Here is a 288358-nt window from a genome sequence, read left to right on the forward strand (position 1 = left end):
AGAAATATTTTCATGTATTACTTTCTTTTCTCTCTGTCTTTTTTTTTTTTTGGCCGTGCAGCTTGTGGGATCTTAGTTCCCTGACCATGAACCCGGGTCCTTGGCAGTGAAAGCTCAGAGTCCTAACCACTGGACCACCAGGGGAATTCCCTCTCCTACTATTTCTAATTATACAAGTAACACATGGTCATGGTAGAAAATTTAGAAGATAGAAATAAACTAAAAGAGAAAGGATTAATGATCTGAAATCTTATTTCCCATTGTTATCATTTTCATACATTATTAACTTTTCTTTATGTGTATATTAAAATGTTTTTCTCTCTATAAAATGACATTATTTTTATCCTGCTTTCTTCCCCAGCAAAATATTGAGAATATTCTTCCAAATGAATAGGTATATGTCTATGCCATCATTTAAAATATTTGTAAAGTATTCTTTTATAAGGCTATACCATAATTTACTTAACTAGTCCCCTATTGGTGGGCATTTAGGTTGTTTCCAATTTGCTACTGTATTGAACATCCTTGCTTATATCTCTCTTTATGCACATGTCAATCATCTAGTCGTTCGTTTAGTAATTTTTATTGAGTCCCTTCTGTGAATCAGGCTCTTTTCTAGGCAGTGGAGAAATAACCACAGTGGGTTTTCTGAGGTAAAAATGCCTTTATTATTATTGTTTTTATTATTATTAAAGACTTTTTTTTTTAAGAAGACGTTGAGGGTAGGAGTTTATTAATTAATTAATTTATTTTTGCTGTGTTGGGTCTTCGTTTCTGTGCGAGGGCTTTCTCTAGTTGTGGCAAGCGGGGGCCACTCTTCATCGCGGTGCGCGGGCCTCTCACTATCGCGGCCTCTCTTGTTGCGGAGCACAGGCTCCAGACGCGCAGGCTCAGTAGTTGTGGCTCACGGGCCTAGTTGCTCCGCGGCATGTGGGATTCTCCCAGACCAGGGCTCGAACCCGTGTCCCCCGCATTAGCAGGCAGATTCTCAAGCACTGCGCCACCAGGGAAGCCCATTAAAGACTTTTAATACATATTGCCAAAGTGCCTCCAGAGAGACTGGATTGGTTTCATTCCCACCTGCAGTATGTATGTCCCAGGCCCCATCCTACCATGGTCCTTAAGGGCCAGCTCCAGATGGCCTCTGCAGGGAGGGGTCCAGCAGTGTGTCTGGCATCCGTTCTCTGCTCTCCCCCTGTCTGGGGTTCTTTCCTTGGCCATACCCCCTGCCCTTTCAGTATCAGCTCAGGCCTTTTGTGTCTCCCTTTTCTAGCGCCATGACCCTAGTAGCTTCCTGCCAGCCTCTGAGCAGGCCTTTGATTTCTAGGTTCCCTGCAGATACTTCCTCCATCTGCCATGGCCCCATGCAGTGCTCCCCACAGAGTCAGCACCACTCTTAGCCCCTAAACAGAGTGTTCAGACAACCAGAGGATGAGAAGCAGGCAGGATTCTGGGACTCCACTGCTGATGACAGGTTTTCTCCTTCCTCTGTTTCTCTGTCTAATTTCATCAATAAACTCAGGGGCCAATCAGGGGATCTCCCTTGATCTCTGTGCTGGAATAGCTGGAATTGAATCTCAGTCCTTGGCCTAAATCCTTCCAGGGCAACAGGGACATCACTTGGCATCCAAAGATTAGTGCAGAGTGAGCAGCCATGTATTTGGACATGGCCCTGGGGACAGAGGGATCAGTGGTCCTATGGAAAGGCATCCTGTCCTGACAGGCTGGAGATGGGTCTGAGCCCTGGCTCTGTGTGTCCTGTGTGACCATAGTAGACAACTTTTGGGGTGTCTGCTCAGCTCACTTCTACCCCATCTGTGCATCTACCTACCAGCGAGGTGGCCTTTGGTCGCGATCGTTACGTAATATGACCCTCTCTCCTCAGCCACATTGATTGGACCAGGGGTGGGCATGGGATCCAAGCTGGGCTAATCAGATTCCTTCTGAGAACTGGGATTTGATATGGTCTACGAGTCACTATAAGGACATGAAACAGAGGTGAGAAAAACTGGAAAGAAGTACACGGAGATGCATTGAAGGGTGGCCTGCAGGAGAGAAGCAAGAGGCAGAGACAACTGTCTGGAGCTCTTGGTGGTTTTCCAGTTCTTGGTCCCAGGCTAGGGGAGGCCCTGGGTATTCCTGCCTTGGGCGTGCTCTGTGACACTCCAGTGTTATAACAAAACCCCCCTTTTTGCTTAAGCTATCTCTGTAATCTGCAAACAAGCAAACACAAATATAACTTACAATGGTGAACAGGGCTAAGTGTCAGTCTTCTGAGGCTTCATCTCCTCATCTGTGAGATGGAAATAGGGTCAGAGCCCACTTCTCAGGAGAGGGCCAAATGTATTCATGTTTGTAGGGCTGTGGGCCTGACAGGTTAAACTATCTTGAGTATCATTCTTAACTGTATGTGAAAGAATTTTGTAAACTTGAAAATGACATAACACTGTGTGTATGTGTGTGTGCATGTGCACATGTGTGTATACCTCTCTCTCTATTCCACTCCTATCCCAGTTCCCATTCTGACTTTTCTCTACACACTTCTCCATGGCTTTAGACAATCATTGACCTCCTTTGGGGCCTTTGTTTGGTTACTGGTAAAATCAGGGGTTGAATGCATGACCTCTAAACTCCCTTCTAGCCCTGGGAGTGGAAGATCGAGCTGGCTGGCTAACACCTGGGTATGATCCAGGTGCGCAGAGAATACACCTGCCTCAGGTTGGTGCTGAAGGCCAGGAGGCCGGGAGCCAGGGATCCTCCCAGGTAACAAATGCCAGGTCGAGTTAGGGAGCCAGGCAGGATCCCTTCACTGCTTTGCCTTGTTTATGTTTATGCTTCTTCTCTGCGGATGTCTTGCTCCGGGCCTAACGAGTCTTCAGGTTGTCACTGTGTCAGCAGGGACCGGAGTAAAGGAAATCTAGCTTTGCCAGAAAAGCCAAGACCTTGAGGACACCGGTTGCAGGCTTACCTACACCGGGATTACAGCTGGTGTACAAACTCCTTCTTTGTGCTGGATTCCTTTGCTTCGGACAATGGCCAAATCAGAACCAGGCCCAGGATCAGCCCAGCCCAGCTTGCTTTCCCAGGGCCCAGAGGCTCAAGGCAAAAATGCTTCATGTTCTGTACATCTTTGGTGACTGCAAATTTCAAATTTCTTAACAGCCCAGAGATTAATGGAGGTTATTTGAGAAGGGTGGAGGCCCAGAATGCGAGAGATCTTACTTTCTTTCCTGTGAGTCACATAGAGGGAGCACGTCAAGAGAGATTGCAGAACAGAGCCTTACTGCTGAAGCACTGCTGATACATGGACCAGATGTGTTACCATTCACAAGTCACTCAACCTCCCTGAGCCTCAGTTTCTTCATCTGTTTCTTCATCTGTAGAGTGAGCGGGTTGGACTGGATGACCTCCAAGGTTCTTTGTGTGTAATATTTTACAATTGCCCGAGTCTCAGGATGATAAGCCCTGAGAGCAGCAAGAGCACCTTTCAACAGAGTGGATGCAAGTCTCAGAAAAAAAAAGCCTGATGAAAATAACAACAGAGGAAAATGACAGCAGCAGATGAATAAGAAACAAGGGAGAAGAGGAATTTGTCTATATGTTCTTATCTTGAAATCATGCATTTATTGTGTATGTTCAGGGAATTCAGGGGTATCTGTAACATGCTGCCCTTGGCAAGACGCTGAAGCTTAAAGGACCATGTGGGAGATACTGAGGGTAGGGAAAGAGTTCTACAGAAGGACCTCCTTAGGCCAGGGATGTCTGCCCTGGGAAGCAATCATAGAGTGGTTAACACAAGTTTGGCTTCAGCCAGCTTTTTGTCCGCCTCCTGTTCCGCCACCTGTGTGTCCTTGAGCAAGTTACTTAAACTGTACGTGCTGTTATTTCCTTAACCATAAAATGGGAATCATGACAGCACCTGTGGGGTAGGGTTGTGGGTATAAATATACAGATAAAGAAGGATTAAATGAGATAAAGTGTATAAAATAGCTTGCACATAGCCTGGTACATAGTTAGCTGCCAATAATGGAACTGGATGTTATTACTTAGGTGTTTACTGTCTCTTGATCTTGGATTATAGCTTCTAAGTAAGTAAAAGGAAACTCTTTAAACATATTCTGCTTATATGTGGTAGTCTAGACCTTTTAAAATTCTTTTGCTTCATAGGAAAAAAAAAATCACATAGACTCAGAAGACACTTGAGAGTGTTTTCCCAAAGTGGTTGGAGGAAGCTAACGGTACCTGGGTCACCTGTGTGCTTCTTAGTGCAGAGTCCTGAGCTCCAATTCTAATCGGAGATAGAACCCTAATTCAGAGTTTCTGATGGGGGGCCAGAAATAAGCATGTTAACCAAATCACTGATAAAGGCTGAAAGCCAGCTCTTTTATTTTATTTTTTGGAATAAATTTATTTATTCATTTATGGCTGCGTTGGGTCTTCATTGCTGCGCGTGGGCTTTCTCTAGTTGAGGCGAGCGGGGTTACTCTGTTGCGGTACGCGGACTTCTCATTGCGGTGGATTCTCTTGTTGCAGAGCCTGGGCTCTAAGCGCACGGGCTTCAGTAGTTGTGGTGCATGGGCTCGATAGTTGTGGCTCACGGGCTCTAGAGCACAGGATCAGTAGTTGTGGCGCGTGGGCTTTGTTTTTCCGCAGCATGTGGGATCTTCCCGGACCAGGGATCGAACCCGTGTCCCCTGCATTGGCAGGCGGATTCCTAACCACTGTGCTGCCAGGGAAGTCCCTTTTTTTTTTTTCTTTCTTTTAGGATGGAATCCGGCCCCCCTGCAGTGGAAGCGTGGAGTCTTTACCACTGGACTGCCAGGAAAGTCCCTGAGAGCCAGCTCTTAAGGAGCACGCTGCCTTGCCACCCAACCGACCAGGTCAGTGCTTCTCAAACTTTCAGGTATATAGGAATCTCCTGGCAATCTCATTCAAATGCAGATTCTGATTTAGTAGGTGCGTTAGTTAGCGTTCTTCAGAGAATCGGAAACAATAGGAAAAAATATATAAAATTTATATGTTGGGGCTTCCCTGGTGGCGCAGTGGTTGAGGGTCCGCCTGCCAATGCAGGGGACACAGGTTCGTGCCTCGGTCCGGGAAGATCCCACATGTCGCGGAGCGGCTGGGCCCGTGAGCCATGGCCGCTGAGCCTGTGCGTCTGGCGCAACAGGAGAGGCCACAACAGTGAGAGGCCCGCGTACCACAAAAAAAAAAAAAAAAATATATATATATATATATATATATGTTAAAAAAATATATACAAATAAAATAGGTATTGGCTCATGTGATTATGGCGGCTGAGAAGACCATGACCTACCATCTGCAAGCTGGAGACCCAGGAAAGCTGGTGGTGTAGTTCAAAGGCCTGAGAGCCACAGAGCCAGAGAGCTAATGGTGTAGATTCCAGTCTGAGTCTGACGGTCTGAGAACCCGGAACGCCAGGCAGGAGAAGATCGTTGTCCAGCTCAAACAGTCAGGCAGAGAGAAAATTCAACCCTCCTCCGCCTTTTTGTTCTATTCAGGCCCTCAACAGATTGGATGAAGCCCACCCACATTGGGGAGGGCCATCTGCTTTACTCAGCTCACTAATTCAAATGTGAATCTCTTCCGGAAGCACCCTCACAGACACATCCAGAAATAGTGTTTAACCAGATATCTGGGCATCCCAAGGCCCACTCATCAAATCAACCATCTCAGTAGGTCTGGGGTGGGGCCAGAAACTCTAACAAGTTCCCAGGGGATGTCATACTGCTGCCCAGTGGGCCACACTTTCAATTGCCAGGTTTTAGAGGCTCTGTCACTGTGATGGTCATGAGTACCATTCACTAGTACCATTCATTCCCAATCTCCTTTTTTTTTTTTTTCTATCAGTTACTATGCCTTTACCACTTGTATCTCCTGGAATATGTGCCAGGCACTTTGCATGTGACTTTTCCTTTCATTTTCATAATGATCAATTATCATCCCTTTAAAAAAAATTTATTTATTTATTTGGCTGTGCCGGGTCTTAGTTGCGGCACGTGGGATCTTAACCTGCGGCATGCAAACTCTTATTTCCGGCATATGGGATCTAGTTCCCTGACCAGGGATTGAACCTGGGCCCCCTGCACTGGGAGCATGGAGTGTTAGCCGCTGGACCACCGGGGAAGTCTCTATCATCCCATTCTTTACATGAGGAAATGGAGGCCAAAATTACATAGCAAGCATAGGACTTGAACCTATGACCATCTGATCCAAAGCACATATCCTCCCCCATTACACCACCCTGCTTCAGATCTTCCAAAAAAATATTTTAATAATGGCAAACACTTACATGGTATTGACTTTATTCCAGGCAGTATTATCGGTGCTTTAACTACTGTAATACTTATAAAAATTCTATGAGGTAGATATTATCATCAAGAACATCCTCATTTACAGATAAGGATGTTGAGGCACCGAGAACTTGAGTAACTTATCCAGGGTCACACAGCTAATACATGGCAGGACCAGGATTTGAACCCAGGCAGCTGACTCCAGAGTCCAGACTCATATCCACTAGACTTTATTGCCACTAGCAAAGCTCATGCTTGTAGCTCTCTAATATGATACATACTAATATGATATATACGTGCACATGTTTATATATCATTTATATGTATAATGTAACTATAGTGCCATATATGATTTTTATTTGCTTCTTTAGATTTCAGGGTATTTTCTTCTCTACTAGCAAGATTCCACTATACAATTGTTCCCACACGAGTTGATTACTTACCCTAACTGCAGGGACCCAGGTGTTGTATACATCCAGCCCAATGTGATTAAGATTTTCTTTTCAACCTGAAAAAAAAGAAAAAAAAGAAGAAAGAACATTTCTTTTCAAACCTGAAAAAAATTAGTTTATTTTTAACGAGGAAGGACCCGGCTGCCAAGAAGCCCTGGGACTCTGGGCCTCCCGCCTACTCTCGCTCTTCTTGTCTTTACACCTCTCAGCCCTTCCTTTGTTGGAGGTGATGTTTCTGCTGCAGGCTTGACTGCCCTCCTGCCCCCAACCTGGCAGTTGTGGTCTTTGTGTGGAAGTAGTTCGCAAGCCCTGGACAAAAGCCTCTTGTCCCCTAGGCTCCAAGTCTCCTTACCACACACTCCCCGTGTACCCCGGTACCCCCAAACCCTGGGTCTTGTGTTCGTTCTGCCAGCCCGGTGTGATTGGTACTGGACTCCCTGGGAGCTTGAAGGTACTGGGCTCCCTGGGAGCTTGACTCAGGACCTAACAGTTGGAAGTGCAGAAGCCCGTGGGCTCCTCCCTGTGGGTGCCTACATTTGGGAAAGGGTGGGGACTCTTGAGAGCAATGGCTCTCTTTCTGCTCTCTACACTCTGAAAAATCTGTCACGTGCTACTGTTTCTTTGCAAGTAAACTTTGTTTCCTATCTCAGCATACAACACACAGCACATAATACACACACACACACGCACAGAAATATGAACATGCTTAACGTTGCAAGTGCTTGAAGTCAGGAACAAAAAAGGCCTGCCGAGACACTCCCTGGTTTGGTACAGGGGCAGGTGATTAAGGCCGTGTTTCAGGAGGAACTGAGGTCTGGTGGACAAACATGGAGTTCTAACCACAGCCCAGTTATTAGTCCACAGGAAACAGCCTGTTACTATTGTAAAGATGAAGTGCTACTTTTTTTTTTTTTTTAAAGAACTTTCGAAAAGTCTTCCTTTCCATTCTGATTCAGTTCAAGTCTGTGAGGCAGGAAGGTCTCAGGGCAGCCATGCCTGCAACATTAGCTAATCAGACTCCCAAGAAACATTCCATTCCGCTTAGGAGGGCTTTGGAGAATGGTTTGCTCATGGTGGCTTTTAAAATAAACTGAGGGTTGCCAGGCTGAATTGACTCCCTGCAGGGCCGGCGACCTGGTTCCAGGCTGGTGCCCAGCAGGCTTGCTTCCTGCTGGGATGGTGGACCTCTCATGAAACATGGTTGCCTTGCCTGTTCCCCATTCTTGGGGGATGAAGTGGAAAGTCTTGTACCTTCTGTCACTGCCTATTTTAAAATTGGGGAAACTGAGGCCCAAGAGAGTCATGATAAAAGTAATAACAACAGCTAACACAGAAAACACTTTATATTAAGTTATCTACAAATGTCAAGGGAAGGGGCACCATGACATAGTGGCAAGAAAGGTATGGTTTCAGATTCTGATTTTGCCCCTCTGAAGCTCTGTGATCTTGTGTAAGTAACTAAGCCTCTCTGAGATGTAGTTTCTTTGTTCCTAAAATATTGATAATGATACCCATTCTATAGGGTTGTAGTAAGGAGCAGAAATAATGGATGTAAAGTACCTAGAGTAGTGCCTGGCACCTAGTTAGTACCAGATCAATGGTCTTTATTATTAGTAGGGATGCAATGCAGGCCAGCCATAAGATCAATAGTGCCTTCCAATCCTGTTTCACAGCAAGAATTACCCAAGGAGCTGGTGAAAAGTACAGATACAGTCCTCTGCAGTCTAAGGAAAGGCATGGGAACGTATATTGTAACAAGCCACTGGGTGATTCTTACCTGGCAATTTTGGGACACATTCAGGTATGCTGCCCTCCAGCCTCTCTTTGCTTTGACCCTTTCATTCTCTGGGCACCTGGCCCCATATTCAGTAGAGCTTTAGCTTTTGCTTGAGGGTGGACATGATTAAAAGGTCAGATAGCATTATTTATTCTCAGAGAGAATGTGCTCTGAACTTTGCACAGCAGATTTATTCCTGAAAAGCTGTTTGCAAATGGAAGTTGGGGTGTGTGTGTGTGTGTGTGTGTGTGTGTGTGTGTGTGTGTACAGACATATATTTAACACCTTAGTTTGCTATTCAAAGGAATGCATTCAATTCAGCTAAATAAATACTATATGAGTGATTATTATGTGCTGGGGATACAGTGACAAGGAAAATGCAGGCCTTGTCTTCAAGGGCCTGACTTACAGTCCACTGTGGTTAGGTTAGGTTAGCACAGGGAGCTACAAGAGCACAGAGGGGGAAGGGTACCCAACTCAGGGTTGGGGCATCTGGGAATTTCTAGGGGAGGTGGCATCTGAGGATCCTCCTGTACACTGGAACATAATCTCAAGTCCTTTTGCAAAGAGAATGACCCTTCCCTAATTTATCCTTGTGGAAAAATGAGCTTTTCCTGCCATGGGTAAGGCACTGAGTGAGGTGTTACAGGGCAACCAAGGGGAGAAAGGCCCGATCCCTGCCCTCAGGGAGTTTATACCACACGTACTCAGGATTAATTTATGTCTCATATAGGTCATTAATCCAGTGTGATCTGTTTATGACTGAACAGGTAGTTTATTATTCAGGTTGTAACTCCCTTTACTGAAAATACTGTTTATTCTCTTTCATCACCATGTTGTGGGGAAATCCGGTTCCAACTAACACAACCGTGAGCACATATTTCATCCAGGAGAAAAACCCAAGCGCACGCTGGTGTTCCCAGAGCTATTTGCAGACCTGTCACGAAGCAGTGGAGGCCTGGATGGATCCTTAGGGTCGGTAGGGTCTATGAGTATCTGGGGCAACCTGAAGACCTGGTAGCACTGGCAGTAAGTCACGCTTTCTTTGGCCATCACGGATACGAACGCCTTTCAAACCACCTGTCTCTGCCCCAAGAAGGTGAGGAGTTAGGAAGGAACAGAATTCCTGGTGAATTACGATAATTACACCGTGTTTAAACAAAAGATGGCAAGGTGTTTGAGTGACCAGGTGAGGTTCCTTTACCTTCTGTTCTCTGTGTGTGCAGTCCTGGTAGGAGCTGCTTAGACCCTTTAAGCGAAGATGCGTTCCTGTCTCGTAGATGGGGAACCTGAGGTACAAGAGGTGTCTGGTTGTGGTGTTGGGCACCTGGTGATTTACAATCTGCCGCACATCGAATCCAGCCCAGACTTATTATTGTGCCTTTCAGAGTCTCTATATATGAACCCCTCAACCTCCCATTTGCTTCTTCTCAGAAGGGCCAAGCCTGAAGCATCCACCTCCCATTTTTTGCCAAGTTGCTCCCACTTCTTGAGCCCCTGCCCCCCTCTATCTTCCTGGTGAAATTCAACCCATCCTTCAAAGCCCAGCTCAGGTGTCACCTCCTCCCCTGGTTGGAATTCATCTCTCCCTCCCCAGCACTCCTTGGTTTAGCCCTTTCTCTCATTACTTTTCCTTGGGCAACAGGCTGAGCATCTGATTCTCAGTTCCCTCCTGTGTGCATGGGCATAACAGTAACATCTGCAGTAATCTTTAACCCCTTTCGGGTTGTGGACTTCTTTGAAAATGTGATGAAAGCTGCTGGAAGAGCTACTGCTTACTGAGGCCCACTATGTGTGGTGTCAGGCTGGGTGTTTAGGACTTTTCCGTTCATTATCTCATATAATGGTCAAGTCTCTCCAGCCAGGTACTAGTATTATCCTCACTTCACAGATGAGGAAAGGAGGCCCAGAGAGGTGAAATGCCTCTCCCGAGGTCACACAGCTAGTACTACTAGCAGAGCCAGGTTTACCACATGGCAGAGCGGGGGATTCTAATCACTGGACCCGCTCCAATGCCTGCTCTCTGCCTCCCTGGTCCGGGGATGGAGGCGGGGAGAACACACTGCACGTCTCCTACAATTTAGGGGTTCATGCACCTCCACTGCCACTCCAAGCCTTCGCCGGCAACCCAGCGAAGGTCAACCAGGCCTTCCCTGGGGTGCCGTCTTAACGCAGGCCTGGCTGTGCCCTCGGCAGGGGTCTCGGTCAACATCTGGTGACCCAAACTCGGGGCCATGGAACCGGGCCGAGGGGTACGGGCTCGCGTCTCAGCCGCAGAGCCGCGTCCCGGGTGCCGAGTCCCAGGAATGTGGGAGGGCTGGGCGGAGAGGGCGGGCAAGGCGGGGGAGCTTCCTCTGACCGCCGGAGGGGAGCCGCCCGGGAGCGCGCGGGGAGCGCCGCCGCCCCCTCCCAGCCGCCCGGCCGGCCCGGCGGGGGCGGGGGCTGCAGCGGGAGGGCGGCGATGGGCCGCGGTGCTCGGCAGCCGGTCGGCCGGCCGGGGTGGGAGGAAGCGATGAATATTCAGAGGGGGAGGGGGAGGGAGGGGGCTGAGCGCTCGCCGAGGCTCCCTGCAGCCCCATCCGCATGACGCGCGGAGGAGGCAGCCGGAGCCGCCGGAGCCGGGATCAGGGCGCTGAGCGCGGGGGGTGGGCGCCGCTCGCTCCGCCCTGCGAAGCCCCTGCGCGCCCAGGGACGCGTCCACCCCGCTGCAGCCCCGCCAGGCTCCGCCGTGTGGCCGCTGCCGCCGCCGCTGCTGCCATGTCCCCGGGGAAGCCCGGGGCGGGCGGAGCGGGGACGAGGCGGACCGGCTGGAGGAGGAGGAGGCGGAGGCGGCGGCTGGAGGCGGCGACTAGGGCGCCGGGGCTCGGAAGCACGGCGGGGCCCGACTCGCGCGTCCCGGGCACGTTCCAGGGCGCGCGGGGAATGAAGCAGGCGGCGCGGGAGGCGCGGCCGCCTCCGCGTTCGCCCCGGCTCCGCTGGGCGCTGCCGCCGCTGCTGCTGCTGTTGCGCCTGGGCCAGGTGAGATGGGTGGGCCCGTGGGGGGGCGCGAGGAGGGTGGGGGCGGGACTGGCAGCCCCTGCACCTGCCCGGGTGCGCCCTGCCTGCGGGGATCGGGGGAGGTGGCGGGGGGTCCGCGTCCTCGGGGCCCCCCGCTGCTGGAGGCCGGCCTCGCGCGCCGGCGACCGAGCCGTTTCCCCGGCTGCCGCGTACGCGAGGGAGGGTGGTGGGCTTCGGGGTCCCGGGTACCCGGAGCCTCCCCGTGGCCGGCCCCGCGCGGGCTGCAGGCCGTCTCTGGCCCGGCCCTGACCCGAGCTGGTCACATCTGGCCGGCGCGGGCCCGGCTCGCCAGCCCGAGGCGGCCGGAGGGGGCGTGTTTGTGGAGGGCTCCCGACGCGGAGCCGGGCGGGCCTGGCCGAGCCGCAGCCGACCTCCGACCCGGCCTGCGGGGGCCCGAGGGGCCGGGCCGAAGGGCAGCGGCGGCGGCCGCGGGGGGCCGGGGCAGGGTCGGGCGCCGGGCGGCGGGCAGTGGGAGAGGCGCGGGGCCTCCGGGCAGAGGGCGCTGCTTCTGGGGAAAGTTCCCAGCCTGGGGAGAAGGTGGCCACTCGCAGGCGTGCCTCCGGGCGACGGTCCTCTTCCCGGAGAAGCTGCTTGCTTCCCTGGATGCTTAATTCGTGCTTTGTGGGCGCCGGCTCCCCCCCACCTCCCCGCCCTGTTTTCTAGCTTCGCTTTTCAGATAATGCTGTGCCTGCCGTTTTGGTGACGATCTTTCTGAAAGCGCCGTTTCCCCTTCACGGTGTTCCCACGGGGTGAGGCCGGGCAGCTGGGAGATGTCCCCATTTCACAGATAGGGAACTGGAAGTGAAAAAGCAGAATCACCCAGCCCTGCGGCGGGAGCTGAGCCAGCGGGTTCGTCCTCACAGCTTTCTAGGAGACTGCTAGGGTCTTGAACTCGCAGTGGAAAGGGCCCTGATGATACCCCTGTTGTGCATTTTGTAAAGGAAAAACCTTGCTTCTTTTATACAGACAGCGGCTCTGAGGACATGATGTTTGAAAACCTGGGAAGTGAGTTACTGGCTGGGTATGGAACCTGGCTTCAGGGAAAACTGTTTTTTTTTTTTTTTTCCCCCAGGTCCCTTCCTTTCTCTTTCTTTCTTTTAAATTGAAATGTAGTTCATTTACAATATTGTATTAGTTTCAGGTGTACAGCAAAGTGATTCGGGTATACATATATATGTATATATCTATATATATACTTTCGATTCTTTTCCATTGTAGGTTATTACAAGGGAAAACTTTTCAAGCACAAATAAAAAGATTGTCTGAGAGCAGAGACGTCAGCCTTGGGGCAGCAATGCAGCCCAGCAGGCAGGACAAGAAGGCAGCTGGGGCCTGGGGGCTGCGACAACTCTCAGCACCCAAAGGACGCTCTGGTTGCTAGTGTCCCCTCACAGTTTTCCTCGGCAGGCTTTGAACAGGCTGTCCTGAAGGCCTGGAAGGCTCTGTGACCTCCTGCAGAGAATATTGGATTAGGTGTCAGAAGACCAGCTCCAGGGCCGGGTGCAGGTTGGACTTGCTCTTCCGTCTCCTCCATCCTCAGTTAATAGCTTTTGTAGCATGGGACCACCTGCCCCATAGCGTTGTTTGAGGGACTTTCACTGGCCAGTGTCTGAAAGAGCTTTGTAAACATTAAAGTGTGTCCAGGGCTTCCCTGGTGGCGCAGTGGTTCAGAGTCTGCCTGCTGATGCAGGGGACACGGGTTCGTGCCCCGGTTCGGGCAGATCCCACGTGCCGCGGAGCGGCTGGGCCTGTGAGCCATGGCCGCTGAGCCTGCGCCTCCGGAGGCTGTGCTCCGCAACGGGAGAGGCCACAACAGTGAGAGAGGCCTGCGTACCGCAAAAAAAAAAAAAAAAAAAAAAGTGTGTCCAGATGGGGTTAACATTAAGGTACAGTGTGTATGGACTGTCTTCTCCCTGACCCTGTAAGGAAATTCATGGAGAATAGTATATGAGATTAAAAAAATATTGCCTCATATTGAAGATCTTTTGTACCAAAGTTAATACTAAAGAAATACTTCATTTATTTTTAGTTTACTTTGGTACATATATATTTTATTATATTATTTATGGTTTTGCTTGGGCCCTGATGGTTGCTAGCTGTGCTTTGAATCAGCGAAACGTTTCTTGGGTAAATTTATTTCTTGCCCAATCCTTCCTTGTGTTTCAATAGCATCTCGCCACGCTACACTTGTCCCCTATTCAGGTATTTCCTTCCTCTCTAATTTGTCCTGTAGAAACTCAAGAGGGCTCTTTATTTCTCATTTTTGGATACATTATAAAATAGGAAGTCTAAAAGGCTCTCTGAAAAAGCATCTTCAAAATCCACATTTGACGGTCTATTTTGATACTGGGTATTTCAGGGATTCAGCGCGTTTTTGAGCTGGACCAGACTTCAAGATAGCTCAAAGTCCTTTTTCTTTGTTCCTTTGCTTGTTTCTTTTCTTTTTCTTTCTTTTTTTTTTTTGATAAGGCTATTGAGGCCCAGGGAAGACAGTGATTGGGCTGAGGTCACCTGGCAAGACAGTAGAGGAGCTGGGACTGGAACCTGTGTCACTTGCCCGTGCCTCAGATTTTCATGATGCTGTTTTTTGGGCCATGTTTTCTCTTTGTTCTTAATTTTACAATAGGCACAGCCCTGCCTCACTGTGTACTCCTGAAACTGTGGGTGTAAATTGAGTTTTTCAAAGTCGAATCGTATTTGAGATTGAAAGTCATATTTGAGATTTCTGAAGCTTGTACCATACACATAGGAAATGTGGGTGAAGTTATCGGACTGCCTCCCTAACACTTGGTTGGTTTTGTAAGGCTTGGATGGTGTGTGTTTTTAAATGGAATCAACTGTAGCAGCTTAAAAAATGGCCAAGTTGTAGAAAAGATGAAGCTCTGTTTGGGCATTAATGATAATGGGTACGGAAGCAAGGAAGCTGAGGTGCTGGAAGACTTAATGCTTAGTAGGGCTGGAAAAGCAATTTTTTAACCTGGCTTCTCATCCCCCTTCTCCAAGACAGGAAGGATGGCCAGAGATGATTCCAACATGAGGACTTTGCTGGGTGCGGTGACTTCACCCATTCTTGTAGCATTTTTGCCCACTAATTTTGGTCTGTGTGTATGTTTTAGGCAATGTGACAAAGCAGTTTTTCCCCCTTGCCTCCTTCTTTGGAGAAAAGCAGTCCTGACAGATTCTTTATAAAATCAGCTTGATAGTGGGCTGCTTTAGAATGAAAAACAAACAAACAAACTGGTGAGTGATAGCTGTTTTGTTGGTCTTATAGTGTTTTGGATTTGCTTTTCCTTTGTTTTCTTCTTTCCTGGTGAATAATAGCTGTTTGTGTTTATTGTCTCCTGTAGCTTATCCTTAAGCCCTCTTACCTACCTGTTTCATCCAGGGTACAAAAAATTATTTTGACTCCCCTTGAACTTGCTTGTTAAAATTCTCATAGGGGTGACTTTAAATATTTTTGTTTTGCTTCAGAACAACAACGGAAAAACCAAACGATTATGTTTTGTTTGCAGACAGTTTAAGAAAACAGAGCAAATTGGTTTATGGTTAGACTGTGACTTTGAGCCGACTTCAAGTTTAGCCACACGGTGAAGATAACCACAGAACACCCAAGGTTTCCTAAGCAGAGAGAATCCTGGCTCCTGAGCGAGCAATTTCGGTCAGCAAAGAGGTTATTTAGCTCCTAAAAGTAATCTTTGCTTGGGGTTGAGGCCCAGGTAGAGTTGCTGAATGACTGTAGGCCAGGGTTTAGCCAGCACTTCATCAGCAGTTACTTACTTAGTTCATTCACTGCTTGGCCAAGGGAATTATTCAGAGTGTAGGGTAAGAGGCAATTTTCCCTTCGAATAGAATGCTGCTGACAACGTTAATTAATAGGTAACTTTAAATGTGGCAGGCACTAAGGGTTTTAATGCATTATCTCATTTGACCATTGCAGAAATAACTGAGAGGTAGGTGCTATTCATGGTCCCATTTTATTTTATTTTCATGTTTTTTCTTTTTTAATTTTGGCCACACCACGTGGCTTGTAGGATCTTACTTCCCTGACCAGGGATCGAACCTGGGCCCCAGCAGTGAAAGCACTGAGTCCTAACCACTGGACCTCCAGGGAATTCCCTGATCCCGTTTTATTTGGGAGAAAACTGAGGTTCAGAACTTACCAAAGATTCATAACTAGTACATGGCAGAGGTGGGTTTGCCATCTCTGCCGCTCCAGTTTACTGTCCTGTGCTGGAAGAATTCATGTGTTTTACAAAAGTCTTCAGTGTGCAGCTAAGAGAGGAGGTGACACAGATGAGTCTATCTATGAAACAGAAAGAGACTCACAGACATAGAGAGCAGACTTGTGGTTGCCAAGGGGTGGGTGGTAGGGGAGTGATGGATTGGGAGTTCGGGGTTAGCAGATGCAAACTATTATATACAGAATGGATAAACAGCAAGGTCCTACTGTATAGCACAGAGAACTATATTCAATATCCTGTGATAAACCATCATGGAAAAGAATTTTAAAAAGAATGTATATATAGGTATAAATGAATCATTTTGCTGTACAGCAGGAATTAACACAACATTGTAAATCGACTATATTTCAATAAAAAAAGGAGGGGGAAATAAAAAGAGAGGAGGTGAGTGACCTGTGGTGAAGGACAGGCTTGTGGGGCCTGAACCCTGATGGGACAGGGAGTCATTTTGGGTTTTCTGCATTCTAAACCCTGTAGAATCTACTCCCTTTGTAACACAGACAGCCCAGGAACCCCCTTTCCTGCTCATGTTTCTTTGGGAGCCTGAGTATGTGAGGCAGGCCTGCTTTAGTGGAGACAGAATGGGATCTGGGATGGAAAGACCTGGGTTTAGGTCCTCGCTCAGCCAGTTAGTAGCTGCCTAGACTTGGGCAAGACACTTAACCTCTGTGACTCCTCATTTCCTTATCTGGAAAATGGGACTAATACTTCCTGCTTCACTGGGTGGCGGAGAGGATCAAGTCAGATGGAAGAGGAACTGCTCTGTAAATTCCGAGTCTCCCCGTTGCTAGTTGTGGCTGCTGCTGTTATCTGCGGAGGGGAGGTGGGGCTTCAAGTCATTAATTCATGTAACAAATATTTATTAAGTGTCTCCCACACAGTGGTGCGGAATAACCCTAGTGGTGTGCAAAATGAACTTGGCTCACAGAACATTTTAGAAAAATGTTAATAATTATTTATTTTAGGGGAGCGTTAGTAAAAAAGTTATAAGTGAGATGTCAAACCCATGAGGGTCATGGTAAATAAATTTGTTTAAACTTAATAAAAAGTTAAGCTAAAGAAAAATATTGAGTACGGAATTATGGAAAGATGTTGTGGTTACGGCACACTTGTAAATGTGATAAATTGCTTCAATTGGGGACGTGCTGGATGTGGGACAGGCACTGAACGGAGGTCCTGGTGATGAGCAAGAGAAGCAGGTGGCCTCGTGACTCTTACAGGCTGTGGGGCTGACATCGTTCTGATCACCCCCGGCTAACCAGTCACAGGTGTGATACAGGCTGTGCATGTGACGTCTTTGCTGCCCCTCCAGAGAAAGGGCTGGCACTGGATTTGCCAGGGAAGGAGTGGTCATGAGAGGGGCAGAGAGTGTCTAAGTGAAGATCCCTGGAAGCTGCAGGTCTCTCAGACCAGAGAAGTCCACAGCAATTTTGTCACCTCCCCGTATGGCTTTCCAGTGGCTTTTCTGGTGACCTCTTGGAAGATGGGAGCTGTAGGAAATTTGTTATTACTTCCTTATCAGTGATAGGATTCCTTAATAGTCATCCTATTGTCTCAGAATTTCCACGGCATGTAAATGCCTGGGTGACGGGTGGTGGCAATGAGACAGCAGATGGGAGGCACTTTGAAAGCGAAGTAGTGTCAGTTCCCACAGAAGGTCTAATTTTAAACATGCAAATAATTTTCAGTTCCACTTTTCCTTCTTCCTGTTAGAGGGAAGCTGTGCCCTGTTGCCATTTCTGAGGCTTGAGCAGACAATGTCATTATTATGCCACAAACTATCTCCTTCTCCAGGGCAGGGATGGGGTGGTGTTTTTCTGAGTGCCTGTGCTGGTCACAATCCAATGCTGTTTCATGGCTTCTGAGCAAAGAAGTGAGTGAATATTAAAACTCAGCATCAATACGGGTCCAACAGAGTGGTTCTTAATCTTTCAGGGGAGGGAGAGGTTTAAGACCCTTACAGGGTATGCAAAAGCGAAGAATCCTTTCCCTAAAAGAAATGCAGACATTTACAATTCAGTATCCAATTTCAGGGGTTTCACAGACTCCTTAAAATAGACCATGAAGCCCAGGTTAAAAACCCTCCAATCTAAAACTGTAACATTTAGAAAAGTATCAGTCCTCTTCAAAGAGATAACCCTGTGGGTAACCTTGGTTTCCTCCCAGGAAAAAAAAGTTTCTATGTAATGTATACAAGTATCTGTGTTGAGCTTTTTAAAAAGTTACATTAAAGGAAACATTATATATACATTGTTTTCTACTTAGGCTTTTAATTTTTTAATACTTAGTTATCTTGGAGATTATTTCATATCTGTGCCCATAGTTTTAACTCATTCCTTTAAATGACTGCCTAATCTGATGTGTGACTTTCCCATAGTTTATTTCACCATTCTCCTGTCAATGGACAGTTAAGTTGTTTTTAGACACTCTGACCCCCTTTTTAGGAATCATGCTTCAGAGAGTGTCTTTGATACATATTTCTTGTAACCTTCACAAGAATTTCCATAGGGTAAATTTCTAATTTTAGGATGGCTGGGTTAGAGGGTACATGCATTTAAAAATTTGATGGCTGTTAAAATTTCCCCACTTTGTACCTGCATGCATAGGCTTGGAGGGTGTCTGTTTCTCCATACTCTCAGCTGAATTGAGGATTGTTAAATTTGTAAGTGTGTGCCAGCCTGAGAGGTAAAAAATTGTATCCTGCTACTTTTAGTTATAGCTTCAATTTTGAGCATTTTTTTCTTGTTTTGGGCTATTTGCATTAATTCCTTCTTTTTTTTTGGTGGGGCGGGGGTTAACTCCCTGTTCATTAAAAAAAAAAAAGAAGATTGTCTTTTTGTTATCAATTTGTACAAGTGCTTTGGAAACTGAGGAAGTTAGTCCTTTGTCTCTAAGTTGTGTTTCAATTACATATATTTTCCAATTATTTTAGATGCAGCCCTTGTCCTTAGGAACTCAGAGATAAATAAGACCCCTGGGTGATGAAGAGAGTATAGACCTGAGAGCCAGCCTGCCAAGTTGGAATCCTAGCTCCACCATCTAACTAGCTGTGTGCTTTGGGCAGGTGCCTTAACCTTTCTGATCCTTGGCGTTCACATTTCTAAAATGCTAATAATAGCAGTGGTACCTTTCACACAGGGTAGTTGGATAAGTTAAATGGGATCACATTATATTAAAGTTCCTTGTAAATAGATATAGAAATTTAAGAACATTACTTCATTTTCTCAAGAATTAGGTTTTTAAAGTTAGGGCAAAAGGCCATAATTATGAATTATAAACGTTGTGTTACAAAAAATTTTAAATTGGATTTAAGAGATTAAATCTACAATGGATGGTATACATACATACATATGTATATGTGTTTATATATATATTAAAATGTATAATGTGAAGTAGCGTAGGCTTCTCGGCTAGCATAATTTAAATTATATTTCTCTTTTGACAAGTTAATATAATTGAATTAATATAGGTCAGATGAACACAAGATATGACTGAAGAATGGCCAGTGTGGTCTTTGCCCCCAAAGAGCACAGGAATAATGACCATGTCCTTTAAAGCAACAGCGTCTTCCTTGAGTGTCTCTCTTTCTCTTGTGACCTGGCCAGCTCTGGCTGTGGCCACCTCCTATCTCTGGGGACATTTTCTGTAGGACCAAGAGGACTTATTTTATGCCACCAACTGAAAGTTTAAAGACATAATCCTTGACTCTAATTGCAGGAGATGGGAAGTTGAGGGAGTCTGTGTGGACCATGCCACCCTGTTTCCATGGCAGCGAGGTGATGCTGCATTTCCTGCTACTGGCTGAGGGGCTACCACGTTTTCATGTCCTTGTGTCATGGCGGTTATTCCTTCCCCACTAAGCATGGACCACACTTGTGGTCTTGTTTTGCCAAGACATTGGCATACTTTACTACTTACAAAAACGAGAATATTAATTTTACCTTATAGTTTGCAAGGCCTTCAACATACGTGAACTCATTCAGTTCTCATAGCATCCCTGTGAGTTTGTCATTGTTATTCCCATTTAAGGTGTGGCTCAGACTATCTCTCAGTGTCTTGTCCGGTCCATTTCAGGTGCCATCTGTCTTTTGCACAATAATAATGTACGTTCATTGTGTAGCCCAGTTTTTAACATTAGTCAAATTTAGAATTAGCTTTCAAGAGGCAAATGGGGCAGTTGAGTCCCCTAGTTTGGTTCATACATAATTATTAGGTTGAACCATATGAAATTACTGTTTTTGGTCCTTTGATACCGGTAGTTGTATATGAGTCTACCTAATATGTCCCAGAAAATGTTCTTTTAAAGTGTGGTTTAGAAAACCAAATCATAGACTTGCATGTTGTAAAGCAGTATATTTAAAACCATGGATCATAAAATCAGTTTAGTGATTTTAATAGATGGAATATATTCTATCTATTAAAAAATGATAGAAGAGAAAATATTGGCATCTACTGTATGTAGGAAGGGTAAGTATTCCTTTATGAAACTTGTTTCAGTTATATGTGTGTGTGTGTGTGTGTGTGTGTGAGAATGTACTGAATTGAGTATAAATTGAATTAATCATGGCTTCAATCATTGCCAAAAACCCTGGAAGCCATTATTATAGGGAATGGAGTGATGGAAGGTGTGGGGTTGGGGTGGGGGTGGGCATGCAGGTGGTTTCTGTTTCCAGGGACGGTGGAAAACTAGTATAAAGTCCCCAAATGTGCGTCATCAGTGCCCCCATATATGACTGAAAACCATTATGCAGTGGCTGGTCCAGGAAGGCCCTTAGGAGGAGAGGGTGTTGACTGGCAACTGAGGAGGCCTGACTTTTAGTAGTTGCCCTTCTGGATAATTCGGGGGGACCACCCCAGTGGGACAAGCTATTGGCCGTGCTCTGCGTTCTTTGGTAGATGGGTTTGTTAGGGAGCTAACAGTTGTGGACCACACGTCCACTGGACCACCACTGGACCACACGTCCAGTGTGTGGTCTACTTTGAGTGAGAACTTAGGACGTCTCAGGGGATCTGAGGCTCTGAGGGCTTCACCCATCTGGTGGACGGTGGAGGACTGAGACTCACGGCCTAGATGTTTTTTTTTGTTGTTGTTGTTTTTTTACCTCCAGGCCATGCTGCCCTCATTCCACTCATGGTGATCTGCACTGGCCTCATGCGGATCTCTGTCTGGGGGCTGTTAGTGCAGTTGACTGGAGGATCCTGATCCAGAGATTGATTTGATTCCCCTATGAGTCAGTTCTGTTTTGTTCTTTTTTTTAAATATAAAAAATTTGAAAATACAGATAAATAAAAAAGAAAGCAGGGACTTCCCTGGTGGCGCAGCAGTTAAGAATCTGCCTGCCAATGTAGGGGACACGGGTTCGAGCCCCGCTCGGGGAAGATCCCACATGCCGCGGAGCAACTAAGCCCGAGCGCCACAACTACTGAGCCTGCGCTCTAGAGCCCACGGACCACAACTACTGAGCCCACGTGCCACAACTACTGAAGCCCGCGCGCCTAGAGCCCGTGCTCTGCAACAAGAGAAGCCACCGCAGTGAGAAACCCACGCACCACAACAGAGTAGCCCCACTCGCCGCAACTAGAGAAAGCCCACGCGCAGCAAGAAAGACCCAATGCAGCCAAAAATAAATAAATAAAGATAAAATAAAATAAAAAAAAAAGAAAGCAAAATTATCTGTAATCTCCACTTTCCTGAAATTAACTCCTGGTACCATTTTATGACGGGTGATCTTTGTCTTTTTTTATGCTTGTTTTATCTATCTCTTTCTCCTAAAATAGGATTCCTTCCTACACATGCTTTGTAATTTATATTTTTCTTTTTTTTTTTTATTGGGTTAGATGCTGGTACCCCAGGAGGTCACAGCATAAACATGAGGCTTCTTCCTGGAGGGTCACTGTTACTCAGTAGAAAGTCTTTTGAGAAACATTTTTATTTCTTTAAACAAACAAACAAACATGGTTGCATCTAGAAAAATTTCAGGAAATACAGGAGACAACAAAGAAATCTGTACCCTGCAGACCCTCTGGGGGTGTGAGTTCACTCTCCTCTGCTCTTCTCAGGGGCATTTTGTAAAGTAGTGATAATATGTTGCAAACATTTTTCCCTTGAGAGTAAATATTCTTCCCTTCTCTAACTTTCGGCTGTTGCAGCCCATTGCATTATATGGAGGTGCCTTAATTTATCTCATTCATCCTGTTGTCTGGTTTGTTTCCAAAACTTTTTGCTGTAATAAAGACTGTTCAGATGACTTTGTGATTACATCTCTGAACACATCTCTGATGATTGCCTTAGGATAAGTGAAGATGATAAAAATAGTAGCTACCATAGGTTGAATAGTTATTATGAATTGCTGTCAGCACTTTGTATTAACTCTGTAATCCTATGTTGTAGGTTCAGGGAAGGAAACCGAGGCCAAAGACCTATAATCTGGTCCATGGCCACACACTGTACCGGAACCTCAACCAGCTAGTTGTGGGTTTCCTTGGGGACACGGGGAGATCTGGGAGGATTGCCTACATGGGCCAGGGTGTGTGTGAGTCTCCTGGAAGGACAGCAGGCTTGAGGGCCATTCTCACAGGTGGGAGGGTCTCTTCCTGTGGGATGGGAGGCACATTGATACTTGCTGCTCAAGTGCCATGACATGGCAGGAATGAAATGCTTCCCCAAACCACAGAAGCTAAGAGTGATTTTGCCGTGGATTTTAGGTCCTGGAGCCATAAGTGGTAAAGGCTGCCTGAAACTTTGGGGCCTTGGCCCAGGTCAAATGAATGAAATAATGGCATCAAGTTGGGGTCTTGGCTTTCCTGTTGTGAATGAATTTGGATTTCATAAAGCTTGAAATTGGGCATGGATGACATGCCTTTAGGGTGTCCCATAAGAAGAGAAGCATGGAAAAGGGCATGGGCTTTGGTGTCAGCAGAAGCATGGACCCAGGTCTATGTTCTTCTCTACAGCCATGCCTTGGAACTTGTTACATCATCTGGAAAATGGGTAATAATTGCTGGGCCACGTGTTATTAGGGTTAAATGAGGGAAGGTGTGTGAGGCACCCAATCTGGATTGTGGCTTAAGTGTTCGCTCCCAGCTCACCCATATTAACACAGTGCCTCCTGACTCTGGGGCTGCAGCTGCCACGTGCCCAAGGTTGAGCAGACTTGCTGTGCAGGTGTTCAAACAACTTCTGCCGTAGTGCCCAGGAGCATTGTTGTCTAGAGTGGTCACCAGATCCTACCGTGTGAAGAGAAATTGTAAGGGTGCAGGACAGGAGCTCTTATTTAAGATGACATGTTGGCACATCTGAAGATGTGGGCCTGTATTCACTTTGAATCATAACAATCTCTAAAAGACAATAATGTTAATTAAGCTAGAGCAGGAGATCATGAGAGAGAGAGAGAGAACATACAACCAGCCATAAGCCAGCCTTGACTGGAGGAGAGAAATGGTCCTGTTTGTCTTTTCTCCTTGTGGTGAGGCCATCCCGATCCATCAAATCCTTGCTTCAGGCAGAAAATACTTAACAAGCTCTAATCCCTTCTTTTAGATCTAGTACTCTCCAGCCTAGCCTGTCTTTCTTTTTCTTTTTTTTTTTTTGAGATTATTGCAGGCTTTATAGAAAACTGCCCAGGGGAGATCCAGATTTCCCGGGTGGGGTGGGAAGGCAGGCCTCAAGGCAATGCGTTGAAGGAGGGTGACTTCCTGTGTGCAGAGGCAGCACAGGCCAGCCATTCTGCCTGACGCGGTGGGGGGGGGGGGGCAGTCAGGGGGAGGTGGCCCCTCCCACTCACCAGTTGTGATTTGGGATCATGGAGAAGGCAGGGCACTGAGGCTCTGACCCTGGACAGGAGGGCTTGTCCCTTCCTCTTCCAGAAGGATATGGGGGGCAGGGGTGGAGAGGTGGCGGCGAGGAATCTCCAAGGGAGAAACGTCACATGGGTGGGAAGGAGCATGTGGCCAGCAGCTCCCAGCCCTTCAGAGCCCCTCCCGCTCCCCTCTCTGTGGCACAATGGGTCAGGTGACCCTGGTGGTGAGGCCAGACCATCTACTTTGCACCCCCAGGACTCCCTCCTCCACGATCTCCCATGGGGATCTGCTAGTATGGTTGGGGGGTGCTTCGCATCTGCGCCTGTTTTGCAGGGCTAGAGGGCTCATCCTAAGAGGAAAGGGGGCTGGGCATATCCCAGGGATGGATTCCTCACTGGACCCTGACCCAGTGAGTGGAAGTGTGGGTACTGAGTGCAAGCGACGGATGTAGGAGGAATTGAGAGCCTAAGACCTGGGCAGGGGGATGAAACTCAGATCGGGGTGAAGAGCTGAGAGTTTGAGATTGGGGACAAGGACTGAGTATTAGGGTATCAGAGCCACAAGTGGGAAAGGCTGAGGATCAGCTCCGCACTAAGGCTGTAAAGGGGTGCGCCTGTGCCTGGGATGGGAGAGAGAGAGAAGAGCTGAACCCCAAGCCTGGGCCAAGGAAGGAGGGGCCTGAGCTAGAGCTGGGGTGGTGGGTGGTATGAAATACATCCTCAGATTGGGGGAGGGTGCTCAACCCTCAGACTTCCGGGATGTAGGTCTCTGTACAGGATGGAGAGTGAAGAGCTTCGAAATGAGAAAAAAGGCTCAAAGTCCACAGAAACCTTCTGGTGGGTTGCTGTGCTGCTGAGACCAGAATGGGATGTGAGGGCCCCCGAGCCCTCGAAGGGAGCTGAGGGCTGCTAGCTGGAGTGTCGTCTAGGGGGATGTTTCCTGCTGAGAGGTCTGGGTTCAAAGCACAGGGTAGTGGAAGCAGTCCCAGGGCCTTCGGATTGAAGGACAGGTTCTCTGGGTGAGTCCTGAAAGGGGGAGGGGGCTTCTGGTGGTTCAGGAGGGCTGTCAGAGCTTGGGATGGGTGGACCGGGTTTCTGGAGTCAGAAGAGAGTGTCTCTGGGTCTTTGATGGTGACAGCTCTCAGAGGCTGGGGAGGGGGGTACAGCTTGGGGCCCCTGAGTGGGGGAGATGCCATAATCCAAAGGTCTCAGATTGCTCAGGGGTAGGTCTCAAAGCCCCGAGCTCGCGGGTGTCTCACACCATGGCCTCAGGATAGGCCTCGGGTAGCCTGTCTTTCTTAGTTTGCTATACCCAGCTCTGCTCCATATAGTTTGGCCTCATCATCAAGCACCCGTCTCCTGACTTCGTGCCTCAATCCGTTCCTCAAGATCACCTCCTCCTGCAAACCACTCTACCCAAAACCATCTCTGATCCTGCGTCCTCATTACAGTTCAGGCCTGATGCTGAAATTGTTTTCATGGCTCAGACGTGTGCGTCTCCCAGATCAGTCATAACATCCAATGTAGCCTCATTGTATCTGGCTACCGGGAGTCCACCCCTGTGAGGGTGGACATCAGAGGGCTTGAAGTCACTTCGGTTGATAGTCTTGTTCATGGGGCTGAGAGACAGAGCTAGGGCTCTCGAGGAAGAAGGCTGCCTGGGAATTCCTTGTTTTCCCATGTTGTTTAACCTCTGTGCCTCATTTCGCTTATCTATAAAGTAGTGGTGAGTATATGACTCAGCTCTAGGGCTGTTACAGGGCGTACATAAGATACGGTATGTATTTAGCACATATTTAGTATCAGTAAACATTGCAAAAGAAAAAGGGCCACGTGTTGGGTGGGGGTGAGGCTCAGACCCTCAGCCTCTGTCTGACCACAGAGTTTGTGACCAGCCTTTTGATTTCCTTTGGAAGAGGCACATGTAGTGCTTAGCCTTTGCTGTCCCCTGGAATCCGGCATTTTGGCTTCGAGGTTGTCTCCCAGTGTGGTTGGGGTGAGTGGGGACAGCTTTTTTCCTTTAGAGCAGCGTCTCTCAACCTCATTTGGGGCCTGATAATTCCTTGTTTGGGGGCTGTCCTGGCCACTGTAGGACGTTTCGCAGCATCCCTGGCCTCTGCCTGATAGATCCCAGTACCCACCTCCCCCAACTTGTGACAATAAAAAATGTCTCCAGATATGGCCAAACGTCCCTGAGGGGTAGCATCGTCTTTGTTAGTAGGGGGCCCAGCTGTCCTTCCATTCCCAGGTGATTGCGTCACTGACTTCCTCTTGTGAGACCGTAGGTCTAAACTAACAAGCGCATTTATAGCCACATTGCTAGATCTCAGAAGAGGATTCATATTCCACCTCTGCTCATTCAGTGAGTACTCTTTAGGGATGCTGTGATAGGTCCTCCCGTGCCAGGCTCCACTTTTCCTCACCCTGCCCGGTGGGACAGGAAGCCGGTGTTAACGTGATATGTGTGGTGCTAAGCTCTACTGCAGGGGATGTGAAATTGAAGGAAAGGCTTAGCGTTTATTAGGAGGGAGGCCAGATATGCCAAGTTCCACACAAGAGATAGACCTGGTCAAAGGGAAATCCCATTACAAAGGGATTCGCTGGTAAGTTCCCCCTCCCACCACCTCCCTGGAGCAATTGTCAGCCTTTAGAGGCCCCAGGGCATAAGCCTGGAGATAACGCCTTCAGAGCCAGTGACAGGGAGCCCGGCAGGAATGAGGCAGGAGGAAGAACCCCGGAAACCTACTGAAACGGTGGTACCATGGTGCCCATGGTGCCTGCCCCGGGGCGAGGAGGTTGGCTTTCTGAAACCCGGGTATTCACACAGCTCTTCCGGAACACATCACTTTGTGAAGCCGAAAAAAGGGCTCCTCTCTCAGTGTTGGCCACACCTGGTTAGGACGTACTCGTTTTAGGGGCTCTAGTCTTTTACCCAGAGTCCAGCAAGCTCTTCCAAGCTGTCCGCTGCACTGTCACACACTGTGCTGGGCTCCCTCTTCATCCTTTTAATTATGGTCATTTTAGCACTGAGGCACAGAGAGGTGAAGGGACTCGCGCAGAGCCAGGGCTGGGATTGTTCCGTAATCTCCTTTCTGCTGCTTTGTGATCAACACCAATTTAGTAGCTTTCAAGGCCTGAATTTTCTCTTGCGCCAAATGGCGATAATAAATACCTCAGAGGACTGTGATTGAGATTCCACGAGAAAAGGCATGGGGAGCCCCCAGCGTGCCCCAGCCAGGCGTGGGGACTGGCATACAGAAAGTGCCCCATAAATGCCAGCTGGCCTCATTATTATTGTCTCAACTATCAGTAAGAGCAATAGGGCACCGGCTTTGCTGAGCTTTTCCAGGAATGGGACTGGTTTGCCCTGATCTAATCATAGAGTCTGTCTCAGGCCCTGTTCAGTAAATGTTTGGGGGTGCAGCTACTTGGAGCGGGGAGAGATGTCACCTGGGGAGGACAAAGAGACTGAGCTTGAGAGAATAAAGCAAAATAAAGCAAAACCTGCCCTCAGGGATAGAACATGTGATCTCCCAGTCAAACCAGCTGAGCTCATTGCCAGGCAACTCCGTAGTTAATCATTGCTTATAGGAAGATAAAAAGGATTATCACCTCAAAGAATGTCAGAGTGAGAAAGGACCTGAGGGACATTAGGCTAGGGAAGACAAATGGGTTCCAGTTTATGTCCATTTTCAAGTGATTGATAGTGGCTGCTCCAGCCCTGCATGGAAGGGATTCTTAGACCACTTGGAGTGGCCTAGCTCAGCAGGAGAGAGTGCTGGGATCAGTTAGTGATGTCTGCCATGGCCACAAGAAAGGCAAGGGGTGGCACACAGGCTGTTTTATTTGCTCTCTTTGGTTTCAGCTGGGACAATGAGACCAACGATTTGCTCACTGAAGGGTCACCCAGCAAGTCAAAAAACCACAAAAATCCCTTTTGGAAGGGATCTTTCAAGGGTATCCAGTTCTTAGGTTTCATCTCTGAGAAAGTGATTTTTGCTTGACTATCTTTAGCTAGGAGGAACTTGCTATCTCAAAAGGTGGCTCGTTCTGTCCTTGGGCACCTCTCCTGGGTAGTACTTACACCATAGAGGGGGAGAAGGCCTTAGAATACACTTTTGGTGGGCTCTTCTCCACCGTGGCTGCACCTGGGGGGCTTTTAGAAGATACTGACTGAGGGGGAAAAAAAAGAGAGGGAAAATACTGATTGGAGGTTCCCACTCCTGACGAGTGGGATTTGAGCACCTGCGTGCGTGGGCACACACCATCCCCGGCATCATTGTCTTAATTTTAATTTTCCAGACTCTTCATGTGGTATTAATGTGTAGCCAGGGTTGAGAACCACTGAGACCAAAACTTTTTTTGGAATCAGAGGCCCAGAAAGGGTATGATTGTCCAGGGTTATATAGGGTTAGTGACACAAGGAGAAGGAAACTAGGGTTTCTTTCTTTATAGAGTGCCAGCCACGTGCTAGGTTCTTTTACTTTCATGCTGAGACTCTTCTCTCGTTTTAAAAAAATTAATTAATTAATTAATTTTTATTTTTGGCTGTGTTAGGTCTTTGTTGTTGCATGTGGGCTTTCTGTAGTTGCGGCGAGTGCGGGCTACTCTTCATGGTGGTGCACGGGCTTCTCATTGCAGTGGCTTCTCTTGTTGTGGAGCACGGGCTCTAGGCACGCGGGCTTCAGTAGTTGTGGCACGCGGGCTCAGTAGTTGTGGAGCACGGGCTTAGTTGCTCCGCGGCATGTGGGATCCTCCCGGACCGGGGCTGGAACCTGTGTCCCCTGCATTGGCAGACGGATTCTTAACCACTGTGCCACCAGGGAAGTCCCACTGAGACTCTTCTTGTCCCCCAAAGGTGTGTTATTCCACTGCTTAAGCCCATGTGGCTTCATGTTGCACTTGGTATAAACCCAAATGGTGGCCTGTAAGACCCTAAACCTTAGATCCGGATGACCAGACCCATTCTTCCTCTCTGACTTCACCCTGTCCACCCGCCCCTTTTCACTGATTCCATTCATGCTGCTTCTGTTTTAGCAGACACTGGCGCCCACCCTCCTCTCTCCCTTGGGGTGCAGGGGTGGGGGACACTTGCTGCAGTGTTCTTCCCCAGATCCTTCTGGTTCCTTCTCAGGCTTTAACTCGAGTGTTTTGTCCAGACCCCTCTATTGCTGTCCTGCTTCATTTCCTCCATCCTTACCACCACCAGAAACTATCTTACTGGTTTACTGTTTCTGTTTCCCCATTCCCTGGAATATGAACTTCAGGAGGTAGGGACCCTGTCTGGGTCTCTGTTCATACCTTGGAGGGAGCCTGCCTCAAAAAGATGCCACCAGGGAAGCCCCCAGAGCTGGTAGTGTCCCCAAGTTACAATCGACTAGAATCCCATTTAACTGCCTCTCAATCTCATATTATTTCCAATTATCTCATAATATTTTTACCTTTTGCCATGGCACCCCTAAATATATATATATGTGTGTGTGTGCATGCGCTCTAGTAAAAAGAGCACAGATTTTTTTTTTTTTTTTTTTTTTTTGCGGTACGCGGGCCTCTCACTGTTGTGGCCTCTCCTGTTGCGGAGCACAGGCTTCGGACACGCAGGCTCAGTGGCCATGGCTCAGGGGCCCAGCTGCTCCGCGGCATGTAGGATCTTCCCGGACTGGGGCACGAACCTGTGTCCCCTGCATCAGCAGGCGGACTCTTAACCACTGCGCCACCAGGGAAGCCCAAGAGCCCAGATTTTGAAGTCCTTTGGACTTGAATTTGAATCCCAGCACTGCCTCTTACTAGCTGTGTGATCTTGGGAGATTACTGAACCTCTCTGAGGCCCAGTTTTTCTTGTCTGCAAAGTGGAATCACAGTCAATACTAATGATTACTTGACATTGATTGAGTGCTTTCTATGTGCCAGGCACTGTGCCAAGTGCTTTATGTGTTTCGACTGAGTGAATCCTTACGATCACCTAAGGAGGTGGTTCTCTTCTTGCCTTCATTTTACCGGAAAGGAAAACCAAGATACAGAGAAGTTAAGCAACCAGCCTGAAGTCACACACAGCAAATCAAGTGAGGAACCAAACTTTGGCACCTTGGTTCTAGAGTCGGGTTGTTATGAATTTATGAAACCATGTCCAGATGGCCCCAGATGGGTGGTAATGCTGAGGCCCCAAGGGTGCGTGGTGTTGGGCCCTGGTACTCAGGGAGCGTGGGGCATTGCATGCGTTTCCCATCAAAACAACAACAACAAAAAACTTTTGCCTCAAATATTTATCAAGTGCCTACTTTGTGCCAGGCATTGTGACTATGACCAATAAAAAAATTAAAAAATAATTCTCAATCCTATCACCCCAACTCATCAGCCCTTTATTTCCATGCCCGGTTACCTGGGCACTTTTTGTGGTTGTGACTGTTTTAATTGGAGATGTGGATTTATGACTGTGCTGGGCCTGAATTTGGTGTCATCTTGCTGAGGCATTTTCTGGGAGTATTTGCCCTGTTTTTTTTTTTTTTTAATTTATTTTATTTTTGGCTGCAGGGGGTCTTGGTAGCTGCACGCGAGCTTTCTCTAGTTGTGGTGAGCGGGGGCTACTCGTTGTTGCGGTGCGCGGGCTTCTCTTTGTGGTGTCTTCTCTCGTTCTGGAGCACGGGCTCTGGGCACGCAGGCTTCGGTAGTTGGGGCACACGGGCTCAGTAGTTGTGGCTCGCGGGCTCTAGAGCACAGGCTCAGTAGTTGTGGTGCACGGGCTTAGTTGCCCCGCGGCATGTGAGAGACCAGGGCTCGAACCCGTGTCCCCTGCACTGGCAGGCAGATTCTTAACCACTGCGCCACCAGGGAAGCCCTGCCCTGTTTAGATAAATGGAAGAGTGAACAGCCACGGCTGCATTTCAAGTGGCTGCTGTATTCTGGGCTGGGGAGGCTCAGGGTTGATGTAGGACTGAGAGGCCTCAAAATGAGTTTGGTCTTTTTTTTTTAATTTATTTTTTCCTATTTATATAAGAGTAGTGTAACAATATTAAAAGAAATTTAGAAGTTGGAGAAAGGAGGGGACTTCCCTGGTGGTGCAGTGGGTAGTACTCCACGCTCCCAATGCAGGGGGGTCCGGGTTTGATCCCTGGGCCCGCATGCATGCCCCAACTAAGAGTCTGCATGCTACAACTAAACATGCTGCAACTAAGACCTGGCGCAGCCAAAATAAATAAATAGATATATACTGAAAAAAAAAGAAAAGAAACTAGAGAAAGGAAAAAAAAGCCACGTATCTCTCCTCATTGGAGAACTATTGTAATTTTAAAGGAGTTACAGCTATGACTTATTCCAGGTTGTTTCTTATTTAAAATAATTGTCATCACAGACAGGGACAATTTCAGATCCTTTCATGCCAGAAGGCTAAATGAAGAGCACACTTTTTCCATGGTGATAAATGGATGATAGAACCATAATTTTTTTTATAGCTGCAGGATACTGCATGGATTGGGGGTACTGTCATTCACTTAACTTTTTTCCTGTTTAGAGTTTTAGGCGGCAGCCAGTTTTTCACTGTTATAAGTAATGCAGGGATGAATATCTTCACGCTATCACTTTTTCTGTGAAACAGAAATGATTTCTTCCAGATGAATTTCCAGGCATCTTTGTACTCTTTGATACCACTTGCCAAATGACTTTGCGAAAGGGGTGCCTTGTTTACATTGCCATTAGCATGCATGTGACTGCCTGTTTCATTACGCCCACACCGGCACTGGGTGTTACCGTTTTTTAAAGACAGATGTTAAATTTAATACTTGCATTTGTAGACATGCCAACTGGGCTGTGTGGTGGCTGTGCCTCCACCGCTTTTGGACCGTGCGCGACTCGTGTAGAGCCTGTTCTGTGTGATCTTTTTTAAACATTAATTAATTAATTATATATTTAAAAAAATGCGCCGGGAAGATGTCAAGTCACTGTTGGTGTTCTGTGCTGCAGTCTGCGCTTGTCTTGTGGTACCTAGAAAAATTCTAAGTGCAGCCGGAAACCAGATGGGCCTAGGTGGGTATTAGCTGATTGCAGAGATAGTCAGGTGTATTCATTTCATTTTTAGAGCTAATTTTAGGGGTGCCTGCTCTGCAGTATCTAACCTTAAACTTGAATTATGTGATGGTCAGATGGACGTCTGAAGAATGAAATATTGTTGAGCGCTTATTAGATATCTGGCCTTTTTTTTTTTTTTGTGGTACGCGGGCCGCTCACTGCTGTGGCCTCTCCCGTTGCGGAGCACAGGCTCTGGACGCGCAGGCTCAGTGGCCATGGCTTACGGGCCCAGCCGCTCCGCGGCATGTGGGATCTTCCCGGACAGGGGCACGCACCCGCGTCCCCTGCATCGGCAGGCGGACTCCCAACCACTGCGCCACCAGGGAAGCCCGGGCCTTCTTGATTATATGTCGAAAGTGGCAGCATGTGCTAGCATAGAGGGCAGAGAAAGTTGAGTTCAGACCCTAGCTTTGCCCTTTGCTTCCTCCCTTCCTTCTCACTACCCTACCCTGCCTTTGTTTCCTCACCTGTAAATCAGTCTGACCGTTCCAAGGAGCGCTGATGTCAGGATCAAGAACCCTGTTATCAAGGGTTTAGCACACAGGAAGCCATGGGGATCTACTTTTGGTTTTGACACAACAGTGGCCTGAGGGGTGGGGACAGAGAGGAGTTAAGCAGGCCGGTCCAGATCTCTTTCCTTTGGGAGGTTCTGGTTTAGCGGGAGAGGTGAGGTGGGCTGCTGGGTCAGTTTCAAGTCACAGATGGGGCAGCCCTCAGAATACCAGCCGGGAGCTGAGACAGAAGTAAGGCCAAACGAGTAACCTTGGTTGCTGTTTGGGGGTGAATGCTGGGAGCCCAGGCCTGCAGTGGGGAGGACTCATTCTGGGGGCAGTGATGGGTCACGCTTGGTAAGTTCACCATGTTTGTGGCAAGGTAGGCTGGGGCCGGGCTTGGAGGTTTCGGGTGTCTGAGCGATTTAGACCCCGTCTTGTAGAGCATGAGGCATTACAGGAGGATTTTCTTTTCACATTTTATATATTAAGCATTGTATTATGTTGTTATATTTTTTAATGGTAATTTAAAAAATAACAGCTGTATTGAGATGTAATTCACATACCACAAGATTCATTCTTTTCAAGTGTCCAACTCAGTTGTTTTTAGTATATTCAGAGGCAATCATCACTGTTATCGAGTTCCAGAATATTTTCATTACCCCTCAAAGAAACCCACACCCATTAGCAATCACTCCTGATTCCTTCCTCCTCCCAGCTTCTGGCAACCATCAGTTTGCTTTCTGTTTCTAAGGATTTGCCTTTTCTATGTGTTTCATATAAGAGGAATCATATAATGTTTGTCTTCTTGTATCTGGCTTATTTCACCCAGCATAATGTTTTCAAGGTCCATCTTTTTTTTTGGCCACACTGCACGGCTTGTGGGATCTTAGTTTCCCTGACCAGGGATCGAACCCGTGCCCCTTGCATTAGAAGTGCAGAGTCCTAACCACTGGATCGCCAGGGAATTCCCTCAAGGTCCATCCTTATTGGAGTATATCAGTGCTTCATGCCTTTTCATGGCCAAATAATATTCACCATAGGGCCCATCCCATGTGTTATTTCTTCTTTCACGAGTTGATGGACATTTGGGTTAATTCCTCTTTTTTACCTATTACGAATAATGCTTCTGTGAATATTTCTCAGGTTTTTATGTGGACAGATGTTTTCACCGTGGGAGGACTTTGAACTGGGGAGTGGTGTTTGGAGCCTTTGAGCAGGGTGGGCTGTGAGGAGACCTGTGTGTGTTTCCGCCTTTACCAGGCCAGTCCAGGGCAAGCTTAATGTGCTCCATTTCTTTTAAATGACCCTATGAGGCAGGGTCTGTTACTACTCCCTTCTGACAGATAAGGATACTTGGGTTCAATGAGATGAAGTATGCTGCACAGCTAGAAAATGGTAGGTCTCAGCTCTGTCCGGTTCTTAGCCGGCTGGCATGCCATCTGCTCCTGGGAGACCAGGTGATAGCAGTGGCCTCCCTGGGAGGGGCCAAGAGGCTGAGCAGTCCTGTAGAGTGACAGTGAGCTGGATGGAGTTGGGGTGTGTGTGTACACGGGTGCGAGCGCGGTGTGCAGTGAGGGGAGACGTTTCACAGGCGGCATCGGCAGGACCTGCTGTGTGCAGCTGTGACAGTAGAAGGAACACAAGTTGGGGTTATGAGAGTGAGTTGGATTCTTGGAACGAGACCTCTGTGACCTTGAGCTGATCTTGTCTCCTTTGCACATTACCTTCCTCACCTGGAACCTGGTGTTCTTCTCCCAGCCTCCTGCCTCCCTGAAGGCTGAAATGAACAAGGGCGGGGGTTGGGGAGGAAGGGAGGAGAAGAGGAGAAAGGAAGTGGGGGGACCAGAACCTGCTAGAACATGTCTGGGAGGCAGGGAGGGACACACGCGGCAGGTGCCGGCAGGTTTGGGAGGAGGTCGCCCGCTGGTCTGGGAGGACGTACATCCCTGCCCATTTGGGGGAGTTTTGAACCCCGGTTGTAATTCTAAGACTATTGATTTTTCCTAGTAGTTGAACTGGAGCCTTTGTTTCCAGGAAGAGTCTGGTGCTGACCCGCCCTCGGCATGGGCAGCTGCCTCCAGCACATCCCTTGCTCGTTCTGCCTGGACGTCACCTGAAAGCCAGCGAGGCTTTCCTGGGTCCTAGAGGTCACTCGGGTGGCCTCTCCTATCTGGGCCTGTCTCTCTGCTCCAGTGGTAGAGCTGGCTGTCCCCTTTATCAGTGACTTGCAGCTGGCCTGGGTTTTGTGAAAAGCCTGTCGTTGCCATTTAGAAAATAAAGACAGAAACCTCCCCTTTGGTGCTGGCATCGCAATGACTTGCTCTTGTTCTGACTGCAGTATTTTGCTGGGTTGTTATGAATCAGGCACTTAATGTTTTTTAACTGTGATGAGCACACGTGTCTTACTATGAGAAGCTAGGCTTAGGGGATGCAAGTTAGGTGATTTTTTCTTAGACTAAGTCAGAATCCTGCCCCTATCAGAGAGTGATCTAATGTGTTCTCTCTTTTTTTTTTGCGGTATGCGGGCCTCTCACTGCTGTGGCCTCTCCCGTTGCAGAGCACAGGCTCTGGACGCGCAGATTCAGCGGCCACGGCTCACGGGCCCAGCCGCTCCGCGGCATGTGGGATCTTCCCGGACCGGGGCACGAACCCGCGTCCCCTGCATCGGCAGGCGGACTCTCAACCACTGCGCCACCAGGGAAGCCCTAATGTGTTCCCTTTTATCCTGACCTATGAGGACATAGGGGGCCTAGGTCTGTGATCCTTCCTCTGTGTGTTTCTGCCCTCTTGCCTCCAGGCAACTGCTGTCGGTCCGGGGCTGTACTTATCAGTTCGCATCATGAAGTCCAGTCACTCTTCATTTATATAATTGGTCAGGCCCAGGCCCTTTGGAGCAGGAAGGGACCTTAAGGATCACCTAATCCAAACCTTGCCCTTTGCAGATACTGAAACTGAGGTCCAGAGAAGGGAAGCCACTTGCCCAAGACCACACAGCTAGTCATAGTGTGAGCCCAGCTTCCTGGCTCCACTACCCTGTTCTTCCGGACAGTAACGTTCCCGATCGTGAGCATACAAGGCATTCAGGGAACATACCTATCTTTGACCCGTTTCTCCAGTGGACGTGGAATTGGTTTTCTGGGGTTGAATTCTGTGGTGTGCTTGGTAATCTGCTGAGGGGAAATGCATTCTTTTCTGGGAAGCGTTGAAAGTGTCTGCTGGAGTCTGGCATCTCTGCAGTGTTTGGCCACCCGAGGGGAGGTTGAGCATGCTTGGATCCTGAAGGTGTTGGCTGACAGATGGTCCTCGCCTGCTACCCCCATTTATTGCATTTATATCTAATAGAGTAACCCAAACTGGGAGGCTGAGTTTGGGAGGTGAGTTGGGGAAGAAAAAGAGTAGTGTTCCTTTTAGAATAAAACTTGCTGATATAACGTTGAAAGTCACTGTCTTACTCATCCTCATCCGAGATAAGTCACACAATGGGTGGTATCTGGGGTGCAGAGTTCCCCCCTGTGAGAACACAGTGAGATGAACTTTGTGTGGGCTGGTCTGTTAAAAACAAGAAGCCATGGGTTGGAAACAACTGAAATGTTAAGCAGTGGGGGAATTGCGGAAACCGTGGACTACTACGCAGTCATCACAAATGCTTTGAAAGAATGCTTAATGACACAGGAAGATGTTTGTAACGCAAGACGTTTAAAGATGTGGGCTACAAAATAAGGTAAAGTGGAAACCCAGTTCGGTAAAACATTCAACTAGACTTCCAACTCAAAAACATGTTTTGCAGGGATACAGGAGTGCACTATAGTGTGGTGTTTAAAGAAAAGCAGGTTAGGCAGCCCTAGGCCAAGTCCCATAATTGCTGCGTGCCCTTGGGCAAGTCACTGGACCTTCCAGTCTCAGCTTCCCATCTGTAATTTGGAAGAAGTACCTTGCCTGTGCGTTGTTGTAAGAATTCAGTGAGCTATCTGGGCCTTCAGAGATAGGGCTTGCCTGGCCTTGGACCTTGAGTCATTGCGCTGTGGTTGAGAGATCAGACCAGACCGAATTATCTGCTGCTTCAAGCCCATCAGAGCTCCCAGTACCTTCTGGATCCTGGACCTACACACTGTGTGGGCTCACGTTTCTTGCAGTTTCCTCCAATGTGCCATGCCCTTTCCACCAGGTCTGCACACATCCTGAAAGACATCCTTGTGTCTTTGTCTGCCTAAGTAGACTGGGTTCCCCCAGGGCACCATGTCACAGGGCCAGGTATCCAGGAGGTGCGCAGTCAGTGTTTGTCAAATGAATTGAAGAGGTGGGACTTGAATTGGGCCTTTAAGTAAGAAGTGGGGCTTGGTGATCAAGGCAGAAGCCTCATTCTAGGAGGCAGGCAGGGCAGAGGGCAGTGGCGGTCACTACCGCCTGTTCAGGGACCAGACCCGCTGGGCACACCAGAGATTGACATAGGCACAGCCTGCCTTTTAGCGTTCAGTGTCACACGGGCATCGGCACACTTTGTAAGACATTTCATCTATCGGGCTTGATCAGTTTTGCTACCTTTTGTAGATTGGGGCTGTGTGCGCTTCTTCATAAGAGAGACCCATAAGACCAAGCCTGTGTGGTGGTCGTGTATGTACTGAGGCTGCCAGCAACGTGCTGATGGTGAGACAAGAGCTGGACTTGGGGGCGAAGGTAGCCTGGGTTCTGTGTCTGGTCTTACCACTTACTAGATCATCTATCTTGAGTGGAGTGACTTAAGGAAAGAAAGCAATGCTTACCAGAGTGTTCCAAGTGCCTTTACACACAGTATTCTCACCTAGCTCTTATGGCAGGGGTGCAGCTCAGAATGTGAGTGGTGTTAATGAGGCAGTAGGGAGTAGTGGGGACTTTGGTCAACTCAGAGAAGATGCCCTGTTTGAAGGCGAGTGCCTCCCCACTTTTAAATAACATATTAAAATGTGTCAGACAGTGTGTTTGTTGTTTTTTTAAATTGTAGTAAAATATATATAACAAAATTCAGCATTTTAGCCAGTTTTAAAAATTAAAAACATTTTTTAAAACTTTTTTGTTTTGTACATTTTAGCCATTTTTAAGTGTATAGTTCAGTGGCATCGTGTGCACTCACAGTGTTGTGCGCTTATCACCACTGTCCATTCAGGTGCTGTATTCTGTGCTTTGTAAACAGCACCTGCTATATTTAAAATGCATAAGCAACAAGGACCTACTACTGTATAGCACAGGGAACTCTGCTAAATACTATGTAACAACCTAAATGGGAAAAGAATTTGAAAAAGAATAGATACATGTGTATGTATAACCGAATCACTTTGCTGTACACCTGAAACTAACACAACATTGTTAATCAACTATGCTCCGATATAAAATAAAACGTTAAACTAAATAAATAAATACCACCTCACTTAATCCTTACCAACCAACCCATGCCACCTCCAGTGGAAGCGCAGAGTCTTAACCACTGGACCGCCAGGGAAATCCGAGGTATCTCCAATTTTTAATCCTCGTTTGAGAATTGAGGAATCTGAGACACGGATGGGTCAAGTAACTTGCCCAAAGACCGCACAACTGGTCAGTGTTGGAGCTGGCATTCTAACCCTAGGGAAACCAGAGTTGTCAGTTACTCTGATTCCTTTTTTTTTTTTTCCCCCAAGAAAAGCTGAAAATAGTTTTAAATGTTGAAACACCTGCTTTTAAAAAATATTGACTCAAATTAACCAAACAAAACACCGTTAGGGCCAGATGACAGCCTCACTGCTATAGGCTGGGCATAGTTCTCCCAGTAACCATCCCCACCTCACCTGCCCCCAGGAGGAGTTGGGAGGATCCAGGGAGATAATGTAAGTGAAAATCTTTTGTAACCTATGAGGAGCAATAAGTCTAACTTGGAGTTAGTAAGAGTAGCTAATATGCATATTGAGTGCTTCTGTGTCAAGCCGAGTTCTCAGTACTTTCATTCTCACGAGAGCCCTCCATGGGTCGGGGTATTGTTACCCTCCTTTTGCAGATGAGGCACAGAGAGGTCAGGTACCTCTTCTGAGGTCACACAGCTGGGAGGGTGGAGTCAGGATTAGAACCTGGGCGGTGGGGTCCAGAGTGGGGCTGTGTCCACTGTGCTTATTGCCTTTGTTTGGGCTCAATTCTGAAGAATTACCAGGGAAGGGGAAGCGCTGAGCATCTATTAAGCCCAGACTGGGGCCAGACACTTTGCTAGGCACCTTCTCTCACTTTATTTCATTCAACCCTCACAACAGTCCCAAGGCCGTGGTGGAGTGTCTTATTTTACGGAGGTGGAAACTGAGACTCAGAGAGGTCTAGTGACTTGCCAAGATCCCAAGGGGAGGGAGTGGCAAAGCCGGGATTTGAACTTGAATCTGAGAGAGTGCGAAAGCCCACACTTCTTTCCTCTACGTGGGAAGGTAGTAATCAACCGATTTTCAGTTTTAAAAAATATATCTGCTTCAGGGGAGAGCACTGAAAAGTACAGTCAGGAAGACTTGGGTTCACTCTGTGGAAGTGACTGAGAGCTGTGGCAGTTTCCCTCGCTTGTGTTTAGGTGGTTTCTTGGGGGTCACATGAGTCCAGGTCTGCAGCAGCTTGGGGACGTGGGGTGGGGAGCGTTGAAGTGGGCGTTACTGGGGTGAGTGCCGTGCTGGCCATTGCTGGCCATTGCCCCAGTTTCCCCTCTTATCTCCTTTTGTGAATGCTTTGCTAGCAACAGCCTTGCAAATCAGCTTGTTTGGAGTCGCCTCCTCGCTCTAAGTGGTGCTAATTGAATTAGCCACAGCCTCGAGGTGGTGTTTTCAAGGTTGGCGTCTATGAGGCTCTGTTGGAAGGTCTACCAAGCACGGTGTTGATTTCCACTCCTCTTTGTTCAGCATGGTCCCCTGAAGCTGCTCTGTGCCAAGGCCTGTGCTGAGTCCCAGGAGAACGAGAATGGAGGGTGATGTCCCTGCAGTCAAGGACCTCGTGATCTAGTGCAGGAAAGGAGGAGCCACCGCTCTGCTGCCGTAACAGCAGATGCAGCCGTCAGGGAGGACCTTCCGGGCGGCAAGAACAACATGGGCAGTTGGGGGAGGTGGGGTTGGAGAGACACCTTGTTGGGGCTTTGGGAGCAGAGGACTCACGGGTCCCAGCCACCTTCCAGTCCCCGGCACACAGGGCTGCTGAGAATGTAGTTCAGGGTTGCATTCAAGATGTCAAGCCCCAGGGGGCAGAAGGTGGATGACAAGTGATGCTAAACAACAGTTGGGCCCACGGTCACCTACAGGCCATTTTAATTTCTTTCAAACACACGGACTAGGTGCCTAGAAGTAGGAGGAACGTGAATCTCGTGGCTGTGTAGGTGGACGGCAGGCCAAGGCAGTCCGGCAGCACAGAGGGGTCTGAGGGCAAGGCCAGGGTTCACGTAGAAGCCTGGGCCGGTGCTTGGTGCTCAGTACTAGGCAGACACTTAACAACTGTTTCACGAATGAGTGAATGGGTGCCAGAACCTGCCGGGGCGTATCCGAGGCTGGGAGCAACCCTCTGCTGCCCGGAAGGGCTCAGTAAACACTCGTTAATCATTTCCTGTCTGGCAAGCCCTGTGGGTGCCTGAGAGAGCCGTGGTTTGCATGGGGGAGGGGGTGCTGGTCATTCGGATGGCCTGGCCTTCTGCCCGCCTGGCTCTCTGGGAGCTGGGGGATGGCACCTGCGGGGGCGGGCGGCTAGAGCGTCAGCCAGGGGTACCTGTTGCCAGGCGGCCTCTCAGCTTAGTGAGCTAAACAGAAACATGTGATGCACCCTGTGGCCTGCCACCCAGGGACTCCTGGATGGACACATACCCAGGTCCTCCTGCCTCCTGTACCCTCTTCCAAGAAAGCTCCCTGGGGGTGGTAAGGACCTTTTCCCCGACCCAGACTCTGTGCTTTGCTTTGACTTGGGTGTTTCTCTGCAGGCAGGTGACCCTGAGCCAGGAGACTGGGAGTTGGTCTTGCTGAACAAGTGGGTTCTGGAATGTTCAGGGGCAGCCAGAGTGTCCATGTGTCCAGACAGAGGGAGCTGGTTAGGTCCGAAGGATCCATTTGATTTAAAAAAAAATGCCACGTGTTCCAAAGTGCATAGGTGGTGGTGGTAGAAGGGGTTGGCTTGGAGAGTGGGGCTGCTCTTCGTTCCTCGGCTATCATGGGACCACCTCTGATCTCTGGGGTGGCCCCCTTTCCTTCTTAGGATCAGTTAGAGTCCCCTAGGGTCACGAGAACACATGTGGGTCACTTTCCCATTCTATGGGGGAAAAAGAGGGGGTTTGTGGCCAAGCAAGTTTAGAGAACTCTGGGCTAAACAAAATCAAACAGATGTCTTTCTTGCAAGACTTCTAAGAACGTTCCATGTGCTTATGACACTGACAGGGAGGCGAATATAAAACCCTTATTTTTCCCAGATTTTTGTTTTACCTCGTATCTGTTTATCTCTATTTTTAGAAATATCTCACGAGACTAGTGTTTTCAGGAAACTGCCGCAGAAGGTTAATTCAACAAAGATTTGTTGAGTAATTACTATGTACCAGGGGCCATTCTAGATGCTTGGGATAAATCAATGACCAATTCCGCCCAAGAGCCTACCCTGGAGGAACTTACCTTCTTGTAGAAGCTAGGAACTGACCTTTACAGAGGACCTGCTGCGTGTCGGGCATGTGAGCTATCACCTGTTATCCCGTTTAACCCTCACAACAGTCTGGTCGGATAGAGGGATCATTTTATAGATTAGGTAACTGAGGCCAGGGGTAAAGTGACCTCCCCATTTTGGCTGAATTGTCCTTTTTGGATTATGCCTTTGAATCGCAAGAGGAGCTGGGGAAGTAAGGAACTGCCTGGCAGGGACATTAGGGTCTGTGGTGGGGAATCTTTTGCTATACCATTGTGACCCTTTATGAAGGTCTGATGGAGAAACTTTTCTGAGGCTCTGAATCAGACGGGGAAAGATGTGCTTCTCCAGAACAACTGGTTTGTTTTCTTTTTCTGGGCGCTGAGAATCTCGTGGCTGATCGTGTTTCCCTTTGGCTTTGGTTACTAAGCACCTGAGAGCTAGGTGTGTGACCCGTCTTGACACTTCTGCAGAAAGGAACTGACCATGTGGTATATTTTTCTACGTGCTGGTCTTACCCCTGGCTTTATTATTTGCCTTACGTTTACTTTTCTCTTATCCCGATTCCCTTGGCCGTTTATTTTATTCTTTTGTGTTGTTTGTATTATTCTAATCCACTATGAAGTACCTGGCAGATGGGGCTGAGTATAACTGAATTTTAAAAATACTGGTAAGGTGACTTGTGTAAGACCCTCCAGCTGGCTTGCAGGGAGGCGGCTCCACCTTTGTCCACCACGTGACGTACCTCTCTGGATGAGGACCCACCGAGAGACAGCTCTGTTTGCCTTTGCAGCCACCGTTTTGTGGGTTTCAAAGGAAGCTGGGCTGGCAGAACTGGAGGTCTTGAGTGGCTTGAATTGACCTGCATGTCACACGCGTGGTTTGAGCCGTGGATCCTCCTTGGTGAGGGCTGCTCAGCCTTCCCTTCCTGCTTGTGGTTCTGAGGATTCCCAGCGGGGCAGACCCCCCTTGGACAGACAGATGAGCACTGTAATGCTCTTTGCAGCTACGTCTCCTTCATTATCCTCATGGCAACTCTGTAGAGAAGGCAGCTTGGGAGCGGGGAAGAGCTTAGTATTGGGGATTTGGATCACATGGCCACAACTCTGTGCATATATGTCACTTTTCTGAGCCTCAGAAGCCTCACCTCTAAAATGGGTCCCCTAATTCCTGCCCTGCCAGCCTCGCTGGATTGTCGTGGGAAAATGAAGCAGGTGAGCGTGGAAGCACTTGTCTGGTGTCATGTACTGTGCCCGTTTGCAGTGCCCTGTCTGCATGGTGCTAGACGATGAACATCATAGGAACATTGACTCCTGTACCCATCACTTTGGTAAACTTTACATACATTTTCTTAATGAATGCACAAAGCATACAGACGAGTGGGGACGACGATAGCCCCTTTTTGCAGGTGGAAAATATTAAGTAATTTGCTTAAAAAAGATTAAGTAATTTGCTCAAGGCCCCAGAGATCTTAAGTGGAAGAGCCAAAATTTGAACCCAGGCAGCCAAGCCTACAGCTGAACTTACTATTACCACTATCATAGCAAAAGGCAGAAGCCTGAGACCTTTTTGGGTAGCGATATTAATGCACATCAGTGTCGTAGGGGCAGTAAGGACCACCTGGGGTAGGAAGTTGGTGTGGGTGGTCCCTGGAGGAGCAGTGGAACCTGGGACTCAGCTGGGTAACAGCCCTGGGCAACCGAGCTCGTCTCTGAGCTTCACGTTTCTCACCTGTAAGATGGGGAGATAAAAATGTGCCTCGTGGTGTTAAATGAAATAGGGGACGCATGGATGCTTGTTCCTTGCTCTAAAAATGTTTGTGATATGTGAACGACATGGAGAGTAGATGTAAATTAATTGTAATGGCCCCTCTGTCTCTTAAAATCATCCTCCTTGCTGAGATGGCTCGATCACCCCCAGTCTGCAGATTCTTTGTTCAAACGTTTTGTCGAGAATCCATTTTGCAAAGTCCTAGCAAAGTGCCAGGCATGAATTACACACACCAGGGATGTGGCTGGGGGGCGCTGTGAGTGGCACGAAGCCCTGGGCCTGCCTTGGGAGCATTGGGAGGAATCTTAGAAGTGAAGCCCCTGGGATGAGGCAGTGGGGTCCCAGGGATCTGAGGTGGGAGGGAGAATTCTCTTTTCATTGTTTAGATCTGTTTTTCTTCCCATGTACAAGTAATAACAAAACTTTCAAAAGTTATGTGAAAAGCAGCTAATTAAAAATACAAACGCAGTCCCCTTGGAGACTAGAAACGGGCACAGGAGAAACAGGTTAAGTGGGAACAAGATCCTTTTGTAAGGGCCAATGAGGGGAGGGGCTGGAGAGCAAATCCCACCTTCTGAAGGGGGGGAGACTGGGCTCCCTTTAGTTAAGCTAGATGAGCTCCGGCTTTGAGTAAGTGACAGACAGCCTTTTTATTTCCTGCTTTGTTCTCTCCCAGGTACAAATTGACCACAGTCTTCATGCATGCGAATGGCAGCTGGAAGCTGCCCTAGGGGGATGGCGAGATACCTCCGAGAATAAAGCCGAGGCCTTCCTTTTCTCTGTCTCACCAGAGTCGAGTTACCCCCTCTCCCAGCTTCCTGGCAGGGAGGGGGTGGGGTGGGGGAGGGGAGGCCCCATCCCAGCAGGCCTTTGGGGTCAGGCCGTCGGTTCCCCATCTCCCAATCTCCCTGTTCTTCTCCTGACTTTGGGACGACCTCTGTTCAGGAATGTGGAGGTTGCAGGGGTGAGGCGGGCACTTGGCCTTGACAAGAGCAGTGGAGAAGGACTCTCAGTGGAAAGGAAGCATCCTTCCTGGTTCACCCTCTTCTGCCTGAGCCCGCTGGACAGGTGCGCGGGGGCAAGCCTGTTTGGACTTGAGACCTCTTGCTTCACCAGCGTAGAATCCCGCCCCTTAAAAAAATGCCCCCTGAAAGCAAAAATCAGGGACCATAGCAAAGAAACTTGAAAACCAGGGGGGACTTGGCACTCTCATGTTAACTGATTCTGACATAAGGTAGTGACCCTAAGGAATGTTACTTTGGAGAAACATCTTTGGACTCAGAGAAGATCGTACATATTTGTAGGTATCTGGTAGCTGTCTGTTGTGAAATGAGCTCCTTGAAATTTTTTAAAAGCTAAATTAAAGATTTGCAAAAATATTAAATATATCAGAAATGAAACATTCTTTTTTTTGAGGGCCCTCCTCCCCCCCCAGCCAAAACCAACATCCACTTCTTTTTTCTGAGCCTAAGAGGAGTAAATAGTGTTGAGTGGGCCTGGGAGCCTTCAGGAAGGGGCCCGACTCCCTACGCTGACCATTGAGCAAACTCATTTGCCCAAGTGTGAAAGTAAAATTTGCTGACCCAGGTGAAAAAAATGTTGTGATGGACATCTTGCCAGGGTACCAACAGTGTGTTCCCGCTCCCAAGGCATCACCCTGACACGTAGGAGCATTTAGGGTCCCCCCCCCCCGCAATGGTGTTGAATGCTGTCAGCTTTTCCTTCCTAATTCTTTACCTTAATAGATTATTTGAGAAAGGTTGATTTGCTTTTAAAAATCAGCACCCAAGCATGCGCCATCACACTGCACACAGATGAGAGATTGATGCAGTTCTTTAAAATTCATAGCCTGTGTTGTGTACATAGCAGCAGAGCTGGGTGGTAGTTATGTGTGTAACCGCTGACAGAAAAGGAAGCATAAATTTTGTAGGAAAGAATTTGTTTTGGTGCCCTGTTCTTTTTGCTTCATATCCCATATTGTTTAAAAGAGGGATATTTTTTGTTAAAGGGAACTGTGTATTTGAGGTAAGTAGACTAAAGTGAGGTAAATGGTTGGGTTCTGTCATGTGGGTGTAAAAATGGCACAGTTTCTGAGATCACCCCGTTTCTGTACTGTCCCCATATTTATCTGAAAATTAGAAAATACAAAGTATGGGCTTGTCCTGAGATCCTGGTTCGATTGTGATTTATTTCTGTTTTACAGAGCTGAGATTGGTGAAATTTCAGGAGGTTTTAGCCAATGATGATCCAAAGACAATAAATATTGCTTTGTGGGGAGGTTTCCACCTTGTGTCTGATTTGGTGACCGTAAAATGGGAGCCAGACGTCGGGACCCATTATGCAAATGTAGAAAGTGGCCGGATTTGAAGCAGTCATCTTGGCTGGCGGCATGAAATACCCTAATTTTTGGTGGCGGTGTTGGAGGGCGTTAGCACAGAAAGTAAAGATGCTCTTTGTTCCTTGCTGCTGTGGGAATGTCTCTTGTCTCTCCCAACCCTTCATTTGGTGTGGTCCCCTTTCCTTCTTAGGACATGTGGAGTTCCCTGGGTCGTGAGAACCTTGTCCACGTCTGTCCCCCACTAAACTCACGTTTGGAGGTCTTATAACTGGGCTTGGTGCAGTCCGGGTGCAGAGCAAACGCTTGGTGACTGCAGCCGGCACAGCCCAGGTGCCCGAGATGGGTCAGCAGCTGAGCAAGCAGAGGTTTCAAAACCCTCTGAAAATCAAGCTGTGTGTCGGTTCTGCCGTTGCCAGCCGTTAGCTGGGAGCTTCTGGAGGTACCATAGGTGCGGATGCGCCGATGAGCTACGAACAGGCTGTGGGCAAGTGCATGAAGCAGTGAAGAAGCAGGGGGTTTAGACAGTTCACCTCTGTATTATCTGACTTGATTTTGAAGGGCACATGCCAGAGTTGGGTGAAGAAATATCCCCAGATACAGAGAAAGATCCCCAAAGGGCAGGCTAGCCACTGATGGTTTTTTATTTTTTAAAGAAAGGGCGGAGCGGTTTACTTTTCTGTGGTAGAAGGGTAGGCTGCCCAGAACCCTTCACAGGAGGGTGAGTTTTGTACAGAAGCCCCAGGGTTTGGGGCATCAGGGGTAGGAAAGAAGCCAAGATGTGTGTGTGCAAAGGACAAATGCATTGCGAGAAGACCGAAGACTTTGGGCTACTGTGTACGTTCACATGGGATCACACCGCCCCACCCCGACCCCACGCAGGCAGCACCCTGAAAGAGAAAGCCAGAAAGCCGACCGAAGCCTTTGAGGGGGGTCTAGCCCATTCAGGTTTCCACTGCAGTCTTCAGCGTCGTTGCTGTTGTTTTAATTTTTCATTCTTGTGGGTCTTTTGCTTTTTAAGGAAAACTCTGGGTCTATTTGTCAGATGGCTAATAACACAGTATTCCCTTTTCTGCCTAAAAGCAACAAGGGATTCCTTCTGGCAAACGGCTTAAGAACCATGGTTCTGGAGTGGGGCTGCTGGGGCTCAAACCCCTCGCTCTGCCATTCACCAGCTCTGTGACCTTGGCCAAGTTCCTTAATCTCTCTGGGTCTCAGTTTCCTACTCTGTGAAATGGGGAGAAGAGAACCTACGTCCTAAGACTGTTGTGGCGATTAAATATGTTAACCTGTGGAGAGGGCCTTAGACAAATGCTGGGCACGTGGTTGATTATGTGTGAGCGTTGGTTATAGGAATTAAGATGCAGTGTGGGCGGTGGAAAGAGCGCTGGTCGGGGGAGTCGAGAAACCTGGCTTCCGGCCTGATTTCTAACAGACTGCGTGCGTGTCCTTGGGCCTGGCACTTTCCCTCTCTGGGGTTCTGACTTTGCACCTGTAAGATGAAGACGTTTGGCTTGAATAGTGCTTTTCTGGGACTCTGTGGTAAGGGGTAAAGGTAGGGGCAGCCTCAGGACTGAGTGACAGAGGCTTGTAGACCTCCGTCTTTGCTTCAGCTGGGGCAGCTTGGGTTCCTTTCATTTATGGATTTTGGTTCATGGCAAAGAAAGGGTTCATTTGCGTGTGTGTGTGTGTGTGTGTGTGTGTGTGTGTGTGTGTGTGTGTGTGAGAGAGAGAGAGAAAGAGAGAGAGAGAGAGAGAGAGAGAGAGGGAGAGAGAGAGAGAGAGAGAGAAAGAAGTATGGAAGTGGCTGAACCCAAGGACCCTTCCTGGGGGAAGATGCAGGGGGAGAGGGCTAGCCAAGGGGAAGTTGGTAGGGGTGGGCCTGATGGGTGTAATGGAGCCTGGGGAGAGGGGTTTGACAGCCTGAGGTCACGTGGCACAAGACGGGACTAAATATAGAGCAGCGGGGAAATGCTGTCATCATTTTTGTCCCAGTGGTCTGGGCTGATTTACTTATTTGGCAGGTACAAATGGCTGCATGTTATAACGTGACCATTGTTTGGAGGAGAAATTAAGAGCAAGAAAACCAAGAAAAATGACTTTCAAGAGTGTAGAAATTCACTTTTGTTATAGCTTTTACTAATTCTTGCTGGAGGTCATCCCAACTTGAACAAAACAAGAATTTAAAGCGGAGGGTGCCTGCCAGTTGTTAGTACTCTTGCTTCCTCCTCCCTCTTTTCTTTCCTTTCCATTCTAATAATCACTAGGAATTTCCCTGATACGAATGTCCATTCATTCCTTTGTATTATCACTCAGTGATGAGGGGCTGTTTTGCCAAGTGGAAAACCCATTCACAGGCTAAATCCGTGGCTTTCTTTTTCTTTTTTTTTTTTTTCTTCGGTACGCGGGCCTCTCACTGTTGTGGCCTCTTCCGTTGCGGAGCACAGGCTCCGGACGCGCAGGCTCAGCGGCCATGGCTCACGGGCCCAGCCGCTCCGCGGCATGTGGGATCTTCCCAGACCGGGGCACGAACCCGCGTCCCCTGCATCGGCAGGCGGACTCTCAACCACTGCGCCACCAGGGAAGCCCCCGTGGCTTTCTTGAACCAGAGTTTTCCATGGGGTTTTGAACTTCATTCTTACTCAAGTGGGATTTAACGTTTCCTATTATTTCTTCAGTAATATCGCAGATCCAACATTTTTTTTCAGAGGGAGGTCCTGATGATTAATCAAACAGAATTCAGATTATTTGTGCCCCCCTAGGCTACTTCTTCAATTAAAAAGTCTTTCAAAACCCAGCCCTGGCACACCTCATCCAGTAGGCCTCCCACCTGGACCCCAGCCCGTGTTCACATTCCTTCCATGTTAGCGACGTGGTTAATCTGTAGGGTTCGGTGTTTTGATCCTTAACTAGGCTGTTTCCTTACTGAAGACAGGAATCATACTGACATTTCTTTTCTGTTTTGCTGCCATGACCAACCTTTTCTCTCTCTCACTCTGTATCTAAGATCAAAGCAGCAGAGTAAATTTCCTTGCCCAGTTTCTGATGAGAATAAGTGTTGGGGACCAAACATCCCCTGTTCTGAAAGGCTGTGCTGCTGCCTTGTTTACCAGCTAGTGAGTGTTGAACGTTTGCTTGTAGAATGTACACGGATTGCTGTGTTTCACGCCTGAGCTGTGTTGTTATTTCATTCATTCTGAGTGGCATCTAAGCCAGGTCCACCTGGAGTTTTTCCAGGTTCCCCAGACCTGGCAAAGGCAGGGATCCCATCGTATTCAGCCGTATTTCTTGAGCACTGCTTAGAAGGCCTGACACACAGTGGGTAATCAGGAAGAGTTGAGTTGGTAATAGAAGGGGAAAATAAAGGTATATTGAATTTCTTCGAAGCTTGTTGCCTAGCTCTCTCGAGGGGCTTTTTGATTTCTTTCAGCAGTGCCATCTGCCAGGGCCTGAGAGTATGAGAAGGAGGGAGGTGTGGGTCTTGTGGGTCAGCTGTGGGCTCTGGAGGAGGGATTAGTACCTGGGGCTGGAGGGATTGGGAATCTGCTAGGCCCATAAATCTAGCATAAATGTGTCTGCAAACTCAGAGGCCTTTGGGTATGTGGTAGGTGGCCTGTAAAAGGTAAGTGGACAGTGGACAGCCTCAGTCTTGGAGATTCAGAAGAGGTGACGGTATGGAAAACCGGTGACTGCGTGCTCTGCCTAAAGGGGGCAGCTGCCAGTCGGCTTCTTTGTCGCCGTGTAGAAGCATCGTCCTAGAAAAATTTAGATTTTTTAATGTGATGTCTCCTAATCCTCAAATGTTGGCCACAAGTTCAGCTGCAGGATGGTGCCTGCTGGCCTCTGAGCGAAGGCGAGGCTGGAGAATGCCAGAGGTCACCAGGGGATACACACACGCCATAGGGTCAGTTTAGGCGGGTGTTAGTCACTGTGCAGATGGTCGCGTACCAGGATTGCCACGGAAACGGACATGCGTGCACGCAGGGCGGGCGGAGCAGATGCCCAGAGTTGGCATCAAGGAGACATTGACGACAAAAGCCGAGTTCTTCACCCACCAGAAAACCTTCTGTTCCTGGTCCCCTCCCCTCCCCCACGCCTTCAAGGGCACCTCCCTGCCTCCCGTAATGTAAGTCTGAATTTTCCAGTTTGGCATTCAAGGCCTTCCTTGTGCAGTGTAACTGTAAACGGTGCCTCCGCCCCAGAGTGTGGCCTCAACTTTCTTACACACCAGTTTTATCTCCCTGGTTCCCTCCAGACTTCCTAGGCTGCAGCAGTCTCAGTCTGTGCCCATGGTTTCTTCCCTCCTGGTTTTTTTTTTTTTTTTTTTTTGCTGTACGCGGGCCTCTCACTGCTGTGGCCTCTCCCGTTGCGGAGCACAGGCTCCGGATGCGCAGGCTCAGCGGCCACGGCTCACGGGCCCAGCTGCTCCGTGGCATGTGGGATCTTCCCGGACCGGGGCACGAACCCGTGTCCCCTGCATCGGCAGGCGGACTGCCAACCACTGCGCCACCAGGGAAGCCCTTCCCTCCTGGTTTTACTCATGCTGTTCCCTCTTCCTGGAACGCTTGTCTCTCCAGTTTATGGGAACCCTACTTCCCACTCATCCTTCAAAAGGCTCTGCTCCCTGAAGTCCACTGCCCTCCCCACTTTGTAAAGTTGGAATACATTGCGTGTTTCTCTCAGCTTCCGCGGCGCTTTCCCGCCATCTCTACCCTGTCCATGGCTCGCAGCTGTTCAGTGGTCTGTCTGCCGTGGTAGATGATAAAGTCTTTGTGGGATGGCTCCAGTCTTACTCATCACTCTGTCCCCCTGGCGTCTGGCTCAGGACCACAGCCAACAGGGCTTTATTGAATTAGACACTTCTTGTTGGGGTATGGAGAGCTGATCCTCACGAAGAAGCTGCTTCAGGTCTATAGGGGGCGTGGAAAAGGGGGCAGGTGGCTGGACAGAGGGTGTGGTGCCGTCTAATGGTCTTTTTGGACTTCAGCGCAGGGACTGCCTGCAGTATTGTCAGGTTTGTTACTTTTTCTTCCCCGAAGCTCCTCTTCAGAGAGCTCCTAGGTTCCAAGCTCACATGCATGCAGGGTCCAGGCAGTGAGTGGAAATGAGAGGGGCTCCCCAGCTGAAAGAAAAAGCATCGTAAGTTAATAGTCCTTCTTCACAGTTGTGCTTGGCTTGTGTTTTAGACAGAGAGCAGAGGTCTTCCCTGCTGCTAAGTCATATGCTCTCTCACCTTTCTGGAAACACAAGGTCTTCTTGGTTTATCTTTCCATTTTGTGCTTTTGATAGAGGCGTGGACACCAAGAAATGTTCCTCTGATGGTGGAGAAATAGGCTTGAAGATGGGCGCTGGCCTCAGCAGCGGTGATGCCGGGAGCAGCTTGGGGAATCCCTCCATGCCCCCTTTTTGCCGTCTGTCCTCTCTCCTCAGCCCAAGAAAGTGGACCTGCTGTTTCCACATCACCCAGTTCTTCGTGAAAAACTAGAAATCTGGGCTTTTAATATGACATCTCTTAATTGTTAAAGCTAGATTTGTTTCAAAACATAATGAGGATGAACCAGACATCTGTGAATGTGATTCAGCCACTAGCCCTCCCATTCTTGACTTTTCGCTTGGACCCATAGTGGAGAGGGAAGTTAAAGCTACAAGTTAGAACTCCTGCAACTGAAGGGTAGTTTGGAAGTGAATCTAAAGCAAAAAAGGTTTGCAATGATGAATGTATGATTTCATACCATGTTGTAGTGCTGTATGACACAGGTTTGTCCCTGCAGGCTTTGAGCAGTACCCTGGAGGTGGGCTTGCTGTGTGTGTGCCAGGCCATGTGCTGAGAGCTGCAGGTGCTGCAGTGAGCACAGTGGACACGTCCAGCCTCATTGGACATCGCTCCCCCTGCCTCGGGGGTGTGGGCTGGTCTTCTTGGGTCCGGTGAGCCTCACACCTGTGTGCGTTGTTTAGCCCTTGTGACCGCATGCAGATTGGTCCAATTACTTTTCCCTTTCCAGAGCCATGAAAAATAACTTTTTTAAAAGGCTAAAAGTAAAAGAATGCATGTACCTAGTTGTATAAAATTCAGATTATACAGAAAGATATAAAGAAGGAAAATTATTCTTTGCCCTTTCCTCTCTTCCTCTCCCAATTATTTGAATAAGAAAACTGTCTGACTAGTTATGTGACCTCAGACAAATCCTCTAACCTCTCCAAGCACAATTTCCATATATGTTATGGGATAATATTAAAACCTAGCTCATTGTATTATTTATTCTTTAGCGTGGATTAAATGAGGTGATATGAAATCCCCCGAATCCTAAGCACACAGATTTTTTTTTTTCTTTTTCGTGTGTTGAGGATTTCTTTGGCAGTCCCATTTGTAATTACTACACAGTTTGTCCTTGATAAACATACATGTTTAGCTGTATAAGAGAAAGAATAAAACTATTAAAGACGAGCAGGACTGTTTTCAACTTGAAGTCCTGTTCTGTCCTTCTTCCCATGTGGGGGCTTAAAATTGCTTTCCCTACCCTTTCATCCCCTAGACTCATGAAGACCTCTGATGAGTGCCTCTCAGTAAGACTGGAGGAAATTGTTCTTTCAATTAGAAAAGGACATAGAATCTTCATTGTCTGCCCTTCGGAGCCAGTGATAGAGATGATAGTGTAAGAAGTTCTGGACGTTCAAATGTAAAACAGCTTAATTTGTAGGAATGTTGGATTTTTATCTAGACAGATGTTTTGCTTTTTATGGAGCTGGTTGGGAATAAAGATGGGGGCAGGGTTTTGTTGGTGTTTTCGTTTTGCTTTGAGGTCGCATTCGTTAGGATCGGCTTTAGCTGCCTACAACAAAATCCAAACCCCCGAAAACCTCCAGATTCGCAGTAATTTACAAGATGCTTCAGTGATGTAAAGTTTTGTGTCTCACATAAAAATAAGTTGGAGGTAGCAGTTTGGGGCCCTTAGAGCCCCATGGTGTCATCTGGGACCCAGGTGTCCATCCTCAGGTCATCTCACAGCCCAGGGTGTTCCTGGAACTCCAGCTCTTGTGCCTGAGCAGAAGGAAGAAAGGCACAGCCCTCAAAGGAGGCACCTTCTCTGCTGAATCAGCTCTCTCTCAGCTCTTTTCTGGAAGCCCCACGGAACATTTTCTGCTTACGTCTCACTGGTTGTGACTTGGTCGCATACACACAGTTAAGCTGTCAGGGAGGCTGGGAAGTGTAGCCTTTTAGTCCACAGTGCAATATGTAAAGTTAAAAATAAGGGTCCTTTGGGCTTCCCTGGTGGCGCAGTGGTTGAGAGTCCGCCTGCCGATGCAGGGGACACGGGTTCGTGCCCCGGTCCGGGAAGATCCCACATGCCGCGGAGCGCCTGGGCCCGTGAGCCATGGCCGCTGAGCCTGCGTGTCGGAGCCTGTGCTCCGCAACGGGAGAGGCCACAACAGTGAGAGGCCCGCATACCGCAAAAAAAAAAAAAAAAAGGGTCCTTTACTGAGGAGGAGGAGACTGGAGATTATGGATGTGGGCAGTAAGCAGTGTTTTCAAGGACTTTAATAATTGCAGAACTCTGTGAACTGACCTCCTTCCCACTTAAGCGAAGAACCGCCTAATTGTTTTGCACAGTGACCATCGCCTATTGGAGTCTAGGGGCACAGACTCCAAGCCGACTCTTCCGCTTTGTAAATGGTGGGATGAGGTTGCAGGGAGCCTGTAAAAGTAGGAGGGCCAAAGGTAAAGTCCCAACACGGGGCGGAGGTAAATATGTGGAGCTGTGGAAAGAGCCCGGGCCCTGGTGTCAGAAGACCTGGGTCAACTCTGCACCTCCTCTTACCTCTCCGAACAGTCAAGTCTCTGACCTCTCTGAGCTCTTCCCATCGGTGAGACGAGAAGTCCCAACACCTTGTGGAGCTGCCGAAGCCTGCAGAAGCCCTAGTAGATTCGGAAGCGTGATGCACGTGATTAATCCTCTGCTAGGCTGAAGCGCTTCCAGCGGGCGCGTGGGAAGCATCCACGGTGTGGAAGGTGCCGTGGGGTCAAGGGCAACATAGAAGAGGTCCAGCCTGAGTCTGGCACAACGTGCTGGCGGGACAGGGTCAGACTCTGCTCTTTACCAGCTGTATGCCCATACTTGGCCTGCAGGGCATGCGGGATTGGAAACACGCATCTGATCTTCCTTGTTGGTGTCCTGGTGCCTCTCACAGTGTAGTTATCCTGCCTTGTGAGTGTGGTTCTAGGGATTACAATGCATACTTTTCATACAGCGTGGCTCCTACGTGCAAGCTGCGAGCCCATTACGTCACCTGTCCAGTGCTGGAACTCAGGGGACAGTGTGTCCTTCTCCAACAAATGCCTAGGTTGGTACATTTCAAGGGTTATTATGCTTAGGCCCGGTCCTGCCCCCACTCCCTGGTGACATTAGAACCTAGCCCCATGTTAGAGGCAGCATCCCTGTGACTGTATCGTAGGGTTGTCATGAGGATGAGCGTGCAGCTAGGTGCTTGGCGCTTGGTCAAGGCTCCGTGAGTGACCGTTGCCGCGTCCAGCTGGCCAGAGCAGGCCAGGTGGCAGAGGGCGACTCAGTCCCCCAGCGCCTCTTCCTGGCCCCGCCGGATGTTCCCCCGACTTGGTTCCTTTTTTTTGGGTGACATTCTCATCCCTCAGCTCTGGACTTTCATGTGCCATCAGTTTCAAAACATTATAAAATAAAATGTAGAGGGGAGAAGGGAGAAAAGGGAAGCTGAGCAGCCCAGCCCACCTCTGGCTGCTGAGGGCCTCCACGGGACTCCTTGGCCGGCCTTCAAGTGCATCTTAAAAACTTTAAGTTAAGCCCCAGATAACGATTTTGTTTTTTGACCCTCTCTTTGTCTACCTTGGCTTCTAATTAATTAACCAATTAAAGGATTCATTCATTCATTCACACGCAATTTAGTCACTGCCTGCTCTGTGCCAAACCCTGTGTATGTGCTGGGGATATTGACATGCCCGAAACAAACCATGCCGCCTCCCTCACGGAGCTTACGTCTGCTGGGGAAGACAGGTAGACTTCAGACTGCGAAGAGAAGTAAAATAGGGTGATCGGGGGGGGGGGGGGGCGGGTGCTAGTTTACATATGGTGGTCAGGGAAAGCCTCCCCAAGGGGGCATAGGGAACAGCAAGTGCAAATGCCCTGAGGTAAGACCGATTGGCTCGTTTGTGGAATAGCAAGGAGGCAGCTCTGCGGGGAGTGGAATGAACTGGGCAGGGGGTGTGGGTTTTAGACTTTTGAGCTTGAGACGCTTTTATGTGGAGTTGTTGAGCAAGGTGTCGGTAACAGGCGCCTGGAGTCCAGAGCAGACATTGAGGCTGGAATGATAAATTTGAGAGGCATCAGCTATGCGATGCTGTGGGACTGGATGAGATCACCGTCATGTTGGATCGGTCGTGCTGGCCAGGGGGTGCACGCATCCAGTCTTGGTGGGTGTTCAAGAGATACATGTGCCTGTCCACCTCATTGGCCTTGGATTTGCATCTGGGCAGAGTGACCGAGGACCAGTCCCTGTGTTGCTCCCAATCTGGTGTGGAAATTCCTCAGAATGATGAGACAAGTACAGAGGAGAAGATAGTCACTGGGGAGTCTGTCCTTGAGGTCTGGCCTCGATAGCTGTTTGGTGGGTGGTACCACTGACGGTGGCCCTGCCCGGGTTGGTCAGCAGAAACAGAGCATTGGACCCATACTAGCCAGCTGAGTATCAACAAATACTTTATTTACTACGAGGCTTCTCTCCAAGGCAAAGTGGGGCATGTATGGAGCAGGGACTTGGGAGGACTTCTTAGTCTGCACTCTGAAGTGCTGACACTGTTAACAGTCGCCAAGTGGAGCCCTTCGCCTTGGTCAGAAAGTAACATACAGACTTGGCCTAAGACTCCCTTTTCCTCTCCTTCAGCCCAGCCTGTCCTGGTGCTAGACACTGGCTTGGATCTTCCTGTTGGCCATTCCCACAAGATGGCACGTGAGAAGGATGTGATCTGCTGGGAAGAACTTGGCTGTACAGGCAAAGACTTGAGCTAGAAAAGGAACAAATGGTCATTCATTCCGTGCTTCCCATTAACCAGGGTCTTTTTTGTTTGTTTGTTTTTCCTTCTTTCTTAAAGGAAACCTTCAAGAAAGGAAGATTCCCTCCCAGGCCATCCTTAGAACTTAGGCCCCGATTTCACATCATAGGATTTTTTTTTTTTTGGTTTCAATGAAAGCCTTAAATAACTTAGTGGGTATGAATATGAAGGTATACTATAGATATTAGTAACTGCTGCTGTTGCCTTAAAGGACACCCCTTTCCCCAGATCCCTATTGATTCATCTTATATTTATTTATGTAACAAATCCTTAGACTAGTGCCTGGTACCTATGTATGTACTGTGTAAATGCTGTGCGTATATTAACTCATTTAATCCACATATCAGCCCTGGGAGGTAGGTGCCATTAGTTTGCTTATTTTACAGATGAGGAAATAGATACAGAGGTTAAGTAAGGTCACCCAACCAGGAAGTGGTAGAGCTAGGATTTGAATCAAGGGAGCCTGGCTCTGGCGCCAGGCTTTTAAACATTATGCTCCAAGGCCTATTGGTTTTTCCACAAATCTTTACTCGAGAATAATGACGATGGCCATACCCATAATCGTTGCTCTTTTTACGCTGTGCACCGTGTCGTGTATTTCAGATGCTGAGTAGGACTCTCCGTCCCTGCCCAGTCTTCAAAGCCCGTTTTTCAGAGGAGGAAACAAAGGCTCCGAGCAGGTAAATAACTGCTCAAAGTCTAAGGAATGGCGCCAGGATGCCAACTCTGGTCTGTCTGGCTTCCGAATCCTGCTGTTTTCTCAGTACAATGGCTGTCCTGCACTGTGCACACGACACTCCTTCGCTGGTGACTCACGGCACCCGGTCACCTCCTTTCAGACTCACTCTGTGGCCCACGGCACCGGCTGGGCCACAGGACGGGACGGTGGCCTGTGTTTCTCCAGGCCTGAATCCAAGGCCACGTGAGCCACCCGGGGAGGCCGGGGAAGTCGGAGCTGGGATTTGAAAGCTGTTAATCCAGCCGGGTTCCTCCACACCCCTTGCTCTGTTTTATTAAGCTCAGGGTTTTCCTAAAGCGCCACAGATCTCCTTTTCCTGTGTGATGAGATTAGGCCAACGCACACAGCCAGTAACGCGCAAGCATCTCGTTTCTGGTCAGCATCATGATGAGCAGTGTCTAGTGAACTGCCTGGGCCTGGAGAGCCCTCGGGAAAGGTGGGGACCATCTGTGCTGTCCTGTAAAGGAAATTGTGGTTTCTTTCTTTCCTTTTTTCTTTTTTCGTTTATGGGAAAGGGAGACTTGTGTCTCAATTGAGTCTTTGTGGCATTGTATTACAGAGAGTCACAGAAAATGTTCTATGTAAATGACTGTGCGCCCTGATTAGGGCCTCAATAGGCACCATTGTGTCATATTGCTATTATTGGCGATTGCAGGATTCTAAATGATATTCTCATCAGGCTGAGAAAGTTCAGTGTTAGCAGTGAAACTCGGGGTTAATTATACTGCTCTGAATTAGAGCATAGAATTAAGTTGTAGGGAGAGCTGGGCTCTTGCTTTCTCCCCCCTCTGTCTCTCCAGGGTTGTTGCTGGAGGTTTGATCAGAGTATTGTTTAACCCATGTTCTAAATTTGTACTTACTGGCATTTTGCTCTGCGTGAGTTACTACCCCTTCTGGTGCTGGGAAACACAGGACCAATTTATAGGACAGTGGGAGAGGGGGAGAAATGATCTGCTTCACAGTGCATTCTTAGTCACTTGCTGGGTAAAAAAGATGGAAGTCTTAGGGGCCCGAGGGACCCTCCAGAGAGGCCCTTTACAGTTAGCTCTCGGCTCTTCTGCCTTTGAATTACGGGCTGCTCTGATCCCGACTCACCTCTGAAGAAATGACACACTGACCTACATCTCGGCTGGAACAGATAGAAGCCTCTATCTCTGTTCTGCCCCTTCTTGGCATTCCTGATGCAACCTGCGAGGGAATCCGTCTGCGGGCTGAGGCAGGCCCTCTCGGGTTTCCTGCCATCCACTTCTCTCTGCGTGCTTGGATTGCAGAGCTTCGCTCTTCTTGAGTGGTTCCTGATTGTAAACTTCCTGCATTCCTCTCGCGCGTTCCTTTTGTCTATAAATTTCATATTGCTCGCATTGCTTCTGAAGCCACATTCCCCCGCTCCCTTTAATATGTTACATGGGCTGTGAATATAATGGTTATAAAAAAAAAATCTTTGAAAAGTGGTTTGTAGTAGTGGCCTCCTACTTTTTTTTTTTTTTTGCGGTACGTGGGCCTCTCACTGTTGTGGCCTCTCCCGTTGCGGAGCACGGGCTCCAGACGCGCAGGCTCAGCGGCCATGGCTCACGGGCCCAGCCGCTCCGCGGCACGTGGGATCTTCCCGGACTGGGGCACGAACCCGCGTCCCCTGCATCGGCAGGCGGACTCTCAACCACTGCGCCACCAGGAAAGCCCTGGCCTCCTACTCTATCATATGTACGTATCATGACTTATTTAACCACTTCACCACTTTTTGTTGTTTGTTTGTTTTTGTTTTGGCTGCGCTGCTTGTGGGATCTTCGTTCCCTGACGAGGGCTCGAACCCAGGCCCATGGCAGTGAAAGCACCGAGTCCTAACCACTGGACTGCCAGGGAACTCCCACCACTTCACCACTTTTGGATGTTTAGGGTGCATCTTTTTTTTCTTTCTTTTGCTGTTGTAAGTCACACTATATTGGCAACTAGCCTAGGACCTGTTCCTAGAAATGAGTGTACTGAGACTATGAACTTAAAAGTAGAGAAAGCATTTAAACCCAGATCTGTCTGCCTCCAGATCCAGTGTCCCTTCTGCTGATTTTAGTTCTCCTGTCTTTTACCTGCCAGAACTCCAGAGCCTGCCCAGAGGAGCCAGGCACATACTGCTCTCCCTGAGTGACCCACTTCTCACCTGGATGGTCCAGAGGGAGCGAGCTCTGGAGTTCTTTTTTCTTCCTCCTGTCTTTTCAGTTTGACGGTGGTGAACCGTTCTCTGGAGCAGTACCGGGTCCTGTCCTGCACAGCGTGTGCAGACAGCACACGTGAAAGACTAGCACTTCGTTAACAAACGGCAGTTGAAAGAGTAGAAGATAGTTTGGTGACCGTATTGAGTGTGATTTAATCCTCCCAATGCAGACCCCCTGCTGAGTGCCCTGTCGTTCCTGTTTGGAAACATCAGTTCTCAATTTTTTTCAGTCAGTGTAGTAACATATTTTCTATATTTATAATATATAAAATAGGCTTTCTGAAGCACAGCCCGGACTGAAACAACTGTCTTTCCCACACTGTGCATTCCCTCAGAACCTGGAGAGAATACGGGTGGGGAAGGGGCCTTTGGTCAAACAAGCTGGGGAAAAGCTCTGCTCTAAAGAGATTCCCGAAGCCCTTCAGACTCTTGGAGGCTCGGGCACACTGCAGTCGGGAAGCCTGTTTAGCTCTGTGGAAGCCACTTTGTCCCCCAGGACACCTGTTGATATCCTGTGGCAGAAGCAGCATCTGGAACGATGCTGAGCTAAGGGTTAAAGTCCAGAGTCCTAGCTTTTCAGCCCCCGTACCTGCTGTTGCCTTTTCATTTCCTGTCCTTTCTGGCTTCTGTGGGTCTCCATACACCATTGTCTCTGCAGTGCCCTTCCTCTTATCTCCGCATGGCCAAGTTCAACCCTATTTCCACATGGTCAAGTTCAACCCCCTTTGCAAGACTCGGTTCAGATCCTCCTTTTTTTGCTTTATCCTTATACATTCTCCGTACAATTCACCTCTGGGCCTCCTGCATCCTTGCAGCTGTTCTCTGTACCTGCCGTATGGCATGATTTCCTATCTGGTCTTACACTTATTTGTGTCCGTGTCTCTTTGATTGATTCATTGCCTTGAAGGTAAGACCGGTCTTTCTGTCATGGCTACAGTATGGACTGTCATATTGCCTTGCACATAGTAAGTGCTCAGTAAATGCCTGCTGAACGGATGTTCGTAGTGTCAGTTAATGTTTCCATGGAGGGAGGGCCTGACAACAGTGGTGACATTGGAGATGTCCCCACAGCGATTCCTTTTTTTTAAAAAAAAAAATTTATTTATTTGGTTGTGCCGGGTCTTAGTTGTGGCAGGCGGGCTCCTTAGTTGCAGCATGTGGGCTCCTTAGTTGCGGCAGGCAGACTCGTTAGTTGCGGCTCTCCGGCTCCTTAGTTGCAGCTCTCCAGCTCCTTAGTTGCGGCACATGCCCACAGCAATTTTTATGCTGACCTTAAAAAGCACATCACTGTATGAGACGCAGAATCTGCTTTCTCCTCCGTTCAGAATTGCTGGGGAGCACAGCTTTACTTCTGATTTTTTTCTTTTTTTTCTGATCAGTTACATGAAGGTTTCGTCTCTAAGACTACTGCTAATAGGCTTCGGTTTTTTGAGCACGTACTAGGTGCTAACTGCTTTATGCACATTATCTCTATAATCCTTCTGTCTACCCAGTGAGTTAGGGTTTGTTAATCAGGCAATGTCAAAAATGGTGGCCCAGAGAGGTTGAAAAATGGGCTCAGGCAAGGTCATATAGTAAATGGCAGTGCTGGGAATGAAACTTGGGTCTGTCTCCAGAGTCCTTACCCCACATAGCTGTATTGCCTTTCTCCAGATGCAACAAATACTGTGGCATTTATTGTTTTATTGAATTTCTCTTGGAACCCTCCCTCCCCTTCTCTGTCCTCTTTCTCTTTGTGAATAAGACCATTTCTTCTTCTCTCCTGGGCATGGTATCTGTGGATTTAAATGTGGCTAATTTATCCAGTTTTCTTAATTCTACTTTTCCCCTCACCTCTCTGATTTTCGGAGCTTGATTGAGAAACTGGCTGAAGGGAGGCTAAAGGGCTCCCAGTGTTAAGTTTGTCATTAATAGTTATGTGTCTCCCCTGATCTGCCGTTTGCCCTTTCTTGGCATCACTGATACCTCCTGTCTTCGAGCCTTTCCAAGTTCTCAGATTTGCTCTCTTTGGATGCAAACTGCAGGTAGGTGTTGCTTCTTCTGGAAGTTCCCAGATAGCACAGGCCTTGCTAAACAACCCAGCACCAGGAACTATCACCAGCCCCCCGAGATGCTGTATGTATGCATGTGTGTGTGTGTGTGCTCGCGCGCGTGTGTGTGTGTGCACGCGCCTAGTGAGGTGTAAACATTTACAAGGAATAAAAGACATTCTTTCCCCAGAGCTGAAATTTGAATAGTCTCCTTATGTATACAGCTTTGATGGTGATTCCATACGTTTTGTTCATCATTACGTTTTTGTAGCCTCCACAAATTATTTTCCACACTGCTACCACCAGCAGGAGAGTGTTTCCAAAATACAGAACAGCTAAAAGTCCTTCTTTGCACCCCCTGGTGCCCTCAGGGTGATTGGCCTGTTGGCTGCCCACCTTTCCAGCTTCTTTTATGTTTTTCCTGTAAGTTTGCTCCAGCCAGGGTGTATTCAAGGTTGCTCCTGCGTGCATGTGGTTTTCTCTCTCTTCTCTAAGGCTTCCCGGCTGGCTGCACCTTCTGTACATGTCACTCTTCTCCACCTGGCTGATTCCTGTTGGCAGCTCCTGGAAATCTATGCCCAATCAGATCCATCCCAGGTCTGCCCTGTGGCGTCACTCAGCTCACTGGGCTCTGTTTCATTTCTGTTTCTCCCTCAACTAGACCATTCACATCTTGCCTTCTTCATCTCTGTACCTGGCACACACTCGGAGCTCAGTAACCGTTGAGTGGAGGATTAGTCACATGAGTTTATTTCCTGTGAAAATGCAGGGAGGTGGGAAATTTGAGCATTTCTTGTTCCTTGAGCTTTCCCAGATTTGCGTGATAATGAGAATACACACTACTGATTATCAAATGCCTACTGTGTGCATTCCAGGTGTTTTGTATAGTTTATTGTTACCCTCGTTGTACCCATGAATGTAGTAGTATTACTGACCCCATTACAAAAGTGAAGAAGCTGGGGCTCTGTTTCTCAGATGAGAAGTCAGTAGACCACGGCTTCTGGGCATGTCACGTCAAGGCACTTTCTGAATTTAAAGCTGAAAGACATCACCACTGAGGCTCAGGGATATTGTGACAATATTGTGACAATATTTGAAAGAGGATTTTAGGGGCTTGGGCCCCGAGATGTTGCCAGTTGCCAAACTCCTGAGTGTAAAGGGAGAGAGAGAGAGAGAGAGAGAGAGAGGAGAGAGAGAAAGAGATGGAGAGAGGGTTTTCTCTTTCAGACAGTTTGCATTTACATGAAGGCCAAATTGGATTTGTTTATTAAATCAATAAAGATACTATCTCTTTGAATAATTCAGAATCTGATAGCCCTGTTACCCTGAGTTCCTCTTTGTGAGAGACACAGGGCTGCTGGATGCGGCATTGCAGAGCTGGGAGCTTATCTTATAAGGGGTCTCTTCAGTGTTGTCTTGGTCATATGAATTTTGTTTGCCTAGTAGGACATGACTGAGGCTCTGAATAGTCAAAGAAAACATCTCTCTTATGTTTTTCTCATGAATAGAACACTCTGTGTCCTGAACTATTGCTCCACTGGGTCCAGCACGTGGTGTATTTTCCTAATGTTTGAACCAGTAGGGTTTTTCATTTTGGGGCAATCCAGGTAAAGATTTTTCTGGTGCTCCTGTGTGGCAAGGAAAGCACCTCTTTTCTTCTCTCTTTCCCTTCTGTCCTTGTGTTTGAAAAAGTATATTTTGAGTTGCATGACTAATCTTAGCATATTTACTAGAAATTAATGTTCCGCCAATGATCGGAAATTCCTTCTTCTCCTCCATTCTGTCAGACAGTGCTGGGGACTGGAACTCAGGGGTATTCAGATCCAGAGGACAGCAGTTTAGAACATTGGAGACATTTGCAAAAATATATCTATGGCCCTGGGCTCTGATTCTTTTATCGTGTGTGTGTGTGTCTGGGGGGGACAGAGAAAAAGAGGGAGATTGATTGATTGACTAGGAGGAGGAGGCAGCTGCATGGAGTAGAACAGGACTTCCTAAAACATGGGACCCAGAGAGACATCATAGGGACCATGATTTCCAGCCCTTGAATCAGGCTCAAGTTCAGGTCAAAGTTTTTCTTATGATTTGTGAATATGGTAATATGAAAAGTCTTATAAAACTGTGAAAATGTGGCTGGTAGCCTGCTTTATGAAAAAGACTAACCCGCTACAGGGTGGGTATTGCCCTATGAGGTCCAGAACCTGGTACACGTGCCGACAATGGTCTTCAGTCTTTGACCAGCTCCCTTTTAGACGGAACCTTTTCTACCAGCCTCATATTCATAAATGGGGTCACGTTTAGTCTGAGGTCTTTTTCTTTTCCAGGAAGAACAGAACCACACCCGTCAGACCAGGAAGACCCAGACAGAGCCCCGGGGAGGTGGCTGGAGGACTGTGGGAGCTGAGGCAGACAAGTGCAGGAAAAAGCAGTTTCTTGTCTTTAGAAAAAGTTCAGTATTCAGTTGACTAGAACGAGTGCCACCTGTGTGACACTGTGGAAGGTCAAAGCGGAATAGGGAAGGAAATGGTTGAATAATTCTGTTTTTCTTTTTTCCTTTCTTGAGGTTTCTTTCCTTTCCTCCCTGTTAAGAGGGATATTTCACAATTGGCAAGGTCCAATGAAATGGATCTTGAGATCGGTGAGGGTGGGATCAGGGAAGGGGCTCAGCCATGGTTGACTCCTGGCTGCTTTTATGAGAGCTGCCCTGTGCCAGCCCCATGCTTCGTCCTCATAACCATCCTGTGGGTTGAGAAAGTGGGAGCTTAGAGAGGAGGGTGCGTCCCCAGGGTCTCTTGGCTAGTAAGTGGCTTTCAATTCCATGCTGGTGGGCAGGTGGCAGAAACCTTGGATGTATTTAGGATGGCACTTGTGCAGCCCCTCTCCCCTCCCTCTGAAGGGAAGCTGAATCCTTCAGTCTTGCGTTGATGCTCTGGGAAATTCCAGATCCAAGAGATCAGCTTGCTCAGAGGACTCCCCAGTGCTGGGCTGCTTTCCTCCTACATGGGGGACTGGCCATGTGGGAAAGGAGGGGAAATCCGATGTGCTGGGCTGGGGGAGGCATTGGCCTTGGCCCATAAAGCCTTCTCTGGGCTAAGGAGGTCCACACTTGGTCTTTTCACTTGTGTTTGTTTTCAGGCATACACACTTCTTGCTTGAGTGGGGTTGAACTGGTTCCTCGGCCAGCTGGACGTATGGTTGACTTCCTCAGTGGGTCCCACCTGGGGGGCGGGAGGTTTAATCTCCAGTGAGGGCTGCAGATTCACAGCTGCTCTGCTGTCAGGCATGATGGCTAGCGGGGGCCTAAGAGGAAGTGGATTGCCCAGGGACCAGGCTGGGGTAGATGGTTGCCTGTGCTTTTCAGCACGTGCTAAGGGATCTCCAAAACTGGCTGGCTCGCTAGTGACGATGGACAAAGGAATAACTCTTTTGCATGATGCTTTCATATGCTTCAGTGGGATTTTGGTACGTATTACAGGAACCTGAAAGGTAAGGAGGTCAGGTCAGGTAGTTTCTACCCCATTTCAGCCATGAGAAAATGGAGACGGGATATAAAGATCAGAAAGTAGTTGGAACTCAGCTACTCTCGCAAGGCTGGTATTCGTTCCACTACCCTGTCAAAACCAGGGTGAGGACACAGGCCAAGTCAGGTCTTTAACAACCAAAGCTACACTGGAGGAAATGGCCAGGTGGACTTAGCAGTGACCAAAGACAGAGTAGAAGCCATCATTGCTGTGTCCCTAGTGCCTGAGAGAGCCTGGCTGAAGTGGGTTCTTAGTAAGCCGTTGCTGGGACCGTGGAGGAATTCCTTAGACTTGGGGGATGATTGATTACTTTCTCTGTACCTTTCAGAATGTTCCCCTTCCCTCTGTGACCCTCCAATTCTTTCCTCCCTGGGTAACGCATCTTATCACAGCAGTGGGATGGTCTATGAGATTTCCATCCAGCTTTTCCCCCACAAATTATGGGATTTGGGACTAGGAGAGAGAACTTTTAGGCTCAGTGCGTGAACTTGAGCTGTGGATTTTGTAGCTGGCTTCTGATGCCCATAGACCACTTTCGATCTGGAATGGTGTTCTTGTAACTTTATTTTGTCAACTGGGGTGCGTGGGTCCCAGGGAGGTTTGGGAAGCTCCCTGGGGCTTTCCAGTGAGTAGGGTCAGAGCTGGGCTTGAACTTGCACTTTCACTGCAGTGCTTTCTCTGCACTAGTCCCTTTTGCCCCAAATCCCAGCGGGTCATCTTAGATGTCTTTTGAGATTTAAGTCTCTCTGGTTTCTGCAGCTTGGGGCTGAGCGGTAGAACTTCTCTTTAGTGGAGAAGGACGGTGGGGTGTCTCCAAGTAGAAACTTTGGACCATTTGCGCAAGGTTCTTACAACTCTCAGATATTTTTCTTTTGAGAGTTTGGTTTTCTTCCCTTCCCTCTGCCTCCCTTTTCTCGACCCACCTTATCTTGCCTGGGCGGAGATAGGTGGAGGGAAACTGGTGGAATATTTGCGTGTGGAGCTGATGGCCAGGCCCCCGGGGTGGGTGTGCGTGGTAGTGGTCCAGCTTGATTGGCCTCTGGTCTGAGTCTGCAGGCCACACCCCGCCCTGCCTCTCCCTGGAGGGCCGAGGGGCCGGCCGCCTGGGGCTTACCAGTGCGGCTCTCCCTGTGTTCTTGTGTCGAGGAGAGAATGAGAATGCCACCTGATCGTGTGCATGTATGTGGCCGTTTCACAGCCTCGTTCTGTTTGTGGTCTCATCTGAGCTGCATGTGGGGGTGGATCGCCACCTAATAGCACCCGTGTGGAGGCCCTGCCCTGGGCACCTTCCCATCCGTGAGCTCGTTTAACCCTCAGTTATGCAGGGGGGAATATCTCTTATATCTTATATAGAAGGAAAGGGACAGTTAGAGCCCTTTGCTCGGGGTTGCTTTCATGATTCATTCAATCTGTATTTATTGAGTGTCTGCTGTGTGCTGAGCTCTGCCCTAAACTTGGCCTTGGTGCGTAAGACCCACACATTCCCTGTTCTCATAGAGCTGGGAATCTTGGGATGGGGGTCCCTTATAGAGGTTTGTGGGTGGGGAGCAGTGAGCAGGGATTGGGGGCTGGGGGGAGAGAGTTAGGATTTTAGCCCATTTTACTCAAATGCTTCATATTACTTCATGTTACTGGCCTTCTCCCTGTGTATCCTCCCTTCTCCCCTAATACGGATTATTAGCACAGTTTACATATGTGTAAACCTAGGCTCAGAGAGGCTCGCTAGCTTGTCTGAGGTTGCACAGTAGATGAGCTGGAATCTTGAAGAGACTCTAGGTTGAGTTTTGTCATCTTACTCTGTCTACCTGTGAATAATGTGTTTTCATAAAAATAAATAATCAGTTTGCAGAAGAATAACCATTCCGTTAGCATTTGGGTGAACTCTCAGATACGTTAAATTCAAAGTTGCGCCTACGCAAAGGTGAAGCCCCGTGTCTCATCTTGTAATCAGGACTCAGGGATGTGGGCTGTCTGTGGTCTGAGGGGCAGAGGGGCTGTCTGTCTGAAGACATGGGCTTGACCGTGTCTCACAGTCGTGTTCCAGTTAGGGTCAGGGTAAAAAAACCTCTTCAAATAAAGCCCTCATGTTTGTTGCCAACATTAAACTATGTTCATATTTAAACCCTGCTCAAACGTTTAGAAAACAGAAGTCTGGAAATTCCGCGCTGAGCCACCAGTGACCTCCTGGCACACGTGAGCATGAGTGTGCCATGGGATCGGGGCACACGCCTTGGTGGTTCTCTTCAGAAACAGAAGTTCCTGGGCACGTGCAGTTCTCACGTCTTAGGAGGCTTTTATGGGGCCCTGACTCTCCCGAGTCGGTTATGACCAACTTTATGTGATTCTGGTTGTTTGAGGCCTCCAGACATTGCGTCCTCAGTTGTTTTTGTCACGTTAAGGGGCAAATTGAAGGGGGGTGGTTTGTGCTTTAGTCTGCTCTTCTTTCTTTTGGGGATCTACAGAAGAACCCTGGCTAATCCTTTTCTTGGATAGTTTTTTGCCCTCTGCTACCAAATGCTGACCTGGGACTGGTCTGGTCCCAGCCCCTCCTCCCTCTCGCCTTTGCTAAGTCATTGCTCCCATCCAGGACATCTTTGGGGATACAGGTGACCCCAAAAAACTCTGCTCGGAGAACCCTGAGCTACCTCAACTTGCTCAGTGTCCCAAGTGGCTCTGCCCTGCTTCTGGGGAGACTCATCTCTGCCAGGCCCTCTACAGCCTGGCTGCTCCACAGCTTACGGCAGTGATGGCTGTTACCATCCAGAAGACATCTCAGCTTTGCTGATTAGCCTCTCGTGTAGTTTGTGTTTGCAACGTGCAGGGCACTGCAGTGCTGTGAACCCTTTGTGTGCATAACCTCACGTTGTTCTCACCAGAATCTTGGGAGGCAGGTATTAGTATTGTCCCCACTGTATAGCTGAAGAAACAGAGGCTTGGACGTTGTAAATCACTATCCCAGCTCACATAGCCAGCGATGGAGGGCTGCGTCTCCCCGTAGGAGCACAGTTCCGCTTAGGAATAAACTTCCCTTGCAGTCCTGGGGCAGGAGTTTTATTTTAAGGTGCCTTCAGCTTTTCCCACTGAAGCCTTCTAGCTACGGTAGGGCCTCTGAACCTTGGCACGCCTGATGTTTGGGGGCAGATCATTCTTTGTCGTGGGAGCATCTCTGGCCTCTACCCACTAGATGCCAGAAGCACCCCTGCCCCGCCCAGTACCCCACCTTGCCACGTCCAGTTGTGACCACCAAAAGTGTCTCCAGATGTCAGATGTCCCCTGAGGGGGGTGAAATTGCACCCAGTGAGAACCACTGACCATTTCTTTTTTTAAAAAAAAAAATTTATTTTATTTTATTTATTTTTGGCTGCGTTGGGTCCTCGTTGCTGCACGCCGGCTTTCTCTAGTTGCGGCGAGCGGGGGCTACTGTTTGTTGCGGTGCACAGGCTTCTCGTTGTGGTGGCTTCTCTTGTTGCGGAGCACAGGCTCTGGGGCTTCAGTAGTTGTGGCACGTGGGCTCAGTAGTTGTGGCTCACGGGCTCCAGATCGCAGGATCAGTAGTTGTGGTGCACAGGCTTAGTTGCTCCGCGGCATGTGTGATCTTCCCTGACCAGGGATCTAACCCGTGTCCCCTGCATTGGCAGGTGGATTCTTAACCACTGCGCCACCAGGAAAGTCCCTATAGTGACCATTTCAAACCCTAAACCAGGATGTACATTATATGGAGATGGAGAAAAGTAGAACATTTAAAATCAGGACTGTCTTAGAGAACTTGAAACTACTGCTTTAACTACAGCCTTCGATGTAGGAAGACAGACTGATGGCGGGCTTTACGTGGGGATAACCTTTCACGTTGACATGTAAATTACACTGTATTACACTCTCGGAGGCCCCGTTATGGAGCCTCCTTAAAATATTTTGTCTTTATTCACTGATAACTTGTGGGGAAAAATTGTAGTCTTAGATTTAATGAGGTTTTGTGGTTCAAGGCACATTTTGCTGAAAAGAGCCAGGTGAAAATGAGAAGGGCCTCCCTTGAGCCCTCGGACACGTGGAGAACATACACGGAGCAGAGCATTCCTGTGCTCTCTCTACGCCCTTGCCGAACCCACCCTGCAGGTTTCATAGGCTCCCAGTCAGGTGGTTTGAGCAACGTCTGTTTTGTGGTGTGTGTACACAAGCCCGGGTGAGTTTGTTTTCACACACGTGGCTGGCAAACCTGTTACGTTTTGTCAGACGTGATTTCTTTTCCTCCGTGTGTCATTCCTGTTGGTTCACACATCCGTCCTCAGAGGTTCCAAGCCAACAGTGTGCCAGGCTGTACCTGAAGCCTCAGAGCATTTATTTGGAGAGTTCAGTAAACATGAGAGCACATGGTTTGCTGGGATGCCTTGTACTGAGAAAATCCAATTTATAAAAACCTCAAATAGAACAGTAAAATTTGGGGAGATTTCTTTTTTTTTCAGATGATGCAGTCAGATTATATAAATCCATTTCTTGGATTCTGTGGAACAGAGCTCCCTCCTGTTATGTCATAAATAGGGTTCCATTCGCAACACCCATTTACATGCGCTTTCCCAGAAACACACATGTAAGTCGGGTGTAGTGTGCCCCTGCGCTGTAGCGGGCAACCTCCCGGGGACATACTAGAAGTCTTATGTTTAGTACAGCTCACGAGAGTGGCTGATTTTCAGGAAAGGGTTCTCTTGTCAGTCTCGGTGACTCAGAGGAATTTTGCAAAAGCGCCTGGTGAACATTTCTATCTTATTGCAGTACTAATATAATGCCCCCAGGAATGATATCTAATTAACTGATGACATCTTTTTACCCATAGTATCCCATTATTTTTATTCCCAGGGCTTAACTCCCTCCTCCAGTAGGATAAGTCATAATAATAGCTACCGTTTGGAGTCCTGCTATTATTAGTAGTGTTATTAACTGGGAAAAGTTAACTACCTGGCACAGGGTCACGTGGCAGGTGAACGGTAGAGCTGGGATTCCAACCCGCACTTGCCCTCAGGGCTTTCCCGCCTCTGATGGTCACTGTAGATACAGAACTGGGGAAACAAGGAAAGTTTAAAGAAGAAATAGAAATCCCTTAGTCTGCTATCTTGAGGTCGACATTGTTAACATTTTACTGTTTCCTTATGACTTTCTCCCCCAGAACACATGTGTTACAGGACTGATCATACTGCGTGTATGCTTTGTATCTCGTCGGCCTCACTTTGTGTCTTATTCTGAGCACTTTCTCATGTTGATAGTTGTTCTTTTTAAAGCATCATTTGGTAACTGCATAATATTCTAGCGTCTCTTGTATTTTATTTAACTTTTGTATTATTGAGCGTTTAGTTTTTATGATGTTTCATTATCCTAAAGGGCTATCACTGCAACGCTGCTCTGATGTTGGGGACGTCAGTGTGTGTGTGTGTGTGTGTGTGCAAATTTGTGCACATGTGAAGGCTGTGTGATAGGCCATTGGGTTCCAGGCTCGAGCTGGAAGATTCTTATATTTGACTTCCAAGCCAAGCTGCTTGTGGTTTTCTTTCATTCTTCCTTTTTGGTTTAGAGGAAGTCACTTGGTCATATTTTCCCCCTCCCATGGCATAAGGAAAATGGTGTTTCTGATGATTGTGTTTCTCCGTAGATGTGGAAAAACCTGCTCCTGGTTTTCAGAGAGGTTTTCCAGGTCACTGCGAGGTGGGTCCTCAACTGGACGACCAGACTCATTCCGCTGACAGCTAAGCGCAGTCGAGCACCGGTTGTGAGCCAGCCGCTGGCCCAGCTGTTTTGCATAACCAGTTTCATTTACTGTTCACATCAGCCCCCGAGAGGGAGACACAGTGCCACTTCGGTCTTACAAAGGAGGAGACCGAGGCATGTGCTCAGGGGCAGAGCTGGGATTTAAGGCCAAGCTCAAACCCAGGGCTCCTCTGCCAGTTTGTGCCTCTTCTGTCCTGGGCTGTGCCTTGGTATCTCCTGTGTGGGTCATAACTGGGGGAGATTTTTCCTCCCAGGGGACGTTCGGCAAGATCAGGAGACTTTTTTTTTTTTTTTTTGCGGTACACGTGCCTCTCACTATTGTGGCCCCTCCCGTTGCGGAGCACAGGCTCCGGATGCACAGGCTCAGCAGCCGTGGCTCATGGGCCCAGCCGCTCTGCGGCATGTGGGATCTTCCCGGACCGGGGCACGAACCCACGTCCCCTGCATCAGCAGGCGGACTCTCAACCACTGCGCCACCAGGGAAGCCCCAGGAGACTTTTTGATGTCATGACTTGGGGCAGAGGATTCTGAATTTGCTGCTGGCATCTAATGGATAGAGTTCAGGCATGCTGGTAAGGACCCCACATGCACAGGACGGCTCCCCTGTTGATGAACTGTCCAGCCCCAGGTGCCAGCAGTGTGGGTGCCGAGAGGCTCTCCTGTGATAGGGTGGGGGGAGTGAAGAAAACACAGGCTTCTGGGTGGGGGGGCAGCCAGGAGCGGGTGGAAGAAAGTGGGCTTGGGAGGGAGCCCTCTTCCCACTCAGCTCAGCTGAGGCTCAGCTTCCTCATATGAAAATCAGGAAATGATGTTTGGCATTTCCAGCATGGGTTCGGGAGTCAGACTTCCTGGGTTTGAATTCTAGTTCCTTCTGTGACTTTGAGCAAGTTACTCTAACTTTGCTAAGCCTCAATTTTCTCATTTGTTAAATAGGCAGATAATAGTCATACCAAAATGTGATAATGAGAGTGAAATGCATAACATACCAGCTGAGACATTGTAAACACAGGGAATGTTAGTAGCTCGATAACAGCAACAATGGTGAAAGTGGTACTTGGCCAAGTCTGAAAGTGAAGTGTCTCTTCCTGGGGGCAGGGTTTTGTCTTGTCCTGTGCTCTCTCTCTAGTGTCTAGAATTGCCTATAGGTTCGCCTCTGGATCCCATCAGGGTGGGGCTGAGTTTAGAAAGACAAGACGTAGCGCATCCCAAGTGATGGAGGCTTAGTGTTTATTCTCCGTCTACAAGATAATGGAGTCGTGATTCAACTGTGAGTGTACGATCTTCAGGTTCTTGAAATGTGGGAATGTGGTTCCCTTGGGACAGACGCTTGCCTTTCTCTTTTCCCTGCCAGGACTTCAGGAGATGCTGGCCATCCTCTGGAGCCCATGGTTGGCCTTACTCCTGGCTTCAGCCTGGAATGTAGGTGCTCACCATTCCAGCCCTTGGGTCAGTGCCATAGTTGTGCCGGCAAGGTCCCCCCGCCCCCCGCACCTCTGCCCTGCTCGACAAAGGCTTATGCCCCCTGTCCCCCACGCCCAGGTGGTAGAGGAGCTTCTGAGGCCAGGCGAGGCTGGGGATCTCACGTGTCTGCATCCCTTCATTGATGCTTCTGGTGGGAGTGATTTAATCGGGTGGAGCCCAGATCTTAAAGGTTGGGACCCGTGGATCCAGGATGTGGAGAAGAGCCTGGGGGAGCACCGAGCATGCTTGCCCCATGTCATCAATGAAATGTCCTTCATGGATCCCCCAGGTAACGGGGAAGTGGTACCCAAAATCTTACAGTGTGATGAAGACTCGGCAGAACTGTAGAAACTAGTAAAGGCCTAGCAGCTCTGCCATCTCACAGCACCTGACTTTATGCAATGCTTGCTTACTTTAGCAATGCTGGGCCACCAGCCTACAGTGGCCTGGCAGCCACATAAATGAGGGAAGTGGGCTGGCGGCACTGGTGTTGAGTTGGAGGGGTTAAGCCCCCCAGGAGGCCGCCACCCTGGCGGTTAGGACCAACAGCCCTAACCATTGTTGTTATGCGAGAATGCGGCCCAGTGTTAGTAGATCTTCTGCTTTTCTCCCCCAAGAAAAGAAGAAAATTCTATTTTTATGGGAGATACTCATGTTTTGAAACCCTCTAGCATGGTGCCTGGTGCATGGTGGGCACTCAGCAAATACCCCTCCAGGGTGGTCTGGACCTGTCATTTATAGACTGTGGATTCTTGGGCTTCCCTGGTGGCGCAGTGGTTGAGAGTCCGCCTGCCGATGCAGGGGACACGGGTTGGTGCCCCGGTCCGGGAAGATCCCACATGCCTCAGAGCAGCTGGGCCCATGAGCCATGGCCGCTGAGCCTGCGCGTCCGGAGCCTGTGCTCCGCAACGGGAGAGGCCACAGCAGTGAGAGGCCCGCGTACTGTGAAAAAAAAAAAAAAAAAAAATATATATATATATATAGAGAGAGAGAGAGAGAGAGAGAGAGAGAGAGAGACTGTGGCTTCTTTCCGTCTCAGTGGACTGCATTCTTGCCTGACCGGTTGCCTGCAAGCGTGGAGCTTCTGACAGTGATTCTTGGAGTCTGAGGGCCCCTAGATCTCCCACTGTATCTCTGGGGTTAACACCTAGTCAACCTCCTCCCTTTGTTTCCTGGCCTCTGTTCTCTCCACCTCCTCCTCCCACCAGTGTGACAGTTACATCTCCTCTAGAATGTTTCTGATGAATTCTAGCCTTGGGAGGCTAGAGGGCTGGTCTCGTGACCAACATGTGAAGGAGAGTGTCACACGCACCCCGTATCCTCGGTCAGGCCCCTAGGCTCCATACTTCAAGGCAGGTTAACGTCCAAGGCCTGCTGACAGATACCCTTCTGTTATTTCATGCACAGGCTGTGGGCACGAGGGTCCCATTCCACCGCTAGGCCTCAGGGTCAGTGGATGAAGGTAGGTCCTCGAAGTCAGGTTCGGTCAAGGCCACTGGGGCCAGCTTGTCTTGGTCTGTGGTGCTGATCTCAGGATCCAGCAGGATGCTGCTAGCTTGCTTGGCTCAGCTCGGCTAGTGCTGGGAATAGTAAGCAGCGTTGAAGACGCGAGGCATTTCAGTCCAAGTCACTCTGATCCCTTTCCAGGCGTTGAGAGAATGTTTTTGCAGCTCAGTTACTTGCTGGCATGCGTAGGTCAATATACAAGGTGTTCTCGGAGAAGCTGGAGCTGGATGTTGACTTTTGCTGCCTGGGATGTGTTCTCGGGGGGGAAGTGGGTTTTTAGGTTGTAGTGGGTATAGGATGTGGTCTGGGGTGATGAGAATCACACTGTGGATGAAGTTAACATGAATTGTGGAACTTTTTTTCCTTTGTACTTTTGGGCTAAGGCTTCTCAGAAGGAGCTTTGTGTGTCGGGGAGGGGCCCTGGATTCTACGTGTATTTTAAACATTTGTATAGAAGTTAGAAGCACACTCATTGCTCCCTTTTATGCAGTAAATATGTTTCTGGCATGTTACTTGTAAGACCTGAGTTCAGTGTCTGACTTTGACACTTAGTGGTTATGTGAGCTCTAACCCGTATGCTTAACCTCACTCTCTGAATTTCAGATTCCTGAGTGTAAAAAGGGGACAAAACTCGGAGACTCTTGTAAGGTTTCAGTGCATTACTGCACGTAAAGCACTTAGTGTACAATTCTTGGCTCAGGGTAAGTATTTAGTAATGGTAGTTATTATCCTAATTATAAGGCAGCTTGGTATGACGATGATAAGGGTAAGAATAAGAACAAGAATGCTGATGATGATAGTCATTGAGTGCTTACTGCGTGTCAGTTATTCTTCCAAGTACTTTGCATCAAGTAACTCATTGAATTCTCCCAATAACCCAATGAGGGAGGTGCTATTATAATCTCTGTTTTATAGATGATATATAACTCAGGCACAGAGAGGTTAAGTAACGTGCCCAAAGTCACCGCTTATAAATATGAAAAGAGCATGGACTTAAGAATCAGAAGACTTTGGCACATGCCTGTGTGTCATCTCCTAATGGTGTGGCCTTTTGCAAAGTGCTTACCTCTCTGACTTGCCTTCTCAGCTGTGAAAAGGTGCTCATGAATCAGACGTCCTTCGCCTCCCCCCCCTTTATCACCTAGCAGTGCTTGATTGCCAGTGCTTAGTAATAGGTGCTGAGGAGTCATTTGCTGATTAACTGAAGATGGGAGGGGTTATTACGAGGTTCCAATGAGCTGTGAAACTTGGGACAAAGTTCGCTGTTATTTTAAATGCCCCTGGGTGCTTATTGCTGGGGTTTAAACAGCACCCCTGTTGTTCAGGTTGCTGAACCACTTAAGAGAGAGGCACAGAGTAAAAAAATAAAGATCAAAATATCAGCTTTCTGACTGATAAAGGCTTGGTTGGAGGATGTGGCTTAGGTGTGGGACAGCATGAGCTTCCTGGTGGGAACCCAATATTAGACAGATGTACCCACCCAGTCACAGACAGCTTTGAGCCCCCAGAGGCCTCCTCCGGGGGGTGGTGAGGTGGCAGTGGTAGCAGCAGCAACTGGGTGGAGGAGTGGGCCGCCAGGGCGGGGTAAATCATGTCTGCATGGGGGTTGGGGGGGGGACCTTGGGGGAGAGGCTGATGAAAGCCAGGAGTTTTTATTTTTTTTAAAGAAGATGCTGGGGGTAGGAGTTTATTAATGAATGAATTAATTTTTGCTGTGTTGGGTCTTCGTTTCTGTGCGAGGGCTTTCTCTAGTTGTGGCAAGCGGGGGCCACTCTTCATCTCAGTGCGCGGGCCTCTCACTATCGTGGCCTCTCTTGTTGCGGAGCATGGGCTCCAGATGCGCAGGCTCAGTAGTTGTGGCTCACGGGCCTAGTTGCTCTGCAGCATGTGGGATCCTCCCAGACCAGGGCTCGAACCCGTGTCCCCCGCATTAGCAGGCAGATTCTCAACCACTGCGCCACCAGGGAAGCCCAAGCCAGGAGTTTTGAAGGAAAATCTTTCTCTTTGGAAACCAGAAGTAGGGAAGAAGCATACTGGCTACGATTACTATTTAAAGAAATATTCTCCTTCTCCCCCTGCAGAAAAACCCAGTAACCAGAAAGCCAGCGGCGCTCACGGTTCTACCCATTTTCCTCCAGCACGGTTCATGGCTGCTCATTCCTCCACTCGCTCACACCCAAAGCCCTTGAGTCATCCGTGACTGCTCCCTCACACCCTGAATCAGTGCCCCCTGCGGGTCTGCAGATGCAGAATCCAAGCCACCGTCGGGGGCCTCCTCACTGGTCTCCCCGCTTCTACCTGCGTCTGTTTTCAGTCTGTTCTCAGTGAGGCAGCCACAAGGATCCTTTTTAAGACTTGAAGTCGGGTCACGAGCTTTGCGCTTACCATCTCCAGCAGACTGCATTGTTCCTCTTGCAATTACAATGTAGGCTCCAGGAGGATTCTGGTCTGTTTTGTTGACGGATTCATCTCCAGCCACCAGTGCAGTGCCTGGTGCAGAGTAGGTCCAGAACTTGGCCCTGTAACAGATACTAGAGATTTTGCTGTGTACACTCGGGATAGAGCAGGTAACGGTAGCGTGCTTTTCCAGAGCCCTTGCTGTATGCCCCACATGCCACTCAGTGCTTCCTCGCAGCCGCCCGACAAGGCAGCTACTGTTAAAACCTCCATTTTACAGGTGAGAAAAGCAAGGCAAAGAAAGGATAGGTAACTTCCCTGAGGTGATACATCTGGCATGCAGAGAAGCCACCTTTAGCCCTTGGCATCAGCTCTGACAGTCTGTGTCTTAACACCGTACCATCTGTCACCCCTAACACAAACCCGGGTCTCAGCAAGAACCCCCAAACCCAGTTCTGATCGAGGCTGTAGGGAAGCTTTGCACATGGTGAATGGGGTGCTCTAGGGTCAAGGGGTTCTGGGAAGCCTTCTCCGTGGAAGGGATGTTTTGTAAAGTGAAGATGCCCCTGGTAAACAGAATAATTGCCCCCAAATTAGCTTCGCTTTTCTGTTAACTGTAATACCTCAGGCTCTCAAAAGTGGAGACACGCTATTTTATCTTTTTCTCTAGGTCCGGAAGTAGATTTTTGCGATGAATAAAATTAAAAATGACTGAGACCTAGGGTTACTGAGAATTCAAGAGGTAGATTAACGAAACAACATTTGAATGCAACTTTATCTTCTGAAAAACATTTTTGAGAAGCCCTGTTTATAACCAGGAAGCAGGCTTCGTGAAACTCTCTTTTCCATTAAAGTGTGTGTGGTGTACTGTAAACAAAGATTGAGCTCTGGGAGCTGCTTTTTCATAACTTATAGAAGCGATTTTTTAAAAAAGGATCCAACGCGTGTTGCCACACAAACAACAAAATAAACCAGTATGTGCCAAGAGCAAACATTTGCTTCACCCACCCACAAACTTGGAAAGACGCAACACTGAAGGAGAAGTCAGAAGCCAGGGAGTTAGCGCCAGATTGTTCTCGGGGCCCCTGTTCATTTTAGTAAGTCTGGAAGAAGCTCTTAAGCTTTTAATGTTTTTATTAGAACCACCACCTCAACAGATTTGTCAGAAAAAGTATTATTGTAGAGATTCTTTGGGCTTCTTGGACTCCATGTTCCTTGAGCAACTGGGAGCCGCAGCCCCTTAACAGGGAGGAAAGTTTCTACCCTGCCTCACTTCCTCATCCCCACTTTGCCAGAACAATGTGTGGCAAAGAAGCTTTTGTGTCCTATGTGACTAAGGCTTTCGTAGGGAGCTTAAGAAGTTGGGGGCCAGGGTGAGGGCTGCTCCCCGCTCAGACCTGCCCCAGGAGCTGTCCTCTGTGGGGTGTGTACTGTGGGCTGCCTGGGGTCTGTCCTGGCTCCATCCCCATAGTGGACACTGCTGGTTTCTTACTCAATTCTCAGGCATTCTCTCTGCTACCGAATGGAAGCCGCTTCTCCCAGTCTCACTGGCACATAGAGGCGGTCCCGGGACCCTGTCCTGGGAAATGGTTGCTTGTTGGGTCACTGGGTAGGGCTTCCGGGAAAGCCCTGAGTGGGGATTGACTCTGGTTTGCTCTTCGGCGGTGCCCTTCCGACTGGGGTGTGGATTCTGTGCTTGGAGGTACAGCAGTGATGCTGCTGCTTCTGACAATAATAATAAATACTAGTACAGCGAGTCTGTGTGCCGAGCACTTTTCTGAGCCCCTTTTATTAACTTGTTTAAGATCGGCAATGTGATCTCCATGGGATAGATGAGGAAACTGAGACTGAGGAATATCTCCATGGGATAGATGAGGAAACTGAGACTGAGGAAGGACAATATTTCTCCACCCCGGGCCTCAGACTGAGTCAGTGGCAGAGCTGGGACCCTGGCACCAGAATTTGTATGTCACCTGCCCGATATGCTGCCTCTCACAAAGGTGCAAGCCCTGTCCTGAGGACGGGAGCAGGTAATCGCCTTGAGCAGCTGCAAGTGGCCTGGGCTGCCTGCTTCTGGGGCATCTGTTATTTGAGAAAAATAAATCCCTTACTTGTTACCAAGGGCCGGTGCTTTACAGAATTGATGGAAACGCTCCACGTTGTGTGACTTTGGACATATTCCTTCACCTTTCTTGGTCTCAGTCTTTTCAGCTGTAAAATGGAGATAACAATGGTGCCAACTTGTAAGTTCTTTTTATTTTTTTTTGCGGTACGCGGGCCTCTCACTGCCGTGGCCTCTCCCATTGCGGATCACAGGCTCCGGACGCGCAGGCTCAGTGGCCGTGGCTCACGGGCCCAGCCGCTCTGTGGCATGTGGGATCTTCCCGGACCGGGGCACGAACCCGCGTCCCCTGCATCGGCAGGCGGACTCTCAACCACTGCGCCACCAGGGAAGCCCGACTCATAAGTTCTTTAGGATAGTGCCTGGCATGTACTCATGCTCCATTGTTATGGTTATATCATTGTCATCAACAACACTGGCAGTGAATTCAACAACTACTGATCTACTCTATACCAAGCTCAGCGATAGGGAGACAGAAATAGCCTATGAGGGCTGGAGAATCATCGAGAAAGAGAGCTAAGTACTGAACAATAAGACCACCTGGCTCTTGGACACCTTTGTTTCTGAAGCACTTTCTCATATATTTTCCCATTTAATCGCCTCCTGCCTGCCAACTTTGCCCACGAGCACATCCCTAGGTAGAGCTTTCCCTCACCAGCCTGGGGCTAAGCTGTGTTCCTGGGCAGGTTGTCTGTGTCTACACTTGGACGGATGCAGGGGCAGCAGGTGGGCACAAATTCCAGGCTGCGAAGCAGAAATAGGAGACAGGTAAGAGCGGATTTACAGGCAGGAATGAAGTTGTGGGGAAGCATCTTAGATGTTGTTTCTGTTGTAAAAGACAGAGAATGGATTCCTTTATTTGAAAATCCACGTTTGGAGGAGTTAGCGCCCCAAGGAGAGAGGTTTTTGTCCATTTTGTCCACTGCTCTAAAGTAGCAGCTGGCGTGGAGGATAGGTGCTCAATACATATTTGCTGAATGAGTAATGAGAGGAATTGGCCTTCCTTGTACAGTTCTCACTGAAAATTCAGTTTTCACATAAAGGGCGGTGTCACGGACAGACTGCCGGAGGGTGGCTTTTTGTGATCGCCTTACCAGTCTTTCCCAACGGAGGGAATTGCACATTTTTAAGCTACTTTTGCTCTGACTGATACACTTGGCTGCCTAACAAAAAGCCAGAGAAGAACTAAGATTTTTAGCATCATTCAAAATGCTTGCCATTCCTCCTGCTTTGCGAAATCATGAGCTAGTTATTTCGAGTTCACATGAAGGTCAGAACTTGATCTGCAGGAAGGAGGTTCCCCTTGGTTTATGCGAGGGGAACTTTTTCCCCCTTCTGTTTATTTTACCCAAAGGCTTCTGTTTTTCTCCCAAGCTAAACTCTGGCATTTGTTGTAGAAAGTTCTCAGCTTATGTATGATTTTTTTTTTTTTTTTTAAAGAGCTCAAGTTTTGGTCTTAGTTTTGATTCTTAGTGACTTTTTTGCTGCCTTAGTTGAGTTTTCTGCTCCTTGGAAGGCCAGCTCTTAAGTGGGCGCCTGAAGTTCCCTTTCAGTTTTAGAGGTGACTTCAAAACCATTTTCCGAGACCTTCTAAGGGCTGCTCCCAGCTTGTGTTTCTTCTTTTTTTAGTTGATTGGTGGGACAGCGTCTCTCAAAGTACACAGGCTCATCTCCCTTCCCCTCCACCCCTGTTTTGTTTTTAATGACCGTGAGACAAATGAATGTATAATTTTTTGTGGGGGGAGGTAGTGAGTCCCCTGAACCCTGGTGTTGTTGCACCCTGCGGAACCAGAGGTCTCTTTCCCTCAGGGCTGGGTTAGTTCAGAAAATGGGAAGCTTTGGAACTTTTGTGGAGGGGGGGTTATTGTAGGGGCTGAACGGGGCAGAGCCTGGGCAGCAGCCCCGAGGCAGTTTTGGCTGCAGGGTTACCTGCGGTGGCTCAGGCGGCTCCCCAGGCATGTCCTGGTCCAGCGCAGCTGCCCAATCCCTTCCTGCCCCTCCAGGATCCTCAGGATGGTTTCCTTCTGAGCAGGGTGGAGGAGAGTCAAACCCAAGAGTCAGCTAAGAGAAGAACTTTGGGAAGGGGTTCTCCCCACCCTGCTGGGGCTTAGGCCTGCGTCTCCCGGGGGGCTTGGTCACTTAGCCCAGCCCAGTCCTCCAAGCCCCCTCCTGGGGGGAGGTGTCCCTCCCAGGAGCCCGTGCCCTACACTGGACTCTTCTTGTCTCCATTCTTTCTTCCTGTGGTGCCCATCAGATTTTCCCCATTACACAGATTTGCATTATAAGTTCTGGAAACATCTGCAAGTCTTTCTTCATGTTTGTAAAATTGTATGTCTTCTGGTAGATTTTCTAACTTTTAAAAGTATGTGTCTTGGGCTTCCCTGGTGGCGCAGTGGTTGAGAGTCCGCCTGCCGATGCAGGGGACGTGGGTTCGTGCCCCGGTCCAGGAAGATCCCACATGCCGTGGAGCAGCTGGGCCCGTGAGCCATGGCCGCTGAGCCTGCGCGTCCGGAGCCTGTGCTCCGCAACGGGAGAGGCCACAGCACTGAGAGGCCCGCGTACCGCAAAAAAAAAAAAAAAAAAAAAAAAAGTACGTGTCTTTCTGTGTGCTTTGCCCTATTTGTATAGCACAGGTCACAAAGCTCTGCTGTGCCTTATCTTACTTATAAATAGTGGCAATGGTGGACACCGCCACAGTGCTTCCTGTGAGCCAGGCACTGTTCTAAGACCTTTGGATCTGCTAACTTACCCTAACACCACCCATTGTGCTGTCATCGGCCCTGTTGTATAAGGGGAGGAATAAGCTAGAGAGAGATTAAATGATACTCTGGCAGCCACACACTTCCCAAATGGAGAGTTTGGATTTGAACCCCGGCAGGTGAGCTCCAGAATCCTGGTGTTTAACCACTACACCGTACTGTCCTTCATATTAGCCAGCAGGATTAGGACTTATCGTTCTTATTTCTCAAAAATGAAAACTGCTTTTCTTAAAAGATTCAAAAGTAAGACCGCAGGAACAACTTAAATGATGCGTAAAAGCAGAAAGTGAGAGCTCGCCCACCTGCCGGTGCTGTTGAGATAGACCAAACTGCTGGCAGGGGTTGATGTCCTCACAGACTCTCCATTTGGAATCCTTATGAATTTTATACATTAAGTATAACGTATATAATCCCACTAATGGGCCCGCGCCATCATCCTGCTGGTGGTGGGAAGGAGGCTCAGGTGTTGAGTCTACTCCAGGGCACACAGCTCTGAGGAAGAGTCTGGGTTTGAACCCGATCCCCTCTCCACTGTAACCTGCCTCGGGCTGGTTTTACACGAATTGAGCTTCAGGCAAAGACAGTAAAATGCAAATCTTCAGTTTCGGTTCAGAAAATCTGAAACTTGTGGTGGCGATATAGAAAATAAGGAAGTAGGACGATTCTCTTTTTCTCTCTCCCTTCTTTCTGTCTTCTAGAAAGAAGGGATTAGGAAGGCCTCCTGGAAAAGAGTCTAGGAGAGTCCTTTCCTGTGATAAAACCAGCCCCTTCCCCTCCCCCAGCGCAATTATGGAGCCTCTGGCCTGGAACCCTGGAAGCATCCTCACCAGCCTGGAGGAGATACCATTCTGCAGACAATGGGGGGAAGGAAAGGAAAGCAATGCGTTTGCCAATGGTGCAGATGACTTCCTCAATGCAAGGCTCAGGCTTGTGCTTAGAAAATCCCTACTGGGAGGTCCCCTGGTAGGACCATATAGAATTTGCTTTCACTCTCCACATCCTATTGTCCAGGAAAGAAAGTTTCAGACTGTAGGGAGGGCCCTCTGGCTGTCAATTCATATGGAAATTTGAAAGGGAAGGGAACCTTATCCTAGGAAACCTCTCTCTTTTTCTGGATTGGACTGGTCAGGCAACAGCAATTATCCAAACCACAGCTCTGCACCAAGAGGCAAACCACAGGAAAACGAAATCTGAACGAGCAGTGAAACTATGCATTAATGTTTCTCTCAGAGGAGAGTTTTTTATTCACTTTTTAAAGACTGCTCCAATACGGGTAGTTCTTCTGGTTTCCCTATCCCACAGCAGATAAGCAGAAAATTGGAAGGAATAGCAGAAGACTACAGAGTATCTCCAGGGTGGAGATGGGAGAAACTGGGAAAAGGAGAAGTGGGTGCTTAAACACCTCTGCAGCCCCTGGAGACCCTTAGGTGCTTGGTTTCTAATGAGAGTGTAGAAGGCCTGTATCTCAACCGTCCTGGCAAGTATCAATCCAGCACGGTAGGTACAGGCTGCTGATAAAATGACTGGCCGTCCTCAAAAGATGAAGTGACGACCAGGGTAATATTATTAAACTCAGAGTACTTGGTTTAAGAAGGCAACGTGGGGAGTTCAGTGGTTAGGATTCGACGCTTTCACTGCTGTGACCCGTGTTCAATCCCTGGTCAGAGAACTGAGATCCCACAAGGCACACGGCTTGGCCAAAAAAAAAAAAAAAAAAAAAAGTTGTGATACAGACAGACTTCCATCCTTTCTTTATTCTTTGTTTGGCGAGGCAGAACGGTTGAAATAGACATGTGAGTGATGGTAGTTGACTACCGTTAACTACAATTTCTTTTTAAAGGGTTTATAGATTTTTTTAAACTTATTTTTTTAATTTTTCGCTGCATTGGGTCTTCATTGCTGCGCACGGGCTCTTCTCTAGTTGCAGAGAGTGGGGTCCACTCTTCGTTGTGGTGTGCGGGCTTCTCATTGTGGCGGCTTCTCTCGCTGTGGAGTACGGGCTCTAGGCACACGGGCCTCAGCAGCTGTGGCACTCGGGTTCAGTACTTGTGGCTCGCGGGCTCTAGAGCTCAGGCTCAGCAGTTGTGGCGCACAGGCTTAGTTGCTCTGCGGCATATGGGATCTTCCCGGACCAGGGCTGGAACCTGTGTCCCCTGCATTGGCAGGCGGATTCTTTTTTTTTTTTTTTTTTTGGCAGGCGGATTCTTAACCACTGCACCACCAGGGAAGCCTGCTCTAGACAGCAAGAACACTGAGTCAACCTTGATCAGTCAGCTGATACAGGTCGAGAAGTGTTCAGGTTGCTGGGAATAGGTAGGTGAAAAGCCACACCTTGTCAACAGGTGTGTCACTCTCTGCTTTAGTGGCCTTGTGAGAGCCGTGTGATCAGTGTTGAGGTGGCCGGGAGAGCCCAGTTGAGCCAGGCATTGAAGCTGGCCCTGCCGCTTGCCTCGTGGAGTGGCTGGGTCCCTCTCCTTCCTAATCCTCACTTTGCTCATGTATGGCATGAAGACTATGAAAGTTCTACCCTCAGAGGTCTCCTGTGAAGATTAAATGAGAAAAGCCACGGAAACTACCTTTGCAGACAGCCTGGCATAGCCTGATAGCCGCTGTTCTTCTTATTTTATTCTCCTTCACAATCGAAATCTGCCTCGGGGGGTGTTCCAGGACAGCTTTGGAGAGGGAGTGATCTTTGAATCCAATCTTGAAGCCCCCCTAGTAGGTACAAAGGAGGTAACACCAGTTGAGAATAATTCTGAATGGCTGTGATAAAAAGTACAGTTAATTTGTTTATCAGGTGGTGTTGCCTGATGACGGTGGGAACAAGGCAACTTGACTGTACCATACTTTGGTTTTGGACCGAGGTCACCATTGGTGATGCCAAGTAGAATCGCATCTCAGTTGGAGCATGGGTTCTTGATGGAAAGTCAGTGCTGTGGCAGACATGCTGTTTGGTTAGGAAATGAAAATCATTCCTTGAGTTGTCCCAAAATACAATGCCCGGAGTGGTATTTGTCTGCCACACTGGGGACACATGCCATCTCTTAGTAAGCGCCCCTCATCTAGTTATTCCTCATGGTTGAAAAAGGTACCATCTGTGGTTGAGCATCAGATAAAATATTATATTTAGGGGCCACGTGGAATGGAAAATTTATATCCTTAAGTGTTAAATCACTATGAGGATGGTGAGAAGTGGTGCATGGGAATTGGGACTCACTGAGGCTACGGTGGAGTGTGGGTGGAATAGCTGGTGCCATTTAAATTACTTCTCTTTTACTTCTCCCTTTCAGCAGATATAGTTTAATTCACCCAAGTAATATTCTTATGTGATGGGACATCAACATAGGCTTTTTGTTCTCGCTACTGCTGGTGATCTGATTTTAAATATGAATACGTCATTGCTAAGAGTTTTTGTTTTTTGTAGTATTCTCTGTGGAGAATTTCTTAATGTATACTTCATTGTTTATCCCTTGGCAATTTACCAATAGCAGGAAATATCATTCATTATTATTGTTCAGAGGAGCAGACTATTTTTATATTTTTCAGTCAAAAGTGGCTTTGGCTATTATATAGAGAATGGATAAACAATAAGGTCTTGCTGTATAGCACAGAGAACTGTATTGAATATTCTGTGATAAACCATAATGGAAAAGAATATTTTAAAAAAGATATATATATATGTATAACTGAATCACTTTGCTGTAGAGCAGAAATTAACACAACATTGTAAATCAACTATACTTCAATAAAAATTTTTTTAAAAAGAAAAAAAAGTGGCTTTGACATTTACAACTGTAGAGGGAACTTTGATAATTTAGTGTTTTATGAGGGCTGGTCTGAATGTCACACGATTGTGCCCATTGCCATAGAAGTAAATTATTACCTGTTTTCTGAGGGCAGAGGGACTTGGTTTTCCTGGGCTTGCATAATTATTGGTTCACTAGAACTGCAGATATGTTAAAAGAAGGGTTACAGACCATCTAGTTCACTCTCCTTCCAGTGCAGGGAACCTTCCACAAGGTTCTGAATAGATAAAATAGGTCAAAATGTCAATGAGTAGAGTGCAGTGGAGCTCTTGTGCAAAACAATGTGGAAAGTACAACAATGTGGAAAGTGCAACAATGTTAAAAAGTGCCAGTGGAAGTGGTAAGAAGTATCAAACTACTGTGGCTTTGGCACTGTGCTTAGTACTGGGTGTATTTTTTCAGCAATCCCAACAACCACCCTAATGGAAACAGCACTATGTCATACCCATTTGCAGGTGAGGAAATACACAGAGTCAGGGGTTTTAACCTAAAATTATCTAATTCAATAGCCAATGGTCGGGCTTCCCTGGTGGTGCAGTGGTTGAGAGTCCGCCTGCCGGTGCAGGGAACACGGGTTCGTGCCCCCGTCCGGGAGGATCCCACGTGCCGTGGAGCGGCTGGGCCTGTGAGCCATGGCCGCTGGGCCTGCGCGTCCAGAGCCTGTGCTCCGCAATGGGAGAGGCCACAACAGTGAGAGGCCCGCATACCGCAAAAACACCCAAAAAAAGCCAATGGTCTTTTGTTCTGCTTGACTTTTTTTGATCTGTGGTTCTTAATGGGGTGGTCATTCAACTCCTGGTATGTGAGATGATTTTAGATGCTACACAGATGAATATTTATTTTAATAGCCATCATTTTCATGTGTATTAGCAAAAAACCCAGGGAACAATGAACCTCATGGTTTCTTGAATAGCATTATAGGGCTTCCCTGGTGGCGCAGTGGTTGAGAGTCTGCCTGCCAGTGCAGGGGACACGGGTTCAAGCCCTGGTCTGGGAAGATCCCACATGCCGCGGAGCGGCTGGGCCCGTGAGCCATGGCCGCCGAGCCTGCGCGTCTGGAGCCTGTGCTCCGCAACGGGAGAGGCCACGGCAGTGAGAGGCCCGCGCACCGTGATGAAGAGTGGCCCCCACTTGCTGCAATAGAGAAGGCCCTTGCACAGAAACGAAGACCCAACACACACACACACACACACACACACACACACACACACACACACAAAGAATCCGCCTGCCAATGCAGGGGACACGGGTTCAAGCCCTGGTCCGGGAAGATCCCACATGTTGCGGAGCAACTAAGCCCGTGCGCCACACTCCTGAGCCTGTGCTCTAGAGTCCGTGAGCCACAACTACTGAGTCCACGTGCCACAACTACTGAAGCCCGTGTGCCTAGAACCCGTGCTCCGCAACAAGAGAAGCCACCGCAATGGGAAGCCCGCGCACCGCAATGAAGAGTAGCCCCTGCTCGCCGCAACTAGAGAAAGCCCGCGCACAGCAACGAAGACCCAATGCAGCCAAAATAAATAAATAAAATAAATTTATATTAAGAAATTGCGTTACATAGGATGAAGCTACATTTATTTCAGTAAAATCTGTAGATCAATTCACAGAATAAGATTAAATAGATAAAAATGTGGGTGGTTTGTGACTATGACAAAATCGATGGTGACGGTAGTTGAACGAGTGAAGTAATATCAGTGATGCATTTGCCCGTTAGATGCTGTTCCATTGTGAATGTGGTTCTGCTGGTCAGAAAGTTCTTACAATGGTGGGGGGGGGGTCTCTGGGCCTGCACCTTTTGCCTACTAGTTCTGTCTGGTTCCCCTGGAGCCCCACACAATGAACCTGCATACACTTTTCTCACTCCCTTTGGTATTTTCTTCTCTGGGTTAAGCATCCCCAGCCATCTGCATCCCCGTGTGCCTTGGTCATTCCTGCCCCAGGATAGCATTTGTTCTAAAATGTGGGTGTCCCACATGAGGTCAGATCACCTCCTGGGATTTCTGGAAATCCTGCTTCTATGATGGAGACCTTCCTTAGCAGATGCTCGAGGACAGTCTGACCTCCTACCTGTCAGCCCGCCCCACCTCTTGATGTTTTTCTCATGAACCTCTCACCTCAGCTTTCTCATCTGTAAAATGGAGAGATAACATGTAAAGTGCTTGGCACAGTGCTTAACTATACACAGACTACTGCCGCTACTGTCAAGTCACTTCTTTGCTGCTCATGGGTCACTGTCTCTGATTATGCCTTCTTCAATATGAACGAGTTAACTGTAACCTGAAAACTTACAGATTTGAGACTTTTGGCCTCATGGTGAAAGGACCCCTTCCCGATTTCCTTTAGCAGTTTTTACTTTCAAAAAAAAGAAAAAAAAAGGATGTTTAACATCTTTTCACTTTCGAGTTCGGTTTCTCTCTTCTCCTTTTTTCTAGGTGATGGTTGACGTTATTATTTTAAAAAATGTTACGTGCATGTTATGTAGAATAAACCAATGAAGCTGCAAGCGTCCAAAAGGTGTGTCTTGTGTTTTCAGTTGACCCATTCACTTTGTAAGTCTCTAGGGTGTTATATTTGCAGCATTTTATGTATACTTTACAGAACAAAATTATGCATACAACATATTAAACTCTTTTTAAACCACAGAGGAAACAACTTTCTAAATTTTAAAAAGTAGGGAAAAAGTGTGTAAAGCACTTTAAACTTAAGAACTTCAAGTATCTTCACTGTTCTGTGTTCCCAGTTTATTTTTGCAGCAGTAATTATTTCAGCTGCCTGTAGAATTAGCATGTTGGAGCATTGGACTAATTCGTGCATGAGTATATTTGGAGCCTTTTACCTGATAACAATCACGTATATCATGCCTGAGTTTGTAATTACCCAGCATGGGACCCGAATTAACATACGGTATTTAGATTCTAGGCAACAATGCCTAAGTAACAACAATGCCTAAATAAACTGGGATTACTTAGGTCGTGGCAGAATCTCTTCCCGCCTGTTCTGTAAACTTGGGCAAGGTATGTAACCTTTCTGAGCCTCAGTTTCCTTACTTATCAAATGGGATAATTAAACCCTTTCACCTTGTAACTCACAATGCAATTTGGGCGAAACCAAAGTCCAGTGTTAACATGGCAGTCATGGAGACTTTGAACCTTAGTACTTAGGTCAGTGCTTCAAAGTATTTTTTTTTTTTTTTTGTGGTACGTGGGCCTCTCACTGTTGTGGCCTCTCCCGTTGCAGGCTCAGGCTCCGGATGTGCAGGCTCAGCGGCCATGGCTCACGGGCCCAGCCGCTCCGCGGCATGTGGGATCCTCCCGGACCGGGGCACGAACCCGCGTCCCCTGCATCGGCAGGCGGACTCTCAACCACTGTGCCACCAGGGAAGCCCGCTTCAAAGTATTTTTGACCCTCTTGTTTGGTGTTCTCTAAAATGCAGTGTGGCATAGTTTTTAGGTACTTCTGATAATACTGAAACGCTTACCGGGATAATTGATGAGAATATGGAATTTCACCACATTAGGGCTAGGAGTCAGTGCTCTCAACTTGGGAGAATCTTGCCTTCCATATATTTTATGCAGGTTTTGCACATTAAGCAAGCACAGTAAAGGCCCAGCGAGGGCAACAGTGATTGCTCTCAGACCGGGGTTTTCTTTGCAGAGAAGTTAGTGGGAGCGTATCAGACGAGGCATTCGCTTAAGGAAAACATATAGAATACTTGAGACTTTTTGAATCTCCAAGATTCTATGGTTTTTGCTTATAACCTGCAGCTGTGTTCTAGCCTCTTCCACCTCTTCCAGAGAACTTGAGGAGAATATTTTGATGTATGAACCTGTCCCTTACCTGCTCTGAAGCCCTTGTTCCAGCCTTGCCTCTCCAAGACAGAGGCCAGGTTCTAGTTCAACTAGCCTGCTTGTTGTTTTCTCTCTAAATGCCAAGTGTTGGACCTTCTGCGTGGAATGTTCCTTTCCCACCTGTGTGTACTAAAGTCCTGGTCATCTGGTTTCCATCTTGAAGGCCCCTTGTTCATAAAGTCTCCCACGGTCTTTCCTTACGCCAACCTGGCATACTTTTCCTTTTCTTGGGACTACTCTGGGAAGAACTTTGCGGCTTGACCTATGTTCAAATTACTGCCTGGGTGTTAACCTGGGGAATGTTCTTGGGTGGATCAGTTCCTGTTCTCAGAGCCTTAGAATACCTAACTTCCATGAGACAGTACAGCTGGAGCACCTAACATAGGTTCTCTCCAAGCACTGGTGTCTTACCTCTTGTGTTGCCCTAATGGCTTTTACATTAGCTGTTGTGTTAGAGTTTTGTTTCTGTCTTACGTTGCTTTAATAAGTTGTAATTGTATGAGAGAAGACTATCTTTTCTTTGTTTCCCCAATAGTGCCTAGCACAATACTTTTACATAAATAGGTGTTTTGTTGCCAGTTTCCATAGATTCAAGTTGGTCTGGAGTTATTCCAGTTAAGGGAGAAAAGTGGAGAGCGCTTGTGTTCAAAAGGGCCTTCTTCTCCCTTTTCATCCTGGTATTTCTGTCTTCTCCCCATCTTTTAGCTTCCATTTTTACTTCTTTAGTACTGAGGACGTGCCAGGCTCACTTCAAAGAGTTGACTTCAAAGGCCTCTTGGCCTAGAATTGCTCGCCACTGAAGCCTATAGGAATTGTCGTCAATGGAGGACCTTGTGCTGGTTGCATTTGAGAGTTTTTCGGGACTTCTATTTTTATAATCCTTTAAAGAGGAAGGGGGGAGGGTTTCAGAAACATCTGCTTCTTAAAAAAAAAATCAAACACAAGCCAGTGTGATTCCAAAAAAAGTTAAGATATCTTAAAAAAAAAAGAAAGCTATTTTACAATTGGTGGAAAAAACAAATCTTTTTCTTTAAAAAATTACTTTTGCTGTTTTGTCCTAGTTATAAGAGCTGAGGACGGAAATAGAGTCTTAAGTGCAACATTTTCCAAGATGGCCCAGTGGCGTTGCAGGCTCCAGAGCAGAAAACAGGACTTGGGCCTGGCGAGACCTCACACTCAGTTCTCCTTGGAACTGTGGGTGTAGGCTGGATGAGAAGAGAAGGAGATTAGAGACCAGGGATCTCCCGCCATCAACCCCTTGATGCTCTTGTTTGTTGACTTTTCGAGGCTTGCAGTGACTGACTCTTCCAGGAATGAGAAAAGGAACCTCCCAGTTTCTATGGTGGTCCCCAAATATATTTACTAAAGGCCTGCTGTGAGTCCGCACCATGCCAAGCCTCTCCAGCCTTAGTGAGTGTGTTCCTGGGTCAAGAAGCTCTCTGTGACCTGACATTTTCCCCCTGCCCAGTCATACACCCCCGCTCTACTCCTGCTTTTGCACGACTCTTTCCATCCTGGAATGCTTCTTTCCCCACTCCCAAACCCTCATGTCTTATCGGCTTGCTCACCTTGCTTACCCTTCAAGACCTCGTTTAAGGGTTAAATCTTTTATAGAGTCTTCCTCCAGTTTCCCCTCAGCTGGTTGCTTTGTTCTCCACTGTGACCTTGCAAACATCAATTAGAATGTTCATTTTATTCTTTGGTAATTATCTATTTACACTCTTATCCCTGCTAATTATAAGCCCTTTGGGGGCTAGGTGAATGGCATAAACAAGTGCTATAGGAATGGAGACTCAGTTGAGGTTAGGTGATCAGGGAAGGTTTTAAGGATGATCTTGGAGTCAAATCTATAAAGATGGATACAATTTATTTGCCAAATTGGAGAGGATGGACTTAGGCAGTTAGGCTATGAGGAGACAAGGTGAAAGGTGTCTGGGAGCCTAAATGAGCCGGGCCTCGTATGCCGGTCCAGATGTCTGGCCATTTTCAGAAGGGGAATGAGATGACTAAGATGGAATTTGTCGGAAGATCTGCCCGGGTAGGAGTGAGCAGGATGCATTTAAGGGGTAGTAAGATGTGCCAGGGGGCAGAAATTGAGACACAGATGTAGAGAACAAACGTATGGACACCAAGGGGGAAAGCAGCGGCGAGGGGGGGTGGTGTGATAACTTGGGAGATTGGGATTGACATGTATGCACTGATGTGTGTAAAATGGATGACGAATAAGAACCTGCTGTATAAAAAAATAAAACTCAAAAATTCCAAAAAAAAGAATATGAAAAAGAATGTATATATATGTATAACTGAATCACTTTGCTGTACAGTAGAAATTAACACAACATTGTAAATCAACTATACTTCAATAAAGTAAATAAATTAAAAAAAAGAAAAAAAAAGATGTTCCAGGAAGGCCAGGTAGGGGAACGTTGGTGAGGTCTGGGAATGAGGTGACAAGGGTTTAGACCAGGCCTGCCACCTGTTTTTGCATGGCCAGAGGGTTAAGAAAATATGCTGTGACATGGGGAAGTTATATGAAATTCAGATGTCAGTATCCATCAGTAAAGTGTTGTTGGAACACAGCCAGCCGTATTCATTTGCATATTTTCTGTGGCTGCTTTCACACAAGCATGTCAGCCTTGAGTAGCTGCGGCAGAGATCGTATGACCTGCAATGGCTAAAATAGTTACTATCCAGCCCTTCACAGACTAAGCTTGCCGACCCCTGGAGTAGAACAACCAGGGTGAGTGAGACTATGAATGGACAGTAAGGGATGGGCAGGATCAAGGGACATTGTAGAGGGAGATGCATCGTAGGAGAGTTTCTCTAAGTAGTTGCTCTTCCCCCCTTCTGTGTAACGTTATGTCTTGGTGGGGGTGCACTAGATGTGGCATCGCTAGGGCAGGGAGCAGAGGGCATGGAAAGGTACAGGGGTTGTGCTTTCACAGTGGGGGGCCTGGGTTAGTCTTAGAGTAAACCCAGACCACCTGAGTGGCTCCGAGTCCAATGTGGGTTCCTCAAGCTTAGACCAAGGACAGCTTGGCGGCTGCTGGTGGGGAAGAGTGAAGCTGAGAGGCCCACACCTGACTGCTTGAGGGCTTCTCGCGTAACAGTTCTTCCGCGAGGGCAGGGGGAGCGTTGGAGGGTGAGCTGCCGTCAGGAGGCTGCCTTCCTCCCAGCTGCAGCTCCTCAAAGGTGTGTTTGTCTGTGACCTAAGCAGTGGCAGCTCTTTTTTTCTGGCTGGTGTTGACGCTTCTTCTCCCTGCCTTTGGGGATGAGAGAGGAAGCTGATGACTCCCTTTAGCTCTGAGTGAGGCGAAGGCCGAGAGGTCAACTTCCCTACTGTCCCGTGCCCGCCTGCCTGCTTGCGGGGAGGGGCACCCTCAGAGCTCCTTGAATATGAAAAGATACAAAGAAGCCTGGGTGAAAAGGGAGGCTCAAGGGGAAAGCAAAATATCCCGAGGCATGTCCCTCAGGGAAAAGGCATGACTTTCACCCAGCCCTAGGAGTGCGGAATGGGCATCTCAGAAGCCATGAGTCAGAGGCGACATGCACATCAGCGCAGGACAGACCCTGGGGACTTACCACTGTTAGAAAAATGGAGTCTTATTGTTAGAAGAGATGTTAGGGTCTGATCTAAGCCTCTTGTTTGGCAGGTGAGAAACTTGAGCCTGAGATGGGTGTATTTACCAACGCTGGTTAGTGATGGTACTTGGGTTTTTAAGAATTAATTAATTAATTTATTTATTTTTAGCTGTGTTGGGTCTTCGTTTCTGTGCGAGGGCTTTCTCCAGTTGCGGCAAGTGGGGGCCACTCTTCATCGCGGTGCGCGGGTCTCTCACTGTCACGGCCTCTCCCGTTGCAGAGCGCAGGCTCCAGACGCGCAGGGTCAGTAGTTGTGGCTCACGGGCCCAGCCGCTCTGCGGCATGTGGGATCCTCCCGGACCAGGGCTTGAACCCGTGTTCCCTGCATTGGCAGGCAGATTCCCAACCACTGCGCCACCAGGGAAGCCCCCGGTACTTGGGTTTAATTGCAGGCCTTTTGTTATTATTATTACTAAACAATTCTTAACCATTTTGAGCCTGTACCACGTGCCAGGGGCTCCACATGTACACTTACTCTTCACTGCAACCTTGGGGAGTAGCTCTTGTCCCTGTTTTACAGATGAGGAAAGCGAGGCTTCGAAGGGCTCATTGCCTACCACCCAGTAACTAGAAATGGTAATCGGACCCTAGTCAGTCTCACTCCACAGGCTGAGCAGCTTCCTGTTTCCCTAGTGTTCAATCCATCCTTTATTTCTCTTCATTCATCAAGGTGTACTGAGTTCCCTGGAGAAGTCGGGAGGGTACTGGGCTACGTGAGGACAGGTGGGGGCCCCGTCTTGGTTTTGGTCAAGCCAATGGGAATGCCAAAGGCTAGCCAAAGATCCCGTCTTCTGTGAAGCTGCCTGTGACCCCCCCAAGCAGAGTTGATTTCTCCCACCTTTGAGCTCCCTCTTTTTTTAAAAAAAAATTTATTTATTAATTTAGTTATTTTTGGCTGTGTTGCGTCCTCGCTGCGGCGCGCGGGCCCCTTACCGCGGCGGCCCCCCTGCCGTGGAGCACGGGCTCCAAGTGCACGGGCCTCAGCAGTTGCGGCACAGCGGGCTCAGCACTTGTGGCTCACGGGCTCCAGAGCTCAGACTCAGTAGCTGTGGCGCACGGGCCCAGTTGCTCCGCGGCATGTGGGATCTTCCCGGACCAGGGCTCGAACCCGTGTCCCCTGCATTGGCAGGCGGACCCCTAACCACTGTGCCACCAGGGAAGCCCTGAGCTCCCTCTTCATGCTCTGTCTTCAGCACATCGCACTCTATTGTGAGTCCCTTGGAAGCTCAGATTAGGAGCATGTGCACTTGTCTTTGTATTCCTAGTCACGGGCCCTTGGCAAATGTTGAGTCTGTGAATGAATACGGACCAGGCTCAAACTTTATTTTGCAAAAGAATCACTTGAGGAGCTTGTGGAAGATTCACACTCCTGAGTTCTCCCCCCCTGGTGATTACTGCTAGGTTTGTGGAGGGAACCCAGATTCTGAATTTCCCTGAAGCACCAGGTGTTCCAGACGCGGGTGGTCTGCAAGACACGCTTGGAGCAACTCTGGCACAGGTGCTGAGCCTTCTGGAAGAAAGGAACCAAACGCTAAAAATAGCACGCCATTCATTGGATTTTGCTGAGATGCCAAGAGCCCTCTCCTGCCAGTGACAGGTCCGGATGTGGGCCAGTTCTCAGCCCAGGGAAAATGAACAGTGTCTTCTCCGTGGTGCGCAGAACAGTCTGAGTCAGGGGAGCGTGCCGGCCAGTCAGGCAGCAGGGAGCTTCTATTTCTTTTTTAAACCTTGGTGGGAACCGTGCTGGCAAGGCAGACTGGGGGGAGAGGACGCTCGATGTGGGGCTTGGGGTTGGCCGACTTTGCAGGGCTGGCTGTACTTTGGGTGGCCGCCGAGGGCCACTGCTATATATGCCCCTTTCCTCTTGAAATAGTCACTTCCCCGGCTGGGTTATGTGTTGGTTGGCTGCCACAAATGTGTGGCTGTTATTCAAGGGGGCCTCCTGGGATGTTAAAAAGAGAGAATTGGGCCGGGCTGCAGCCAGGGCTTCGCGGGAAGACAAGAGAGCTGGCTTTGGCCCCTTTGACTCATTGTGAGATTCAGAGGAGTGGCTTCTGGGTCCTGGGCCTGCTTTTCCATCTGTAAAATGTGTGGGGTGAAGGGGCAGAGTAATAAAGCTTGTTTCTTCTCCTAAAAGGGATGTTTTATGGCCAAGATTGAACACAGGGCTCTGTTGTTAATCTGATGCAATTGGTGAAGGCTCAGGAAGCTTGAATTTTGGAGTTAACCCTTTTAGTCGGTATTGTGCTGATGACAGTCGTCTAGAACAGAAGCTTCAGAAGGGCAGGGCCTTGGTCTTTCTTCTTCATCTCTGTACCCCCACTGCTTAGAACTGGGCCTGGCGCACAGTAGGTCGCCATGAATGTTTGTAGAGCTAATGGCTCCAAATATGGGTGCCTACTAAGTGCCAGGCTCCATCTCTCTGTCTTCTTTATAGGTTCAACTTGCTGTTTGAGAAGGGGGATTATGACAAGCCAGGACATTTTTGGAGGAAGAAGCTAAGCTTCTGTCTTTGTTTTAAATGGCTCACCCATTTTCTCTTCCTTACACGAAGGAATATCAGAGGTTACGGAAATGGCAACAGTCTGTATAGTAAAATGAACTGTGCAGAGGAGTCAGGGGACATAGGTTCAAGTTCTGAGTTTGTTATGTAATAAGCATGTTACTTATTAACTTCTCCCAGGCTCAGTTTCCTCATCTGATAAAGAGGTGAATAATACCCACCCCAGGTCACCTCTCAGGGAGTCACGTGAGGCTCACGCAAGACAGTGAATGTGCCGTACAGTCAAGGGGTGGCCAGAGGGATATGTGTGTAAGCAGGGAGGGCGTGGTCAGCCCGTAGGAGGGACGGAAGCCTCTAAGTGAGGTGACTTCTGAGGTTTACCCCTCCTAGAGCAATTGCAAAGGAATGCAGCTTCAGTGGTGAGCTCTCAACTCTTCTAGGGCAGGTCAGCACCACTCCCCGCCCCCCCGCCCCCCGCCCCCGCCCATGTCCGCAAGTATTTTGGTATTAAAAAAAGAGAAACAACCCATATTTTATTGTGAAACCCTTAAATTAGCAAATCCCGGGGTTCGCTGATTTAGGCTTCCCAGGGCAACCACATGCCCATGTGCACATGTCTGGTACAGTGCTTCATTCTTCCACTAGCACTTACCACTACCTGACGTTATTGCGTGCATTTACTTATTTATTTGTGTACGGTCTGCCTTCCCCATGAGAATGTGAGCTGCACTAGGGCAGGGCTTTGTTCACTGCGGAATTCCCAGCACCTGGAACAGATGTAGTGGGTGCCCAGTAAATATTTGTGGAATGAATGAATGAATACATATATTCATTGGGTGTGAGCTTCTTTACCAATGTTTCTCAAAGAGTGGTCCTGGGAATGCTGGGCGTTCCTGAGACCCTTACAGTGGATCTGCAAGGTCAAAACTGTTTCCAGAATAATAGGAAACTGTCGTCTTCTCACTCATTCTCTCCTGAGTACCAATCTCAGCGAACCAGTACTTTGCAAGTAACCAGTGCACAAAAGCCGCGCAGGCTAAGAAGAGCCGTGCAAAGTGCAGTGAATACAAAGAACAATGGATTTTCATGTAACAGAATATGAAAAGGCACTGACATAGTTTCAGGTTCTGCATTGCAGCTGACTTTTAGAAAACTACCTACCACTGATCCAGTTTTGGTGTAGTATCAAAGAAAAACTCCACAGTTACTGAAAAGGCCAAGAAAACACTGTCTTTCCCAACTATATGTTTGTGTGAGGCCAGGATTTCTTCCTGTACTTCAGCCCCCAAAACCATATTGTAATGGAGTGAATGCAGACGCACACATGAGAATCCAGGTCCTCTAATGCAGCCAGACGTGAAAGAGGCTTGTGAAAATCTACAATAACCCCACTCCTCACGAATTTTTATTCTTTGTATTGGAAAATACCGTTTCCATAAAGATGTTATTTTTTTTTTAAACAGGTAATAGATTTATTATAAACAAAATCTCTTTGGGGTCATTAATAATTCTTAAAAGCATAAAGCCATCCTGAGACCAAACAGTTGAAGAAGCACTGGTCCAGACGGAGCCCCCGTGGTCCATGGAAGGGACTGTGCTGAACCTGTAGCTCATACAGAGATGCTTGTCCAGGTGGACGATTGGGGTTTATCGAGCAGCCCCTATGGCAGGGGTGCCTCTCTGAATGATATGTTTGCCTTCCAGCAGAATGGCTTTGGGGAAGTTTGTCTCTCTGGGCCTTGCTTTTCTCCTTTTTTGAAAACTGGGCCTGGGGGCTGGGGGCAGGTAGAAGATACCGGGTTGGGTCTCCTTCAGCTTTTTCTTTGTGTTACCTCTGCCCATCCCTGTCAAAGAGATGCGTGGGAACTGAAACAGGGAGAGACGGTTTCAGGGAAAAGAGGAGACTTAAAGCTGAGCGAGCTTTGCCTGTGAGACAGGGAAGGCTTCAGACGGGACTATTGCTTCCTCCAGATGGGCAAACAGGCTTTCTGTTTGAGACCTGAGTCACGTTACCTGGGTGGATGTTCAGTTATTTTGATTCTGGGCTCCAGCCTGTCTCCAACCTGTAGCCTGGAGTATTTTGTCCTCTTCACTTCACGACCTCACCTGGGGCCTTTCCTGGGATTTATAGAGCAACTGAGGTCAGTGGCCTGGGACCACCTGGCCTCCTCGACTGGCCAGCTAGTGTTCAGGAAGACGCTGAACGTGTGTATGTATTTTAATTGCTCCTCTATAACTTCCTGCTGCTCTTCTCAGGGCAACAGTGCTTTTTAAAAGAGGCTGTGTGTGCGTTTCTCCATGTTGAGCCATGAAATACGTTGAAATATCTTTTGTTCAATCTGAAAATATTTCCTTATCATTGTGCCCCTGGAGAACTGCACACCTTGATAGAAAATGGGCAAAAATTGGATATGGAGAATTAAATGAACCAATGCATGCAAAGCACCAGACATCTTGCCTGCCTCAACAACAGCAACAATAAAATTAAAGTAATACATTATTATGGTCAGTACTCTTTTAGCAATCTTGGTAATTGACTTCTGCAGCTCACGTTATATCAGTTTATTCAGCAACTAAAATGCATTGAGTTCTTCCAGCTTGCCAGGCAAAGCAATTAATTTTATGCCCTAAGATTATAATATTTCCTTTTGTGAGATAAGATTGACACTAGGTGGTAAATATCCTTTGGCAAAGTAAAAAGTTGTGACTCTTGGGTTGACCCTTAATGTTTCATGTGTTTAATGTTTGAAACTGCATTGATCTTTGAAATCCCAAACTCTGGGAGCTAAATCCATAAAGTGTCAGCGCTAGAAGGGACCTTAAAACCAGGCAAGGAATGTTCTCCTCATTTTACAAGTAAGGAGCCTGAGACTCAGAGAAAGCATGTGACTTGCCCAAGGTCACACAGCAAATCTGAGGTGAGTCAGGGCTAAAACCCAGTGAGGATGGCTAGGAATACCGGTTTTGAGTTAATAACCACATCTGTCTTCAAATTCTGCCTCTGCCACTTATGAGCTGATCTCTTATCTGTGAAATTGGGATATCTACCCAAGGAGTTAACACGCAGATTTAATGAGATGATTGGGTTTAGGAGAGATTCTTGGGTCAAAAGCAAAGGAAACCCTCTTCTCTTTGCCTCCCCTCCCCTCATTAGTAAACAGGTTCTTATGAAATGTCAGTGAGTGACATTAGTCAGAGTTTTGTTTTTAGCATGGTTCCTGCGTTTGCTACTTGTGATTCTAAGTAGTATCAACTGCTCCTTGGGATGGTCTCACACCTCTCTTGATGACCTTTCTCTTCAACTGTGGAACGATTTCAAAGATCTGATTGGAGCCCCCTGCCCCCAGTCCCAGGCACAGGTCCTAGGAGGATGGGATAAAAACAGTTTGCCCAGGGTTCCCACGCCGCTTGGGCACTCATTCCTTTCTTGAGAGGACCTGCCTCCCTCTTCTAAGATCATTGACGAACATTTTCTGTCCCATCTGGGGCACTGCAAGGCGGCCTTTTAATAGAGATACCACAGAGTCGCAAGCATGCAGAAATTCTCATGACATACTGTCAGATTTAAAGACCAGAGAACATCCCATGCTCCTTCCTGAAGCCTTGTAATAACTGACATAAATTATCTGTGGGAATGGAATGGCCCTGGCCTCAGCCGCGCTGTACCATGCTCTCCTAGTGACAGTTTAGTGACTCCATATGTTCACAGATGAAGGAAGCATGGTGACTTGGCAAATGGCCCCATGTGCCCCTGGCTTGCTGCCTCAGGCTCCTCCTAGAGACCTGGGCCAAGGGATGTTTGAAAAAGGCCCACCTTTGCTCTTGGCGTTCAGTGGGTCCCCCATAGGCCGTGGTCATCACAGCCGGGACTCCTGATCTAGACAGTCCTGAGGTCTTCTCTCTACACGTCATTTGAGCGTCGTGGTCTTAAGTCACTTGTGTCCTTCAGGGTGGATGAATTAGATGCCTGTGACAGGCCCATCTGTGCACAAGGGCAGGAATCACATGTGGCTTCTATACTAAGGGTTGTTATGCTTGGCTTGGGGTGATGCAGTTTCCATCCTGGTGTGTCACATAAAGAAAATTTATGTTGTGTTGGCGTCAGCCACATCAGCCGATGTGCTTTGCTTTAGTAACTTTATGAAGGGTTTATCATCTATTATTTATTCAGGTAACGCACAGTGTCTCTTAATTTAGGTGCTGCTCTGTTTGTCGTCCCTGATCAGTGTGTTGTGCGGCCAGGAGGGCTGTCGCCTACGTTTGAGACCATTTTGAACATTTTCATTTTGGTTGTTATTATCCCCAACTGTGTGTTACATGGAATTAAAATCCCTTTTTAAAAAAAAAAAGTATTGATAAAAGGAAGCCATGCCCTGTGTGGAAATGATGTCAAGTGCAGAAACGTATTGAAAAAAAAGTTGCCTGTAACTGACTACCTGAGGAACCACTCTTGGTGATTTGGTGTGTGTCTTCCCAGTATTTTTTTTTTTTTAATGCAATAGGATACTTTAGTTGGTGTCATACTGTGCACATATAAATTCTTAAACAGAGATGATACATTTAATTCAGAGGGCTATTGTGAGGGTTTAATTAGATAACAAATGTGAAATGCTTAGCACAGGCCTGGCATCTAGCCATCTTCAGTAAATGAAAGGAATTTTCATAGGGGACGTTGAACAGAGGGGCTCCAGGCCTGGTTCTGTCACATCCTAGCTCTCAGGCCTTGTTCCAGCCGCTGGAGTACAGCAGCTTCATCTCCCCATCTGGGAAATGGGGCTAAGCATAGTGTACCCCCAGATATCACATATTAGATCCTTGGAGCAGTGCTGCCTTACAGCCGGCCCACAATAAATACTGGCTGTTATTATTCAAGAGAAATGTGGGAAAACACGTTTTTCAACAAAGTAGGTGTTCGATCCCCTCCTCTGTACTCACCTGGTCTTAGTGGGTCAAGGAGACTCTTGAATTCGCAGCCAGTTGAACAGCCCAGTGTCAGCTGGGAGCTGCCCTTGAGGGCCGACACAACGAATCACTACCTCTGTATCCCGCGCCCCCCCGCCCGCCGACCTGGACCGATGCTCTGCATCTTCCTCTTCTTCCTGACACACCCTTTCGTCTCCTCCATCCACTTGTTACCCAGGCTCAGGGAGGAAGTGAAGGTGGTCTCTCCTTCCCAAACCCCGGCCCACACTGGCTTCCCTTCTTGAAGCTCCTGGCGCCTAATCAGAGACTGGCCGGCTGGCTTTTACTTTGGCCTTGTCTCCTCAGGTCACCCATCAGGAGAAGGCTTTGGTGTCTTGTCCCTGACCGGAGCCGGCACAGCGGCCTCCGCAGAGACAGGTCTGAGCCTCTGGGGTGGCCTCGTCAACCCCCACGTCCTCACTGAGCCAAGTGGTGCGCACTGGCACCCAGACCCACCCCGGCCTGGCAGGTGGTTTTCCTGAGGACCAGAGTGTTGCCGTTGCTTCTGATCCATCACATGGTGGTGTCCGGAAGTCAGTTCCCATGGCCAGGGTTGCTCCACGCGGCATGGTCTGGGGCTCAGCTTGCCCGGCTCGGTTTCCTCTGGTGCCCACGTCCTGGCTGTGGGTGTGTGGTTGGTGCTTTGTGTTTGGAGTGAAGTCTCTGTCTTTGCTGATGCATTCTCCCCAGGTCTTCCAGCACTTGAGGGAACCCGCCCAGTCTGCCCCACTCTCGAGGGTGAGTGTGTGTGGGCCGTGGTGAATGGTGAAGTGCTTCCCCAGCCAGAGGCTGCTTGTGAGACCACATTCTGAAAGCTGACACGAAGGACTCAGGGGAGAGCATTTACCTGTTTGCCTTGGAGGATTTTTTCAACCTGCAGTTAAACAAAATCCTCCTTGATATAAAGTGGGAGGATGTGGGCTCTGAGTGGACTGGTCATGCCTGGAGGAGGCAAGAGGGCCTGGAGAAAATATCCCACAGGCTGCAGGCTAATCGTATGGTCTTGGACAATTCCCTTTCTGTGTTTGAACCTCAATTTCCCAATATGTAAAATGGAGATAAGAGCATACCTTATCTCATAGGAGCGTTACTAGGATGACTTGTGACGTGGGAAAGTTTCCTGGCATATAGGGAGAACTCAGTAGATGACTGCTGTTACCATAATATTATTGTCATTATCATAAATTTGCATTTCTATGACTTCCGCATGAGGAGTTCAGTGTGTGTGTATTTAAAAGGTTAGGCTACAAAATAAAACTCTTTCTAAACCTCAGGGCAGGATGGGGCTTGTTTTGGTGACTCCACAGCAGTGTTTGGTGATGAGGGGAAAGCCACAGACCCCATTCACGTCTTAAAGGCAGGTCTCCGCTGGCCTCCTCTAAGCGAAAAGCGTAGTTGTTCACGTGCCTTTCTTTTCCCTTTCTGCTCCAGGTTTGACCTTTCATTCCTTCAGGTGATTGAAAAATTTCTGAAAGACACCTGCTTCCTTAGGATTGGTGTCAAGGCAAGGCTAAGTGAGCCAGCCAGGTGAAGCGTGCTCCGAGAGCCCCCGCCGTTTGCTCAGGGTTGTTTTTTCAATCAAAGGGTGATGTCCCCTCCCCCAGTCACGAGAAAGGGCAAAGCTTGTTTTCTGGTGCTCAGGGTGGGCAGAGGTTGCTGAGGGTTGGAGTGGAGCCTGAACTGCTGCTGGTCTGTGGGTAGCATTGAGTCTCCTGTGTGAAATGTGTAGATTGTAGTCTTTGGCAGCCAACAGTGTTATTTCTGGATGCCCCTGGGTGCTGTTCGCAAATGCAGGTGCTTCTAGCCACTGCTGAGGGAGACAGGGGTCGCTGCCAAAGTGATCAGAGTGGCCGCTAAGGTCTGAAAAACTGTCTTAAATGTGTACTTTTGCAGACAGGAAAACTCTGAAGTCTGCCAAGGGCAGGTATATGCCATCTCATTGGATCTTTGAACAATTCTGTGAACTTGGAAGGCAGGGGTGGCAATATCATTTTTTTTTTTACATCTTTATTGGAATATAATTGCTTTACAATGGTGTGTTAGTTTCTGCTTCATAACAAAGTGAATCAGTTATACGTATACATATGTTCCCATATCTCTTCCCTCTTGTGTCTCCCTCCCTCCCACCTTCCCTATCCCACCCGTGACAATATCATTTTATGGACAAAGGAACAGAGGCCCAAACAAGGTGAGGTGTCTTGACTCCAGGGATGGAATAGGTAGTTAGATCCAGGACTCCAGACCCACAGAAATAGTTTCCCCTTTCCTTTCGATCAGGTCTGGGGTGGGAGGGTGGCCTCTGCTGTGATCTGTTCCCAGCAGCCTCCTGCAATATCCCGCTGTGATCTCATCAGGCAGCCACTTGATCTAACCAACTAGCCAGCTAGCCACTCCAGCCAGCTCCTGACTCCCCTGATCCTCTTTCTCTCCTCCCTCCCCTTCTCGCTCACTCTCCTTCCTTTCTCACGTCCCTTTCTATCACTCTTTCTCCCTTTCTCTCTCTTTCCTTCAAGGCCAATGATGGTCCTCAGGACCTCCCCACCCCAACCCTGCACACAGGCTGAGGCCCTACCCTGGCTATAAACTCGCCCCTTAATTTTTATTTATTTACTTATTTAATTTTTAAATAAATTTATTTATTTACTTTTGGCTGCATTGGGTCTTTGTTGCTGCGTGCGGGCTTTCTCTAGTTGTTGCGAGCGGGGGCTACTCTTCGTTGTGGTGCGCGGGCTTCTCACTGCGGTGGCTTCTCTTGTTGCAGAGCAGGGGCTCTAGGCGTGCGGGCTTCAGTAGTTGCAGCACGTGGGCTCAGTAGTTGTGGCTCGCGGGCTCTAGAGCGCAGGCTCAGTAGTTGTGGCGCACGGACTTAGCTGCTCCGAGGCATGTGGGATCTTCCCAGACCAGGGCTCGAACCCATGTCCCCTGCACTGGCAGGCGGATCCTTAACCACTGCGCCACCAGGGAAGTCCCAAAACTTGTCCCTTTAACTGCTAGTTAGGAAGACCTGTTAAACCTTGCAGATGGTGGCTGTTAGGAGAAAGTTTCAGATTTTCTCTGCTTCGACAAGATATCAACCATTTGTATACTTCTTAGTAACAAATTATGGGCAGTATTTCTCACGATGGAGGGCACCCACCTTTCTGTTGCCACCTTGTGAACTGAGAACCTCTCTCCCAGAAGCTAATGGTTAGCTGCCAGTCAGATAAAGCCACTGGTTCTAAAGTGTCCGTGGATGTGCATGGGTCAATTTATGACGATCAGCATTAAACGGCCGAGCGCGTTACTCTGGTCATACAGACCTTGGTATACTTCGCTTACGTTTCCAGCCTGGAGGTATTTACTGGGCACTTGATGTGCGCTAGGCACTCAGAGGGGAGCAAAGGAACTGACAAGGTGTGTTCCTTAACTTACACTGTGGTTGGGGAAATGAGGCAAACACCAGATACCCACAGGCTGGTGGCGAAGTGAGGCCTTGAGCACGGTGGAAAGGACGCTGGCCAAGGGTGAGGAGGTCTGGGTTTGTCTTCTGGTTCTGGCCTCCCACCTGGCAGTGCTACTTCTCTAGTTCTTCATCTGTGTAACTGGAGCAATGCCTGGCCTCTAGTGATCGCCTGATAAATGTTGGCTGCTGTCAGCATCATTGATGATGGTGACCGTGAATTGTGTCAGTAGTTTAATCATTGTTATCATGTAATATTTGATAATTTCAAAGAGTATAGTTGAGTTACAAGTATAAGAATAAAGTGTACACCTGTGAATCCACCACCCAATTATTCATTTACCTGTGTTCCTTTTGAACCCATCACGGGCCTACACCACAACCAGGTCACCACTATCCTGAATTATATTGATCACTTTTCAACATTAAAAAAAAAAAATTAAACATATACATGCATATACCTAAGCAATATTTTTTAGTTTTGCTTGTTAATGGTCTATCTCACACAGTTTTCTACGACTTGCTTTTTCACTCAGTATTGTCTTTCTAATGTCCATCCATACTGTGTTTGTTGCGGTTAATTCAGTTTTATAGGCATAAACTGTTGATCGGTGTGTTATTCTATAATTATTTATCCATTCTCCGGAATGATGAGGCTTTTCCCACCCTTTTGGGTTATTGCACATGACATTGCTGGAACATTCCTGCTCATGCCTCCTGGTTCACGTGCAGCGAGGATTTCCGTGCGGCTCATTCCTCTGCACGGAACTGCTGGGTCTTAAAGAACACTGCTCATTCCTATGAGTGGGATTACTATGATGACGTTTGACTTCACAGAACTGCCAAATTGTTTTTCGGGGCGATTGTGTTCAATGTCCTCTCCTGTCAGCACAGTATAAGTGGTCCTGTTGTTCCGTGCCATCTCTATCACTGGATACTATCAGAGTTCTTAATTTTTGCAGATCCAGTGTGTGTAAATGATGTACTTTTGTGGTGTCGATCTGAGCAGCTATTTCTGTCTTTGTTGGTCACTTGTATTTCTTCTGTGAAATGTTGTTCAGGTCATCCAGTCATTTCTTTCTGTTGGGTTATTTGCTTTATCTTCTCGATTTACTGGAGCTCTTCGTGTATTCTGAGGATCAACTCTGTTGGCTGTATGCATTGTATCTTCTCTTAGTTTGTGGCTGTCTTCACTTCCTTTAAGATATCTTTTCAGGAACCGAAGTTCTCAGTTTTAACAGTGTCAGATTTATAATCAGTCACTTTTTTATGGTTATGCTTTTGGGTTTTGTTTAGGAAATATTTCCTTATTATACAGTTATAAAGATATTCTCCTATTTTATTCTAAAAGTTTCAGGGTTTTGCCCCTCCCAGTTACGTCTCTAATATGTTTAGAAGTGATTTTGGTGTATGGTATGATGGTAGAGATCCAGTTCCACAGTTTTCCATGTAGACACCAAATTTTCCAGCTCCATTTGATGAATTCTTCCTTCTTGTCAATGATCTTCACGGCCACGTGAGCCGTATAACAAGGTTCCATAGGTGGGTGGGTTTGTCCCTGGGTTCCTTACTGTTTCATTGGTCAGTGTGTCTGTTTCTGTCCCAGCACCACACTGTGTTAATTACTATTAGTGTCATACTGAGTCTTGACAGGTGGTAGAGAAAGCCACTCCCCCTAATTCTTCAGGAGATCTTGGCAGTTCCTGGCTTTTTGCACTTCCACGTAAGTTTTAGGACCATCTCTGTGAAAAAAGCCACGTCATTGGAATTTTGGTTGGGACTGCATTGAATCAAGAATCAACTTGGGGCTTCTCTTGTGGCGCAGTGGTTGAGAGTCTGCCTGACGATGCAGGGGACATGGGTTCGTGCCCCGGTCTGGGAAGATCCCACATGCCACGGAGCGGCTGGGCCCGTGAGCCATGGCCGCTGAGCCTGCGCATCCGGAGCCTGTGCTCCGCAACGAGAGGCCACGGCAGTGAGAGGCCCGCATACCGCAAAAAAAAAAAAAGAATCAACTTGATAAGAATTGACATCTTCCAATATTGAGTCTTCAGTTGAGTCTTCTTCAAGAACATGGTGTACCTGTCCTCTTTGAAGTCTTTTAATAAAGTTTGATAATTATCTCCATACAGAGCTTCCATATCTTTTATTAGATGCAGTCCTAGATTCCTCAGGTTTTTATTGTTATTGTAAATGCTAATTTAAAAAAATCACCTCTTCTCTTTCTGGCTTTATATGGAAACACATTTGATTTAGTGACTGCTAAATTAAATTCTCTGATTATTTCTAATAATGTGTCTGTGGATTTAAATATACAACCAATCTTATTATCTCATTTTCTGTAAGGAATGAGTGTTTTATTTCTTCTTTTCCAATTCTTATCTATTTATTTTATTTATTTATTTATTTATTTTTGGCCAAGTTGGGTCTTTGTTGCTGTGCGCGGGCTTTCTCTAGTTGTGGCGAGCGGGAGCTACTCCTCGTTGCAGTGCACAGGCTTCTCATTGCGGTGGCTTCTTGTCGTGGAGCACGGGCTCTAGGCGCTCGGGCTTCAGTAGTTGTGGCACGCGGGCTCAGTAGTTGTGGTGCACGGACTTAGTTGTTCCGCGGCACGTGGGATCTTCCCAGACCAGGACTCGAACCTGTGTCCCCTGCATTGGCAGGCGTATTCTTAACCACTGCGCCACCAGGGAAGTCCCTTACCTAATTATTTTATTTTCTTGTCTCTTACATAAACTGAAGCAGTAACAGTGAGCATCCTCGGTCTTAGGCTTGATTCCCCCCCACCCCCTAGGTTTATTGAGGTATAGCTGACAATTCATGTCTTGGTCTTTGTTTTAAAGAGAATCCTCCTCAGTTTCACCTGGGTTCAGAATGGTGCCTGCCACTATTGAGTTAAGAAAGTTCCTTTCTAGTCTGAATTTGCTAAGAACTTTTCTTGTATGAGTGTTGAATATTATCACATGCTTTTTCTGTATCTATTGAGATAAACTTTTTTTTTTAACTTGATACTGTAATAAATGACATATATTTTCTATTTCTAAACCACTGTTGCATTTCTGGACTAAATCAACTTGGTTGTGATACATTGCTGGATTCATCTTTACTAATATTTTGTTTGGGATTTTTTGCATCTATGTGCATGTATAACTTTGGCCTGTAATTTTCCTTTCTCATTTTGTCCTTGTCTGCCTTAGTATCAAGATTACATTGGCTTCAGAGAATAAGGGAATGTTCCTTCTTTTTTTTTTTCTTTCTTTAAATCCTTTAGTAGAGTTTGTATAAGATTAGAATATAGATGAATAATTTAAAACTCTCCCAAGGAAACATTTTGTGAAATGTTTCAGAAGTTCTGTTAAATGTTTGGTTCAAATTAAAAAAGATTATTTTTTATTATTTAACACAATACTGTATTTTAATTTTTTTTTTGCAGTATGCAGGCCTCTCACTGTTGTGGCCTCTCCCCGTTGCGGAGCACAGGCTCCGGACGCACAGGCTCAGCGGCCATGGCTCACGGGCCCAGCCGCTCCGCGGCATGTGGGATCTTCCCGGGCTGGGGCACGAACCCGCGTCCCCTGCATCGGCAGGCAGACTCTCAACCACTGCGCCACCAGGGAAGCCCCTGTATTTTATACTTGAAAGTTGCTAAGAGAGTAGATCTCAAGTGTTCTTACCCCTCCCCACCAAAGTAACAATGTGAGCTAATCGACGTATTAACTTACCTTAATGTGGTAATATTTTTGCAACATGTACATATGTCAAAGCACCACGTTGTACACCTTAAAGTTACACAATGCTATATGTCAATTATATCTCAATAAAGCTGGGAAAAAATGAAAAACTTTCAACGTTGGAGGCTACTTTTGCTCCTTTGTACTGCCAGCTTAACTTTTTTTTTTATGATGCCCTTAGGAGTAAAACTTCTGCTCTTTGTTTAATTGAGATGAATTGTTAAACGTTCACTATTTGCAGCTACACAGCTCTGTAAATCAGAATTTTATTGATTTTTGTGCAACTGAATGAAACCCAGAAATAGATGAGATGTAACACATGATTTCAGATTTTTTGTGTTTGCCCAAGTTGCCGTTTAAAAATAAAAATAGATTGATGTTCCATAATAAGTAAATGATATAAATGTGAACTTTAAAAATTAAGGCTTACTAAAAAAAAAAAAATTAAGGCTTACTAATAATGTTACCCATCTTATCTGGTTTTATTTGGGTTTCCCATAAGATTTAATTTGTCGAGAGGATTTTGCTGTTCTAAAATAATAAAAAGAGAAGCCACTGATTGCTAATGACTCCTGCAGTGCTGACAGTCCTTGATGAAGTGTTCTTTGATTATGTGTCAAGATGAATGGAGCAAATCTTTGACAGACACAGACTGTGGCTGGAGAGAGCCCAGCATTAACTGCTGACCTTGCCATCCCAAGTGAGCAGGTGTTGAATGAGCTCAGTTCCCTCTCAGCCCTTCTTTTTCCCTGGTGGGTCATTGGCTCCTGAGTAAGATAGATGCATGCAATAGAAGAGCTGTTAATAGCATTTACTCTGTCTTAATCATTTTTAATCCATTCATATTTCAGTGTCTGAAACTTGGCAGGATGTCAGAAGCCACAATACAGGCAGGGAAATTTTTCTTTGAATAGCGAGGACCAAGTAAAATTGTTTTCCTGATATTTCATTTGTTAAAACACGTAAGAGTGGAATATTCCCGCTTAGATCCCAAATAAATGCCCCCAAAAGATCTTGCCAAAAAGACCTTCCTGGAGTTTCTTATTATCTTCATTAAAAAAAATGGCAATAAAGTCATTTTATTAAGCTTGCCAAGTATCATAATAAGATATTCCTGGCATATTAAATTTACTTAATAACTTTGACAGAAGTTGACAGACAAGTGTTGTCTTTCTGATGTCAAACCTGTTGGGAATTTGGATCTTTTAACTCATTACTGATAAGACTTTAACCTCTGCTTGGGCTTGTTGGCCCAGCGTGTTTTTTTTCCTTCTTTCTTCCCAGCTTTATTGAAATATAATTGATACTTTAACAGTGTACAGGTTTAAACTGTACAACATGTTAATTTGATACAAAATGATTCCAACCATAGCATTAGCTAATACTTAGTCCCATCACATAATTACCATGTTTTTGACTTAAAATTTTTTTTTAATTGAAATATAGTTGATTTACAATGTTGTGTTAGTTTCAGGTATACAGCAAATTGATTCAGTTATACCTAGCTATCTATTCTTTTTTAGATTCTTTTCCCTTATAGGTTATTACAAGATATTGAATATAGTTCCCTGTGCTATACAGTAGGTCCTTGTTGGTTATCTATTTTATGTACAGTAGTGTGTATATTTTAATCCCAAACTCCTAATTTATCCCTCACCCCCACCCCTTTCCCCTTTGGTAACCATAAGTTTGTTTTCTATGCCTGTGAGTCTATTTCAGTTTTATAAAAAAGTTCATCTGTATCATTTTTCTAGATTCCACATATAAGCAATATCATATGATATTTGTCTCCGTCTGACTTACTTCAGTTAGTATGATCATCTCTAGGTCCATCCCTGTTACTGAAAATGGCATTATTTCAACTTTTTGATGAACAGGACCCGGCTGTTCCCTTAAATATCTTATATAAAGAATCTGGGGAACCCCAGTAAAATACCAGGAAGACTGAGACACTGATCTCCACTGGGATTTGTCAAATCTGAGGTCACGTGGGCTGGCTTTCAGCGTCTACTGCGATGGATGCGTGGATCTGAAGTCTGTATTTGGCTATTCAGGATGACTTTGGGGGTGTAGAAGTTCTTGGTAGCGCAACAGCTCCCCAAGTGATAGATTCTGGATCAGACTTGGGGTTAATAACTTCAGGGTAGCAAGAGGACGGATGCCCGAGAGCACGTTGTCTTCGCCTTCCAAGTGGCCTTCCTCCTCTCAGTGCTGGCCTTTCCTGGGCGGAGATGGGTCTTGACTGGAGGGGGAGCCCTTTCTGCCATTTGAGTTCTTGCCGAGCCCTGGGGTGAGGGCTGGTGGGGCGTGGGGGGGTTGTCCAGGCCATTGTGGGAGGGAAGGCTGAGGGCTCCTAGAGGAGCATTTGGGGCTTGAGTCAGTTGTGTCTTTGAAAAAATTTACCCATTTTGGACTTGTCTGTGGAAGCAATTAGGGAGATCACAGGACCGTTTCTGATTCCTGATTCTGTACAGTGTCTATTCAGAAAAATAGAAAACAGTCAACTGGAACAGGGGATTATTTGAGCACACACAGAGTCCTGTTGTCTCAGAGGCATGCCTTCAGACAATTTGCCTTTTAGTGAAGTTTAAGCCCATGAAAGGAAATAAAAAGTGTTTTATTAGATGGCAAAGAAAGATGGACTAGACTTATGAGACTTTGAGAATTTTGGCTTTTTCTTTGTTAATGCAAACTTTTGGAGAGAGTGACTCTTTATATAATGCAATTTATTTGTACAATGTGGTAATTATCGCGAACAGTTAATAATTATCTTCCACTGGGTAAAATACCAGTGTGCGTATGTGTGCGTGTGTGTTGTGTATCTTTTGTTTAAAGCTAAATATTTCTACTTCTGAAGATGAGTGTACCTCAGGGAGGTAACCAGCTAACATTTATTACGCATCTATTTTGTCCAAGACCTTATGGCAGTTCCTGCTTGCCACAACTGTGGGAGTCAGGCAACATTATTTCCCACCTGAATATGTGGACACTAGAACTTCAAGAGAATTGGTGCCTCACCCAGTATCGTACACCTAGTAGGTAGTGGGGTGGGGATTTGAACCTGCCTATGGCTTCCACAACCATTCTTGCCCTTCTGTAAGAGGCTGACTCATTCACTTTAGGTCTGGCTGGAACCCGGCACAGCTCATTGCGGTTTACGGAATATGTTTACATCCATCACGTCTCTTTTTTTTGTTTGTTTTGTCTTTTTGCGGTACGCGGGCCTCTCACTGTTGTGGCCTCTCCCGTTGCGGAGCACAGGCTCCGGACGCGCAGGCTCAGCGGCCATGGCTCATGGGCCTAGCTGCTCCGTGGCATGTGGGATCTTCCCGGACCGGGGCACGAACCCGTGTCCCCTGCATCGGCAGGCGGACTCTCAACCACTGCGCCACCAGGGAAGCCCCATCACGTCTCTTAAGCGTTGAATCTTGTTTCCTGAAAGCACACAAGGAAAAGCAAGGGATCCACGAATGTGACCAGTGATGTGTTGTGTGAACAGAGGCAGGAAAAGGACTTACTGAGTGCTGAGTGACAGAGCATGGGTCTTCCTGACCTTGGTATGAAAACAGTTCAAGTTCTTGGTCAGTGAGGAAAATCACTCTTAGTCCAAATTCCTACATAGGCTGTTGGGATTGCCCTCTACGATGTGTTGGGATTGCTGAATTCGTTAAAGGGAGAACTGGAGGAAGCTACCAGAAGCTTGCAGTGCATCTGAGAACAACTGTCCCTTTGATCCGCCTTCTCCACCAAGTGTAGTCTGGTTTTAGCCCAGCTAGAACCTACGGGGCAAACTCAGCCTGGATTCCAGAAGACCTGACTGCTTTCTTGCTTAAAGACCATTAGAAGATGTCTGCAGTTTGTTCTGGATTGAATTTTCCTCAAACTGAGCCAACTCCCACCCTGGAGTGAGTTTTTCAGGGTTTTCCTGGGAGCTTAGGGACTGTGGCTACTTCAGACCAGAGGGGACTCTCTGGGCTACATCATCTCTTCTCACTGTCCCTTTAAAATACCTTAAGCCAGTGGTTCTCAAAGGAGTCACCTAGAGAGCTGATAAAGAACACAGAGGCCCGGGCTGGTTGAAGGAGGACGGAACTGGGCCCTCTGTATTTTCACTGAGTTCCCCGGATGGTCCTGATACCACAGTGTGAGAATCACTTCCATGTGTTTTCTTGCCATTGTATTTCTTCCTCACACTATTCTTGGCTTGAACGCTCTCTTCTGTTCTTTTCTGCTGTCCAAATCAAATCTAATTTTCATGCCTAGACCCTCTCCCCACTGTCATCCTTTCAGCTACTATGTTTCTTTTTTTAAAATTAATTAATTAATTTTTGCTGTGTTGGATCTTCGTTTCTGTGCGAGGGCTTTCTCTAGTTGCGGTGAGCGGGGGCCACTCTTCATCGTGGTGCGCGGGCCTGTCAGTATCGCAGCCTCTCTTGTTGCGGAGCACAGGCTCCAGATGCGCAGGCTCAGTAGTTGTGGCGCACGGGCCTAGTTGCTCCACGGCATGTGGGATCCTCCCAGACCAGGGCTCGAACCCGTGTTCCCTGCATTAGCAGGCAGACTCTCAACCACTGTGCCACCAGGGAAGCCGGGTTTTTTTTTTTTAAATTGAAGTATAGTTGATTTACAATGTTGTGTTAGTTTTGGGTGTACAGCAAAGTGATTCAGTTATACATATCTATATTCTTTTTCAGATTCTTTTCCGTTGTACATTATTACTGGATACTGAATATAGTTCCCTGTGCTATACAGTAGATCCTTGTTGTTTATCTATCAGCTGCTAAACTTCTTACCATCCAAATGTCCAGTGGTCAGCCAGCTCGGGCACTGTGCTAGGTGTGAGTTTGAGTCCCCAATGTCAAGGCGTTTCCAGCCAAAGAGTTACAATAACAGTAAGAGGAGACGCAAGGTGCTGAGCATCCCACAGAGGAAAGCACCAGCTATGCTGGGGAACGGAGTTTGGCAACCTGGTACAAGAAGGAGCAGGAATGAGTTGGGCAAAGGAGGGAGTGAGACAGCTCTTGTCTTCTAGGTTGTAGGACCAGCACAAGTCAAAGTAGGGGATGACAGCACAGATGATTCAGGGGATTTGAGGTACGTCGATACGTGGGAAAATGTACATGAAGTGTGAATTCTGCTTTTGTGACTCATTCTTTCCTTTACAGAAGGCATCAGTTACATTGTAAAAAAAAAAAAAAAAAATGTGTGTGTTGAAAAGTTCAGAAGACGTAAAGTGGTAGAATGTAAAATGTTGAAATCCTCACCAAATTAGACGGTTCCACCTAAAGGGAGGAAGAAAAACAAAAAAACCCAAAACCAGTTGTTTATTTCTTTGTCTCCCTTGCTAGTCTCTAAGCAACTTGAGACTAGGGGACGTTCATCTCTGTGTCCCTAGAATGATCATGGGGCCTGGCATAGAGAATGCAATTAGTGATCAGTGGGTGAACGAATGAGTTTCAGACCCAGGAACTTTGGGCAAGTCCCTTTACCTCTCTGGGCCTCTGCTTCCTCAACTCTAAGTAAAGATTTTATCTTACATTGTGACTGATCACCTATATCCCAGTTGCTTGCTTTTGAGGCCCTGAAGTTCACACGCATGTACCCACTAACTAACAGCCCGGCCAGCTCTGTTCCAGGCCCTGGAGATCCAATTAAAATCCACCAATCAGCCAGTGCTGAATGAGCATGTCATAGGGAAGGCCATGTGCTGGGCACGAGCAGATGTAAGTGTGTGACTCCCCTTACCTTAAGAGAAAGTTTATAGATAAGGTAAATATGTGGAAAGATAAATTGGCTTATGCTAAGTGCCAAAGGACAGAATCAGACTTGCAAATGTACAGGGTACGAGAGGGGCTGCTCTGAGCAGTTCTATAGCCAGTGTCTTTTTTTTTTTTTTTTTTTTTTTTGGTACACGGGCCTCTCACTATTGGGGCCTCTCCCGTCACGGAGCACAGGCTCCGGACGCGCAGGCTCAGCGGCCATGGCTCACGGGCCCAGCCGCTCCGCGGCATGTGGGACCTTCCCAGACCGGGGCACAAACCCGTGTCCCCTGCATCGGCAGGCGGGCTCTCAACCACTGCGCCACCAGGGAAGCCCTATAGCCAGTGTCTTTTGACCACCAGGCACCATCCTCTGTCACCAATGGACCCATATTGCAAGGTATTTTATCTCTCAAATACCCTGGATTCATTAAGAAAATTTTGTTTCTTCCCATGTCTTATCGGCCAATTGGAATTTCAGACCAGCATTGAGAGATCCTGTGTTCTTAAACTGAGTTGATTGAATTCTAGCCAAAAGCAAAGAAACAATGGCAATAATGATAGAATTGTCCTCTCTTGAACATTTGCCTTGTGCCAGACATTATTTCATTTAATTATCATAAGTGTTTAGGAGGGGACTGTTGTAATCTCTGTTGTCAGAGGAGAAGATTAAACTTCAGCTTCGTACTCAAGCTAGTAATTGTCAGAACCAGGACACAGAACCAGACCCAGACCACAGGCTCATGCTCTGACTTGCTGTAGGCCTGTGCCTGTGGCCCGTCCAGGGTAAATATGTGATTTAGGGCAGCATTAGGCAAACTACGGTCCCCTGGGCCAAATCCAGCCACTTGTTTTGGGGTGGCTTATGAGCCAAGACTGGTTTCTTACATTTTTAAGTGGTTCAAAAGCAAAAAAATCAAGAGAAGAATAATGTTTTATGACACGCAAAAATTATATGAAATACAAATTTAATGCTCATAAATAAAGTTTTATTGGAACACAGCTATAGTCGTTAGTGTACTCATTGTCTGTGGCTGATTTCAAATTACAACAGCAGAGCTGTAAGACCTGCAAAACCTAAAATATATACTGTCTGGCCTTTTACAGAAATAGTTTGCCAACCTCTCATTTAGGGCATTCATTAGGCTTTAGGAGATGTTGAAAATCGCCTATTGCCTTGCATTGCTGTCCTCACCCATCGTGGACAGGCTCTGCTGATAATTTTATGATTCTGCATTCTCTTTTCATTGCTAGGATATCAAATAAAAGTGTTTACTTTGTGACATCACTGGCTTAATAGTACCTGCCCTGGGTGATTTACCCAGGTGCCGCTGTATCCAAGGTCTGTTTCTTAGAGAGGACGATGGTATGACCTTGCCTTGAAAAAAAAATTTTGTTTTCTTTTTTTGGTGGTGGTTGTATTTAGGTTATTGTTAAAAGCTGATTGGAGAACAGTTGTCTGGATGTCCCGGTGATGCACTTTTTAATCGAAAGAGAATATTGTAGGCGGAAAAATCTGTATAAGAACTGACCTGTTACTACTACCACTGGTTGTTGAGGCCACCCTGAGACTGTCCTGGCATGTGGGGAGGAGCCAGGCCTGGGTCCTGAGCTCTCATCTTGCTGGCAGTGAGGGGAGTGGGGTTGATGGTGGGTTTGCTGAGAGCATCTTTCTCCTCTGGTGGATGCAGGATGGCCTCAGTGCAGCTCTGGCCGTGATGGGTCACAAGAGACGAGAATGCAGCCAGTCCGAGAATTTCAGCCCAAGTTCCTCTTAACATGCAGCAGAATCCAAGATGCTGTCTTGCCTTTCTCTGCTGTTCTTGCTTCTGTGTTAGCAGAAATACCTCCTGGTTCTGCTTTTTCTGAGTCTTTGTTGTGACAGCTCACCCCTCCCCATGCTTCACCTCTTGAACCCTCCTGTCCCAGCTCTTGCTAGCGGTGATAACGGTAATACTAGCTAATATTTATTGTGCACCCCCTGTATGTTAAGTGCTTCGCATGGATTATGTCATTTAAGACTTGTCACAGGAATCCTGTGAGGTAAATCCTGTTTAAACCATTTATTTTTTAAGTTATGAGAGTTATCAAACGCACACAGATGAACCCCAGGTACCCCTCTCTCAGGTTCCGTACTTAGCCCTCTTTTGCCCCACCCTTGCCCAGGTAGGTAGTTATTGTAGCTGCTGAAAGGGGCTGAGAAGCTGGCTCAGGTGAGTGCAGCTGGTAGGGCTGGACTCCAGAGTGTCTTCACCCCTGTGCCCTCCCACCCGACAACTGATGTTCGCTGCTGTTTATAGAGCACCTACTATGTGCCACTTAATCCCCGCATCAGGCCTACAGAGTAGATGATAACTTACAGGTGAAAGAGCTCAAGAAGTGAGGTCACTGGCCTCCAGACTCCTTGCTAATTAGTGGCAGTACTAGGATGCAGATCCAGAGCTGAGGCCCTGCCCATTTTCTACCCCAGCCCGTTCTCTGTCCTCCTGTCTTCCTCAGTGCAGTGGGCATCAGTGGGGTGGTGGTTTCGCTTGTGGGAACCTCTGTCTTCAAACCTTGGAAGAACATAAGTTTACTCCAGGATGATTTCTCAGCGGGCGTGGAGAGCTTCTGCTGCAATCACTGCTGGCCCTTGTGGCCTCAGAGATAGAATCTACCATTGACCTTTTGGCAGGCGTTCATAGCTAATGAGAGATCCTTTAGCTTTTGTGGTCAGTTGAAGGCAGAGCTCGCAAAGCTGGCACCTCGAGTCCTGATGTTCAGTCCTCCTCCGGGAGGAAGGGGGAGAGGGGTGGGGGACTGGGGAGATGGGAAGGCATGGGCTGTGGATGCACCCAGCTGGGGGTGGGGTGGGGAAGGGGAGGATTCTGTGACCAGCTGGCCCTGAACATAGAAGGCACTGGGTAAATGGTGGCTCTTAGCTGTTTTTATCCGTACTCTAAGGTGGATGGGCGGTGCAGGAGGGACTTGGTGGGATTTCGGAGTGGTTTTATTCAGATTCAAGAGTCGGAAATGAAAATCTTGACTTTCACAATCAACTGAAAGATCAGAGCTCTCTACCCTGGTTTTGCTCCTTTTTGGGGGTGGTGGTAGCATGGGGGAGCAGGTCAGGGGATGAGCGGAGAATTCAGGGACAGGCAAAATGGTCCACTTTATATTCACATTGTGTACAGTATTCACATCTGACGTTGGCGGGAGGTCTCTTCCTAAGAGAGAAGCTTAGAAAGTAAACATTCGTTAATAATTGCAACCCACAAATTTTGCAAACTGCACTTAAGTCAATGGTCAGGAACTCAAATGGTGTCAGGGTGTGTTGGGAACATAAATAAATGGAATAGGCCAAATAATGAAGTCACAGTGCCTCTCGATCTTTTATATGCTCATGTTTGATAGAGAAAATGAACAGTGTGGGTGCCATGTTGCTTGGCAACTGCCATTTTCCCTCTGTGTTGAGGTGACAATACTAGGGAGTAGTGGTAAACTCTAAGCACTTACCCATGGAAAGGGGGAGCTGATGCTCAGATCCAACTCGTTGCTTAAATGTCTCCAGGTCCTCCCCCTCCCCCCCACCTCCCCTCCCCTCCCCTCCCCTCCCCTCCCCCTCCCCTCCCCTCCCCTCCTCTTCCCCTCCCCTCCTCCCTCCTCCTCCCCCTCCTTCCTCCTCTTCTTCTTCTTCTGCTTTTTTCTTTTTTCTTTTTTTTTTTTTTTTTGAGGCCTCTCACTGTTGTGGCCTCTCCCGTTGCGGAGCACAGGCTCCGGACGCGCAGGCTCAGCGGCCATGGCTCACGGGCCCAGCCGCTCCGCGGCCCGTGGGATCTTCCCGGATTTGGCACGAACCCGTGTCCCCTGCATCGGCAGGCGGACTCTCAACCAGCGCGCCACCAGGGAAGCCCCCTGCTTTTTTCTGGGAAGCTGAAAATGAGGATTTACAAGATGCTGTCTCCTAATTTAAAAATATTTGCTTAAGATTTTAAGAAACACTGTGGCAAAGCATCATGTTTTATACTATAAATATATATACTCTTTATTTGTCAGTTATATCTCAATAAAGTTGGAAAAAATACAATGGGGAAAATAGGACAGTGTTCTAATGGAGGTGTATTAAAAAAACAACAACACTGTGGAATAAATAAAACATGTCAGTGGGCTAGATTTGGACAGTGGAGCTTCAGTTTAGGACCTTCAGATTTATTGTATGATGTGGAGAAAAGGTTCAGAGAGGGGCCTGGGTTCTGCCGACTCTGATTCTCTCATGCGATGGGAGGTGAGTCCTGCTGGGGAGCCCGTGCATTGGTGCTTTAGTCTCAGGGCTGGGTGATCTGGGTTGAGTTGCTGAACCACTCTGGGACTGACTTTCTTCCTCCATGAAGTCAAAGGGGAGGTCGATCACTATTTCACAAACTGTGTTCCTTGAGGCGCCATGGGGGTTTCTTAAGTGTTTCCTGTGAGTTTCATAGAAAACACACCCCCTCTCCAACCCCTTCCAATTTGGCTGTGTGCAATTGTAATGAAAACACTTGCCCAAATATGTGTTACACCAAGTTTTAATACATTGGAGAACACCAGTGTCTTAACTTGCTTATGCATCTATTATTATTGAAAATAAGAACAAGGTAACTTGAACTTTAAATGTATAATGAAAAGATTGCTTTTATTCAAGTATACATATATGCACATAGACATACCTACGTAGATATATATGATATGTGGAACTCTATGCATATAGTTCTTTAAGACTCTTTTTGAAAAAAATAGTTCTGCTGCTAAAAATACCCATGGAAACTTCTGGCCTGGGATTTCCAAGGTCATCCTCAACTCTGCATCTCAAAGTTCACATAGCCTCACCAAAATAGTCCCTCTGGTTACTTTTTCCTCTGTGCATTTGAAAGGGAAATGTTCATCATGCCTTCAACTGCCCCAAGAGCCAAGAGATGAGCCACCTGGTCTTTTTAGGGTAATTGTTGCTCATTCCTTCTGTCAAAGCCTCACCTGGCTTTTTGGGGGGCACAAAATTAGGGATTATGCTGACCCTTCTCCGCAGTCCCTTTTGATGACAGTGTCAAGTTCAGAGAGTCATAGCATATATGACTCTGCAAATGAGGCAGAGTCAGCCAGCCCATTCTCACCTTGCTTGGCCCAATGTCTCATGCTGTAGGTACTGCTTGCCATGCTGCCTATTGGTCTGCCTATTCCCTGCCTGTGGACTCTAGGGTGGAAATGGATACCAGGCATTCAGGCTGCCCCACAATGCCTCACCTGTCTTCTGGAAAGTTTCCCATAAAGATGTTTAGTGCCTGGCTTCTGGGTTCAGAGGGAGCGCCCAGCCTTTCTACCGTTTTCGTGATCCATGATTTACCTTTTTATACCAGTTTTAAAGGGAGCTGTTGGGTAATTTTCACATAGGAGATAAATGGAAGGAAGAATGATGGCCTTTCAGAATTGAAATTTGGGCATGCACCGAATCTCATAAAATGCTCTTTGATTTTAAAAATCTCTTGAAGCGGTTCACGTTTTGTTTAATTATGTCAGTGGGTAAAAATAACTATTGTCATATGGTGTGTGGGCTTGGTTTTGGAAGGATAAAGAATCTATTGTTACCCATTGTGTTATTCAGTCGCTTATCACCCAACCCTGAAAACCAAACGTGTATAATAGAAAACCTTAAGCTTTGTCACTTGCTGAGATCCAGGCTCTGTGCTGAAATCCTCAAACTCCGCTTCCTTTGAGAATAGTGCAGAAGCCTCCTTAATTCGGTCAGTTTTAATGGGTGGATGGAACCTGTCCCCAGGGCCCACGTCAGGCAGGGGTTTGTGACGGGCAGCCCCGGAAGTGCCTTTGGGTTCCGTGGTCTCAGCTGAAGTTTGTCCAGCATCCGAGCCAGCTTAGCGCTCCTGGGAGAGGTTTAAGTCAAGAGCTTCAGTCAGGCAGACCTGGGCCGGAAGCGTAGACTTCCTAGCTGTAGGATTCTGGGTCAGGAATTTAACTTTTCCAAGGCTTATTAGTTTCTTCATCTGTAAAATAGGGATCAACACAGTTCCTGCCTCGTGGGTCCTTGTCGTAAGGCCTAAAGGAGTTGATGAATAGAACACCTGTAGTGCAGTGATTGGCCCATAGTTAAGGGCTCAATCAATATTATTACAAGTAGACTCCATTAGCATTAAGTACCCACACAGGATCACTCTCAAACCACCCGTGCCCCTCCCTCTCTGTCCCCCAAACTCACGGGGTGCTTGGCACCCCCTGCTTCTCCAGCTGGCTGGCTCCTGCCTCCATCTCTGCACTGCGCTGTCATTGTCTTTGGTACCGCTCTCGCCCCTGGCTCTCGGTGTCAGAACCACCTTATGTGCCCTGGCATCTTTGGCATCCAGCCCAGGGCCTGGCGCAGTGCAGGACCGCAGGAGACAGCACGAGTGGCTTGGACTGAAAGGGCTTCAGAGCCTGGTGAGCTCCTGGGGCTGGAGTGGTTGCAGAAGGTCATCAGGTGAGCTGACGGGTGGCCACTTAAGAGGTTCAGTGAGGCAGGAGGAAGGCTGTGAGGCTGGGAACATAGGAACCTTGTTTTGTTAGAGCCCCAAGAAAACTCAGACGCGGGGTCTGTATTGCATATATCCTTCCGCCATTTTATACTTGATGAAATGGATGGCTTGGTGAGATCCAAGTCCCTGAGCTCTCAAGCATCAGGGGAAGTGGAACCTAACCCTCTTGATTACCCTGTTGGGCCGTGCCTACCGGATTCACAGGCTCTGCAGTGATGTGACATGAGCTCTGTGCTGTGGCTCTTCCATGTGCCCCTGCAGACCCCTGCCCCCCACCTCCACCCTGCTCTGCCCACTGGGAGGAAGCTGCCCTCTGCGGTCTACACCAGCAGGTGCCCTTGACCTGCAGCTTCCCACTGGGCCAGTCCAGCAGCAGGAAGCCCCCAGTGGAGATGGGGGAGGCAGCCGCTCAGCCTGTTCCCTTGGCCTGTCCCACTGCTCCTGCCTCTAGGGTTCTTGCCCAGCTCTTGCCCGTTTCCCTTAGCCCCACCCACACCCTCGTAAACAGACCCTTTAAAAACTGTCCTCAGTTACACTGGTAGACTGTGTCATCTGTCCCTGCCAGGATCCTGACGAATACTAGCACGTTTTAGAAAGAGTAATCTAGCAGTTCTATTTAATTTTCCACTGTGCATTGAAGGGAGAGACTAGAAGAGAGGCAACCTGGTATGTGGACGAAGGAATAGGGCCTGCTCTTCACAAAGGGCGTCAACTTAGCTTTTGGCCTTTTATATTCAAATGAGGAATTTTAGGTAGAGTTGCAGCAGTACTTTGACAGGACTGAGACAAAGATATACTGCAGCAGATATAACCCTCTTCTGGCTCTTCTTAATTTAAAAAAAATCTTTTTTTTTTTGAATTATTACATGCTAGTAATTAAAAAAAATTTTTTTTTTTTCTGGCCACGCCATGCAGCTTGTGGGATCTTAGTTCCCTCACCAGGGATCGAACCCGGGCCCCCTGCAGTGGAAGCACGGAGTCCTAACCACTGGACCGCCTGGGAAGTCCCCTTACTTCTTTTTGGTGTGTGTATTAAGAGCTTCAAGATATAAAAATGGAAATGGTCTGTCTGTATCAGCCCAACAACGAGGCTGTTTTCTGTTAGTTAGGGCTGAGGGTATGAGGTTGTGGTTTAGGGTGGCGACACGACAGAAGTGGGAAGTCCAAGTGCATTGTACAGCAAAGCATCTTTAGGACATGGCCACTGAGTGTACCCACCAAGGGCAAAGGAAGGGAGGAGTCAGGTTATTCCAGAGTTTATGGACTGGGAAACACGTGTAACGGGGCAGTCACAGAGGTACTTGGGAAGAGAATATGTACAAGTCTGTTTTGGTGCGCATCTAGGAGTAGTGTTCAAAGTGGACCACTGAGGTAACGACTGTAGCTTTGGCCGAGTTGGGATGGCATTGAGGGCAGTGTTAGCAGTTTTCTCTTCTCTGGGCCTGGAGGAAGATTCTTGTGACTGGAGCCACGGTCTCAGGAATGGGGGTGGTTCCCAAAGAGGGGGAGGGAGAGCCTTGGCTCATCAGCATAACCAAAGGAGGTTGTGAAACAGAAACACATCCCTGGGGGAGGGGAGTGATAAACAAGGCTGGAAGTCTTGACAGTGAGGGTCTCTGCTCCTTAGAAAAGAAGAATACTGCTGTGCAGTGTTGGGTGATCTTGGGCATAGTTAATGCCTGGCCATCTGGTCGACCAATGGGTGGACCATTGTCTGCTGTGCCTGGGGTATCTAGGTAACGGGAAGTCCTTGGCAGAACTGAAGACAGTATTATATTCTTTTTTCGTATGTTGGCATGTCTTCCTCCTAAGACAGTGAGCTTAATCTCTCTTCTCAGTGTTTGCTCCTTTTGCCCAGTTATGGGGCCTGCAGAAGCCTTGGGCCACCTGTGTGGGTGACTTCGCAGGGTGGTAGTGAGAAGATGGGTAAGCTATGAGTACTCCATCTGGGTTTGCATCCCAGGAGAGAAGGCTTTGGGGAATCTTGGCTAGAATGGTTGAGGTCAAGATAGAGGTCAAGACCTGGATTCTGTTTCTGGTGCTTCCTCGCTGGCTCTATGTCCTTGGGTAAGCCACTTACTGTCTGTGCCTCAGTGCCCACCTCTGTAACTGAGTTATTGTTCAACTATTTATACACTTGTAAAGTATGAGTTTCAGATTGCCCATTGGTTTTATCAGTAGGATCTGAGCTTTGGTGTTGTCGTCTGTAAAATAGAGATAAAAATACCTTGCAGAGTTGCTGTGAAGATTCAAAGGTGATGATGGTCGTAATAGCTTAAATAGATCATTTAATTTCATATTCACTGTAACAAAGCAGGTATGATTGTTTATAGATGTAGACACCGAGGGACAGAGAGGTTAAGCTACCTGCCCAAAGTCACACAGCAAGTAAATGGTGGCACTGAATGGTTTCCCCCAGGTGGTCTAGTCCCAGAGCCCAAGATCCCATGAGTCTGTGCTCAGACAAGGTCTGTAGAAAGCCCAGCTCAGTGCCTGGCACACAGTAGGTGCTTAGTAAACTTGAGTTCCTTCCTTTTTATCCTCAGAATGCATTCGGAAATGGAGGTCCCCACAGTGCTTCTGGTAAGGCTGTTCTGCCCACCCCATGTTTTCTAATGTCTAGTTCGGGGTGGGGGTTCATTCCCCCTTCTTCGGCTGTCAAATCCACCTTTCAAAACCTCTCTATATATTACCTTCCTCTTCTCCTCCCTACCCTCCCACCCCAACCTCTTCCTTCCGGAAGCTTCCTTTCCCTCCTCCCTCCCAATGGCGGAGCTTGATAATAAACAGTCACCTACTTACTATCATTTTTTTAAAAAAAATTGAAGTGGAATTCACATAACATAAAATGAACCGTTTTAAAGTGTACAGTTCAGTAGCATTTAGTACATTCACAATGTTGTGTAACCACCACCTCTCTCTAGTTTCAGAACATTTTCATCACCCCAAAGAAAATCCAGTACCCATTAACAATCACTCTCCCTTCCCCCTCTTCCTAGCCCCTGGCAACCACTAGTCTGCCTTCTGTTTCTATAGATTTCCTTATTCTGGACATTTCATATACATGGGACGACAATATGTGTGCTTCTGTGTCTGCTTCTTTCATTGAGCATAACGGTTTTGTGGTCCATCTACACTGTAGCATGTATCAGAGTTTCACTCCTTCTTATGGCTGAATAATATTCCATTGTATGTATATACCACATTCTGTTAATCTGCTGTTAGGTTGTTTCCACCTTTTAGCCATTGCGAATAGTGCTTCAGTTGACCTCCACCATCTTTTATGCAATCACTGTCCCCTGTTGCAGTTTGGGCACAGGGGCTGTGGCTTTTGGTGTCCCCTGAGGCCTAGACAGGGTGAGCTCATTCATAACCTCTGATTGCTGGGTCTGTTGAAACCAAGAGGGAGAAGGCTGGGAGCTAGATGTGCCTCTAGCTCTTGGGCCTGGCTCTGCATACTTTATCTGGTTTAATTTCTGCCTAGAGGGAAGTAGAGAGTGGAAAGTGCTGGTTTTTCTCCACCCTGAAGTACTTCTCCCTCCTGTGCCTGGGACAAGTTCATAATAACCAGTTGGGAAATTTCTTAGCTCTGTGACCTGAGGTCTACTCTGACCTCAGCATCCTCATCTGTAAAATGGGGATGATCGTTCTTGTTTCACAGAGTTGTGAGGGTTAAATGGGTTGGAACCTGCGGAATGCTTGCTTCTTTCCCTACCTGGATTTGGAGTTCTGGGTGAGGGACCAGTTGAGGGAAGGCACTTGGAGGAAGGACGATTTTTGTGGAATCCTTCTCGACTAACAACTACCAGTGCCTTTTGGGGTCCTCTTAGAAGGGGAAGAAGCTGAGATAATTCTCATCACCATGTTTAGCTGTCACTGCTGAAAAGTTGTCCCCAACTTCCCTTTTCTGCAGTTAGTTAACTCTGATGCTCAGTGTATGAATCTGTGGAAATTTTCTCCCATTTCACCCCCAGGCCCAACTAGGCTCTGAGCTAACTTCAGGAAGATGAGCTTTCTGTTGATTGTATTCTTTTAAAAAGTACTTATGAGGCATCCTCCATGCCAGTTAACTTGTAGGGTGTTGTTTGCAAGGGTCTTTTTTTTTTTTTTTCCTGTGGTCACTGGAAGAGTTTGGGGGCCTGGCAGACCAGGACTTGCCTCCTGGCTTTACCTCTCACTGACCAGCTCTGTAACCCTTGATGACAGATCACTGACCTTTCACTTTTTTTTTAATCTATAAAAATGTGAAAATGAGTCACCTTGCTTTGTGGTTGCTGTAGTGTTCTTTTGGTTGCAAATCTTAGACAACCCAAACAAGAGTAATTAAATAATAAGGGGTATTACATCTCCCCAGGCAAGAAGTCTGGAGGTAGAAAGAGTCTAAAATTGCTTGGCTTGGCAGTGCAGGGATCCAGGTGTTTTCTCTCATTCCCCTCATCAGCCATCCTCAGCAGGTGGGTGAGTTCTTCCCTCCTTGTCACATAGTGGCTGCAGCGGCTCCAGGCATCATGGGTAGATCTGCTGAAGTCCAGCGAAGCAGGATGGTGTTTCCTTCCGTCTGATTCCTTTTTATTAGTGAGGAAGCTCTTCCCCAAGAGACCCCTTGCAGACTTCTCTTAGGTGCTCTTGTCCTTCGTTTTAGTCTGCATCCTTTAGGTCCCCTGGGTCCTAAGGCAAGGATTAAACTGCTAATGCTTTATTTGGGAAGTCAAGGCCTAGTGAGGTCAAGATGAGGGAACAGAAGGGGGAGTGAGGCCAAAAAGACATGAAGCCATGTGATGTAGTGTGTTATCCCTCTGGCTACGATTTCATGATGAACCTTGAAAAGATACCAGCTGGTGTGTATGCCTGGCACATAGGGCCTTCTTTGGGAGGGTTGCCAGGAGAAACTGTACCTGGATTTGTCAAAGAAGCACACTGATAATATCGCTTGAAATTAATTTTTAAACCTTCCCTAAGTCCTGGTACATTTCTCGCCAGTTGCTTTACCCTGGAAGGTAGTGTAGCTAGTGGTTTAGGACACAGACTCTGGAGTCAGACTGCCTGGGTTCAGATCCAGGTGCTATAGCTCACCAGCCCAGGAGGGACCTGTGCCTCCCTTTTAGTAATGTTTGGAGGATTAAGTGAGTTAATATCTGAAAGCACTTGGGACGGTGCCTGGCAGAGTCAGTGCTCCGGGCATATGACTTTAATCTTTGGAAACGTGACTTTTTGCCATGACCGTGATTCTCGAACTTTCACCTGTAGAACTCAGAGTCCTTTGACACGTTGTCCTGTGTAGTGACTATCAGCCACTCAATGTTTGCTGAGTCTAGGACTGTAAAGGGCACAGATAGGGACGCACAGACACTCTTCACCTTCATGTGTGCCCTCAGTGAGTGGTACCTACCCGAGGGCATCCTCCATGTGTCCTCCTCTCTCCCTCTGCCACGGCCTCCTGGGACTCGGAGCCTGTCTGCTTTAGCTCTCGGGCTTTAGCACAGCGCTTGACACATGCAGGTGTGCGGGAATCGCTTGTTAATGAGTTGTCAGTACTTTCTGCCTTGAAGTCCTTTTTTACAGACATGTCTTATTTCCCTTACTTTCCTGTAAACAGTTTGAGGACAGGACCCAGATCTTTCCTGTCTTAGGCAACATTTGGTTGGATGGTTGGATGATTGAATGGATTCCAGGTGAGGACACAACATATAGATGCCCAGGCAGAGAGATAATAACATTGCAAAGGGCCAGGACATGCCATCCGAGGGTCATGAGGTTATGTAGTTGAATGTTTTCCAACTAATGGGCAAAAAAAAAGTTTGCTGCCCTGTGCTGCTTAACTAGCAACTGACTCCTCCTTTTTCTCCCTCTCTTGTGGTCCATCCTGGATGACGTGGATTGATGCATAGCATAGATTGAGGGGCAGGGCCTGGAGGGAGGAAGATGAGCTGGAAAAGTTTAGGCCTGAGATGAGGAGGACTTGAGGGTACAGTGCAGTGGTGGGAATGGAAAGTTTGAGAGAGGGGGTGAGTAGGCAAGTATATCAACAGGGCTTCCCGTCCCCCCCGGCTTGCAGGGAGTGAGGAGAGGAAGAGTACTGGATTCCTTTGAGTACTAGTGCCTGGGTCACTGGGAGACAGGACAGAGGCCAGACCCCTCCCCCCCCACCCCCCTTCTGTCCACCTATCTCATGAGATGAAAACTAATGTTGTTCTTATCTTCTCCATTTGATAAATGCAAATTTTCAGGATAAGCGGGAGGAATACTGGCCTGGGTAAATCAGGCTCCTGGGACCTGACTGGCCTTGGCCTTAGCCTTCCTGTGGGACCTTGGACAAGTTTTTCCCTTCTCTGGGCCTTAGGGGTTGCCTCCTCTCCAAAATGAGAGGCTCATTCTTTCCTTCCGTGGCATTTATTGAGTGCCTACTGTGTGTGATATTCGAGGCACGGACATAGACGCGGTTTCTGTTCTCGTGGAGTGTACATTTCAGTTGAAGGAGACTGACAGTAACTGAGGTGAATGCCGGGAGAAAACTCACCAGTGATGTGGTGGACAGTGAGTGGGGCTAATTTCCATTGGTTGGTTGGACACGGACTCCGTGAAGAGGTGGCATCTGAGGCCACAGTCTGGGAAGGTCTGGGGGCAGAGTGTTTTTGGAGAAGGGAATCAATACGTAAAGGGTCCAAGGGAGAATCAGCTTCAAGAACATTGTAAAGGGTGTGAGAGGCTATGAGATCAGAGAGGCCACACAGGCTGTAGTGAAGAGGTTGCATTTTATTCTAAGTGTGATGGGAGGTTGGAGGACGCTTTTTTCCACTGGAGTCCCTTTTGATTATTTTCTACTTTATGAGGACCATACTTTGAAATATCCAAAAAGGTGTGTTAACTAAACAACAGAATGAGCAATCTTGAAATATTTTAGGTTTTTAAAGTGTGGGGAAATAATGTATGGCTCGTGATAAATATCTTTGAGGATCCCCAGGGATCTAAAGATGGCAGATTGAGATACGGTCAACTAGACAATCTTTAAGGTCCCTCTGTTTCAAACATTTATTCTTCTCAAAGCTGATTGCCATGTGATTAAAAAAAAAAGATGACTGCCACCTACTGATAGAAGATGAATTTTTGCACAATGAAAATCTCAAACCCGGTGGATTTCTTCTGTCACGCATCTGGCTTTATACCCTCCGTTTCTCGACCTGAAGTGGCTCTGAGGAAGGGGTGATGGGGTGATGGTCCTGCTTTCCTTTCTTTCTGACCCAGAGAATCTCAACTCTTGTTTCGATGTTCTTCTGCCTCAGTGCACAACGTAGCGACAGGAAGGAGTGCTGACCTGGGGAGTTGCTCTTGTTGGATGTTTCAGTGGGAAAAAACACTGCCAACAATTGTCTGGTCTCCATTGTTTGTAGTTGACCCGCGTTTACACTGAATTCCCCTATTCAGTGGCCCTACACCCTAACCCTGGCCAACAGGCCTTTGCCTAATGTATTTAACACCCCGCCCCAGTTATTAAATTCCCAACTGCTTTATTTCTGATTTGCATTTGCCGTGGCTGAATGAATCTACTGACTTCCGTTTTCTTTTTCTGTTACAGATCGTGTGTACAGGTGACTGTAAGTACCACTTCCCATTCCTCTCTTACGTTGTTCGCTACTGCCCCCCGATGGACACAGCAACATTAACAGCAACGTGAAAATCACAGAAAATGCTGATTTGCTAAAACTTGCTTAGTTTCCAATTTTTCTTTAGAAGTGGGGTGAGGGTGAAAACAGCAAGTGAAAGAAAAAATTTTTTATTTGTGCAATCCTGACAAATAAAAAAATAATTTTTCTGTGATTTTTTTTTTCTAGCCTACATCTGTAGGTGAGCAAAAAAAACCCACTTAGTTTTCATAATGCAGTATCATTTATATTTATTTCATGTACTGTTATCCCATAATTATTTTCTTGTGTTGCTACATTACCACATGATTTTTAAAATGGTGTACAGGCTTTGCATAACCTTTGGAAAACCAGACGTAGCCTCCTGGATACTTTGCTTCCACGTGGAGGGCTGAATCCCAGTTGCTGGTCCACTGAGGTCCTCCCAGGTCTATAGTAAAATGAGAAAAATAGGGACAGTGTAATAAGTCTTTTATGAAACTAAATATATTCAGTTGAAATCACTGTTTATTCTGGGATTATGTCCTTACCAATTTTTTGGATCATAATTCGCTTCTTTAAGAAATAAAATTATTTATTTCTATAAGAAATAAAAGTAAGAGTATATGGTAACTTTTTAATGTACGTTTTTGAAAAAATAAAAACTGGTAGCTTTTGTCTGTCCTCAAAATTCGAGGACTATTTTTTTTTTTCCTGGTTGGTAAAACCTCAAAGTCTGTGAACCATAGAGATAAAATAATTAGAATATTCTCACAGTGCCATACAAAGGGGGCAGACCTTGCTGAAACCGTCTAACAAAGAAAAGCTCAGTTAATAACAGTCATTATGCAAAGCCTGTGCAAACAATAGAAAGAGGTCTACAATTGCTTTTTCTTCCTTGTTAATCAGTTTGGTAAGTAAACTGGAAGGTTCCTTGTGCAGGCTTGAATCATTGGTGCAAGAGAAGAAAACATCTGTGTGTAGAGGTGATACTGTAAAGTGGGGAAAGGGAGATGAGGGAACTATGATGCGTTTTAAAAATGATAATAAAAAAGTCTGTTGTATGGCTGGTGTACGGTGGGAGATGCCATTTTATTAGCTTGTGTTTCCTTCTTCTTTCCTGTGTTCTAGGCTCCCGCTGTGATCTGCTTGAATTCACATCTACAGCCAGTGAGATTCAATCATCTATCAAGGCAGCAGGAAACTTTTCAGTGATAAACGTAACGGATTTGAGTGGCCAGAGTCAGCAGTTTCTCCGAGCAGACAGTGATGGGAAGACTTCATTTTCAGGGCTGGTTCCTGGGATGCACTATCTTTTCACCTTTTCAAATGGCTCCAGTACCTGCTGCCAAGAAGTGGAGATACGTGAGTGAGGCTTTTCTTTTGGGGATGGATTGTGGGTTTTAGAGAATGTCAGTGTCTTCACGTTTGAGCAGTACTGCGATGGCGTAGTGGTTAAAAGCGCAGACCAAGAATCAGGGTCCCAGGTTCGCTTCCTGGGTCTGTCTGTGTTTCACTGTATGACCTGGGGCTAGTCCTTGGTCCTCTTAGACCTCAGTTTCTTCCTCTTTATTACCAAAAATACATACATATACACACACACATAGTTTTAAAAGATATTTTAAGATGTACTTTGCTGAACTATTGAAAGTTAAGAACTTCCTTTTCTAGGGAATTCCCTGGTGGTCCAGTGGTTAGGACTCCACGCTTTCACTGCTGAGGGTGCAGGTTCAATCCCTGGTTGGGGAACTAAGGTCCTGCAAGCCGTGTGGTACGGCGCAAAAACAAACAAACAAACAAAAAACCCCTGCTTTTTAAAAATCTTTCCCTGTAGAAAGAGAATCCCTGTATGAATCAACAAAATTTCGTTCTTGACGTATTTCTCTTTCTTTAAAATGGCGCCACAGCCTTCTTCAGGAAGTTATTGTGAAGCATAAATGAGAAAATGTGTGCACAGCCCCTGGCGCAGTGCCTGGGACCCAGCCAGCACCCAGAAGGGGACTGCTGCTTCTTCTTGCTGCCCTCACGCTGTGACTGTGCCTATTGTTTTATCATTATCCTCACCACCATCATCACTGCTGATTGCAAATGGTACCACAATGATGACCTGCCAAAGTGCTACTCTGACGCTGTGAACTGGTTACTTTATAAAGAGGAGGTTCAAGTCTGAGGGGCTTTCTGGCATGAAGTTTATTGAATTGTGGGCCACCAGATTCTTCTGTGCCTGGTCCCTTTTCTTTTCTCTTGTTTCCTCTCCTGCCCTTCTTCTTTGATTGGGTTAATGTTTGCATCTCCCAGGTTCCAGGTCAGGCACACTCTCCATGCTGTCATTTGAAGGCCACATGCATGCTGGAGTGGTGTTACCTGTACCACCTTTATTCTTCTGGGATAAGGCCCTGGGTCCTTGAGAAGGGCCTTATTGCCTATGCAATAAGGGTCACTTCTGTTTCTAGTCGTTACTTCTCCATCTAGACTGTAATTAGGATGCATCCATTTGAAGTTTTAGTTACTGTTAATCACCATCATGGCTTCCATTGTGTTAAGATCCTGTACATCTACAATTTGACAGATGATGAAGTGAGGTTCAGAGCAGTGAGATGACTTCGAGTACAATCACATGCTAGTGGCCAGCGGGATTGGACTCTGAGCCCTGATTTGTGAATGTCCAAGTCCAATGACTTTGTTTACGATTTCAGGGTGCCTTAATAATAATCCTTTGTGTTTAAGAGCTGTCAGCAGAGGAACCTGAGACTGCGATGTTTTAAGGGACTAATTCCAGGTCACACAGCTAAGGGGCAGAGCAGTGCCTTACATCCAGGTCTGGATTCCAAGACCAGCTCTTTTCTCTTTATGCCATTCTGTCCTATGCCATCTTTAGGCCAGAGAACTGTGGAGCTTCCTCCTAATATCTGGGTCTGGAAAAAAAGTTATCATATGCTTCTGCGCTGTATATGTCTCTCCAGAAGCAGTGTTTTCTGAGAATCAGGAGATAGACTCATTTTGCGTCACAGGTCTCTTTTATGTCAGCTTCTGTACAGATTTAGCTCCATGTTCGAGTCATGGCCAACAAGGCCACCCTCTGTTATTTTTATCTTTGTTTTACAGCCTTCTGTTTCACTAACACACATGCATACATGTATATATGGGAATCTAAATGTATTTTGTTGGAGGGAAGTCCAGGAGGCAAATAAAGAGAAATGAAATTCTACGGTTGCAAAATTCACTTCTGGAAAGTAGACATACAGAGCAGTCCCTACTCTTACATTTCTTTTCGAAATATAATTTTTTTCTTTCCTTTTTTTGGGAAACAATATTAAAATAGAACCCAGTCCTACAGAAGCCGTTACCATCAGTCCAACCAGTGTGACCCTAACCTGGAAAAACGACACAGCTGGAGTAACGAGTACGATGGAAAATGGGCAGATGAGTCTTGCAAATCAAACAGGTGGTAACAGCACATACTCAAGTCCAGGAAGCGATGGGACTTCAGGAGATACCACATTAGGTAAGACGAGTAGCTCCCAGGAATGATCATGAACCATCCTTCTTGTCCTGTATCCTAGAGCCTTGCCCATTCAAGTTGCCTGCTGGAAAGAGATTGATTTTCATTAACTGTGGAAGACGAGAAAAGATTCTGTATTGTTTCCAGCCCGGGAGTTCAGGTGACAGGATCACTCAGTATTAAGGTCCTGTGTGTTTTGGGATATTTTAGCTACTTCCAACTGTTTGGTTTAAAATTGTTTTCATTATTATTGATTAATACTTACTTTTCTGCTAGGACTTGGGAACGGAGACCTGTTAGAAATGTGTCTTGGGCTTCCCTGGTGGCGCGGTGGTTAAGAATCTGCCTGCGAAGGCAGGGGACACGGGTTTGAGCCCTGGTCTGGGAAGTTCCCACATGCCGCGGAGCAACTAAGCCCGTGTGCCACAACTGCTGAGCCTGCGCTCTAGAGCCCGCACGCCACAACTACTGAAGCTCGCACACCGCAACGAAGAGTAGCCCCCGCTTGCTGCAACTAAAGAAAGTCTGCCCACAGCAACGAAGACCCAACACAGCCATTAATTAATTAATTGATTGAAAAAAAAAAGAAAAAGAAATGTGTCTTGCTGGTGTTGGTAATTACTAGGCTTCTTTTAATCTCCCCAGGGAAGTTGATGCTATATTTATATTCCTGGGAACTTCTGTTGGGCATGAAAGTTTGATATACTTTATAGAGGAGTATGTGCTTCAAATGAAATAAGAGTCCAGGGACTCTTATTAAGCTTAGATTTTTCTTTAGTTTAGATGTCAGTACCCTGAGCCACCTGTTACAGCTGCAAATTTAGCTTTTTTTTTTTTAAGCTGAAAAGAACCAAAAATATAAAAAACAGATGAGACGCTCTTTTTAAGCTGAGAAGAATACACCATTTAAAAAAGAGGTCCTGTGTTGGTTTTCTGATCACACCCTGTGTCGGGTGTGCTCTCATTGGCTGGTGAAGGCTGTGGAAAGCTGACCTCCTGAGCCCATGGTGTGAAGTGACCGCCTGGCACAGCGCCTTCTGCACACAGAGCAGGCCAACGCTAAACCAGTGGTTTTCAACATTTTTTTTTTTTAAGCCTGGAAACTATTTCCTTAAATAAAATCTTGCCCAGATGCCCAATAAGTAAAAAGAACTGAAGAGAGAGGAGCTACAGGGATGCAGTGTCACAGGTACCTTCAAAAACCTCCTGGAGGTTCTCAGCACAGTTTTAGAGAAAACAGAAACCCACAGTAAAGATTTGCTGTATTGTGAGAGAGAGAGGAAAAGAAGGAGAGGGCAGAGAGGAGATAGAAGAGAATTACGGAGGAAGAAGAAGACAGAATTTAGAAATGCTGATGGGACAACGTGATACAGAATTGGTGACTATAGGAAAGGGGAGGTGGACAGGTGGCCAGAAGCCCGCAGCCCAGGAACCAAGGATCCTCACTCCACCTTAAAGCCCCCAAGGTCAAGGCTGTGTTTATCAGCTCCTGTTTACTGAGCACATACCATGTGTTTAGCTGTCCTTAATACATCAGGGTGTCCTCACAGTAACCCTGAGGGCTACAGTGGAAGACATGGTAATGCCGAGAAGTTAAGTTTCTTCGGAGCTCCCAGAGTTATTGAGCCATCGTGTAGTGGGAACCCAGCAGCCTGATTCCAGAGCGCTGTGGTACAATGGTGTTCATAACAGTTACCCAGATCATTGAGATGGCTGCTTTATTTGTGTCGCGCGTGTCTTTTTTTTTTTTTTTTTTGCGGTACGCGGGCCTCTCACTGCTGTGGCCTCTCCCGTTGCGGAGCACAGGCTCCGGACGCGCAGGCTCAGCGGCCGTGGCTCACGGGCCCAGCCGCTCCGCGGCACGTGGGATCTTCCCGGACCGGGGCACGAACCCGTGTCCCCTGCATCGGCCGGCGGACTCTCAACCACTGCGCCACCAGGGAAGCCCCTGCACGTGTCTTTTTTACAAAAAACGTGTGACCCGATGTAGAAATCTTTGCATCAGAAACATTTGATGTGAAGAACAGAATTGCAGAATGGACCAGCTCGCCTCAGAGCTGGATGGTGCCTTGCAGTCGTCCAGGCCAGTGTCTTTGAGTTCAGCCACCTCAAGCAGGGTTGTGGAACTGTCTGCAGTGCTGCCTGTGCTTGTATCAATATATGCTTAAAGCTGGAGCCCTGGGCTCTAGTTTCCCTGATGCTACAAGTGGTGTGCATTCTTGAGCAAGTCACCCTGCTGTTCTGAATCTCCATGTTCTTATCTCAAGATTGAAGGGAGTGGATGTCATCTTGGCCAAAATGGTTTGGTTATGTCACAACCGGTCAAATAAAGTGATAGAAAGAACGGAGGGGGGATAATAGAGACTGGAAATGTTCTGAAAATTTCCCTTGGGGTTGGAATACAGGGAAGAGGGTCTTCGTTGAAATGTCTTGATACTGTGAAATATTATTTGTATTATCTGGAATTGAGACCTTTAGATGTAGCAAATGATCACTTTTTTTGATGCTTATTCCTGATATCTAAGACAAATACTAAATGCTGCTGTTTAAAAGGGCAATTTAGAAGAGTATCAGATCACTGTTGGAATTAACTGTCATGGAGAACAGTTCAGCTCCTAAAAAATTATGGCCTTAAGGTTTATGCTTTTCTCCTTTTTTTTCTGCATAATGATAAGTTTTCTCCCTGCTGTGAAATGATGGAGCTGCACTGGACTCTGATATAATGGAAGTATTTTGAGTGGGTCACATTGAAACATCAATGTCCCCAGTCATTCTTAATGAAAGGTGACTACAAGTATCTTATTCCATCAGTGCCCACTGTGTGTTTTTAAAATAGAACCTCATCCAGTTTCTGGTCTTCGTGTTGTCTTCGTGGGTGTGACGCACGTTGCTCTTACCTGGAAGAATGATAACATCACTGACACCTGCCGGATGTTCCTTGAAGGAAGCCAGGAGTCGACTCAAAACTTAGCACTCAATATTTCAGACCTGAAGCCAGGGGTTCAAAAAAATGTCACCCTGTATCTTTCAAATAAGTCACAGAGTGACCCTCTGGTTACAGAAAATAGCTTAGGTGAGTTACGAAAGTGGACTTCTGATCTGCCTTGCTGGTTTTGACTTTCAGTAACTTATAGTTAAGAAAAATTGTTCTTATAATTTGTACGGAGTTTAGAATTTATAGAGGTCTTCTCCACATTTTAGTTTGACCTCCACGAGCGTGTGAGGAAGGAGGGGAAAAATGTTCTTATTTTACAGGTCAGCACAGTGGGTGTTGAAACTTTTTGGAGCCTGGCATCCAGGAAAGTAGCTGGGCCCTTTAGCTTCTTAAACTTTCGGTTGGGGGGCTTCCCTGGTGGCGCAGTGGCTGAGAGTCCGCCGGCCGATGCAGGGGACGCGGGTTCGTGCCCCGGTCCGGGAAGATCCCACATGCCACGGAGCGGCTGGGCCCGTGAGCCATGGCCGCTGAGCCTGCGCGTCCGGAGCCTGTGCTCCGCAACGGGAGAGGCCACGACAGTGAGAGGCCTGCGTACCGCAAAAACAAACAAACAAACAAACAGACTTTCGGTTGGATAGACAACAGATGTGTTAACCCAAGTGGGCCCGCCGGAGGAACTTAACCGCATCCATTGAGAAAAGGGCTGCTTATCAGGCAGATCTAGCAGGTTCTTCTGCATTGACAGTGGAGTAGTCATTTGCAGACTTCATAGAATTTTCAGGGGTAACCCTGTGAATTGAGAACAAGTACTCAATCCCCATTTTACACATAAGGAAACAGATGTACAGAGTAGGTGTCAGAATTCTTGAGGACAGGTGACAGAATCAGACTTGAAATAGCTTAGACTAAGAGAGCAACTGCTTGGCTCGTGTGTATTTCCCCACCAGGGGCAGCAAGGCCTTGAAGGAGGAGAGGAGGTGACTCTTGTCTCTCTTTCCTGCTTCTTTCTTTTTACCAGCTTTCCCCTGGTTCAGCGGTTCTGCTTGTTTCACCCTCTCTCAGCAGGGGACTGGTCCAGGGAAAGAATTCCTTGAGTGGGCTCTGCTTAGCCAAGTGTGAAGCATGAGGTTGTCCTGGAAATCCATGTTTGGAGTTGGGTGGGAGACGATGGTTTCTTGAAGGAAGCCGGGAAGAGATGCAAATCGCTGAGTTGGAGCGAGAAGCACAGATATCTGCGGTGCTACCTGGGCTAAAAGTGCAAAGTGCAATACCTGCCCCAAATCAGGACCCTTTCACAGAGAACGAACGTGCGGCCACGGTGGAGGGGAAGAGGGGGTGGGATGAACTGGGAGATTGGGATTGACATATATACACTACCATGTGTAAAACAGATAGCTAGTGGGAACCTGCTGTATAGCGCAGAGGACTCAGCTCCGTGCTCTGTGGTGACATAGATGGGTGGGATGAGGGGGGTGGGAGGGAGGCCCAAGAGGGAGGGGATGCATGTATACATACAGTTGTTTCACTTTATAGTACAGCAGAAACTAACACAACACTGTAAAACAACTATACCCCAATTAAAAAAAAGAAAAGGCAAAAAACCTCACCAAACCCCCAAATCAGGGCCCTTTCAGGAGCATGTGTATCTCTGGGGGAGGAAGGGAACAGGTGTTTGTGGAGTCCCAGCTGTGGGTACTGTCTGATGTGTCGTCTTACGGTGGGGAGGGCACCGGCGCTGACGGAAGACAGGGATGCACTTCTGTCGCAGGTAATGTCTTTGCCTTTTGTGTTTGAAACAGATGCCAGCAACACAGACCGCTTTCTGCAGTCACCCGGGAGCCCCACTGCCCCTGGGTACAAATATGGACTTGAACCTGCACCCCCGTTCTCTGACCCTTCTCTGCCCCAAGACACCACGGAAGTGCTGCTTTTTGGGTTAAAGTCTGACACACAGTACAAGGCCACTGTTTATCCTCGAGCAGCGAATGGTGCCGAAGGACAGCCCCGCGCCACAGAGTTTAAAACGAGTATGTTGAATTTTGTAGAGTGGCTTCAGCCAGAGTTTTCTAGCACAACGTTTGTCTTCTGTGATTCTGGTTCCGAGTTATCTCTTGCTTCATAAGTAGTTTTGTTGCAGGAGAGAGTTTTCTGGAAGAGGTTTTGGACAGAGCAGATCCAGTGAGTTTCTTCTTAACTCTGTGGCCAAGACCCTCCTTTCCTTGAGCTCATTACGGCGTAGCTGCTCATTTCCTTGCACAGCTACCATGTGCAGATGCCAGGGGCTACCTCATTCTTTCTTTCATAGCTCTGCATGCTGGCCAACGAGACAAACTGGCATGTTTTTCTCTTGTAACTTGATATTCATTTTGTCCATGTTGGTTAAGTATTTTCCCCTTGAGAGAAGAAAATGAGTTTCCTTTTTTGGCCTGAACTTGGAAGGCATGCTGACCTTCCTGTGATACTTGCTGACATGCACGTTGCTTCTTTCTACCTATGATTTGTCCGCACTGCCACTCTGTAAATTGAACAGTTTTAGAGACTTTTTGGATTGGTGCTGATGAGGGGGTAAAGAATGGTTCCTGCCCTCAGGGAATTGCAGTATAGATGGGGAATCAAGGCAAACATATATGGGAAAGCACACGGTCAGGCTCTGTGGGTTCAGGAACAAATGCTGTAGCCTTGCAGCTGTTGGGGGCTTGCTTGCAGGCAACACAGACCGACTCGGGTTATCTTATGCAACGATATCCCTATTCTATATATGACAGTCTCTTTTCTGTACAGTAGAAGCTAACACCACCATCATATTTGTAAGTCAGATATACTCCAATAAAAATTAAAACAAACAAACAAACAAACCCCCAAAATATATCTGTTCTGAAAGGCTGTCATAGATCCATAGAATGGAGGGAGTAAGGATGGAGGCTGGAGGACCAAGGACAGAAAACAGTCAAGCATCCAGGGAACTCTAGGGGGCTGGTCCATGCTGGAGCTGGTGACAGTCTCTCAGGATCCTAGGGTGGAGACGGTGTCCTGTTGCTTTCTAGATGGCTGTGCTGGGGAAGGGAGCCGCTGTCCCTCCAGCTTCCACATGGGTGATAGGCACTTCCTTCCTACAAGGGGAAGAGGGACTTGGGTGCTGCACAGGCAGCCCATGGTCACTGTGCACTATAGTTGCCCACTAAGTGCTGTGGACATGGGAAGGCTGGAGCCTGATTTTAATATTAAATCCCAAAGGAAGGCCTCTTCTACAGGGAGGATCTGAACTTTCTTTGAAGGGAGGATAGGATTTGGATAAATGGAGAGGAAGCGGAGGATGTGTCAGCTGAGGCAACGTCATGAGTGAAAGTGCAGATGATGGACGCTGAGGTACGAAAGTGGAGAGGCACTGGGACTAGGTAACGTCTCAGGGACTCTGATGATTCTGGAGGGGTTGATTCATTTCCTAGAGAGATGGTATATGTGTGTCTTGAGAGCTGCTCTCTCTTTTGGAGGGGCTGGGAGGATGTGCTATAGGACACCTGGGGGCAATTTTTGGCTGGGGGAGGAGTGGGGGGAAGGGACTCCTCCAGGGGTGCCATTGACAGTGGTGGGGCTGTCCTACATACAAGATGCTTGTGCGGGGAGGTGAGTGGGGCTGGAATCTCGTCTCTGGGTCTTTCACCAAGCCACACACCCCGGGGCAGAGCCATCCAGAGGAGGGCCTTTTTGCCTGATCCTGCTAAAAGCGGCCTGTGGATTGGTGTGGACCTGGGGTTCTCTGCTTTTTAAAGTGATTTGAGTGGAATTAAAGTAATAGTGATTGCATTTTTGGCTTTTGGTCATGTGGATATACACAAAGTCTGGTTGGTGTTGACTGTCCTAGTGCTTAATAAATAATAATAATATTATATAATATATACTACTATAATAATTATATTATAGCCTTAACCCTCTCTATGTTGTGTGTGTATGTATACTCATGTGTACACACACACACACATACACACAGATACACATACATGTGTGGTACCAGGCACTTTTCAAGTGACTAATTAGGTGGAATGGAGTTAAGGACACCATCAGAGGATGTTGAGACGCCTGAGACTAGTCATGATAGGAAATTACGTCCAAAGCTGAAGAGTAAGGGGGAGGAGATGGTGTTTCTGGAGCCGAGCGAGGGCTGGGGCACTGGAGGACACAGCTATGTCAGAACAGGTGACCTAGAGCAGGAGGCAGTGAGGAGAAAGACTCCCAGCTGCTTTCTCCTCCAGCCCCCCAGTAGCGTGCCCCTATCGCTCACTGGTGGAACCTGGTCCCAGGCCACCTGGCAGAGTCTCTACCCCCAACCCGTGCCCCAGTGATGCAAGGTACAGGGCTCAGCCTCCCCGGGGCACAGAGCAGGCAGGAGAAGGACAGAGGGTGGATTGGGACAGTGGGGTGGGCAAGTGGTGAATAACTAGCACTCTTGTGTTACCTTTTGTTGAGTTAGGATTATTATCCTGACTTTATAGATGAGGAAACTGAGCTCGGTGATTTTCCTACGATCCACCTGCCTGTTCAAGTAGAACTGACCTTGGAACCCAGACCTGCCTCACGTGGAAGTCTGTGACCTTTACTTGATCACGTAGAGTATAGTGTTCATTCTTGGATGGGTGCATGCTTGAGACCTTTTGGGGTCACCCAGCACCTAGGGGGGCATGTGTAGAGTCCATGTTGTTGTTTGAGGAGTCTGTCGCATCTCTAAGCGTCAGCTCACAAGAAGAGCGTAGAGTAACTATGCAGTTGCGATTGGCCAGGTTGTTTTCTTCACTGAAGATGCTGCCTGACTTTTGCTGGGACCGCCCTACACTCAGGTATGTTGCGTTAAATGGTGTAGAGTAGGAAGGAAGAATCGCTAAGAGTGTTTCTTAGATTAGATGACGTTCCTTGATGACAGCATCTCTCCCTCTCTCTGTCTCTTTCTGTCTGCCTTGGCCATTCTGGTGGTTGTTAACTCCTCTTGTGTCTTTGCAGATTCCAGTCAGGTGTTTGACATCGAAGTTGTGAACATCAGTGCCACAAGCTTGACCCTGACCTGGAAAATCAATGAGAATGAGCCATCTTCTGTCTATACCTACAAGATACAGGTTGCTGGCGAGACAGATCCCTTCAATCTCACTGTCCATGAGACTCGTGCCGTCATCACCCCACTCAACTCGAGCACGTTATACAACATCACAGTGTGGCCTTTCCCTGACAACGGTTCTGCGGGCATACCAGGCTTTCTCCAGGTGTACACCCGTGAGTCCACTCATTGCTTTGCTAACCTTTCTTGCCTGCCTGCTATGCACCAGGCGCAGATACAAGATAAATTGTGTTCCTGCCCTTGAGGAAAGCACAGCTCACCTTGTGGGTCCACAGGGACTCTTACCACCTTCAGGATGTGTGATCTTATGACGGTGACCACTGATTGACCCTGCCCACACGCCCAGCATCGCGTGACGGGCTCTCCTTGCACGGTCTCATTTAATGTTCACAAATCTGTGACATGGCACTGGCCTCATTTTATGGATGAGGAAGCCAAGGCCGAGAGAGATGCTATGGACAGGTGTCAAACCTTGTGAGTGTCAGAGGTGGGATCAGACAGCTGGGCTGTCTCAGCTCCAGCCTGTGCTGGTGACAGCCATTCTAGTGTGCTAGCGACAGGGAGCAAGTTGATACATGGAGACAAAAAGAACCTGGTTATTCATGTCCCTTTGTCCTTTGGATGCTGACGTTATAAGGAAATAGGACACAGCTATGTCTTGTCTTTTCTTTCTTCTGATCCAGCTGTCTCTTCAAGACAAGACGTTAGGCAGCAGATAAAAACCATTCTGTTCCAAGGACGGTCCAATAATTGAAACAATAATGGCGTGCCAGTAGAGTAGTAATGTAATAATATAGTAATATCGGTATTGCACTGCGCCACGAGCTTTACATGTATTGTAGTGGTCTTCACGGTAGGTGTTAGGATCCCTGTCTTACAGATGAAAAGACTATAGCTCAGCACAGCTGAAGTGTTTGCCCAAGACCACAGAGCTGGTAAGCAGCAGGGCAGGGACTTGGACCCAGGGGTGCCTGGCTCTGGATCCAGGGCTCATCCCACCGGAATACTTTATTCGAGTGTCTGTTGCTTTCCAAGAAGCACACCTTAGGCATTCTTACAAACGTCTTCTGACTGGGTCTTTGGAGTAAATGAAATCTGCTTTTCTTTTCTTCACCTTTTACTTTTTTTTTTACTGTTTAATCTCTCTATTAGTTAGGATCAGGTTCGTTGTGAGTAACAAATTCCCCAAGTATCCAAGACAGGAGTTTATTTCTCTCTCATTATAAAAGAAGCCCAATGCTAGGTAGGATGGGATGGTTAGCTACCGCTCAGTTGCAAGAAACAGAAACCATGAGCTATGTTAAGCTGAAGAGGATCTTACCTTGGGAACTGAGGGTTTATAGAATCATTGGAAGTGCTGGTGTGTTAGTTTGCTAGGACTGCCATAAAAGTACGGCAGATTGGGAGGCTTAAACAATAGAAATCGACTCTCTCACAGTTCTGGAGGCAAGAAGTCTGAGATCAGGTGATTCAGGCTTGGTTTCTTCTGAGACCTCCCTTCCTGGCTTTGTAATGGCCGACTTCTCCCCGTGTCTTCACGTGATTCTCCTTTGGTCTGTGCATGTCTGTGTCCTAATCTCTCTTTTTTTAAAATTTTATTGAAGTATAGTTGATTTACAATGTTGTGTTTAATTTCTGCTGTACAGCAAAGTGATTTAGTTATACATAAATATATTCTTTTTCATATTCTTTTCCATTATGGTTTATCACAGGATATTGAATATAGTTCCCTCTAATCTAATAAGGATACTAGTCATAATGGATTGGATTAGGGCCCACCTTAATGGCCTCATTTTACCTTAATCACCTCTTTAAAAATCCTACCTCCAAATATAGTCAGATTCTGAGGTACTGATGGTTAGGACTTCAACATATGAATTTTGGGGGGACACAATTCAACCCATAACATGTGGGGTGCAGCTCTAGGCTGGGATCCAGAAATGACTCCCAGCCTAAGGGTGCAGAACTCCCCATCCAGGGAGTCCCCAACTGTGTCACTGTCAGCAGCCCTGGCTGTAGTTGTTGGCTCCAGGAATGTACTGAGCCGCCATCCTGGCATCAGGAAGCTGCAGCCACTGCCACATTGTTGGTCCTATAGCCAGGCAGCCTGAGCTGCAGGCATCACACCCACATTCCAGTTACAAGAAGGAGGAAGGATAAAAGGTAACGCTCCATCCTTTAAGGATGCTTTTTGGGAGCCATATGGTCCTTATACTCACATCCCATTGGCCAGAACTTAGCCTAGTAGCAAGGGAGGCTGGGAAATGTAGTTTTTCTTTCCAATAGCCATGTACACTGCTAAGAATCTGGGGGTGTATGATTAAGGAAAACGGAGGGGGGAATGGATTTTGGGGGTCAACAGCAGCCTCTGCTGCACTTCCTTAAACAGAGACTCTGGAAGGCTAAGTAATGTATACAACATAGGCAGCCAGCAGTGGCCAAGGTCCTCCAGTGCCTGAGCCCTTGACCCATGAGAATTTACGCCTCTTCTCATTTCCTTTGAATGACTTTGTACAACTTAAACACCAGTTTCTGCACTCCTGTGGCCAAGTGTTCTCTTGTTGGTTAGAAACATGAGTTTCTGAGGGGCTTGTGTTGTAGGTGATAATACAAAAAAGAGAAAAAGAGAGGTTGGGTGTCCCAAGTGTACGTTTAATCTCATTGTAAATATTTTGTGAGGTTCAGTCACCCTTGTCTTCTGGAGAAATAGATTCTTAATCTAGTCATTTACTTTCTACCCACAGCCCCCTGTCCAGTTTCTGACTTTCGAGTGACAAGTGTCAGCACAAGGGAAATTGGCTTAGCATGGAATAGCAATGACTCTAATTCCTTTGAGATACATATCACACGGGATGAAGTTGGAGTAAATCAAACAACCACCGAACAAAGTATTGTCATTGGTGACTTATCCCCTGGAACCGAGTATCGTTTTGACATATTTCCACAAGGACCAGATGGGACTAAAGGGGATTCCCAAACAGTTTACGGTACAACTGGTAAGCAAATAGGTTGTATTTTCTGAGAAACAGTCATGTTTCTTAAGGGAAATCAGTATAATTTATAAATGTCAAATTTTCCAAATATTGCTTTTCTTTTAATTATCTAAGAAAAACTTTTTAACAAGTTTATAATGACAGCAATGCATATTCATTATATAAAATACAGACAAGCAAAAAGAAAAATCACATGTAAACCAACAACCAGAGATAATAACTAATAGCTTTTGATGCGTGATGTTTTAGAATTTTAAGGTATAGAAAGGTGTGTATGTGTATATATATTTTAACAAATATTAAAATCCTGTACATGTGTTATCTGCTTTTTTTCATTTCAAGTTTATTATGACTATTCTTCCCTATTAGCATAAATATTTCTGCAGGATAATTTTTTTTTCTTTATTAAACATCTTCATTGGAGTATAATTGCTTTACAATGGTGTGTTAATTTCTGCTTTATAACAAAGTGAATCAGTTATACATATGTCCCCATATCTCTTCCCTCTTGTGTCTCCCTCCCTCCCACCCTCCCTATCCCAACCCTCTAGATGGTCACAAAGCACCGAGCTGATCTCCCTGTGCTATGTGGCTGTTTCCCACTAGCTATCTGTTTTACGTTTGGTAGGGTATATATGTCCATGCCACTCTCTCACTTTGTCCCAGGTTACCCTTCCCCCACCCCGTATCCTCAAGTCCATTCTCTGTAGGTCTGTGTCATTGTTCCCATCTTGCCCCTAGGTTCTAAATGACCTTTTTTTTTTTTTTTTTTTTTTTTTAGATTTCATATATATGTGTTAGCATACGGTATTTGTTTTTCTCTTTCTGACTTACCTCACTCTGTATGACAGGCACTAGGTCTATCCACCTCACTACAAATAACTCAATTTTGTTTCTTTTTATGGCTGAGTAATATTCCATTGTATATACGTGCCACATCTTCTTTATCCATTCATCTGTTGATGGACACTTAGGTTGCTTCCATGTCCTGGCTATTGTACATGGAGCTGCAATGAACATTTTGGTACCTGACTCTTCTTGAATTATGGTTTTCTCAGGGTACATGCCCAGTAGTGGGATTGCTGGATCGTATGGTAGTTCCATTTTTAGTTTTTTAAGGAACCTCCATACTGTTCTCCATAGTGGCTGTATCAATTTACATTCCCAGCAACAGTGCAAGAGGGTTCCCTTTTCTCCACACCCTCTCCAGCAATTATTGTCTGTAGATTTTTTGATGATGGCCATTCTGACTGGTGTGAGGTGATATCTCATTGTAGTTTTGATTTGCATTTCTCTAATGATTACTGATGTTGAGCATCCTTTCGTGTGTTTGTTGGCAATCTGTATATCTTCTTTGGAGAAATGTCTATTCAGGTCTTCTGCCCATTTTTGGATTGGGTTGTGTGTTTTTTTGATACTGAGCTGCATGAGCTGCTTGTAACTTTTGGAGATTAATCCTTTGTCAGTTGCTTCATTTGCAAATATTTTCTTCCATTCTGAGGGTTGTCTTCTCTCCTTGTTTATGGTTTCCTTGTCTGTGTAAAACCTTTTAAGTTTCATTAGGTCCCATTTATTTATTTTTGTTTTTATTTCCATTTCTCTAAGAGGTGGGTCAAAAAGGATCTTGCTGTGATTTATGTCATAGAGTGTTCTGCCTATGTTTTCCTCTAAGAGTTTGATAGTGTCTGGCCTTACATTTAGGTCTTTAATCCATTTTGAGTTTATTTTTGTGTATGGTGTTAGGGAGTGTTCTAATTTCATTCTTTTACATGTAGCTGTCCAGTTTTCCCAGCACCACTTATTGAAGAGGCTGTCTTTTCTCCACTGTATATTCTTGCCTCCTTTATCAAAGATAAGGCGACCATATGTGCGTGGGTTTATCTCTGGGCTTTCTATCCTTTTCCATTGCTCTATATTTCTGTTTTTGTGCCAGTACCATACTGTCTTGATTACTGTTGCTTTGTCTGAAGTCAGGGAGCCTGATTCCTCCAGCTCCGTTTTTCTTTCTCAAGATTGCTTTGGCTATTTGGGGTCTTTTGTATTTCCATACAAATTGTGAAATTTTTTGTTCTAGTTCTGTGAAAAATGCCATTGGTAGTTTGATAGGGATTGCATTGAATCTGTAGATTGCTTTGGGTAGTATAGTCATTTTCACAATGTTGATTCTTCCAATCCAAGAACATGGTATATCTCTCCATCTATTTGTAATTTCACTTTCAGATTTTTCATCATTAGTGTATAGGAATGCAAGAGATTTCTGTGCATTAATTTTATATCCTGCTACTTTACCAATTCATTGATTAGCTCTAGTAGTTTTCTGGTAGCATCTTTAGGATTCTCTATGTATAGTATCATGTCATCTGCAAACAGTGACAGCTTTACTTCTTCTTTTCTGATTTGAATTCCTTTTATTTCTTTTTCTTCTCTGATTGCTGTGGCTAGGACTTCCAAAACTATGTTGAATAAGAGTGGTGAGAGTGGGCAACCTAGTCTTGCTCCTGATCTTAGTGGAAATGCTTTCAGTTTTTCACCATTGAGGACAATGTTGGCTGTGGGTTTGTCATATATGGCCTTTATTATGTTGAGGAAAGTTCCCTCTATGCCTACTTTCTGCAGGGTTTTTATCATAAATCGGTGTTGAATTTTGTCGAAAACTTTCTCTGCATCTATTGAGATGATCATATGGGTTTTCTCCTTCAGTTGTTATTATGGTGTATCACGTTGACTGATTTGTGTATATTGAAGAATCCTTGCATTCCTGGAATAAACCCCACTTGAACATGTTGTATGATCCTTTTAATGTGCTGTTGGACTCTTACTAGTATTTCATTGAGGATTTTTGCATCTATGTTCATCAGTGATATTGGCCTGTAGTTTTCTTTCTTTGTGACATCCTTGTCTGGTTTTGGTATCAGGGTGATGGTGGCCTCGTAGAATGAGTTTGGGAGTGTTCCTCCCTCTGCTATATTTTGGAAGAGTTTGAGAAGGATAGCTGTTAGCTCTTCTCTAAATGTTTAATGGCATTCGCCTGTGAAGCCATCTGGTCCTGGGCTTTTGTTTGTTGGAAGATTTTTAATCACAGTTTGAATTTCAGTGCTTGTGATTGGTCTGTTCATATTTTCTGTTTCTTCCTGGTTCAGTCTCGGAAGGTTGTGCATTTCTAAGAATTTGTCCATTTCTTCCAGGTTGTCCATTTTATTGGCATATAGCTCCTTGTAGTAATCTCTCATGATCCTTTGTATTTCTGCAGTGTCAGTTGTTACTTCTCCTTTTTCATTTCTAATTCTATTGATTTGCGTCTTCTCCCTTCTTTTCTTGATGACTCTGGCTAATGGTTTATCAATTTTGTTTATCTTCTCAAAGAACCAGCTTTTAGTTTTATTGATCTTTGCCATCGTTTCCTTAATTTCTTTTTCATTTATTTCTGATTTGATCTTTATGATTTCTTTCCTTCTCTGCAGGATAATTTTAATACCTGCCTGACATTCCATTGTCTAAATCAGGAGTCAGCAGATAAAAATGGCCCATGGGCCAAATCTGGCCCACTGCCTGTTTTTTTATAGAGAATTAAGTTTTATTGGAACACAACCATGCTCATTTCTTTATATAAAGTCTATGGCTTCTTTTGTGCTAGAAATGAGTAGTTGCCACAGAGAATAAATGGCCTGCAAAACCTAAAATATTTACTCTGTGGTCCATATGGAAAAAGTTCGCTGACCCCTTGGTTATATCAGTGGTTCTCAAAGTGTGGTCCAGGGATCTCTGGGAGTCCCCTAGATTCTTTCAAGGGGGTCTGTAAGGTATTATTATTTTTAAGAATTTATTTATTTTATTTATTTATTTTTGGCTGCGTGGGGTCTCTGTTGCTGCTTGCGGGCTTTCTCTAGTTGTGGTGAGCAGGGGCTACTCTTTGTTGCGGTGTGCGGGCTTCTCATTGCGGTGGCTTCTCTTGTTGCGGAGCACGGACTGTAGGCACATGGGCTTCAGTAGTTGTGGCACACGGGCTTAGTTGCTCCGTGGCATGTGGGATCTTCCCGGACCAGGGCTCGAACCTGTGTCGCCTGCACTGGGAGGCAGATTCTGAACCGCCAGGGAAGCCCTGTGAAGTATTATTATCATAATAATATTGGAATGCTATTTGGCTTCTTCACTCTTATTCTCTCATGATGAGTGTACAGTGGAGTTTTCTAGATGCTCTATGACATGGGATGAGATCATTTTTCTGTTGGCTAATGGAATGCATGCTTGTGTATTCTTATGTTTTAAATATTTTCCCCATTAAAAATTTTCTATTACAGTATACATAAATGTAACCTAAATAAATAAAAATTCTCTGAGAGCCTTAATAAGTTTTAAGAAGATAAAGGGGTCCTGAAACCCTAAAGTTTATAAATATTTAACTACTCCCCTATTGCTGGACAGGTAGATTACTTATAGTCTTTCATAAACAACATTGTGATACAGTAGTTTTGTTAGTTCTATGAGGCCTATTGATATTGATAAAAATATTTCATGAAAACTATTGCTCATTATTGTTTTTAAAATTTGAAATGAAATTTTTGGGAAACTTGGAAAACATACAGTATTCCCTGATCTTTGATTGCCAGGGAATTGAAATCTTTTCCACAGAAGGGAGGAATAAAGAAATGAGACTGATATTCCTTGAGCCACGTGTGAAGTCATTTGGACTCTTGAGATTCTCCTTGTGTAGGTTTCTTCAACTCTGTTGGTTGGGTTAAGCACTGATAGCTACTAGGAAGATCTACTTCCAGAATATGGGGACTGCTAAAATGCATCCCTCAGATGAAGTGCAGTAATTCCTTTTCAAGTCTGAATTTCAGATTAGACTTTTGAGGTAGGGTCGTAGTATCAACATATATTTTTTTCTTTCTTTTTGAGAATGTTGCTAATGGTAAAGGCATCACCATTGTGGGGTCCCTTTGATATTGTATGACTTGCCAACGGCCAGAATTTAATGTAATAATAACATAATGTACTAGGGGTCTACAAATGGCTGGGCTGTCATCCTGTATTTAAACATTTTGAACACAACTCCATGAGGTAGGGACTATTATCATCTCTATTTTATAGAGTAGGAAATGGGGACTCTGTGAACTTAAGTAACTGGCCCAGGGTGGCAAGGTAGTGAACTGGCCTCTGTCTGACTTTGAAGACTGAGGTCTTAACCAGAGTGTGGACTGCACTTTGATATGGTGCAGCTGCAAAAGTAATTTAAGCCTATTCATAAGGAGAAGGCATCTCTTGTACTATTGCCTGTAATTGTCCGGTTGAATGGAAATCAAGAAGAGTTGTAATAAGGCACTAGACTCTTAGGGCATTACCATTCTATTCTTGACCAATGTTCATTATTATTGGGGAGAATAAACGTAACAGCATTAAAGGCAATTTTGAAAAAGGGAAACAAATACCGTATGACCCAGCAATTCCACTCCTACATGTATATATATTTCCAAAGGAATTGAAAGCAGGGCCTTGAACAGTTATCTCTACACCAATGTTCATAGGAGCATGATTCACGATAGCTAAAAGGTGGAGGCAACCAAGTGTCCATCAACAGAGGAATGGATAGACAAGATGTGGTATATCCATATGATAGAATATTATGTAGCCATAAAAAGGAACGAAGTACTGAGACATGCTAGAGTGTGGATAAATCTTGAAAACATTCTGCTAAGTGAAAAAAGCTGGACATAGAAGGACAACTACCGTATGAATCCACTTATATGAGATGCCTAGAATAGGCATGTTCACAGAGACAGACGGTAGAAGAGAGGGGCTGGGAGGAGGGAAGAATGAGGGTGGTTGTTTCATGGGAACAGAGTTCGTGTTGGGGATGATGAAATGTTTTGGGTACAGATGATGGTGATGGTGACACAACATTGTGAATGTATTTGATGCTACTGAGTTGTACACTTACAAACGGTTAAAATGATAAATATTATGTTGTGTGTATTTTACTACCACAAAAAGGCAGGGAAACAAAAATAACTCCACTCTTCTAACCCGACTGAATTCCTTTTCTGTCTGTGTCCATGGTCATATATTTAGTTTATATCACTGTAATTATTATATGAATTATTTTATTTTGTATTTGAACTTTTTCTTTTAACTCCATATATATCATAACTTCCCTCCTGTAGTTGTTATGGTTTTCATGTTTTTAATGGCTGCAGACTATTTCATTTTATAGCCAGATCACAATGTATATATAGCCCTTCCCTTTTTATGGAATATTTAGGTTATTTCTACTATTTTTATGTTTATAGAAAACTGCTGCCTTTCATGGCCTTCTGTCTGTGGAATCCCTTTAACATCAGGAATCCAGTGGTAGGGAAAGAAGATTCTCAGTTACCTCCCTTTAAGGAGAACCTACTTAAAAATTAATTTTTGAGCAGATAGTACATGCATGTGGTACAACATTTTAAAAAGTACAAAGGGTTTTACAGTGAAAATGTTCCCCTCTTTTGTCCCCTATCTACTCAACTGGCCTCTTCAGAGGTGACCTTGGTTACTGGGTAAAGAGAGAAAAGTTTTGTAAGCAAGGGCAGAAAAGAGGTCCTGTTATCCAGTTGTTTCTGGGATCTGTGCATTCATAGTGCAGCTGGTTCAGTGTGTAGAGGTGAGATGATCCGAGTACAGAACCCAGAGGACTCATTGGGTGATATCACTTCTGACTCCCAGCTCTGAGCGTGGAGAGCATGTGTGCTTTTTCCCTTCGTCACTCCAGCCTCAGATGCTCCCACTTCGTGGCAACTCTGTTTCAGTTTTGCTCTTCAGTATGCCTGTCTATGTTATAGAAAGATGTTTGCTTTTGAGGGAGTGATTAAAAAAAACCCTATTTATTGAGATCTAGTACACATACTGGAAAGCACACACATCCTAAGTGCATAGTTTGATGAATCTTCACAAACAATACCCATCTGGTCACTAGCACTCAGATCAAGAAACTGGCCATGATTTCCACCCCAGAAGACCCCCGAAGGGGGCATCTCTATGACAAAAGCAAAAGACCAGAAAATGATAGGATAAGCTGGTAAGTTCATCTGTGTTACAGAAGAGCCAAAATTCTGGAAAGAACTGACTGTGTGTGTTCCTCACCTAAGTTTTAGAGTTTGCCCTGTGTGAACTCATTTGAGGGTTTGATGGCAAAAGAGCAAGTTCTCTTGTCAGACTCTTTGGAATAAAGCTGGACGTTATGATGGTCATTAATAGACTTCCTTTTTTCTTCCTTTCCTCTGACCAGACAACAGTGCAGTGGTTGATATCCGTGTGGTTAATGTCACCACAACCGACATGCAGTTGGAGTGGCGGAATACAGACGATGTTACTGGGTACATCTACTGTGTAGTGATACAGTCTGAGCACAGCTCTAACCAGACAAATAGTTCTCATGAAGAAATCACTCTCGGGGGCCTGATCCCGGGCACCTTATATAACATCACAATCTTCCCCAAAATGAACAATTCCCAGGGGAACTCCAGCTCCACTGCACAGTACACACGTAAGTGTCTTAGAACACCCTCCTAAGGGAGTATTCTCCCTTTCACTTGGAGGATGGGAAGTAAGCATTGGTTAAATGATGGAATAAGAGGCTCTTGTGTTTCTGGGCTCCAGGTAGAATGTGAAACTGTGTAAGCTGAAAACATGGGCCTCAGCAAATGTTCTTCTGTGCTCTTGGAGCACTTGGCGCTGAGCCATATGAACTTGGAATTGTCTTCTGAAGCAGAAAGGGATCCCATAAGCATGGAAAACATGACTATTCATTCTCTAGTCTGGAATACAGACTAGAGGAGGGTCACCCTGTCATGTTGGCATTGGAAGATGCAGCCCAAATGAGGCGCTTTGCATGTAAAAGTGAGGGAAGTACTTTGGTAATATTTGACCTAAATATATGGTAGAAATGGTAGTTCATAATGCCTTTTTCATATGTTTTTCTCTTTCGTTAATCATATTTCAAAAACAGATAGAAATTATATCTTGAAAGCATATTTCAGATAAATTATTAAAAGAAGCCTGAAAAACTTTCATTCTTTTGAGATTTAATCTGTATAATTATTTTCTGAATGTCTTTTTTGGGAAGCGTTCCATCTTTCGAGTCCAGCAAACATTAGCTTAATTTATTCTTTCCCAAAAGGAGCCAGGCTATTTTTATTAAATTAAATTAAATTAATTTTCTGGCTATTTTTACATGCAAATAATAAAATGGTTCAAGCTAATCCGTGCTTTTTTTTTTTTTTTTTTAAAAAAAAAACGAAGGGCCCAGCAATGTGTCCAACATTGAAGTAAGGACCAACACCACAGCAGCCACCTTAAACTGGCAGAACTTTGATGAAGCCTCTTTCAGGTACACCTACCGCCTTCTTATGAAGCAGGATGGAAATGCCAGCAAGGCCACACAAATAGTCACAGGCGTTGGCATCACCTACGCTACAGTCACCGAGTTGACACCTGGCTCCTCATACACCGTAGAGATCTTCACACAGGTGGGGAATGTCACCGAGTCACTGGCACCTGGCTGGCAGTCATTCTGTACAGGTGAGTAGTCCCACGTGCCTCTTGGACTCCTTCTTGTGTGATGCTGGCCTTGCACATAGGTTCTTGAAATAAACTCTAGTTGATTAGCTTTTGTGTGGTGTGCGACAACAGACCCCAAGCTCTCTGAGCATCCTATTAGCTTATTAGTGCTATCTTGCTGCCCGCATCATTTATTCATTCAACAGATATGTATTGAGCATTTACTATATGCCAGGCACTGTTAAAGGACACAGACAAGTCCCTGCCTTTCTGGAACTTTTATTCTGGTAGGGAAGACATAATAAACAAGATAAATAGGTTATCAGTTGATGATTACTAAGGAGGGGGGAATAAACAAGGACGGGGGACATGAGATGTTTATCTTGGGAAGGCTTCATTGAAAAGGTGACTTTTGAGCAAAGACTTGAAGGGTGTAAAGCAGGCCATGTGAATGTTGGGACGTAGAGCATTACAGGCAGAGGGGCAGCCAGTGCTGGGGTGCCGAGCCTGGAGCGTGCCTGCTGTATTGAAGAAAGAGCAGGAGGTCGGCGTGGCAGAGGTGGATCCATGGGAGCAAGAGGGGGAGGGGGAGGAGTTGAGGCCCAAGATGCAAGAGGTGATGGGCCAGGGCGTGGATGACGTCCGGGCCTATAGCTCATAGTTTGGCTTTTACGCTGAAGAAGACGGAAAGGATATGGTTAAAATGGATGCCCAGCTTTTCTGCCTTTCTTGATCCTGAATGTCTCGATGCAAAAGGTGTGATCTTTTAAAGGGAAGAAGAGCCCTGTGTTTAACTGAGGGAACTTTCAGAGAGTAATCCGGGGAATGTTTTGTGGACGACTGTGAGTACTTCTGCTGACAGTTTTGATCGTGGGGCCTTTATTTTGTTTGTTTGTTTGTTGTTTTTTGCGGTACGCGGGCCTCTCACTGTTGTGGCCTCTCCCGTTGCGGAGCACAGTCTCCGGATGCGCAGGCTCAGCGGCCATGGCTCACGGGCCCAGCCGCTCCGCAGCACGTGGGATCTTCCCGGACCGGGGCACAAACCCGTGTCCCCTGCATCGCAGGCAGACTCTCAACCACTGCACCACCAGGGAAGCCCGATCGTGGGGCCTTTATCACCTCTGTGTCTGTGTAGCACCCTACTCCCTACCCTCTTTGCACCTGCTTCCTCCCTTCCTCAGACGAAGCCATTCAAATGTGTTTAAGCTGATTTGGAAGGGGAACAGGGGTCTCATCGGATCAGCCTCCCTGGTAGTGTAGGAGCTGGAACCTTGATGACCTCTGAGTTTTCACATGGAGTGGCTAAAGAGATCCCTGCAGCTTTGAGTCCCTTCTGCTAACTCAAGCTTCATTCACCAGGTATAGACTCTGATCTTTGGTATTTGGGTGGCTTCCATTGCTAATGTTTATCTTAGCTACAATCATTGTAGCCTATAGCAAAAGAAGGATATCTATGAGCCTTTATGAGTGGGGATGGGTGGAACAGGAACAGGGGGAGTAGGTGTGCATTGGGCAGGTTACCTTTCCAGGCCTCAGGTGGAGAATGTGGGCGTTGCACTAGGGGACTCTCTACAACCTTCTCCTGCTTTAAAACACTGCAACATTAAAGTAATGATAATACTCCTCCCACCCCCGGTACATAAATACAGAGTTTCCCATTTACATCAGTTTTTTGTTGGCCCTCAATAAAACGCTATTGGCCCTCAGATAGGTAGAGACAAATAACACCACATTTTAGAGATGAAGAAACCGATACCGTTTACCATTGATTATTTAGCCTGTTGTATGTGTAGAAAACACGCTGGACTTGGATTTAGAAAACCTGAGATCCAGTTTTGGCTTCACCACTGACCAGCCATGTCATCTTTAGCAAATTGCTTAATCTCTCTAAGCCTCAGTTGATTCATCTGCAAAATAGGACAATATTAACCCTGCCTCTTCCAGAAGGATTATCAAGTGGGCCCCAAAATGAGGTGACGCAGGCGAAGAAGTTGCTACCGCCTCCACTGTATTGTCGCTACCTCTCATGGAGCCCTGTGCTCTTCCAGCCTGGACCCTGACAGCCACTGTTTCATTTAGTCCTGAGACAGCCCTGCAGTTGAGGCTCAGAACGGTTGGGGGACTGACCCAAGGTCACACAGTTCAGTAAGGCCCTATTCAAGGTCAGCCTCTGCCTCTTCTGTCATGCTCCATGGCTGTCTCCTTATCACCAACGGGCCAGGAACCTCCTGCTCCCCAAGTTTCAGTATTTGCAAAGGCAAAAGTGCAAGAATTGGGCTCCCCTGGTGGCGCACATATTTGAATTTTCCTGCCTGCCGATGCAGGGGACGCGGGTTCGTGCCCTGGTCTGGGAAGATCCCACATGCCGCGGAGCGGCTGGGTCCGTGAGCCATGGCCGCTGAGCCTGCACGTCCGGAGCCTGTGCTCTGCAATGGGAGAGGCCACAACAGTGAGAGGCCCGCGTACCACAAAAAAAACAAAAAAAAGTCCAAGAATCTCATGATGTGCTGTTCTTGCCTTGCAGACCCTGCACCAGTAACCTCCTTCCACTGTGAAGTGGTCCCCAAAGAGCCAACCTTGGTCCTCAAGTGGGCCTGCCCTTTCGGCATCAACACAGGCTTCGAGCTGGAGGTCAGCCACGGAGACTGGGAGAATATGACGAACCTGGAGAGCTGCTCCTCGGAGAACGGCTCTGAGTACAGGACGGAAGTCACATATTTGAATTTTTCTACCTTGTACAACATCACCATCACTGCCCGGTCCTGTAACAAGACGGCATCGCCCACCCAAAACACCTGCCTCACTGGCATCACAGGTGGGCTTCAGGGAGGGCAGGGTGGCCAGGTGACATTGTGGTCACCTTGGAAAGCTGACCCAGAGGCTCTGCAAGTGTGGCCTAGAAACCTGTTTCTAAAAAAAATTTATCCAAAAATATTTGTTTTTGTTGGCACGGACTGTTAACCCAATTCTACAGAAATCTAGTCTATATATTCTATAGAATCTGTATAATCTATAGAAATCTAGTGAGAGGGAATATTTTACATTCCAAAAGTTTCCTTCGTTTTATAGAATAATTTGTTGCCACCTTTTCTTTTAAGTAAGTTCCCCTAAAATGTTCAAATATACACAAAAGCAAAGGACAGTATAGTGGGATCCACGTACCCATCAGCACTCAGTTGAACATTTGTGAGCACTTGACCAATCTTTTTCATTTATATCCCCTCCTCCCTTATTGGACTTCTTTGAGACCAGTCCTGGTTATTCTATAGTTTTATTTGTAAGTTTTTCAGTATGTATTGCTGAAAGACAGGGACTCCTTTTCCCTTTCTTTCAAACATAACCACATTACTCTTAAAAATTTAACAACACTTTTTTTTTTTGGCCATGCTGTGTGGCTTGCAAGATCTCAGTTCCCCGACCAGGGATTGAACCTGGGCCACAGGAGTGAAAGCCCGGAATCCTAACTACTAGGCCACCAGGGCACTCCCAACAATCCTTTTTTTTTTTTTCTTTCTTTTTTTTTTTTTTTACTATTATCAGATAGATATTCAGTCAAGATTCATATTTCCCTAGAATCTGTATTAATAAGCTCCCCAGCTGTTTTGGGAAATGGGATCATTCACAAGAGATCCCCCTAGTTAATCTTTTCATGACCACCTTTTATTTTGAACTTGGAAAAAATTACTTCTTTGCTTTTTTTTTTTTTTTTTTTTGCGGTACGCGGGCCTCTCACTGTTGTGGCCTCTCCCGTTGTGGAGCACAGGCTCTGGACACGCAGGCTCAGTGGCCGTGGCTCACGGGTCTAGCCGCTCTGCGGCATGTGGGATCTTCCCGGACCGGGGCACGAACCGTGTCCCCTGCATCGGCAGGTGGACTCTCAACCACTGCGCCACCAGGGAAGCCCCTTTGCTTTTTTTTTTAATTGAGATATGGTTGATTTACAATATTATATTAGTTTCAGGTGTACAACATAGTGATAAATGATTTTTATAGATATACTGCATTTAAAGTTTTTATACGATATTGGCTGTATTCCCTGTGCTGTACAGTATATCTTTGTCACTTATTTCATACATAGTAGTTTGTACCTCTTAACCCCTACCCCTGTCTTGCCCCTCCCCCCTCCCCTCTCCCCACTGGTAACCACCAGTTTGTTTTCTTTATCTATGAGTCTGTATCTGTTTTGTTATATTCATTCTTTGTTTCATTTTTATCTGTCTTTCGCTCCCTGTGTCTTTGCCAAAATTATGTCTTAGGTCAACCTGGTGGAGTTGGTTTTGCTTTGTGCTTTTTGAATCCTGGATATACTATTTCCTTTAGGGTATCAGAATGTTTCCAAACAATTTCTAAAGAATTGGTGGTTGAAATAGTGAGAAGAAAAAGCTTCTTACTTCAGGGACACTGACTTGGAAAATGGCTGAGGGATTCTACTGACAGAGCCTTGGACTTAGGCAGACCTGGGTTTGATTGTAAAGTCTACCTTTTACCAGCTGTGTGATCTCAGAAAAGCCGCTTAACCTCTCTGAGCCTTGTTTTTCTTAGGTGTAAAAAAGGGGAAATAATACCTACCTTCCAGGACTGTTAATACAAATTAGATGAGGTAGTGTAGGTGGAAGATCACTTCAGAGCTGCCACGTATGGCTAGTCAAGTTGTGCACTGCATAGTTCCATGGGACACCATTCATATAGTCTACCGTGCGCGTGGGGCTCCTTGGAGTTGCGTAGTACACAGCTATATAGGATGGCCCTGGGTCACAATCCTTTCTGTTTCTGCAGCACTCTACAGTGTAATAGAAACAGTGAACCTTGTTGGGTACTTTTTTGTAGTTCTCTGTTTTATGATGTCATCTCAGTGGGTATAAGCCACGAGGAACAGAAACCATATCTGATCCAGTATCTCTAGGGCTGAGCACAGTACCTAGTGAAGGGAAGGAGCTTGTTAGAGTTAGTTGTTTCTGAAGCTGAGCAGTGCGTGGTAGGGTTAGATAATGACCACTCAGCATTTAGTCCAGTGATCCTCTCACTTTTTAATCTGTAGCTCCCTTTCCTCAGATGAATTTTTATGTACAAATTTAGCAAGCTTTTTAAATGTACAACTTTGATACTTTTTTATTTAACATAAAAGTGGAGCTGCATTTTCTCTGAGAGAGGCAGGAAGTGCTGGTGGGATGCGTAAACCGGGGAGAGTTGGAGCGATGGTCTTTTAGCCAACACTTGTTGAGTGCTTACTGTGTGCCTGGGTAAGGGACACTATGGTGAGCGTGGCTGGCAAGGTCCCTCTAGTGTAGGACTGAGATAAGCAGTGAGAAGGAAAGGATTTCCAGGCTTTGAGGTGGGTGGAGCTGTCGTGGGGCAGGGAGCTGGGGACTCCTCGCTGGCCCGCTAAAAGGTATAGAGCTGTGGACGGGGTGGGAGCTGGTGCTAGGAAGTGTCTGTTGAGGCAGCTGACACTTAGACGATGGACAGCGCCTCCAAGTGGCCACTGCGGTCAGTTACTTGAGAGGTTGCTGAAGGATGGTTTAGAGCTGTGCCTTCCAATAGAAAATCATGTGAGCCTCCTATATAATAAAAACTTTTCTAGGAGCCACATTAAGAAACTGTAAAAAGGAGCAGCTGGAAATTCCCTGGTGGTTCAGTGGTTAGAACTCTGCTTTCACTTCTGGGGGCCCAGGTTCAATCCCTGGTTGGAGAACTAAGATCCCATAAGCTGGCTGGCATGGCCAGGAAAAAAAAAAAGGAGGAGCTGAAATGAGTTTTGATCTGAGTTTTGATCACATTTTATTTAACTCAGTATATTAAAAATGTTATCATTCCAACATGTAATTTGTATAAAGTGAGTTATTAATGAGATACTTTATGTCCAAACTTGGGCCTGTCAACCTTTCAAGCGCTCAGTGGGTACATGTGGTTAGTGGCTGCCATATTGGACAGCATACATTTGGAAAATTGTGTTATGGTCTTTTTTTTTTTTGGAGTTTAGTTTTCTCAGTCTCCCTGCATCTTGGTTATAATAACAGAAACACTCAAACTGTATGTGGGAGACCAATTTAGGTAGAGAGAGTGTGGAGAGAGATCATCTTGAATTCACCTTTTCCTTCCTTTCGTGTTAATGTAGAGAGTGGCTTCACAAACTTAGCTTGGGAAAGGCGAGGCACAGGGTCATGAAGGCCACTCACGGAATGTTCCCGTGTGGGCTTTTCTGGTTTCCGGGAAGAGGGTCAGTTGGATTTCTCTAGGCAAAGTTTTAAACCTACCCCAGCAAAAATCAAGGACTTCGGTGTGAAGGGTGCAGAGCCGGCATGCAGCCAGGTGTCAGGAGAAAGTATGTTCTCTCCATGTCATCTTTGCTTCCTTCTGGGTAACTATCGGCTTCATCATTGCTCTCTGACCAGCCAGTCCTGGGGCCAAGTCCATGTGCTGACAGATGTCTGCTTTCAGCTCCCAAGTTCTCACCTTGGAGTTCTACCCACACAGTCTCCGTCTTGTTCTCCTTCTTCTGCCCCCATTCTCAAAATAAGGAATCTGGGCTCTCTGGGTCAGGAGGGACTGGGGGAAGATAGAAAAGGCACGTTATCTTCTACAAACAAGGCTGCCAGGAGGCCACCCTGGCAATGTGGCTGGACCCAGTGAAGGGGTCATTGTCAGCCAGGCAGACTCCCCAAGGACTTGCCATCTTTGTTCCCCACCAGTTCCCATCCCTGCCCTTTGCTTCTAGATTTGCTTTGCATGAGCCCAGCACACAGCTTCCAGAGCAAGGGCAGAACTTGAGTGGGGCACTGCAGCAAATCCTCTCCTTCATAATTTTGTTCCTTCTGTGGTTTTAAATGTTGGGTGATCATGTTTTCTTTTGTTCTGTTTCAGACCCTCCTTCTCCAGATGGATCCCCTAATATTACATCTGTCAGTCACAATTCTGTGAAGGTCAAATTCAGTGGGTTTGAAGCCAGCCACGGACCCATCAAAGCCTATGCTCTCATTCTCACCACTGGGGACGGTAAGGAGGGGTCATTATGGGTTAAACAGCCAGTGGGTGATGGCGTGACTGGGTACCATTTTTGTGCCCACTGAAACGCATTCATGAGACAAACACACGTCTGGTTTTATACTGCGACCCACGCTTTGGCACTCACCCCGGGGTGGGTGGGTGTAAGCCATTTGCCTGATGAGCTAGGTCAGAGGTTGACAGACTTAGTGTAAAGGGCCAGATAGCAAACATTCTAAGTTTTGCAGGTCCTACAGTCTCCTTCTCAGCTATTCAACTTTGCTGTTCTAGTATTTACCAAAAGGGGTGGCTGGCTGGATTTGGCCCATGGCCATGACTTTCTTACCTCTGATCTACGTTTTTCATCTCTTTTGCAGCACAGGGTCTTTTAGGTGGCAGAATATTAGTTTTAACCAAGTTTGTCACACACACACACACACACACACACACACACACACACACACATATGAACACGCACGCACAAATCATCCTCAAAGGGTGACTTTCTCTTGGAAGAAAAAAGGAAAAGATTTGCATTTGTAGTGGGAACTTGCAAAGAGCATTGTCATAGCTGAGAGAGGAGGTGGATTAAACGCTGCTTTTCCTTAAAGGGCTCCATTACATTCCCTGGAAGTGAGACGGGAATGATTTGAGGGTGTCTTTGTTAGCTGTGTGTGGGTGCTTTGCCCAAGGTCTGGGTTTAAAGCGGTGAGTTTTGGAAATTCCCTGGCAGTCCAGTGGTTAGGACTCGGTGCTTTCAATACTAGGGGCCCGGGTTCAATCCCCGGTCGGGGAAATAAGATCCCGCGAGCCGTGCGGTGTGGCCAAAACAATAAAAAAGTGCAGAGTTTTGCTGTTCTTGGTGATTCTTTAACTCTGAATTATGCAGTGCCCCCCTTGCCCAGTCTCACAGCCTGTGATGCTGTCCTCATCTCCCCAAAGAAGACAGAGCTCAAACACACTGTCAGGGCTGTGGGAATCCAGGAAGACAAGGGATTTGCTGGTGTTGAAAACCTGCAGCTAAATCTCAAAAAGAGACATTGAGATCTCTCTCTCTCTCTCTCTCTCTCTCTTTCTATCTTTTGTTTTGGGTCTGTTTCAAACACCTAGTCATTTTGCTGTGAAGGTATTCAGCAAATCCCAAGCTCAGACCTTTGCTGAACAGGGGAGATGATATTGCACACTGACCAGCCTGACCAGTACCAGCCTGTGATGGATGACATCACACCCTCCGCGTCAGGTGGTCTGGGTTAGAAATACGACTTTACCACGTAGGCAGTGCAGCTTGGGGCCCAGGTCTTTTTACCTTTCTGTGTCTCATTTTCCCACCTGTAAAGTGGGGGTGGTAAGCCTATGCGATGAGATTATTGTGGGGATTAAATGAGTTAATGTAAGTAAAGCCCTTAGAACTTAATATAAGGAAAACCTGGCAGAGAGAGCATACGTGAGAGATGGCAGCTGTCACCACCATCACGCTGGTCATTATTTAGAAACGAGGGAGACTTAAATCTCTGCAATCACTTTCTTATGGCTTTCCTTCCGTGTGCCTTTCTTAGCTGTTCATCCGTCAGCAGATGTATTGAGATATACGTACGAAGATTTCAAAAAGGGGGCCTCGGATACCTATGTGACATACCTCATAACAACAGAAGAAAAGAGCTGTTCTCAGGGCTTATCTGAAGTCTTGAAATACGAAATCAATGTTGGGAACGAGTCCACCACGCACGGCTATTACAACGGGAAGCTGGAACCTCTGGGTTCCTATCGGTAATGCCTTGTGGTTTTTGCCCTTTGGGGGCTGGGCCTCTGAGTGCAAAACTATATGTGCCTGGGCCATCAGACACTTCTCAGCCACCCCTCTTTCCTCTTGTCACCCCACAGGGCTTCTGTGGCTGGCTTCACCAATATTACCTTCAACCCTCACAGTGATGGACTCATAGATGGGGCTGAGAGCTACGTGTCCTTCAGTCGCTACTCAGATGCTGTTTTCTTGCCCCAGGATCCAGGTAGAAGAGCATCTTAGCAATGCATTGACTTTTTGCTTCCAGTATCCACAGGAGCATGGGGGTCTACACACCTCCCTGGGGCCCCCAGGAGGGTAGGAGAGCCTGGTCTGTCCTCTCAGAAGCTGAGATGTCACTGGGCCATCAGGACCCAGCTCAGCTTCCTCTTCTGAGGTCCCCACAGGCCCCGCCCACCACACTCCCTTCTCTGAAATCCAGTTACACTTCCAATCGGCAAACACTGTTTGGTCCTTTTTTCTCAGTGTAGTCATTTGTGTGCCCATGTACCAGGCACACATGTGACTTTTAGGGTATGGAACCCTTGAATATTAGGATCAGAAAGAGCCATGGGAATCATCTTGTCCAACTCCCATTTTATTTTATTTTATTTTTAAAAAGTTGATTGAGAGAGAGCAGACAGCAGAAGCAAGAAGATCTACAATCCCACAGCCTGTGGAACAAAAACCACATTCACAGAAAGAGAGACAAGATGAAAAGGCAGAGGGCTATGTACCAGATGATGGAACAAGATAAAACCCCATAAAAACAACTAAATGAAGTGGAGATAGGCAACCTTCCAGAAAAAGAACTCAGAATAATGATAGTGAAGATGATCCAGGACCTCGGAAAAAGAATGGAGGCAAAGATCGAGAAGATGCAAGAAATGTTTAACAAAGACCTAGAAGAATTAAAGAACAAACAAACAGACATGAACAATACAATAACTGAAATGAAAACTACACTAGAAGGAATCAATAGCAGAATAACTGAGGCAGAAGAACGGATAAGTGACCTGGAAGACAGAATGGTGGAATTCACTGCTGCAGAACAGAATAAAGAAAAAAGAATGAAAAGAAATGAAGACAGCCTAAGGGACCTCTGGGACAACATTAAATGCAACAACATTCGCATTATAGGGGTCCCAGAAGGAGAAGAGAGAGAGAAAGGACCAGAGAAAATATTTGAAGAGATTATCGTCGGAAACTTCCCTAACATGGGAAAGGAAATAGCCACCCAAGTCTAGGAAGCGCAGAGTCCCATACAGGATAAACCCAAGGGGAAACATGCCAAGACACATAGTAATCAAATTGGCAAAAATTAAAGACAAAGAAAAATATTGAAAGCAGCAAGGGAAAAACGACAAATAACATACAAGGGAACTCCCATAAGGTTAGCAGCTGATTTGTCAGCAGAAACTCTACAAGCCAGAAGGGTGTGGCATGATAAAGTGATGAAAGGGAAGAACCTACAACCAAGTTTACTCTACCCAGCAAGGATCTCATTCAGATTCAATGGAGAAATCAAAAGCTTTACAGACAAGCAAAAGCTAAGAGAATTCAGCACCACAAGACCAGCTCTACAACAAATGCTAAAGGAACTTCTCTAAGTGGGAGACAGAAGAGAAGAAAAGGACCTACAAAAACAAACCGAAAACAATTGAGAAAACGGTCATAGGAACATTCATATTGATAATTACCTTAAACATGAATGTGTTAAATGCTCCAACCAAAAGACACAGGCTTGCTGAATGGATACAAAAACAAGACCCATATATATGCTGTCTACAAGAGACCCACTTCAGACCTAGGGACACATTCAGACTGAAAGTGAGGGAATGGAAAAAGATATTCCATGCAAATGGAAATCAGAAGAAAGCTGGAGTAGCAATACTCATATCAGATAAAATAGACTTTAAAATAAAGAATGTTACAAGAGACAAGGAAGGACACTACATAATGATCAAGGGATCAATCCAAGAAGAAGATATAACAATTATAAATATATATGCAGCCAACATAGGAACACCTCAATACATAAGGCAACTGCTAACAGCTATAAAAGAGGAAATCGACAGTAACACAATAATAGTGGGGGACTTTAACACCTCACTTAACACCAATAGACAGATCATCCAAAATGAAAATAAATAAGGAAACAGAAGCTTAAAATGACACAATAGACCTGATAGACTTAATTGATATTTATAGGACATTCCATCCAAAACCAGCAGATTACACTTTCTTCTCAAGTGCGCACGGAACGTTCTCCAGGGTAGATCACATCTTGGGTCACAAATCAAGCCTCAGTAAATTTACGAAAATTGAAATCATATCAAGCATCTTTTCTGACCACACGCTATGAGATTAGAAATGAATTACAGGGAAAAAAAACATAAAAAACACAAACACATGGAGGCTAAACAATACGTTACTAAATAACCAAGAGATCACTGAAGAAATCAAAGAGGAAATCAAAAAATACCTAGAGACAAATGACAATGAGAACACGACGATCCGAAACCTATGGGATGCAGCAAAAGCAGTTCTAAGAGAGAAGTTTATAGCCATACAAGCCTACCTCAAGAAACAAGAAAAATCTCAAATAAACAATCTAACCTTACACCTAAAGGAACTAGAGAAAGAAGAACAAACAAAACCCAAAGTTAGCAGAAGGAAAGAAATCATAAAGATCAGAGCAGAAATAAATGAAATAGAAACAAAGAAAACAGTAGCAAAGATCAGTAAAACTAAAAGCTGCTTCTTTGAGAAGATAAAAAAATTGATAAACCATTAGCCAGACTCATCAAGAAAAAGAGGGAGAGGACTCAAATCAATAAAATTAGAAATGAAAAAGGAGAAGTTACAACGGACACCGTAGAAATACAAAGCATCCTAAGAGACTACTACAAGCAACTCCATGCCAATAAAATGGACAACCTGGAAGAAATGGACAAATTCTTAGAAAGGTATAAACTTCCAAGACTGAACCAGGAAGAAATACAAAATATGGACAGACCAATCACAAGCACTGAAATTGAAACTGTGATTAAAAATCTTCCAACAAACAAAAGCCCAGGACCAGATGGCTTCACAGGTGAATTCTATCAAACATTTAGAGAAGACCTAACACCCATCCTTCTCAAACTCTTCCAAAATATTGCAGAGGAAGGAACACTCCTAAACTCATTCTATGAGGCCACCATCACCCTGATACCAAAACGAGACCAAGATACTACAAAAAAAGAAAATTACAGACCAACATCACTGATGAATATAGATGCAAAAATCCTCAACAAAATACTAGCAAACAGAATCCAACAACACATTAAAAGGATCATACACCATGATGAAGTGGGATTTATCCCAGGGATGCAAGGATTCTTCAATATACGCAAATCAAGCAATGTGATACACCATATCAACAAATTGAAGAATAAAAACCATATGATCATCTCAATAGATGCAGAGAAAGCTTTTGGCAAAATTCAACACCGATTTATGATAAAAGCTCTCCAGAAAGTGGGCATAGAGGGAGCCTACCTCAACATAATAGAGGCCATATATGACAAACCCACAGCAAACATCGTTCTCAATGGCGAAAAACTGAAAGCATTTCCTCTAAGATCAGGAAGAAGAAAGGGATGTCCACTCTCACCACTATTATTCAACATAGTTTTGGAAGTCCTAGCCACAGCAATCAGAGAAGAAAAAGAAATAAAAGGAATCCAAATTGGAAAAGAAGTAAAACTGTCACTGTTTGCAGATGACATGATACTATACATAGAGAATCCTAAAGATGCCACCAGAAAACTACTAGATCTAATCAATGAATTTGGTAAAGTTGCAGGATACAAAATTGATGCACAGAAATCTCTTGTATTCCTATACACTAATGATGAAAAATCTGAAAGTGAAATTAAGAAAACACTGCCATTTACCATTGCAACAAAAAGAATAAAATAACCTAGGAATAAACCTACCTAGGGAGACAAAAGACCTGTATGCAGGAAACTATAAGACACTGATGAAAGAAATTAAAGATGATACCAACAGATGGAGAGACATACCATGTTCTTGGATTGGAAGAATCAGTATTGTGAAAATGATTTTACTATACTACCCAAAGCAATCTACAGATTCAATGCAATCCCTATCAGATTACCAATGGCATTTTTTATGGAACTAGAACAAAAAATTTTAAATTTGTATGGAGACACAAAAGACCCCGAATAGCCAAAGCAGTCTTGAGGGAAAAAAACGGAGCTGGAGGAATCAGACTCCCTGACTTCAGACTATACTACAAAGCTACAGTAATCAAGAGAATATGGTACTGGCACAAAAACAGAAACATAAATCAATGGAACAAGATAGAAAGCCCAGAGGTAAACCCACGCACCTATGGTCAACTAATCTATGACAAAGGAGGCAAGGATATACAATGGAGAAAAGAGGATATACAATGGAGAAAAGGCAGTCTCTTCAATAAGTGGTCCTGGGAAAACTGGACAGCTACGTGTAAAAGAATGAAATTAGAACACTTCCTAACACCATACACAAAAATAAACTCAAAATGGATTAGAGACCTAAATGTAAGACCGGACACTATAAAACTCTTAGAGGAAAACATAGGAAGAACACTCTTTGACATGAATCACAGCAAGATCTTTTTTGATCCACCTCCTAGAGTAATGGAAATAAAAACAAAAATAAACAAATGGGCCCTAATGAAACTTAAAAGCTTTTGCACAGCAAAGGAAACCATAAACAAGACGGAAAGACAACCCTCAGAATGGGAGAAAATATTTGCAAACGAATCAACGGACAAAGGATTAATCTCCAAAATATATAAACAGCTCAAGCAGCTCAATATTAAAGAAACAAACAACCCAATCCAAAAATGGGCAGAAGAACTAAATAGACATTTCACCAAAGAAGACATACAGATGGGCAAGAAGCACATGAAAAGCTGCTCAACATCACTAATTAGAGAAATGCAAATCAAAGCTACAATGAGGTATCACCTCACACCAGTTAGAATGGGCATCATCAGAAAATCTACAAACAACAAATGCTGGAGAAGGTGTGGAGAAAAGGGAACCCTCTTGCACTGTTGATGGGAATGTAAATTGATACAGCCACTATGGAGAACAGTATGGAGGTTCCTTTAAAAACTAAAAATAGAATTACCGTTTGACCCAGCAATCCCACTATTGGGCATATACCCAGAGAAAACCATAATTGAAAATGACACATGCACCCCAATGTTCATTGCAGCACTATTCACAATAGCCAGGTCATGGATGCAACCTAAATGTCCACCGACAGACGAATGAATAAAGAAGATGTGGTACATATATACAATGGAATATTACTCAGCCATAAAAAGGAACGATATTGGGTCATTTGTTGAGACGTGGATGGATCTAGAGACTGTCATACAGAGTGAAGTAAGTCAAAAAGAGAAAAGCAAATATCGTATATTAACACATATATGTGGAACCTAGAAAAATGGTACAGATGAACCAGTTTGCAGGGCAGAAAATGAGACATAGATGTAGAGGACAAATGTATGGACACCAAGCGGGGAAAGCGGTGGGGGGATGGTGGTGGTGGTGGTGTGATGAATTGGGCGATTGGGATTGACATGTATACACTGATGTGTGTAAAATTGATGACTAATAAGAACCTGCTGTGTAAAAAAAAAAATAAAATAAAATTCAAAAAAAATTTATTGAAATACAGTTGATTTACAATGTTGTGTTAGTTTCTGGTACACAGCCAAGTGATTCAGTTATACACATATATATTCTTTTTCATATTCTTTTCCATTATGGTTTATCACAGGCTATTGAATATAGTTCCCTGTGCTCTACAGTAGGACCTTGTTGTTTATCCATCCTATATGTAATAGTTTTCATCTGCTAATCCCAAACTCCCAGTCCTTCCCTCCCCCACCCTCCCTCCCCGTTGGCAACCACAAGTCTGTTCTCTGTGTCTGTGAGTCTGTTTCTATTTCGTAGATAGGTTCATTTTTGTCATATTTTCGATTCCACATAAAAGTGATATCATATGGCATGTCTTCCTCTTTCTGACTGACTTCACTTTAGTATGATCTTCTCTAGTTGTCTGTGAACACCTCTTGAAGTGGTTCCCATTTGGACTTTTCCCAGGTGTCATCTGTGGAGCAGTGTTTGGATGTATCTTTGGTGCCTTGGTTATTGTGGCCGTAGGAGGCTTCCTCTTCTGGAGAAAGAAAAGGTGACTATTGCTTATGTTAACAATAATATCCTACTTTTTTTTTTTTTAGTTTTGTTTTGGGTTTTTTTTGTTTTTTTTTTTTTTTGCAGTACGTGGGCCTCTCACTGTTGTGGCCTCTCCCATTGCGGAGCACAGGCTCCAGACGCGCAGGCTCAGTGGCCATGGTTCACGGGCCCAGCCACTCCGTGGCATGTGGGATCTTCCCGGACCGGGGCATGAACCCGTGTCCCCTGCATTGGCAGGCTGACTCTCAACCACTGAGCCACCAGGGAAGCCCAATAATATCCTACTTTTAAAGGGACCTTTGTATTGTGGGTAACCAGACAGTCACACAGATGGAAGGGATAGTATAATGAGCCCCCAGGTCCCCATCATCCAGAGTCTTCACTGTCCGGCCCGTCTTATTTCATCTCAGTCTCTGAGCTGGAGGGTTTTCTTTTATTTATTTATTTATTAAAAAATTTTTTTTAAGCATTTATTATTTTTTTTAATATATTTATTTATTTGGTTGCACCGGGTCTTAGTTGTGGCAGGCGGGCTCCTTAGTTGTGGCTTCAGGGCACCTTAGTTGTGGCATGCATGTGGGATCTAGTTTCCTGACCGGGAGTTGAACCCAGGCCCCCTGCATTGGGAGCTCAGAGTCTTAACCACTGGACCACTCGGGAAGTCCCTGTGAGCTGGAGGGTTTTAAAGCATTAGGTCATGGTAAACACTGCAACAGAAGGGGCTGCTTTCAAACAGGCATTCTAGTTCACAAACCAGACTGTTAAGAGATGGCGTTTTAGAGTCAGCTAAGTTTGAACACACGCTCTGTCTCTGACTGGTGGTTAGGGAGCTTGGATTTAAGGCCTTGGATAATGTATGATACAGGGATGATAACAGTGCCTAACTCGTGCCGCCTAGGAGCATTAAATAAAAAAAAGTGCTTTGACAGTATCTTATACCTCTTATGCTATTATTATTTTATCTGTACAGTTACTCTTTGGGGTAGTTAAATAGTAAAAATAGCAACTCTGTCTTGAGCACTTACTGTGTGCCTGGACTTGTGCTTTTCATGAATTCTCTCATACACGAGGCCCTATGAGGCAGGTCTCCCAAGCCGCATTGCAAGGATGCAGAAGCTGAGTGTAGGAAGTGTGGAAATGGACTTGGACCTGGTCTTTGCTTTTCATTGCACACCCTCCTGCCTGACCATGCAGGGTGTGAATCCTGTGTATCAGCTGGGATTTAGTCACTGTTATTGGATGCTGCCAGCCAGGGGATTTCATCCTGGCCCAGGGTTTCTAATGCATCCTACACCTGGTCTTCTGCCACCGCCTTGCTCTCGTGGGTTGAGAGGCAGTGCCTGTATTACATCTTTTTGCATTAGATTCTGATTTTTTTTTCGAGGGAGGGGTCAAAAACAGCTTTATTGTTTCTTATTAAAAGAAAAGTTTTACATATTTACGGCAAAGAGTTAAAAAACAGAAAAGAAGGGCCAAGAAAAGAAATAAGCCATAATCACACCCATACAAAACTACTCAACATCGATGTGATTACAAAACTCACACAAATACACACACACATCCCCACAAACAGAATCATATTATACATATCATTTTCTGGCCTGCTTTGTTCACAAGACATTGTGGACGGCTTCAAATCTTCTTCATTTTAAGTGGCTGTTGAGTATTCAACTGTATAGAAATTATTCACCAAATTCCTGATGTTTTCAGGTATTTTGTTAGTTTGTTTGTTTGCCACAGTTGCTTATCCTTGTGTGTAAATCTGGGCACATTCATGATTACTCCCTTAGGCTAAATTCCAAGCTGGGAAATTGCTGGGTCAGGGGGTATGCATGTTATCAATTTTGATACGTGCTGCGAAATTGCCTTCCAGAAAGTTTTTTTCTTTTAACGCCAGCATGGGGTTTAGCCAGCAGTACAGAAGAGGGCCAGGTGCCCGACCACCTTGCCGACACTGGGTGTATTTTCTGGTTTATTACATTAACTTTATCAGAAAGGCTTTCTCAATGCCAAAACCAAAACCAAAGCCAAACGAATAACAAACCAAGAAAACAAAAACCGGAGCACTAAAGAACGAGTGTGGCTTTACGCTAGGGTGGTGCTGCCGGTATGTACCCAGAGGAACTCCTACACATTGCTTCAGTAAGATTCTTCAATACTTTAAGATGGTATAAAAGAGAGTAACTTGGGCTTCCCTGGTGGCGCAATGGTTGAGGGTCCGCCTGCCGATGCAGGGGACATGGGTTCGTGCCCCCGTCCAGGAAGATCCCACATGCCACGGAGCGGCTGGGCCCGTGAGCCATGGCCGCTGACCTGCGCGTCCAGAGCCTGTGCTCCGCAACGGGAGAGGCCCCAACGGTGAAAGGCCCGCGTACCGCAAAAAAAAAAAAAAAAGAGAGAGAGAGTAACTTCACAGGCTTATACTCAGCATTTGCTGCTTAGACCGTTAAGTCTAGTATTTGTGAGCACGAAGTAATGCTGTGTATGAACTAATGCTCAGCGAAAAGGCATTTTGTAGATACACAAAGGGGACAAAGCACAGAGTTAAGCCGTTTTGATCTAATGGGTCTTTCTTTTTCTTTCAAAACAGGAAAGATGCCAAGAACAATGACGTGTCCTTTTCTCAAATTAAGTAAGTCTCCAGAGTTGTGCACCTTCATACATTTAACCCCTCAATCTGTTCAGTGCCTATTTTGAGGTTTTTGTTTGTTTGTTTGTTTGTTTTTTGATGGAAACTGCTGCCACTTTTCGACAGGTTTGGACCTAATCCTCCGGAAGTCCTTATTAGCCTTGTTATTCTGCACGGAACCTATGTTTCCTAGTCTCCTGAAGCTAGCTTCCTTGCCGTGTTGTACAATGGCAAGGGGAACCATACTTTTGCCATATAGTCTACCAACAAATATATATTTTGTGATTCAAAAAAGGTTGTGAAGATCTAGGAGGAGAGAACTTGCTCAAAGTCACAAAACCAATCAGTTCTATGACAGGGTCTAGAAGTCAGATTTCCTGATTCATATTTCATTGTTTTGTAAATAACATTATAGTGCCACCACCTGCCACCGCCCGCCCGCCCGCCTCTTGTACTACAGGTTTTCTTTGGGAAGATGTTTACTGTCATCTCCAGAGTCATGGTTGAGTCATTTTTTTCTAACTGCTTATTTTATTTCTTTCCTTTTCTGTGATGAAGACCTAAAAAGTGAGTAAACTCTCTACTTTTTAAAAAAATAACTTGTATTTTTCTATTTTGAGTGTGAACTTGGTTGAATGCAAAAAATCCTGTTTTGTTTTCCTAGATCCAAGTTAATCAAAGTGGAGAATTTTGAGGCCTACTTTAAGAAACAGCAAGCTGACTCCAACTGTGGATTTGCAGAAGAATATGAAGTATGTGGCTGTAAATGTTGTGTTTTTAATTGCTCTACGTTTTTCCTGAAAGTTGGAAAACTGCCTGTTTCCGTTTTATGGTGAAGCTTTGGGTGAGAGGCAGCCCTCTTTGAGGGGAGAGAGAAGCTCTTGCATGTCCCCTGGGGGCCCCTCTGAAACCTCTTGGGGAGGAGCCTTCCTTGCTTCATCCAGCTTCTGGAAGCCCCAAGCATTCTTGACTTGTGGCCATATAACCTCCATCTTCACATGTCTCCCTTGTGTGTCTGTATCTCAGTGTCTTTTCTCCTCTTATAAAGACACCAGTGATATTGCACTAAGGGCCCTGCCCTACTGCAGTATGACCTCGTCTTATCTTGAGTACATCTGCAAAAGCTGTATTTTCAACTCAGATTTCATTCACAGGTACCAGAGGTTAGAACTTCTGCATATCTATTTGAGGGACACAATGTTACCCATAACATCTCTGCATTCCCACTTTGTTCTGTCGTACTCGCTGAGTAGTATAACTAACATTTGAACGCTGAATAAATGCACAACTCATATGTTCTGTTTTTAGGATCTGAAGCTTGTTGGAATTAGTCTACCTAAGTACGCAGCTGAACTGGCTGAGAATAGAGGAAAAAATCGCTATAACAATGTTCTACCCTGTAAGTTGTTTTTTCCACATTACTTTCCCTTTTTTCCATCATTGGCATCACATCTCTTAACAGTAGAGGGGAGAAGAATCCAGATACGAACTAACCACTTCCATAGCCATTCCTTAGTCACCTTCTGTGTGCTGAGCACGGTGTTCAGGCATATGCCATTGAATTCAATCCTCACAGTAGCCTTATGAAATAGGTAGTAGATGAGGACAATGAGGCACAGAGTGGCTAGGTGATTTGCCCAGAGTCACACAGATAGTCATGATGGGACCAGACTTGGACCGAGTCTGTCAGTTTCATTCAGGGAAAAGGCCAGAGTCTGCGCTTTGAACCCCTTTATTCCCACAGCTCTTTTATTTCCGTTAGTATAGTTCTGGAATGAAAGGGAGCAGGGCGAGGGCAGGCAGGAAGTAATGCTTTCTGTTTGTCCAGACACGTCTCTGGTTGGCCGAGTACATTCCACGGCTAAATATGAATTACATTTGGGTTCATTCCTGTCTTTTTTTGTTGTTTTTTTAAATTGTCTGTTTTACTTGAAGTTGTGTTTTTCTTTCCTGGCCTGAAATGTTAACTTCTGTTTAGATTCAGGATTTTCTAGCTCCTCCCTTCGTTCTCTTCATTCCTCGCCGCCACTCCAGCACTTATATTGACAGCAGACATTGACTCATGCGTGTGCTGAGAGAAAGGCTTTTAACACTAGGCTGTCGGGATCTGCCTCAGCTCTGCGCTTTGAGGGTTAACACAGGATTATTGGCCCGTTCTTGTGGATGTCTGTGGAGATTTTCAGATCCAGAGTTTGGCTGTTGTTTTTATTGGGAAGATTTTAGGCTGACACTCATGTTGGTAACTGGGTTTAGAATTGTTGTTATTTTGTTCAGGGGAGGGTGAGATAGTGGATAGTCAAAGACAGGGAAACATAGGAGTTGCTGCTTATAGCTCAGGCTGATAGTTGAGATTTTAAGGATATTATTTCATTTCTGGAGTTGGACAATTTTGCGTGTGTGTTTTTTGAGATGACAGTATATAGGAAACATGAGAATTTTATGCTTTATGTCCTTCCACTTATAGTAGTCTTTTTTTAAAAAATTGAAGTATAGTTGATTTACAATGTTCTGTTAATTTCTGCTGTACAGCAAAGTGATTCCATTATATATATATATATATATATATATATACACATATATATACACACACACACACATTTTTTCATATTCTTTTCCATTATGGTTTATTATAGGATATTGAATGTAGTTCAGTATAACTGTGTTATACAGAACCATGTTGTTTATCTGTTTAAATCTGCTAATCCCAAACTCCTAATTTATCCCCCCACTCCCTTTCCCCTTTGATAACTATATGTTTGTTTTCTATGCCTGTGAGGCTGTTTCAGTTTTGTAAATAAGTTCATTTGTGTCATATCTTAGATTCCACATATACCACTTATAATAGTCTTATACATTCAGTTTATTCTTGCATTTGGGACTTTTTATAACAACTTTTTTTTATGAGAATAGAGAAAGTGTGAAAGTCTTAACTGAGTATCTACCCTGCTATACTGGAAAGGGCACTGGATTTGAATTCTGACTGCCATGCACCAGATGAAAGTGCTTGGAAAAATCACTTAATCTCTCTGACCCTCAGTTTCCTCCTCTTTAAAATGGGCGCAGAAGCTTGTAGTGTGGTTATAAGGAATAAATAACATTGCTGAGGGCCTTCCCTGGCTCATGGCACGCACCCAAGAATGGTAATAGTTGGTTTTGCCTGAGAAGGCGGTCTGGAGTGGTTAAGACCTTGGGACCTGTTGCCAGGCTGCCCGGGTTCTGACCGTGGCTGTGCCACTGACTAGCTCTGCCCAGGTGATCATGTAACTTGTCTGTGCCACAGTCACATCTGGTGACTGTGGGAATGAAATAAGGTCGTGGATGTAAAACGCCAAGCCATGCAGCTTCAAGGTGTGATGGAGCCCCCTGCGTTGCCACACAGGGTTGGGTTGCCACACACAAGGTTGGGCTCTGCACCCGTTTCTCGCATTAGAACAGGTTATGATGCAAACGAAAGGCCATTGCTTATGAATGCAAATAAACTTTACGGTGCTGTTGAGCCCAGGGCCTCACACATGGAACATTCTCCTAAATATCTGTTAGATAAATGAAAACGACAGTTTTTTCTCTTGTATTCAACTCACCTCACACCTTTGCTTCTATTCTAACATGGAACTTTTTTCTTTGAATGTCACAGACGATATTTCCCGTGTCAAACTTTCAGTCCATACCCATTCAACTGACGACTACATCAATGCCAACTACATGCCTGTAAGTGGAGAGCGGGGCCCATAGTGCTGGCTGGTTAGGAGGAGATCCTCCTGCTGTCCTCTTGCTGTCTCTTTGAGGTTCAATATGTACTGCTTTCCATTTTTAGGGCTACCATTCCAAGAAAGAATTTATTGCCACACAAGGACCTTTACCCAACACTTTGAAAGATTTTTGGCGTATGGTTTGGGAGAAAAATGTCTATGCCATTGTCATGCTGACCAAATGTGTTGAGCAGGGAAGGGCAAGTATCTTTTATTTTTATTATTATTCAGTTCAATTCGTTCATTCGTATTTACTGTGGTGGGAGGGTATCTTAAAAATGATCTGTCTTTTTTTAAAAAAACACTCCCCCAAATATTAGCACCTCTGTTCTTAGAAGTGTGTTTTCTGACTTTTTCTCCTCTAAGAGAAAAGTTCTAGAAAAACATTAAAAAATTCTATGTTATCATTACCTTCCTTTGTGGACAGAGAGCAATGTTCTCTATTCATTAAGTCACTGCTGCTGGCATTAATGAACAGCAGGGGTTGGGTTAGTGAGGCGGAAGAAGTCATGTGCAGCTCCGTTGTTCATCAGCTCTGTGGATGAGTGCAAGCCCGACCTGCCTCCGAGCAACCAGCTGCACCTGTGAGATGACCAATTGGACCAACTCAGTGATTTTCAAACTTACTCTATAGCATTGGGACCCTTTCTTTATGCAAAATTTCTGATGTATCCCCAGAGAAGTCTCAGCAGTTCCCTCTCCCTTCTGATGGCCTGGAATCCTCCCAGCCACTTCCATCAAAGATAAGGTTTCTTCTAGTAATAAAATCCCATCTTTGCATAAGTGGACCAAGGAGAATTGAAAAACATGGGCTAAATTCAGAAAGGCTGTGCCTGAGGAATAGGACCTAATGTGCTTTGTGAACTTTTTCATGAAGGTTTGTTACTTAAAGAATAGGATAGGAGTCAAGTCCCTTTTCTTTTTGGGCCATGCTAGTTCCCCAACCAGGGATCGAACCTGTGCCCCCCTGTATTGGAAGGGCAGAATCTTAACCGCTGGACCACCAGGGAAGTCCCAAGGAGTCAAGTCCCTAAGCCAGTGGTTCTGAAACTTTAACGTGCATCAGAGTCACCTGCAGGGTGGCTCCGCCTCCAGAGTTTCTAATTCAAAGGGTCTGTGGTGGACCTCCGAGTTGCACTTCTGACAATTCCCGCTGCTGCCGCTCCAGGGTGCATGCTTTGAGTAGCACTATCCCGGAGATAGTGCCAACCTGTCAGGCATCATTTCTTTTTTTCTTCTTTCTTTTTTTAATAGTAGAGCTTTTATTTATTTATTTAATTTTTGGCAGCCTTGGGTCTTCGTTGCTGCACTCAGGCTTTCTCTAGTTGTCGCGAGCGGGCTCTAGAGCCCAGGCTCGATAGTTGTGACGCGCGGGCATAGTTGCTCTGCGGCATGTGAGATCTTCCTGGACCAGGGCTTGAACCCGTGTCCCCTGCATTGGCAGACGGATTCTTAACCACTGTGCCACCAGGGAAGTCCCTGGGCATCATTTCTTTTAATGTTCTGTTCTTTCACTTTAATTTAGCAGATGTTTATCTAGCCCCAAGTATGTGTAAGGTCCTGTGTTAGGGGCTGGGGTTGGAGGAAGGAAAGGTAACAAAGAACAGTTAAGAGGTGGTTCCCTTCATATTATGTGTGACACAGAAGGTTGGGTTCTGCACCCATTTCTCGCATTAGAACAGGTTATGATGCAAACAAAAGGCCATTGCTTATGAATGCAAATAAACTTTATGGTGCTGTTGAGCCCAGGGCCTCACACATGGGACATTCTCCTAAATATCTGTTAGATAAATGAAAACGACATAGTTAAATTAACGAAGAACAAGAAGATGAATTTAATGGGTCCTTGTTCATCATCAGGCAGGAGAGAAGTGGATGTTACTGACCCTGGGTGACAGGGGAAGAGAGCCAGTGTATTTTCTGCACTAGATTCTCCATATATGTTATTTTTTCCTATAACAACCCTGTGAGGTGTTATTATTTTATAGATGGGGAAACTGAAGCTTAGAGTTTAAGAGCTTGCCCACAAGGTAGTAACATAAATCCAGTGGGTAAGAGACAACCTGGGCAAAAACTCCATGTCAGTGTGTCCCAGTCCTGTGTTCTTTCTTGGAGCAGCGGTCCAGAAGCCGGGATCTTTTAAAAAATACAGATCCCTGGGTCAGAGTCAGCATCTCTGGAGGTGGGAAGCAGGCATCTGCTTTTAAAGCAAAACAAACCTCCGAGGTGAGTCAGATATCAGTCAGGGTTAGAAACCATTGCAGGAGAGCACACTTTGGAAAGTTTAGAGAGACAGTGTGTGTATATATGTGTGTGTGTGTTTTCAGTCAGTTACTAAATGGGGATTGAGGTAGTCTCAGAGAGCAGTTGTTTCCTGATTTTTATTTCTATTCACATCTGCCCACTGACTTTATAAAAATCAAAGACCCCCAAATTATTTAATCTGATTCTCTTTATTGGTGTCCATATTTGTATTGCAATTAGTGTGTATCTAAAAGTATTGGGGAAAGTTCTCATTTCTTCTGCTGCTTAGGGTTATAGGTCAGTCAGAGAACTTTAGTTCAGGGAGCTAGTGGAATGGCTGCTGTAGGCCTGGGGGAGCTGGGTGGGCATGGTGTCCCCTGTGAAGGAACAGCTGCTGCTTAGCTCTGAGTCAGAAATGGGGGCTCAGTGTTGGCTAGATCTTCTGATTTTTCAAGAGAAGCAAGAAATCTGGATTTTTATGGGAAAACTCCCAAATTTAAAAAAGTTGGCAGGAATCGTAAATTTAAAAAAAACCAAAATTCCAAGGGTCAGACAGAACCCACCTGAGGGATGGATTCAGACGCCGGGCGGTGCTAGTTTTCAATATCTGGTCTCCTTGTGAGGCTTTCGTGATGGTAGGTGGTTTGATCTGAGTCTTTGTTTAAAAACACCTTTTATTCTAGACCAAATGTGAGGAGTACTGGCCCTCCAAGCAGGCTCAGGACTACGGGGACATAACGGTGGCAATGACGACAGAAATTGTTCTACCAGAATGGACCATCAGAGACTTCACAGTGCAAAATGTAAGTAAGAGGTCAAGAAGGGTAAGTCTCATATAACATTAACATATATAAACCTTGGGTTGATGCTTTTTAGGTTGGTATTAACCAATTTTTTTATGCATCAGAATTATATTTTTGCTTTTTTCTTTAAAAATAAAACAATCCATATCTGCATATACTCTAAGGCAACCCTTCGGCTTTGCTTTCTTAAAGAGAATTTCCTAAGTTCTTCTTAAATAAAGTGAATCTTACGAGCATGGCTCAGTATCTGTACTCCTTTCCTTCCACTTCCACGTGACCTGCTCATAGAATTTTTGCTACAAATCAAGGCCGTTTTGGATTATTTGGTTGGAAGTATGACATCAGGAGTGGCCATTTGCTGTTGGAATAGTTTATAATGACAGTTACAATAATAGGATTCCAGGACATATACACATGGCCTCCCTTCCCCCAAAATGTTTTGAAAACAAATGCAGTTAAATTGTGTAGGCATTCTAGGAAGTCAGCTTATGTGTCCTTTTAGTTTTGTAAAGGATGTTTAAAAATAGAATCAGTGTCATGAGCAACACTGATATCTTTTGATGGCTGCATAAATCAATATAACCCTCTGCAGTTTATATCAAAGGCATAAAAATACCCGTCCCCCTTTGATCTGGTGGTTCCAAGTTTGAGAATCTGCCCTAAAGAAATAATCTGAAATATAGGAGAAGGCTTATTATTCATAAAGATGTATCTGAGTATTATTTATAATGGGGGGGAAAATTTGGAAACCATGCACATATCTAGCTTTTGGAGTATAGATAATGAAACTATAGGTTATCTAGTCACTGTATCATTATTCAGCTATTAGAAATGATGGCTATGGAAACTGCATAATTACCATGAGAAGAAGTTAGAGTGTAATTAAGGGAAATATACTAGGAGACAAAATTTTATGCACATTATGAATAGTGCATAAAAGAAAAACCTGGAAGTAGATTTAGTAGAGTTGCGTTTATGAAGGGCTGGTGGGCTGGTTTCCAGTCTATGAGAATTATCCTTGAAGATTTCATAAGTCATTTCATGCTACACTGTTGTAGTATATTAACTCTTTGCTAATTGCCGTGTATCAAAGGCTCTGGCCTCCATTAATACTTATTTCAATTCTTCTCCTGGAGATGCCGTCAAAGCAGTTAATCATGTATTGAATGGGTCACATAAATAATGCAGTTCACCATAGCTGAGAATCCCTTAAAATGTCATACTTATTTCTATAGATTTCACCCATTTTAAACAGACTGGCTTATCCTTGGTTGCTTTCACTGCTTGGAGTTTGCCCTTGTGGAGGGGAATTGTGGGTAGAATTGTCCACATCATTAAAAAATTTACTATTATTTTTATTAACTAAACTCCAGACTTTCTTCTAATTTCATAGTTTTCCACTAAAGCCCTTTCCAGTTCAGGATCCAATCTAGGATACCACATGGCATTTAATAAGATATTATTTTTAATTGTACAAAATGCATGAATATATTTTCCCTTTAAAAAGTGGGAACATAACTGATAGGGCTGAAAGTGTCCTTTGCCTGCCACCTCTAACCTGAGCCGATTTGCTCTGGAGATAATACTGAAAGTCTGACCTTTCCCTCATCTCTCTCCTTCTCCCCTCTTTTCTCTCATGGCTGGTTTCTTTCTTTGGATGAGTACTTATAATTAAATCTGTGAATGTTATGTTCCTGCGTGACGGGATTTCACAGTACCCTCTTCCCTCACTGCCCTTTTTTCTTACTGTCTTCCACATTTTGAATAATGTGAATGTACTGCTTTTATAATGTATATACATTAACAACAACAAAAGAAGCTTCAAAGGGTAGCTGTCATAAAGAAGATGGAAATGCCAGCAGTCCAGATGTAGCTACGCACAGGTGAGGCCAGTGCCCAGGTGTAGGCATAATGAGTACAGTTGAATCAGGAATGGGAATGGCCCAGCCTGGGTGGAGTTCTGATAATTAAAGGTATGTGCTTTGGTCCATGTAGGAAACCAGTCTGCATAATAACTAACTCTGTTATAATAAGCTTCACTTTCTATTGTCTATCTGAAGTCGAAATAGATGCCCTTTCTCAAAGCCCTACAGCTCTAAGTATTTACTTGGTGCTTGCCGGTTGCCTATCACTTTATTAAATTCTTTGTAAGACGTGAATTATGAGGCATTTCTTGCCCCGAAGGCACTGACTATCGTAGTTGTATTTGTATAAATTTATTTTTGGTCAGTGACATTTCCAGGTGGGCTCAAGGGGTGGGGTTTATGAATCTCTAAGGAGGTGTAGGTGTAAGAATGTGAGCACATTATTGGCAGGAGGCTGGATTGGAAGGGGAAGATTCTGAATTCAAAATCGAAGGATGAGAGACTTCTGCCTCTGAGCTGAGTGTTAAGAGAAGTTGTTTCACTTCTTGGAACCTTCCTCCTCCTTTTTTTTTTTTTTTTTTTTTTTTTTTTGCGGTACTCGGGCCTCTCACTGTTGTGGCCTCTCCCGTTGCGGGGCAACAGGCTCCGGACGCGCAGGCTCAGCGGCCATAGCTCACGGGCGCAGCCGCTCCGCGGCATGTGGGATCTTCCTGGACCGGGGCACAAACCCGTGTCCCTTGCATCAGCAGGCGGACTCTCAACCACTGCGCCACCAGGGAAGCCCCCTCCTCCTTTTTTAAAGGGGGATCATAAACCCTCCTGCTTGGCATGTTATGAGGATTTGATGAGTACATCGAAGTCCCTGCGAGCACTTTATCAGCTGTTGTACCAATGTACCATTCTAATTTGTGGTCATAACCACTTCTGCTGAGCTGCCTTTCAGCTGAGCCATGCAGTTCAGTCTTCAGGTACTGCTTGATCTAGCTTGCCTTTCTCTCTGGGTCTTACAACTTTTCTTGGCTTTTAGATCCAGACAAGTGAGAGTCACACTCTGCGTCAGTTCCATTTCACCTCCTGGCCTGACCATGGCGTTCCCGACACCACTGACCTGCTCATCAACTTCCGGTACCTTGTTCGTGACTACATGAAGCAGAGTCCTCCTGAGTCACCGATTCTGGTGCACTGCAGGTATGCAGATGGCTGTCCATGTGTGACAGATTTCAAACGTACTTATAAATATGGACACTTTTGGAAAAAAAAAAAAAAACCCTAAGAGGGAATGCAATAGGTATTTACAAATTCAAGAAAGGTTTGGATAAGGGACCAATAAGGAATTAGGGCTTATTCCCTAAGCCTTCGACTTTAGAACGGGGGTTGGCAAACTATAGCCTGTGGGTCAGATCTGGTCACCTGCCTGTATTTAAAAAAAAAAATCATAATATATTTAAATTTCTTTCTTATTTATAATATTTTGTTTTGAAATATTTCAACCTTACAAAAGTATGGAGAATAATAACAATTTAATCAGGCACCACATGATGCCATATATGTTTCTTTTTGTTAATAATATTACAGATATAATTAAAGTCTCTGCTTACTAGTCTCCTATCCCATTCGCCTTCTTACATAGGTGAATGTGGTCCTAAAGTTGATATGTATCATTCCCTTCTGTGCTTTTATATTTTATTACATATGTACGTAACTCTATGGTTTTATATACTTTAAACTTTTACCAGATTTTAGAATGTATACATCATTCTGCAACCTCTTTTGTTTAGCATTTTGGTTTGCTATTTAACAATGTTGAAACACATAACTCTGGTTCATTTTATTTATTTAAAAATATTTTTTCCACATGTAAAAACTGCATGTAAATTAATGAATACAACATAATGAATACAACAGTGATGAGTTTGGAGATGAGTATACCCCTGTGAAACCATCACCACAGTCTATTTGGCTGTCTGTTTTTGTAAATACAGTATTATTGGAACACAGCCATGTCCATTTGGTTACATATTGTCTGTAGTTACTTTTATGCTATAGTGGCAGAAAGAGTTGATTTGCAAAGTCTGAGAAGCTGAAGATATTCACTTTCTAGCCCTTAACAGAAAAAGTTTGCCACCCTCTCCTCCAGAACAATAGGAAATTAGCTTTGAAGCTGAAGGAATTGATTTTAGGACAGAAGAAGGGAGGGACTTTGTTGCCCTCTGGGGAATAAATTGATGGAACTTGCCAACCTAGATACAGTGGCGACTTCAATGGGACTGAGATTCAAGATGCTCTAGCAAGGTGTTTTATTTGTGGCATTTGACATGAAAGTCACTTTAGGACTTGGGCCCCAGTTCTAAGCTAGTACAGTCTGACTTGAAAGGTTTCAATTGAACCAATTGGTAATGGTCCTGGGCTTGACCCTCAAAGCCTGATAGTGGAGGAGAGTAAGATATATGTATAAATGGGGAAATGGGAGTTTTACAGTAGAGGTAACCCATGCTGACATGCTCATTTCCCCTTTTTTTCAGTGCTGGGGTGGGAAGGACGGGCACTTTCATTGCCATCGATCGTCTTATCTATCAGATGGAGGATGAGAACACTGTGGATGTGTACGGGATTGTGTATGACCTTCGAATGCACAGGTCTTTAATGGTGCAGACAGAGGTGAGCCCAATGTCTGTGTCTGACAATTCCCCCTTCCCTTCTGTGTTTAAAAGATGGCATCATGTCACGCACTTGTGTTAAAATATTCCACCCTTCCAGATCTTTCTGGCTCTTGGCTGTGAGGTGGATTTCTTTCAAGACCTTAAAGTGATGTGGGATTGAACTACCCCACGATACCCGATGCAGTGACATAGTTGTCCTGATAGCAGCAATGGAGCTACAAACCGAGACAGTATCAGGATTCCTCACCTTGCTGCCACTGACTCACCAAATAATCTTAGCAAGTCTCTGAACTTTGGCTTCCGGGTTTTAAACTCATGAAACTGGTCTTTTCAACTCTTGATTTCTAAGAAGGTCTGACCATTCTTAAAATAAGCTAATGAAATGGACTCATCAAATATTAATGATACGAAATAGGATAATGCCGCTTTAAGCTTTAACACAGCAATATATCCTCACCCTGCCTTGTAAATGTTAAAGAACATCAATCATCATGGCTGCGGGAGGATGGTGACCAATTGGGAACATGCATGCTTAATATCTACAGTGTCATTTATGTAAAACTGTTGGGTTTGGCTTTCCCTGAAATGTTCCTGATAAACTATGTGTTCAAGGCATGTTCTCAACACGTGTATTGGGAAATAGTCTTCCTCAAAGCTGTCGGGATGAATGCTCCCTGCCAGGATAGAGCAGAATATTAATCTTGTATCAGGCCGTCACCCGGAACCAATTCAGAACTCTATGAGTATGTGCTGTGTTTCTGAGTCCAGCAGGGAATGTTCTGGAGGCCTGGGTGCATTGTGTGCTTTGGGGTGGCGCAGCGTGGCTGTGGTGGGAAGAGCGGAAGTCACCTCCTGCGTTGGTGGGGACAGAGAGCTCCTGTTTTCTGCTGTAATTAATATATAGAGTCGTAGTTATCAATCTTTTATCCGCTTTTGAGAAACACAGAAATCTTATACCTGCTTACAAATGTTCTCATCCCTTTTTAAAATATTTTGAAAATAATATAAATTTGTTCATATCAAAAAAATTTAACAGTACAGGATTATACAGAGGACGTTTTTCTCTTTTACTTTTTCTTCCCCAATTCCACTCCCTAGAGGTAGCTAGTGTTTACAGCTTGCATATATCTTTACAGGCTTCTTTATGTACCTCTGTTAAAAAAATATATACACACACACAGAGCATATTTTAAAAATTGGATCTTATTTTGTAGGTAATGCTGCCCTGTGATGTTTTTCTCCTCTAACAGCATTATGGATATCTTTCAGCATATACCCTTTCTTCCTCTTTTTTTTCTTTTTTTTTTGCGGTACGTGGGCCTCTCACTGTTGCGGCCTCTCCCGTTGCGGAGCACAGGCTCCGGATGCGCAGGCTCAGCGGCCATGGCTCACGGGCCCAGCCGCTCCGCGGCATGTGGGATCTTCCCGGACCGGGGCACGAACCCGCGTTCCCTACATCGGCAGGCGGACTCTCAACCACTGCACCACCAGGGCCTTTCTTCCTCTTTTTAATGGCTACCTGCAGATTCTGATGTGCTTGCCTGAAGCATGGGGACCTTCAGGTCTACCCCAATCATTACCCCTGTCTCTACACCCCCTTCAGGATGGGGACCCCCAACTCGGTCCTGATCATCCCCCTTTAACCCACCCCCTCTGTTGAGAATCACAGCTTATTCATTCTCCACATCCCCCCTAGCCAAGAAAACCCTGCTGGACTTTTTAGTGCATTATTTCCTCCACGTTCTTTCTTTGCCCTTCCCCAAGATTCTGGTACTTTTCCTTGGTGCAGGGAGGTGCGGGGAGTGCGCCGCTCTCATTGAGACCCATTAATGATGAGAACCTTGCTGTCCGTGGTTTCAGATTTCACCACTATGTTATTACCCCTTGACCTGCGTGAACTTGGAGTGTTCACTGTGGGGTGGGTGGGGTTGGAGGGCGGTAATCTGTTTGAAAAAAACCTTGGGTGCGCATCTTCAGGACCTGTGCTCATTTGTTTTCTCTCTTTCTTTTTCTAACAGGACCAGTATGTTTTCCTCAATCAGTGTGTTTTGGATATTATCAGATCCCAGAAGGACTCGAAAGTAGATCTCATCTACCAGAACACAACTGCAATGACAATCTACGAAAACCTTGCGCCAGTGACCGCGTTCGGAAAGACAAATGGTTACATTGCCTAAATTCCAAAGGAAAACCTTTCTGGAGTTAACCAGACCGTCACACCCACAGCAGAGGAAAATGCCCCGATGTTGACATGTTTTTATATGTCTAGTATCCTAATTCTTTGTTCCGTTTTGTTAGAACTAATTTGAGAGTGTGAAGCTGTGCATGTGAAACATGACAAGTGAGAAGTTGGGGCTGTCAGGGGCTGTGGATGGGTAGTGAGCAAATCAACTATGTTTCTGATTATCAGTGGGATGAGTTCCCTTTTTTTTTTTCTTGAGAATTACAGAACACCAGGAAAAGTGAGCTATGATTTTTTTTTCTTTTACAAGACATTCTTTTTTAAAAAGACTATTTTATATGATTCACATGCTAAAGCCAGGATTGTGTTAGGTTGAATATATTTTAAGTATCAGAGGTCTATTTTTACCTACTGTATCTTGGAATCTAGCTGATGGAAAATACATAATAGTGGATGATTATCATGTAGGGAGGGCTATGTGGTACCTCTCCTGCCTGGGTTTTCTATTTGAACATGTGCCTTTTCTGAATTATGCTTCCACAGGTAAAACTCAGTAGATCTCTATTTTTGTATTGAATCTCATAATTGGACTATGTGGAATATTTAAACAGTAGTTTAGTATCAGAGGTTCAGCCTTCTTAGTAACATTCCTGTTCTCATTTGATTAGAGGAGATCCTCCCCAACTTCCTCCATCCCCCGTTTTGTGCTCTATTCTTTCTTCCCTTTTCCCCTCCTATTTTTCCCCAAAGACACTTCTGATGGCCACATTTTCTGCCCATTGGTTGGGCAAGAGTGGAAACTAAATTATCACCGTGAGAATTTCGGGGTGGGGGAAGGTCGGGGGGAAGCAGAGGAACCCTTCAGTGACACAATAATCTTTTATTGTCCCCATTTGATCTTTTTTCTCATTTCTGTATGTGGTAAGAAGGATTATTTAAAGGTGCAATATGTGACTTAGTGATTCATGATGCTCTAGGTTTTTAGTAACGTTTTACTCAGGTTGGCATTTTGTGTGTCTCTGTGTGTCCGTGTATGTGTGTGTGTGTTTTTAAACGCGTGGCAATCTGCGAACACTTCCGTGTGAAAACAGTGTCAGATGAATCCCTCCTTCCGTAGAGTCTACTGGCTTTAGTCCGTATCTGCAGTGACACCTACCCGTATCTGCTGTATATATATATTCTAAACTCTTAAAACAGTCATTCCTTGGAACTGAGGTGTACAAAGTTCAAATTTGTATCAAAGATGTAATTATTATTTTTAAAACTTCTTTTCACTATACTGCTGCTGTAATTACTTTGATTTTTTTAAAGCGTGGGTTGATTTTTGTTGTTGTTGTTTTTGGCTTTCAGGTATGTGTATCCACCGAGAATTTCAGAATCTATGTGGATTTATTTTATTGGTACATAATCTGCAAACTTCTCAAGGCATTAACATGAAAGGATTTGTTTTCTTTTTATTTTATATTGTGGCTCAGGTTATATTTTGAAGATGTGTTGAGTTTCTCCTCCAATAGGCAATGAAGTGTACAAGGTCTTATGAAGGAATGACCAAGTCCCTGGAGTCCTGTGGCCATTTCCCACAGTCATAAATCCTGCTGTAAACATAGGACGATGTGTCCTATTGAAAATGGGAGCGGCGTGCCCTGGTCACCGTGGATCTGTGGGATCCTGTCTCCTGACCCTGCCATGCTCCTTAACTCACCGGCACTTTGATCACTGACTGGACAGTTGGGTATCTTAGGGTCACGAAGGGGGAACCACCGCGTACAGAAAGCCCTTGATTCGGTTCAGAGGTCGGGTGCTGCACGTCTTTTGTCTCCCTCTCCCTTTGAGGTACTGAAAGAAATAAAGGAGAAGTGGTAATGGTGTTGTGTTTTGGGGGAACCTTACTTCCCAAATGGCAATTGCACTTTTTGCTGAATCCTTTGCTCTCTTTGGTAGAAAGCAGTTTGTTCAGTATCAGGCCCTTTGAGGAGCGGGCTGGCCAGGCCAGGCCAGGCTGGGTCCTCCTCTTTGGCTCTGAAGGTCTGCATCAGGGAAGGCGTGCTGTCCCGGGGTGTTGAGTAAAGCTGGGTTTGGGCAATTGCTTCCAAGCCTTCACACTTGGAAGGCTGCCCCTTGCACGCAGATCTTGGAGGGTTCCGTAACTTCTTCAGTGGTCCCTGTTCGGGCAGCAGTTCTGTGGGTCACACCCCTTCCCACTCCAATTTGTCAGGAAACCACGGTGATGGGTGCCAGTGTACCAAATCCCATGTAGATGTACGCCCTGCCCACATCACTGCCGCTGCCGTGGAGAAGTCGGAGGGAAGGACTTAACTCGAAAAATTCCTTTAAAAGATGAAAGCAACAATAATCATAAACATATTGTGTCAAAATGCAAAACCCAGAAATCTTCCTCCCTTCCGCCTGGGATGATCTTGGGAAATGGGCAGCAGCCACTCTCAGACGTCATTCCCAATCCTGGGAGGAAGGCTTGTGGTGGAGAGGCCTGGATTCCAAATGGGCAGGTCACACGAAGGTCAGGGTGCTTCTTTGCATCCTGAAGAGACCTGGCGATGGGCCAAGGGTGGGGGGGGGTTGGTGAGGGTATTTATAGCACAGTGAAAAGGGAAGATTAATGTGTAAATATAAAGGACACCCGGGCTGGGGGTTGGTCCCAGAAAAGAGAAAGTACTTTTGAGTTCCTGCCCCCAGCCCTTCTAGGAGCAATGGAACAGTGAACAATGAACCAAACTTTGAGGAGTCCAGTGGAATCGTGGGGATGGTGTGATCGCCCTTGCTTAGTATTTGACAGTTGCATACAGAAAACCAGCCAGGATGGGATGAGTTAGTTTGGGGGGATTTGGGCCATTGATATCTTCTCCCAAGAGCAAGGACATTTTGTCTGCAAAGTTAAATCTCGTGATGATTGGCCCCGGTAGGAAGTGACATTTGGGTCTGTTCCCTGTGGCCGTGTAACAACCATTAGATTTTGGCGTAACTGACTCCGCTGGATTTGGGCGTCACCAAGTCATAGGCTCCTGGGGTTGGGGCCAGCTATGCAGATGATTCATGTTCGCTTTTCATCTGGGATGGAAAAGCCTGGTTTTCTTTTGAAATGCTCGATTGCACTTGCTGAGCGAATAAACGAGTCTTGGTGACCGATGTCGATTTGCCTCCAAAGTCCAAGTTCTGAGTTTTCAGACTATGTGTAGCAGTCGAGTATTTAACATACTGTAGCTTTTTTTCCCTTGGGGACACCTATGAATAGGAGGTGTTGATGTGGACTCTAAAACTGTAATTTTCTTGTAACAATTTTGGAATGATGCATATTTCTAATGTTTGTTATACTTGTACAGAGTATTGCTGTTGGTTGCTTTTTTTTTTGGTTTGTTTTTTAAGGAAAAAAATGGCCTGAAAAAAAATTTTTTTAAAAGACATAATTACCAAATATAAAAAATGTCAACACATCATGCCTCTGTTTGACTCTCCCCCTCCTTGCTTTATGTCCACATCATTTCACTTACCGAGCCGTTTAGTTTCCTGCATTCAGCTGGGGCATCCTTAACAAAAACACGTTTCCCTTGGGATTTTCCCACATCGTTTTGGTTTGCCAGGGCTGCTGTAACAAAGTACAACAGACTGGGGGGCTTAAACAACAGAAATGTATCATCTCACAGTTCTGGAGGTTAGAAGTCTGAGATCAAGGTGTCAGCAGGTTGGTTTCCTCTGAGGCCTCTCTCCTTGGCTGGTGGACGACCATCTCCCCCTTTGTCTTCACATGGTCGTCCCTCTGTGTGTCCTAATCTCTTCTTATAAGGACAGCAGTCACAACAGATTACAGCGCACTCTAATGACCTCATTTTACCTTACTTACCTCTTGAAAGAGTCTGTCTCCAAATACAGTTGCATTCAGAGGCACTGGGTGTTAGGACTTTAACATATGAATTTTGGGGGCACATAATTCAGCCCAAAACACACATGGAGGGTGAGGAAGTGGAGACCTGGGGGAAATGAGCGTGCAGCTCAGGTGTGTGCTCACAGAGGGTCGGACGTGGCTCTGCAGGTGGACACACACTCACTCGGGGGTGGCTCATATGCCTTAGGCAAGCCTCCGGAATTTTTAGAGGGTTTTCTGGTCGATGGATTTGGGGAATCTCAGAATTGCTGGGAGACTGTGGCAGTTTGGGTACGTTTTCCTTCATCTCGCTCCCTTCTGCCTGATGCAAACTCTAAGTAGACAGAGATGATTCTAAGATCTCTCTTATTCCTCTTGCCCGAAACAACTTAATCTATTCGACAGCGATGTACTGAGTACCTGCTACACACCAGCCACTTACCTTGGAGGCTGAGGGTTCTACTGTGAACAAAATGGACAGAAATCTCTGCCCTCATGGAACTTACATCCTGATAAGAGGAGGCAGACAAACAACATACATAAATAAAATCTTTAGTTTGTTAGATGATGAAAATAAGGAGAAAAATAGCATTTCACACCCAGATGCACCAACTGGCTTTCACACACAAGGCAGTGCAGCCACATCGTGTCAAGGAGAAAGTGTCACAACACGCTCTCCACCCGACCCCTGACTTACTTACTGTTTGGTCGGCGGCAGTGCCCACTCCTCGGGTCCATCAGGGACACAAAGGGTGAACGCAGCACAAGTCCTGCCCGTAAGAAGTGGACAGTCTAGAGGGAGTGGCCAGGGGCACGTGTGATGCAAATGCACAACAAACCCCACGAAATACTGGAGATGATAAAGGAACAGGTGACAGGGGTCCCAGGAGCATAAGGGGGGGGTGGCATGTGAGGCAAGTCTTGAGCAGGATTTTAGTTGGAGGATATAAGGGGGAGGCAGGGGGTGAATGTGCCCTCTTGGAGGATGGTAAGGCCTTCAGGATGAGGGCGTGCAGGGAGGGGTGAGGTGAGGTGAGTTGAGGTTGTTCCTGATGACCCTGGCAGGGAAGAGCCCTAGGATTGTAAGCCTGGTTGATTAAAACCGTCTCACCTTTAAGACGTGTGTGTGTGTGTGTATACGTAAGTAAACTTACACACAGACATATATACACACAATCTTGCCTTCTCTATTTTCTTTGCATGAAAACTGCACAGTGGTTGCAAGGGTGAGTGACCACAATAGGATGGAAGGAAGGACACCACCAGACCCTTGACTGGTTAGTGGGAGTAAAGGGTATACTTTCTTGCACAGAACAGGCCACACTGTGGCACGTTCAGTGGGAGACACGTTTGCCCGGGCCTCCAGGTCCCACTAGGTCCTCAGTGGTCATTGCCATGGGGCAGAGCACGCGGGGTCCTGTCAGATCTTTCATTTCCCTTTTTGCTGATCGCACCCTCTCAATCCCTTTCTCTCTTTCCCCACCTCTTCCCTTTCTTTCTCATTTCTCATCCTCCTTGCCTGTCCCAACCATCTGGAGACTACAGCTAAATGCTGGCCTGCTTGCCAAGTCAAAATAACTACTGACAATTCCAGCACATTCCTGAATTGTTTATTTGAAATACTGGGCGAAATCAGGTCAGTTTTCCAGGCATGGATTCCCATAGTATGTCCAGGTCTGCCCGAGATCCCTTGCTGTAATTACTTTCCTGATTAGGCAAAAAGCACAGGTCTGGAGCATACGACAATGGAATTATTCCAGACATGATTACTTGCCTCATTGAGGACAGAAAATATTTTGCTTTTAAAGAGATGCTCCAGATCTATGGTGGTAGGAAGGATGGTTCGGGTCCAGAAGCTTGGAGGCCTGAGCTTTAGTTCTCCCCTTGCCCAAACTGACTGAGTGGAAATCACAGAACTTTTCTACTTTTGATAAGCATCTTTAAAAAACAAACTTTTTATTTTATATTGGAGTATAGTTGATTAACAATGTCGTGTTAGTTTCAGGTGTACAGCAAAGGGATTCAGTTTTACATATATAAGTATCTATTCTTTTTCAAATTCTTTTCCCATTTAGGGATTGAGCAGAGTTCCCTGTGCTATACAATAGGTCCTTGTTGGTTATGCATTTAAAATATAGCAGTGGGTACATGTCAATCCCAAACTCCCTAACTATCTTGCCCCCCGCCCTTCCCCCCTGGTCACCATATGTTCGTTCTCTTAAAAGAACAAAAGAAAAAAAATGATGAGCAGTAGATGACAGAGAGCTGAAGTTTGCCTGAGGTGTCTGGAATGCAGCATCTGTGGCTTGTTGAATACACAGCCCTGAGTGCCCGAGAGGAGTTGGGTGCTGGTGGATGTCTTCTAGTTAAAGCTGAGGAAGTTTAAGAGACTCAGTTCCCTAGGAGGGCATCTTCCCACAAGTGTTTTGAATGGTCATCTGACCATTACAAGTTCAACTGGGAAGGGCCCATCTTCATGTCCCAGCAGAGAGGGGCCTTGAGGGTAAGTTCAGGAAGAAAGAAGATGGCAGGTAGGAGTGTGGTTATACTTTTGATGCTGTAACATGCTGAGACACTCAGCGCATTGCCTGGGATATATTAAACACCCAGTAAGTGTAGCTATTTATTTATCGACTTAAATTTGTATTGATCATGTCCTACAGGCTGGCAGTGGGCCCTCGGTGTGTACATTTGTGAACAAAACAGGCATGATCCCTGTCCTTGTGGAATTTAAGGGCCTATGGGAGAGACAGGAAATTAAGAAGGAATCAAACCCGTATCTATCGTCACGGTGCGGCTGGAGTGAGAGGCCAGCCCCGGAGGGAGTGGGCAGGAGGGGCAGCCAAGACCCTGAGGCAGGAATGAAGCTGCACTTCTGAAGAGCAGTGAGAAGGCTGTGGTCCTTAGGGCCTCGCTGGTGAGGAAGCTAAGGGCACAATATGAAGCCGGAGTCAGTCGGGAGTGAGTCGGGCTGCGTGAGCCGCGTCGGGAGATGGGAAGTTAGCCTACAAGCCGTGGGAGGCCATCAGAGTTTCCACAATAGAGTGTGCTGATGTGCCGGTCACTGCATGGAGAACGGGTTGTAGGAGGGGAGCCTGGAAGCAAGGGAGCCTGTTAGAGGCTCTGCCTTAGGGATGGTTTTGGAAATAGTTGGTGGTCACTTGTGAGGGAAGTGGCAGTGAATTTGGAGAGATGGGTGGATCTGAGACATGTGATGATGGTGGCCTGATGCATTCCCTCTCCTTTGTTTTGGACTTAAGACAAGGCCGCCCTGCAATTTGCTTTGGCCCATAGATGTGAACAGAAGTACTCATTCCAAATCTAGTCCATATGAGATTTTGCTTGATTTTGTTCTCCCTCTTCATTGCCATGAAAATGACCTCCCCTGGGCACCTGCTCCACGAGCCTGGGCCCCAGAATGAATAGAGCTGCCCAGCCAAGCCCGCCAGGACTCTACCTTGGAGCAGAGCTACAGGGCCTAGGCCTGTCTAGGTCAGCTGGCTCCTAAGTGATCCATGAGGATAATTTATTCCATGAGAATCTATGACTTTGGGGTCATTTGTTATGTGGCATTTTTGTGGCAATTACTAACTAAAACACAGCCCCATAGCTAGTAATAGGCAGAACTGGAATTTGAATCAACTCCAAAGTTTGGTTCTTAGTCATCTCTTTCAACAGTAGATGATTTCGTTTAAAATGTAGTCAGTTTCTTAGCACAGGCAATTAGGAACAGAACCTGGAGGTATCTGACATGTGAGAGAAAACAGTAAGGATCTGCCTACATCTCTATCCTAGAGGCCTTCACTAAAGGTTATGTTATAGTTAGTTACGCTCGGCTTTTTTTTTTTTTTTTTTGGCCACACCACGTGGCACGCAGGACCTTAGTTCCCTGACCAGGGATCAAACCGTGCCCCCTGCAGTGGAAGCGTGGAGTCTTAACCACTGTACCACCAGGGAAGGCCCTCTGCTAGGCTTCTTTCTGGGCTGGGGGAACAAATCCACATTCTTCATGCTTTAATTCAGGCCAAACTTGTCCCAGAACTTTATGCATATACTATTGGTTTGGTCCAGGCAGGAAGGTACAAGCAACCTTCACATTCTATCAGTGGCCTGTTGTTAACTGGATACTGTTCAAAAACCAGGCTAAACTGCAAAACGGGCCAGCATTCGAGTGTTGCCTTCTTCTAGCACTTAATTTGATAAAGAATACCCAGGTGTAGCCTAGAAACTGAGGTATCATGGCGTTACTGAACTCAGGTTCAGCTGCTCATCCCTCAAGAATCCAATACTGAGAAATAGGTGCTGGGTAAAAGGAAAGACAGTTTTATTGAGGAAGCTGGCAATGCTGGGTAGAAGGTGGACTTGTGTCCCAAAGAACCAACTCCCTGTTGCCGACTGGGGGCAAGAGCTTTTAAGGGGGAGTTTCCAGGGTGTATAGGCAGGGGATGGGGGGTCTACGTGCAGAACAGCACATTCAGCTCTGACAATCATCTTGATATTGGTCATAGGGCAGTTCGATCAATGTCATCTTGATTGTTTTAAATACAGTTAATCTTCAGTTCCAGGGCTGGTTTGTTCCCATTTCTTTGAGGCCAGTTCTCGGAGTTGTGCAGCTGGAGCTCTTATGTCATGGCTACAGTCTGGGCATCATGTAGTTAACTTCGTTTACCAGGTGGGGGTTTTAATATCTGCAAGACAACTCAAAGAATATGACTCAGAATATTCTCTATATCCTTTGAGGAGGAGCTAAATGTCCTTGACTTTGTTTAATGGCTAAACTATCATTATTTTGTCTTGTTTGGCTGTTGTTCTTTGCTTCTGCATTTTCTCACTTTTCTGATTAAATTTATTCTTTGGGTAAAGTTTTTCTACAGACAAGAGGCAGGCAGAGGACATGGGTGGGTGCGGGGGGAGTGGGGGAGGTCTGACCTAGGAAGACTCCATAGGGCCTGCTCAGCTACAATGGGGGGGAAAAAAATCAAGTGATCACCTGGGCTGTTATAACATGTAAAGCTGAAGTGAGAAAAACAATTTATAGAACTATAAGAAAATAATTCTAGTAAACAATTGGGTAAGCACATAAGAAGACAGGAAAGACAACTCCAGAATAATGTAGCCGTGGGGTCCTGAGTGGCTTTTATCTTCACTTTCCTAAACTTTCTAATTTTCCCCAATGAGTATGGAGTACTTGTTGAGACTAATTAAAACTTCAGCATTTTTCTTCTTGACTCAAAAAAATAAGCTACGAAAAAAAAAAAAAAATAAGCTGCAACATATTTCAAAATATATTTGTTCAGCTTTACAAAGTTCTTTAAAATGAGCACAAGGCTTTTTGGAGTGCCTTTCAGCTGCAGTTTGTTAAAAGTGAAAGTTAAGTTTCTGGATATTAGATTCCGAGCCGTTCCGCTGGAGGAAACAGGGGCCCACCTTGTTGCTCCTGGCCGAGCGTGGCTCTGCCAGGGTGGAAGGCCTGGTCGGCATCTGGGGAAACAGAAGGAGGAAGCAGGGAGAAAAGAGGATTAGCCCTGGTCCTCAAAGTTCTTACAGCCCTTCCATCCCTTCTGGGATCCCACAGCTCCCTTCGCGGATGAATGTGGAGGATCCCTGGGCCCTCTGAAGAAAAACACGAGACCCTAGGCTTTACCCCCCGAAAACGATTGTTACACCCTATTTCGCTTTCCTGCAGGCAGCTGAGGCCTTTGGACTCACGCGTTCGCAGCTGTCAGCGGACAGCAGTGATTCTGAATGCCACCAGTAGATGGCGCCAGAGGACTGTGTGGAGAAAGCAACCCTTGGTCAGGCTGTGAGAGGGCAATGGAGGAAAAGAAGATTAGAAAAGGAAATCAGAGAGCTGGATCTGAAGCGAGCATGGGTCATGTTGTCCCCGAGGGTGTGCTAGCAGCTACCACCTTGGTGGGAAGCTGGGCTGGAGGTGGAGGAGCTAGAGTCAGAGCCAGGTGTGAGGCAGGAGTTGTCGGGTGCTCACTGGCAGTCGCGCTCTATCCGGGGTGCTGGTAGGGCCCAAGGGGTTGGAGCAGAAACCCTGAGGATCAGGACTGAGCTGGTTCCATTCCAAGTGAGTGCGCGCTCCTTGGCCGTGGCACTTCCACCCTAGTGAAAAACAGCACGTGGAGCGAGAGTGGCTACAGTGGCCTCCTATGCGTGTTGGGGTGCATGCTGGAGCAGTCGTGAGAGACCAGCCAGAGCCCCAGGCAGTTTTCAGTCTGCTTTCTCTGTGCTGTTCCCAGGAGTAAGCAAGCATCTGTGCACGCTCTTTACGAATGAAGTCTCGGTTTCCTACAGCCCTCCTGTAAGTCCCACTGGTTTTAAAATCACCTAACACATATATATGGAATCTAAGAAAAAAAAGATGTCATGAAGAACCTAGGGGTAAGATGGGAATAAAGACTCAGACCCACTAGAGAATGGACTTGAGGATATGGGGAGGGGGAAGGGTAAGCTGGGACAAAGTGAGAGAGTGGCATGGACATATATACACTACCAAACGTAAAACAGATAGCTAGTGGGAAGCAGCTGCATAGCACAGGGAGATCAGCTCGGTGCTTTGTGACCACCTAGAGGGGTGGTATAGGGAGGGTGGGAGGGAGGGAGACACAAGAGGGAAGAGATATGGGAACATATGTATATGTATAACTGATTCACTTTGCTATACAGCAGAAAGTAACACACCATTGTAAAGCAATTATACTCCAATAAAGATGTTAAAAAGAAAATCAGCTAAGGGCACTCATCTTCTGTGCCCAATATGTGGGTAGAACCCTCACTCCCCAGGGAGGGTCTGCAAGACTGTGATATCCCCTCCTCTTCTGTGTCCCCCGGCTAAGGCATGGGTCCCGACCTGATCACTTCCCATACCCAACTCCATATCAATCTTTCTTTTTCTAAATTTATTTTTATTTATTTATTTTTACATCTTTATTGGAGTATAATTGCTTTACAATGGTGTGTTAGTTTCTGCTTTATAACAAAGTGAATCAGTTATACATATACATATGTTCCCATATCTCTTCCCTCTTGCGTCTCCCTCCCTCCCACCGTCCCTAGCCCACCGCTCCAGGTGGTCTTTCTTTACAGTCTTGTAATTATTGTTAATATATCCTTGTGAAATTTGTGACAAAGTTGGTTGAAAAGGTCATTTTGGCAATGTCAAAGAGGAGCTTTGGTGGAAAGAAGATATAGTTTAACTGGATATTTCCTAATATCTTTTGGTCTTTATCTTTCAGTCATGACCAAAGGTAGATTTCCCCAATATGTAGTTTGTCAACTGACATAATTTAAAAACAAATAAAAGTTACTGATGATGATGATAAAAAAAAAAAAGAAAAGGAACTCAGAGGTTGATAGGAGATGCTTAAAACTCAACAGCAGGGCTAAGGAAGTGTCCCTTCCAGCAGCCAGTAGCTTTTTTCCTTATAATTTAGCATATATGTTTATGGTAAAAAAAAATTTAGGAAATTTAGATATGAAAAAGAAGGAAAAAAAAATCCCATGTGGTCTTCCCACCAACAAGATGGCCCCCAATGCCACTTGGTATCCAACCCACCGTTTTCCTCTCCCACATTGTGGTCTGTGTGATCAATAGAATTCGGCAGAAGTGATGGTATGTTACTTCCAAGATTAGGTTGTAAAAGACTCTGCAGCTTTTCTGTCTGTCTGTCTGTCTGTCTGTCTCTGTCTCTCATGAACAACCAACCCTACAAGAGGCCCACGTAGTGAGGAACTGAACCTCCTGCCAGCAGCCGAGTGATCTTGGAAGCAGAGTCTCCAACCACAGTCAGTCCTCAGATGACTGCAGCCCCAAGCCAACAGCTTGTCTGCAGTCTCCTGGGAGACCTTGAGCCAGAACTACCCAGCTAAGCCACTCCCAGCTTCCTGATCCTGAGACACTGTTTTAGGCTTTGGAGTCAGATGGACCTGATTTGTGTCCTAGCTGACCACCTACTAGTTGTGTTACTGCAGACAAGCCACTCCACATCTTTGAACCTCTTCATCTGTAAAATGAGAAGAGTAGTATTTACTCACAGCTTCAAGTAACAATGTGTGCAGAATTCAAGATGCTGCTTCTTTATGTAGGTAGAGGCGGAAGGTGTCCTTGGAGCAGATGTCTTTGTTCTAAGTTAATTGAGTGCCCTGATTAAGTACGCAGATGTAGTGTGTATAGGCACTTATTATTATTACGTTTTTCCTGAGGGAAAGCAAAACCTGCTTCTCCCCTTGGTTTGCACAATTTTCATACAAATTGCTCAAGGGGCTTTCTGGGAAGGAAAGGGTTGGCCCCTCCCCCAACTTTTGGTCTCTGAGATTTGCAATTAAGGAAACCTGTTTTGGTGGTTCGGGGTGACATTGACCATAATCCATAAGCATAAAAGAATATTAAAAACACCAACAGGGAGCCCACCATGAGGGGAAGGGGGACCTGTGTCGGTGAAGTAGGTTCAGCACTGGGGTTTGGGTAGCAGGCTTGGTTTTGTGCAGCACGTGCCTGGGGCTGGAAGCCCCTCTCGGTCCAGCCATTCTAGCCCATTGTGTTTTGGGGAGTACTAGCTGAGCATGTGGCAGTGGGCAAAGATAACTATGACCTTGGAGCTGAAGGATGGAGTCACACTGTGGGATGGCGGGGCTCCAGACCTGCAGCCGCAATGCAGCAGTCAGCGCACACCCATCAGATTATGCAGGACCAGTTACATGGCTATTACCAAAGACAGCGCCTGGTCAGAGTTTTAGTTCTTCCTCCCTGCATGGCCTTTGGAAGCAGGAGTCCTTTGGCCTGAGTGTTCCTGGACACTTTGGTTTGCGATGGGATCCAGCATTATGCGAGAGATAAAGGACTTCTGCTATTAAGGCAGAGGTAGCCTCGAGCCATTTGTTGGGTAAAATAAAAGATATGATTTAATTTGTATTTTCCAGATGGTGAAATAGATTGGCTGAGTTGGGTAAGCTAACTGGTCTTATAACAAACAACTCCCAGATCTCAGTGGTTTAATACCTATGACACAGTTTAATGTGGCTGGCACACTTCAAGGACCTAGGCTAGCACAGGCTTCACCACCTTTAACCCAAACCTGTCAAGGTCATCCAGAGTGCCAGGTAGCAGATGAGGAAGAGAGAGTGGAAGACAGTGGGTGGGAGGTTTCTGCAGGCCAGGTTTGTAAGTGACATATACCACTTTCACCCACCTTCCATTGGTGGGGGAATAGCATTTGGCTGTGTACCCTGGCAGAAGAGAGCTGTGGATCTTGGTGGGCACTGGCGTTCGGTGCCACCTTGGTCTGACCAATGGGTAAAGTGCTCAGCCCAGCGCCTGGCACCTAGTAGGTATTCCATAAATGGTGGTCTCCTCCTTCCTTCCAGAGCCACCTGTCTGGGGAAGGGGTAGACGGGAAAGAAATGGCTTCTGTCCTCCTGCATTGGCATGGTGACCCAGCTGCTTCTAAAATGTATGGTTTTGTGGACCTGTGTCCACAGATGCTGTGTCCTGGGTTTGGTCCACAGTATGGTTACAGGAGTCGGGAACTGTGAGCTCATTAGCGACTTGCACATTGAGTGGGGATGTGTTCTTGTAGCATCCAGTCATGCCTTTAATTACTTACCTGAAGCTCCTGGGGAATCGAGGTGAAAGAAATTCTTAGCTCTGAAGAACCCTCAAGGGATGACACTAATTTGCTGCTTTGCAAACTTTTCCTAACTCTTTGCCTCAGCTCCTGAGGGCATAATTAGTCACCTGCGGTGTCATCATGCCATAAAGCCGGAGCGTGGCCTCCAGAAAGTGGAGGACTGACTGATCATCCAACTCAAAGAACAGAAAAATAATTGGCTCTTTTTCTTCCTTTGATGATCATTGTAGCAGCAGAGAACTTTTCCTATTAAATGTGAAGAGGCCAGCATAGGAGTTGTGGAGCGTTAGTGGAAAGAGTTGAGAATACATGAATTTGACCAACACTTTTTTTTTTTTTTACATCTATGCTATTATGTTACACATACTGTTTTTCAACTTTTTAAAAAAATTAAATATTTTGGAGCTCTTTCAGTATCTGTAGGTAGATGTACTCATCTGTGTTAGGTCTAGTTGCCATAGCAAAATATCAGAGTGGGTGGCTTAAACAACAGGAATTTATTTCTCATAGTTCTGGAGGCTAGAAGGCCAAGATCAAGGTGCTGGTGGATTTGGTTCCCTGGTGAGGTCACTCTTCCTGGCTTTCAGAGGTTGCCTTCTGGCAACCTCTCTGAGAGAGTTTCTCTCTCTCTCCTTCTCTGAGAGAGAGAGAGAGAGAGAGAGAGAGCGCTATTCTTCTTCTTATAAAGCTGCTAATCCCATCATGAGGATTCTACCCTCATGACCTCCTCTAACTCTAATTACCTCCCAAAGGTTCCATCTCAAAATACCATTACATTAGGGATTAGGGTTTCAACATATGAAATTTTGGCAGACAAAATCCAGTCCATAGCACCATTCTATTTTTTCTCTTTTTTTTTTTTTTTGCCATACGCGGGCCTCTCACTGTTGTGGCCTCTCCCGTTGCGGAGCACAGGCTCCGGATGCGCAGGCTCAGCGGCCATGGCTCACGGGCCCAGCCGCTCCGTGGCATGTGGGATCTTCCCGGACCGGGGCACGAACTCACGTTCCCTACATCGGCAGGCGGGACTCTCAACCACTGTGCCACCAGGGAAGCCCTTTATTTTCTATTTTTTATTTCAGCTTTACTGAGATATGATTGACAAATGAAATTGTAAGATAATTGAAGTGTACATGGTGGTGATTTGACATACATATACATTATAAAAGGATTCCCCCATCTAGTTAATTGACACATCCATCCCCCTGCAAACTCACATATTTATCTTTTTTTTTTCTTTTTGGTGAGAACATTTAAGTCCTACTCTCTTAGTGAATGTCAATTATACAATACGATGTTGTCAACAATAATCACCATGCTATACATTAAATCCTCGGACCTTATTCATCGTATAGCTAAAAGTTTGTACCCTTTTACCAACCTCTCCCTATTCCCCTCCCCACCTCCAATGCCCGGAAACAGCTTTTCTACACTGTTTCTGACCTTTTATTTTAGATTCCACATATTAACCTCTTTATTCCTATATCATGATGTGTTATTTCTCTTGTTAACATTCTTTGACTTGAAGTCTATTTTTTTCTGATATAAGAATAGCAACCCCTGCTCCTCTTTTGGTTTCCATTTGCCTGGAATATCTATTTCCATCCCTTCACTTTCAGTCTATGCCTTAAACTTGAAGAATACAGGTTGCATATAGTTGGGTCTTGTTTTTTTAATTCACTGAGCCACTCTATGTCCTTTGATTAGAGAATTTTGTTCATTCATATTTAAAGAAATTATTAATTGGTGTGGACTTACTATTGCCATTTTGATAATTATTTTCTGGCTGTTTATAATTCCTTTGTTTCTTTCTTCTTCTCTTGCTCGCTTCCTTTGTGATTTGATGATTTTCTGTAGTGGTATGCCTAGATTCCATTCTTTTTTATCTTTTGTATATCTAGTATAGCTGTTTGCTTTGTGTTTACCTTGAAGCGTACATAAAACATATATATATAATAGTCTATTTTAAGCTGATAACAACTTAAGTTCAAATGCATACTAAAGCTCTACATTTTTACTACTCCCCTCCATTTATGTTTCTGATATCACAAGTTACATCTTTTTACCATGTGTGTCTGTTAACAAATTATTGTAGTTATAGTTACTTTTAATACTTTTATTTTTGAGCCATCATACTAGAGTTATAAGTGATTTACTCACTACTGTTACAACATTGGAGTATTCTGAATTTAACTATATATTTACCTTTATCAGTGAGATTTATATTTTCATATGCTTTGCTGGTACTAATTAGAGTCCTTTCACTTGAGCTTGAAGAATTCCCTTTAACATTTCTTATAGGGCTGGTCTAATGGTGATCAATTCCTTCAACTTTTGCTTGTCTGGAAAATTCTTCATCTCTCCTTCCGTTGTGTAAGACAACTTTGCTGGGTAGAGTATTCTTGGGTGGCATTTTTTTTCCTTTGGCATTTCGAATATATGATGTCGTTTCCTTTAGGCCTGCAAAGTTTCTGCTGAAAACTCTGCTGATAGTCTTATTGGGGTTCCCTTGTACATAAGAAGTTGTTTTTCTCTTGTTGCCTTTAAAATAAATAAATAAATAAGTTTATTTATTTATTTGTTTATTTCTGGCTGTGTTGGGTCTCCGTTGCTGCACTCAGACTTTCTCTAGGTGCGGTGAGCAGGGGCTACTCTTTGTTGTGGTGCATGGGTTTCTCATTGTGGTGGTTTCTCTTGTTGTGGAGCATGGGCTCTAGGGGCGTGGGTTTCAGTAGTTGTGGCACACGGGCTCAGTAGTTGTGGCGCACAGGCTCTAGAGAGCAGGCTCAGTAGTTGTGGCACACGGGCTCAGTAGTTGTGGCACACGGGCTTAGTTGCTCCGTGGGCTAGAGGAAGGATTCCAAAATGGCACTTGCCAGCACCAGTGTCCTAGTGGTAGAACAGGCTCACTGACATGGCTGCTGCTAGTGCCTGTCTCCCCAGGGTGAGCTCCAGTTCCCTCTGCCTCTCTGGGAGGTTCTCCAAGATCAGCAGGTGGCTTTGATCCAGGCTCCTTCCAAATTACTGCTTATGCCCTGGGTCTTGGATCATGTGAGATTTTGTGTTCACCCTTTAAGAAGTGAAGTCTCTGTTTCCTATAGCCCTCTGGCTCTCCTGAAATTAATCCCCACTGGGCTTCAAAACCAGATCTTGGGCTTCCCTGGTGGCGCAGTGTTTGAGAGTCCGCCTGCCGATGCGGGGGACGCGGGTTCGTGCCCCGGTCCGGGAGAATCTCACATGCCGCGGAGCAGCTGAGCCCGTGAGCCATGGCCGCTGAGCCTGCGCGTCCGGAGCCTGTGCTCCGCAACGGGAGAGGCCGCAACAGTGAGAGGCCCGCGTACTGCAAAAAAAAAAAAAAACAGATCTTGCGAGGGCTTGTCATCATCCTGGTGCAGTCATCTTTTGTTTGGATGAAGCTTATCATGTAGTAGATTCCTCGTAAAGGGTACTTATGTACAGTATTTACTGAGTTATTGCATGATTAAAACTGTTTTTATAGTTTTGTTTATTGAAGAACTACTTGGCTGGGTGTAAGATTCTGGTTTATACTTTCTTGATTTTCTTTAAAATGTTGCTACACCGTTGCCTCGCTCTGCATGCTGTTTTTGGGAAGTTGAGTACCCCTGGAATTCTCCTGCTTTTGTAAGTTATTTCATCATTTTGCCTAAAATTCTTGAAGATTTCTTTCTTTATCTTTAATATCTCATAGTTTTACTAGAGTATGACTTGGAGTTGATTGTTCTATGTCATTTTTTCCTGGTATCCAGTGTATCCTTTTAATGTGTACATTCAGGTATTTTAAGAACTTATGGAGTATTTTTTTAAATTTAATTAATTAATTAATTAATTTTGGCTGTGTTGGGTCTTTGTTGCTGCCCGCAGGCTTTCTCTAGTTGTGGTGAGCGGGGGCTACACTTCGTTGCAGTGCATGGGCTTCTCAGTGCAGTGGCTTCTCTTGTTGCGGGGCACAGGCTCTAGCCGCATGGGCTTCAGTATTTGTGGCACGTGGGCTCAGGAGTTGTGGCACACAGGCTTAGTTGCTCCGTGGCATGTGGGACCTTTCTGGACCAGGGCTCGAACCTGTATGCCCTGCATTGGCAGGCAGATTCTTAACCACCTTAAGCCCTTATGGAGTATTTTTGGATTATAGGGGTTTTTTTGGCCATGCCACATGGCTTGTCGGATCTTAGTTCCCCAGCCAGGGAATGAACTGGGGACCTCGGCAGTAAGAGTGTGGAGTCCTAATCACTGGGCCACCAGGGAATTCCCTGGATTATAGTTTTAAATATTGGTTCTATTCCATTGTTTTAATCTTATTTGTTTAGGGACATCAATAATATATGTTGGGCTTCCTTGGTCTAACTTCCATTTCTACCTCTTTCTTGGTCTAACTTTTATTTCTACCTCCTCTCTGACACTTTTTCTTCTTCTTTAAATCTTGTTTTTTTTCCCTTTGGTTGATTATCTGATTTACTCTCATGCCTTTTATTCTATTTTCATTTGAATATTCTCCTTTTTGTACTTTAATTTTCATTATTGACAAGATTTTGTCCTTTTATTTTTTTCCTGAGTTTAATCAACTCTCATTTCACCCACTCACTTAAAAAATCTTTTTCTGGTCTTAGTTTTTGTATTTCGGATTCAGTGTTTTATTTCCATACCCATAACTGTTTGAGTGTATTTAGTTTGGCTTTGAGTACTATGTTGCAGATATCTTTCACTTTGGGGTTGCACTTTTTTTTTTTTTTTTTTTTTTGCGGTACGCGGGCCTCTCACTGTTGTGGCCTCTCCCGTTGCGGAGCACAGGCTCCGGACGCGCAGGCTCAGCGGCCATGGCTCACGGGCCGAGCCGCTCCGCGACATGTGGGATCCTCCCGGACCGGGGCACAAACCCGCGTCCCCTGCATCGGCAGGCGGACTCTCAACCACTGCGCCACCAGGGAAGCCTGGGGTTGCACTTTTAATGGAGAATTTTTGGCATTTTCATCAGCAGAAGTACTTTGATTCACATTTTCAGATTTCTTATGGTACTTTTGTTTAGATATAGTTTTTTTCTTCTATTCCTATTAATTCCGTGGACATGGGTTGATTGCAAGAGTGTTACAGCTCCTGCTCTTCTAGTTGCATGTTGACACTGTAGGCAGAAAGAAGGAAGGGAGAAGAGTAAAGCGTGATGAGCGAGGTGCTAATTGGGCTCACCAATTAAGTTTGAGCTCTTTAAAGAAATTTCCAAAAGTTACCTTTGCTTACATTTTATTGACCAGATTTGGATCATATGGCCACGTCTAGCTGCAAGGGAGTCTGGGAAAGTGACTATTTTCCTCTGGGCAGGATTAGAAAGGAGTAAAGGAAATAAAGTATTAGGAGTATCTGTCACCAAAAAGGAGGAGGAAATGTTTTTATCACTTTGTTTCATAAAAGAAATATTTGTAATTATTTTTGGTGCTACTGATTTGATTTTTTAAAATAATTTTTATTGGAGTAGAGTTGATTTACAATGTCGTGTTAGTTTCAGGTGTACAGCAAAGTGAATCAGTTATACATATACAAATATCCACTCTTTTTTAGATTCTTTTCCCATATAGGTCATTACAGAGTACTGAGTAGAGTTCCCTGTGCTATACAGTAGGTCCTTATTAGTTATCTATTTTATATAGAGTAGTGTGTATATGTCAATCCCAATCTCCCAATTTATCCCTCCTCCCTTTTCCCCCTGGTAACCATAAGTTTGTTTTCTACATCTGTGACTCTATTTATGTCTTGTAAATAAGTTCATTTGTACCATTTTTTTTTAGATTCCACATATAAGTGATCATATGATTTGATTTTTAATTTAGTGTTACTCCCCCTATAAAATTTGACACAAAGACCTATACATTAAACTGGGTAATAGTCCTACTACATAATTCAAAAATCCTAATTAACATTTATGGGACACTTACCATGTATCAAGCATTGTGTTAGATAAACTTTTTTTTTTTTTTTTTTTTTTTTGCGGTACGTGGGCCTCTCACTGCTGTGGCCTCTCCCGCTGCGGAGCAGAGGCTCCAGATGCGCAGGCCCAGTGGCCATGGCTCACGGGCCCAGCCGCTCTGTGGCATGTGGGATCCTCCCAGACCGGGGCATGAACCCACGTCCCCTGCATCGGCAGGCAGACTCTCAACCACTGCGCCACCAGGGAAGCCCCTAGATAAACATTTTAACACAGGTTATTCCATTCCACATTCTAACAATCTTGAAGGTATGTATTATTATCTCCATTCAACAGATGAGAAACTGAGACAAAAAGCTGTTAACTAAGTTGTCTAAAGTTACAAAGCTACTAAGTGGTAGAAATAGAATCTGAAACCATTACTTTTTCCTGATGCAGTCTCTCCATTATTCTATGTTTTCTTTTATTTTTAATTTTTCTTATGCTATGTTTTCTTTTAAAACTCAACATGTTTTGAAGCTTATTTTTCGTCATGGCAATATAGTGTCTCAGTGCTATTAATTTTTTCCAGAAGTTTCCTTTCCTCATGGGTATGGCAGGCATCCCATATGGTATCTGCAATATTTCTGCAAGAACTGGCATCTACTTTTCAATGTGTAATTAAAGTTAGAGAATGATGCAGCTCAGAGAATTCATGAGACTATTGGTGTTGATATTATTACCAGTCTGCAATTACCAGAAACAGGTATGGGTAGTAGGAAACTGTCAGTCGTGTGAACTTATAATGAAGAATCCTATGAGATTTTAACCTGTTTCCTTCCTGAGTTTGCACAGTATAGTCTTCAAATCTGGAGTTTATATTTACGATGTCTCTGGGAGTCACAAATTTCTCTGTTTCCTTTTTCCCACAGCCGTTTTTATTTGATTTTGTAGAGAGTTTCCTGAATCTTAGGAATAATTTATTTTTAAAAAAGATTTTTTCATATAAATATTATAGATATTTCAGAAACACTTGGAAGCTACCAATAATAAAGAATTCTAAACACACATAACACAATTCACAGAGATAAACATGAATACTGTTTATGAGTATATTAACTGAGTTTAAATACATCTTCACTTTTGGACTTTGGTATTTTCATTTCCCTGGCCTCAGTTTTCTCACAACATTTTCTGGGGGGACTTATAGGTAGGATAGCATTGGGTAACCTTGCATAAGTAGTAGGCTTCTCTCAGACTCAGAATTCCAACAGTAAGAGGAAAATAATACTATTGTACCAGTTATAACACTTTATGATTCAACCGACAGAAAATCCTATTCCATGTATTTAAAAAAGTAATGGAATTCATTATCTCATGTAACTGAAAACATCCAGAGGCAAGGTAGGCTCCAAGTGAGTCTTGATACAGTGGCTCAGATATTACCACCACCCATGAAAGCTCATGATGCCTCTTTGTCACAAAGTTGCTGCTGCAGTTCTAGACCTCACAAACACACCCACTCAAAATGATTTAAGGCAAATGTTTCTGTCTCTTCTGATATGTTCTGCCCAAGATAGAGTACACTTCTTTCCTGTGACCCCCCTCCACCCCCGAACTAATATTGTAATCAAGGGGTGGTTTATGTACATCTGCTTAAATCAATCAAAACCTGCCTCTAGGTGATCAACATCATCGAAATTACATGGCTGGGATTGGGGTGGTGTGGTTTCTCCAAAGCAAAATCTGGGTAGTTTTGACATGACTAGAGGAAAATAGATGCTGGGGAGGAAACAAAAAAGGCTCAAAAAGAAAATTTGCCCTGTAGGATTGTTGTGACCCTTAGAGACAATGGCTACAAAATGTCTGGTATAGTGCGTGGCGCATGGTAGGTACTCAATAAATGGCAATTATCATTACTGTGATCACGATCACCATCATGGCTTGTGTGGTACTGAAGTCTAAGTGACCTTGAAGCATAGACTGTTAGAGTGAGAAGGGACATGAAAGATAATCTAGTCCGGTTCGGTCATCTTATGTCTGTAGAACGGCAAACCATAGAGATGAAGGAACTTGCCTAAAGTCATCCAGTTTGCAGCCCCTTCCCCTGGGCCAGTCCTTTTTTCTCTTCTCCTTTCGGACTCATACTCTCATGGTAACTCAGAAAATTGGGGTGAAAAACTCTCTTAATGTCGTGTTTTTAGCTTCCCTCTTTCAGAGCATAATTACTGGATGTTTGTTAACTTCTAGAAGTTCTCTAAATTAATTGGCACACATTTTGAACTTTTTCCTAAGTCTGTTTCTTGGGAAAGTTTCACCCTAGAGACAAAAAACCATGAGGAATTTGGTCCCTTGATCACAGCATGGGGTTCAATTTATTTTAAATAGTTCAAGCATCTCAATATTGAAAAACAACATTTGGTTTTCTAGAGAGCAAGTAGCTTTCCTAAACCAATAGCAGAACCTAAAACTTACTGGTTAGCTGTTTTCTGTAGCTATTTTTCTGTTTCTGAATAGTTGATCTAAAGGTTGGCCATGGACTGATTTCCTGAATCTCTCTATTTCTAATTTATCCACATCAACATAGGCTGTTCATTTTCTAAAAGGTCACAAGATCTATGGGGTTTTGTTGTATGGTAGCAAAATTGACACTGTTAATTGGCAACAACAATCACAAAATCAAAATCACTAGAAACAATCCCGGAAATAGTGCCTCAACAACCTGACCAATAAGCAGCTGTGTGACTCTGAGAAGTCAGTTAAACTTTCTGGCCCTCAGTTGCTTCACGGGTAAACTAAGGAGATTGGATTAATCATCTACAAATTTCTTTTCGGCTCTAAAGTTTCTTTGGTTTCACCTGGTACCTTAGCTGAGATTAAGTGGCTTAGCTCACTGGGGGCCTCTGATGCAGAGGAAGAAGCCCAGTGGAAGAGTTTTGTTGTGAAGAGAACCTTCTGCGTTCCAGCATACACCCCTTCGGTCTCCTCGGCCCAGGACATCCGTGTGAGTGAAGAGTCCTTGCAACAGAAGGAGAAATATTTCCTGTGCCTAAGGAGAAAAACCTTCAAGCTCAAGCTCTGAGACTGAACAATACCCAAACAAGGTAGGTAGTGCCATACCCAGAGACTTTCACAGGTTGACCGAGTGTGAGTGAGAGGCTCCAAATCACTGTGTGATCTAGCGTGAGTCACTCTTCCTCCCTGAGCCTCAGTTTCTCCTTCTATAAAAAGGAGAGGACTAGGGCTTCCTTGGTGGCGCAGTGGTTGAGAGTCCGCCTGCCGATGCAGGGGACACGGGTTCGTGCCTCAGTCCGGGAAGATCCCACATGCCGCGGAACGGCTGGGCCTGTGAGCCATGGCCGCTGAGCCTGCGCGTCCAGAGCCTGTGCTCCGCAACAGGAGAAGCCACGGCAGTGAGAGGCCCGCGTACCGCAAAAAAAAAAAAAAAAAAAAAAAAAAAAAAAAAAAGGAGAGGACTAAACAGGATGTTTTCTACAGTTTTTTTTGGCATTCACATTCAGGGATTCCACGAAGTACCAGTTGGGGGTCCAAAGTGAATTGTGGGAAGGAGGCCCTCGTGTTGTGATTTGAGCTCATAGTAATATATCTTCCAGGCCCTCTATCATTTTACTCTCATGTCCTTGTTAGATTTTTCTCATTGGTGCTTTATGTTAGAGGAGAAAATTCTACCTAGTTAGGGTCTAGACCATCATTTACCTGTCTAGGGTTTTACATGCAACCCATGGATTATCTTGTAATCCTTGATCCCATGGTAAGGGTTTTATTTGGAGAGGTGCTAGAGGGAAGAAGAGGTTACCAACTAACTGTGTTTCTCTTGAGCAAGAGGGAAAGAGAAAGAGAGAAATGTAAATAAATACCAGGAAGTCTGAGCTAATAATAATAGCTCCTATTTTTTGAGAGCTTCCTATTTGCCAGGCAACCGTGTTAAGTGCTTTATGTATTTTATCTTGTATCTAACTGTTGCAACAACTATGCCAAATATGAATTGTTACCCCATTCTAAGAAAATAAGAAAACCTGTTCCCAAGGACCTATGATATGTAGCGACAGAGCTAAGAACTGGCTGCTAACTGCACTGCTCGCTTTTATAACCACTAAACCAGACCCATCTGGGAGGAGAGTGAGTCAACTCAACTAGGTGTCCTTACAGTATTTTGTTTTCCTCAGTTCTTCAGAGGTCCATGAACCTGAAACTATTCCCTCCAGTAAAAGATCATAATGGCATAGATTCTATGTCCATATCAAGCCAAACATTTTAACAAGAAATTGATCACTTTTAGCTGTAGTTTATTGACAGTTCTATCCTATGCCGTGTGGGTCAGGACCCTAGAATGATTCCTGACGGTCCCTACAGTGTCCTACATTCTGCAGCTGAGAAACACCAAGACAATGGAAGAGAGGTGGGATAAGTGGCCAGGGAAAGAGCAAGGGCCACATCACATAGACCATGGGAGGGACTCTGCAGCCTTTTATTTTTTTCTGTGGGAGCCAGGAAAGACATTGGTAGGGATTCTTTTTATTTTTCTCCTTTTTTGAGGATGTGAGTGTGAGACACAATCTGACTGATCTTTTAAGAGGACCTTGCTGACTGCTATCTGGAGAATAAACTTGAGGAGAGAAAGTGGGAGCAGGGAGAACAGTTAAGAACATATTGTAGTAATCCAGGCATGAGATAGCGGTAGCTTGGACTTGGTAAATAGACATACAAGGCACATGGGACTGCGTCACTCTGTATGAAACCTGGGTGTTGCTTTTTACCTCTGGGGGCAATTAAGACATTTGATGTTACTTACTTTACTATTTATTCCATTGCCCACGAATAAGAGGCTCCAGGAATTCCCCCTGAGGAGTTAATATTGCCTTCCTATCTCTTCCTCCAACTTTGTTGAATACCAGAAGAAAATGGAGTGGAATAGACCCATGCCTTTTTGGACTACCTTTGTCCTGTTTTAGTGTTCACTACACCAAGACTCTGATGTCTATTCTGGACTGTAAGGAGTATAGACATACTTCTTCACCCAAGGATCAGGCACTCATAAGTATATTGTGGCACGAGAGACTGAACCAATAGCGAAGGCTAGGTTTTTCCTGAGCCGCATGAGGGAGGGGACTGTAGGACTTTGATCTTCACTAGAAAAATGTCATTCACGTATTATGCTCTTTCCTTATTTGCTCTCCTTTCTCAGGCTCAGCCCATACTCATGTTGAGGGAGGCTCTTCCTCCCTTTCTAGATTGGCCTGAGTTTCAGTCTTGACTCAGCCACTCACAAATTGTGTTTCTTTGGGTAAGTAACTTAACCTCTCTGAGTCACAGTTTCCTCATCTATCAGTTCACTACCTCAAAGTGTTACAGGAAGAATTAAATGAGGAGAGGACTATAACATGTTTATAGCACACAGTAGACACTGAATACAGCACAGCAGTATCTGCTGTTTTGGTTGTCGGGTTGACAGTGAAAACAGTGAACATCAGGTAACCACATGCTTCAGTTTCTTTTAGGCCACCAGACTATTTCACAGCCTCTTTGGGTTGTTTTCGATGCCTTCCTTGTTTCCATTTCCCTGCACCAGTAAGGGATCCCCATCTTGCTTCATCTCTCCTGCTCAGTTGTTCTTCCAGGGTACACACCCCCCTTTTATAAAAATTTTGAAACCTGATTTTTATCAGAAGTTTATTTTGATTTTATTATGTTTGATGCTAGTGAGGGAAAAGACAGACATGAAAGCTTTGGAGTATAGATTTTTAGAACTGAGAGATGAGCAAAACTGACAATTCTTATTCTTATCAAATCCTTTTGAGTTTTACAAAATAGAAGTTTTCTTGAATTTTCTGACATCTTCACATCTCATCCTGCCCCAAACTTGGAGGCTCTAACAAACATAAAAAAATTTTTTTAACGTCTTTATTGGAGTATAATTGCTTTACACTGTTGTGTTAGCTGCTGCTATATAACAAAGTGAATCAGCTATAGGTATACTTATATTTCCATATCCCCTCCCTCTTGCTTCTGCCTCCCACCCTCCCTATCCCACCCCTCTAGGTGGACACAAAGCACCGAGCTGATCTCCCTGTGCTATGCAGCTGCTTCCCACTTGCTATCTATTTTACATTTGGTAGTGTATATATGTCCATGCCACTCTCTCACTTCGTCCCAATTACCCTTCCCCCTCCCTGTGTCCTTAAGTCCATTCTCTACGTCTGTGTCTTTACTCCTGTCTTGCCCCTAGTTTCTTCAGAACCTTTTTTTTTTTCTTTAGTTTCCATATATGTGTGTTAGCACACGGTATTTGTTTTTCTCTTTCTGACTTACTTCACTCTGTATGACAGACTCTAGGTCCATCCACCTCACTACAAATAACTCAATTTTGTTTCTTTTTATGGCTGAGTAATATTCCATTGTATATATGTGCCACATCTTTATTCATTCATCTGTCAATGGACACTTAGTTTGCTTCCATGACCTGGCTATTGTAAATAGAGCTGCAATGAACATTGTGGTACATGACTCTTTTGGAATTATGGTTTTCTCAGGGTATATGCCCAGTAGTGGGATTGCTGGGTCACATGATAGTTCTGGTTTTAGTTTTTTAAGGAACCTCCATACTGTTCTCCATAGTGGCTGTATCAATTTACATTCCCAAACAGTGTAGGAGGCTTCCTTTTTCTCCACACCCTCTCCAGCACTTAATGTTTGTAGATTTTTTTTTTTTTTCGGTACGCGGGTCTCTCACTGCTGCGGCCTCTCCTGCTGCGGAGCACAGGCTCCGGACGCGCAGGCCCAACGGCCATGGCTCACGGGCCCAGCCGCTCCGCAGCACGCGGGATCCTCCCAGACCGGGGCACGAACCCACGTCCCCTGCATCGGCAGGCGGACTCTCAACCACTGCGCCACCAGGGAAGCCCTGTTTGTAGATTTTTTGATGATGGCCATTCTGACTGGTGTGAGGTGATACCTCACTGTAGTTTTGATTTGCATTTCTCTAATGATTAGTGATGTTGAGCATCCTTTCATGTGTTTGTTCGCAATCTGTATACCTTCTTGGGAGAAATGTCTATTGAGGTCTTCTGCCCATTTTTGGATTGGGTTATTTGTTTTTTTGATACTGAGCTGCATAAGCTGCTTGTAAATTTTGGAGATTAATCCTTTGTCAGTTTCTTCATTTGCAAATATTTTCTCCCATTCTGAGGGTTGTCTTTTCATCTTGTTTATGGTTTCCTTCGTTGTGCAAAAACTTTTAAGTTTCATTAGGTCCCATTTATTTATTTTTGTATTTTTTTCCATTTCTCTAAGAGGTGGGTCAAAAAGGATCTTGCTGTGATTTATGTCATAGAGTGTTCTGCCTATGTGTTCCTCTAAGGGTTTGATAGTGTCTGGCCTTACATTTAGGTCTTTAATCCATTTGAGTTTATTTTTGTGTATGGTGTTAGGGAGTGTTCTAATTTCATTCTTTTACATGTAGCTATCCAATTTTCCCAGGACCAATTATTGAGGAGGCTGTCTTTTCTCCACTGTATATTCTTGCTTCCTTTATCAAAGATAAGGTGTCCATATGTGCGTGGGTTTAACTCTGGGCTTTCTATGCTGTTCCATTGATCTATATTTCTGTTTTTGTGCCAGTATCATACTGTCTTGATTACTATAGCTTTGTAGTATAGTCTGAAGTCAGGGAGCCTGATTCCTCCAGCTCTGTTTTTCTTTCTCAAGATTGCTTTGACTATTCAGAGTCTTTTGTGTTTCCATACAAATTGTGAGATTTATTGTTCTAGTTCTGTGAAAAATGCCATTGGTAGTTTGATAGGGATTGCATTGAATCTGTGGATTGTTTTGGGTAGTATAGTCATTTTCACAATGTTGATTCTTCCAATCCAAGAACATGGTATATCTCTCCATCTGTTTGTATCATCTTTAATTGCTTTCATCAATGTCTTATAATTTTCTGTATACAGGTCATTTTTCTCCTTAGGTAGGTTTATTCCTAGGTATTTTATTCTTTTTGTTGCAATGGTAAATGGGAGCGTTTCCTTAATTTCTCTTTCAGATTTTTCATCATTAGTGTATAGGAATGCCAGAGATTTCTGTGCATTAATTTTGTATCCTGCTACTTTACCAATTCATTGATTAGCTCTAGTAGTTTTCTGGTAGCATCTTTAGGATTCTCTATGTATAGTATCATGTCATCTGCAAACAGTGACAGCTTTACTTCTTCTTTTCTGATTTGGATTCCTTTTATTTCTTTTTCTTCTCTGATTGCTGCAGCTAAAACTTCCAAAAGTATGTTGATAATAGTGGTGAGAGTGGGCAACCTTGTCTTGCTCCTGATCTTAGTGGAAATGGTTTCAGCTTTTCACCACTGAGAATGATGTTGGCTGTGGGTTTGTCATATATGTCATATGTCATATATGTTATTATGTTGAGGTAAATTCCCTCTATGCCTACTTTCTGGAGGGTTTTTATCATAAATGGGTGTTGAATTTTGTCGAAAGCTTTTTCTGCATCTATTGAGATGATCATATGGTTTTTCTCCTTCAATTTGTTAATGTGGTGTATCACATTGATTGATTTACATATATTGAAGAATCCTTGCATTCCTGGGATAAACCACACTTGATCATAGTGTATGATCCTTTTAATGTGCTGTTGGATTCTGTTTGCTAGTTTTATGTTGAGGATTTTTGCATCTATGTTAATCAGTGATATTGGCCTGTAGTTTTCTTTTTTTGTGGCATCTTTGTCTGGTTTTGGTATCAGGGTGGTTGTGGCCTCGTAGAATGAGTTTGGGAGTGTTCCTCCCTCTGCCATATTTTGGAAGAGTTTGAGAAGGATAGGTGTAAGCTCTTCTCTAAATGTTTGAAAGAATTCACCTGTGAAGCCATCTGGTCCTGGGCTTTGTTTGTTGGAAGATATTTAATCACGGTTTCAATTTCAGTGCTTGTGATTGGTCTCTTTATATTTTCTATTTCTTCCTGGCTCAGGCTCAGTAGATTGTGCCTTTCTAAGAATTTATCCATTTCTTCCACGTTGTCCATTTTATTGGCATAGAGTTGCTTGTAGTAATCTCTCATGATCCTTTGTATTTCTGCAGTTGTTACTTCTCCTTTTTCATTTCTAATTCTATTGATCTGAGTCTTCTCCCTTTTTTCCTTGATGAGTCTGGCTAATGGTTTATCAGTTGTGTTTATCTTCTCAAAGAACCAGCTTTTAGTTTTATTGATCTTTGCTATCGTTTCCTTCATTTCTTTTTCATTTATTTCTGATCTGATCTTTATGATTTCTTTCCTTCTGCGAACTTTGGGAGTTTTTTGTTCTTCTTTCTGTAATTGCCTTAGGTGTAAGATTAGGTTGTTTATTTGAGATTTTTCTTGTTTCTTGAGGTAGGATTGTATTACTATAAACTTCCCTCTTAGAACTGCTTTTGCTGCATCCCATAGGTTTTGGGTTGTCGTGTTTTCATTGTCATTTGTTTCTAGGTAATTTTTGATTTCCTCTTTGATTTCTTCATTGATCTCTTGGTTATTTAGTAGCATAGTGTTTAGCCTCCATGTGTTTCTATATTTTACAGTTTTTTTCCTGTAATTGATATCTAGTCTCATAGCGTTGTGGTTGGAAAAGATACTTGATATGACTTCAATTTTCTTAAATTTACCAAGGCTTGATTTGTGGCCCCGGATATGATCTATGTTGGAGAATGTTCCATGTGCACTTGAGAAGAAAGTGTATTCTGTTGTTTTTGGATGGAATGTTGTATAAATATCAGTTAAGTCCATCTTGTTTAATGTATCATTTAATGTTTGTGTTTCCTTATTTACTTTCATTTTGGATGATCTTTCCATTGGTGAAAGTGGGGTGTTAAAGTCCCCTACTATGATTGGGTTACTGTCGATTTCCCCTGTTATGGCTGTTAGTATTTGCCTTATGTATTGAGGTGCTCCTATGTTGGGTGCATAAATATTTACAATTGTTATATCTTCTTCTTGGATTGAACTATTGATCATTATGTAGTGTCCTTCTTTGTCTCTTGTAATAGTCTTTATTTTAAAGTCTACTTTGTCTGATATGAGAATTGCTAATTCAGCTTTCTTTTGATTTCCATTTGCATGGAATATCTTTTTCCATCCCCTCACTTTCAGTCTGTATATTTCCTTGTAGACAGCATATATACAGGTCTTGTTTCTGTATCCATTCAGCCAGTCTATGTCTTTTGGTTGGAGCAATTAATCTTTTTACATTTAAGGTAATTATCAATATGTATGTTCTTATTACCATTTTCTTAATTGTTTTGGGTTTGTTATTGTAGGTCTTTTCCTTCTTTTGTGTTTCCTGCCTAGAGAAGTTCCTTTGGCATTTGTTGTAAAGCTGGTCTTGTGGTGCTGAATTCTCTTAGCTTTTGCTTGTCTGTAAAGGTTTTAAATGCTCCTTCAAATCTGAATGAGATCCTTGCTGGGTAGAGTAATCTTGGTTGTAGGTTTTCCCCTTTCATCCCTTTCAATATGTCCTTCCACTCCTTTCTGGCTTGTAGAGTTTCTGCTGAAAGTTCAGCTGTTAACCTTATGGGGATTCCCTTGTATGTTATTTGTTGCTTTTCCCTTGCTGCTTTCAATATTTTTTTCTATTTAATTTTTGATAGTTTGATTAATATATGTCTTGGTGTGTTTCTCCTTGGATTTATCCTGTATGGGACCCTTTGTGCTTCTTGGACTTGATTGACTCTTTCCTTTCCCATAATAGGGAAGTTTTCAACTATAATCTCTTCAAATATTTTCTCAGTCCCTTTCTTTCCTCTTCTTCTTCTGGGATCCCTAGAGTTCAAATCTTGGTGTGTTTAGTGTTGTCCCAGAGGTCTCTGAGACTGTCTTCATTCTTTTTTTTCTTTATTCTGTTCTGCAGTAGTTATTTCCACTATTTTATCTTCCATGTCACGTATCCGTTCTTCTGCCTCAGTTATTTTGCTATTGATTTACTTCTAGAGAATTTTTATTTTCATTTATTATGCTGTTCATCACTGTTTGTTTGCGCTTTAGTTCTTCTAGGTCTTTGTTAAACATTTCTTGTATTTTCTCCATTCTATTTCTAAGATTTTGGATCATCTTTACTGTCATTACTCTGAGTTCTTTTTCAGGTAGACTGCCTATTTCCTCTTCATTTGTTGGATCTGGTGGGCCTTTACTTTGCTCCTTTATCTGCTGTGCATTTCTCTGTCTTCTTATTTTGCTTATCTTACTGTGTTTGGGGACTCCTTTTCGCAGACTGCATGTTCATAGTTCCTGTTGTTTTTGGGGTCTACCCCCAGTGGGTGTGGTTGGTTTAGTGGGTTGTGTAGGCTTCCTGGTGGAGGGAACAGGTTCTTGTGTTCTGTTGGATAAAGCTGGATCTTGTCTTTCTGGTGGGCAGGACCGCATTGTGTTTTGGGGTGTCTGTGAACTTAGTATGATTTTAGGCAACCTGTCTGCTAATGGGTGGGGTTGTGTTCCTGTCTTTCTAGTTGTTTGCCATGGAGTGTCCAGCACTGGAGCTTGCTGGTTGTTGAGTGGAGCTGGGTCTTAGCGTTGAGACAAAGATATCTGGGAGAACTCTCGCCAATTTATATTACATGGGGCCGGGAGGTCTCTGGTGGTCTAATGTCCTGAACTTGGCTCTCTCACCTCAGAGGCTTGGGCGTGACACCTGGCCAGAACACCAAGACCCTGTCAGCCACATGGCTTAGAAGAAAAGGGAGGAAAAAAAAGAAGGAAAGAAAGGAAAAAAATAGAATAAAAAAATAAAGTTATTAAAATTAAAAAATATTATTGGCTACCCTGGTGGCGCAGTGGTTGAGAGTCTGCCTGCCGATGCAGCGGACATGGGTTCGTGCCCTGGTCCGGGAAGATCCCACATGCCGCGGAGCGGCTGGGCCTGTGAGCCATGGCCGCTGAGCCTGCGCGTCCAGAGCCTGTGCTCCGCAACGGGAGAGGCCACAGCAGTGAGAGGCCTGCGTACCGCAAAAAAAAAAATAAATAAATAAAAATAAAATAAAATTAAAAGGTATGCATAGGTGTCATGTATATAAACAAATGGAACTTCAAAGGGACACACAGCCTTGAATGTGAATATGGCACTGTGCCCATGCTCTGAGTGACAGGAAGGGGGAGAAGAGTGATGTTAGGAAGATGTTCCGGGTAAAAGCAGAGAGTTGGCATGAATTCACAGATGGGGAGAAAGGAAAGGGGCCTTCGTCTCTGTTCTTTATTGGGCAGGGCACTGGAGACAGAGGCACCGTTCAAAGTGGCTGTTGTAATGTCTTCAGAGAATCTTTTATTATGTTGGGGGAATTGGGGCCTGCTAGTAGGAGCCATTTTCAGTACCTTAATAGTATTATTCTGCTCCAAAGCTTCTTGCCAAGAAACCATTGGTTGCAAAAATAAGTTATCGCTGGGGATTTGATAAACAAAAGTGCCTGTTAGTGTGGAAGTAGTTTTGGCACCAAACGTTCTGAATAATTAAAGCATTGCGTCAGCCTTGGAGACCAAGAGACCGCACTGGAAGGAGACAGTGACTGAAGTTTGCCATATACCTCAGGGAATGCACTTTTTCCTTCCCTGCTTCATGAGCCCAAGGCAGGGACTGGAGTTCCAAGCCATCTCTAAGTAAGGCCGATCTAAAATATACATCATAATCGTTGCCTCAATGTACCACATTACCCAAGACATTACACCCTAGAGAAACACTTGGCATTTACATGTAGAAGTCTATACATCAGCAAGTAAATAAATTGGATTCATTTCTATTAAAGACTTTAATTTTCAGGAGCAACTTTAGGTTCACAGTAAAACTGAGAGGAAGGTACGGAGATGCCCCACATACCCCTGCCCCCTACACATGCAGAGCCCCCCACATTATCAGCCTCCCCTCCCAGAGCTATACATCTTTTCCAGTTGATGAACTTATATTGACACATAATAACCCAAAGTGCACAGTCTACCTTCGGGTTCTCTCCTGATGTTGTCCATTCCATGAATTTGGAGAACTGTATAATGGCATGCATCTATCATTACAGTACCATACAGAGCGTTTTCACTGCCCTAAAAATCCTCTGTACTTCACCTATTCATCTTCCTCCTACCAATTCATACTGAATTTTTGCTCCGGACGTGCAGGCCCAGCGGCCATGGCTCACGGGCCCAGCCGCTCCGTGGCATGTGGGATCTTCCCGGACCGGGGCACGAACCCGTGTTCCCTGCATCGGCAGGCGGACTCTCAACCACTGCGCCACCAGGGAAGCCCCATACTGAATTTTTAAATTACGAAATAAGATAAAGGTACATCTATCTTGAATTAGGCCATCTTTTTGAGTGCTTCACTCAATATAATGAACTTGTCATAGGTTAAACTACTTGCAGAATATGCTTGCCATTAGAAGGTACCAGGTTTACTTAGGACTCAAGGTCCTGGAAGTTCATCTATTTATAGAGCTCTTTAACAAGTCAATGAGAGACCAAAGTTGATACTTTTCGTTATCATTTTACCAACAGAAGATATTATTCTACTTGGCTAGGCTTTTGAATCCGGGCAATATTCTAGGGGACAGGGAACTGTTATATCATGCAATACACTAAGACCCTTCATTATGATACCTCCCCTAAACTCTGCATGTCTTCTTTAATTAATGTAGATATGTAAGAGTAGGTGGAATTTTTAAAATAAATATGCCTCTCATTAATAAAAGTATAAACATACACCTCAATTGTAACTTTATAGATCACATATTTTAACAATATGTAATAAATAAAGGCAAGTCTTTCTGTCTCAAAGAAACGCTCTTCCCTTCACAGGACACTGGCTTATCTTACTATGCAAAGAACTGTATTACAAGTGACAAGAAAAGTGGCTAAGAATTGACATTTTTAAACTGACATTGAAAAATATGAACGCAGGTTGTTTTGAGGATGATAATTTTATCCATGTTCTTACTTAAAACAACAACCACAAAATAGAACATTCTTCTAAGTAATCCTTTGCTAATCATATGAAAGTTACTAGATCTGTTCACAAATATTCTAGTTCTCTTCTTCTCTTTTGGCACATAGCTAGAATGCATCTCCTCATCCCTTGTGGAAATTTATGATATTATTTTGTAAAGCTGAATATTGCCACATCCTGCAACCTATCGATTACACTCCTAGGAGACATATTTAAAAATGTTCATAGTTACTGTTCATAGTAGTCTATTCATTGGCTGGAAAATGAATAAACACATTTTAAAATGATCACACAATGGAGTGTGATATAGCAGTGAAAATGAGTCTACAACTATATTCAACAACCAACATAAACTAAGTAGTTTTGGATGAAAAAATAAAAGAAATTCTTAGAAGTCTGCATATAGGATGCTAAGTTCTCTAAAATTCAAAGCCAGGAGAAAAATACATATAGATAAAAATATTTTATATTTTAGGATAGTACTGGTTTTTTTGTTTGTTTTGTTTTTCTTTGCCACGCTGTGCAGCATGAGGGATCTTAGTTCCCTGACCAGGGATTGAACCTGTGCCCACTGCATTTGGAGTGCGGAGTCTTAACAACTGGATGGCCAGGGAAGTCCCTATTTTTAGGATAAAATTAAAATATTGGTTACTTTTAGGGTGAGGAAAGGGACAGAAAAGGGAGGAGGTTAAAAAAATTTAATTATTGGTAATATTTTAGTTCTTGAGATGGTAGTAAGTTTCCTAGGATTCATTTTATTATTTACATAAGTGTAAGAAAGCAATAATATAAAATAAATAAAATAAGAGAAGGTAAAATTGTTTAGAGATGGATGAATTCTACAGTTGAAAACATAAGAATGGGTCTCTTCTGTCTGATGTCTTGGCTTTCTTTTGTGCTCTCTCTATTTTCTATCAGTCTCTCTCTACTTATGGTAAGATCAAGCAGGAGTTCTGGGTCTATATTTTCAAACACAAATTCTTTCTCCATGTATCTTACAATAAATAGTCTCCCATTTCCCTCCAGCCTTTCGGATTCCCTATTCAGAATTCCAGAGAGGAAATCTGAGTAAACTTATTTTTGTAGTTGAGTTGAATAGACTGAACTCAGGTCACTGGCCAATCCATGGAGTGACTCCCCAAGTCAGGTGTCATCCCTGGTACAGTCTGCTATGATTTAGAGATAGGAGGGAAAAGGGTAATCGGAGAACAAAAATGTGGCAACTTATCACATTTGTAGAGTATGGACTGTTAGCCAAGCACGATGAGAAAAATGAGGAAAATATTATAGTATCTAATCAAAAATTTACCCAGACATTTTAGGTAAATTTCACTTATTTTCTTTCTGGTTTTTTTTTCCCTAGTTTTGTTGAGAGACTATTTACATATAACATATGTAAGATTTGTGATGATTCTATACAAGTGTATACTGGGAAGTGAGTACCACAATAAGCTTATTTAATGTCTCCATCCCTAATATAATTACTTTGTGTGTGTATATGTGTGGTGATAATAGTTAAGATCTACTCTCTTAATAACTTTCCAGTATATCATACAGTATGTTAACTACAGTCACCATGTTACACGTTAGATCCCCAGAACTTATTCATGTTTTAGGTGAGAGTTTGTTTTCTTTGACTAATACCTCCCCATTTCCCCTATACCCCAGCCCCTGGAAACCACTATTCTACTATTTCTATGAGTTCAGCTCTTTCAGATTCTGCATATAAGTGAGAACATGCAGCTTGTCTTTTGCTGTCTGACTTATTTCACTTAGCATAATGCCCTCAAGTTCCAGCCGTGTTGTTGCAGAAGGTACAGTTTCCTTCATTTATATTGCTTAATAATATTCCATTGCATATAAACACCACATCTTCTTTATCCATTTTTCCTTTGACAGGCACTTAAGTTGTATCCATATTTGGCTGTTGTGAACAATGCTGTAATGCATATGGGGGTAAAAATATCTTTTTAAGATAGTGTTTTCTTTTCCTTGGATATATACCCAGAAGTGGGATTGCTGAATCATATGGTAGTTCTATTTGTAATTTTTTGAAGAACCTCCATACTATTTTCCATAGTGGCTACATTGATTTACATTCCCACCAACAGTGCAAAAGGCTTCCCTTTTCTTCACACCCTCACAAACACTTGTCTCTTTTAACCCTTCCTATAGGAAGGCTTACACTATTTTAGAACTGTTAAATTTCAGTAAATGTGATAGGTTAATGGAGGCGGGCTAGTCTGCATAAAAAGAGACTGTGTCACCTCAGTTTTCTTCTGTGTCATTCCTTAGTGCTAGTGTTTAAGAATCTCCTTACAAGCTCTCACTTCAAGTGATCTTCTCTATCACACCTGTTACAATAATGTTTCTTCTTCATCTTCCATTAAGCCCTCTGTCTCCCTTTCCCATAGACCCAGTCTCATTTAAACTGGAGGAAAGGAAAATCTGACATCAGGGAATCATACTCTGATATGTAGGTTAGTTTCTTTAAAGTATTTTTTTTTCTTTTGCAAGAGCTGAAAGAGGGGGAAAAAGTATTCAAGTTACCAGTGATAGAAAAGAGAGGGAAGGAAATACACATAAAACAACTGAATTTTGTTATGTAACCTTCCCACACTAGTTTATATAGAGAACTGTCCTGGCATTTCAAGAATTCTAATAGTCTCTGATCCACTCTTTGTATATCTTAAAATCTACATTTACTTGCCATTCTGACAATGTCTTATCAAATAACGTTTTAACTTATTGATAAATGTCACTGACAATTTTTCTTGTTATTGTTACATCATTTGACTCACTGTTTTGCTTTATATTTTAGTACCATCAACTGTGTCTTTTACACATGTAGGTTGCTTATTCAAGTCCCAATGTTGAACTTATCATATTTTTACCATATTATATTGATACACTTGGCTTATCTATGTGTGTGTGTTTGTGTGTAGACTGTATAGTAAAAACAAATCTTTTTTCTTCTAAAAGCCTTCAGCTATTTTAAAGAAAACTGTAATGGAATTTCTATCACCTTTAACCTAGGATTCTTTGCTACAGTTAAGGTATATTGATAACAATTCTTGACGCTAAGTTTAAACTAAACTAAATTTAGATAATAAACTAAGCTAAACTTCTAGATAATAAAGCTAGAAATTAAGCTATTGTTCTGATTGTTTTATATTTCTATTGCTGTGTAACAAGCTACCACAAAAGCAATAGCCTAGAACAACACCCATTTACTCTCTCAGTGCTTCTTGTCAGGAGTTTGAATAAGCTGCTTTCTGTCATTGATAAGGTTACCATCAAGGATCTACTGGGCTGGGCTCTTTTCTGGAGGTTCTGGGGAAGAATTGCTTCCAGGCTCATTCAGATGGTTGGCAGAATTCAGTTCCTTTGATTGGAGGACTGAGGCCCTGATTTCCTTGCTTGCTGTCAGCTGGGGGTCACTCTGAGCTCCTAGAATTTCTTTTTTTTTTTTTTTTGTGGTACGCGGGCCTCTCACTGCTGTGGCCTCTCCCGTTGCAGAGCACAGGCTCCGGACACGCAGGCTCAGCGGCCATGGCTCACAGACCCAGCCGCTCCGCGGCACATGGGATCTTCCCGGACTGGGGCACGAACCCATGTCCCCTGCATCGGCAGGCGGACTCTCAAGCACTGCACCACCAGGGAAGCCCATGAGCTCCTAGAATTTCTTGCATGTGGCCCCTCTGTCTTCAAAGCCAGCAATGGTGCATTTAATTCTTCCTGAGTGTACTCTGAATTTTTGTAACTTCCTCTTCTGTTACCAGCCAGGAAAAATTCTTTGTTTTTAAACGGTTTATGGGATTACGTAGAGTTCAAATAGAACTCAAAGTCAACTGATTAATACACTTAATTAAATTTTTGAAATCCCTTATGACATATAATTTAACATAGATGTGATATATTATCATATTCACAGTCCCAGGAGCTAGGGCAGGAAATTTTATGTTCCACTGGGCCTCCAGGGAAGTCCCTGTCATCGAATATCTTATATAATCAATTCCATTATACAAATTGTCTCCAGGCATGAGCATGTAAATCTCATTCTCTGCCTCAAGCAGAGAACTGAAATTTCAGTTTCACATAGTTTTTCATAGTGAGCTATTGTCATGTTTCCTCTTTATATATCATTTTCTTCAGTCTTAAGATTGTGAGCTGAATGTTTTGTCTTTTAAATATTTCCCAGTTCCCTATACTAATTTCTTTGGAAATTGCATCAGAAGTTTCTAATAATAAAATAATAGCAATAATACTAATAACAATAATAGAAAATACATATTACTTATGTATAATAAAATAAATATATATTCTTATCGTATTTATAAGTGAAGAATCTGAATCTCAGTGAGAGAAGTATCTTTCCCAAAGTCACATCTTGTATTCAAGTTCACATTTTCTGGCTTCAACGTCTGCGGTGGTATACATCAGATCATCCTGGACATTTGGCATCTCACATAAAATTGCTTCTTCTTCTTTTGAGTGCTTAGATGTATATATAATTAGTTTTGACACTGTTGCTCTGTTGCTTCTTTCTGCCATCTTCCTGTTACCATTCACATGCCCACATACCACACACATACACTCATGAAAATAATCATTCCCCCTTGCAATGTTTTTGACATCCAAAGCACAAAAATTAAATTGTTTAGATGGTGAAACACAATTATAAGTTTAGTTCAAGAAAAATGTAAAACTAAATCCTTTAAACTGCATGTTACTTTGCCATCATAAAATAATCAAAGCTATCAATATTATCTTAGTAACTTATTTTGTTGTTGCTATTAAAATTCTATTAGAACGGACTGTATAATTTGGAAACAAATGTATAACTTGAATCCTCACTATACAATTAAAACTTTAAACATGATTTTGAAATATTCAGCATATTATTTTATTATCCTATTTTAAACTGAATATCCAGAAATATTGACTAAGTATTTCCTATGTGTCAATTGTGGAGTACTTGCTTAAGGTAGTGTTTGCCATGTTTCTCCATAGTAAAACTGCTATCTTTTCCTCTCCTAATCTATTCTTTGGAAGTGAGATACTAAATCTAGTTTGCCCTCAAGGGAGACGTGAGGAAATAAAGTTTCACCTCCTAAGGTGTTAGTATTTCCACATATGTGGAGTTTTTTATGTAAAAAAGATTTATTTCTGCTCTTGCATTTATTTATTCATTTATTTATTGATGCCACTTTAGACATATCTATATTTGTTTTATACTTTAGATTTTAATCCACTGCTGCATTATTTATTTTGTTCACTTTATTCCATCTTTGCACTTGTTGTTTCTTTGAACAGTTATTGACTTTAGAGCATTGAAAGATACTCAAGAGTTATCTTCTATTTTCTCTGCCTCAAACCTAGAATCAGCCATTTTTCCTGAGTCCTGTTTCCTTTTTACTAGAGAATAATATTTAGAAACCAAGACACTGGCAGTGGATTTGCTGGGTATGCTTATTGCACCTGGGATGTCATTATGTCTGTGCCTCCCAGCAGGCAAAACTAGGTAATATTGGCATGTCTATGAGCTTTTTGTGCACATATATCTACAGTTGGTCTGTACTATCCACCTGTGTATGTGTGTGTATTAAGCTAAAAAATTAATTTATACTAAAATCTGTGTGTATCTCTGTGTCAAAACTGGTACCACAGGGTTCTTTCTAGCCATCATTTCTACCACACACTATCCAAACATTAAAAAATTTTTAATTGCTGTAAAGATAACTGACTGAAACAATAACAGCAATAAAGCATTAGCTGTTTATAGTGTATGGAAACCTAAAAGGTATGACCATAGGGACACAGCAACTAGAGGGAGAAACTGGGAATATTCTGTTAAAAAGTTCTTTTACTACACTGGAAGCTAAATTACATTATTTGAAGATGTAGGGATAGATCTGAAGTTATATAACTTAAAAGTATATTGTAAACGCTATGTAAACCACTAAGTTTTCAGAAGAGGTATAATTATTCAATAAGGAAAATAAAAAGTAATTATAAACAAGTACTCAGTGAAAACCAGAAAAACCATGTTAAGAGAAAACAAGGGGCAAAGAAGAAATACATCAAATAGAGCTAGCAAGATGGTAGGCTTTAATTCAAATATATCAAAAATTATTTTATGAGAGAGTGATATAAAAATGTTAGTTAAAAGACAGAGATATAGAAAACATTAAAGTAAAGGGTGGAGAATGATACACAGTGAAAGCAAGAATTAAAAGAAAGCTGAAAAAGATACGAATTTCAGATAAAGTAGACTTCCGGAAAGTAAAGAAGCAGGGGTAAAGGGGAGCATTACTTAATGATAAAGGGATCCAATTTCTGAGAAGACAGACCGGTTCTACTGTGTATTCTTCTAAAAACAGAGTTTCAAAACTGATAGATCTTATAGAACAATAGAGAAAGACACAATTACAGTTGGAGATTTCACTACACTTCCCTCAGTAATTGTTAGAAAGTAGGCAGGAAATCACTAAGGCTAGAGAGTCCTTGAAAACAGCACTATTAAACAATTTGACCTAATTGACATCCACCAAAACATTTTAGGGCTTCCCTGGTGGCGCAGTGGTTGAGAGTCCGCCTGCCGATGCAGGAGATGCGGATTCGTGCCCCAGTCCGGGAGAATCCCACGTGCCGCATGAGCGGCTGGGCCCGTGAGCCATAGGCCGCTGAGCCTGCACGTCCGGAGCCTGTGCTCCGCAACAGGAGAGGCCACCACAGTGAGAAGCCGGTGTACCGCAAAACAAAAACAAAAACAATACATTTCATCCAAAAAAAGCAGAACATGCATTTTTCTTAAGTGTACGTGGAACATTCACCAAAATATACTATATTCTGGGACATAAAACAATCCTTACTTAACAAATTTAAATTAATGGAAGTTATACAATGCACTTTCTTGGACCATACTAGGATTAAAGTAGAAATCAACAACAGAAAGTTTTATGGAAAATCTCTATATTTAAACAATAAATTTATAAGTAACCCATGGGTCAAAGTGGAAGTCTGTAGGAAATTTTAAAAATTAGAAGTAAAGAAAAATACATCACACTAAAATTAGTGAGAGTAGGTTAAATCCATGCTTCTAGGAAATTTAAAGTACTGAAGATATACATTAAAAAATCTAAAATCAATAATTTTCGTTTCCATCTTAGGAAGTTAGAGTAAGAAGAACAAATGAAACCCAAATCAAGGTAAAGGAAGAAAAGAAAATAGAAGGGAAGTCAAGTAAACTGTAAATAGAAAAGCAATACAAAATATCAAAAAAAAAATTAAAAGCTGGTTCTTTGAAAAGAACAACAAAATCGATAAGTCTCTATCCAGGCTAACCAAGAATAAAAGAGAGAAGACACATTTGCCAGCATCACAAATGAGAGGGGACATCACCCCTCATCCTGAAGACATAAAAGGATAATAAGGGGATACTGTAAACAACTTCATGCCATAAAAGACAAATTCCTTGAAATACACATAGTGCCGAACTCACAAAAGAAATGTATAATCTAATAGCTTTATATCCAACAAATAAATTGAATTTGTATTTAAAACAGTGTGAAAAAGAAAACTCCTGGCCAGATAGTTTCACTGCTGAATTCTACCAAACATTTAAGCAAACAATAATACTAATTCTGGGACTTCCCTGGTGGTCCAGTGGTAAAGAATCTGACTTACAATGCAGGGGAGGCTGGTTCGATCCCTGGTCAGGGAACTAAGACCCCACATGCCGCGGGGGAAATAAGCCTGCACACCACAACTACTGAGCTCACACACCTCAACTAGAGAGGCTGTGTGCCACAAACTACAGAGACCATGCTCCCTGGAGCCCATGTGCCACAACTAGAGAGAGAAAATCCACATGCCACAACTAGAGAGAAGCCCGCACGCTGCAATGCACCACAGCAAAATATCCCGTGTCCCTCAACGAAGATCCTGTGTGCTGCAACTAAGATCTGACGCAGGCAAAAATAAATAAATAATTTTAAAATAATGCTAATTCTATACATTTTCTTTAATTGTAAAAGGAACATTTCCCAACTCATTTTATGAGGTCAGCATTACCCCAATATGAAAATCAGACAAAAGAACTGCAAGAAATGAAAACTAAAGACTTATGTCTCCTGAACATAAACATAAAAATCTTTAACAAAACATTAGTAAATCAAATCCAGGAATAAAAACTAATACATCACAGGTAAATAGGTTGTTCTGAGATTCTTTACCCCTCGAAAGCTCCAATATAATCTATTCTCCTTGAACGCCTCACTCTCTGTAACTAAATACAATAATTTCTGCTTATCTGTTCAAGAAGGTCCTGGAAAGTAGCTTCACCTGACAACTTGTGGTGTGACCTATCTATAAGGAATAATTAATATTGGATGTTATTTTTGGGTAAATTTAATATTATTATTATGCTGCTATTTTAAAATACAGATTCATGATTTTTCTTGTCAGATAGTTGAACCATCTGTTTATAATATATGTCAATCTGAAGTATATGGAGAGCCAGAGCAACGTCTCAGAATTCATTCTTTTGGGGCTTTCTTATGACCAGAACATAAAAACATTTTGCTTTGTGCTCTTTTTATTCTGTTATATTGCCTTGTTGGTAGGAAGCCTTCTGATCCTAATCTCCATTCGGCGCAGTTCTCTTTTTCACCAACCAACATACTATTTCCTCAGCCACTTATCCTCCATGGACATCTGCTATACCTCCAGCATTACACCCAAATAATTGGTGAGCTGCTAGTGGAAAGAAAAAACACTTCCTACGGTAATTGCATGTTACAGGTCTTTTCCAAGCACATGTTTGGAATGACTGAAGTCTTAATTCTTACAGTCATGGCCTTTGATCACTATGTTGCCATCCGAAAGCTTCTCCACTACGTGATTATCACGAACAGGACAAGGTACAACCTCCTAGTCTTAGCTGCTTGGGCTTGTGGGGCATTTCACTCCTTTCCTCAGTTTTCTGTGATAATCCAGTTACCCTTCTGTGGTGCTAATAAAATTGATCACTATTTTTGTGATATTTTTCCTTTGCTAAAAGTTGCCTGTACTGATACCTACATCACTAGTGTCATTATGCTTGTCAATTCAAGAATGGTGACCTTAAGGACATTCGTGATTTTATTTTTTTCTTATGTAATTATATTATTCACTTTAAGAAATCTCTCAGCTGAAGGAAAACGCAAAGCCCTCTCTACGTGTGGGTCTCATGTCACTGTGATATAGTTTTATTTTTTGGTCCTTCAATATTTACCTATCTTAGACCACCCACCACTTTCCCTGAGGATAAAATATTTGCACTATCTTACACCATCATCGCTCCTATGTTCAATCCCTTAATCTATACACTGAGGAATTCAGAAATGAAAAATGCCATGAGAAAAGTTCGGTTTCAAACATTATAGTTAAACTTCACATCACATATGTAGACTAGGTCTCAATATCTCTGAGGGTTTAGAAATTTCCCATCAGTATACTTTGCCATAGATATAAACCATAGCTTCAATTTCTCCCTAATAAATAGTTATGCCAACGTTCATAATTATATTTTCCTATTGCATCAGGATCCAAAGCGCTGAGGTTAGACATGGGACACGGGGACTATGAAGAAATGTGTATGTAATGTTCATTTTTCAGGACAGGGCAGAATTAGGTAGCTGAGGGAGGCTGAGGTGAGCTGCAATGGGAAATACATGAGAACTCTATGGCCAGAATTAAAATTACAGCAAGTAGACCCAGGATTTATGATTTATTTTTTCTGAGGAAAAAAAAAAAATCTTGTTAGGGCATTGGAATTTCTAGTTAATTCCTAGAAAAGGCTCCTGTTCTTTAAAACAGTTCTTTTGGGAGCCCCACATGCCCCCATGAGTTCTCTTGCCAGGTTCTCAGATAGCTTCTTGATTTATCTCTGTATGGCAAACCCCTTTCTAAAAATATATGCTTTTTCTGACTGAATTTCGTATATGTATATTGTAGAAAATCTAAAAAAGTATAGAGAACTATAGCAAAAAACAAAATGGTCTCATAAATTCATCCATATAAAAATATTTACTGTTACCTATCTCTAAAAAGTCTAAGTTGGATCCAACTCAGGATAGAGAATGCATATAACTGTAGTGACAGACAAACCAGGAAGTCTTTGCCCTCAGTGAGGCTGGAGACCAAAGGAGGAGACAGACAATGAAACAAACAAGAAAACAACAAATGTATAACTACAATAGTATTTTTTAAAGAAAAGAATAGGAAGCTGTTAGTCTTTTTAATTTACAGAAGCTTTACTCAATTGTAAATCTTTGACATTTTTATGTTATACAGATATTTATTACTTGGTTGTCTCCTGAATTTTACTTTACATAATTCTGTAGGACAATTGTATTTTCTCATCCTTTTTGTACCTGAAAATGTAGTCTCTATATTTGTCCAAATGCTGAAATCACATGATTGAATTCATCTTTTAAAAAATTTACTTTGTCTTTATTGTTTGTCTGAAAGCTTGTCAGATCTTTCATTGATCACTGAATTTTTTTAAACAGCAGGTATCTGTGAATGGATCTATTTTTATAGCTTCTTTCTAATTTCAGCAATATTTTAAAGTTTATCATTGTCAAAGGATAACTTTTAAAAGAGGATGTAAAAGTGGTTTTTATACAAATAATGAATGAACATGTCAAAGATTTTATTTAACTTAGAATTTAATGCAGAAACCAGGAAGGTGTTACCATTGTTTCAGACAAAAACAGTGTACCACACATTTATAGTCAGTAAGGAGTGCTGAAATGAATTTATAAGTAGATGCAAAACTCGCCCAGTACCCACAGGGCTATAATCAATTGCATTTCACCGAACAAATTTGTATTTCTATGGCCAGGAGATGTTGGCATTGCTATTATTTTCTATGAGTCAACTTCTATATTTTTGAGTTGTAAAATACCTTAGCCAAAGGTAATGAAAGGTGGGTGAACTGAATGCAAGAGCTAGTAAGGTCACTCACTAAATTGCAAAGAATCTCATCCTGCTTTCCCTATAGTTATATGCGATATTAATGATCCAGCTGGAGAGAGAAAAATGGCTGCTGCAGAGAAAGGTGGGAGAATCAATGAAGTGATGTTCTTGAGAAGCTGAGAAGGGAGGAGATCGAAGGGCAAAAGTGAAGGAGTTAAATTAGAATTCCCTGCTTAAAGATTGGTACTACCAATGTCTTTTTGCTCCAAGTATTTGTTTGTTTATTTATTTATTTGTTGAAGTATAGTTTATTTACAATGTTGTGTTAGTTTCAGGTGTACAGCTCTTACCGAGTCCAGGCTCGTTCTGCTCGCCGCATGACAGGCCAATGACTTGGAGACGAGGTGTTGAGGCAGGGAATACGACTATATTCTGAAAGCTGGCAGACCGAGAAGATGGCAGACTAGTGTCTCTGAAAAACCATCTTATGGGGGTTTGGATGCCAGTTTCTTTTATAGCACAGAGAGGGGGGAAGGAGATGAGGAAGTAAAATCAAAAGGCCATAAGTTTTGTAAATATCCCCTGGAATGGTCAGCCTTGGTGAGAAGATGTGTTAATTTCTTCTTTCTTGCAGCCATCCACAGGTGAACAGGGTCAGATACCTCCCTGTGGGCTGAACAGAGGCATTTTAGTTTAACATTCAAGCAGAGGGGCAGGGTTCCCTAAGGCAGGCCATTATGTGTGATTATAATAACAAAAGCAATGAAAAGCAAAGGTTTTGAAGTTAAAGAAACAGATTGAACATGGAGTCCGATTTAGCTCTTCCCTGTTACACAGCCATGTGACTCAGTTCCTATATGTATATGTGTATATATATATATGTTTTGTAAATAAGTCCTTTGTATCATTTTTTTTTAGATTCCACAAGTAAGTGATAGCATATGGTATATGTCTTTCTTTTTCTGACTTACATCACTTAGTATGATAATCTCTCAGTCCATCCATGTTGCTGCAAACTCCAAGTGCTTTAATTATCCCTATTCAAAACTTTTATTCCAAGGATAAAAATAAAACAGAAACATTTGTATTAATTTTTGAAGTTTTACTTTTCAATAATACAAGTCTGGTTGGCTGGAGGATAGGGCTTCTGAAACAGAGGGGAACTTCGAGGCTTGGCGGGTCTTTTTATGAGAGACCCTGCTAATTTCACAACAGAAAGTGATCTTTCATTTTCCCGCTCTGATATATTCTCTGACATGTATACTGTGTGAGCCCTACTCAGGAGTTTTGGGATAGCGGTCAAGACTTAGATTTAAAGCAACAACAACCAGAAGTATGTTACGATATTTCTGTAGAATTTCTAGCACATAATATTTTCAGGTTTATTTGCTGGGCATTTTAAACTGAGTAACACAACTATGCTATTTTTCTCTTTATATTATGCACCCATTTTAGGAACCCTTAACAACAGTAACTCATTTTTATTTAGTATGGCTTTCTATACAATTTGAAAACAGATTCTCATGCAAGTATGTTATGTCAGTGAAGTTTTTGGGTTTTTTTTTTTGCGGTACGCGGGCCTCTCACCGCTGTGGCCTCTCCCGTTGCGGAGCACAGGCTCCGGACGCGCAGGCTCAGCGGCCATGGCTCACGGGCCTAGCCGCTCCGCGGCACGTGGGATCCTCCCGGACCGGGACACGAACCCGCGTCCCCTGCATCGGCAGGCGGACTCCCAACCACTGCACCACCAGGGAAGCCCCCATGTCAGTGAAGTTTTTAAAGACCTCTGAGATTCTCCCCATTCCTAACCAGTTGTCCACCGGCCTAATTTTGCTCCTAGCCATTTCTGATGTTGGGTGACTTTCAATTCCTGCTGAAAAAGCTGCCTTTAACTTGTACAGTGCCAAAAAAATGTACCCATTGAGTTTAACTGATATTTTCTACTTGCCCACTCTAAGAAAAATTTAATTTCACCAGTAACAGGAACATGATATTAATATGTGTTCCTTAACTTTTTCCCATGCTTATACTCCCACTGCTCCGGAGGAAACTTATTGTCAGAATGGTTACTTTTCTGATGCATAACGGGTTTGGGCAATAAAAATAGCTCATGCTTATTGAGCACTTACTGTGTGACAGGCAGTGTTGCAGCCCTTCACTATCATCACAAGACTGTGACTGTTGGGCTATTATTATCATTAATAGAGGCTTTGTTGGCTATATGTCCCACTCCTCATAATTAGTAAGCAATTCTGAGTCCAGAACTCATGCCCTTAACAAATACACTATAAGGTGCTAGAATCAGAGAGTTGCAGTTCGCTTGTACATGAACAGAGCTGGTAGAAAAAGCTCATTAGAACAAAAGAAAAGAGTTTAATGAGGGGCTTAGGCATGTGAGAAGTTCCAGGTCGCCACTGGCTACAAATGATCAGAGTAGAAGATGATTTTTTTAAGAAATATTGTGGCAGGTCATAAATTTGATCTTTTATAAGATTCTCTATGTGATGCAAGTGAAAGATTGGAATTATCTTTTTTTTTTTTTTTTTTGCGGTACACGGGCCTCTCACTGCTGTGGCCTCTGCCGTTGCAGAGCACAGATTCCGGACACGCAGGCTCAGTGGCCATGGCTCATGGGCCCAGCCGCTCCGCGGCATGTGGGATCTTCCCGGACCGGGGCACGAACCCGCGTCCCCTGCATCAGCAGGAGGACTCCCAACCACTGCGCCACCAGGGAAGCCCTGGAATTATCTTTTAAATCATTGTTTGGTGGCTGGAATTAGCTTCCTTGAATATGGTCACATATAAGAATGAGCTATATGGGCTCTCAGTGTTGATTTGTATTGCATGGTGGCTTTGATAGTCTGCTGCTAAATATGCAAACTGGTTACACAGCCAAACCATCAATGGGGCAAAAGAGATATAAATAATAAAGCTAGAAGAGACATAGCAGAGTGCCAGGACAAATCCTCGGAATTGTAAATTTCGCTCATATTTGAGCCTATACATGTTGCTAGACACAAATACATAGACAAACATTATGCATTTTAGTTTTCAGAGTGGAGAAGTCTTATATTCAACAAGCTCAGTGGTGAAAATCAGGGATATCTTTCAGTTCGTTTCCTTTCTTCCTGTAACATGGCACCATAGTTTCTTTATGGCTTTTCTTCATCTCCATGTTTCTCAGTGTGTAGGTTCAAGGGTTGAGCATGGGAGCAATGCTAGTATAAAAAAGAGCGAACACTTTGTCTTCTGGTAAAGTAGTTGCTGGTCGAATATAAATAAAGAATAAAGGAGCAAAAAAGAGGGCCACCACAGTGATGTGGGAACTGCAGGTGGAGAGAGCTTTGCGGAGATTCTTTACAGAGTAGGACCTGACAGTATATAAGATCATAGCGTAAGATACCAACAAGACCACAAAAATCACCAGGCTCATCAGGCCCGAATTGGCAATGACCAGGAGACCGATTCTGCTGGTGTCAGTGCAGGCCAGTTTCAGCAAAGTGTACACATCACAGAAGTAATGATCTATGTCATTGGGGCCACAGTAGGGTAAAAAGATGGCCAGGAGAAACTGACCAAAGGAATGCAGGAATCCCCCAGCACAGGAAGCAGCGATCATGGCATCACACTTCTGTCTGGTCATGATGACAGTGTAATGCAGGGGCTTGCAGATGGCCACATAGCGGTCATAGGCCATCCCTGTGAGGATGAAGACCTCGATCCCCCCAAAGAAGTGCATGGTAAAGAGCTGTGTCATGCAGCCATTGTAGGAAATGGTCTTCTTTACTGCCAGCAAGTCAGTGATCAACTTGGGGGTCACAGTGGAGGTATAGCAAAGGTCTGAGAGAGAGAGGTAACTCAGGAAGAAATACAGAGGCTGGTTAATAAGTTGACTGCAGGTGACAGAAATCATGACAAGTAGGTTTCCGATCAAAATTGCAATGTAACAAAGCAAGAACAGTAAAAAAAAGAGGGCTTCAATTTCCTTTTTCTGAGAAAGTCCTAAGAGAATAAATTCTGTGATGTTATTATTATTTTCCATGACTCAGAGCAGTTTGTAGCCAGCTGAAATTAGATAATTATCAATTCTTATAAATATTTAAATATAGTGATGCATATCATGGGGCAGATCATAATGGAAAGGGTTCAAAAGTTGAAGAAAATGATTTGATTTTTATTTAGGAAGTCTTTCCTGGAGTCTTTTTTTCCCTTTCTTGAAGACGTTAATTACTGGTTAAAATCTTAGGTACCTGAGATGAAGGCTAATGTTGTAGAATGCAGTATATTTACGTAACCATTCTATTGGCATATATTATCAAACATAACTGGATATCATGCGCTGGTAGAATTCAAGAAATAGTACTGTAGAAAAAAAATCAGATATCTCTTTCCTGTTCTCACTGTTTATTATTAGAAAATACACACAGAAATGAAATATCGAGTGAAAATACAAATAGTGCAAATATATGAAGTATAATATGTGGATAACGTTATATGTGAGAAATTTCCTGCTCTCTCTCCTAGGTGGAAAGGGGATAAATAGAAAAAAATCAGCAAATTTGGAATCATGAGGCATATACACATGGCCAAAATCTGCTATATTTCTCTTGCGCTTAATTTACAAATATGCTTAATTTACAAATAAAATATTATATTTTATAGTCAACCAAAAGGATAACAAGCAAAGTATAATGATCTCTATTTTTGAAAACATTTATCATCTCAGACTTTTAAAATATTTGTTTTTGACATTCAGCAAGGCATTCAAGGATAATAAAAAGTTTTGCTTGAATTTTAGTCTCATACGATGGCTTACTCACTTGCATAAATTGGCTTCCTTCTAATTGATGTACACAAACTCTTCAACTCATCTTAGTAATCAGCCATCCTGAAAATGCATGCTCCTTTCTGTCCCTACATCATCCATCTTAGTATTTCAGGCTGGCTTTTCTTACTTTCATTCCTGTTATTTCTACCTTCTCCTCCTCCACACATTGCTGTAAAGTAAGACCAGCTCTAATAATGTGTTAATAACTATTACACCTTAGGATAATCAAAACCTTTCTACTGGTAGAAGTTCAAGAATCATAGGCTAAGGAAGAACTACTGAGAAACAATCATTCCACTAAATCACACCATAAATTCTCTACTTCAGCTATATAAAACACTGGACCTTAGTATTTAAAATATTTTATTTTGTTTACTCATAACTTCAGAGCCAATATATTCACAATTTATTTTCAAAGCTGTAACACTCCCCTCCTTTTTTTCCTTTCAGTGTAATTACCATTCAAATTTGTGTACATAAAGTAGGATTTTGAAGAGAAAAAACCATAAATCAATCTAGTGTATGAGATTGTGTATCATCAATGACCACAAAATGACATTTTGATATGCTTCATACTGAATAATGAAGAGGGGATATTCGTAGTGGTCAAACAAGCCATCTCATTCAACTAACAATTACATTTTAGGCTTTTAAAATTATTCCCAATCATTTAAAAGAATGCAGTGCTCTACTCTAACTCCTCCCTTAAATTATATTCTTCTGATTTGATGGGAAGCACTGTAAATTAAATATTCAGCCACAGTTTATTCTTTATTTCACACTTGCTGCATGAACTGGTCAATTAACTTTTCTCAGCCTTTTTTTCCCTCACAGGTTTTCCAAAATCCTGCCTCTGTGAGATTCTTTATCAGATAACAGGTCAAATCATATTTGAAAAGGACAATGTAAATGCCATTTTGAGAAAAGTGTGTTTGCAGGCTGAAAGTGGAAAATCAATGAAATGATTATGAATTATCAAGAAAATAAACAAAAGATTTTAAAATGCAGATTATTTTGTTTACCAATACTTGGATATTTCATACAAAACACAAAACTCTTTTAAAAATTGTAATCATATAAATGCACTCAGTCTAGTATATTAGAAAGAGGGGAAAATATGAGAAAAGACCTATCAATTAATTTACTTTTTAAAATACAAAATCTATATAATGCATGACTCAAAAACTATAATCTATATTTCTGAATAACTTGAAAGTAATTTCCCTATTTTTAATTATTTCTATAGAAAATAAGAAAGTATGACTAATATATCTATAAGAATCATTTTATATTTTCATATTTTAAAAAATAAATAATATCAACTTAGAAGATATTCTTTAAAATACTGGACTATTTGGAAAACGAAACAAAATATTGTCTCCTTCATCTTGTTGTACTATTTCCTAACTTTGATTTCTAATATTGCTGCATCCCTTTTTTATACTTCAGTTTAACTATAAGTAAGCTAGCTGTGGGAGTTAAACTAGATCTTTAAGGACCGCCTCTGGACCTGAACTGTCCATGGTTCTGACACAAATGAGGTGTCAGCAGCTGGGTGTTGATAACTAGTTACTTATTTTCTAAACACGTCAAAATAAATTTACAACTCACCTTCAGATTATTGTCTCTGTTATCTCCTTTAAGATTATCTGATCCAGTCTCAGAATCACAACAAAGTTGGCCTTTTCCCCAGAAAGAAGCAGAAACTCCTGGAGCTATCCCTTTCTTTGGATCGTTTATAGCCTGCTATTTTAAATTCCCTTTATGCAATCCAGGTATATAGAAATCCCCAGCATCTGTAGTTCAAACTTACATATCCTTTCCTGGAATTCCTCATGATTCCCTGCAGCAGTGGAGCTGGACTTGTTCCCAATCAATCCTTGTTCAATCCTACCAGAGTGTCTTAAACTCCTACTACTTCCAGGTAGATTTCACTATAGCCCACCACGCAATGAATACTCAAATATTCTAAGTCTTTTGGTTCTTAGAACTATCTACCTTGCTTCATATTTTTTTTCTAATTATTGCCAGATACTGTTAAATGCTTTAGCTTATCTCTCTAAGGAAATCTTATCTTGGTGAGAGTTAGGGCCAGTGCCTCATTTTCTCCCTGACCTGGACATAATGAAAAAAAAAAAATTAAAATTTATGCCATTCAGATCTATGTAGAATAGTGGATGCCTGACTCTGGGACAGATTATGTGAACTTTCTAAACCACCTCACTTGTTTAATCTTTAAAGAAAGGAAAATAAAACTCATCTCCTGTTGATGTGGGGAAAGTTCTAAATTATTAATGACTATGTGCCAGAAATTGTGCTAGGTGGGAGAAAGACTAAAATTACCAAGGTAGGCTTTACTGAAATTCTCATTTAGTGAGATAGTTACCGAGTTCTCCCATAGTAAGATTGTGACTGGATAATGAAATGATGAATTATGAAAGAGTCAATGAATTAGATAATGCATTCATAATTTAATCAATCAGACGGCACTTTGTCTCATCATGAATTAAATTATTAATTCTATTCCTTTCCTCATTATATCCCCACCTTATACGTTGATTGTTTTAAGTATTCAGCATGTATTTGCCAAATTAATGAATAAATGTAATTTAAATGTTTGATAGAATGAAATGGACATTCATTTTAATTATATGTCGTTATCATTATAATTGTTTTGTCATGTATTTAAGAGATGTTTATATCAAATTTACTTCAGAATGATAGAGACACAGAAAGATCCGCTTAGAATGGTTCTTCTAATTTTGACTAGTATCCTGTTAGCAAAAATCATTTGGAGGTCACATAAACCCATCCCTGTAACCTTCCCGCATTTCTTACTCCCCTGGTGTACTTGGAGACTAGACTCTTGAGAGCAGGCTTTTATGTTAAAACTCGGTCACTTTCCCTAAAACCGTGGTGGTCTCCAACCTGGATGTTCTCCAAGATGTACAGAACTAAACCTGACTATGCTTTATTCTCCACCCTTTCACTCATTCTGAGAGATTATTTAGATCATCTTCATTAACTTCCTATTTTAATAAACAGCTCAGTTTTGGTTGAATTGTAATAGAATAAGTGGTGTTTAAATACAGGAATGAGAAACTCAAACTATAAATATGACACATTCAGACAATTGATAGGAAGTAGGAATAGAGTGATTTGACATACTCTGTACTTCTGGAGTTTTTCCTTTTCAGATTTTCTATATCCTTCACTGAATATAAATCACTAACTTTCTGCTTTGTTTCCCCTTAACATTCCCCAAGTTATGAAAAATATTCATCATTGTCATGTTTTTAATTATTTTATACAATTGGCATAGAAAGTGTAAGTTATCATATATGAGTTCTATAAAACATATGTAGCCATAAAAGATGCTCTATATTACCAAGTAGATAGTTTCAAATGCTGACTGTATATAAAATATGGTTAAAGTTTTCTAACAAACATTAGCCAAGGGGGAAATTGTCATTAAATTAATATTTTAATAATAAATTCTAAAAATATATTTCTTATTGACCTAAGGACACTGATTAATTGTGGGTTGATTAAAGAAAACTCGTGTCCAACTCACCAGATATTTGGCTTAAATCTAAGGTACATGTAATGTTTCACAGTACCATACTTAGAATTAACCAGTAAACTCAATGAATATGTAGTAATAAGTCTCACTGTGCAAATAATTCTGAAGAATCCTGAAAATAGAACTTACCTGCTCTCTAAGGTACGGTATGCAGCTTTTTTCTTAAGCAAATTCAAGAGTCTTTCCCCAGTTTTATTTTAGTATTTGAGAGAATAAAATGGTACCTTCAGCATTTACGTTGGCAACTATTCCTTATTTCTTTTACATAGCACTTTTATTATATTCTATGGTGAAAATGAAAACAGAGACAACACATGGTTCCTGTCTGATTTGTAAACAATTTTACCTGGGAGATACGTAACTTGCAGACATTTATGGCAGTATCTCTGTGAGTTTGGAAATTCCCATTGGGATAACTTCACCAAAGTGAAGCTGAATTTTTTTTTAATATTATTCAAAGACCTAAAAATAATTATATCAATCAAGTCATATTTTTCCTCTGAAACCAAGTACCGATCAGTTTCTGTTTTAATATGGGGACAATTATGAGAAAACTCTAATGACCTGGAAAGAAAGTTCGTGACACTCACACTTCAGAAAGAAGAGAAGTAGAAAGAGAAGAAAACTGAGTTGCAGGTAAAAGGAAAATATTAATGTTGCCTCAATTCAGTTTGTGGAGGACGCTGAATCTCCCAGCACACATCTCCTATAGTCTAATAAAAACTCTCTAAAAAGCTACCACAGTCTGTTGTCCTTCCTCTCTCAATGTCCTTGGCTATTGAGTTTTCTGTCAACAATTCATCCAAACAATCTCCTTATATACCTCATCCCTGTAATGGAAGATAATACCAAGTCTTTTTGTGATTACTTGTTTATCTTATTTCTTGGTAACATTCTGAGACAGTATTTTCTCTTCTCTGACAGCATTTTATTCAAGCTCCACAGACAACATTCCTCAAATGTGTTTACATTAAAAAAAATGGCACTTTAGGTGCATAACTCAGTGGCATTAATTACATTTACAGTGTTGTGCAACCATCACTACTTTATATTTCCAAAACATTTTCATCACCCCGAACAGAAACTGTGTACCCATTAAGTAATAACTCCTCATCCCCTTTCCCTCTGCCACTGATATCCTTTAATCTACTCTGTCTCTATGTATTTGCCTATTATGTATTTCATGTAAGTGGAATTGTTACCGAGTCCAAGCTCGTTCTGCCCGCTGCACGACAGACCAATAAATAGGAGACAAGGTGTTGAGGCAAGGAATAGTGACTTTATTCGGAAAGCTGGCAGACGGAGAAGATGGCAGACTAGAGTCACTGAAAAACCATCTTATCGGGGTTTGGAAGCCAGTTTCTTTTATAGAACAGAGAGGGGGAGGAGATGAGGAAGTAAAGTAAAAAGGCCACAAGTTTTGCAAATATCCCCTGGAATGGCCAGCCTCGGGGAGGGGAGGTGTTAATTTCTTCCTTCTTGCAGCCATCCACAGGTGGACAGGGTCAGGATGCTACCCTGAGCAAAGGCACTTCGGTTTAACATTCAGGTAGAGGGGCAGGGTTCCCTGAGGCAGGCCATTGTGTATAGACAGTATCCTTTTAGTGAACAAAAGCAGCAGAAAGCGAAGGTTAAAGTAAAAGAAACAGGTCCAACATGGAGTCAGATTTGGCTCTTCCCTGTTACAGAATCATACGATATCTGTTTCTCCTATCCTTTTTTATCTTGTAATTTAATCTTGATTTCTCAAAAAATCTTGATTTCTTGATTTTTCTTTGATTTCTTGATTTTTCTTTGATTTCTTTCTTGAGTCCAATCAACTCTTTTTGGCATAATCTCTTTTTTCTATTCATGTTTTATTTTATATTTATGACATATTTTTAGTATTTCTAAATGATTTTTTTAAGGAGATTTAGTTCAATGTAGAGTATTCTAGTTTTCTTCTGCTGTGTGTGTGTGTCTGTGTGCACGTGGTATTATTTTGGGGACATTTTCATTGTTTGGAATGTTTTGACACATTCTATGTTTTTCCCCCTTTCCCCTTATAGTAGAATTATATGGATACAGATTTTTTTGATAACTTAGGGAACTAAGTTGTGGGTTTTGGGTGGCTTACAAGAATTCTACTTAAGGTTGTTTTCTTCTGTAGTATAGTGAAATGAAGTGTGTGTGTATACACATACACACATATGTAGACTCACACATACTTACACATATATGTGTGCATATACCTATATCAATATATGAATCCCTCTATACGTAAAATGCGTGGCTGCTGAGAGGTCTTGATGATCGTTTGTGTGAGTTTCATCTTGTTTCTGGAAGATCCTTCACATAATTTACTTATCTTCTTTCTCTTTAAATTTACAACTCTAAAGGGTACTGTCATCTTTTTCCTTTTCTCCTTTCTCTTAGAAAGAATTTTTCCCAAAGTTTTCACCTCAAATCCTATACAATTGCTAGCCTTTTTCCTGCAGCCAATGCTGTTTCTTATCAGACTTTTGACCTGTTTTCAATTATTGGTTATGTAAGTGGAACTTTATGATTGATTTTACCTGTGTTGTCCCACTAATAAGATCTCCAATTTCTTTTCTCTTTTCTAAACTGTTTCTTCAGATTTCTTCACTATACACACATAGAATTATGGTAATTTGAGGCCCAGAGATAGTCCTTTTTCCTTCTGATGAATATTTATCTACTTACAGGCAAATTTCACTTCAAGGGGTTGTCTTTTTCACAGTGATGCAAAAAGTGTGGGCTATTCATTTGATTTCCTGGGTCTGAAAAGTTTCAGGGAGGTTGGGTGGGAAGATTAAATTTTAGGTTCTATCACTATATAAAGGCCTTTTTCTAGATCTTTCAAGTGGAATGTTTTATCTATTTTCATTTTATTGATATCAATATGCAATACCGTATAATTTATTTTGACAATCACCTAGAGTATATCTCATATAGTAATTCTGCTATTGTGGGCTACATTATTCCTTTGTAATATTTTAATGGCATGCTTTTACATTTTTAAATGGACTGCCTTATTTATACTTATATTTATTAGTGACCAATAAATGATATTTACATTTTTATTATTTTTATTATTGATAAATTTGTTGTGTTTTACTCATGGGTTAAAATATAGTCAATTTTTTAAACTGCTTAAAAACAATTGAAGAAAATTCTATTCCTTACTAGTAGAGTTCTGGGATATACATGCGATTGTGAGATTTGGGATTACAGCTTTAATTACTAAATGTTTGTTGTTGTTGCTTTTTACTTTGAATTGAGAGTGTTTGTTTTTTCTCCTCTCATCTCCTATAGTATATGGTTTATGGATATTGTTGCTTTGTCATTGGATATATGCATATTAATAACTTATAACTTCATTATGGATTCCTGGTTTTTTGTAATATAGTATTTGTTTCTTTTAATACATTTAAAGCTCTATGGTCTTCATTCTCCTTTATAACATGTCATGATTTTGGCATATATATGATAAAGGTATATATGTATCTTTATATATATGTATATATGTTTTAATATGCAAACTATATATATGTTTTAATATGCATACAGGAAAGTGCATGAACAACACCACAAGTTTTCACAAAGTAAGCACACCTTTTAATGAGCTTGGAGACCAAGAGATTACTATTATGAAATGAAATTCAGATCTTATGGCAAGACAAGAATAATTTAAACATAAGAAAATCCTTCTCTGGCCTTTGGCCTTCTCTCTTCCCCACTGTGCATTGTTATCTGCATTATGCATCTATTAAACCTCCCCCTATCAGCAGGAATACATGCTCAACCATAAAAAGAAACATTCTCCCAGCATCAGCAAAACAACTACTTAAAAGACAGCATTCTTTCTTGAGCTTGTAAGGGGTCACATGACCCACCATGATGACGCTTAGATCTAGATTACGTAAACTGTCAATAATACGTTATTTGATGTACAGCAATCTGTCTCAAAAAACTTACATAACTGTGCCTTGATTTCTAACTGGTGGAACAGTTCTCAGAGCTTTCTGAGATGCTCTTCCTGGGTTATAATCCTCAAATTTGGCTCACATAAAATTTTCCAATTCTTAGATCCACTGATTAATTTTTTGTTGACACTATTTAAACTTGTAATACTAATGTTTTACCTGTTTGTAACTTTATATAAATAAAACTATACATAGCATTTTTTTTGGTATCTGGCTTCTTTTGATCATCATATGTATAACATTTATTCATCTTGTTGCTTGCAAATTTCTTTGCTGTATAGTTTCACTGTATCAATATACCCCAAATTTTATACATAAAATGTTGATGGTTTTCTAAGTTTCTTTTTGTTTATTTATTTTTTTACTTTTCAGTAAAAATTATGAATAGCGGCATTTTGAAGACTCTTGTTATATTTTGATGAACGTAAATAAATGTTTCTGTGAGGTATAGACCTGGGTAAAATTTCTCAGTAGTAAGTTAGGCATGTGCTCATCTACTTTAGACATTGTAAAAATAAAAATATATTACAAAGCAAAGTCTTTCTAATGAAAGTCCGTGCATCTATTAACAATATGAGACATTATAGGTTTAAAATAAAATAAAATTACTGAAGATCATTTCATAATGACATACATGTTCACCTTCTAAGAAGAGGTTACAATTCAAATGTCAATGCACATTTGGATCTTCAGAATACGTAAGGAAAAATCCCAGAGATACAAAAGAAATAGACAAATCCTGTATCATCATAGGAGACTGTATGTAACCTGTGTTTTCAATTGATGAGTAAACAAGCAATACAACGTCTAAGGTTGTAGAAGTTTTAAATGACACAATTAACATATTTAACCTAGTTAATGTTGATAGAATATGACTACCAACAAACATAGCATACATGTGTTTTTCACTGCACATTAGAAATATACCACATTTGATTATCTGCTGGATCATAAAGCAAGCCACAGCAAATTCAAAGGACTCAGATCATTCAGAATAGTTTCTGTTCATGAAAATGAAATTAATTTAGGAATTGCTAACTCATTCTTTAGTTTTAATTTTACTGAATCTCTTTGTTTATGAGTTTCTCATGTATATAGGATAGTGTTGGGTTTAACTTTGTCATTAAATCTATTAATATAATCAATATGTTCTGGTTCAGTTCTGTAATATTTTATGTCATATACATGATATTTTACATCATATACATTCATACATATGTATATATGTGTGTGTGTATTAATAGATAAATATCTTGTCACCATTTTGTTTTGTTTACTCTTTACTTTTAGGAAGGTTTGCATTTCTGTAAGGATTTTAATATTTATACTAATATCTGTACATGTTATTAATCACCTTTTTATTTGTGTTTTTACTTATTATAAAATGAATTGAAAAGAACTGCTAATACTATTTATTACTCGAACTGTGTGATTGTGTAAGTGACCGAAAGCCAACACATCACTCCTAGTTCAGAACTGAAAATTGGAAAAACAAAGATAAAAATCAAAGGTGAGTTGATGCTTGAATGTGGTCGAGGGATTTCCCATCTTTGAGCATGTGTTTCCTTATTCTTGAGAGATGAAATTGTCAACTAATAAAAAAAATGCACAACCTAAAAGTTGAGAATTATTTTTTATTCTATGGACTTCAACCTGGAAGACAGCCTGTCAGAGAGTTCTAAGAGACTGCTCTGAAGACTCAGGGAGAAGCCAGGATATATATGCATTTTGCAACAAAAACCAGGTAGTTGGAGCATCAGAAGATTACCATTAATTATAGAAAACCAGATAGCTCAAGGTAATGAATTTAGCACTTTTCTGTGTATGGGAAGACGCAAGAGTCTGGGCTCCTTGAAATCATTCCTTTGATATGCGCCTTAACTGGAGCCAGCATCCTGTACTTTTCCATCCTGTGTCCCCTCAGGGTGCAACGTTTGTCTCCAGCCTGAGTTCCTTCAGAGCTCCCCTGTCCCGGGTGGGAGGTAGGGGTGCCCAGATAGTGGCTGATGGCTTGATGGCCTCAGCATCCTTTGTTTGTTGATATGACAGGTAATGTTTTTCCTTTACAGAAGAAAAAATTTTCAACGTTGTATTTAAACCATGAACATCTTGTTTCTGTTTGTTTCTGTTACTCTCTCTAAAGCAATTAATGTACATTATTCGTGCCTTGATTTAAAGTATGGTATCACCCTGCCATCTAGTGGATATTCTATTTTATCACTTGTAAGGGAAAGACAGGTTCATACTCTGCTGCATTTGCAGAGGGATTTTATACTACTAGACCCTGTGAAAAAAATTCTACCAATTACTATGTACTTTTGCTGAGAATGAGATCAAAAATAGACAATAGAGAGTCAGATTGGGAATGTTGGGGGAAAACCAACATTTCTTTCTCATTATGTCAAGCTAGGATAAACTTAAGGAAAAAAAAAGAAAGAAATTGCTTCTTGTGTAATAGGAAATAATACTGGACATAGATTTAAGAGACTCATTATCGTATTTACCTTAACTCTTTAATCTTTTCTGAAATATGTGTCAGACTGGAGACCCAGATTAGATCAAAGAAAGATAAAGAAAATTGCCTGTAATCACACTGAGTTATCCTAGAAACCAGAGTCCTAATAATGGGCTACACTTCATACTTTCCATTCTCAGAAGTATCTATATCTAAATACCCGTATCTATCTATAACTATGTATTTATGCATAATACTGGATTTGAGAGGCGATTTTGAATTGCATTTCTTATTTTTTAAAAGTATGCTGTACTTACATATGCTTACAGGAATGGTCTCCTCAATTATAGGCAAGGATTCATAAAGCTTGCATTGAACTGAATCCTTACTTGTTAAGATGGTTAGAGTATACTATTTAATTACTGTACTAGGTATTTTATTAGATGGGCAGTTAAACCAACATGTTAGATATGTATAAATTATGGATTTTGAGAATTGTACATATAATTTAAAAACAATAGAGTATTTTGAGAGCACCAAACATGAAGTGATCTAGTGAAAGCTTTAGACAAATGTAACAACTAGACACAGAATATGGGAAATGCAGAGAGACATTGTGAAGTTTTATTTTTTGTCTGCATTCTTCCTGAAGAGCCACCCCCTTCCCTTCATTTACATTAAAATTTATATCTCTATAGCCCCTTCTTACATCCTTTTAGTGAAACTAAACAACCCAGAGACTCTGAGTCATTCATACTATTCTGTTTCTGGACACTCTGGAGAGAAAGTCCTTTTTGGTTGTTGTTGTTCTGAAACTGGTTTTCCTGTGGTTTGTAAATTAATTCATTTAAAGTTAAATTTCTCTCTTGAAGACACAGAAAAGAGGCCAGTGTTTCTTTCACATTTTAGCCTTTAGATATTTGAAAACACTGGTAAGAGTCTCCTTTTGTTTTTCTTCTGTATTCCAGAAATCTTCACGTCCTTGATTGGTTTATTAGATGCTCTAGTTCCCATATATACATCTCACTGTTAATTACTTCACATTGCAGGTGCCTATACAATTATTAATAGTTACTGGGAACCATTGATTTACCTGCAGTGAGATGCTGTCAAGAACATAATGCTCGCTTCTGAACTAAAATGAAAATGGAAGTTACTTCTTTCTGTTTACATCAGCTACTAATGGAACCTAATTGAATGCCATGAGTATAATATTAAAACTGAATCAATTTCATTCCTAATGTCTACAACTTTTAACAACCATAACCTCTTTATTATTACATACCTGTCCTGTTGTCATGGAGCTCTATTACAAGGTCAACAACCAGCACTAAACCTAATTGCATTCTTTACACAGTTTGGATCCTCTTGTCCTCCGATCTTATCCTGTACCGGTACCTGCATAAACTCTACTTCTAACTGATAAAAACTTGAACATTCAAATTCTTACCTTGGCTCAGAATGTCTTCTCTGCTTAAAATGTCTTTTGGTTTTCTTTCTTTCTTTTTTTTTTTTTTTTTTTGCGGTACGCGGGCCTCTCACTGCTGTGGCCTCTCCCATTGCGGAGCACAGGCTCCGGACGCGCAGGCTCAGCGGCCATGGCTCACGGGCCCAGCCGCTCCGCGGCACGCGGGATCCCCCCGGACCGCGGCACGAACCCGCGTCCCCTGCATCGGCAGGCGGACTCCCAACCACTGCGCCGCCAGGGAAGCCCGGTTTTCTTTCTTATCCCTTCAATTCTAACTTAACATTATAGTTCAACTAAAAGTTCAAAATCCTATTGTGATTTTGTTAACCAGGAAATATCTTGGTTGTTATTCAAGTATCTCAACGTATGAAGAGCACTCTTAATACACTTGACAAAAGCTTAAAGAAAAATAAATAAACAAAACAAAAAATGTTATGCACAGTGACAATGCAGAAAAGTGCAGTATTGCTTAAAGCAAATTATTATTTCTCCCACTACATTATAATTACATGAGAATAATCACATTATTATAAGGCACAATTTGGAAGAAGGCTAGGTCCCTGCACCACCATTCAGAGGACACCTGCCTACTGCTCTAGAGATATTTTTGGACCTTGAACAATCAAGAAATACATTCTACTGCATGGGTTGACAAACTGTGACCTGCAAACCAAATGTGGCCTACTGTCTTTTTTTTTTCCTTTTTTTTTGCGTTACGCGGGCCTCTCTCTGTTGTGGCCTCTCCCGTTGCGGAGCACAGGCTCCAGACGTGCAGGACCAGCAGCCATGGCTCACAGGCCCAGCTGCTCCGCGGCATGCAGGATCTTCCCGCACTGTGGCACGAACCCATGTACGGAAACACAAAAGAGCCCAAATAGCCAAAGCAATCTTGAGAATGAAAAATGGAGCTGGAGGAATCAGGCTCCCTGACTTCAGACTATACTACAAAGCTACAGTAATAAGACAATATGGTACTGGCACAAAAACGGAAATATAGATCAATGGAACAGGATAGAAAGCCCAGAGATAAACCCACGCACATATGGTCACCTTATCTTTGATAAAGGAGGCAGGAATGTACAGTGGAGAAAGGACAGCCTCTTCAATAAGTGGTGCTGGGAAAACTGGACAGCTACATGTAAAAGTATGAGATTAGATCACTCCCTAATACCATACACAAAAATAAGCTCAAAATGGATTAAAGACCTAAATGTAAGGCCAGAAACTATCAAACTCTTAGAGGAAAACATAGGCAGAACACTCTATGACATAAACCACAGCAAGATCCTTTTTGACCCACCTCATAGAGAAATGGAAATAAAAACAAAAATAAACAAATGGGACCTAATGAAACTTCAAATCTTTTGCACAGCAAAGGGAACCATAAACAAGACCAAAAGACAACCCTCAGAATGGAAGAAAATATTTGCAAATGAAGCAACTGACAAAGGATTAATCTCCAAAATTTACAAGCAGCTCATGCAGCTCAATAACAAAAAAACAAACAACTCAATCCAAAAATGGGCAGAACACCTAAATAGACATTTCTCCATAGAAGATATACAGATTGCCAACAAACACATGAAAGGTTGCTCAACATCACTAATCATTAGAGAAATGCAAATCAAAACTACAATGAGGTATCACCTCACACCAGTCAGAATGGCCATGATCAAAAAAATCTACAAACAATAAATGCTGGAGAGGATGTGGAGAAAAGGGAACCCTCTTGCACTGTTGGTGGAAATGTAAATTGTTACAACCATTATGGAGAACAGTATGGAGGTTCCTTAAAAATCTACAAATAAAACTACCATATGACCCAGCAATCCCACTACTGGGCATATACCCTGAGAAAACTATAATTCAAAAAGAGACGTGTACCACAATGTTTATTGCAGCACTATTTACAATAACCAGGACATGGAAGCAACCTAAATGTCCATTGACAGATGAATGGATAAAGAAGATGTGGCACATATATACAATGGAATATTACTCAACCATAAAAAGATAGGAAATTGAGTTATTTGTAGTGAGGTGGATGGACCTAGAGTCTGTTATACAGAGTGAAGTAAGTAAGAAAGCAAAAAACAAATACCGTATGCTAACACATATATATGGAATGTAAAAAAACCCCCGAAGGTTCTGAAGAACCTAGGGGCAGGACAGGAATAAAGACACAGACGTAGAGAATGGACTTGAGGACACGGGGAGGGGGAAGGGTAAACTGGGACTAATTGAGAGATTGGCAGGGACATATATATATACTACCAAATGTAAAATAGATAGCTAGTGGGAAGCAGCCACATAGCACTGGGAGATCAGCTCGGTGCTTTGTGATTACCTAAAGGGGTGAGAGGGAGGTGCAAGAGGGAGGATGTATGGGGATATATTTATATGTATAGCTGATTCACTTTGTTATTCAGCAGAAACTAACACATCATTGTAAAGCAATTATACTCCAGTAAAGATGTAAAAAAAAAAAAAAAACACAAGTGATTTAACGGATTCTACTAGGAAGCATGCTATCTACCCTGCTCCAGTTATTGTGGGTGCTAAATGTCTTTATTTCTTTAAAAAGTATCCGATGATTCAGGCTGGCTGTTTCACAGAATCTACTTATTTTGGTGAATTCCTGGTCCTTGAAAACACGCATTACTGTCATTATTTACTACCATAATATGAGTCAGCTTTCTCCCTCGCCTAAGGGAAGTGAACCTTGTAAACACTTTCTAGAATCCCAGTTTATGTTTACCCAAAGAGTGGAAGTGAATTCCAGGTGTGATCCACTTCTTTTTCAAGAATGTCTGCTCGTACCTATGCATCACCTTTCCCTGACCATTTCACCCCATCAGGGTACTACCAATGACCATCAAAGAGCCAATATATTCCTAACTGTATTCGTTTGATAGGGTTGCTGTAACAACTATCATAAATTGAGTAGCTTAAACAACAGAAATTTATTGTCTCACAGTTCTGGAGTCTAGAGTCTGAAATCAAGATGTTGGCAGGATTGGTTCCTTCTAAGTTGTGAGAGAAAGATCTGTCCCAGGCTTCTCTCCTTGCCTCAAATATGGCTGTCCTCATGTTCACATGGTGTTTTCTCTGTGTATGTGTCTGTCTCCAAATCTCCCCTTTTTATAAGAACACCAATCATATTGAATTAGGACCCACCTTAATGACCTCATTTTAATTTGATTAAAGTCTCTTTGAAGACCTTATCTCCAAATAAGGTCACATTCTGATGTACTGGGGGTTAGGACTTCAACACATGAAGTCTGAGGGGGAACATAATTCAACCCATAGCATCATCTACAGGCAAGGCTGCTCAACTCTTCAGGACACTGAGAATCTTATAAACATCTAGTCTAAAGCAAATCCAGATCAATCCTTTATTCCCTCTTCCTTTCTTGGTAGATGAGTCTCTGTGTGGCAATTGGACCTGTCATGACATTCCAGATTATTGGAATTGCATCTTCTCCTGGCCAGGATGCCTCTCACGTCCTTCAGAAAGAAGTGGGCTCTGATTAACAAATCCAGACTGAAGTCTCAGAGAACTGAGCCCCAATACATTCTCAGGGGTCTGACAAGCATAAGGAGGATTATAAGAAGGTAAGAGATTGTTATTATAAAAAGTTCAGTTTCAAGCTTAACCACAACCTACAATAACACCAAACCTGAAATCTAAAAGTCTGTAATAATAACCAATAATGATGATAATTATAACAACCATTTACTGAATAGTTACTAAGTGCCTGGAATATGTACTTTATGTGCATGGTTTTACTTGATCTCAGTACCACTGTATAAGGTTGATACTTTCGGTTAAATCTGATATGTATGTAAAGAGCCTCCCACAAATCCTGGCATATGGTATGTGTTTAATAACCAAAAGCTAATATACATGCCCATTTTACAGATGAAAAAACTGATCTTCAGAGACACCTAGGATTGCACTGACAGAGATGTAAGCTGTATTTGAATCTAATACAGGAGTATGTTAGACTCCAAAGTTTAGATCTTATCAACTAAACTATGCTGCAGCCCATATCTATTCCTGTGTCACAGAAGTTCAAAATTATATAAAACTCCAGAAACATCCGTCATGTCCTCTGTCCTTTATGAGTCACTGAAATCTTTTACAGCAACCCTATTTAGTCTCCAGAGCTTGAGAATTACTTTTTTAAGATTAAACTAAGACTTCAGAAATGGAATTTGTAAGCTTCCTCTTTTTCCAGGGCCCCTTTCCCCCCACACACCCAGATAGTTCCAGAAGCTTTTTATAAGCACCCCCTACCACCAATGCCCCTTAAAACGCTTATCATCAATATAGAAGACACTGTGACATCAACTGGTGAATGTACCAGATAAGACCTTAAGATCTCCCAATAAATTAGAGTCGGCTGATCAGGGAAGGGCCCTCTACTTGGCTAGTTTCCACGTCAAATGCTCTCCTTCAACTCACATTAGAATTACCATTTCCTTTCCCTAATTTCTGCACCAGAGATATGTACAGTGTCCAAAACTGTGCAAAGGATCTTACATACACCATCTTGTCTGACCCTCACAGCAACTCTATGAACTTACCCTGTGTTGTTGAAGAAAATGATACTTAGGGTAGTCAAACAGCTTTCCAAATCCCTCAGCCAGGAAAACTCAAGCAAAGATGGACGTTTAGGGGTTTTTGTATTATTCTATTTTCTTTCCACTACAGCTCGTTACACCTCTGATTTTTAACATTCCTTTTCAACTCATGTCTATGATTATATTACAGAAATCTTACTTAATCATCCCAACTCAACTTTCAATCTTACTTGACATTCCCTAATCAATTTTCAGAAATTCATTTCTTCAACAAATGTTTTTGGAACGGACACTCTGTGTCTGATTCTGAGTTGAGTGGAGACAAAAATGAGCGAGACAGACATGACTTCTCCCTTCATGGAACTTACAATCTAGCATCAGTGTCACAGCCTATCCAGAACTTAGCTGAAGAGGCCAAAGTCATTGCATCAAAGAGGATATGGTTCAACCACACTCAAAAATGTGAGATAAAGGGCCTTTCACAAGGAAAGTAAAAGGAAGTCAGAGTTTACTTCCTGAAAGTGTTCATTAGGAATATTTGGGGTGCTTGGAGAGATGATTCAAGAGGCTAAAGTCAACCAGCTTTAAAGAGGATACCTAAAGAGGATACCTAAAGAGGATACCTAAGGGCTTCCCTTCCCTGGTGGCGCAGTGGTTGAGAGTCCGCCTGCCGGTGTGGGAGACACGGGTTCGTGCCCCGGTCCGGGAAGATCCCACATGCCGTGGAGCGGCTGGGCCCGTGAGCCATGGCCGCTGAGCCTGCGCATCCGGAGCCTGTGCTCCACAACGGGAGAGGCCACAACGGTGAGAGGCTCGCGTACCACAAAAAATAAAAATAAAAAAATAAAAATAAATAATATAAAGAGGATACCTAGCCTTCTGTTTGCAACAGTTAAGTAAGTGTGTGATGATTAGCTCATTAAGAGAACATTCTTATCTTCCCTTTTTAACATGTGAAATTTTAACTGAGTCAGACATAGGAGGTCTGGAGTCTACATTTTTATAACAACTTATTCATAACAATAATGAGAACCAGAGTCAGTCTGACTAATGTACCTAAACCACTGTCTACACTGGGGAATAGGCCCCAGGCCATTGGTGTCTGGAGCACTTGTCAACAGTCCCATATCTAAATCTCACAGGGTGGTCATGTTTTCATTTATAATAACCTATCAAAATGATGGTTAGAATTCTTTGAGAAAATGTAGTCAAATACACTATGAAAATTCTTCTTATATAATCCTCCTAAAAGCCCTGTGTTAAGATTTTCTTAAGCTCAAAGAGGTACCATTTTAGAGTAATAAGGAAGTTTCTGCCATCTGGTTTGAAAATAAAATTTGCCTTTGCAAGCGTCTATTATTTTTGGAAGGAGCTCTTTAGTACATTTAGCTTTGAGCATGTTAGGTGAGCATTCATTCATTGTTTGCTAGTTTTTGAGAGGAAGACCTGAGTGGGATCACTTTAGGTTGTTGGCTCAAATAGATAAATACTCCAAGGATTGAAATGGGTTCTGTTTGAGTTTTATCCAAAGGCTCAAATAATAAAATCCAGACATCGTTTCTTTGCATCTCTCAGCTCTGCCTCTGTCATGAGTCACCCTCAGCCTCAAGCTGGTCTCCTTCCTGATGGTAAATGGCTGTAGCAGCTCCAAGCCTCACGTGACCAAATATGGTGATGGACAGAAAGCCTTTCTTTCCACGAATCCCAGAAGATATCTCCTCAGAGCTCATCGGCTCTGCTTGGATTGTGTGCCCCTCTCTGAAACAATGGCTTAGGGGAGGAGTGATCATGCTTCTGACTGCAGATAGAGCCAATCATTCCCAAGCACAAAATAAAATGAGCAGAATGGTTTCCCAGGGGAAACTTAGGGCCCTCTTACTAAAAGAAGAGAGACTGAATACTGGACCACAAGTGATAGATGTCCATTTATTTGGGGAAAGATAAATTCCTGTGCACATCATTTTAATACAAGGTAGATTGAGATTGGCCAAGTAAAGGTGTAGGCAAGAGGGCAAAGGGCATGGGGCAGAGAGAGGTTGATTCTGAGGAGTAGGATCTGGGAAGGTCACTTAGACATGAGCACAATGGGAGCTGGTCACTCAGTTTGAGCTTCAGGAACCCTGGGTTCCAGGTCCTGCTCCCCCACTGGCCTATCACGCCAGATACACCAACTCAGTTCTCCTCCATAGAGATTCCTCACCTACAAAATAAAAATGGTCATCGTAAACTCTTAGGCTCCTCCAGCTCTGACCTCATAGGATTCTCGCTGTGGCCTCCACTGTTGGTGTCCTCGGCCCTCTGTCCTCAGGTGTCCTGATGCCTCTGCATCCCTTACACTGTGGTGCCTCAGCTGGTCCTGCCTTCTCTGTATTCTGCCCCCTCCCCTGACATCAACCAGCAGGTAACTACTGTGAGTAACCCCCGGCTGAGTAATGAAAGAATCTTTGACGTGGGATTGTCATTTGCATTTTGACAAAAGCCTTCTAGAACCTATGCTTTAACACAACAGATTTATTAGAGTGATGGAAATTTAGGTATTTTCTTTTTTTTTTTTGCACTACGCGGGCCTCTCACTGTTGTGGCCTCTCCCGCCGCAGAGCACAGGCTCCGGACGCGCAGGCTCAGCGGCCATGGCTCACGGGCCCAGCCTCTCCGCAGCATGTGGGATCTTCCCGGACCGGGACACGAACCCATGTCCTCTGCATCGGCAGGCGGACTCTCAACACTGCACCACCAGGGAAGCCCTAGGTATTTTCTTTTTAACCAAGTGGGCTGTGGGTCCTTTCTGAAATTATCCATGAACATGGCTGCCTTCACATACAATTAGCCCTAGAATAATTAAGGAAAACCAGACTTGGAGAAGCCAAGGTTTCAGACTTTAATAGTCATATAATGTATTGGGCCGTGAACATATTAAATAATTTGTTGTACAAACATTGGTAATTCCTCTTTGACATAGGAGATTTGAGTTAGCTAAAGTCATTTCCCTAGAACAAACATGGAGACATTGAACTGTGTGAATTATGAGGTTGTGCTTCCACAGAGAATAAGTATCTGGGGTGACTTGGAGAGAGCATGAAGGAACAGTGGAGGAGATGTGGAGGGAAGCTGCATTCCAAGTCCCTGTAATAATATCTCACTGACCTTCAGCACTGACCTACAGCATGGCTTCCTCAAGACACAGCCTGCTCTTCCCCACCTCTGGGGCTCTGTCCACATGATGCGCCTCTTGGAATGTCCTTTCCTCCCATCCCAGCTCTGCTCTCCACACTATCCTCTCTTCCTTTCAAATTTCATTATAAATGTTGTCTCCCATAGGAAATCTTGCCTGATCTCTCTGCTGGAAATGATACGAGTACCCCTGAACTTGCACCGCGCCTTACCTCCATCTCTACGACATCAGTGATGAGAAATTGTCCTGCGGAAGGAGATCTCTGCTCAAACTGCACGGTCACAAAAAGACTTGGCTCCGGCATTATGGTAAGCCTCATTCTGGACCTTGTTGAGAATTGGGCCTGGTTAATGCCTGCCTAAGTGACAGAAGGCTATGATAAGGTCCAGCAGCAAAAGGGACTTTTCCATCCCTTTCTGTGCCTGTGATAGGCAACCTCTGATCCCTTCCTCCTGGTATGCACGGCCTGTGTAATCTCCTCCCCTTGACCCCTTGAGCATAAGTAGGACATAGTGACTCCCTTATAGTGAACAGAATATTGAGAAAGTAATGAGACGCTGAGATTAGCAAGATTAGGATTAGGAAAAGACTCTGGCTTCCACTCTCAATCTCTGTCTGTCTCTGTGTGTGTGTCTCTCTCTCCCCTTCCTCCTTCTCTTTCTCCCACTCTCCCTCGGAGGGCAGCCAGCTGCCATGTTGTGAGTTTCCCTATGGAAACATCTATGTGGCAAAGAACTGATGTCTCTGGCCAAAGCCATGTGAATGAGCTTGGAAGAGGACATTCCCCCAGCAGAGCCTTGAGATAAGACCACAGACCTGGCTAACACCTAGATAGCAGCCTGTAAGTTACCCGGAGCCAGAAGCTCAGCTTAGCTTGTCAGCTAAGCCACATCTGGATTCTTGACCCATGGAAACTGCAATATAATAAATGTTCCTTATTTTAAGCCACTAAGTTTGGGGTTAATTTGTCATACAGCAGTAGAAAACTCATACAGTAACTAATCAAATGTGCCTTCCAGAATCCTACAATTTTTGGAAAAAACTTTTCCTTCTTCCCCTGTATCTGTCCCTCACTCTACAAATCACTGTTGGCCTTATTCTTCAGAAGTCCACACTTTTTCAGGTAATATGTTGGTCTAAGGAATTAAGCTCAGAATTTGATGGTCCCCATGAAATTGACTCTTTTCCAACAAATTGTATAGGTAATCCGAAACTCAGAAAAATTCTTTCTTGTTAAAAACGTAGTCCAGGGAAGTTGGACTATTTTATAGATAAAATATTTTATATCTATATTTCTCACATGATTCTATTTTCTGGCCCATCAGTTCAGATAGATACATATTTCATGTTAATAAGCCTGGACTCTATGAGAAGAAGAACAAAGTCTATTCAAATGTCTTGAAGCAGCTGGGAAGTGAAAGCTTCTTATGAATCCAGCAGATTCCCAAGTGAATCACTCTGGGGGCATTAGCTGACATTTCGAGCATCCTTTTCAGCTATTCATCATGTTCTTCCACAAGCCCCAGCATGACCATCATTGGTGAGTGGCTTCGGTAGCTGAAAAGCAGGGGGCCCAGCCCTATAGGAAGGGTCCCCAGGGTGCTTCTTAACTCATAAAGGTCACAGCTGCTGCTGGAAGAAGAGATACTATTGTCATTGACAGGGACTCTATTAATATTTCACCAAAGTCCTATAAGGCTCACTTCTGTGTCTGAATCCCTCACTGGTTTGGTATCAGACATTAGATCCGTTCACTTCAGCCTTCAAATTACTAAAAATTAACCCATGGATCCTTAGTCAAATCAACTCCAAAAAACATTTATTGTATATCTGTCTGCTGGGTGCAGTGCAAGTTGGAGAGCAGAGAACGATGCAAAGATGACCAAAGCACAGAGGTTTTTCCCACAAGTTCAGAGTCCGCACAGACCTGAAAAAAAGGCTCAACAATAGCTCTACAATCAATGACCTCAAAGAGCACCAGAGCTGGAAGCTGAAGACCTAGAGTCTTAATTACAGCTGTGCCAGCCTCAGTTTTTCCATCTGTACAACAAAGAATTTGGGCTAGACCACGGATTCTGTAGGAGGCAGGATTCTAGGAAGGGCTCCCAAGATTCCCACCCCCTGGTGTTACATGCCCTATGCAACCCTCTCCCCAAGAGTGTGGGAGGGATACATGTACGTGATGGCATCTCACTCTCGTGATTAAGTTATGCTGAAAGGAAGAAATGAAGGGATTTTTAAAGATGTAGTTAAGGTCCCAAGTTAGTTGCTTTTCCAATAAATCAGAAGGGAGATGGAAAGCTAATATAGATTTTAGAAGGCCATCTTGCCTGCTAATTGTAATGATTGAGAATGTCTGCCTGGAGCATCATAATGAAAAGTATTCAAAATTTGCACCTAAGTTCAGCTACAAAAATTGTCATCACTGATTAATAATGTCTGCCATGGGTATTTATCAGTTAGGACTCCTCTGATTGCAAGCAACAGGAAACATCACACCAATTGGCTTAAGGAGGGGGAAAGAATTGTTAGACCTGGTATTTATTCAGGAAATACTTAATGAACCCTACCGAGTGGTGAACATTGTTCTAAGCACTGAAGTTACCACAGAAGTGAAGTCCTTGCCCTCACAGAGCTCACATTATAGTAGCTTATTAAAATGAAAAGTCCAGGGATAGAGTTGGCCTCGGGCATTGATTCCAGAGTTCAGTGTATAGTCTCCATGTTATAGCCACTTTAGGCTTCAGGCTTATATTCTCTCTGCTACACATCAAATGGGAAAAGATTATTCTTCATCTGGTTACTCAAGCAGATAGTCCAAGATTCCCACTATGCCCTGGAAAGAGTGGTGTCCCAATGGGTTAAGCTGGATATTATGAACCTCATGTCTGTGTCCCTCCTCCCTCCAAATTCATATGCTGAAGCCCTAATGCTCAGTGTAATGGTATTTGAGAACTACATGATTCAATAGATATGAAACACTTAAAACAATGTCTGACACATAGTTCATGCTTAATATATGTTAGCTATTGTCATTATTATTCATACATTCACACATTTGTTGAGAATATATGTTCCAAGAGGTATCTTAGGGGCTAGAATTGCATAAATATATGTATGTCAGTCTCTTCCATGGAGAGCTCAACACAGATTTTTTAATTGCAAAATGAGATCATTATTAAGAGAAGAATGAGAAGAGAAGAATGAAAATGCTCTGGGAGCCCAGAAGAGGGAGCCTAACATTGGAAGAATGAGGGAAAACTTCCCAGAGAAGGGAATATTTCAACTGCACCTTACCTTCATAAGCCATGTAAAGAAGAAGACTGAAGAGAATTAGAAGGGTGGGTAAAACAATTGAAAATTTAAAAACAGCTGTATCTTAGAAACATTGTGCAGAGTGAAAAAAAAAAGAATGAGATTTATAACACTAAACAATTTCTATAGTATAAAGACTTGGACACAAAATGACAACCTGCATTTTGCAAAACTATACACATAAAAAATGCTTATGAAACATACTTAATAAGAGTAGAGAATTGGGATTAAAATCGTAAATAAAATTTTAAAAGAAAGAGAAAGCAAGGTCATGAACACTCAATGGTGATAATGTACCATCAACTTAAAGCCAGAGAGGGAGGGAGGAAGGGGGTACACGAGGGAGAACAAAGAGACCAAACACAGAACGTGTGAGAATTTGCATCTGAAATTCTGGAAGAATCATATCACTGCTGGTAGGATAAGGCCTCCGGTTATCTGATCTGAATTCTCAAAAGGAATGTCACAGACAGTTACACACATGCACGTGCGCACGCACACACACGTCTAAATGTGGAGAGGAGCCTGCACTACCTTACCTGGCCCTCTTATGCACTTAGAAATAAGTACCTCTTCCCCTGAACAAACACAGACGGAGCTCAGGAAGCAAAACCCAAGCTGGAGTTTAGCACCACTCATGCCCTCAGCCGGGCACACCTGTGCAGGATGCAACTACACGACCCTAAGAGGTGGCCCTACAGTAGTTATTCCCTTTCATCAAGCCTCCAGACAAAAAAAGAAAAACTGAACAGCTCTAAACTGTATACAAAATGAACAAACAAAAGCACAGAAGGTATAGATGGTCAGAGCACTCCGTATCGGCAAATCCAAGAGCGCCGAGCCTCAGAGCGGCAAAGCTGGCTGCCAACCTCAGTCTCCAGCATTAGAGCAGCCCTGGGCTTGGGAAAAGCTGTCTCTTACAAAGCAAGAAAACATCCCATCATCTTCAGATGGAATGTCCACAGAGCCACTCTAGGAATGTCCAGGTCAGCAAATGACTCTTTAGCCTCAAATGATTTTCCCTCTGCCCAAGACTTTGACCCAAATACTGCCTTTCTTTCTCTGGCGTGGGATCTTCATGGAGGAGTTTTACCCTGTGACCTAACGTTTGAAGAATGGGACGATGTTAACTTGTGGCAGAGGGAGAAGGGAGTGATGGAGGATGGGATGTAGAGGGGTTACCAGTAACAAGCAGCCTGAAGTACTGAAGAACAAATAATGATCAAAGTGGTTTAATTACTTGAAAAAAAGGGTTCAAATTTTGAAAAGGAACTTTGCATCTGACAACCATGGGGCAGTGTACAGTGTACAGGACTAGAGCTTTTACGTCTATGAGTTCACAGGATCTTCACAACAATCCTGTAGAATTGGGTACTGAAAGCATTAGTAGTACTGGAGGAGGAAGAAAGGAAGCCATCACAGGCGAGGGGTGGGAGGGTTCCAGTCTAAGGTAGAGAGGTCATGGCCAGCTCCTTACCAAAGGACAAAGCCTTTTTAACTGTAGCGGGACAGGACAGGCAATATCACATGGGTATTAGGTCACAGAGCTGCAGACAAATGGATCTGTATTCTAGTCAGCTAGAGGGGACTTGGACCAGTCTATTAACCATTCTGACTTTATTTCCTGAAATGGGATGTAATAATAATATTCACATTGTACGGTTGCCAAGAGGGGTAAAGGTTTATAAAGTGCTTAACGGAATGCCTATCACATAGTAAGTGTTCAATAAATAGAAGCTATTCACATATTCAATAGGTATTACTGAGGGTTTATTTTGAGACAATCACTGATCCAAGCCCAGAGATACAATGTTAAACAAAAAAAAAAAGACATGGTATTTGTACCCATAAAGTACACAGCCTAGTGGGGCAATAGGCAATAATGAAATAATCACTAAAAATATTAGCTGTGAATGATTCTAAGTGCTATAAAATCACACAGAGACAGAAGTTTGTAAAACTGGAAATAGCACAAAGTGAAGGAATCTGAGATATATTAGTCTAGGGATATCTAATCTAGAAAGGATCAGGAAACAAAGCAAACTTTGAGTTGAGATGTGGGAAGTGCATAGGAGCTAACAAATGGATATGGAAAAACACTCTAAAGAGAAGAATCAGCACGTGGCATGTGCCTGTAAACGGGAGCGGGCCTGGTGCAGGCCAGGAAATAAAAGATGAGCGTGGCTAAAGCATGGGGGTAGAAAGAGTCGTGTAAGATGAAGCTGGCATGAAGAGGACAGAGTAGGCAGGGGTTGTGCCCTATGGGTCCTGGTAGGAATCAATGAAAAGCCACCAAGGGTTTTCATTTGATTGAGGTTGACTTGTCAGGAACATGAGACAGGGCGGGATAACATGTTCACATGAGACAGGGCAGGATAACATGTTCACATGAGACAGGGCGGGGTAACATGTTCACATGAGACAGGGCGGGATAACATGTTCACATGAGACAGGGCGGGGTGACATGTTCACATGAGACAGGGCGGGGTGACATGTTCGCATGAGACAGGGCGGGATAACATGTTCGCATGAGACAGGGTGGGATGACATGTTCGCATGAGACAAGGCGGGATAACATGTTCGCATGAGACAGGGCGGGATAACATGTTCGCATGAGGTTTTGACAAGATGGTTCTCACTATTTATGTGGAGAATAGATGAGAAGGAAAAGATAGAATGGATACCGGGAAATTGTTTTGCAATGACAGCAGTGGTCCAAGCTAGAGATGATGATGGCTTGGGATAGCAATAGAGGACATAGCACAAAGTGAAGGATTTTCTAAGATTTATTTAGTAAATTGAATTGACAGGACTAAAGGATGGATTGGGTATGGAGCGTAAGGAAAAAGGAAGAATCAGGAATGTCTTGCAGGTTTTGGGAAGAGCCAGTTGCTGACATCGGGAGCACTGGAAGAAGTCCCAATTTGGGGGAAAGATAATACATGAATTTCTTTGTGGCCAAGTTGAGACTAAAACGTCTTTGGGATATCCAAGTAGAGATACTCTGCAGATATATATTTCTAGAGTTCAGAGAGAGGTCTAGGTTATGGATATGTACTTAATAGTCATTGGCATGTAGAAGGCATGAATGAGATCATGTAGGATGAGGATAGAGAATATTTTTTTTAAGTGGCTTTAGACTACACCCTAAGGAATTCCAAAATAATGATTGGGTAGTGGAGGATAAGTCAGCAAAAGAAAGTAAAACAGGAATATTCTAAGCTAGGAAGAAAACCAAGAAAATATTCAGCACCAGAAGCCAAGTGAAGAGAGAGTCTGAAGGAGTCAACATTATTCAACGCTGCTGAGAATTTTGTAAATTGTGTCATAAATCACAGGTCTATTTGTTATTCAACAGCTTAAAATTGCACACCTTTAATCAAGATTTTAAAAATTAAAGGCTTAAAAGTTTAAATTATTTGCCTAAGTTTATGCAGTCAGGATGTAGTGGGCAGGGTTTTAAATCTAAATCTTGCACCAAAGCCCGTTTTATGAAGGTTCTCAAGCTCTACTGTCTTCCTTGGGGATTAGATATGAAGGTTCCTCCCCACGGCACTGTGATTTGCAAAACTAGAAGAGCCTGACGCTCGGAGCTTAGCAACAACATCTGCATCCTCTCCTCCCAGGGACTGCACATCTCTATAGAAGAAAATCCTCCATTGTCTCTCTGTAAGTAAGTAGCAGAGAGATTGGCAAAAGAAACATGATTTAACTCAGTGGTAGCTGTGATTTCATCTTGAATCTAGACTGGGATCAAGTGCATCTGGGAAACAGGCAGAACTCCTGACCACAGTCTCTTTTCAGAACAGCTGCTGAGAATCTATAGAAAAAATCTTTTTCTATTTTAATGGATCTTTATTGGAGTGTAATTGCTTCACAATATTGTGTTAGCTTCTGTTGTACACCAAAGTGAGTCAGCCATATGCATACATATGTCCCCATATCCCCTCCCTCTTGAGCCTCCCTCCCACCCTCCCTATCCCACCCCTCTCGGTCATTGCAAAGGAAGGAAGGAATCCAACACACACACACACATGCACACACACAGAAAGAAAAAAAAAACTTAGAAACAAAGTCTTATTCACAATTCTGAGTCCAGCAGAGTAGCTATTACTCAAAATTCATTCCCATCTCAAACTGCTAGGTCCCAGGAAAATACTGGATGTCAAGTCTGAAAGACCCAGTTTTATCAATTTTTCCCTCCTTTCAACACTCAGCTTCTCTCTCAACCCCTACCTTAGGACTGTTAAGATCATTGTACTATGGTCTTATCCTTGTTCATGTCAGATACCCTGTGAAGCCCAGGACTCCCAGCTCACCCCCATCCACTAATTCTCATGCCTGTCTGGTTCTATCACGTTTTCTGAACTCATCCTCCACCTTTCTCCTTCTGAAATCATTTCACTATGACTCTGGAACTCAAGATCTCTTATCAGCAAACTCCCCTGTATCCTCAGCCTCTTCAGTAATATTCCCCTTCACCTTCATGCTCTAACTGAAACCTGGCTCTTCCTTGAGGACACTGCAGTTATTTCTAATGATGGCTCTCTTCTCTTCCACTCCTGTAGCACCGGAGCTGGAGTTGGGGTACATACCCTCCTTATTGCTTTATTGATGCTTCAAGATCATTCTCTCTCCTTCCTCATCAACAAAATTAAAGCTCTGACTCTCACATCGTGAAAGTGTGCCTACACTACCCCTTGAGGTTGCAGTCACTTTCCCCACTCCTCCAAAGCCAAGTCACTACTCTTCAACTCTTAAGATGTTAGCTTCTGGTCACTGTCGTTCTCCCCCACACAATTCCTGTCATAGGTCTTATAGGTCAATATCCCCATAGAAAATCCTTCCCATATTCTGGCCACTCAGTATTTTGGCCTCCTCTCCACCATCAATCCTGTCCTTTTCTGGTCCTGCTCCAGGCTTATTTTTTTAATTTTATTTTATTAAAGTATAGTTGATTTACAGTATTGTGTTAATTTCTGCTGTACAGCAAAGCGATTCAGTTATACACATATATACATTCTTTTTCACATTCTTTTCCGTTATCGTTTATCACAGGATATCGAATATAGTTCCCTCTGCTATACAGTAGGACCTTGATGTTTATCCATTCTATATGTAACAGTTTGCATCTTCTAACCCCAAACTTCCAATCCATCATTCCCCCACCCTCCCCTCCCCCTTGGCAACCACAAGTCTGTTCTCTATGTCTGTGAGTCTGTTTCTGTTTCATAGATAAGTTCATTTGTGTCATATTTTAGATTCCACATAGAAGTGATATCATATGGTATTTGTCTTTCTCTTTCTGACTTACTTCACTTAGTATGATAATCTCTAGATCCATCCATGTTGCTGCAAAAGGCATTATTTCATTCTTTTTTATGGCTGAGTAGTATTCCATTGTATATATACCACATCTTTATCCATTTGTCTGTCAATGGACATTTAGGTTGTTTCCATGTCTTGGCTATTGTGAATGGTGCTGCTATGAACATAGGGCTGCATGTATCTTTTTGACTAGTTTTTTCCAGATATATGCCCAGGAGTGGGATTGCTGGATCATGTGGCAACTATATTTTTAGTGTTTTGAGGAACCTCCACACCGTTTTCCATAGTGGCTGCACCAATTTACATTCCCACCAACAGTGTAGGCCTGTTTATCAATATTTGAAACCCTTGCCTAACCACTAATTCAAACACTTCACTCTCTAACTACCTTCTGAGCCCCAACCTCAACAGTTCTTTGACTGCATCCGAAACTTTATGTATTCTGCTAATTTTTCACTGCCCCTCATATCTCGTTTTCTCCTTATCTTCCATGGTCAATCATCATCATCATCCTCTTGCATACACCTTCAATTCCATTGTCTCTCTCTCGCTTTGTCATATTTACTTGGCTAAATCAAAGTTCTAATTCAGTCCAACTCACTGGCTTCTCTGCATTGGTATCCATTCAGCCAGTAGAAGGACATGCTCCCATGCTGGCTCATACCACTTTACTCTCTCCTTATTCTCAAAGCTCCAATTGCTGTCTGGCAACCGTACTATATTTCCTTAGCCTATCTACTCTCTTGGACAACTATTTCATCCCCTCTCTTCTCTCCTTAAACCTCTAACATTGCTGCTTCATCCTTACTCATAGCTAATGAATTTGATCACTTCACATAGAAAATGAAAAAGAACTCCCACAACTTTCCTTCACCACATCCACCCACCTGCCTGATTCTGGGCCCCTAATACTTCTGCCATCCCTGTCACGCTCATGATCCTATGTAAGATCAACCCCTCGATTTGTACACCAAATCACATCTCCTTTTACCTAGGCAAGGACATTGCTCTTCCAATTTTCCCTTCTCTTTCTTGCATCTTCAGCTCCCTGCTTTCTATTGGATCATTCCCATTAGCATACAAATATGTTATTCTTTCTCCCAATATTAGTATAACAACCCTGCCCCCCCCCAAAAAAAAACCCTTTCCTTTCCATTCCTTTTCTTCTCTTTAGAGCAAAACTCATTGAAAGGGTTGTCTAAACTCACTGTGTCTAAATTTTCTCCTTCCATTCTCTCTCCAATGAGGCTTTTGTCAAAACTGTCTATATCAAGGTCACCAATAACTTCCACATAGCTAATTCCACCGGTCAATCCTCAGTCCTGATCTTACTCCATCTTTCATTAGCAACTTAACTAATGATAATCTTATCCCTCAAGCACTTTCCCACTTGGGCTCTAGGACTTTACACTTGCCTGGTTTTCTTCTGACCTCTCTAGCTGCCATGTCTAAGCCTGATTTGCTGGCTCCTCCATATGTCCCAGACCTCTAAATGAAGGCAAGTCCTAGGGCTCTGTCCTTGAACCTCTATTTTTATCCATATACGCTCAGGGCTTTAATATCATTTAGATGCCTGTAACTTTCATATATCTAACCAGAACCCCTCCCCTTTAGTCTAGATTCTTATACCCAGTAGACCACTGTATATCTCTACTTGAGTGCCTACTAAATATCTTAAATTTAATATATCTATTACGAATCCCCAGATTTTCCCCCTTAAAACCTGCTCATCCCACAGTATTTTCCATACCATTTAAGGGTAAATTCATCCTTTCAGTTGCTCAGGTCAAACACACTGGAGTCATCCTTAATTCCTACCTTTTCCCACATCCAATCTGTCAACAAATCCTCTCAGATACAGCCTCATCTTTTGTCTGTATCTTCAAGCTATATCCAGAATTCTATTGCTTCTTACTATTTCCACCGCTATGACACTGATCTGAGCCAAGCTGCCATCAACTCTCCCCCTGTATCATTGCAATACTCTTCTACCTGGTCTCCCTACTTCTGTATATGTCCTACAAGCTATTCGCCACACAGTATCCAGAGAATCATGTTAAAGCATAAGTCAGCCCCTCTGCTTAAAACCATTCAAGGGGTCCTAATCCAAGCTTTCTACCACGTTCTCCAGAGCTCTGCAAGGCTGACCCATCACCTCTCTGACCCCAGCACCCACTACTCTCTCACTCTGCTTCAGCCATGCTGGCCTCCTTGCTGTTTCTCTAATATGACAGACTTGCTTCTGCCTCCGTATCCTTGCTCTGGGTATATTCCCTCTGTCTGGAATTATCTTCTCCCATATTTTGGCCATCCCCATTCCTTCACTTCCTCCAGATCTTTACTCAAACATCTCAAATGTTGACTTCTCATTGAGGCTTGCCCCGAACACCCTATCTAAAATCCACCCTCCCACATGCACATTTCCTATCCCCTGTGTTAGCTTTATATTTTCCTCCTTAACAGGAGGAAAATTACTCTAACTTCCTATATATTTCAGTTGTATTAAGCCGTGAGCTTGATGTAGACAGGGATTCTTATCTGTCTCCTTTATTATCATCTCTCTGGAGCCTAGAACAGTGTCCATTGCACAATAAGAGCTTAAATGAATAAGTGAATGAATGAGGAAACTGAGTTACCAGGAGGCTTAGTCATTTCTCCCAAATTACAAAACTGGCAGCTAGTACACATCAAAGCCAGAACTCAGGTCTCATTTCAGGACCCCCATGCTTTCAAGACGGAGACTTACCCAACCCAGGGTGGAAAACACCCCATCCCTGTTTGCAGGAGTCTGCCCAAGACTCCCATTCTTCCTGACTTCTTGTGAAATATTCATAATGCCATGAAATAAGCTTTCCCAGTGCCCCTGCTGGGACTTCCCACTCATCTCTAATTAAGTGAATTCAAACAAACAGGACAGAAAAGGAGCAGCTGCCCTATGAGTAGAGAAGCCAGTGAAGAACTTCCTAAATTTCAAGTTGCAATTAGCAATTCCAGAGAGCAAAGGGGTTTTAGATAAACCAAAATGGCCATTGTCAGTCCTGCTGTAACTATTAAACCCACTAAGAAGACTATGCCTTATCTCAACTTACAGGGCCACTGGGAAATAAAGACCCATTCATGGAAATTGAACTTGATATAACCTCTCCTTCCGGGCACATTTACCTAGAAATTCAATGCTCTGGCCTGGAAATTTTGTATTCAAACTAATAAAATTCACACATTTTCTGAGGACTAAACTGCATGCAAGTCACTCCCTACTGTTGAGAGATGAATGAAAAGATAAACATAAAAAATAATACCATTTGTTGAACTTTATGATATGTTAAACTTGAATTAAGAGCTTTAAAATCAATTCATCATTTAATCCTTACATCAGCTCTGCAATATGGTATAATAACCACGTTATGACTGAAAATGCCAGTTTAGTTCATCTTCCTAAGGCACTAGGATGAATAAATATCACAGTGGAAATTCTGATCTAAGTACCTCTGACTCTAAAGCTGAGGCCCTTAACCAATGTGTCAGACCACCTTCAGTTAAGAAGATCAAGAAGTTAAGAAGGGGTAAGACTCAGACTCACCCCTTGTCTCCAGTAGCTGAGTTTTCAGGAGAAAAATGGAAAAACATCTAGCTCTCTTTTCAAAAAAAAAAAAACAACAACAGTGCTGATCAACTGTAATGATAAATGCTGGTTGAGCAGAAATTTATTCTAAAAGGAGTTAGCTAAGAATCCTCTATGTATAAGGCATTTGCCTCATGTTTGAATTATAGGTAAGGTTTAAAATGTTGATACAAGGCAGAGGGAATGCCGGGGGAAGAGGTTTTCCTTGAAAAATCAGTTAAAGCAGCAATCTTCATAAGGACAAGACTCTGAGGCTACATTAACATCCCTACTCTCCAAAACAGATCAATAAATATACCCCAAAGGAGGATTCAGACGTTGAACTCCCACACATGTCATCTGTTTGGAATTGTTACAGGAATGAAGAGAGGGCCTGCCCCTAAAGTTCTCCTCCATTTGGCCTGAAGAACTCCATCTCTTTACTTTAATATCTGTACTTCTGACAGACAGATAGTCAATGGGTTAACAACCTCCTTAGAAAAGCTAAAAGCCTGCAGGAAAATTACAATCTATAAATCACACCTCACTCTGTATTGATTTACTCCCTTGGCTTCCTCCGAACCCAGCTGAGGGCTAGCATCTGATGCACAAAAGAGTACTAATGGGGATGAAGGAGGGGAAAGAAAGAGGAAAAGATAATTCTGGAGCCTGGGATAGACTTCAAGGGGCAGGTCTGAAGGAAGTCCTGTGGCTGAGCTGTCAGTCACAGGAAAGAATGAGGCCAATGATAGAAGGAGGGGATCGTTAAAAGGGACATAAACCCAACTCAAACTATCTAAGCAAATTAAAGAATTGATTGGATCCTGTCCCTGAACTAAATCCAGGCAGGTTTACGCAGCGGCTAAAGTTGCAGGCTTTGTCACCACATCATCTGAGTTCAGATCCATACCCAAATTCTTACTCACTGTAGAACTTTGAGCATGTTATTTAGCTTCTCTGGGCCTTTCTTCCCTCATCAGACTGAGGGTGTGATGATAATAACCATACCCAGTTCATAAATATTCTATGGGAATTAAGTCGATCCATGTGTTATGTGTTGAATTGTGTCTCTAAAAAGATATGTTGGTGTCCTCAGTACCTTAGAGTGAGACCTTTTCTGAAATTAAATCTTTGCAAATGTAATTAGTTAAGACAAGGTCATACTGGAGTACAGTGAGCCTTAATCCAATATAACTGCTACACTTATAAGAAGGGGAGAAGAGACGCAGACACAAGGGGAGAATGCCATGTGATGACAGAGACCAAGATTGAAGTATGGTAGCTGCAAGCCAAGGAATACTGGGGCAACCACAAGCTATAAGAAAGAAGCAAGGAAGCATTCTCCCTTATAGGTTTCAGAGGGAGTGTATTAGTTTGCTTGGGCCACCATAACAAAATACCATAGACTGAGCAGCTAAACATTAAAAATGTATTTTCTCCCAGTTCTGGAGGTTAGAAGTTCCAGATCAGGATTCAGCAGATCCTTGATAATAACCTAAACGGGAAAAGAATTTGAAAAAGAATAGATATATGTATATGTATAACTGAATCACCCCGCTGTACACCTGAAACTAACACAACATTGTTAATCAACTATACTCCAATATAAAATAAAAATTAAAAAAATATAGAAAAAAAGATTCAGCAGGATCTGTGACTGGTGAGAACTCTTTTCCTGGCTTATGGTTGGCCCAGACTCACTGTCCTTCACATGGTGGAGAGAGAGAAAGCTCTCTGGTGTCTCTTCTAAGGACACTAATCCTATCAAGGACACTAATCCTATCAAGTCAGAGCCCAACCCTATGACCGTATTTAACCTTAATTACTTCTTTAGAGGTCCAAACATAGTCACATTGGAGGTTAGGGCTTCAATATATCAATTTGAGAGGTGTTGCGGGGGGGACACAATTCAGACCATAACGGGAGCACGGCCCTGTCAACACCTTAAACCTGAACTTCTAGCCTCCAGAACTATGAGACCATACATTTCTGTTGTTTTAAACGTCCCAGATTATAGTACTTTGTTATGGCAGTCCTAGGAAACTAGTACAACATGTGAAATGCTTACACCGGTGCCTGGTATATAGAATTTAATACATGTTATTATTACAACTCAGGCACAATTCAATCCAGGTCCTCAAGAAATGTCTTCAGGTATTTCTTTCTCTTCACCTCTCAGCTTTGCTTTCCTCCATATTGGCTCACCCTCACAAGCTCTCATGGTGACCCCTGGGAACTCCAGCCTTAGAGTGCTACTAGCTTAGCAGCCGCAGCAAAAAAACACATCTCTTTCTCAATAGTTCTAGCAAAAGTCCTGGGACTGAATCTCATTGGCCAGAATGAGGTCACATGTTCATCCATGAACCAATCACAGTAGCCAGAAGGATGCAGTGCTTTGGCCTGACATGCCCACTCTGCAGCCATGACTGCCATCAACTCCATTTTAACCACATGGACTGAGAATGGAGATGGATGGTTTGGAAAAGGAAAATCAGGGTGCTAGTACCAGAAGGAGTACCAGAATGCTCCGGAGACACGAACAACCGATCATCATTGTATGGCATTTCAGCAAACTGAAGTTTATAAACGTCTCTGAAGTTCTCATTACATTCCTGATGTTATCCTAGTAAGAATTATTGGTTGCAGATAACAGCAACCAAGATTAATCAACTTAAACAGAAAAAGAATTTTCTGGAGTGTCTCTGGTAGTTTTCAAAGCTGAAAGGGAAGCTGGAGAATCAGCCTTGGGCAGGAATGAGTAATGTTAACACTAACCAAGGTCTTGCCTGTGGTCTGTCAGTCAAGGGACAAGGAACATGGATTTCTTCATCCCTCATCTGAGTTTTACGGCAAGAGGTGGGACCCTCCACCTTCCTATTTAGAATCCTCGCCACCAAACTAGCAGGGTGTTTGGATGTTGAGCCGGCAAAGACAAAGATTCACTGTAGTTTTCTACTTATTGACAGTGAGGAAGTGACCATGAATCGAGCAAGGCTTTAGAGTCATCCAGAACCTGTGATCAAGGTGCGAAGAGACATCTTTACAACTAACCAACACTCAAGTCAGAGTGCAACACCAAACCCGTAGAATGAGATTTACTTTGGTTGAGGGAACCAGAGAAAGCTTCGTCAGAGAAGTGGTAGCAAGCCAAAAAGGACGATTTTGATGGGAGCAGAAGAGCAGGAGCAGGGCAGACACGAGAACTCTAGGAGAAGCGACAGCATGAGTAAAGGCATAAAGAAAAATAAGATCAGACGGTGCTTCCCTGGTGGCGCAGTGCTTGAGAGTCCGCTTGCCAATGTTAGGGGAAGCGGGTTCGTGCCCCGATCCGCGAAGATCCCACATGCCGCGGAGCGGCTGGGCCCGTGAGCCATGGCCGCTGAGCCTGCGCGTCCGGAGCCTGTGCTCCGCAACGGGAGAGGCCACAGCAGTAAGAGGCCCGCGTACCGCAAACACAAAATATAAATAAATAAGATTGGGCGGAAAAAATAGGGAAGACCTTTTTGAATTCAAGGAATTTGTTTTTTCAGCAGAATCTCAGTGCCTCAAAGATTATCTTTAAAAACAGCTGTTACCCAACAACTACTTAAGGCTTGAAATAAGGAAAACATTCCCACGCCAACTCTGCACTCGAAATAGAAGCTGAAGAGATACAAAGTACCGAGGCCACTATGGCAGCCTAGTCGATGCTTTTTATGGAACAAAGAGTTCCATGGGCTACTGAAGGCCTCACTCCTCCTCCTCATGCCATTGTTCTGTTTCTCCTGAGCGCCCCCTGCCAGGGTGTCAGGGAGGGAAGAAGGACAAGCAGACATCTGGAGCCGCAGCCAGCCTCCAGTTCCCCTGCCCCCATGCAAGCGTTCTCTTCCCTGGAGCAACTGCTACAAGAAAATAGCAAAAGTTGTCTCTAGCCTTTAGTGAGCATGTAACAGGGCTAGAGCTATTCTGGGAGCTTCAGGACCACTATATCCTCTATGACAGCCCTATTTAGTAGGTGCTGCTCCAATCCCCGTTGTACAGACAAAGAAACTGAGGCAGACAGAGGTTAAGTCATGTGCCCAAGGTCACTTATGGTGTTCTTGCCTCTCACACTGCACAAAAGAATACTAACTGAAATCTCTCAGCATCATAGTTTTTGAAGGCTGAGGTAGTAGAAAGCCATGAGTGAGGGGAGGGAAAGAGCTGAACGTTATTCAGCCTTGCAGTGTGCCAGATTTTGTGTTAAGCAGTCTACCGAGTCGAGAAAACAAAGATAAACTCACAGTCTGTTCAGTAAATGCACAACAGTGTGAATGTACTTAATGTCACTGTACATTTAAAGATGGTTATAATGGTAAATTTTATGCTATATATAGTTGCCACCAAAGAAAGGTCTATCAGGGAATGCTAAGTGGCAGGCTAGTGCTCTGCAAGTATTAGTCCATTTAGTCCTCTCAGCAGCCCTAGGAAGCAGATGCTTTTTATTATCCCCAGCTGACAAATGAAAAAATAGAGGCTCCCGGGAGTTAAGTAATTCCCTTAGTTAGGTCACCCAGCTAATGCATGCTTTCAATTCCGTTATCTTGTGCCGCAGGTAGTACTATTCGTAATAATAGTATAGCGCTGTTAGTATTAATTAGTATTATTAATTAATGAAAGTATTACTATTAGAATTAATATTATTACTAATAGTACTCTTAGTAGTATTAGCATAGGCTCTAGAGGCAGCCAATGTGGTTTTGAGTCACAACTGTATTATCTACTAGCTGTGTGATCATGGACAAGGTACTTGACCTCTATGTGCCTGTTTGCTCATTCGTAAAAGGGGGATAATAATTGTGCCTCTTTCATAGGGTTGCCAAGTGGACTGAAGTAAGATAATCAGTTAAAATGGCTTAGAGTACCTGACAAATAATAGGTGTTAAATAAAATATTTTTGCTCCTATTAAGCTTTTCAAGAGGGAAATTAAGCTAAGGGAGCTGTGCGATTTGCCTGAGGCCACACAACTAATGAAAAAGTGGGAAGATAGTCTCACACCTTTGCTGGCCAAGGTGGGAGGAAGTGGACGACCATGGGGGACAGTGTGACACTTCTCCCAGCCAGGAATGACGATTACAGAGTGATTTCTGGAACAGATCGTAGATCAGTGAAGGCTCAGACATCTTACTGGGTAAGAATCTCTTGGATAAATCTGTAAACGTTTAAAGCTGTAGACATTCTCATCACAAAAATGCACACATGTGAAAAGACAAAAACTTCCTTAATGATGGACTATCCTTTGTGCCACTGTATGTTTTACTTACTCAGTTTAAACAGTAGGCGCCAGGGCCATGGGCCATCACAGAGCCCAGGCAGAGTTCTGCACCATGTCCACTGCACCTGACCTGTTCAAACAAGTTCCCAGGATTCTTGGGTACCTGAAGTTCCCCTCCCCAGCCACAGAGCCCTCTGGTAAGAACTCCTAGCCTGGATAACCCAGCGCAAACCCTACTGCCAATCATACTGATTTAGAAAGAACACTCCCAAAGAAATTAGGGCAGTAGTTCTCACTTCTGTTTCTGATTCATTAAGTCTGGTGTGGTATACAAGAATATACATTTTTAAGAATCTTCCTAAGAGATTCTGATGCAAGCAACTACCTTACATTAAGAATTACATGTTTAGGGGACTTCCCTCATGGTCCAGTGGCTAAGACTCCCTGCTCCCAGTGCAGGGGGCCCGGGTTCGTTCCCTGGTCAGGGAACTAGATCCCACATGCTGCAACTAAAAAGATCCCTCGTGCCGCAACTAAGACCCGGTGCAGCCAAAAAAAAAAAAAAAAAAAAAGAATTACATGTTTATGGGACTTACCCAAAGTCATCGGGTAAAAAGAGATGAAGTTAAGTTGGCCCTAAGAAACGATTCCACCTGAGGAATCCAGACACTAGCCAGTGCTCTTTCCACATTTCACACAACCTACAAATATTTTCAAATGAATTAAACTTTTAAAAGTTTTCAAAATATCTATGTAAATAAAAAATTTCTGCAGAGAAAGAGAAAGCTAAAAGGGAATACAACAAGATGTTAATAGTAGGGACTCTGAGAAAATGGAGTTCTGAGCTTTTTTTCCCCTTTCGTCTACTTTTTAATATTTTCCAACATTTGTAAAATAAATATGTATTCTATATAATGAGGCATCTTGGAAAGTAAACTTTATGTTTAATATGTATATTTTCATATCTTAGTTTCTGGACATTTAATTTAGAACATTAACTGACTTAATCTATATTTTTCTTGGCTTCTTTCAAAAACATTATAGATGGGTTAGGAGAACTGTTATGAATTTACTTGAAAGTGAGCCAAAGCAAAGATAGGAAGGAAAAATGTGGCATTTGATTAGCTACTCTGCAAAGGATTATAGATGCAGACCTAGAATTTGTGGACTACTCTTTCACCCTTGAAGAGAAAAATAAATTAATAGTGCAGCCTTGCAAGATTTAATAAGGCATATGTTTTCAGATCTTTGGTGCTTTTATAAGAATGCCATTAGAAACAAAAAGGTCAGGAAGACAGAAAACACCTGCATCATGGGAGTGCAATAACAAAAGAATGATGATCAAGCCTTGCAACTGTCTAGCACTTACCAGTTTTCAAAGACCATTCATAATAATTAGCAATTGGAAATAATACAAATGGCCAACAATAGGGCACTGGCTAAACAAACAGTGGTCGATTAACTGGATGGAATACTTCATAAAGAGAGGCAATGGTGAACTCGCAGACTGAGCTGATTCTGGAAATGTCTGTATGACCTCATGTTAACGAAGAAAAAAGGAAAACACAAAGTAGTGCCTTGGGACTTCCATAAGGCATTTTAAAAGGCCTATCACATTAGCTTCCTAGGCAAGATGGAGAAATGAGGGCTTCATTATTAGAGAAAAGAGCTGATGTCCAATTCTGGCTCCACCAGAAACCAGCTGAGTAGCATTAGACTGGTTAAAGGCAATCCCTTATTTATGGACACAATGCATTTCTGTCTTCAAAAAATTTTAAAAGCCTGAGTTGGGAAATTAACTTACACGTCATAAAGAGGATTCTGCTCTCAGAGATGAAAAAATATGTAAAATCGCTAATGCATTTTGCCTTCTTGAAACCATCTTTTCAGACTTGCTTCAGGCAATTTATATAATCTTTCATTTTATTCTTTTCTTTCCAACTGAACCTGAAGTCTGAAGGCTCAAGCCCAGAGAGGTCACTACTTTTGACATTCCCAATAAATTTTATTTTAGTCTCGATTTGCATTGAATATGAAACATTAAGTTCATTATCACCAATATTAGAACTTACATCTTTTCCAGTTTCTACACAAATTTAGCAAACCATGTCTTGGTTTTGTTCTATATAACATTTCTGTCTCAGAGATTCAGTGAAGAATAAATTTAAATGCATGTAAAACTCTTAAATTAATGCCTGACACATAATTTGTTTTCAATAGATTACTACATTTTATTCTGGGTGCTAATATCAAGATTAATGACAATGAATATTGGTGCAGACAGACTCCAGTCCGAAAAGTAGAACAGTGTATACCTAGAAGAAGGCCTTTGCTAACAAGCACCAGGGCTCCTGGCTTTGCCCACCATAAAACTTTGATCTCTGCATCAGTAGTGATATGCTAGCTCAGGCCATCAAACATGTGAGTGGGAAGAAGCCAAGAAAGGGAGCAGATATGTTAGAGAGTGGAACAAAAACATAGAATAATTTTGCTAAGCTCTAAGGTATGGTTTAAACATACCAAGATGAAAATTAGTGAGAGGAATATAGGACCTTCCACTTATATTTTAAAAGACTAAGTGCCCAAAAACAGATTGGAGAAGACATAACTTACTCTGGCATGTATGGAAAGGATTTAGAGAACCTGGCTAGCAGGAAGTCTGCTGTGAGCCAATACTATAATTTGACTCCACAAAAAGCTAATATGATCTCAGGGTGAATGTATAGCATTATGGTATTTAGAATGGGTGGGCAAGGACACACTGAGAGTTTCAAGTTTAGTTCTGTACAACTTACTTTAAGAAGGAAATAAGCACAATAGTGTTTGTGCTTGGAAGAGAGTGACCAGGACAACCAATGAGGGCTCTCGACCTTATCATCTGCAGAATTTTTGAAGGATCTGGTCCAAAAAAATGTCTCCGGGCTATATAATAGCCTACTTCAAATGCTACCAGCTATGGATGAGAATGAGCATTTATTGTGTGGACCATCAGGGTAGGATCAAAGGGCAGAAGATGAAGTGAGATGGCCCCACGATCAGAATGTTCCGGAAATGAATCACATTGGTAGGTAGTAAGTTCACCATCAATGGAGGTGCTTAAGCATAACCTGGAGAAACACCTGGTGGAAAGTAGTAGAAGTGTAGTAGAAAGAAAAATGAGTCAATGTGCCCTTTAGAAGATCCCTTCTAATCTTTTTCTCTATTCTAATCTTTCATCTATGAGACTTTGAATTTAAGTATGTGAAAATAAGTGTGTGCAAGGCTCAAATTGGAAGCAAATATGGAAAGATGCGTTTGTTTAAGTTGCTGATCTCTTAATTTCAAAAGTATTATATTTTAGATTCCCTGCATTTGTACTCTCCTCCCCTCGTGATTACTGTTTTTGATATTATATTTTACATCCTAATTGTTTTGTGTATCCCTTAACTGCTTATTGTAGATACAAATGATTTTACTACTTTTGTCTTGTAACCTCCCTACTAGCTTTGTGCATAGATGATTTCCTACCTTTATTGTATGTTTGCCTTTACCAGTGGGCTTTTCCATTTTGTAATTTTCTTGTTTCTAGTTGTGGCCTTTTCTTTTCCACCTAGAGAAATGCCTTTAGCATTTGTTGTAAAGCTGGTTTGGTGGTGTTGAATTCTTTTAGTATTGCTTATCTGTAAATCTTTTGATTTCTCCATCAAATCTGAACAAGATCCTTGCTGGGTAGAGTATGCTTGGTTGTAGGTTTTTCTCTTTCATCACTTTAGGTATATCATGCCACTCTCTTCTGGACTGCAGACTTTCTGCTAAAATATCAGCTGATAGCCTTATGGGCGTTCCTTCGTTATGTTATTTGTTGCTTTTCCCTTGTCACTTTTAATATTCTCTATCTTTAATTTTGTCATTTTGACTACAGTGTGTCATGGTGCATTCCTCTGTGGGTTAATCCTGTATGGGACTCTAAGCTTCCTGGACTTGGGTGACTGTTTCCTTTCCCAGGTTAGGGAAGTTTTCAGCTATTACCTCTTCAAATATTTTCTCAGGCCCTTTCTCTCTCCCTTCTCTTTCTGGGACTTATAATGCAAATATTAGCTCACTTGATGTTGTCTCAGAGGTCTCTTCATTTTTTTTCTTTTTACCTGTTCAGCAGCAGTGATTTCCACTACTCTGCCTTCCAGCTCACTGATCTGTTCCTCTGCCTCATTTAGTCTGCTATTGCTTCCTTCTAGTGTATTTTTCATTTCAGTTGTTGTATTCTTTAATTCTGTTTTGTTGTTCTTTATATTTTCTAATTCTTTGTTTAAAACATCTAATTTCTTGCTCTGTTCATCCATTCTCTTCCTGAGTTCTCTGATCATCTTTACAATCATTACTGTGAACTCTTTCTCAGGTAGGTTGCCTATCTCCACATCACTTAGTTCTTTTTCTGGTGTTTTATCTTGTTCCTTCATCTGAAACATATTCTTCTCTCACCTCATTTTGTCTAAATTGCTATTTGTATTTTTACGTATGTTGTAGGTTGATTACGTTTCTTGACCTTGGAGAAGTGGCTCTCTGTGGAAGACATCCTATGCATCCCAGCAGTACACTCCCCTCCTGCCACCCAAGGGTCCCAGGGTAAGTATCTGGCCTGCGTTCGCAAACTCAGCCTGAAATCTCCGGGACTGTAATTTTCTTGCTTCTTCTGTCTTTCCCCTGGTGGGTGAGGCTGGTCTGAAGCCTTACACAGGCTTCCTGGTGGGAGGGGCTGGTGCCTGCCCACTGGTGGGTGGAGCTGAGCCCTAGCCCTCTGGTGAGCAGGGGCATGTCTAGAGGTAGCTCTAGGCACAGGAAGTCTTTAGGCAGCCTGTCTGCTTATGGGTGGGGCTGTGTCCCCACCCAGTTTGTTTTTCAGCCTGAGGAATCCCAGCATTGGAGCCTACAGGCTATTGGGTGGAGCCAGATCTTGGTGCCAAAATGTCAGCCTCTAGAAAAGCTCACATAGATGAATGCTCCCCAATATGTCTGCCACCAATGTCTATGTCCCTAGGGTGAGCCACAGCTTCCCTCTGCCTCCCCAGGAGACCCTCCAAGACCCACAGGTAGGTATGGCCCAGGCTCCTATCAAATTACTTCTTTTGGCCTGTGTCCAGGTGTACATGAGACTTTGTGTGTGACCTTTAAGAATGAAGTCTCTTTTCCCCCAATCTTGTGGAGCTCCTGCAGTCAAACCCCACTGGCCTTCGACACTCTGGAGGTTCTTCTTCCCAGTGCTGGACCCCCAGCCTGGGGGGCCTGATGTGGGGCTGAGAACTCTCACTCTTGTGGGAGAAACTCTGTAATATAATTGTTCTCCAGTTTTTGGGTCACGCACCTGTGGGGGTGGGGTATAAGATTTGATTATATCACTAGTCCATTCCTCCTCCTAGTCTCATCTTCGTTCCGTCTTTATGTCTTTAGTTATAGAGGACCTTTTCTGATAGGTTTCAGTCTTTTTCAATGATGGTTATTCTGCAGATAGTTGTGATTTTCGTATTCTCATGAGAAGAGGTGATCTTAGGATCCTTCTACTCCACCATCTTGGCCACTCTCAGAAAGATATCATCAACTGAGAGTTTCATGTACATTAAGGTCCTTCTTCACTTATTCATACTGCCTTTCTCATACCATATAAGAAGTGTGCATGGGGGGGAAGTAAATAATAATCTAGACCAAAGAAAATATACATTAGAAAAGATCAACTCTAAGAGCAAAGAGTTAGGCTATATTATTAGAACTATATTATATAGAATAACTATATTATTAGGTCACTTAAGTTTCTATTCAGTTATGAAATGAACCATGAATTTGGCATTGAGCTTCCTGGTGGCCAAAAAAATAAAAAAGGAAATCAGTCACATGATTCTCAATATTCACAAGAAAAAACCATATCACATCTTCAGGACAAGCAAAACTTCCCCTGGCACTAAGCCCTGAAGGGAATTGTTCTTGTGGGGGCATTGATTAATGTCATGGGTATTGTCCTTAACAAAACCCCTGCAGCAAATAATAATGTAAGCCTTGAAGCTGTTTCTTTGACAGTGTTCCTGGGAGAAAACCCAAGGGCACAATGCAGTAAAAACAGTTTTCACAGGCCAGAAAATTATTGTTTGAACATTTTATAGTCTAGGTAAACCTAAAATTTAATGTCTAAACTATATTTTTTAAGTTGAGTGGATGACATACCGTTCAGGAAATCCTTTATAAATATTACTTCTCCAGACCAATCAGAGAGCTTGAGATTATACTCTGAGATAAGGGACCAATTCTCTTTAACTTTATAAGCATTTCTTTTTGCTTTAACTCCTGTCCTTTGTTGTCCAAAATATTATGCAGGGCCCTTCTCTTCTGCCAGCGCTGTTCCCCTTCCCCAGACGCTCACCTACAGCCTCTATATACAGCTCACTTTTCCCTTTGTGGTACTAGACAGCTTGTGTGACATGTATCCTCCCACTGGGAACTAAATTAAGACATCAAAATCTTGTCACATCAGGCACCTAATAGTCACTAGTTGTTTGCTAGCACTGTTCATTTGGGAGGAATTCAAAATTCTGATCCTGAAAGAAAGCTGCCAGTTTCCATTAACAGTCATAGTCAATTCAAATATCTTGGTTGGTATCTAAGGGTAGAAAACTGATAGAGCAAAGGGTTAGTGGGACTTTACCTGCACTTTGAACTTGCATTGGTGAACTAGCATTTAAGGATTGGTGATCCTTCCCATCAATCGCCGATTGATCACTATAACAGAAGACCTGGAGTGGGGAAAGAGGCATATAATAATGACCTAGACATTATTTTATAACCTACATGCTTGGTGCCAACCACATCTTGTCCTTCCCTCCCACTCTCTCATCAGCCTTCTTTCTAATCTTAAGTTCTCTTTCCTCTTCTTACTTGTTTATTGTCTTCCTCCTCCAACTATAATGTAAAACCTTTAAGTGCAAGGACCTTATCTATTTTATTATCTCCAGGGCCTAGAACCATGCCTGGCACTTAGACACTCAATAAATATGTGCTGGGCTGGCTGAATGAGTAATTGAATAACTTAAATTTTCCAACTGGCTTAGTGATAGAAGTGAATCTTTTTCCCTCTGTGGGCTTTTGCTCCTTCCTCTTTAAAAGGAGGAGTTGGGGCCAGTGTGGCTGGGAGTGAGGGCTGTTCATCAGAATATGTTCTCCTCTTCTTCTATGGTAGGAAAGCTAGCTGAGAACATGACTGCCCAGCAGTTGGGCATCCATGTGACTAAGTTCCTGCCAATGGAATGTGAGTAGAAGTGATGGAGCCCTTAAGACAACAGCTGTGCCTTCTACATATTCTCTTTTCTCCTTTCCTTCCAACTGGAGACTGAGCAAAACACCCACCCAGCCTCCAACCTGCAGGCAGTGGGATACCCAAGAGGATGCCAGAGCTGTTCAGCTAGTCTGGACAACTTCTGGCCTGGACAGAGCCCAACTACTTACCCCAAAGGAAAAATGAGTCATTGCATTTGGGGTCTCTTTGTTACAGCTGTTTAACATCCCCCTTTAATGGATATAGCTAGATAATCTCTGGGGACCCACTGTAGTTCATAAGGGCTTGATTGGTGATTGACTTCATCATATATAATCAGTTACTTCACTTTAGAAATAGGTTTTCTCAAGGACGATCATCACGTACAAAGGATACACTTAAAACTTGATCTTAATATTTTTCTCCATTTATATGAATGTGCGTTTCTTGGAGACAAAATTTAGTGTGCATCTTTGAAATAATCACCTATACCAGCTGGATGGAATGAGGGTTGAATGCATGGCTTCTTTATGAACCACAAAAAGTACAGTAGTAATAATCATATAATCACTACCATTTCACACGCAGAACAGTACATGTTCCATCATGGTTTATTTATAGTGTGTTCTAGCATCTGAGTATTTCCCAAATCGTGACAAGTATACCAGGAAGAGGAGAGGAGATGTTTTAGACAGTCATAAACTACTTTTTAATTTAATAGCTATGTATTATTTTAATGTATATTTAATGTACCTTCAATTTATGTCAAATGAATCTTCTTCCCGGTTAGTGGGTTAGTATAGTTTTCCTTAAAGACAAATTTATGTAAGTACATGATTAACTCAAGTGAGATTAAAAATGACTAGCAATCATAGGCACCTTTGTGGTTTACAAAATACTTTTTCAAATTAATATCTCTTTAAATTTCCTAATTCAATGTGTTAAAATGCAGTATTAAAGCAAATGGAGAATAACACAGAGTTCCATTTTTTAAAAGACTGAGTATGTATTATGTTGCTAGCATTACAACATTAGTAAAGGAGACAATTTATGGGCTTTGATAATGAAAGAACTAGGCTCAGAATCCAAGTCAGTCACTCATCAACTGTGAAACCCAGAGCAGGTCTTTTATTCAACAGTCAGTAGGCACTTATTGAGCACCCTATGTGCGAGAGGCATGGCTCTAGGTGCTTGGGATACGTCAGTGAACAGAACAGCAAAGATGCTTGCCCTTATGGACCCTAACTTCTAATGAGGGAGACATAAGAAATAATTAAATCAACATAATAAATAAGTAAATTATATACTGCATTAGAAGATAAGAAGTACCCTTTAAAAAGAAGGAGAACAGGTGGAATGGGAAGGAGACAGTATAAAATAGAGTGATCAGGGCAGTTATCATGGAGAAGATGACATTTACAGAGGCTTTAAAAAGGTAAGAGCATGAGCCAACTTAGTGTCTGGGGGAAGGAGGTCTAGCAGGAGGACTTCCTTTGGGCTTTCTAAGGCCAAAGTGTACTTGGTGTGTTCAAGAAACTACAAGGAGGCCAGTATAGCTGGAACATAATGAGTGAGAAGAAAAATAGCAGGAAACAGGGTCAGAGGAGTGGGGGCAGGTGGTGTAGATCATGTATGGCCCTATAGGCCATTGTATAATAACTTCAGCTTTGATCCTAAGTGAAACAGAAAGCCATTATAAGGTTTTGAGCATAAGAGTAACATGAAATAACTTATGCTTTAAAAGAATGATTCTGGCTGTTCTATCAAGAGTAGAATGTAGGGGAGCAAGGGTGGATTTAGGAATACCTTTCTGGAGACTTACAGTAATCCAGGTCAGCAACGATGGTGGCCAGGACCACAGTGGTAGCAGTAGATGTGGTGAGAAGTAGTTGGACTCTGCTCTGGATATATGTTGAGGGTGGAGCCATGAGAACTTCCTAATAGGTTGGATATGGAGTGTTGGAAAGAGAATGGAGTCAAAGATAACTCAGGTTTTTAGCTTGAAAATTGGAAGGATGGAGTGACAACAGCTGAGCTAGGAAAGACTGTGAATAGAGCAGTTTTGAGGAGTAAGATCAGAGTTCAATCTAATATTGAGATATACCATTTCTGGTGTTCTTTAGTAAATATTTTGCATAAATCTATATTCCCAGCTTGTATCATTTTTATTCTGTCTGAAAGAATTCCTTTAATATTTCTTGTAGTATAGGTCTGCTGGTGATGAATTCTTTCAGTTTTGTATTTTTTTAATGTTTTTATTTTGTCTCAGTTTTTGAAATATGTTTTCACTGGGTTTAGAACTCTAAGTGAACTTTTTTTTTTTCTTTCAGTATTTTAAGATGTTGTTTGTCTTCTGGTTTGCATTGTTTTCAGTAAGGCTGTCATTCTTATCTTTATTTCTTTATTTCTCTGTATACGCGGGCCTCTCACTGCCGTGGCCTCTCCCGTTGCAGAGCACAGGTTCCGGACGCACAGGCTCAGCGGCCATGGCTCATGGGCCCAGCCACTCCGCGGCATGTGGGATCTCCCCAGATCGGGGCACGAACCCGTGTCCCCTGCATCGGCAGGCGGACTCTCAACCACTGTGCCACCAGAGAGGCCCTAATGTGTCCTTTTTTTAATCTCTAGCTTCTTTCAAGAATTTCTCTTTGTCATTGGCTTTGAGCAATTTGATTATGATATGCCTTGATGTTGTTTTCTTAATGTTTCTTTTGTTTAGAGTTTGTTGAGCTTTTTGTGTCTGAAGGTTTATAGTTTTCATCAAACTTGGAAACTTTTCAGCCACTATTTCTCCCAATCATTTTTTGGCTCCCTCTTTCTCTCCTTTTTTTTGGGGGTAACTGCAATACTGTACATATATTAAGCTGGTTAAAATTGTCCCAAAGCTCAATGATAGTCTGTTTATTTGTTTTCAATCACTTTTCTCCATATGTTTCATTTTGGATATTTTCTATTGCTATATCTTCAACTTTAAAATTTTCTTCCTCAGTGCTAATCTGTTCTTAGAAACATCCAGTATATTTTTCATCTCAGGCAGCATATTTTCACCTCTAAAAGTTAGTTTTGGGTTTTATAAAAAAGACATTAACATGTTGTTGCTTCCTTTATTTTCTTGAATGTATGCTGTATACTTCTAATACTGTTATATGGTCCTTGTCTAATAATTTTCTCATCTATTTATTTCCGGGTCTACTTGTATTATTGTGTTACTCTCCTTGTTATGGATCATATTTTCCTCCATTTTTTTTTTATTTTGCAGGCCTGGTAATTTTGATTGGATGCCAGACTTTGCAAATTTTAGATTTTAAGTACTAGATATTTCTGTATTCCTTTCATTATTCTTAAGCTTTGTCTGGGGGTTCAATTATATTACAGGAATATCTTGGAGATATTTTAGGACAGGTAAGGAGTTGTACTTAATTATAAATTGTTATTAAAAAGGTCATTTGGGCTTCCCTGGTGGTGCAGTGGTTGAGAGTCCGCCTGCCGATGCAGGGGACACGGATTCGTGCCCCGGACCGGGAAGATCCCACATGCCACAGAGCGGCTGGGCCCGTGAGCCATGGCCGCTGAGCCTGCGCATCCGGAGCCTGTGCTCCGCAACGGGAGAGGCCACAACAGTGAGAGGCCCACGTACCGCAAAAAAAAAAAAAAAAAAATCAAACAAAAAAGTCATTTGGTATGATAAAGCTATGACCACCATTCAGTAGAATGAAATCCAGATTCCCTGGGATAGCATTTGAAATCCTTCACAGTTTTACTCCAATATGTCTTTCCAATCTCCATTCCAACCTTCTCCCACCTGACCTTCTCCAACCACGTGGAACTCCTGGCTGTCCCTGAGTATGCCACACTCTCATCCTTTGCACATGTTCTAGCTTCCTCCACCTGGAGTATTTTCCAGACTTCTACTGAGTTCCCATTGAGTCCTGCTCAAATATCACCTTCACTCAAACATCTAGTTTAGCTCCCTCTTTGACCCTCCTGGCCATTTTTTATGTCACTATTTCTAGGCATGAATCACTCTTGCTATCATTATACCAGTTTCCAAGTCTTCCTCTCCCCCCAACCTGTAGACTCCCCCAAGAACAGCATGTTGATCGAGGGCTTTGGCTTCGGAGTCAGACAGCTGGGCTCAAATCCACCTCCAACACACTCTATATGGGTGATTTTGACTTTGGGCAAGATAATTAATCTTTCGAAATCTCAGTGTTCTCATCTGCATAATAAAGGCAATAATACTTACCTCTCAAGGGGTTTCAAAGCATTAAATAAAACACTGTATATACAGCACCAAGCACAGTACCTATCCCTTACTTACAGCTCAATAAATAACGATTCTTACCATAAGCATTATTATTCATTCCTTACACCTATCATATAATATAGCACATTGTAGGGGTTCAATAAATGTTTGCTGAACAGATTAATTTGGTTCTAATATACTACGCCTCTATAAATAACATTTTTAAGAAAGAATCTCTAATGATGGGACGTCTAACCTCAGAGAGAGCTATTGAGAGAGGTATTAGTCTGAGGATTTTTATGGATCTCTCCAGTCACTCCGTGTAAACGGTTCACCCAGCCAAGCCCTGTCTGTGGGTCTTGATCATTTATAATTAGTCTGGATGGGCCAGACCTCAGATGAAGGGAAATAGTCAGAAAAATAGAGATGGTTGCTCTTTTTTTCATGCTTCTGTGCCAGAATAGAGATAATTCTTTTAAAGAGGAATTTTTAGACTATGTGGGAAGAACTGCCTCATACTCTGCTCCAATTTAAAACAAGCACTGGCCTTGGAGAGGGGCCCGGGACTCTGACACAGATGAGGGAGGACGTGAACACGCTCATTTTCCCCATAACAATGGGCAGAGGGAGCGGTGGGAATTCTTTACATTGATAACCACCCAGAAGAAGCGATTTTTCTATTCCCATCCCCACCGGCAATGACAATGATGAGACTGGTCCTGATTCTTCACCCCCAAAGGATATGAAGAACCGATGTATTTGGATTAAGAGAACTTTTTGTCCTCAATTACCTGGAAATGTCAACTAATTGTTGCTGAAGCCTAGATTTTCAGAAACAGAGAGAGATCAAGTTTTAAAAGAGCCCTAGGTGATGATTTCTTTCTGTTACTGTCTTTATGTTTAAATGTCACCCAGGCAACATTTCTGCAGTTACCGTTACAAGTTTACAAGAATGGGTTTCTGGGAAACCCATTTGGAAGCCAATTAATTTTTCAGATGTTTTCTGCCAGCAGTTCAGTTAATTGACAACACATAGTGAAGTTGTCAAGATAAAAGACAGAAGGAGCTGAGCCAGGCAGTTTTTGTTTCCTATTAAAATATGATTTATTACAAGTATCTTTTCATCGTGTGTTCTGTTTGCTGGCTATAAATGCATTTCAGTGATGAGTTAGTTGCATCAGACTCAACTGTGATCCATCATTAATTAGCTAATAATTGTTTTCTTTGTTTACTCTTTGGGAACTGCTTTCTGTCTCTCATGCTGATACTTGGGATCTGTCCACCCATCTACTTGCTGTTTCTCCTTCTTGAATAGCTAAAGAGGCAGACAAGTCTCAAAACTGAAAGTCCTAAACTGGCCAGAGCACTTCTTGGCATCAAATCCCCTCATAATCTGGCCTCCGTTCATTTCTCTAACTCGAGCTCTTCTTTTTTTTTTTTTTTTTTTTTGCGGTACGCGGGCCTCTCACTGTTGTGGCCTCTCCCGTTGCGGAGCACAGGCTCCGGACGCGCAGGCTCAGCGGCCATGGCTCACGGGCCCAGCCGCTGCGCGGCATGTGGGATCTTACCGGACCGGGGCACGAACCCGTCCATGTCCCCTGCATCGGCAGGCAGACTCTCAACCACTGCGCCACCAGGGAAGCCCCCCAGCTCTTCTTTTCACTTTCCATCCTTTTCTGCCTATATCACATCCTTTAAGTTTCTCAAACACACCTTGCTTTCTCTTGCTTCCAGCCTTTGTACGTGATGTTCTCTCTGCCCAGGGCACTCTTCTCTTTCCCTTACCCACTGCTGCTCATCCTTCAAGTCTCGATTTAAACCTCACTTCTTCCTGAAGGCCTTTCTTGAACCCTAGACTGGGCAAAATGTTCTTGTAATGTGTCCTCAGGGCACCCTGTATTTCTCCCCCTTATGTAGTTACCTGTTTCCTCCACTGAATAATAAAATTCACATCTGCTTTTGTCACGCTGCTTCTCCATTATTGAGTATGTAATGTAGATACTCAATAAACACTAACTGAATGCTTAGATGAATGAATGAATCAGCTTTCCCAAACACTTTCACATGGTGAGACAATATTCCCTTTCATGTATGAATTAACCAAGGTCTGGTGAGCTTAAGAGACTTGCCCAATACCACTGTAGCATCTTGGCATCCGAACTGGTGCTCAAATCTTCTATTACCAGTGCAGTGCTATTTCCATCATTTAGTGGATTACAAACTAAAATGTCCACTACAGTAATAAGTGAAATGTGAGCCATATAAGACCACACATATGGTGGAGGGAACTGTGACAAACTGAAAGCCACATGCCTCATTTGAAGGGAGCATCACTCTTTGGGTCTAGCCAATTGTTGTCATAGAACAAGGTCCAGTGTTGCCAGAGGTTTGGTTTTTCTTTGTTTTTTTTTTTCATGGGAAATCCAGATCTTTATGTGAAATAGTCTGATTTTTTTAGTACTGGCCAAAAAAATGTTTTTAATATATTATGCATTCCAAACAAAACAGTCATGGGCTAGGCATAGCCTTAAGCCCCATTCTGCCATCACTACATTACTCTAGACTGAGCTTCTTCTATACAGCTCAACCCTACCTTTGGAGAGACCTTCCTGTGTCTCAACAACCGGCGCTAAGGCAACTCCATAGTCACCCACTGCAGGAAAACTTCTTGAGAATCAAAAAAGTCAATAAAAAACAATTACCTTTTCCCAGTAAAAGACGCTCAGCTCCCCGCTCTCCAATTGCTTTAGACTTGATCGACCCCATGGCGTTAAGTTCAGCTTCCACACAGGCTGTGATGACTCTTACAATCTCACACGATAGAAACCCAAAGCTTGCAAAAGGAAAAAGCCAATTTCTTTTCACAGGAGGGTCCAAATACCACTTACATGAAGATAGAAGACTGGTTTTCACTTCAGGGGGAAAATGGCACCAAAGTTTCTACTTCCTCCACACTCCATTATGACTGAGAGACTGTTTACTAGCATTAGACCCAGGAGGGTTGAGTTTACGATCTGGCCCTAACACTTGCAGCTCTATGGTCTCCGGTAAGTGCTAACCTGCTGAGAACCTTCCTGTCCTCATACCACAGGTAGAATGAGAAGAAGAGCTACCTCCACACCAACATTTGTCCACAGCTAACTGGACTCCATTATTCCTGTGGATATTTCTAGGTAGAAATGCCTGGTCCCAAGTCTCTGCTCTGCAGCTGCGTGTGATACAAAGGGAACCACAATGATCCAGAAGAGAATTAACTCCCACAGGGAGGAAATCCCACTTTCATGCTCTTGAGCCTATCTGTCTAATTTTCACCCGGCGGCTCTCCCCTCCTTCTCGTTCGGATACAGAGAAGATGGGTACTCTCCACCGCTGCTTCCTCACAAACCTCTCTGTAATTTCTCAGGAGCAGTAACTGATGTTTCCCAGGCTCCAACAGGGAGCCTTACCTGTGTTTGCTCATTCAATCCTCATGGCCAAGCAACTGAGTCAAAATCACACAGCTGGGAAGTGGGAGGGCCAGGATATGAATCCCGCTCCTCTGGCTCCAGAGCCTGAACATTTAGCCACCGTGAGAGTTACTTCCCCCTCCTCCCCCTGGGGTCTGGCTTTCGCCCACACCAGTCCTTCATTCCTTCATTCACTTGCTCAACAGTTAAGAGTAAGTGCCTATAATGGGCCAGGTCCTCACAAAGCTTAAAATTCTAGGGGGTTTGCAGCAACATGGATGGACCTAGAGATTATCATACTAAGTGAAGTAAGTCAGACAGAGAGAGACAAATATATGATATCATCTATATGTGGAATCTAAAAAAAATGACACAAATGAACTTATTTACAAAATAGAAATAGACTCACAGACATAGAAAACAAACTTATGGCTACCAAAGGGGGAAAGTGTGGGGAGGGATAAATTAGGAGTTTGGGATACACGCTACTATATATAAAATAGATAACCAACAAGGTCCTACTGTATAGCACAGGAAATTATATCCATTATCTTGTAATAACCTATAATGGAGTATAATCTGCAAAAATACTGAATCACTATTCTGTACACATGAAACTAATACAATATTGTAAACCAACTATACATCAATTTTAAAAATCTCTTCCGTTAGAATTATTTTTATTTCATTTTTGTTTTGTAATTTGGTCATAGGTCCTTCCTCTTTATAGCTACTCAGAAAAAGTTGGCTCTCATTTCTATAGGTAAGTTTTTATATATTTGAAGATGGCTATATTCAAAATATAAAATCCGAAACTATATTCAATACCTTGTAACAACGTATAATGGAAAAGAATCTGGAAAAGAATCTGATAAAGAATATATATGTACATATATGTGTGTGTATATGTATGTATAACTGAATCACTTTGCTGTACACCTGAAACATTACAAATCAACTATACTTCAAAAAATAATTCTAGGTGGGGAGCTTCCCTGGTGGCTCAGTGGTTGAGAGTCCGCCTGCCGATGCAGGGGACACGGGTTCGTGCCCCGGTCCGGGAAAATCCCACATGCCATAGAGCGGTTAGGCCCGTGAGCCATGGCCACTGAGCCTGCACGTCCGGAGCCTGTGCTCCGCAACGGGAGAGGCCACAACAGTGAGAGGCCCACATACCAAAAAAAAAAAAAAGGTAAATATGTAAAAAATAAATGAATAAATATAGTAGGTATGCTAATAATTAATATTAAGGGGAAAAAATTAAGCAAATAAGAGAGATATAATTCCAAGGGCAGGAAGGCCAGTCTAGCAGTTGGAATGTGGAATCCACAGGCAGCAAGTTCAGCACCAGGCAGGAAATGCATGCAAACAGGTGCAACATGAGGGATTTGTAGGAAAGGAACCTAACAGTTATTAAGCCCCAATTTCATGCCAAACACAACATGTACAAGGTAAGTTGTCTTATTATATCAATGTAACAAACCAGAATTTTTAATAACTTCATTTTATTATTATTAATAGTAGCATACTCTAGACCCAGTACTAAGCATTTTGTGTATAACTTATTTGAACCTCTGAGAAAATACTACTTTCCCCTTCCACAGATAATGAAATGAAGATTAACGAGGTTACCCAATTGCTAGAGGTTACCCAGCTAGTAAGTGGCAGGACCAAGATTCAAACACAGGAAGGACTTCAAAGCCATCTTTCTTCTAAGCTAAATAACCTGCCTTAAAGCCATCAGTACAAGGAACATGGCAGCAGGTAACAGCAGGTGTCTTACTTTGTTTACTTTTCCATAACAAAATACCATGGCCTTGGCTACAGAAATTTATTTCTCACAGTTCTGGAGGCTAAAAGCCCAAGATCATGGTACTAACAATCAAGGGTTAGTTTCTCCTGAAGCCTCTCTCCTTGGCTTGCAGACAGCCACCCTCTCACTGTGTCCTAACATGGACACATCCCTGGAATCTCTCTCCCCTTATGAGGACACCAATCACAATGGATTAGGGCCCCATCCTTATGACCTCATTTAACCCTAATTACCTCTTTAAAGGCCCTGTCTCCAAATACAGTCACTTTGAAGGTTAGGCTTCAAAATATTAATTTGGGGAGGAACAATTCAGTCCATAACAGCAGGTGACGGAACTCCAGTTCTTTTGGGAAGAGAAAAGAGATGGTTGAGAAATCAAAACATGGTCCCAGCCCTAATATAACTAGAGAGCAAGTTCTGGCTGGAGGGAAAGTGGAGATGGTGGAGTTGGGGTGTGAGAGGAGAGTGGGATGAGCAGTAGACTGACACCAAGCCGCCCAGTGGCTCAGGTGTCGGGCTGGGAGTGACACCTTCTCTGCCTTAACCTGCAGGGTTGCAGTGGGCTGTGGGTGCAGGCGCTGCAGCTGTGGGACAGGCATCCAGGACATCTTCCACTGCTGTCAGAGGAGATGGACTCTCTGGGACCCTGGCATCTCTCTGCCAGCTCACAGTTCTCTTTCTCAGCTGCCTTTTCTCTTTCTTCAAAAAGTTGTGTATGAGTGTGTGTGTGTGTGTGTGTGTGTGTGTGTGTGTTTGTCCTTGTGTGATTGTTACTGTAACTGGGGCCTGGCATTTCTTAGTGCCCAAACTGGTGCAGCTATTCCCATCATCAGCGGGCTCTACTTAATCCATGTACACCGGCACCATCCTTTATCGCTTCTATGCATGTGTGTATATGAGTCTGTGTATCTGGGAAAGAAAGGAAAGAAAGAAAGAAAGAGAGAAAGGGAGAAGAGAAAGGGAGAAAGGGAGAAAGGGAGAAAAAGAGAAAGAGAGAGAAAGAAAGAAAGAAAGAGATGAAAGAAAGAAAGAAAGAGATGAAAGAAAGAAAGAGAGAGAGAGGGAGAGAGGGAGAGAAAGAAAGAGACAGAGAAAGAAGGAAAGGAGGAAGGGAGGAAGGGAGACAAGATGTGAAAGAAAGAGAAAGGGGAAGAGAACAAATTGAGAATTGTAGTGGGGAGACACAGTAGATGTGGTCTCTTGTCCTTCTAGAAATGTGTGTGTCTAAATGGGACATCTGGAATATTTGCAGCTATTTGGGACCTCACAGGGAGCCAGCCTGAAGGCAGAGAGTCCCTAAGGATGGCAAAGAGGAGAGGCGGGTGATGATACCTCTTTTACTATCTCAAGCAACCCTGCTGTGCGTCCCACCTCAGGACTTCCAGGGACGGCAGATTTTTTAAAATACTTTTTATTAGAGCCAGTCAAAGTTTTCCATTATAGCAGCTGAAGGCATCCAAGCAGATACACTCCACGATCCTCCCCAGCCCTGTGACCTCCTAAAAGTCATGTTCCTAAGACTGCTAGTAACAGTTCACACATTACAGAGAATCTTACAAACAGCTTAACACAACCCTATGAAATAGGGACTATCTTTAGTACCACTTAAAGAAAAAACAGACATTAAAGAAGTTAAGTCACTTGGCAAAAGCCACTCTGAGATGGGGTCAGTATGTGAAACCTGTCTGACATGACATCCTTGCTCTGACCCCTTATCTATCAGAAAGCATGAAAAATCAGAAATTTTCTGTCAGCCAAAAAGTCCCTGAGGGCCAAGAGAAAAAAATCCTTGACCATTCAGAAGGGTTGCATTTAAGATCACTCTCTTTTCAGAATCTCTTGCACTCTTTTAAATTCTAAATTGCTGCAAAATTATTAAGAAGGGCTAATAAGCAACAAATCTAGTGTTACACTCTGGGTTCTTCAACCAGGACCATAAATCCCCATTTCTACCATATTTTCTTAGGAGAGTTGCACCATTTTCCCCCCAAAAAGTTGGTATTTTTTCAATAGTCCAAAGGCCTATGGTTCTCCCTCTCTCTCTTTTTTCTTCAGCTGAATCTTGGGGATTGTTAAGGAATTTTTCTCCATTCAGTAGGAAAATATATGTACAAACATCTACTATGTATAAGTTGCTGTAAGGAAAAGAGGACAGAATATAAAGAAAAAATGACCTATCATAGAACAAAAGTAATCAGCCTTGAAATGTAACAAAAGACATTTAGACTGGAGCTCAATAAGGACTTCCTAACCAGAGGGTATGAGATATGAAAAGGGTTAAAAAAGAAAGCTCATGATAGAGTCTTTCTCAGTTTCCAAAAAAAAATAAGAGGTCTGGAAATTTTTAGTTGCAACTTTTCTTGACTGTGGAGGAAAAAAGACTAGTTGACCAATCATTTGGTTACAAAGAACTCGTCCAAACTAACTTAAACAAAAGGAGTTTACTGGAAGAATAGCAGTATCTTACAGAGCCAAGGGCAGGAACACCAAAGACACAACGTCACTCGAGAGCCAAAGTAAGTTCTCCATCCTTCTCTCTCTCCCTCTCTTTCTTTCTCTCCCTCTCTTTTTCACTCTCTCTAATTACATGGTCCTTCAATTTGTTTCGAATCCATTCTCTCTGCAAATAAACTTTCTCTGTCCTGCTCGCACATGTCCCGTGATGACCCAGCATGGCCCCCTCAGACCTCATTTCTGCATGGCCTGAGAAGCACAAGACCCCACAGCAAGCTAAACAATTCTCTCTATAACCCAATTCTGGATTTTCTGGAGATGGTCTGATTGGACGAGCTCAGCCTCTGGGTGGGTTTTCCTGAGGCAGGTGTCCACCCTTGCCCAATCAGCTGTGGCTGGAGCAGCAAGAATATGCAGTAAGAGGATCACTACTTGAGTCCATTTCTGCATGTGTGGGATGGGGGATGGCAAGGCAGAGGACTGTTCTCAGGTTAGATTGTGGAAGCTGGGTGTGTCCTCCAAATATGTCTACTACACGTGATCTTTAAAGCCTTCTTCTACCATGAAATTCTCTATCTGGGGAGTGTTTTTGTTTGTTTGTTTGTTTGGGGTGAGTCTGTCACAGGACCAGGTGGCCTACACCCAGCATAGCTGATGCTCGCAGCGCTTCTGGGGCCTGGCTACACCAGTGCACTTCCTCACAAGCCCCACACTGCACAGGGAGCTGGTGTCATCCTCAGATTAACATCAGGGCTTTTCTTTCAAGCTACTGAAGCAAACAACCAGGGAATTCTCTGAGGAGCAGAGCAGTTGGAACCAATCTCAGCTCATAAGCAGGCTCTGTATTCAGATAGAAACAGAGTGAACAAGATAACACCATATCATCAGGGAATCGGAGAAGATGAAAGAGGTGAACTGGAAGCACAGGGAATTTAGGCGAGGCAGAGGCGAAGATGGAAGAGTTCCAGGAAGATTCTGAAACGCAGATACAACATGATCATCTTATTTGGGGAATTTTAATGATGACATTATTCTACCAAGCCCACTCTCTTCATTTCTCAAACAGAAATGCCGACAGGCAGGATAAAGGAGCTAGAGAAGGCACTTGGCCCTGCTCCCGGGTTATGGAAACTGGGCCCCAGGGTGGTGTTTCCTCCAAGGAGAAATATGGGATGGGAGTGGTATATTATCTCCAACCGAAGCAAGGAAACACAATCTCAGCAATTTCCTGGACACCTGCCCTCTGCTAATTAGCACTTCACCCATCAGTCTCAGCTAAGCCCCAGGAGTGACCCTTTCCCTCTCTCCACGAGTGCTGGTGACTCAGGTTTCTCAAATCGCCCCTGGCGAGCACATATCAGGAGTGGGGCAGTGCTCTGCTCAGACCACGGACCTCAGTCCGTCACCCACACTGACTACAGAGAGTGCTTTCTAAAATGCAAAGGGCGTCCCGGCACTCCCTGCTCCAAACCCTTCAGTGAATCCCCTCTATTGACAGAACAAGCATCGTTGGCCCAGCCTGCAAGACACTGCACAGCACAGCCCTGTGTCCCCCTCCAGCCTCATCTCAAACCTTTCTGCAGGAGACACAGCCCATGCTCCAGCCCTCACTGAACTGTTTGCGGTTCCCTAATGCACAGTGTGCTGTTCCCATTTCTGCACATGGCTACGTGCTGTTCCTCCTGCCTGGACCGCACCTCTCTTCCTTGGTCACCTGCGGCTAAGCCCTTGCCTCTGCTGTGGCACTGTTGCACCAGAAGGAAGTTATCTGGGTTCATGGCCTCCTCTTCCTGTCGAATCATTAACTCCTTAAAGACAGGGACTCTGCTTTGCCCTGAGGCATATCTCTAGGGCCCCAGGTGGTACCAGTGCATCGAGGAATGTTTGAAGAGGGAACGTAAGGGATCATGAAAGTAAGGGAGGGAGAGACGGAGAGAAACCGGAAAGGGAGAAACTTCCTCCCCCTTAACAATGTCCCTGACCAGCTTATCCACGGGGCCTGGGAAAACGCAGGCCGGTGGTTGTCGGGCGGAGCAAACATCTTCCAACTGTCACAGGCTTTAGGGCTTCCAAAGGCCTTCCACACACAAAGGCTCATTGGATCCTCAGACTATCCCTGGTAGGTTACCAGCAATTTCCCCCATTGTACAAAGAGGAAAACGGGAGCTAGAGAAGGGAAGGGACTTCGAAGGCCACCAGTCAACCTCGGCACCTAGAGCCAAGTGTACTCCTTTTCTCCTACAGGGCTCCTCTGTGTCAGCAGAGATGCAGCTGTGCTAGGGACTCGTGGTCTCTGAAGGGCCCCAGGCCAGGCAGCCTTGGGAGGCCTGGAAGAGATCCCAGTCTGAGCAGCCGCTCAGGAGCCAGAGTCCCCACTCACTGCCCAGTTCCTACGGCAGCACAAACACCGCTTTATTCCCCTGCGTCCAGCAGCCTGACGCCGTCCCGGCTTCCTTCTGGCCTCTGTCTCTGTCCTACATCTGGGAAGACAGTGAATAATTCTTCCTTTCTTTCTGGAGCCTGTTGCCTTCCAGATATTTATAGACGCTCCTGGCCCTGCTGAGGCATCTTTTCTCTAGTGTTTAAATTTAGCTGCCTCTGTCTTCTTCCCCTGACTTATCTCCTGAGCCCGCCTGGGCTTCCTCTACTGCCTTTGTTCTCCCTGTTTGTTCCACATCTTCTTTCATCTGCTGAGGCGAAACAGTTTCGCCAAAGTTTCTCTGAGGCCTTAATATAACTTTCTCCTCCGGGCTCAGACCTCTCCACAGTCCTCACTCTGCCCACTTTCCACTTTCCCTTGCCCAGAGCTCACCCTCACCTTCTTTCCATCGAGCCCATTTACAGGAAGGGAAAGTGGCCGTGGCTAATTGGCAAACAGAGCCAGAACCAAAGACCACCCAATCTCCTCTGCCCAAAGCCATTTTCACGCTGAAAAGCTCCTGGTTTCAATGCCGCTATCTTGAGTCTCAACCCAGAATCCTTTTGTCTTCTTCTCAGCAAAACACGTAAAGGGTTTTCACATCTTTGTTCTTTTAGGCACTGAAACGGATCCTAAGACAATCTTAGTGCTGGCAAGCACAGCTGCCATCCGGAGATGGAAGTGCACTATTTTGCCTCTAATAACGTGTAATAGATAGAACATAGGCTGAAATTAGGTTCCCAAGTCCAAATCATACAGGGATCTCCAATTCCAATGGTTCCAGGGGTCGGGCAAGTACAGAAATGAATGAAGCAAGTATGGCCACAGACAGTAGGGACCGACAGCGTATACACTGTGTCTTAAGAAAGCTTCATACTACATCACCCAGATTTTCTGCTTTTTCCAGAGAAGTCAAAAATCTGGACTTTTACATAATAGCAATTAATTCAAAATTTGAGAAGCACTAAATGAACAGAATAGAACACGCACCACGGTTATGACCTCTGCACCCCACCACCCATCCATCCCTTCACATGTCATCCACAAGCCTTGTTCCTCACCACCTCCCTAGCCATGGTGCAGAGACCAAATAGCCCTTCCAATTCCAGGTAGCATCTCCCTGGCTGTCGATACGTATGGTTCCATTTCTACGCCTCTGCCATTCTTCAGATTGGATTCTGAACTGATGATAGAAGAGCTTTGCCTCTAATTCAAGATCCCAT

The 288358-nt window shown here is 44.0% G+C and overlaps 2 protein-coding genes and 1 pseudogene across 2 annotated transcripts; 2 read left to right on the forward strand and 1 right to left on the reverse strand.

Moving 5' to 3' along the window:
* Positions 1-11112: 11112 nt before the first annotated feature.
* Positions 11113-183015, forward strand: PTPRJ (protein tyrosine phosphatase receptor type J). Its single transcript, XM_060019698.1, has 23 exons — positions 11113-11561; positions 125292-125310; positions 126469-126702; positions 128660-128842; positions 133574-133801; positions 136767-137033; positions 139623-139874; positions 147136-147393; positions 148149-148427; positions 150931-151221; positions 155268-155399; positions 156944-157154; positions 157269-157393; positions 163341-163428; positions 166024-166065; positions 166727-166814; positions 167371-167461; positions 169697-169770; positions 169877-170011; positions 172739-172858; positions 175751-175911; positions 177246-177381; positions 179402-183015. The coding sequence occupies exons 1-23, from the start codon at positions 11127-11129 to the stop codon at positions 179558-179560; spliced, it is 4008 nt and encodes a 1335-aa protein (XP_059875681.1). The 5' UTR covers positions 11113-11126; the 3' UTR covers positions 179561-183015.
* A 38459-nt stretch (positions 183016-221474) lies between these two features.
* On the forward strand, positions 221475-222390 carry LOC132430307 (olfactory receptor 4P4-like; annotated as a pseudogene).
* A 4730-nt stretch (positions 222391-227120) lies between these two features.
* Positions 227121-227969, reverse strand: LOC132429201 (olfactory receptor 4P4-like). Its single transcript, XM_060017410.1, has one exon. It carries the CDS (start codon positions 227967-227969, stop codon positions 227121-227123), a length of 849 nt encoding a protein of 282 aa, XP_059873393.1.
* Between the last annotated feature and the right edge of the window lie 60389 nt (positions 227970-288358).

This window comes from Delphinus delphis, chromosome 8 (genome assembly GCF_949987515.2).
Source record: "Delphinus delphis chromosome 8, mDelDel1.2, whole genome shotgun sequence".
Taxonomy (NCBI): domain Eukaryota; kingdom Metazoa; phylum Chordata; class Mammalia; order Artiodactyla; family Delphinidae; genus Delphinus; species Delphinus delphis.

What these genes read in the sequence shown, in the direction of transcription:
- PTPRJ (XM_060019698.1), top strand. Translation starts at nt 11,127, where the DNA reads ATGACGCGCGGAGGAGGCAGCCGGAGCCGCCGGAGCCGGGATCAGGGC. An exon ending in TTCAGGAGATACCACATTAG is followed by an intron (nt 128,843 to 133,573) that starts GTAAGACGAGTA and finishes TGTTTGAAACAG; the next exon opens with ATGCCAGCAACACAGACCGC. An exon ending in CGCCACAGAGTTTAAAACGA is followed by an intron (nt 133,802 to 136,766) that starts GTATGTTGAATT and finishes GTGTCTTTGCAG; the next exon opens with ATTCCAGTCAGGTGTTTGAC.
- LOC132429201 (XM_060017410.1), bottom strand. Translation starts at nt 227,969, where the DNA reads ATGGAAAATAATAATAACATCACAGAATTTATTCTCTTAGGACTTTCT.